The following is a 240000-nucleotide window of genomic DNA, read 5'->3' as shown; positions in this document are numbered from 1 at the left end:
CTTAGTGATTTTTTTCGGATTTAACTTTCGTTTCGGTAGTGACCAACTTTCGTTTCGGTAGTGACCAACTTTCGTTTCGGTAGTGACCCAATGGTGAAAAAATAAATTTACTAAGTCCAGAGCTCGATGAATGTTAGGGACCAAAAAAAGTCACTACAAATGGTACTACCAATCAACTCTAAATTGCCTGAAACGTACTCCTAACAGGTTTTTAGGGGGACGATTTTGGCCTCCACACTTGGTGATTTTTTCGGATTTAACTTTCGTTTCGGTAGTGACCAACTTTCGTTTCGGTAGTGACCCAATGGTGAAAAAATAGATTTACTAAGTCCAGAGCTCGATGAATGTTAGGGACCAAAAAAAGTCACTACAAATGGTACTACCAATCAACTCTAAATTGCCTGAAACGTACTCCTAACAGGTTTTTGGGGGGACGATTTTGGCCTCCACACTTAGTGATTTTTTCGGATTTAACTTTCGTTTCGGTAGTGACCAACTTTCGTTTCGGTAGTGACCCAATGGTGAAAAAATAAATTTACTAAGTCCAGAGCTCGATGAATGTTAGGGACCAAAAAAAGTCACTACAAATGGTACTACCAATCAACTCTAAATTGCCTGAAACGTACTCCTAACAGGTTTTTAGGGGGACGATTTTGGCCTCCACACTTAGTGATTTTTTCGGATTTAACTTTCGTTTCGGTAGTGACCAACTTTCGTTTCGGTAGTGACCCAATGGTGAAAAAATAAATTTACTAAGTCCAGAGCTCGATGAATGTTAGGGACCAAAAAAAGTCACTACAAATGGTACTACCAATCAACTCTAAATTGCCTGAAACGTACTCCTAACAGGTTTTTAGGGGGACGATTTTGGCCTCCACACTGGGTGATTTTTTTGGATTTAACTTCCGTTTCGGTAGTGACCAACTTTCGTTTCGGTAGTGACCCAATGGTGAAAAAATAGATTTACTAAGTCCAGAGCTCGATGAATGTTAGGGACCAAAAAAAGTCGCTACAAATGGTACTACCAATCAACTCTAAATTGCCTGAAACGTACTCCTAACAGGTTTTTGGGGGGACGATTTTGGCCTCCACACTTAGTGATTTTTTCGGATTTAACTTTCGTTTCGGTAGTGACCAACTTTCGTTTCGGTAGTGACCCAATGGTGAAAAAATAAATTTACCAAGTCCAGAGCTCGATGAATGTTAGGGACCAAAAAAAGTCACTACAAATGGTACTACCAATCAACTCTAAATTGCCTGAAACGTACTCCTAACAGGTTTTTGGGCGGACGATTTTGGCCTCCACACTTAGTGATTTTTTTCGGATTTAACTTTCGTTTCGGTAGTGACCAACTTTCGTTTCGGTAGTGACCAACTTTCGTTTCGGTAGTGACCCAATGGTGAAAAAATAAATTTACCAAGTCCAGAGCTCGATGAATGTTAGGGACCAAAAAAAGTCACACAAATGGTACTACCAATCAACTCTAAATTGCCTGAAACGTACTCCTAACAGGTTTTTAGGGGGACGATTTTGGCCTCCACACTTGGTGATTTTTTCGGATTTAACTTTCGTTTCGGTAGTGACCAACTTTCGTTTCGGTAGTGACCCAATGGTGAAAAAATAGATTTACTAAGTCCAGAGCTCGATGAATGTTAGGGACCAAAAAAAGTCACTACAAATGGTACTACCAATCAACTCTAAATTGCCTGAAACGTACTCCTAACAGGTTTTTGGGGGGACGATTTTGGCCTCCACACTTAGTGATTTTTTTCGGATTTAACTTCCGTTTCGGTAGTGACCAACTTTCGTTTCGGTAGTGACCCAATGGTGAAAAAATAGATTTACTAAGTCCAGAGCTCGATGAATGTTAGGGACCAAAAAAAGTCACTACAAATGGTACTACCAATCAACTCTAAATTGCCTGAAACGTACTCCTAACAGGTTTTTGGGGGGACGATTTTGGCCTCCACACTTAGTGATTTTTTCGGATTTAACTTTCGTTTCGGTAGTGACCAACTTTCGTTTCGGTAGTGACCCAATGGTGAAAAAATAAATTTACTAATTCCAGAGCTCGATGAATGTTAGGGACCAAAAAAAGTCGCTACAAATGGTACTACCAATCAACTCTAAATTGCCTGAAACGTACTCCTAACAGGTTTTTGGGGGGACGATTTTGGCCTCCACACTTAGTGATTTTTTCGGATTTAACTTTCGTTTCGGTAGTGACCAACTTTCGTTTCGGTAGTGACCCAATGGTGAAAAAATAAATTTACCAAGTCCAGAGCTCGATGAATGTTAGGGACCAAAAAAAGTCACTACAAATGGTACTACCAATCAACTCTAAATTGCCTGAAACGTACTCCTAACAGGTTTTTGGGGGGACGATTTTGGCCTCCACACTTAGTGATTTTTTTCGGATTTAACTTTCGTTTCGGTAGTGACCAACTTTCGTTTCGGTAGTGACCAACTTTCGTTTCGGTAGTGACCCAATGGTGAAAAAATAAATTTACCAAGTCCAGAGCTCGATGAATGTTAGGGACCAAAAAAAGTCACTACAAATGGTACTACCAATCAACTCTAAATTGCCTGAAACGTACTCCTAACAGGTTTTTAGGGGGACGATTTTGGCCTCCACACTTGGTGATTTTTTCGGATTTAACTTTCGTTTCGGTAGTGACCAACTTTCGTTTCGGTAGTGACCCAATGGTGAAAAAATAGATTTACTAAGTCCAGAGCTCGATGAATGTTAGGGACCAAAAAAAGTCACTACAAATGGTACTACCAATCAACTCTAAATTGCCTGAAACGTACTCCTAACAGGTTTTTGGGGGGACGATTTTGGCCTCCACACTTCGTGATTTTTTCGGATTTAACTTTCGTTTCGGTAGTGACCAACTTTCGTTTCGGTAGTGACCCAATGGTGAAAAAATAAATTTACTAAGTCCAGAGCTCGATGAATGTTAGGGACCAAAAAAAGTCGCTACAAATGGTACTACCAATCAACTCTAAATTGCCTGAAACGTACTCCTAACAGGTTTTTGGGGGGACGATTTTGGCCTCCACACTTAGTGATTTTTTCGGATTTAACTTTCGTTTCGGTAGTGACCAACTTTCGTTTCGGTAGTGACCCAATGGTGAAAAAATAAATTTACCAAGTCCAGAGCTCGATGAATGTTAGGGACCAAAAAAAGTCACTACAAATGGTACTACCAATCAACTCTAAATTGCCTGAAACGTACTCCTAACAGGTTTTTGGGGGGACGATTTTGGCCTCCACACTTTTTTTTTCGGATTTAACTTTCGTTTCGGTAGTGACCAACTTTAATTTCGGTAGTGACCCAATGTTGAAAAAAAAAATGTACTAAGTCCAGAGCTCGATGAATGTTAGGGACCAAAAAAAGTCACTAGTTCACTAGTGAAAAAATCATCTTTAGAGAATCTCGTTTATTAAAACAACCACAGGCTACACAGTGAACACACAATAAATAAATAAATAAACACCTGGAAAGCTTGCGCTGTTAGTGGAAATAATTAAAAAATAGTATAAACTAGAGGGACATGGCAGAGTGTGTTCTGCTGCTGCTGCGCTGTCAACCACGAGATGATGATGAATATGGGTATAATAAAATTATTTCATTGCATTTTAGTGACTTGGTCTTGGACTCGAGTGGACTCGGTGGGGGCAGAGTCCCGAGTCCCTTAGTCCGAGTCCGAGTCAAGACCGAGTGAAATGATGGGCGAGACCGAGACAAGACCGAGTCAAATTATGGGCGAGACCGAGACAAGACCGAGTAAATCAAAAAACGGCCTAATGTTCATCCTAAATGGACACGTTTGCCTGAAAAGGGATCTTTGAAATGTTTCATTGTTTTAGAATAGTACTCCTTTAAAAGTTCAGAGATTTATAATGGAGGTCGATGGAAGATTTTGGGACCTCAATAACTACTTTCACCTAGAAACTCCATTCACAGTTCAAAAAATCCACCTTACTGTGGGCATGCATCCTTGAGATGTTTTACTTTGAAATGATTTGTAGTTTTTTGAAATATTTAACTTTAAGCGCCCAATGCATTGTCAATGGCAATGACATTTAAAGGGGGAAAAGTACAAACTTTGGCTTTTACCTTTATCTAATCTTTCATTGAAGACCACGCAAGTGAACAGATTGAGTAAGAACCACTGTGGTGCAGTGGTTTAGATACAGGGCTTGTAACCAGAAGGTTCACAGTTCAAAACCAACTGGGACATTTTTCCAACTTTTACCTGACTCTTGCACCTTTATCTAATCTTTCAGTGAAGAATGTGCAAGAGACCTAAAAAAGTATTAACCATGGTGGAGCAGTGGTTAAGATACAGGCCCTGCACACAGATGGTCCTGAGTTCAAAACCAGCAAGGACATCTTTCCAACTTTTACCTGGGGCTTTTACCTTTATCTAATCTTTTAGTGAATACCACGCAAGTTAACAGAATAATAAGAACCTCTGTGGTGCAGTGGTTTAGATACAGGGCTTGCAACCAGAAGGTTCCCGGTTCAAATTCCACCAGGACATTTTCCCGACTTTTATCTGACTCTTGTGGTCTGTATCTAATCTTTCAGTGAACAGCCTGCAAGAGACCAGAGAAACTATGAACCATGGTGGAGCAGTGGATAGGATACAGGCCTTGCACACAGAAGGTTCTGAGTTCAAAACCAACAAGGAATATTTTCCAACTTTTACGTGGCTGTTTCACCTTTATCTAACCTTTCAATGAAGAACATGCAAGTGAACAGAATTAGGATGAATTACAGTGGTGCAGTGATTGAGATACAGGGCTTATAACCAGGAGGTTGCTGGTTCAAATCCAACACGGACATTTTTTGAACTTTTACCTGACTCCTGCACCTTTATCTAATCTTTTAGTGAACAACACGCGAGTGAACAAAGTCAGTAAGAAACACTGTGGTGCAGTGGTTAAGATACAGGGCTTACAACCGGAAGGTTCCCAGTTCAAATCCAATTTGGACATTTTTCCAACTTTTACCTGACTCTTGCACCTTCAAATCCCACACATGCTGATTTGCCATTTCCAGGATTTGATTTCCAGGATTTGAGTCTTGAGTCCCAAGACTCAAGACCCAAAAGAGTCTTGAGTCAAACCAAATACTCCCGCGGAGACATCAAATTTCTCTTTTGGGCCTTGAGTCCCAAGACTCAAGGCCCAAAAGAGAAATTTGATGTCTCTGCGGGAGTAATTTGTTCGACTCAAGACCCAAAAGAAGGTGAACTGACTGTAATGATTCAAAATGTCATATATAGAATAGAAACCCCATTCAAACTTTAAAATGTTCATCCTAATATGGACATGTTTGCCTGAAAAGGGATCTTTGAAATGTTTCATTGTTTTAGAGTAGTACTCCTTTAAAAGTTCAGAGATTTATAATGGAGGTCGATGGAAGATTTTGGGACCTCAAAAAAATACTTTCACCTAGAAACTCCATTCACAGTTAAAAAATTCCACCTTACTGTGGGCATGCATCATTGAGATGTTTTACTTTGAAATGATTTGTAGTTTTTCAAATATTTAACTTTAAGCGCCCAATGCATTGTCAATGGCAATGACATTTAAAGGGGGAAAAGTACAAACTTTGGCTTTTACCTTTATCTAATCTTTCATTGAAGACCACGCAAGTGAACAGATTGAGTAAGAACCACTGTGGTGCAGTGGTTTAGATACAGGGCTTGTAACCAGAAGGTTCACAGTTCAAAACCAACTAGGACATTAATTGGTAGCACTTTACAATAATGACCTGTTATAAAGCATTTATAAACGTTTATAAGTAGTTTGTAGACTATTAACAAATCTTTAACCTCTCCGCTTGTTTCTTTTGCAAAATCTGGCAACACACTGATTACCTGCATTACACCTGCAGTAGCCTACTAGGGAGGAAGTGAACAGTGATGCAGTTGCAGACTGGACAGAAATATGTCTAATTCATGTTTTATGTGTTTTAACTGTCTTGTTGCAGGTGATCGAGGTAACATAAAATGGCTAATCTTACACACATGAAGTAGCATTATGACTAGGGGGTATTTTGATGGTGGCTGTTTGTATCCACAATGTTTGTTTTGATGTGTAGGCTAGTAATGTCCTCCATGCTTAGCAGTTTAGCTTAGCAGCTAAAGCTAACTTGCACTGGGAGGTGGTGACTGCAGAGGCTCCAAGCTGCTACTCTGTGATCTGTTGTGATTAATTTCTTTGTTTAAATGTCAGTGTGTGTGCTGTGGCCAAGAGTTGCTACATTTTATATCTTAATAAATTGTTGTATACTTGTATACTATATAACGTTACTTTTGCCACTTTTTGATGTCACATGTTTTACTAATCACTGTTAAACATGAAATAATAATGCATAGTCTTCACTTTACAACAAGGCCCATGATAACGTTAGCAAATGGTCAACACACTCTTTACGAATGTCTTACGAATCATATATTAAACATGAAAGATAATTCTAGTAATTGTTTGGCATCTGCATTCATGAAAGCCAGGTAGTTTGCAACAGGTAAGGAGAAAGTCACATTAACAGACAGTTGTAAATGATGAACTGTCTTCACTTTACTATAGGGCACATAATAACATGTACTAAGGATTTATAGATATTTTACTCTACTCAGAGTCATAAGTTTACAAAATGTACTAAAGTACAGTGAACGTCTGTGCGGTTTGTCTTCATCACTGAAAATAACGTACATGTAAACTGATATAAAACTGCTGTCATGTGCAGTTGGGGTGAAGAAACACAACCATTTCACTCCTAATAATACCTATTTGATTTGACATCCTGACTTGCTGCTGTAGCTGAGGCTTGAACCTGTTACCTGCAGCTCACTAGTCAGTGACTCTATCCATTCACCTACAGCTGTTTCCTTGGAATCTGTGGTTCTGAAACGTTTTGTTGTCAACCCCCCAAATTGACATGTATTTGGGCAGTGGACCCCAATGTGAAAAGATGTAGTGTCAGGGCCCCCCATGAAAAAGATTTATATTTATGCTGTAACACATTTTTTTTAAGTTATTTGTCTTGTTTGTTGTTCAAGTCAAAGCACCAGGAAGGCTGTGCTTGTCAGCCATCTGTTAGCTCAATGGGTTGAGAAGCAGTATTCATGATCCAGAGGCCATGAGTTCAAATCCCATTGATGTCTTTCCTATGATTCTTTCCTTTGCAGACTGGCTTCCAGAAGATCAACTGAAAACTACCAGGAAGGCTGTACTTGTCAGCCATCTGTTAGCTCAATGGGTTGAGATGCAGTATTCATGATCCAGAGGCCATGAGTTCAAATCCCATTGATGTCTTTCCTATGATTCTTTCCTTGAGTGGGTTCGATTCCCACTCCGAGTCATGTGTCCCCGGTAACTTGGGGCAACGGATAAATTGACTGATATCCTTCGTGATGCTTCCCTTTGCAGAATAACTTCTAGAAAAACAAGTTAAAACCACCAGGAAACCTGTAACTCTCAGCCAACAGCATAGCTCAACTGGTAGAGCGTCTGTCCAATAACATGACTTGCCTTGACTTGAGTGGGTTCGATTCCCACTGGAGTCAAGTGTCCCCGGTAACTTGGGGCAACGGATAAATTGACTGATATCCTTAGTGATGCTTCCCTTTGCAGACTAACTTCTAGAAAAACAAGTTAAAACCACCAGGAAACCTGTAACTCTCAGCCTACAGCATAGCTCAACTGGTAGAGCGTCTGTCCAATAACATGACTTGACTTGAGTGGGTTCGATTCCCACTCGAGTCAAGTGTCCCCGGTAACTTGGGGCAACGGATAAATTGACTGATATCCATAGAATAACTTGTAGGAGTGTGCTGGTTCAAATCCAGTTCAACCCAGGTCCTGGGTTCGATTCCCACTAACGTCAAGTCCCCGGTAAATCGAACCCACTCAAGTCAAGTCATGTTATTGGACAGACGCTCTACCAGTCGAGCTATGCTGTTGGCTGAGAGTTACAGGTTTCCTGGTGGTTTTAACTTGTTTTCTAGAAGTTATTCTGCAAAGGGAAGCTTCACTAAGGATATCAGTCAATTTATCCGTTGCCCCAAGATACCGGGGACACTTGACTCGAGTGGGAATCTAACCCACTCAAGTCAAGTCAAGTCATGTAATTGGAGAGACGCTCTACCAGTTGAGCTATGCTGTAGGCTGAGAGTTACAGGTTTCCTGGTGGTTTTAACTTGTTTTTCTAGAAGTTAGTCTGCAAAGGGAAGCATCACTAAGGATATCAGTCAATTTATCCGTTGCCCCAAGTTACCGGGGACACTTGACTCGAGTGGGAATCGAACCCACTCAAGTCAAGGCAAGTCATGTTATTGGACAGACGCTCTACCAGTTGAGCTATGCTGTTGGCTGAGAGTTACAGGTTTCCTGGTGGTTTTAACTTGTTTTTCTAGAAGTTAGTCTGCAAAGGGAAGCATATCAGTCAATTTATCCGTTGCCCCAAGTTACCGGGAACACATGACTCGGAGTGGGAATCGAACCCACTCAAGGAAAGAATCATAGGAAAGACATCAATGGGATTTGAACTCATGGCCTCTGGATCATGAATACTGCGTCTCAACCCATTGAGCTAACAGATGGCTGACAAGTACAGCCTTCCTGGTAGTTTTCAGTTGATCTTATGGAAGCCAGTCTGCAAAGGAAAGAATCATAGGAAAGACATCAATGGGATTTGAACTCATGGCCTCTGGATCATGTATACTGCGTATCAACCCATTGAGCTAACAGTTGGATGACAAATATAGCCTTCCTGTTAGTTTTCAGTTGATTTTCTGGAAGCCAGTCTGCAAAGGAAAGAATCATAGGAAAGACATCAATGGGATTTGAACTCATGGCCTCTGGATCATGAATACTGCGTCTCAACCCATTGAGCTAACAGATGGCTGACAAGCACAGCCTTCCTGGTGCTTTGACTTGAACAACAAACAAGACAAATAACTTAAAAAAAATGTGTTACAGCATAAATATAAATCTTTTTCATGGGGGGCCCTGACACTACATCTTTTCACATTGGGGTCCACTGCCCAAATACATGTCTATTTGGGGGGTTGACAACAAAACGTTTCAGAACCACAGATTCCAAGGAAACAGCTGTAGGTGAATGGATAGAGTCACTGACTAGTGAGCCGCAGGTAACAGGTTCAAGCCTCAGCTACAGCAGCAAGTCAGGATGTCAAATCAAATAGGTATTATTAGGAGTGAAATGGTTGTGTTTCTTCACCCCAACTGCACATGACAGCAGTTTTATATCAGTTTACATGTACGTTATTTTCAGTGATGAAGACAAACCGCACAGACGTTCACTGTACTTTAGTACATTTTGTAAACTTATGACTCTGAGTAGAGTAAAATATCTATAAATCCTTAGTACATGTTATTATGTGCCCTATAGTAAAGTGAAGACAGTTCATCATTTACAACTGTCTGTTAATGTGACTTTCTCCTTACCTGTTGCAAACTACCTGGCTTTCATGAATGCAGATGCCAAACAATTACTAGAATTATCTTTAATGTTTAATATATGATTCGTAAGACATTCGTAAAGAGTGTGTTGACCATTTGCTAACGTTATCATGGGCCTTGTTGTAAAGTGAAGACTATGCATTATTATTTCATGTTTAACAGTGATTAGTAAAACATGTGACATCAAAAAGTGGCAAAAGTAACGTTATATAGTATACAAGTATACAACAATTTATTAAGATATAAAATGTAGCAACTCTTGGCCACAGCACACACACTGACATTTAAACAAAGAAATTAATCACAACAGAATCACAGAGTAGCAGCTTGGAGCCTCTGCAGTCACCACCTCCCAGTGCAAGTTAGCTTTAGCTGCTAAGCTAAACTGCTAAGCATGGAGGACATTACTAGCCTACACATCAAAACAAACATTGTGGATACAAACAGCCACCATCAAAATACCCCCTAGTCATAATGCTACTTCATGTGTGTAAGATTAGCCATTTTATGTTACCTCGATCACCTGCAACAAGACAGTTAAAACACATAAAACATGAATTAGACATATTTCTGTCCAGTCTGCAACTGCATCACTGTTCACTTCCTCCCCAGTAGGCTACTGCAGGTGTAATGCAGGTAATCAGTGTGTTGCCAGATTTTGCAAAAGAAACAAGCGGACAGGTCTATGAAAACAAGCCCAAAAGAAGCAACTAGGCTCAGGCTCATGATAACGTCTGCAAATGGTTTACATACTCTTAACGAATGTCTTACGCATCATTTGCTTAACATGAATGATAATTCTAGTAATTGTTTGGTGTCTGCATTCATGAAAGCCAGGTAGTTTGCAACAGGTAAGGAGAAAGTCCACATTAACAGACAGTCATAAATGATGAACTGTCTTCACTTTACTGTAGGGCACATAATAACATGTACAAAGGATTTATAGATATTTTAGGAATGTTTTACAAAGCATGTTAAACATGAACAAACACATTAACAGACAGTTGTAAATGATGAACTGTCTTCACTTTACTATAGGGCACATAATAACATGTACTAAGGATTTATAGATACTTTAGGAATGTTTAACAAAGCATATGTTAAACATGAACAAGCTACCAATAGCTTGTATATATTATGTAACATCAGTTACAAATGATTTAATAATCATTTACAGATGTATTATACATGGCTTATTCATGAATAGTTACTAATACCTTTATAGATGATTTGTAACCGTAGTTATAAAGGTTTTAGTTATCATTTACAAATGTCAATAAACAGGTTGTTAATGATTTGTTAATAGTCTACAAACTGCTTATAAACGTTTATAAATGCTTTAGAATGGGTCGTTACAAATGATTTAATAATCTTTTACAGATGTATATAAATGGCTTATTCATGAATAGTTCACTACTTACTAATACTTGTACAAATGATTTGTAACTGTAGTTATAAAGGTTTTAGTAATCATTTACGAATGTCAACAAACAGGTTGTTAATGATTTGTTAATAGTCTACAAACTACTTATAAACGTTTATAAATGCTTTATAACGGGTCATTATTGTAAAGTGCTACCCATTAATTTTGTCCAACTTTTACCTGACTCTTGCACCTTTATCTAATCTTTCACTGAAGAATGTGCAAGAGACCTAAAAAAAAGTATTAACCATGGTGGAGCAGTGGTTAAGATACAGGCCTTGCTCACAGATGGTCCTGAGTTCAAAACCAGCAAGGACATCTTTCCAACTTTTACCTGGGGCTTTTACCTTTATCTAATCTTTTAGTGAATACCACGCAAGTTAACCGAATAATAAGAACCTCTGTGGTGCAGTGGTTTAGATACAGGGCTTGCAACCAGAAGGTTCCCGGTTCAAATTACACCAGGACATTTTCCCAACTTTTATCTGACTCTTGTGGTCTATATCTTCCTTGTATGATTTCATGAGCTGCTGCAGTGCTGCTGTTCAGCCACGGAGAAGAACGCTGCTCTGGTTTTAGGCTCCATGATTGGTCAAGTTCAAGGATTCTGCTATCGACTTTCATGGTCTTTTACAGAAATACGTGAAGCCTGGCTTCATTATCCTGGCTCGACACAGCCTGGCTTGACAAGGCCTAGCTCGACAAAGTCGCTCCTTTTCAGCCTGGCTTGGCGTTCGTGGAACGGAATAAACCAGGCTATACGGACCAGACTTTGTCAAGCCTGGATTTGACTGAAGGCCAGGTTTATTTAATTCACCTTTCGTGGAACAGGGCCCAGGTAGTGATGAGGACATGTCGATTATTCTCCCTTTAACCACTAAATCCCTATTTCAAAAATAGTGAAAATAGCAGGTCTACAATCCGACAGATTAAAAATAAATACATTTGCTTGTAAAAAATAAGGATGCAGGTTGAAAGTGTTTAAAGTCAGACCACTATTCTCACCGGGTTCTTTGGATAGTGATGGATGGATCAAAATGCGGGTGGAACCTGCTGGGCAGATGGATAGAGGGCAATGAGCAAAGCTATCATCATCCTTTAATTAATCCCCAGATGGGCACAGAGGAGAAGAGGGTGTGGCTATTCACTGAATTTTATTAGAACTGGCTAATGTGCTCATTATCCCTGTCAGGTGTAGCTTGAGGCACCTGTTGAATTCAATGACATGGACACTGCACTGCTCATTGCCTGGGTCTTTAGCTAAGAATTCACATTCCTTCCAGAACCCTTTGACACTTTTTTTTTTTTACAGCAGTGCCGTAGGCCAAACCACCTAGAACAGGGTTTGTATGTATGTCTTTCCCCTCAAACGTAGACCAATGCGCCAATCTGCTATGTGCATGGCATCACTAAACAGAACCACCTTTAGCCATGAAAGCCTGAATGCAGTGGCGCGGGAAGGGGGGGGGCTATGGGGGCTGCAGCCCCCCTTGCTGTTTTTTTTTAAAAATACATATCAAATTTAAAGTCTATACACACACATATATATTAATTTAAAACAATGGTGTATTTAACTTTGGGGAATAAAATATTTGCTGAAAAAGGTGAAAAAAAAGGTGAAAAATGTGGGGGGAAAAACATGAAAAAAACGTGAAAAAAAAGTCCAGCCCCCCTTGGAATAACTGACTTCCAGCGCCCTTGCGGTGAAGTAAAGGAAAAGTGAAACTCGAAGATTGTGAAAGTTGGGGTGTAGTTGAAAATCTATGCATTTTTCTTTCAGTTACACCAACATTGTTCTTGTGAAGCACTTTTGTTCAACTTCACAGTAGTTGTGCATTTATAAAGATTGCTGATCGCTATTTCCATTTGGCCAACTGAGACATAGACCTTCACCACACTAGGACATGCACACAAGCAGCCATCCTCTAGTGCAGCTTCGCTTCTGAACACTGCATTGCGATGTGTGTGGGTTCACACACATAGTACTGTAACTTAGATCAATAGCTAAAGGTTGGACAGGAAGGCCACGCCTTTGTTAGACTATATGTCTTGTTTTTCTTTGCACAGCTTTTTATTATTTAAAATTTCTCCCCAATTGAATGGTTCTGTCAATTCCCCTCATGTGTACTGTGGTCGCTGCCACTGCCAACCCTAACTGTTCGTCTCAGGAGGGTGTAGACAACCACATAACTCCTTCAATAGACATTGAAGGAATCATCAGCTGCTGCTTTTGACATGACAGCGAGGAGTTTCTTGCTGGAGCGTAACGTGTGCGGAAGTTCGGACTGTCTCAGGGTACCCCTAGTTCCAACCAGTGGGAGTCGCTAGTGCAGTGACAAGGACACAATCCCATGTGACCTTTTGTTAATTGGAGCACCTTGCCAAGCCAGAGGCACAGGTACAGGAATCGAACCTGGGCCTCTGTGGTGGAGGCCGACTATGTCACCCTGATACCCCAGCCCTCTGACCTTTATGACAATAATACACTTATCCAATATGTAGATGTTTATGACTGTGTGTGTGTGTGTGTGTGTGTGTGTGTGTGTGTGTGTGTGTGTGTGTGTGTGTGTGTGTGTGTGTGTGTGTGTGTGTGTGTGTGTGTGTGTGTGTGTGTGTGTGTGTGTGTGTGTGTGTGTGTGTGTTGCACTCTTTAGCTGGGAGGAACACAACAAATGAGGAGCTGGAGAGTATGTTGGAGAGTGACAACCCAGCTATCTTCACATCAGGGGTGAGTAATAAACAGTAATAAACACATTCACAGAGATTCACACATGCACATGGTACTTACACTCTCTTATCTCTTTCATCTTCTCTCCCCCACCCATTTCTTTGTCCTTCTCAACCTTCTCAGATCGTCATGGACAACATCACCCAACAAGCAATGAATGAGATAGAGACACGGCACAATGAGATCATCAAACTGGAGAACAGCATCAGAGAACTGCATGACATGTTCGTGGACATGGCCATGCTAGTGGAAAGCCAGGTGAGACCCAAGAGGTGGTAGGGCCTTGACGTAGTGAGGCCAACCAGTGGCCATGTAGATTTGCACATACCTCTGCATTGAATCCATCCTATTAGGAGCAGTGGGAAAGTATTGAACAGTGCCCATGTAGTAGTTGGGGTTCAGTGTCTCTTGCCCAAGGACAGGTTACAGCCAGGAGGAGCCCGGGATCAAACCAGGAACCTTAAACCTTACAACCAGGAACTTAAACGTCCAGTCTACCTCCTGAACCATTGGTTCCGAGGCGTTATACAGTATAGGCCTAGCAAAAGTCAGTGCCAACAATGCCAGTGTAGTAATCAAAACAGCAATGTCCACACTTTCAAACTCATTCACAAAATTCATTTAAAAGTGTAGATTACTTCAGAACTATGTAGGCTAGTTAAGAAAGAAGACAATTTTGTGCCAAATGTATGCAAATTACCTCATTTAAATACTTGCAAATAGCACCAGAGCACCAAATTAACTTTGCAGCACAGTGCATTTCTCTCTTTGCATGTGCCTTGAGAATTACACATTTTCTTTTTGACTTGTGCAGATTTTACTGTGGTACTGGCACTACATTTACGATTGAGTCCAAATAGATGAAACACACACCTGTAGTGATGGGATTCCAGCCAACTGAACTCCAAAAATGCTCCAGGGGCGCTGTGCTGTGACTTAATTAAAGTGGGCAGCTACACATTTCTACCATTAGGTCTGCACTGGTCTATTTGTGTTGCTGCATGACTGTGTGGGAAAAATCCCTGGAGAGAGTATAGACCAATTGTTTTTCTTGTCAGTAATACTGGGTCTGAAATGAATCATGCAAAGGATACTGAAATAGAAGAATTTATGTGAGAGAATAAATGAATGAGAATGAGCAATGAGGATGAATATGAATCACACATATGAAGGACATACCCTATGTATTGTAATGACTATGCACCAGTGGATTTCCCTTCATAATTATAGTGTGGGAGTTGTAATTGTATAATGTCTACTGCAGTGTTTTTTGGGGTGTTTATGGGGGTATACAGTATGGGGGTGCATATGTATCCATGTTATGCCTATGTGAGAACCTATAACCATAAAGAATGTATGTAATTTAATTATTGATCAAACTAAAACACTTCCATGACTAACGTTGAGTATTACATCAGCTTGGACTTTGCCTTTATATACTATTTTTGTCTTCCTTAGCTGTGATCTTTGTCGTCCCACGTGCATATCGTCCAAACCCATTTCTTTCCCTTGTCATCTTCCTCTGTGGTCATTTTCTTCCTTTTTTCTCTCCCATTTACCTACTGAATCTAAGTTGCGGCCTCCTGCTACTGTGGCAAGGTAATTTCAGTGTGATTTTCTTTTTCTTTTTTTTTAATTATCTACATTAATAATATTGTGGCATGTATAGTGTTCCTTTTTAATTTAATACTCATTCACTGAAATGATGATAAGACAACAGCCAGTGATACGTTTGATCAGCTTTACTGCAAGCTTACAAGGGGTAGCATTAAAAACTAGAGTGCTCCGGTCTCTGCTGGTTTAGGTAGGTTATTGTAGGCCAGCAATGTTCGGAATACAGTCATTATTGAGGTGAGTGGAATCTGTAGACGTTGATGAAGTTTTCACATGACTATAGACATAAACACATAATGTCTATCGATTTGCGTGATGTTTGAACACAATGTGTAGGAGTAAAAATCGTTGCTGGTGGCGCTATAATAGGGCAATGTAAAAAGGGTGCCATTTCTTCCACGGCCTTTCACTGCAATTGGACGCTGCGTTCATGATTTGAGGCATTTTGTTCAAAGCGAACTACTCCTGCAAATTTTTGCTGCCAATGTCAGCCAATCAAGATGGAATATGAAAAATTGGACAGATCCATCTTCATTACATGACTATAGAGATAATGTGTACCAATTCCCGTGATGTTTGGACAAAATCTGTAGGAGTAATATAAAAAAAAATTGTGGCGCTATAATAGGCCAATGTGAAAAGGGCGGCATGTCTTCCTTTGCCTAGTGGGAATGTGCGTGCAAAGTTTCACGGTAATTGCACGCTGCGTTCATGATTTGAGGCATTTTGTTAAAAACGAGCCACCCTGCAAACTTTTGATTCCAATCTTAGCCAATCAGGATGGAATGTGAAAAATCGGACAGATCCATCTTCAGATCCATCTTCAGGCCGATGTGAAAAATGTGGGCAACTGGTTCTGCTCTGGCCTCCAGGGAGTGTGCGTGCAGTTTCACGCGGATCGGTCCAACTGTGCCGGAGATTAGCTGTTAACAGACGGACGGACGGACGAACACACACACACACACAACCATAGGGGGCGCCACAAATGCACAAAACGTAACCGTTTGATGCAAAAACATGATTTTTGAGGGGAACAATCCTCTCAAAATGTAATAAAAGCGATATCAGGAGTGACGTGACAATATGATTGGCCCGTTACATTTTTGGGAGGGGCCTATTTATTTAGTGGGAGGGGCCTATTTCCTAAAATCAAAACGGCACGTATCACGAAGGCAGGATCCGATCGGCACCCGATTCGAATGGCACGTCGCGCGGCCTCCGACTGTATTCCTCCCAGCGTATCCCTCGAGTCCCGGCGGCCGAGACCGGCGTCGGCGCAACCACACTTTGCAATTTCCCAGAATTGCGACACGTCTAGTTGTGATTGTTTGTGAGTGATGAATGCTGGTTGAGAGAGTACTGCAATAGTTTGAGTACAATTATACAGCACCGTCAAAGGAAGTGCTATACAAATGTAGAAAGGACAGAAAAGCAATAGGGGGAAATGGAAGCCTTAAAAAATGCATAATTTTTTTCACTTGAGAAACAGAATCACCTTTTTTGTCACATCACAGGTTTACCGGTGTAAAGAAGCGGGTGATTTTCTTTCTTTTTTTGTGCGCACTCCATTTTTATTTTGTTCATGAGAAGGGAAGAGAATAGAGGAAGAGCAAGAGAAAAGCACCGGATAGAAACAGGTCAAATAATCAAAGATACACATACTGTTATGACATACATTTGTCACAGTTACATGTACTGTTATGTACATGAGGTTAGAAAAGAAAGCATCATATGCAGGCAATTGGTTATAAGTAAAGGGTGCAGTAGCCTACATAAGGTGCCGTTCCTTAGAACAGTAACAGGTATGCGACATAGGTTTTTGTACAACAAGGTAAATCCACATATGTAAATCCACATGAGATAAATCCATCAAGGTAAATCTACATAAAGGAACGTAATCTACATGTAATCTACTTTTCACTGTCTGTTCTTTTGAATTACTAGTTACTCCGGCTTTAACTCTGGCTTACTTGCACATACTGTAGACTACTAGGATGTACTGATGAGAGACTTATAAAAAATATGTCTTATCTTATCTTATCTTATCTTATCTTATACTCTCTTCCTGCAGGGGGAGCTAGTGAACAATATTGAGCACAGTGTTCTGCAGGCCCAGGAGTATGTGGAGCAGGCCAAGGAGAGCTTTGCTAAGTGCAAAAAGACCAGGAAGTTCAGCAAACGGGTGAGACACAAGATGCACACAGTCTACGACTTAACTCTCACCACGTTTTTTTCTCTGCTCCTTCTCCCCTTCTTGCTATCGCTTCTCTTCTCTTTTCTTCTCTTTCCCTGTATGCCCATTTCCCCCCCATTGCTATCCCTGCTACCTCCTACCCCCCATCACATGCTGCCACATCCTCTCTAACCAAACGCTTCTAGGGGGAGATGATAGACCGTATAGAGTACAATGTGGAACATTCTGTAGACTATGTGGAGAGGGCGGTGTCTGACACTAAGAAGGCTGTTAAATACCAGAGTAAAGCACGGAGGGTGAGTCTTATCAAGCATGGCATTTGTACCACAGAAAATGAGTGTCATTGCGATGTCTGCATGATCAGTAAGCGCTTATATGTAGCATGCGTGTTGTGGTCTAATTTTGCATAATATATACACCAACAGCATTATCCAAAAACACAGTTATCAACTGGATCATTACCCTCATCATTTAGCAACCTGTTGCCACAAATAGTCAAGAGATACAGTATAATTGGAGGGGCAACTCTGCCACCTTCTGGTTCATATCTGTATTGTCGCTCATGTATCTCGTAATCCAAATTGAGTGAGATTGATTGAATATAATGTTCATGATTATCTCCCCCATAACCTGAACCAAATTCAATCTTATGATTATAGTGTGTAATGACATTGTTTGTTTCATCGCTTGTAACATTCTTTGCTTGTTTCTTTTTTCTTTTCTTTACACTCACTTGGTCTGTCCTTCGACCATTTATCATCTACTTAACTCATCCCTCTCTCTCTCTCTCCCCCTGCCCCCTATACAGAAGATGATCCTGATAGGAATTTGTATTGCAGTCTGTGTGATCATCTTCACCATTGCCCTAGCAGCTGGACTCAGTTAGATCCCTCAGAAATCAACAGATCTTTTAGTTTAGATTGTGAGACAGGGTTTAGAGACCCTGTGCCTTTTGTGGTACAAAGGCCCAAGACCTTCTGTCCATCATGGGTCTGTCCCAGTCTACCTCACAGGAAACGCATTACGCACTCCCATAATCTTATTTATTCAGTCATTTGGGTGTATAGTTTCCATAATATGGACAGTAGTCAGTACCTACAGTACTGATAAACAGCATGGAGGTCTCCCCTCTCCATGAGCTGAGAAGTGGACTGAAGTGACTAGTCAGAATGTAATGCCTGATTTACAGTATACTTGATTGCGCACTGGTATTGCGTACTGAAAACAGCAGATCTACAAGCTCACAATGCATCCTGCTGCAACTCATTGTGAGCTTGTTCCCCGGTGCGCAACGAAGTATAACGTGGCTTAACCTGTGACAATTTCCAAGCGGGAGCCCCATAGTACTATTACAGGAACTCTCTGCACTGCTTGTCATTCATTAATCAATTGTATATTCATTTTCTAAGATGTCAGCATGAAAGAGTTGTTCACTATGAGGAACTCCTCTGCTGTTTTTGGTGCCTGTGCTTGTGGTGGTTGTCATGATTTATACATTTGTTTGATTTGTTATGATGCATGTTCTACATAGCTTATTTCTACAAAGCCATAGAGATATCCAGCGATATCCAGATTAGGCAAAAAATGTACGATAACTTTGTAAGATAAGATAAAGCAATATTTACAAAATGCAGGTACGGTATGTCACTTACAGTACTTGGTTTTATTTGAGAAAACCAAACCAACACATTTTTCTTCCAGTATTATACAGACTATGCTGATGAGAAACCTGATAATATTATTGTCTCTGTGAACACAGTTTTCACAAAAGTAAAAGTTAGTTTGTAATTAGCAATAGCAAGACCAGTGACAAAGACCAGCAATAGAGGTTTACCGTTACTGTCTAAGAAGTATAGATGCTAAAATATAGAAAATGTCCAAAGTGAAGTTTACTCTAAATGCAAACATCACTGTCACTCCTCCATAATAATCATTGGCACAAATGGTCTTCCTACATTTGATTCAAGTTGTACAATATTGATATACAGCAAAATCTGCAGTGTTCATTTAACTCGTGTGAAAATTGACCTGGCCCATTTGTACACTCCCAGAGTAAGATTTTACTGTGTAAGACATAATTTAGTTGGATCATTCTAATACGTTTTTTTCTACTCCCCATTTGCTGCCGTGGATTAATTGTTTCTCTTCTTGACATGCAATGCAGAAGAAAATAATGATCATTATATGCTGTGTGGTGCTAGGAATTGTTATTGCCTCTGTTATTGCAGGGACAGTGGTCTAACACCCTCCCTCCCACACACACACACACACACACACACACACACACACACACACACACACACACACACACACACACACACACACACACACACACACACACACACACACACACACACATCTCTATACGTAAAGAAAGAGTATAAGCTGAAGGCATACCCAACACGGAATTCCTGTTGTCAAGAAAGCAATCTACAGTACAGTATAGACCTAGATATACACTCTACACACAGTGTGTACAGGGCAGGTGTTTTTCGCATGAGTTCCTTGTAAATCTGTGGTGCTGCAAAAATGTTTATCTGATTGTTGAGTGTTGTTAAAGGTAGGATGTTTATAAAAGTTTAATAATTGAAGGAAACTGGAAAAGAAAATGTTAAGTAGCAAAATAGTATCACATTCCAACTTATACATTTATTTGGTTGTAATGTCTATTTTGTATTTCAAAGGCACAGTGACACGTTACCTGCAGTATTTCCAAAGCCACGGTTATACAGTATGTAGGTATACCTTTGCTGAAGCATCCGTTTTGATGTATTATTTATTTTTTTACCCACCCAACCTTACTTTATCTGGTGACCTCTACCTCCCTTCAAAAGCCCTGCATGGTTCAGTTAATGGTAAAGTGCTGTTTTGTGGCAAGTGGAAAAGAGGACAATTATACTGCTGTGGGTTGTACTGTTTTATTGTCTAAATTTGTCACCCAGCCAAACTGTTCCACATAGGTGTTGATTTCATGCCTACTTGGCCCTTGGAAGCAGTATTCCATCTGGCCCCATCACTTGCAGAGTGCATGTGTTGTGCGTGCGTGCGTGTGTGCGTGTGCACTGTGTATGTGTGCACTGTGTATGTACAGTGTGCGTACGTTTGTTTGTAACTGTGTGAGTTATGAAAACGTAAGCAAGTGAGTGCTTGTTACGAACCACATGTGTCTTTGTTCTCTATAAAGTGTACATTCCTTCAAGGATACAAAGCTCTTTAACACTGCCAATATGTTCAAATGACATAAGATATTAAAATGGTTGGTTTGACACAGTAGTTCTGTAATGTATGTGAGAAACTCTTATTTCGATCTTGTTCAACCCTATTGTAAGCTTTCAAACCGACTATATCTTTTTGCTGTACTCCTCTATTCCTTTTTGTTTGTCCGTACATTCAATCAATCGCAAAAACAAGCATGAATTCAAATTTGCCATGTAAAAGTCTTTCATATAAGTTTGCCAAATATGGTGACCAACTACAGCCATGTTGCCTACTCAACTTGTTGCCTTTGTGTTGTGATGACATGGTTTTATTTAGTCTGAATATTTTATTAGTTTTCTCCGAAGTAAAGTTTGTCTTAACATGTATTGTTGGGGGAGAATGTGTTCAAAGTTTCTCGCCGATCGGTCCAGCGGTGCGGGGCATTTCGTGCAAAATGGAATGGGCCCCTCCCTCAAACTTTGAAAGTCAGTCGTAGATACTAAAAATAACATACTGTGTAGTATGTAGTACAGTACATTAGTTTGTGGTTTCGAACCCAACCATTTTAGGCTACAAGATGGCTCCTTGAATAGTGGTTAAACCACCTTGACAATTCAATTAGTTAGTTAAATCAACTTGACTGACATATTACTGATACATGTTTCAAATACTTTAGAATAGTTCTTTTTGAAATTAGGGGTTTGAATGTTGGTTTGGTGGGGCAGTCAGGACAATTAGTGGGGCACAAAATATGGACATGCACAAATTGGTGTTGTTAGCAACGGGTTTTGTTGTGTCTAATGTCACATACCCATAGGGAGAACCCCGGCGTGAGGCAAATTATTTTTATTTGTTTGCTTTTTTGCTTTGTACCCCCCCACCCGCTAATTTAATCATTATGACAATTAATTCCTCCCCACACACATGTATGTGTATTGTGCTGTCTTATCCTATACTGGCTGGCTCACCTGACAATGAGGACCCCCCCGACGGGAGGACAATCAGGACAGAGCCTCCGTCTTACTCCTCCCCAACAACACTCCCCACAGACAGGTGCCGCCCCAGCCCGTAGGAATACGTGCAGTGACAATTATCACCCTCCCCGCCTGGCCATTTTGTGAACGGAATCGATGTCATGTGAGCGTTTGACTTTAATTTAAATGACTATAGTATGAGATTTCGGGCATTTAAGTATAGTATGTAATAGTATTGTATGTTTTTGGCTAAATTGTATACTATTGTGTATTTTGGGTGACATAGAACAATATGTCTTTGGATGACATACTGCACACATTAATATGGTAGTAATATGGTATAGTATGTCAGATTTGGAGTGACATACTGGTACTATAGTATATTCTTATACAATACTGTTTTCTTGTATAGTACTGTATAACTATTTTGGACAAATAATCAAAAACATGAAGATAAATGTCAATTTTAATAATCACATTTTGTGAGTATAGAATTTGAAAGATATTTCAGTTTGATTTAAAATATTTAATATTTTCTTGCACCACCACCCACCTACCGACAGTCATGGTAAATTATATCAATTAATTAAAACTGCTGAGAAATCCATGCCTTTTGAGTTTTTATTTTTGCTATTATTATTCACTAACACAAACCCATGGATGCTAATAAAATAACACGTCCCGAATAAGTTATATTTAAATAAAACATAGCATTGTCTAACTTATTCCTCCATAATACAATAACAAACCTATAAGGTTACAATATTTTTTTTAACTTCAAAAATACCTGATGAATGGTTTCTGCATACAGTGCAATAGTCAGTTATTCAAGCTTAATACATTAACTGAATTAAAAGGAATTTGGCAAACTATACTTTGATTGCACCTGCACACTGACTCCACTGCCATACATAAATTAAAATGTTAAGTCTATTTATCATAAGTACAAAAATAAATAATCAGAAGACGAATGTATCCTTTTCATTTCTTAAAGAAACTCTGGAAATTTCCATTACAGAATCTCAAATACATTCTGTTACTACCAAAGAAACAAACTGCTGGGAAATATCAGTTTACATGTTCTGGCGACATTATGGTTTCATGGTTGTAACTTCCTTCATTAAAACACACTTGTGAGCTAAGATCATAAAGCTTAAGCTAATCCAAGCTTGATAACAGGCTGCTGCTCCTGTCAAGCAATAAGCTATTCAAGAATGAATACATATCTATAGATTAAGACTAGAGGAATATTACCATTTACAATTTAGGCATTTAGCAAACAATCCAATATTTAGAATTAATGTCTGTATATGATGTTCATAAGCATGATTAGTACTGTAAATATTACAGGAATAATGTCTCCTATTGCATCCAGAAGAAATTCATACCCACCACTGTAGCTGTATAGAAAAATAAAATCACTTCTCTAAACCCAGCTTATGACTGGAGTGAGAGGTCTTGTCACAAAACAAAACATTATTTACACACAACTGTGGTAATGAAATGGATAAACATGTCCATGCAAGCAAACCAACATGCACTCGTATTCTCCCCCCTCGCGCACGCGCTCTCTCTCGCACACACATATACATACACACACACACACGTATGCAGAATAACAGAGTATAGTAGATACAATTCACATCAGTAGCATTAGTTAGAAGGGCATTTCTTAAAATGTTCAAGCATTAATACCTCATATCCATTGCCAAATATTGGTTTTACTATGCTGTTTGGAGGAAAATATCTTGCCTGAATAGTTAAAGGGAAATTCGACATTAAAAACATATACGCTGTATAAAAAGAACTGGAGATGTAGAGGAAAATATCCAAATTGTATTTTTGTCTTCTATTTCCACATTTGTGGTGGACAGCTAGCAAAAATGTCTAATGGCGACGTCATCACAGGATATTCCTGTTGTAGTCACGATGGAATATTAACAGTGAGCTTTCATACCAATGCACATCTTTCCGTGAAGGTCTCTTTGAATTGAAGACTAATGGCATGTTCACACAGTGTTTATTTACCAACTGCCACACTGACTTTAACCATAGGGGATAAGGCCGTAATGATGAATGAATAAAATATTACTCTGAGCAATCTGAATGGTAGAGTATGTTAATAAAATACAAATAGCACACCTGCAGTGGTTGAACATCTCTCCACCCACTTCTGGTTGGTCTTCTCTTCTATTGAGAAATTTCAACTCTGGTGTCGACCACAACATCTCATACCTACTGGTTGACAATGGCAATAAAGTTATTTGAAGCAGACGGCCATAGATTTTCAATCTTTTTTTCATGGCAGCACAAAATGCACTCCAGGCGGCGTTTTTAAGAAAGCACATTATGTGAACATGGCCTATAGGTTTCTTTTTAAGAGTCTCCATTTTGCACCTGCACCCAGTGATCAAGGATAAATCTATCATTACGTATCTGATTTTCCAATATCCTCAGACCTGAATAGTCCAGAATCATCACCAAAAGACATGTTATGTGCGGCTGTGATAATAAGCACGTTTTTGGGGGTGGATGACAGAAACATAACTGAATCACATCAACCATTTATATTATCCACATAAATGGGGAAAGAATGACGGACAAATGAATGCTGACAGGTACTGAGGAGCAGAGAGAGGGGTTGGAGTGTAAAGCGTTAGATGGGTTTGCAGCTGTGCTCATGCATCACCCAGCAAACAACTGCGGTGTCAGCGGTGGCGGAAGGAGGTCGCTCTCCACATTATCAGAGTCAATTGCTGATGCTGCTGCTGATGTCTCAGGGTCCGAGGCGGGATTCTGCGTCTCTGATGGAAACCTCTCCAGGAGGTCCTGCACCTTGTGCTCTACTCCATCAGTCCAGTCAATGAGATCGCTCTCGAGCTTGTGAGCCCCCTCCATGACCCGCTCCTGTCGCACCCCCAGCCCCGTCAGCAGGTCTAGTCGCTCATGGACCTGGTTCAGGGCTGTGGTGCTGCTTGAGGGATTGATTGAGGAGGCATCTGAAGGCCCTGGCCGCTGGGGAGATGTCTGGCCAGACATATAGAGCTCAAAATCCTCAGAGCTCAGGTTCAGAGACTGTCCGTCCAGCTTCTCAATGAAGGCCACGGCACAGCACTGGAGGAGGTTGTCGGGTGCAGGGGAGATAAGATATTGTAAGCATCGCTCAAAATGTTCATTTAAAAAAAAAGTATTTGCACACCCAAGGCACACCCATTGACGGGTGCAGGGGAGATATACAGTATAAGATTGTAAACATCAATCAAAATGGTCTTTTTCTTAAAAATGTATTTACACACCAAAAGGTGAGGCCTGTAAGCACTTTGACACATACAGTCTTACCAAGTTAGTGAAGTAGTAACCATCTTCTCCAGTCATGAGCCTGCTGGGGTTGCAGTAGCGGGTGATGTACTGGATGTTGGACTGAAGTCGTGGAGGATTTGCCTTCAGCACGATGTAGATGAGCGTGGGGAGGAAGTCATCTGCAGATGCTGCCTCATTCTTGGTGGCATTGATGGCATTGAATATGTGCTTGCTGCAGCGAGTGATACATGCCAGCTTCTCCTTAGGTACACGCTTTGAGTCCATCTCAATAACATCTAGGGAAAAAAATACTTTTATTCAACGTGTTGCTGCACAAAAAAAGTGTTGTTTAACACTTTTTACAGTTGAAAACATATATTTTATCAATATACAGTGTTGATTGACAAAGTATATAGCTTTAATATACAGGTTTCAGGGGATGAAAAGAAACCTCACCTGTGATGGCTTTAACAACACTATCAGACACCGCTGGAATCTCCTCATCCACAGGAACACACAGCATCTCAATGGTGACCCAGTGCAATGCCCTGTGACATGGCAAAAGTTTGGATTAAAATCGCCCCAACCTATATTTAGTCAACTTGTTTGTAAACATTTTTTCTTGTATTTGGACGAAAGAGTATGTTGACAGCTGATCCACTTAAATAACATAGTTTCCTTTCCCCCTTAATTGTTTTTTAAATTAAAATCGTGGGACACATCGGTAGATGACCAGAAAGTGTGTCGACCACAAACATGCATTTGCAACATCTCGACAACACATCCAAGAGAGATTTAGCCAATCTCAAAATAGAATATCCTTTGAGTATTAAAAAAAAACAGGTTTGTGTAAATACGAGCACATTAATTCCCCATGTCTTTGAAATCATGCGAAAGGCAAAGGTACAACTGGTCTAGGATAAGGGAGTTGATAACACCATGATTATAGTTTCTGTACGGTAAGGCACCTGATTCTCTTCTGAGTGGTCAGGTCCTTCTTCTCATCATCTGTAGTTTCAGGACAGAAGGCTTCCTCATAAAGGCGAGTCATCATATACTTCTCTACTTCATCCATAACACTCTCCACATGATCCGACGAACCTGGGGGCAACACATGTACACACGCACCGTGAAGGACCATTCACTCTTTGCCACTCATGTGTGTCAATAGAATTCAGACTTTCATACACAGGTAGTCATAAGAGGACAGCCGTACCTTTAAATTGGCCCAGCAGGCGTTCTGAGAGGTTCTGGTAAAAGTCCTGGACACATTCTGACAGCTCATCAGCACCCACGTCCTAGAGAAATGAATGGTTCAATAATTAACTCTGATCAGCTATTTGTTACAATCATGGTAATAGTAAACATGGGTAATAATAGGTCATAAATAGTTTTTGCATCATTTTTAAGACTATGTATTGAGGTATTTGTTTCACAGGACAGTGAAGACAGACAAGATGGGCAAAGATTAAGGATTTGCAGTGCAGTGTAGGTCCAGTGTAGGTCCTGTGGATAGTGCATTAACTTGTGGAACCACCAGGTGTCACCCCTGAATTTAGTAGATGACAAATAGCCTGGGATCAATACCGTTTCACCGGCTTTGAATGCTATCAATGCATTGAATGGGAGATTATCACGTTTTATCAGACCATTGAATGGGTGAGTACGTGACGAGTAGGCGATATACCGACCTACCCGCGATTTATCAGACCATTCATTGGGCGTAATCAGGAGCTACTCGGAGGCGGAGCAGTCTCCACAACATGATTTACGATTCTGTGCCTATCGGTACATAACTCCAACGGCGCTGAGTGGGCTCAAGTGAACGTCACAACGTTCGGGACGACAACTCGCTCGCTTTAGCTCGCTCGGTGGTCCCTCACGTGAAAACCAAAACTGAACCTTTTAAGTCATCTCCGTTGGTAGGTCAGTATGTCTTGATAACACCCAATGAATGGTCTGATAAATCGTGATAATCTCCCATTCAATGCATTGATAGCATCCAAATGGGGTGAGCGTTTCGTGTTTCTGATCCGGTCTGGAGCGGAAATAACTTTACGTCATCAGGCTCCCGGAACAAAGGAACAGAACCTCCGGTGCCGTGCACCTCCAAAATTATTCCACTAGTTTAAAATTTCTCGTTTCTTTTGCTATAATAATCGTTTGGTATGTCCATCTTTTATTTTAACTCGTAGCGCGACTAGCGAGACTAAACTAATTGATTTGCATTATGTGGGGAACAAAATCAGAATCAGAATCAATGCGACGCAAACCGGAACACACCATTTTATTTCTAAACCGGATCACACAGCTCAGTTTTAGAATGAATACCAGGCTTTCCTCCGTGGTGGAAAGGATGGTGACGCGAGGGTACATGACAAGACTTTTTCCATGACTTTTGTGAATTCATGACCGAATTCATTCACACCAGGAGCGGCAACTTTTTTTATCACTCCGTTTTATTGCAAAATAACATAAAATGGGCATGTCCGAAGTATGAGTAACAGCCTCATAAATAAAGCGAGTTGTGCTCCAGCAAGAGCTCGTCTCTGACAGCTTGTTTGCAAATTACATACATAAAATACATTTTAGGTAAGAAACAGGCCATGCAGTTGCTCAATCTTAAACTGTTCCGCAAATGGAAACACAATTGGAGTGGTTATTAACCATTCGCAGGACAGTTCTCTGGTGCCATGGAGAATTCCTAAATGTAAAATAAATAATAGTATAATATGATATTATTATTGCATGGGCTCAATGTGATCATTACACCCTTAATTTCTAAATAGTTGATCCTCGCTCCAGGCAAAAAAAAAAAAAAAAATCCATTTAAGAAAACGAATAAATAGTGAAAATAGCACAAGCTCACGATGCCTTGTGAGCTTGTAGATCGGCTATTTTCACTAATAAATACTGCTTAAGTGGTTAAAGGGTAAGACCACTTTGGTAGAGGTTTGGGTTGTGTAGTTACCTTGCCATGATGTAACTCCAAAGGTGGGAAAGAAATAAAAAATAATTGCTCCATTGATTAGAAATTGATAATTCAAAATATGCTCCTCATTGACTTGCATTGTACGGTAAAACAGCTCTCAAAGTCACTCTTTTAGCACATAAATTAACCCAAACATAGCTGATTCAGACAATATAGAGCATCACCAAACCCAGTACTGTTTTTTTTTTAATAAAAATGTGAACTTCCTGTTGATTTTGCTATTTGAAGATCTGGATCCGGATCCGCCGATCCAGTCCGGGTTTTCTACTTATTAAAAAAGGCAAAATCAACAGGAAGTTGACATTTTTATTTTAAAAAAAAACAGTACTGGGTTTGGTGATGTTCTATATTGTCTGAATCAACTTTGTTTGCATTCGTTTTTGTCCTAAAAGAGTGACTTTGAGAGCAGTTTTACCAAACAATGTAAGTCAATGAGGAGCATATTTTGAATTATCAATTTCTAATCAATGGAGCAATTATTTTTTATTTCTTGCCCACCTTTGGAGTTACATCATGGCAAGGTAACTACACAACCCAAACCTCTACCAAAGTGGTCTTGCCCTTTAATTCAGTATAGATTTTAGGGATGAGGTTTGGGGTAGAGGTCTTCGGGTAAAGCATGTAACCCGAAATACCCGGGTTCCAAACCGTTTCAGTTTGTCTCGGGTCTCAGACTGTGAAATGGACGGTTCCACTAATACCCGAGTGGACCCGGCGAGTGGGGGGTCTCGGGGTTGTTTAACATTAGAAATTAACGTGGATTATAGTTGGCAATGAAGAAGGATTACACACATCTAGAACATGGATTCATTTTGTGTTTATAAACTGTCCAATGAGCATTGACTGGGATTATACATCACAACCATGGATGCTACATTTAGGTAAGAACAGGTCTTATTTAACGCTGGACAACTAGTAATGACGTTGGCAAACAATTTTGCGTTCGGCTATTTTGGGGATTTGGGTTATGTACGGGTTTGGTTCTTGTATGTCACGGTTCTATACGGGTCGGGGTCCGACAGCTCTCGGTACTGTTCGGGTCCGGAACTCTTTTCCGTTTGGTCCGTTTTCGCGGGTCCATTCGGGTATCGGTCCTTCATATTGGACTATAGGCCGGGTCCATTCGGTTCCGGGTAATTTTTTCACAGGTCCATTTGGGTACGGGTCTTTATATTTTACCCGTGAAGACCTAGTCTAGTTTGGGGTCCTGGTGAGACACCAAATGTATCTTTTGGGTCTCAGCTGAAAAGGTTTTGGGAACCAACCGTTTAGCTCACCCTTTTGTAGACCATACTCTCAGTGAAGGCCCGGCACTGTTTAAAGATCTCCCTGCCTGGCTTCAGGGGTTTGAGGAAGTCAATGAACTCCCGAGTGGTGCGGTCTGTATCCACTGAGGGTTGTCTGCGCTCAGCAGAACTGGGACAGGACTGAGTCTCCACAGGGACCGGGTCTACATGGAGAGAACTGATGTTAGATTAAAAAGGTAAATACCTGTGTATCTCTCTCTCTCTCTCTCTCTCTCTCTCTCCCTCACCTAACCCCACCTCTGTCAATACCGTTTCTGCTAACCTCTCTAGGGTTAGGGTTAGGGTTAACACACCATCCCCTGAGAAACGGCTCCAAGTGGCTGACAGGCCCAGCTTCATGCACAGGCTTTAGGGGCTGCAGACCGGGGCACCAAGCACTGGAGGGCAAAACAAAAGATCGGACTATTACAGTAAGAGAGGGGGGGAACTAAATCGGTGCTGAAATGCTCACCCCACTAATGAAGCGACTTTTTCTTCAGCAGCAGCCACTTCAATACTCCTCTCCATAATTTTATCAGAAAGAAAATAGATTAAATAATTGTGGTGTGCCTTCCTGTCGCATAATTACTACAAATAAATAAACAACAATATATACCAAAGAAGTTCTATAGGTTGTGAGCTTTTTGGAAGCAAACATCTGCTCTGGTGAATTTTTCTTATGAAATAGCTAAGGTAAATTTATTGTCTCCCATCCCTAATTAAAGTGAGCTATCACAACTTGTTCCACACAAATATATATAGTGGGGAAAGCTTCTACATGTTTAGTAGAAAGTCTACATCAAACCAACATAATGATGATTAAAAAACAGACTGCCAGGGTATAGTGTCTGATTTACAACTTAACAATAGCATAGTTACAAGCCAAAAAAAAGTTTACCCCCTTTTTCTCCACAATGTATTCGTTATGCCTCCCCACACACATTTCTGTGTTGTCACTGATGTTGTATCCTACTGATTCACCTGCCAGGGAGGAGCCCCCACCAGGAGGACGTAGAGCCTTCGTCCCACCCAACACTCCCTGCTGACAGGTGCCACCCCAAGCCCAAAGGAATACATGCAGTGACAATTATCACCCTCCCTGCCCGGCTTCCCTCTCTCGAACATGAGCCAATTGTGTTCGCACAGACGCCCGACAAAGCCGGATGCACCAAGGTGGATTCGAACCCACAACCTCCGTGGTGGTGGGCAGGGGCTTTGCCACTGCGCCAAATGCGTCTCAAATGTCATCTTCCAACACAAGTTCTAAACATCACAGAGAAAATCCTAACTTCTATTTAAGAAACTTCTATTATAAGACACTGACATTTTGAAAATATGCCTGATCAGATAGACCTGGCTCTGTGCAAAGTGTGCATGACTTGTCACATGCCATTATCAATGGTTATCTTCATGTCTCCTACCATGTGACTTCCTCCCAAATAGCACGAGGATCTAAGAGCTGTCTCAAGAGGAGAATAAAGTAACTATTACCAAACAGCATCAACTAAAAACCCAAATTTGACATTTGATAAATATTTGAGGACAAGCAAAGGAAGCAAACGACAATCATGTTAATTATTTGTAATTGGTAATGTAGTAAATGTACAACCTGTTATAGATGAATACAGTAGATCATTTGTGTACCTCTTTTGGGTGGTGTTTTTGAAGATGGTGTGAAAAACTTTGTGACTGTATTAACTTTGCTGGACTTCTCTTTGGTTTTTCTTTCTTCAAACTTGCTGAAGGGGGTAATGGCTGGCTGTGCTCTCTGTTGTCTACTGGCATAGGCCTCTTCCTCTTCCTTCTGCAATCTGACAGAAAAAGATCAAATGGTCAATACATCAGTTTGATGGACAAAGTGTCCAGTCAACAGGTAATCAAGTAAAGAGAGAAAAACATACAATGAAGACCAGATGCTCACAATAGTATATCAACACAAAAACACACCTTTCAGCCAGTGCCATATCTTCTTGAATCTGTTTCTGTCTGTCTCGCTGATTGTCCTCTCGCCAGCACTTTGAGCACAGCCCATGTGCTGTGTTGCCGTAGAAACCGCATCCCTTCTTGCACAATAGTTCTGACTGGTCCAGATGGAAGCCACGGCGTTCTGACAGCTGGCTCATCCTCCCTTTCTCAAATCTAAGAATAATGATGTGAATGTCAGTAGACTGTTTTGAGAAATATTGCGAAGCCACATCATCATAGCAGCCTTCTTGAAAAAAAGCTTGTTGACCAGGGGGTCTTTCTTTGGAGTAAAAATGAGTTAAAGAATTACTCGATACACCAACCCAAGTCTTCTGAAGCCAGTCACACTGTGAGTTGAAAATACCTACTGTATATTTACAACATGATTTATTGCATGCTCTGCCAAATCGTCCCCACTTCCGTGTTTACAACCACAGGGTCTGTATACACTCCTGTGTACACATTTTCAGAAATTTAATAGGAGTCCAAAGAAAAAAATCTTTCTTCTTCTTTTCTAATTTATGTACAGTAGCATAAATTGACCATGAAGTCCAATAAGGCTGCAACAGCTAACCACCTTTCCTGGCATCCCCATCTCAGGCATGTCATAACAGGCAGAAATTTCGTTTTAAAAAAAGTCGATCAACAAGCTTGTAGATGGGCTTTTTGTATATGTATTCATAAGAACACACCACATAATGCACCCTTTAGAATAGATGTCATAATTATATATTTTTTAAAAGAAGAGGAAAAAAGGATGCTAGCAATGTTCATATATCAATGTGTATTTGAATTATATTATATACTATTCAAATAAATATAGGTCTATTAATTCAGGGCAACCATTACATGTTAGCATGTCCACTGCGGTCAATACTTGCAATTATTTAAAACATGATGAACCTGTTTACTAAGTGATAACTATAGCCTTTAACTTATTTAATAACGGGTATATTTAAGCTGCTGTCAAAAGAAATACTTATATCTGGCTTAACGTGAAACGAAGCGAGATTTGTACGGCAGCCACTATCCAGTGGTGGAAGAAGTACTCACATTTTCTACTCGAGTAAAAGTATCAATACAGGCATGGAAATAGTCTGTTATATGTGGAAAATAGTAGATCGTTGTGAGCTTGTAGATCTGCTATTTTCAAATAGCCAAACTAAGATATATAGGGCTGTATGTTTTGTAGCCTAATAATAATCTAAATCTACAAAGTATTTAGTCATTATTCACATTCTCAAATAATTGTAGTGGAGTAAAAGTACAATATTTGCCTCTGAGATGTAGTGGAGTAGAAGTATTGACAATTGGAAATCCTCAAGTTAAGTCAAAATACATCAAAATGGTAAAGTACTTGAGTAAATGTACTTACTTTGCACCACTGCACTTGGCGTTAGCCAAGGTTAGCTATCTGACACAAACTTGACAACAACACCGTATCAAACAAACTCCTCACCTCTTCAGAAGGTGTGTGAAGATGATGTCCTTATGGATAATATTCTATAGATGTATCTAATCACACACACACTGGCCTCTTCTCCACTAAGTATAAGCTACGGCTAATTAGCTTGTTGTGTGTCAGTTAACGTTACTTTAATGCTAACAACACGTAACCAGATGGTATTTTGGGGTTCGTGTTGTCTGCCAATATGTTCCCCATAAAACCATCCGCACTGTCAGTGAGCTGTCAGCTACAACTAGAGCTCTTCTATTCTAAACGGTTTATGTTATTGCTACTGAAGTGGAAGGTTAGCTTCACAGCCATTTTGTGTTCGCCACTGCGCCTGTCTCACTCTCTCTGCTGTTTTCTGCTGGGGGGCGGGGGGGAGGGGGGGGGGTTGCCATATTTTGTGAGAGAAATAAGCAACCCACAAGCCCAAAAGAAGCAATTTAGGGTTTAGGCTATAGCCGTAGAATACGACTCTCGTAGATGTATTTTATGATTCTGACATAGATTGAAAATGTCAGAATTATAAAGTACATTAGCCCTGAAACATGACTGTCATACCGTCATGTGAACCCATGGCTAAAAATAAATCTACGAGAGTCGTATTCTAGGGCTAGATTTAGGCCATAAGCACTTTTGTATGGTTACTTACACACACAAACACACGCACGCACGCACGCACGCACGCACGCACGCACGCACGCACGCACACACACACACACACACACACAGACACACACACACTGTATATATGTTTTTTTCTTTCTTTCTTTCTTTTTTTCATTCAGAGCTTTTTAAGCCTGGCTTTACATTAATTGTTAAAATAACAAGAAATATTACAGGCTACTGTTCACACCAGGTTAATAATACATTTTGCAATATTACCGAGGAATATGAAATCATCAAGGAATTTTATAACAAAAGTAATTATAATAATAAATGAAATTACTGACAAACAAATACTGGACTGTAATTTTTTTAATTTTTTAAAGTCCAGTATTATCTATTCTTATCTTCATGTTGCTGCTTAGCTGTCAGTGATAAATAACCCCCTCTCCATTCACTTGGTTTTTGAAGTAACACTCATTATAAGTGATGTAATTATAATGCCCACCACAAGGGGGTCCTGTGCGCTCATTGTAGCCTACTACACAGGGAAAACATCATTTGGATATGCGGTGCTGTCCATGGTAGCCAGCAGTGGTGGAAAAGTACTCAAAATGTTTACTTAAGTAAAAGTATCAATACTGCAATGTAGAAATACTCTGTTACAAGTAAAAATCCGGAATTCAAAATGTACTTTAAAAGTACAAAAGTTTTGCTATCAAAATGTACTTAAAGTACCAAAAGTAGAAAGTACTCATTATGCAGAATGTCCCATTTCACAAGTTTTCAAATGTATAAAAATCCTTTGAAAATAGCCGATCTACAAGCTCACAATGCACATTGTGAGCTTGTAGATCGGCTATTTTCAAATGGCCAAAATGTATATCTGAAGTGGTTAATTATTTGTAATAATAATCAAAATCTACAAAGTAAAAAGTAACTAAAGTTTTCAAATAATTGTAGTGGAGTAAAAAGTACAATATTTGCCTCTGAGATGTAGTGGGCACTGGGCAGTATATAAACCGTAACAGGATATCCTGTACGTTCACATTTTGCATTCCCTTTTGATTGCTACTGTTATGTTTTGTCAGTAACTAATACTACACTTAAACGTTCACTCCACCTCATCACTTCTTCTTCTGTGCATCATCCTCAGATGTCCAACTCAGTGTCATGCAGCCACGCCCTTGTCTCTTGTCCCACTTGGAAGAGGCTGTAGAGAACGTTGTCTGTACGGGGGACAGGTGGGGATTATGTGGTCGGCAGTCTGCTCAGGCTGAAGCAGTCGACCCAGTGCATAAACGGTTCAGCAGGGTCCATTGCCTGCATGCCACTTTGTGCTATTGAAAAACATGTGTTAAGACCATAGACTGTAAAAAGGTTAAGACTGACTGACTGACTGACTGACTGACTGACTGACTGATAAGTTACAACCTTGGTCATCTGGTAGAATTAGCCAGTCACAGAGCAATCATCCCTCCAGGCAATGGGATGTAGTGAGTGGAGCACTACAGACAACTGCAGATGAACATTCTTGTTGATCAGTCTTGTTTTTTGTAGGATAGGGGCTCCTTAGAAATGTTCTGATAAATTAATTTTCAAATGAAAAGAAGGAAGATGGGATGGTTTGGGATTTTTGCTTGTTCTGCAAAGAATATGAGAACAAATGTATATAGTACATTCACTTCCTCTTTTATGTTGAAATAAAAATTGCTTACTCAACCTTTGACCAACTGAAAACTTAAAAATGAAGTCGCTACTGTGCTTTCTTGATGAATGTTTTATTAGGTAATTCTCACTTTATCAGAAATGTTATGCACCATAATGTATGATACAATATACATCTCACCACTGCACATTACTTGGGTAAGGTCAGTCGTCATACCACCGCCGAGCCAGTGTGCAGATTTGCCTGTTTCCCTAAAAGAGGGCCCACTGTCGTTTTATATTGTTACTGTATATGTCGGTTCATGTCTGGGAAGTCGCCCCTCCCCTAAACAGTGAAAAGAATGTTTTCACTTCCCTTTTATGTTGAAACCAAACCAAAAAGAAATCAAAAGAATACTCACAATCATCAGAAACTGAACACTTGAAATGGAGTCCCTACTGCTCTTTCTTGGTGAGTTTTTCTGAGATCATTCTCACTACATCAGCAAGTAAACATTCAATATGTTTTCATTGAATACAGTAATAATGTTGCACCATATTTTGTATGTTTCAGTGGTTTTAACCCTACCACAGTCCATTGTACCAGAGGGTATGTATTAAATATGAATCAATTCCTATTTGCTGTTGAACATATTATATTTTTTTAGTTTAATGCTTCTGTCTATGTTGTCCTGTGCCACTACTGAACAGATGGTAAACGTGTGTTCTGTAAATTAGGAAATTATCTTCAGTAGTGTCCAACCAGCCAATTCAACTAGTTAAGTAGTCTCTGTATATTTAATGGTTCAGTTATTCTCTATGAACTAAGGTAATCCTCTCTAAATATCCCCCACATCTTTGGTAGTTCTTACTGAGGCCCAATACCAACCTGTGATCACGATGGTGTCAGGGGATTCCAGGATCTTCTCTGGGGAGAGAGTCCGTCTGAACTGTAGCATTCCTGATGAAATGTCCACCTGGAAGCACCTGTGGTTCAGGGGAAAACAGCTACTCCTGGAGTCTGAAGAATTCAGTTTGTGGAACGCAAACCACAGGGAGAGTGGGAAGTACAGCTGTCAGGGGATCAGGGACAGGGCAATAGGAGGACCTGCCCATCACACCACCCATAGCTTGCCTCTGGAGATACACGTGGACAGTAAGCACTTATTTAGAAATATCTGTAATGTATCTGCCGCTAGCAACTAGGTCCAGTATGATGTATTCTGTAACTGATTTATCTGTATGGACATTACAACAGATTACTAGCACATTATCATTGTTCATCAGCATTAGTCAAATAATCTATATCAATACACTAATGACCAATGAATAGTGTTGACCATCTACTCTCTATTCAGGTGGGTGGGCTATCCTCCAGGTCCCGTCTCACCCTATCCTTGCTGGAGACACATTGAAATTAACCTGTCGTGTCCGTCGCAATCCAAAACTTCAGGAGGTGATTTTGTACAGAGATGACATGGAGATAATGAGACAAAGTGGCCCCAACCCCCAACACCTGTTCCTGCCAAACATCACCCTCAATGATCAAGGACTATATTCTTGTAGGGCTACATGGGATGCTACCCAACGCTCCATCTCTGCAATATCAGTGGCCCGTCAAGTGACAGTCTTAGGTACGTATATGAATTTACTGTGTCTAATATGTAGTTGATTTTCTGATTGAATAGTGTGACTGAGTATACTGTAGATCAGATATTCTGTAAAGTAAACTTAATTCTACTGCTAATAACTGTCCGCGAAATAAATTGTCACCAATAAGCCGTGAGATATTATTATGCTAGTATTGTCCTTTACCAACAATTAAGTTAAGTCATACTATTCAAGAATGCTGGCAATGTTTCTGCTTCTACCCTATATCAGAGTTACTGACAGAGCCTGTGTTGGAGGTGATACAGAATGATCCCGTCATTCAACCAAACATGATGAAACTGATCTGCCATGTCCAGTACAATGTCCGTGCTCCTGCTCCTCCTCTACATTTCTACTTCTACAAGGATGACGAGCGGCTCACGATGGCAAGCTCTAATAACATCAAAGTGGTCAAGCTAAGCCCAGGCCAATACAGCTGCAGGGCCAAGGTACCCAAGTTGGACCTGGAGAGATGGAGTGAGACCAAAGTCTTTGGGAAAGTGGCAGGTGATCATTAGCTTATTTTCATCAAACCTTTAAAGTTATCATTATTTGCTGATCTTTATCAAAATATTGGCCTACAGTATCTCTTTGAATCACTTTATTGTTCACCTCTGAACTGTATAGTGATGATGTGAAACAGTAATGAACAGCTATCTAGTTCTTCAGTAGGCCTATGCAGGCAATTAACATGCAAGTTCATTATTTGTCATTTATGGAATTACAGCTGCATGTTGTTCTCACAGCTAAAGGATAAAGTCTTGCTGTGTTGATTGTGGCCTTCAGTCACAGTACAAGTAAAGTCAATTTGTCTCTCAACCAATAGAGACACATTCGAGGGTATCTCTCGTAGGACTTCAGCCAAGAGAAAAGAGACCTATACCACCTCAAACAACAGACCCTGTCCTCATTCTGCACACTCCTGCTCAGCCCACAACGGCCTGGCTCACCCCTGAAGAGCCCACTGCATCTCTAAATTCAGATCCTACACCCAAACCTATGCTCTGTGGGGAGACAACCCAGACCACCAGCCAAGCTGTTCCCACAGACCAGACCACCAGCCAAGTTGTTCCCACCAGCCAGATTGAGCCTGCTGATATGTCTGGAGATTCATCTGATTCAGCAACCCCTTTTAATGTCTTAGAGTGACAAATCACCATTTTTGTATGTGCATTGTATGATTAAAAACAAAGTATTGGTCTATTGAGCATATGATCAAGTATATTACAATTTACAGCTTAGAAATTGTCAGTCTTGCCAGCGATAATTACAGATATATGCAATTTGATTGGTAATATTGTATTTGAGATCATAACTACATTAACTATTAAGTCTGAATGTTTGTATTTTGCTAATACAGTATACTGATTCAAAGCAAATAAAGTGTTTCATTAACTAAACTGATTGATACAGATTGATTTTAATTTAATATACATAGTCTATTAGCAATCCTACAATACAAAACAATACTTTTTACAATTTTAGAATTACTGGTTTTATTTGGGAATCTGAATATCATGCTATTCCACCTCTTTCTGAGCCACTTGATATAGCAAAGCGTTACGGCAATAATATTGATCTTATCACATTTACAGTAAAATAAGGGGAAATAATCATGGAGAGATGATGAGAGATAAAGGAGAACCATAGTGGTATATTTAGCATTTCAAGGGGTTACAAAAGGCACATCTTTAAGGAAGTGTATGGGGTCAAACAAAACAAGTGAAAATTCTGAGTTACAACACAGAGTACAGGGTTAAGAATGGTTGTGGTGTTAAAGTGAGACAGATCACTGAGTTTAGATTGTATCAGTATAAAGGTGATGACTAAAATAGAGGGTTATGAGTTGAATAAACACGGTTCCCTCTGATCCATTCCAGACATACTGTACCCTGCCATGAACACTCAGACTACAGTGACGGGCACAGTGGACAGAAGGAACTGTAAGGGTAGAGTATAATTCTGCTACTCATGTTTTTGACTGTGTCGTGGATGTGGTCATGTTGAACCAGTACAGTGTCCTTGAGTGTCAGGCCTTGTCTGAGTATAGCAGGAAGCCAGTAAATATGCTGTCATCCTCACTGCTGGCATAAGCCCCGTTCCAGTCTCTCAGTGTCTCCAGCCACACCTGGTCGCCCACTGCAAGTCGCAGTACTACAAGAGTTGATGCCTGGTCGATGTCTTGACCATAGAGTGAGTCCCGCGTCCTTACACGCCGTGCCCCATTGACCACGAGGGTGGCACGTAGTGGCCGGTTACGGACAGTAATGTGGAAGGAGAAGACATAGACGCCGTCATAGACACAAGTGAAGCTGTTGGAAGAGCCATTGTAGTGGTTCTCTTCATTGTAAAAGACCTTATCAAAGCGAATAGGGGAGCCAGAGGGAGGGAATGATTTACTTGGAGAGATGCCCACACTGAAGGCTGAGCGTTTTGGTGGGGCCCCATTTCCATTTCCTTTCGCTCCTTTGAACCCTCGAAGGCCACGCTCTCCTCTCATCCCAGGGTGACCTCTGTCCCCTTTTGGGCCAAACACCCCTCTCATTCCAGGTTGTCCCTGTGGCCCCCTTATCCCTGGTTCTCCTGGTGATCCGGGGGGCCCTGGATCTCCCCGGACTCCTGGAGGACCCGCAGGACCATGTTTGCCATTGGTTCCAGGAACACCCATTCCTCCGGGGATACCAGGAGAACCAGGGTCTCCTTGCGCACCATTCTGACCTCTATCTCCAAATGTGCCACACTCTCCTTTATCCCCCTTATCTCCCTTCAGACCTTTCTCTCCAGCCAATCCTGGAGGTCCAGCTGGCCCTTCTTTTCCTGGTTCCCCTATCTGACCGGAAGTCCCATTCTGGCCACGTTCACCCCTCTGCCCGCCATCACCTCTGACACCACGCAATCCAATTTCACCTTTCTCACCTTTGGAGCCAATGTCGCCTGTAGAGCGAGAGACTCTATATGAGGATAATTGAGGTTCAGTAACAGTAAAGAAAACTCACAAATCACCAATACATTTCTGTACCTTTTCCTCCTGGTTTTCCTGGTATTCCTGGTGTCCCAGCCGGCCCAGTAATTCCTGGGTGACCTCGCTCCCCTGATAAAAGATTCATACTGTCGATTGAAACCACAACTGCTAATACTACCACCACCACCACCACCACCACCACCACCACCACCACTACTACTACTACTACTACTACTACTACTACTACTACTACTACTACTGATAATAAAAAGGGTAATAATAATAATAATAATAATAATAATAATAATAATATATGTCATGCTTACATGTCTGTACATAATAAGTTTTATATTAAATAAAATAGAGTTTTAAGAGAGATCCACTATGTCTGAATTATGAATTTTGAAAGCCTATGTAATCATCATGTCATATCATTCTTATTTACCCGTGTCTCCTTTGAACCCCATAGGGCCAATCAGACCCTGTGGTCCTGGTGAACCTCTGGCTCCCGGCTCACCGTTTTCACCAGGTGTACCTGGAAGAGATACAGATACATTTAAAAAAAAACGGAGGAATAGTCTTTTGTCATTAGCAAGTAGTGCCATGCATTCAGAGGAACGCATATATGTACCTGGAAGTCCCCTGTCTCCTGTCGGCCCATGGGGGCCTCTTTCAGGGGGGCAGCACTCACAGAAGTTGAAGTAACACTCATTATAATCCAAGGTGTAATTCTCATGCCCACCCCCTGGGGCCCCCGTGCTCTCAGTGTAGTACTCAGGGAAGACCTCCCCTGGATATGTGGTGCTGTCCGTGGTAGCCAGTGGGTAGGACTCCCCAGGCTTTGTCTTTTCCACACTCTTTACAGTTTTGGGCATGCTGGTGGTGAGAAGGCTGTGCAGGGTGACCTGAGGAACGGGTTTCTTGGTGTACTGGTACTTGGGCTTCGGTGTGGTTTTACCCTCAGAGTAGGGAGCCAGTGTGAGAGCTACCACAAATACAGCCAAAAGGGTCGAGCGATAGGAGACATTCGCCATGGTGGACTGGTATCTGTGAACTGATAAATATGTGTAACTTAAGTTATTCTTTCATATGCATTATTTATCTCCTTGGCGGGTAATGTTTTGCCCCTGTCTGTCTGTCTGTCTGTCTGTCTGTCTGTCTGTCTGTCTGTCTGTCTGCCTGCCTGCCTGCCTGCCTGCCTGCCAGCCTGCCTGCCTGCCTGTCTGTCTGTCTGTCTGTCTGTCTGTCTGTCTGTCTGTCTGTCTGTCTGTCTGTCTGTCTGTCTGTTAGTAGGATAGTTCATATTATTATGAATATATATTTGCACAAAACTTTGAGGAAAGGAAGGTCATGGGCCAATATCACAGCAGCCACTTAGACGATGAAATAGTAGGGTAATCACAGGTGTTACCAATGATACTAATTAAGGTTTTGTTCCATTTCTTGTAGAAGAGCCTTTCCTGAACATGCACACTAGGAACATCCTGACTCTGAATGGAGTAGTGTAACACCTGTGTTTACCCTACTATTTCACATCAACATGGCTGCTGTGCTGTGATTAAGGTCTATGCATTCACATTTTACGGAAATTGGCCAAAAAGGGGTGTGGCAGTGTGTGTGGTCTATCTAAAAAAAAAATCATAACGTAAGAACAGATGCCACAAAACTTTGAGGCAAAGTCTGTCATGGGGCAGCGGAGAATGTATTAGCTGTTCACTCCCCAGGGCCTGTGGGGGTGTCATCGGACTTGACTTGGAGCCTTTGACTCACTGGTCCACTCCAGCTTTTATACTGTCTCTAAAGGGTGACTTGTAGGGTGTGATCGGACTAGGGCCAGAGATGAGGACTTGCCAGTTGAACCTTTGGGCCACTCCCGGTGCCGGTTCATGAAATGATAATTATGCCAGTGTACACTTTTCACCTATAGTGCATTATAAATATAACAACACTCTAATATACAACTCATTTAACCTATTCCCAAAAGGGGATGTGGCAGCGTATAAGGCACTGCAACACTATGCAGAATCTACCCCCTCCTTGTCAGAGGGCTACACTCTGAGGACATGTTGTACATATCATATCATTTTATTATTATCATTTTTTTTTAAATGATATATATAACCACTTTAGACTATTTAAAATATGACAAGTGGTTTAGAGAAACCGTGCGAGCTAATTAATACTTAATGATCAGTTTGAGTTTAAAATATTTAAAGGATGTCTGTTTACATCACTGAACCAAATGATTTGTTCTCATTTGTAGAATATCAAAGGTGAGTTCTGTCTGTCTGTCTGTCTGTCTGTCTGTCTGTCTGTCTGTCTGTCTGTCTGTCTGTCTGTCTGTCTGTCTGTCTGGCTGGCTTTTCCAAACTCACTGTAATTTTCAGTGAATCTTAATTTTTGAATCTTTATATTTCATGAACTAGACATGTTCAAATCAAATATGTAATACTTACACCTAACATTAAAAAAAATCTGAATCCGTTTACATTTTCAAGCAACTTTTTTACCAGTAGGTCAGGATGTCTAAAATGTTAATTCAATGTTTGCACTTACCTTGATGTTCCTGCGTAGTCTAGTCATTTATCTTCCTCTCTAGCTGTTTGGACACAGCAGAAGAGCTCCAGGTCTCTCTGATATCTCTGCCGGTCTTGGGCAAAGGAGCGTCCCCACCAATGAGGGTCTTTGCTGGAAGCTCAGGGGGAGGTCTGAAACCCAAATACATGCTAATCTACAGCAGGCTGGAGCCGACCCAAGCAGAACCACTGTGCTGTGGTCCACTCTCTGTACCCCTGTTGTGTAGAAAGGTGCTTTTGTGACACAGGATACAGCGCCCGCCAGAAGCAGTCCCTCGATGTGGGCTGGGCGAAGACCAAAGGCCATGGGGCAACGGGTCACCCGATATAGGAGGAATTCCTCCAACATCCACCTTGCAATCCTGCCACCCGGCTCTTATGGTGGGACCACAGCCAAGCTAAGAAGGATCTAGAGGAGAGGGCACCACCAGAACCCCTTCTCTCACAGTACTGAACAACACTGTTACTATGTCCAAAGCTGCAAGAAGAGGGGCAACACATTTTTGGAAAAAGTCAGACTATTGTATTTAGGGTCCTCAAAATGTACCTGCTTTCCATATAGGTTTCAGCTTGCATATAAATGGATGTAAACAATAAATGATGTCTATAATATGATCTAATGAAAAGTTGTCTTTTATATATATATATATATATATATATACTGTATGAAAATGTATGTATTCATACATACATACTCTATATACTTGGTGCATGCGTGCGTGCCTGCATGCGTGCCTGCGTGCGTGTGTGTGTGTACTATATATGTTGTATGCTGTATATAATGTTTAGCTGTACTCGAGCGCCGTAAAGGGAATTTGATCATTGCAATGTACCTGGTGAACATCCAGGGGAGAGATTTAGCTTTAAGAACACTGAAAATCTCCTCAGGCAACAATTTCTAAACCTGAGCTGTTGTCAAAGGAAACAGATTATCTCTCTCATCTTTAGTGCTGCCTGCCTGATCACTGTGACTTACTTTCTACACATCAGCACAACATTACATAATTACGACCAAAGAACCTTACTATATTCGATTCATGGCATACCAAGAAGACAACTTACAAGACACCTACAATTGTTTAATAAAAAAAGCAATGTAATGTTGCTGGCGAGTCAAAATAGCAACTGGCTGCTGACAAAGTTTGAGCACAGTTGCACCAGTGGACATGCTTGGGCTGTCATAGACCTCAAGCCCTCAGAGGGATCTATGACCAGCTATGAATGAGCAGGAAGAAGGGAAATGAAAGAGGGAAACAGAGTGGAGAAGTGAAAGTGGGATGGAAGGGGGTGGAGAGTCATGGGGTAATAGTAGCCTACAGGATGGTGCAGCAATGTGTTAAAGATGAAATGTCCTAATCTTGCATCGTGTCAACAACATGAAAGTTATCATGCACACCAATGTCCCCTAATTTCAATTACAACTACTGGATTGTCTTACTTCTTATCACTATTCCCACATCTTCCCTTTCCTTTCAACTCCCTTTTTTGATACCTCCGTTCACAGAACATGTCCACCATATCTCCAGTCGCTCCTTTATTCTCTCTCACACACTCCTTCCCAGCAGCTCAAGTGAAGTGTCCCCAACTTGCCCTTAGACAGCTTCCATAAAGGACAAACAGAGATGGAGAGTGGGATATGCATCTGAGAGACCGGGGTTCCTCTGGGGTTCTTCCTGTCTGACCTCAACCTCAGCCCCTATTCAGACCACACACAACAGCAGCGGTCAGCTTACAGTGCCAGCCTGGCCACGGTGGACCCAGGCGCCGCTCAGCTGTCCATTCATTTAACAGTGGCACCAGCCGCCCCACCCCTACCGGCCTCTGCCTCCGCTTCCCGACCAACACCGTACACTGCAGCAGGGTAAGTCGTGGGGAGAACAGAACACACAGTGAAGAGTTAACTTGCTCACCAGGTGCAGCAGAGCAAAGAGAGGACCAAAGATGACTTGGATGGAGGAAGGTGTATTCCCTTACATTAACCCCACTCATGTGAAGCAGATCTCCAAGTGAATGAATGTGATATTGAGAAAGTGAGAGAGAGAGTAAGAGAGACTTTTCCTTTACTTAGTGATCATAGTAACCAACCCTTTCTCTGTATATTGTGTGATTATTCCCCTGCTTCACTAACCGTTAACAAGGCTATAAGCCTTGTTCTTGCAAGATCTTATCAAATAAAATCTAGAAAACTCTGAATTAGCAGCTAATGACTTTGGAAAGAGATTGTGGCAGTGAATCCACAACTTATGTAGTGGGACAGAACACTTTCAGTGAAGAGTTGTTCTTATGTTCGATTCTAATGTCAGGACACAAAGGTGCACAATATGTACCCATGTCCATCAACGGTAATATAATTGTATTTCGCAGGGGAGCAAAGAAGGGAGGTTTAGGTTGGTAATTGGAATAGTATAGAGTGAGGAGGACTGCACCTGAGTCCTTTCGAATAGGATGTGGTTGCTGGAGCTCAGAAATGAAGACTGAGAGCTGGGTGGGGGTGGTGTTCTCTGAAGTATGGGTTTGAAAGCCCAGAGAGAGGATTATAATAGATGTGGTTCATGGTTGGATGGATTACCTAAACGCTTTCATCTGGGGTTCCACCTGTTCATTCTGTCGTCCTCTCTCGACCCCGCCCGCATCTTCTTCCAGCTTCCATGAAACCTGTCTTTTCTATTACCTATTAGTCTCTCTTGAGTGGCTCTAACCACATCTCCCAAAGGGATTTGGGACGTTTAGGTGCCCTACTTACACCCTCCTACCTCAAACTACTACAAAGACATATTGGATGCAGTCTCCCTACAGTATGCACTCTCGCTGTGTAGTCGTTAATTTAATCTGGTATCATTTCACAACCTGTAATGTGATCCAGGAAATGTGTGACTGCATTTGGTTAGGATGTGGGGGAATTTTCACAAATTGGATGACTCCATGCAAGAATACATTTTCCTTCTTCCCCATCTCAGATCAAAAACATGACACTGTTCCTCACCCAAACCAGACCTCTTCCGTGAGTGCTGGCATTCTTCTGCTTTCATTGAGCCGTGCATCTGGTAATTAGATTATTATTACTTGTGACTGACTGAGTTGTGCTCGCATTCTAGCTTCTGTAGCTTTTATCAAAATCTCTCTCTACTGCCTTGATCCTATGATGTTCTCAATCAGAAGCCAGAATATTATTTAAATTATTTATCATGAAACGTTTATTGCACTGCAACAATCTTAGCTTTAATAGCAATAATTCCTCTCAATGGCCACTTGGTGGCAAACTTTTGTTTAGAAACAAATCCACTGGACTCCAGTTCACAGTCAACTGACATCACAGTCTGGGGCTAAAATATTTAGTCCCAGTGTCATTTCAGATACCACCAATATAACGCTATTGATAAATAAAACTAGACAATTTATACCCCACAGCAAAATTCTCAGTGTCACTTTAACTCTGAGAGCTTTACAAAACACATTTAAAAATGTTAGGGTAAAAAGGTAGGGTAAGTGATTTGCTTTGGTTAAAATAAGTGTTAAATAGCTCTATATTCTGATAGTACTCATTGCTATAGAGTGTTTGTTCAGTAAAAGGAGTCTCCTTGTCTCTCCAGCTCTTTATAAAACAGAAAATGCATTTTCGTTTCAGTTTCAGTTTAATTTCCAATGTTATCCAATCAGGATAAAGAACTCAATCAGGATATAGATTAAACAATTGAAAAGTGATGACACTAAGAAATGAGCAGGCAAAATTGGAACTGGAACACTATAAAAATGAAGCTTAAAAATGGGTACTTTCTCCTGATTGGCTGAGATTTTGACACCTACCGAAAAATGTATTTTCTGTATATCAAAGAGCTGGAGAGATGGGGAGACTCTTGTTACTGAACAAACACTCTATAGTCTATAGCAATGATTACTATCAGAATATAGTGCTTTAACCTTTTAACAAAATACTTTTTGTTTTAACCAAAAACTATTTAAATGAATATAGTCAAACTAGAAGAAATACTGTTCCTGAAGAAACAGTGTGGGCTCGCTATGTTGGTAGCCAGTATGTAGTAGTTAAGAAGAATATAGGAAGTGTTAAGAGTGGTGACAGTGTTAAGTATTAGTAGTGTTAAGAGTGTTTATAGTGTTAAGTATTTTACGGGGTACTGCAAGTACAGGGCAGTCATTTCATGGAGGCCATGAAGGCCATGGTTGCCGTGGCGATTGTACCATTTCTGTCTCTGCCTCTTTCCTCACAGTATGGTTTTTAAACACCAGTGTTTTTTGTTTGATGATTCTAAATGCTTGACTCCCCCCTCTATATCCCTATCAATTAACGCTGTGACTCTGATTAGTCCAGTGCTGAGCATATATGAACTTTTGACTCAAGAGTTTCTACAAATATTGATGATTTGTAAATACAACTACATTATTTTGTGGAACAAATATATTTTGTATTTATTTCACTGATAGTTATAATAATTTAGTATGTATTACAAAAATGAATACATTAAATTGTAATTTAATTTATTCTTATCAGCAACTTAAAATTATTGTTTTATTTGATGGCCTTCCTTCCCTGGCATTTGGCTTTTGTGAACTAAAAAACATCACCAAAGGCCAAGTGGCCTTGCCCCTATAAATTCCAGGCCACTATTGATAGTTTTAGGTATTTAAAGGAGTAGTTCACCCCCAAAAAAATAATTTTGTATCAATTACGCACATCATGAAGCCTTGAATTCATGGAGATTTTTTAGTTTTTGTTGCATTCCTAAGCCAATAATTTGTCTATCCAGTAGGAGACTCTTTGGAGGGGGGGGGGGGGGGGGGGGGGGTGGGAACAGTGGTTGCTTGGGGAAAACAGTGGTTGTTAGGGTCTAATAGGCTGTTGCTAGGGCCTATTAAGCCGTTGTTAAAACTGGTCCTGGAGGTTAACATTGGTGATTGCTAAGGTAAACAACCAGCTCAGTGGCCTTGTGGTTAGAGTGTTCACCCTGAGATTGGGAGGTTGGGAGGTTTGCTAATGAGCTTCGGGCAGTAGTGTCCTACCCAACACTGAGGTCTAACATTCTCAAAGCAACAGTTGGGAGACCACCTCCAACCACAGCAGAGGTGTAAAATAATGTCTTATTCACTTAAAGTGCTGAACTGTAGCTTGAGGATTTCATTCTAGTAAACTTGCATCTTCCTCTGTTTCTTTGTTTAACCACAGTAGTAGACTAATAATTTCCTAGGCGTCTGCTGTAGAAATAAGCATGTTAGGTGGGAAGCCACTTATAACAGTAGTCTGTTTAATTTAGCTCTGCTCACAATAGCACATCTTGCTACCTAATTGAAGCCCGGTCCGGCCAGCCTGTATTTCTGCGGACTACTAAGCACAACTCTGAGCTTCTTCATAACCTGGGAGACTTCATTAACAGATCAGGGATGTTTGTTTCAAATATTTTTATTGTGAAGCACAGGTTATAGATGTACATTTAGCTTACTTTTTTTTTTTTTTAAACAAAAACAAACAGACATAAACACAAAACAGACAGGTAACATGAAAAAAAAAAAAAAAAAAAAAAAAAAAAAAAAAAAAAAACTTAAGCAAAAACCAAAGGGACCCTCCCGCCTCCCCTCCCCCTCCCCAGAAGTGCTGCCCCAGATTACGTGCGACACGGGTCATCCACAAGGATTAGCCTTTCAACCTTTAAGAAAGGAGACTAAAGGCTTCCAAATCTTTTCAAAATCTTTCAGTTTATTTTTGAGTATATATCTGATTCTTTCTAAATGTAAGGACTCTGTCATCTCGTTGAGCCAGAGTTTGATTGTGGGGGTCTCTTTCTTCTTCCAAAATAAAAGTATCAATTTTTTTGCAGCAATAAGGCCATATGAAAGAAGGCGTTGTTGAGGTAGTTGTAGTTTCTTCATCCCTTCTGATACCCCCAGGATGACTAACACTGGGTCTGGATCTATCTCTACCTCTAGTATATTGGAAAATAGTCTGAATATCTCTATCCAGAAATTCTGTAGGTTGGGACACAGGGCATAACTGTGCAGTAGCGTTGCATCTGCTGATTTGCACTTATCACATTGGGGGGAGGTGTCTGGGAATATTTTGTGTAATTTTACTTTTGAGTAGTGTAACCTATGTAATATTTTGAATTGTATTAAACAATGGCGTGCATTAATCGAACAAGTATGTATGTATTCCATACTGCTATCCCAGATGTCTTCAGTCAGTTGTACGCCCAGTTCCGCCTCCCAGTTGGCTTTAATAGAGTCAGTCGAGACCGGAGTCATGTTATGTAAGGTGTCATACAAAAAAGAAACGATGCGTCTAGTCTCAGCTGCATGACTTAAACACCCATCCAATTTGTCTGGCCTTGCTAATTCAAAACCAGGGATATATTTTCTCACATAACTCCTAATCTGTAGGTATCTAAAGAAATCTCGCTGCGGGAGGCCGTACTTCTCTTTTAACTGTATAAAGGAAGCAAATACCCCGTCCACATATAGATTTTTAATGCAAATTATTCCTTTCTCCTTCCAGTCAAGGAAAGCACCATCTAGCTTAGAAGGGGCGAACGAGGGATTTGCTGCAATGGGTAGCAAAAACGACATTGCCCTAAGCTTGAAGTGATTTGTGACTTGTCTCCAAATACGTATAGTGTTATAAATGATCGGATTATAATTGTATATCTTTTTGTGTAGTAATACCGGCGATAAAATGACTGCCCCTATGGTAAACGGTAGACAATCCTCTCGCTCCATTTCCAATCCATCGGGCAGCAATGCTGTATCATCCAACCAATAGGAGAGGGATCGAATACCAGTGGACCAGTAATAGTGGCAAAAATTTGGAAGAGACAACCCCCCATTAATTTTGGACTTGCAAAGATGAGCCTTCCCTATTCTATGTGTTTTGTAATCCCAAACAAAATCAAGAATAATGGAATCCAATCGTTTGAAGAATGCTTTAGTAATGAATACAGGGATGTTCTGGAGTATATATAGCAGCTGTGGAAGAAATACCATCTTGACAGCATTTACTCTCCCCACCATAGAGAGAGGAAGTGTTCTCCAAAACTGGATGTTATTCTTAAGTTTGTCTATCAAGGGGTCCAAATTAGCTTTAGATAGTGAGTTATAATCTTTAGTGATGATTATTCCAAGGTATTTAAACCTTTCCTTTGCCACTTTAAAAGGAAGTTGTTGTATCCATTCCTTATCTATACTATGGATTGGCATAAGTTCGCTCTTCCCCCAGTTGACTCTATATCCTGCGAATGTTCCAAATTGATTGATCAAAGCCAAAACTGCTGCCATTGATGTCTGTGGTTGCGTTATAAAGAGGATAATATCATCTGCATAAAGTGAAATCTTATTAACAGTGTAATTTGTGTTATAACCATGAATGTCTGGGTGCGTTCGGACCCTTTCAGCAAGCGGTTCGATTGCTAGCGCGAAGAGCAGCGGGCTCAAAACGCAACCCTGTTTTGTCCCACGCTTTAGTCTGAAAGTAGTGGAAAGAGTCTGATTGGTCAGTATTTTGGCACTGGGGTTGTTATATAATACTTTTATCCAAGAAATAAAACTATCTCCCATTCCAAATTTTTCAAGGACTGCGAATAAGTAGGCAAATTCCACTTGATCAAACGCTTTTTCCGCATCTAATGACAGTATCGTGAGCTCTTCATCGGGATGACGTGAGGTGTGCATGATGTTAAATAGTCGCCGCAAATTAAAAAAAGAATTTCTCTGGGGGATAAATCCGGTCTGATCCGGGTGTACCAGTTTACCTATCAAAAGACTAAGTCTTTGAGCTAACGTTTTTGCAAGTATTTTTTGGTCTGAATTTAACAGGGAGATCGGTCTATAAGAACCCACCTCCTCCAAGTCCTTCCCTTGCTTAGGAATCAAAGTAATAATGGCCTCGTTAAGTGTTTGAGGGAGCTCTCCATCCGAAAACGCTTGAACATACATTCTATTCAAATAAGGAACCAGTAAGTGACTGAATTTCTTATAAAATTCGTTGCTAAAGCCATCTGGTCCTGGAGTTTTACAATTTTTCAACACTTTGATTGTTTCTGTGATTTCACTATTTGTAATCTCAGCTCCCAAAAAGTCACGGTCCGATTGAGTCAGAGTCGGGAGGTTACATTCATCTAGAAACGTCTGCATGACCTCAGGAGTTGCTGTCATCTGAGATGAATATAATGTTTCGTAAAATTGCTGGAATCTTTTATTTATGTCTACATGGGAGGTTAAGAGATCCCCAGATTCTGATTTAATTCTGTGAATTGTGCGTTCACTTTCCATTTTGCGTAGTTGTCTTGCAAGCAGTTTATGGGGTTTATCACCAAATTCAAAATATTTTTGCTTTGTAAACATAAAGGCTGTGCTGATCCTCGCCGACAGTATTTTATTGAGCTTGTATTTCAGAGCTAAGATCTGATTGTATTTTTCCTTAGAAGGGCTTTGTGCATTTTCTGCATCAAGCTTATGTATCTGATCCTCTAGTTTGGACTGTTCCAGTTTATTACGTTTCCTCTTGGCCGACTGAAAAGAAATAATACAGCCCCGCAAATAGCATTTAAAACTTTCCCACAATAAAGTGGGTGAAGTTTCAGGAGTTGCATTTATCTCAAAGAATGTGGCTATGTGTGTTTCAATGTATTCGCAGAATGTAGAGTCAGAAAGTAACTGTGGGTTGAACCTCCAAGCTCCCTGACGTCCAGGAGTGTCGGGGAGTCTCAGAGAGAAAGTAACTGGGCCATGGTCAGAAATAATAATATTATGGTATTTAGCATTATAAGAATATGGCAATAATTTCCCATCTACTAAGAAATAGTCTAATCTTGTGTACACATTATGAACAGGTGAGTGGAAGCTATATTCTCTGCCCACCGGATTGGAGGCCCGCCACAAATCACACAAGTTCATGTTTTCTATGTATGTCTTGAGGAGCTTACTGGTGTTGGATTGAGGCTTAATTTGCGCTGACGATTTATCAAGATATTGATCCAAAATTGCGTTAAAGTCTCCTCCGATAATTAAATTAGTAGTGGAAATATCAGGTATTAGCCCCAGTACCTTCCTGAAAAATCTGGGATCATCTTGGTTAGGTCCATAAATATTCAGTAACGTAACTGGCTTAGATTGTAGTTCACCTACCACTAAAACATATCTTCCCTCCCTGTCAGCAATAGTAGATTGATGTTTAAACGGAATTCCTTTGCGTATCATAATGGCTGCTCCTCTGGCCTTGCTAGGAAAGGTTGAGTGGTAAACCTGACCAATCCACCTACATCTGAGTTTGAGATGCGAATCCTTCTTTAAGTGCGTTTCCTGTAAGAACACAATTCCTGATCCGAAAGATTTTAAATGTGCAAGTACCTTGCCCCTTTTAACTGGATTATTAATCCCTTTGACATTCCATGTAGTGAAAATTATTTCACCCATTTTCTCCTTTGCATGACTTAATTTATCCTGTGTCATATTCCCACATCACACTATAACCAAGGCAGCACTTCTCCCACCCGTCCCGAATCCTTCCAGAAAAAAAAGAAAACCCATTAAACCACCACATCAACTTGCTGATGCTCCTAGAGCACAGCGCGAAGCTACTACAGGAAGAATCTTTTGAAAAAACACGAATAGAAAAGTGGCAAAAACAAACACATAACATACACAAAGTATCGCAAAAGATCCTCCTCATCTATTCTAAGACTACGTGTCAAAAGCTGCAAAAACCTGCAAAACAGCAGCTCTGCAATAACCAATAGATTTATCAACAATACAGAACCAATTAAGTCTGGGTGCAATTTGTGCAAACTATTTATAGGGCAAGGAAGAAAAGAAAAAATAATAATATATATATATATATATACATATATACACATACATATATATACCCATACATATCAAAATACTACCAAAATACTACTAGGTGTCATCCTTGCCCTAGATATCTTGCAAAAGTGAAAAAACAATTAAATTAAAATTATTCCCTTATATATTCCTTTTTTTTTTAACCACTAGGTGTCGCCATTGCCTCATCAATATACATCACATAGGGACTGAGTGACCTCTTGTTGTTCCAGTAATGTTTGTGACTCACAGCAGTGCCCCCTCTAGGTAGGGAGTTCACAGTACTCATTGAAAAAAATAAAATAAAAACATTACAATAATGTCCATGAGTCACAACATTGCCCCCTCTAGGTTGGGAGCACACAATACCCATTGAAAAAAATTAAAATAAAAGCAGAGGCAACAGTAGTAAGATTGTCAATGATAAAGGTCTAAAAATAAAAATAAAAATAAAAGAGAGAATTAAGTCTGTTAGATCGGTGGCCATATGTACAGACATGTTCAGCTCCAGCACACTTAACATGAAACACAAATGATTGATTGGCTATGTTCGTATAGTTACATGAAATAAACAATAATGAGTGGATGTTGTACATTGCTAAACACACACCAAAGCGAGGACATCCCCACACATACACACACACACACACACACACACACACACACACACACACACACACACACACACACACACACACACACACACACACACACACACGCTCTCAGCAGCACTCGACAGACAGGCAACGAACGGCTTTCGTTCACGTGATTACACTTTCTTTATACTGTCTAATAGCAATCCATGCGTCCGCGCGCACGCGAGAGCTTAGCCTGCGCGCGCGCGCGCTCACACACACAAATCGAGGAGTGAGAGGGCTAGAACGACAAAAACACACAGAGGGAGAGAGAGAGGGAGAGAAAGGGGAATGTATTCACACACACACACACACACACACACACACACACACACACACACACACACACACACACACACACACACCACAAAGACGGACATTACACACACGCACGCTCTCAGCATCACTCACGGACATAAACCAAGTTTGTCACACGCGCACAAAGGCGCGCTCATCTCTACTACACATCAGACAGGCAACAAATGGCTTTCGTTCACGCGATTACACATTCTTTATATTGTCTAATAACAATCCATACGTCCGCGCGAGCGCACGCACGCACGCACGCACACACACACACACACACACACACACACACACACACACACACACACACACACACACACACACACACACACACACACACACACACGACCACAACAACAGAGAGTATTATTTTTTTAGGTTACATTAGACCAATTCTCAATCTTAAATGTCTGGCTCCATTAAACCTCAAGCCAAAAGTGGAATATAATTACATTACCCCTCTCCGTCTCCAAAGTGACGCTCTGCATAAGCAATGGCTTCCTTCGGGTCAGTAAACACATGTTCTATTCCACCATGCGTTACTCTTAACTTTGCGGGGAAAATGATTCCATATTTAACGTCAGGTTTGTCCTTCATCAATCTTCGGGCCGGGGTGAAGGCTCCTCTGGCTTTGGCAATCTCGTGGGGAAAGTCTCTGAAGATGTCAATTTTCTGTCCCTGGAAGGAGAGGTTTTTCTTGGTGATTATCTTTTGGTAGATGTCATCAAAGACGCGTCCATTGTGTATCTTTAAGATCAGATGGCGAGGGGGTGCGTCATCGTCTCCCCGTTTCCTCAGAGCCCTGTGACAACGGTCCAAGATCGGGGGTTCCGACAGTTCCAACACCTCCTCCAATAAGCCCGCGGCGAACTCCCTGGTTGTTTTTCCATTTTCTGTCCCTTCTTTAAGACCTGATATCCTCAAATTCTGGCGCATTGAGCGCCCCTGTAAATCCAGGCATTTTGAATTCAATTTATCAACTTGCCCAGAAAGACTTTCCACCTGTGCCTCCAGTTTCGCTACAGCGTCTGACATCTGAGATGCTGATTGCTCTAAATCAGTTAATGTTGCGCCCTGCGAGTCTGTTTGTACTTTTAGTGTGGAAATGCTCGTCTCCATTTCAGTTTTCAGAGAACCGATTTCGGCTCTCAGCGCTGTAGTAACGTCAGCAATCCTTTCATCTATTTTAGCACAGATATCTGCTTTAACTGAGTGTAACTCGGAGCGTAGAGCTTTCAGAGCGTCCAGCACCGCGTTTGTAGACGGGTCAGTGGAGCCCGTGTCCCCGGTCCCTTTCCCTGGCGAGGGCGAGGGCCCGCTCAGGCCTTCCTCATCAGCACCGGCTTGTGCGTTGCGTTCTTTTTGTTTGTTCTTTCGTGCCGCCGCCATCTCACTTTTTTGAGATACTGGGCTTTTATGTAACACCAGACGTTAAACTTGTTGTAAAAACTAAAATAAAAATGTCCTTGTATTGTTGATCATGAAATTTATATATAATTTTGCGAGAGCTGCCGTGAGACACGTCCTACTCACTCATGACCCCGGAAGCAGTCCAGATCAGGGATGTTTGTCAGTAAATTCTTTGAGGGCTGTGTACCTGTGATGGACCTGCAGCAGGAGGACAGGAAGCTCCTGGCCCAGGTGGGTCGGGAGCTGCACCAGTACATCAAGCTCATGGACAAAGTCAAACTTTGTGATGCTTTGAAAAACATCCTTAACATCTCTCGCCTTGGCAACCAGTACATCCAGGTCAACCAGCCCTGGAAGAAGATCAAAGGAGCAGATACAGATAGGAAACGTGCAGGCACAGTGACGGGTGTGTCTGCGAATGTTGCATGCTTGCTGTCCGTGATGCTGTTACCATACATGCCAACAGTCAGCCAAAAAATTAGAGACCAGTTTAATGTCCCTCAGTCTTGCATCACCACCATCATGCAAGGTACAGGCAACTTTGTATGTACCCTGGCGGGCGGCTAACCACCGCATTGGCACTGTCAGTCCTTTGTTCCAGAAACTAGAGGCAGACTAGATTGAGGCTTTGAAGGAGAGATTTGGTGGACAGCAATAACACATGGATGCAATGCATTGTGAGCTTGTAGATCAACAATTTTATTTTGCATGACACCGTTGTACGAAAATATAGTATAAATCAGGCTTAACGCTTTGGTGAGTCTTGAAATCAACTCCAGCTTCAAGTTCAAGGTCATTGTCACATCACAAGTTTACAGGTATAAGAGAGGGTGACATAATTTCCCTACAATCTCCCACAAATTTCAGTTAAAAATAAATGATCATAAGAGTAGAGGGGGAAAATGTAATTATTATGGTTTACTCAATAAATAAACAAACAAACAAAGGTAGAGTACCCTACCTAATGAGCAAGTAGCAGCAGATATGAAATATGCATGAAGTGCCTGGTCCTAAGTTCCCAATCTGGTACTGTTGGGCATGTCCACAGAAAGACAGCATTTAACACTTTCCCCCATATCCTATATCAGAATTGGCTAATGGGAGGGCCGTCGGGTGGGCCTGCGGACCTATGTCTCAGACTTAACCATATTTGGAGGTTGGCCGGCGGCCCGTCACTATACTCAGACATAACCTAACTCTATGGACATAACCCATCACATGCCCGTATATGAGCATATACTGATAACATCAGGGATCTCCATATATGGGCATTAAAGGGACAAGGAATGACACATACAAAGAAGATCTCCATACAGTATATATATCTGTAGGCATATCAGTGAAGGCCACGTAGCTGCCCAAACCTCTAGCAGATAGAATGCATAAAGGGCATGGAACCAAAATATAGGCTTAAAGTTAAAATATATCCTCCATTGCACAAAATAAAAGATTTTTAAGCATGTGTTTTGTTGTTAGCTTGAACATCAATTGTTTTCAATCAGTGGCACCATTGTGCAACAGAGTATAGGGTTTGGCACCAGATGTACTTTCATGCCTGCTTGGGTGCAGGTTTTATCTGACTAGCCACTCCTGTGATTATATTGACTGATGTACTGTATAACAAAGACACAGAACTGGGAGCTATTTCCCTGAGGTGTGAGCACAATGGTAATGATTAATTCCTCCTCTGTCTTTGATCAACAAATAATTAATACGCAATCATTCCACACAGACTGGAGTCATGACCAGTTTGAAAAAGATTTGAAAAAAGATTCATCCAAATAGAGAAACCAGGTACAGTTGCACACTCCCTAAGCATTTTCTAAAGCTCTGAAGTCATTAAAACCCGGAATGTGTTCCAGGAAATCTAACTGTATTTATTCAGGATGGGGGAATTTTTCATCAATTGGATTACTTAATCTTCCTTCTTCCTCAGTGTGACTTTACACAGACAGAAAAAACTATTACTAACAGGCAGAGAGAAAACACACACACACGCACACACAGCCACACACACAGAGACCATATTGGGGTGCGTATGTGTGATTATCTAATGATCTAATCCAGCATGGAAAACAAACCACCCTCAAAAGAAACTTGTTACAGTAAATAAAATCTTAATAGCTGGGTTGGCTTCTATCCTGTACTGTCTGTGTTCGTGTCTAAAGAAGATCAAATCTCTTTTAGAAAATGGCCTCATAACCCACTAATCCTTTTACACTGTACAAATGGAAACCGCAAAGGAGAGATGGTGTGCATCTGATCTGAATAGAACATATAATTGTCATACACATGCAAGGATAATTATACAAAATATTATTTTAATAAATCATTTTATGGTTAAAGCTTCCCTGTCAGACAGAATCTTTCATTCCAACCATAATATGTTTGCACTGTAGGAGTTAACATGGAATCGCTCCAGATACTGATTTGATAAAGCTAGTTGACCATGATTTGCATTTAACATGTGGATGTCTGAGTGTGTGCATTTGGATCTGTGTTCTGTTATTACGTACGTACGTGCGTGCGTGCGTGCGTGCGTGAGTGCGTGCGTGCGTGCGTGTCCACTGTTGACTGTGTCCATCACAGCACTGTACATTGTTGAACAATATCATTAACTTATAACCATAGAGACAATGTTTGTAATACCACACACCTGTTCACTGGGGTTGAACAATGCAGTATTTAACCTTAGATTATTGGTCAAATGAACCCTAGTGGTGGTGGTAGTGTGTGTGTGTGTGTGTGTGTGTGTGTGTGTGTGTGTGTGTGTGTGTGTGTGTGTGTGTGTGTGTGTGTGTGTGTGTGTGTGTGTGTGTGTGTGTGTCATGTGCCTATCACGTGCCTGACAGTTGCTAGGAGTTCTCAAGGTTTCTAGTGGTAAACAATAGCGGAGTAGCATCTAAAAGCAACACAAACAATAACCCTCAGTGTGTAGTCCTGTTGAGAGCATTTTTACAGAGTCAGTAGACAGCTTTGTTTGTTTACACCTACTCATTAGATAGATAAACTCTGCCCTCTGCCCTGGGCAATTTGAATGGGATTCAAATTAACACATGAACTGCAAACAAATGACAGTGCTTCAAAGACCCTAAGGCTTAGCCCTCCCGAACTCCACTAGCATTGCATATAATGGTAGCTTTTACCTAAATTTAGTGCATGTATTGTTATTGTCATTATATTTTATAATATAATATTCGTATTATCTAACAACTACTACTAAAACCTCTTATACAGGCTGAGGACACAACAGAACCAAATAGGATGAAACAAAATGCAACAGGACCAAGAGAGGACTTCAGTTGTGTATTTGTCAGAACCTCAGCTTCTGTATGTAGGTTGAGAATTGGGAGTATTGTGGGTATTGTGTTCCAACAACATCCTGAAAAACAAATTAGATGGTGGTGTCTAGTTACAAATCCTAAAGTTAGTAACCCACGTGATAACCAGACAATTGTTGTTATTCCCTCTCTTGTTTTCTTTGTGAATGAGAGATCGTATTAACATACAAAAACACTAGCCACTGTTTCATCACTTTGACCCTGTAATAGAAAGTATTTGTTTTCATAGCCTCTACATGAGTTCAAATTTGTGACTGCTCCAGCAAAACTTAAAGCTTCCACATAAAAGATCCTCCTGCCGGCATGTGTGGACAATACAGTAGATTATTGGGGTGGAGGAAACAAGACCTCTCGGGATTCATTCTTACGCTGTATGAAAAGGGGGAACCGGTCGGATGGTTTTGCCTCTTATTGTGTCCCTCGTGCGTTAGATGTGGCACATGCCCTTGTGTTAGGAATGTGTGTTTTGTCCCTTCTACCAAGTCATGTTACTTATATACTTATACCCCCACAGCAAAATCCTGAGCGTTAATTTAACTAAGAGTGTAAAAAAGAATGGCTGCTGTATGTGTGGTGTACCTGAATTGATATGCAACTGGACAGGGAGGACTGTATGAGTTTGCATGATATTTCTAATCGTCAGTGTGCACATTCCAGGCATGCACGTGACATCAAGCAGGGGACAAATCTATATGAGAACAAGCAGCCAACCCTTCGGATATAAAAAAAAACTTTACTTTTGTAATTTTGGAAAGCCATCCTACTGTAGGTACGGGTGATAAAGGAAAGATACTGTGATTGATATATCGGTAGTCTTAAACTATCTCAAAGACATTTGAAATTCAGGAAATGTCTCTGACTCCTTCATGAAGCAAAATTGAAATGAAATGACAAACTGAAATTATATAAACACACCATTTGAATTGAACAAAAAAGGGAAAATTCTGCTTATACATACATTGTATATATCCACAAGAGAACATTGATATAAATACAAAACATTGGTAATTGACATTGTAACCAGCCAAGCTTTACCAGTATATTAAAATATATTTAGATATAAATAGTAAATTTATAGATCTACATTGTGTAGTCAGGAAGGCCGTAACCCAAATAGATAAGGACATGCTCTCCATCAGATTCACTATATTTTACTTTTTCCAGTTTGTTATCTACAGTTCAACTCTAGATAAGGAAGAGAGTGTACAAATTGGCCAGTCAAAGACTTTGCTTTTCATGCAGGCCAATTGAACTATATAGTGATTCAATGGTTTCACGTGACCATGCAAACAGTACCACTCAAGCTTTCTAAACTCAGTCCTGCTTACAGAGGCTGTTGATCAAGCAAAGCTATGTCATTAACAAAAGCCGAGCCTCAAATACAAAGCTGTCTTGTTTCAATATTTGCTGATCACAGAGCACACCTACCTGACATACCAACAGTTAAATCACTGGAGATAGGGAGAGGGCTGAGCGTATTCAGATACAATTGTTAAATTCATTATTACATACATTGACCAACAATTTGCTAACAGGTAGGGATGGGACAGACTTTTCACAACTGCGCAAAAGTTTCCTGATTGTCACACTCTTGAATATTTTTTAACACGGGTCCTCTCACTCACTAGGAAAATATAGTGTGTAACTGAGCCACCATGCAACCTGTGCTCTTGAATTCTTTTCATGGCTATGGCTTTGACTTTACCCTCTCTCTTTCATAGTCACATCAAATCGTATAAAGTGATCAAAGTGTCTAATGGCAATTGGTCTTACTTTAATCCATGATTATTTGTCTCTGGCTTTGTCTTGACTTTGAGCTGGTTCATGATTCAATACAAAGACGTTAAGTGCATCATAGTTTTTGGAACTAGTATTGTCTCATTCGTTGTCAACAACCAGTGATAAAGTACTACTGGCAGGCAGGCAGGTAGGCAGACAGACAGACAGACAGACAGATGCATGCATGAGCACACACATACACACAATGAAATGCACAGCATCAATCAATCAATCAATCAATCTCCAGGATTGGGCAAAATTAATGGAAGGACTTGTTCTTGTATATTGGGAATTAAGCACCTATAGTTGGACAAGCATGCAAATCTATTACCCTCGTTGGGTGAGGTTTTATCATGCAAAACTGATAGAGGTGGTATGCACTCATATGGATCCCACAGCAAATATATGAGGAATAACCGAAATACAGGAGAAGGACAGACAACATTTCACAACAAGGTTGTGGAAGTAACGTACAGTGACATCTGTAATACCATGGGGTAATGGCCAGGGATTGTTGGGGTAAAGGAAAAAGTAAAGCCAAATGTATACTTGTAGCTAGCTGTAACTGACACAATCATGTGACAAAGTATAAATTTGTATTAAGGCTCTGATTTACCGAATAATCCACATGAACCTCCTTTCTTCAGCCTCCTTTGGCTGAGCCAAATAGCAGTTTGCACCCAGTTTCTTCCTCTCATCCATACTCTTTGTTTTAGTTCATGAGTGCCACAGTGCTTTCAGGCTGACCGCCGAGGATCCCGGAGAAGAATTTTAGCGCCAGTCGTACGTGGATGGGCACGAAAACATAGGAGGTGTAGATCACCATGGCGATGGCAGAAAATAGGATGGAGTTGAAGATGGACTTTTCCCAAGGTTCCAGGACGTAGATGCCAGTGATGAGCAGATACTGGTAGTACAACCAGCCTAGGTACTCCCACATGTTCTTAAAGCTCATCCTGTATGGATGGAGATAGGGAGAGGGGGTGGAGGTTTGGGTCATCATGAGGGCCAGCCTATAGGGAGAAAGAGGGTGAGAAATAAAGCAAGAGAGAGCAGAGAATAGAGAAATGGTGGAGACTGTTAAGTAAGGCATGAAGAGAACAAATATGAAAGTGTGCAGTGTGAAATTGGACAAAAACACAATGTCAAAATATGGGAAGCGGCATGTTGCGCATGGATGAGGGTGGATATGTCACAGTCACATGATGGGACAATAGCCACTGACTTGTCGGAGGACATGACATCCAATCTGGTTATGCTGTGAGGAGCGGTATAGGACTCAGTTAAAGGTCAGCATTCAACCTATGTTCAATGTCATTATGATTTGTTTTACCAGAATATTTCTGTAATAATGAATCACTGTAATAATGAATTGTTTTCAAATATACCATATGCCAATGGTGACACAATGGCACGCACATGTTCATTTTTTAAAGCTATTATATGAAAAAATTGTCATAAAAAGTCAATGTAATTTAAGAAAACGTTGGAATGGAAAATAATCCTTATTCTGTGTCTGTGTTTATTACTGACGAAGACTGAGGAATTAAGAGTGTAACGTTTCGACCTTCTAGGTCTTCATCAGGCAAATATTTGCCTGATGAAGACCTAGAAGGTCGAAACGTTGCAAAAATAAAAAGTGAGTTTCTTGGAGCTTGAGAACAGTGTGCGGACTTCCTTCTTCTTTTCCTTAACTCTACTCTCCTAACACTGCTGATTCACCCTGCCTTATTGCCTATGTCCTCAGCCTATCAGAATGCTTATACATGTCTTCCTACATCAAAAAGGTGACAAAAAGTTCATTGGCAGAAAGTGATTTTGGAATGTAACAAGCATTCTGATACTTTGATACTGTGTGCAGTATCTGTAGGAATACTGTAAAAACAATTGATAGGTCTAAACCATTGATTCTAACAGTGGGGTCCGGGTACCCCCAGGGGTACTTGGGGAGGTTCCAGGGGGTCCCCAGCAAAATGTGATAACATAGCATCATAATGATTTTAACCACTTTAACCTTTTATACTTTGGCTATTCAAAAATAGCAGATATACAAGCTATAGCGTGGCACCGAGTGCCGCGCTATGAGCTTTTATATCTGCTATATATTTTTTAAACATGAACATTTGTGCAAACCTTTGAATATATTTTTTTTAAGCGAACATTTGTGTTCTCAAATCTTTGCTACTAGGGGTCCCTGGAACAACATATTTTGAGATGGGGGTCTGCCACCAAATACATATCATTTTGGGGGTCCTTGACATGAAAAAGTTTGAGAACCACTGGTCTAAACAACTATCTATATTTTATGAATGATCTTGGTATCTGACATCATATCATATTGTAACGTGCCATCTTGGCATAACTCAAGTTTTCCTACCAATCCTATGATTTTATTAAGTTCAAGGTTGTACGGAACTAATCCTAGTATTAGTTCTCCCCTTTCCTCTAGAGACTGCATGTGTTTTGAGCTGTACAGAGCGCAGTCCCTCTGAGGTCACTGATTATCTCTGGAGGAATACAATAACAGCTCATTGGATTTAACTCGACCATCTATGACAAAGCAACAACACCTCCAGCGACGCCCGGTCAGAGCCGAGGTCAAAGTGTTGTTCGAGACATTTGGACGCTGTTTGTCCAAGATAAAGTGTCACATCATCACCATGCCATCTTCTGTCTTAACCTATGAGCTGGCTCCACCTGGCCAGCTGTCATCGTCAGAGCTGATAACAACTTCCTTTGTGTATAATTATTGTGATCATTGACTGTTTAGTGAGAGAGAGATTTTTCTGTATGGTGCCTCGTGTATTGATTCTCCCTCTTAATACAATGTCAACTTTTTAACTTGAGAACCAGCCTGTGTCTGTTTGATTCCGTCTCATCTTTTTTACTCTGGGTTTTCAGCTGTTTAACTAGAAAAAGTTTTTATCAACACAGAGCAGGTTTTTCATTCCCTTATCAGCTCTATCAAATGTGTTTTGCAAAAATCGGCCTCCTGGTGGCGCTATAACAGGCCCATCTGAAAAATGTAGGGCAGAGGTTCTGCTCTGGCAACCAGGGAGTGTGTGTGCACAGTTTCGCTGCCATCATGCCAATGAGATTAGCTGTTCACAGACGGACAGACACACACGGACAGACACACACGGACAGACACACACGGACAGACAGACGGACGGACAGGGTGCAAAACATAGTCTTTTTTTATTACTTCCACGTTTTTTATACATTTGAAAACTTGTGAAACGGGACATTCTGCATAATGAGTACTTTCTACTTTAAGTACATTTTGATACCAATATTTTTGTAGGCCTACTTTTTCTCAAGTAGGATACATTTTGAATTCCAGACTTTTACTTGTAACAGAGTATTACTACATTGCAGATACTTTTACTTTAAAAAATGTGAATACGATTGAGCCATTACATCCAGCATCATCATAACACACTTACTCAGGGCAGGGGGCGGGGCGGAACCAATAGGTGAGCTTCAGCTTCAGGTGTGTTGGTAAACTGGACGAACATTTCTAGAACACAGAACTTTGGGCAGAAGAACGGGGATGAGCTTGATAAACCAATGGTTAAGATATGTGGGGGAAATGAATTCAAATTAGGATAATAACTCTGGACAGTTCAAATCATAATGTTGTGAACATGCACCTAATTGCACTTTATTTCATGCACCTGAGCATACTTTGACAACATATTCGGTGCCGCAATATGATCCATTATAATTAAACCCAACACATAATTAATACCTATAAGCTTGGTCCTAATTGTGTTCATTGTAGACCGCAATAGGCTATTCATAGCCCTAAATATGACTAATGAAACATGTCAGAAAACATTGTTTTGTGTTTAATGAATATGCTATAGCCCAGTGGTTCTCAACCTTTTCAGGCCATGACCCCACAAAATAATCATATTTGAACTGGGGACCCCCCACCGTGATAAGCACTTGGAATTGTAGGAGTTGAGGCATTACATTTAGTTTGACTCTGTTCCACAGATATATATAAAATATCAGATCTAAAAGCTCCCAACGCCTGGCGGTGTTATGAGCTTGTAGATCGTCTATTTTCAAATTTTTTGCCTCTTTCTTATATCATTTGACAATTTGGCTAATATTTATAGTATAGTTTGTTGATTACTTTTGATGCAGTAATGGTATTTTTTTTTATTCCTTTAAAAAAAATCATTGTTACTTCACTGTCATCTGGGGACCCCCCCCCAAAAAAAAATCATGTGGGGACCCCACTGGGGGTCCCGACCCACAGGTTGACAAGCAACGAGTCAATTACACTGATTGAAAATCAAGTCTATATTTCTGTAAACACTCTAACTTAACATTGTGCAGTGATTAGTTAACACCTAATTAATGCCTAACTGTAAGCTTGGTGTTCATTCTATATTCATATTCATAGTGGAATAAATTAAATTAGGCTACTCACTTCAGCTGACTTGAGATCCCCTGATGGTGAAGTTTATAGCGGGATGCTCTACAGACGATGGCATCCCACTGCTTCGCCGTTGCTTTGTGTAAACGAAAAGCTGCCTTACCAGTTCCCTAATGGCCTATATAGTAGACCTAGACCATACAGTAGAACGAGGATGACACCACACCCACTTGCACTACTCTTGTGTTTACACTCACCTGGTTCACTGAACCAGGTGAGTGGTCATGGCATGGGTTAATAGCTACAACACTAGGCAGGTTACCTGGTGCACCCGGCATGGAGCGGGTGACATTACATTAAGACATTATAATGCTATAATTGTATTTGTTGTTGTTAATAATTGTAGCCTTTTTCAAAGCACTTTCACTGTGTTGTTCATTGTATAGCTGAGCAGTTGCTTGCTATATATAGGGGTGTTGAAAAATAAAGTGCCCCCTTCGGAAAAATGAATGCCCACCCTGATTATAGCCTGTAGCCGGATTTTTTGGGGGGGCAAACTACTCCTTTAAGTACAGTACTCAAGTGTACTTACTGTGACTGTCCACCACTACATTTAAAAAGAAATGTGACCAGGCTGATAATTATCACCTGTCAGTCTTTTGAATCACAGTCTGTCACAGTCACAGTAAGGGTTCAGACTAATTGAGCATCTTGTGAACATTCAGGTAGAACATAGGATCACACTTTTTGATTGCCTGCCAGTTTGGCCTTTCTTCCTGCTCCTGCAGAAACCATAGAAGAGTACATCAGATGAAACATGGCTACTCCTCATCTTGACCACATCATCAGAGTGAGATGCCCAATTTACTTCCCTAAGAGTCATCTCCTCAACCCTGCTTCTGCTTTGTATTGCTGCACAGCATATCCTGGCAGTATGCTATGCGAGTTGTATTGCAACATATCCTCACACTGACTGGCTGCACTCCGGCCAGCATATTCCTGGAGCAGAATGATCCGTAATCTATGGAGTGTAGCCTACTTTAATATCGCATTAACAGTGGTTTAAAGAAGTAACTAAACATTTACTCAAGTACTGTACTTAAGTACAATTTTGAGGTATTTTTTTACTTTACTAGAGTATTTCCAATAGCCCTACTTTTACTTCAACTCCACTGCATAATATAGCCTACATATTTTACTGCGACTTACACATTAACATTAAGTCGCTATATTTAACTAAAAGTGCAAGCTGGTGAAAATCTCTCCATCCCTGCATGGGGGGGGGGGGTCTCTGCAGGGAACGTGCTGAATTCTTACCTGACTGGACAATACCGTGCATTATTAATAGGTAGGTAAACCAGTGTAGTGCCTCTATTTGCACTATTTAGGGATGAGCGGGCACGTGTCAGCTTGATAACATTCCAGACACCCTGCCTACATGCCAGGACAGGGTGCACTACCAGTGTTGCCATGTCCGCTTATTATAAGCGACTTTGGGCTTCCTTTTCTGTAAAGTTGCTTGTAAATATTGGTAGTTGTGGGTTGCGTTTTTTTGTGCTGGTTTCTAAAGTGTAGAACTTTACTTATTTGGGCTTACTTCCTAATGTTGTTTAAACCAGTGGTTCTTAAAAGGATTTCTCTCACTAACACTGTGCACTACCAGGATATATCGTCTACTCTAGCCTGCAAAAAGACCACCAGAGCAGCGCACCACTGCTTGATTTATCTTCTGACATGAATGCTGTTATTATAATAAGCCTATACACAATCAGGGGTTTCCAAACTCTTCCATTTCATGTACGAAATGCATGAATTTATTTTAATTTGGTCATAAAGCCAAATTTCACACACAATATTAATACCCCCCCCCCCCTACCCATGGCACCTGGGGGTTGGCCTACATGGGGGTCTCTGGGTCTCCCTATAGGATCCAACTAGAGTGGGATCCTATGGAGACACAGAGCCCAGGAGGTCCTAGGCTGTCCTCTTCTCCCAATTTCTGAGGAAATCCTCCATAAAAACAGAGGAACTATCAGGCCAACAGGTCAAACATTTCCATCATACAGTTTATGCAAAGGAAGTGGGAGTAAAGCGGATGTATTTTAAAATACATTTTCGTGAACGGAAATGATGGAACAGACGACAGCTTCTGTTCTCGGCTTTGCAGGGGACTGACTAATAGTTATTCCTATTTCACCAACACATTTTCACACTTCTCAAGGGCTCCTGGGGGTCCCACCTGTTTGATCCAGAATTAGAACCCCTTAACCCCAAATAGACCAGATTTTACATTGACAGTGAATGTAGTATGCAAGCCCACACTTGCACGTGAATCTGCAATACAGGAATGCAATTAGTAGCCTATAACCAGCGGCAAGGTGACAACTGGGTTGCAAGCCAAGGAACTAAGGGGGTCAAAGGAGATCAGAAACACGACAGAGAAACCGCGCTCCTTGTCGTTGTCTCCAAACCCAGAGGAATTCACTCCATTCACTTTCCCAAGTGGATCTGATTACTGCTAACAATCAGCTCAAGTTTGCGAAACACATGATCCAGCCTCCCCCTCCTTCCCTTAAGATCAAATCTGAGACTTGTCAAATAGGACTTCCTTCCCCTTCCCCCAACAGATATGTCCTCAATCACGTCTAGCTTCATACCAGTAGTTCTGCCCACCATCTGGGGAAAGCTAGTTTTCATAATTTCAAAGTCATATTTAAAATCAAATGGATTAATTAATTAAGCTTATTTTTCACAACTAACCCTTACATGAGGGCTGGTGATAATTCACTGTTTTACTTGTTATTCAGAGTAGGGCATTGTCTGAAATTGTTAATATTCAATGTCCCCATATTGGCCAATTGAGCCTGGAGAGGGAATGTTTGTAATAACAGCCAAGTGGTATTGAGCAGTCTAGGGCAGACCATACTTTGCTGCATGGCGTAAAAAAAAATGACTGTCTGTTGTAATTCTTGCATCATTACGACATCACAACGCGTCGTATAAGCCTATGGGCTCAAAAGGGCAATACAGTAAAACAAATGTGTATTCATTTGGACTGACTGCACCTCATCAGACACTTAACAGCATTGTTTAGACTTACACTGTGGCTTTATATTTTACCATGTGGGGAATGTTGTGGTCATAATTATGGTTTTAAACTCTTGCGGGAAGTCACATTTCCCTTGACGGACTTGAGCAATGAACCTTAATTTCTATAAACTTCCTATTCGTATAACTTGAAACTGAACTCTACCTCGTTTCTGTAAGACCACATCAGCAACACGTGTTATAAGCTCTCATGCATTATCCTCTGGGTTTCTTGTACTATTACATTCTACTTTTCGTTTGACGTAAAAATAAATCCTTTCACTGAAAACCTTTCCAGAAAAAAAATAACTAAAGTTATCACAAAAGTCAACCAAAGAACAATATTTTTGTACAGGTTCTCCTCTCTGGTCAGTAGGAACACACTGAGGACTCTAGCTGGACCACTCATCCGATGTCACCATGGCTATGCATGCATCTCATGGTACCATAGCACCACAAAGGCCTTAAAAACAAGGCTTCAGACATCCCAAAACAAACTGGTAAGGCTACTGCTTGGCCTTGCAATTCATTTAACCACTGCTCATTATGCTAGGCTGGATGGCTCAGGGTAGAGGGCGGAGTACAGCAACTTGCAATGGGCCTGGTCTACAAGATACACTAAACGACCCCATGTACCTGTCAAACTACTTCAAGACGTTCACAAGCACAACACCAGAGGGAGCTCCACAAGTCACGTTCAACCCAAATTCGGCTCTAACAAGGGGTAAAACTTGTTCTACTGCTATGCCACCAAAGCGTGGAATGCCCTACCAACAGTCATAAAAAAAAGTGTGACTCCTTACTCTCCTTCAAAACCGCTCTAAGAGCACTTACAGGTGGCTGAAATTCGTAACTGGCCCCTGTAAAAATACCAAGTTTATCACGAGAAATACCCCCCCCCCCCCGGAACTGTTTACAGTGCATATTTCTTTTTGATTACTCGTTTGTTTTTGCATATTCTGTATATTATTGTCTCCGCCAGGCCGAAAGGCATGGCGAGAGAGTATGTTTTACCCCCTGTCCGTCCGTCCGTCCGTCCGTGTCCGTGTGTCATTCTGTCTGTGTACAGCTAATCTCAGGCACCGTTGGCTTGCTCGCAGTGAAAATGTGCACACACACTCCCTGGATGCCACAGAAGAACCTCTGCCCAAATTTTTTCACATGGGTCTTTTATAGCGCCACCAGGAGGCCGATTTGTGCAAAACATATTTTTTGACAGTACTCCTACAGATTTTGTCAAAAAAAACCACAAATCGGTACACAGTATCTCTATAGTCATTAAACGAAACGGGTCTTTCAGATTTTTCATATTCCATCCCGATTGACTAAAAATGACTTCCAAAGTTTGTAGGAGTGCTCCGTTTTGAACAAAATGCCTCAAATCATGAACACAGCATGCGATTACCTTGACATTTTGCACGTACATTTCCACTATGCCGAGGAAGAAATGCCAATTGAAATTTTTCAAATCAGCCTCATGGTGGCGCTATAACAGGCCGATTTGTGTTTTTACCTATAACTGCACCGATCTGTGTAAAACTTTGTAAGCGCACTCCCTAGAGGTCAAGGAAAACCCATTGCCCTGTATTTTTCACATCTGCCTTTTATAGCGCCACCAGGAGGCCGACTTATGTAAAAAAATATATATATTACTCCTTCCGATTTTATCCACATTTCACGCAAATCGGTACACATGATCTCTATAGTCATGTGATCAAGACGGTTGTGTTTGATTTTTCATATTCCATCCTGATTGGCTAAGATTTACATCTAAAGTTTGCAGTAGTGGCTTGTTTTGAACAAAATGCTGCAAATCATGAACGCAGCATCCGATTGTGGTCAAACTTTGCACGCACATTCACACTATGTTGAGGAGCAAATGCCACCCTTTTAACATTGGCCTGTTATAGCTCCACCAGCAGGTCTAATTTAGCAAAACAATTGTTTTGAACAAAAAGCCTCAAATCATGAATGCAGTGTCCGATTGCCGTGCAAGGCCTAAGAAGAAATGGCACCCTTTTCACATTGGCCTATTATAGCGCCACCAGGAGGCCACAATAACCTACCTGACCTGGTGGAGACCTGTGCTCCGAGGAGCACTTTTTCTAGTTGTTTGTCTTTTTATTAGTTTTGATGAATTGAATACACAGGACCAATGGAAACAAGCCATAGTGCTTTCTTGGGTTTATCCTTTTTGAATGGAACTGTACCTCCGTGCCTTTTTTTGCAAACTCTAAGTATTCAATTAATCAATGTGAGTAGCAATCACAGGAAAAAACATTAACAAAAAGGATGCAGATTTTTGCCTCCCTCTAGTGGATCCATTAAACAGCACAAGACAGCATCTCCTCTTTCCATGTAATTCCAAACAATATATTATTTTCTTTATGTAACATACTATAATAAACTGAACACAAGCGGTGTCTCTACTTTCAAAACGTATTTTGTTTTAAGGCACTCTCATAGCTGGATGGTTAAGGCATCAACTATTTATCATCCCTGATTCCATTCCAGCTTGGAAATGTGAATTACATGTCTTCCCCTGCCCTCTGCCCTGACTTTCCTGTCCATCTCATCTACCCTGTCCTGCGAATAAAGTAGAATTGCCTATTTTTAAATCATAAAAACCATCTCAGATAGGCAGCACAGGACCTGTGAAATTTGGGTAAATATTTCTTTAATAATGTACTTGTATAGCACTCCATTCATATATCACTTCAAACCATGTACTGTATCAATACAAAGATGGTATAGATAATTGCATCTGGAGCACTTCCGCAAGCACAAGATAAATGCCAATGGGTGGCATGGCTAAAACCCAGAAACCCGGATTTTGACTGGAAATGATCTAAAGATCACAGTTTAGAGGGACTGCTATTCGTGCAATACATTAGCTTCTAAATATGAGCTCATCTGTTGAGTTGATGCATCAGTGCTCACACTCTGTCACCCCACAGATGTAGGACTCAACTGACTGGATTGATCAGTCATTTGTTAACAATGATGTCTGTAGGGCTCTCATTTCACTGATCAGACCGTGAATGTGATCTACGCTTCCGCCTGATTGGTTATTCCGTCATCATGTCAGCGCCCTCTTCTCCGGTGGCGTCTGTCAGGGTGAGGTCTTCCAGCATCTCCATTAGGGATATACGTGGCGCACCCTCATCGTCAGTGTCACTCTCCACTGCAATCTTAGATGCGTCTGAAAATAAAGATGCTAAAATTAACATCGCGTGAATTGCCAACATAATGACTTAAGACGAATAGATGTGGGGCCAGAAATATAGCGGCACTTTCCTATAAGCCAAATTGAGCCTGCTCTCCTGTGCATCCCCTCTGTTTTCCAGCTCTCTACTTTACCACTGATCTGTCTTAATAAAGGAGATATTTATTGGAGAGTCAATCTCCCACTCTCTCTATAACAGAAGTTAGCAGAGGCTTGTGAGAGAGACACGTGTTACTGAAAATGTAATGTTTATTATGAGGAGAAAATTCTTAGTTTTTTAACCATGCAATATTATTTTTGTACCTCAAATATTCTGAGAGATGGGTCGGATTATAGACTGGCTGTCACTTGTTTGTTTAAGAGACAAAACTGTGTAAAATAATGTGTGTATGAGCTGGACCATTTGCTTAAAAAAAAAAAAAAAAAAGGTCAAGTTCGACATACTTTGTTTTCTCAATAGAGGAATGTATATATTAAATGTTTTGCCACAAAGTTACGAATTTGCAAAGATTTTTTAAAGGGGGGGGGGGGGCACCCCAAACAGGGATGAAAGCTATTGACAGCTTCTCTGGATTAGACAATAGCAGCAACTAAACAAAAACCAGGGCATTGTTTTAATATAATCAAACTCCAACCAGACAAAAATCAAGGAAGTTTTTACTCAAAGGTTTCAGAGAGGGGGGATTGAGAGAATGAAAACAAAAAGGCTAAGAACACGTAACCTGAGGGGCTGCGAACTCTCCCAAAGAATCAGCCAGACTCACCTCTGAAGATGTTGACGTTTTTCCTGATCGTCTCATCCTCCTCCAGGTCCTCTAGGAAGTCCTGATATTGTCTGAAGAACACAGAATACCAACCTTTAAACAAGACTGAAGTAGAAGGTAACAAGGCAATTCAAAGTGTTTGGAATAAAGTTACAGTGCACATGACATTATATATTCAAAAATATATTTTAGTATAGTATTTTACCCCATTTCCAGGGGTATAGCAATCATACAGTGTCAATTAGCAATCATACAGCACTATAATGAGAATTCTATTCCATATTCTGTGCCACATTTATGCTAAATGACCTATCCTAGGGCATAGCGCACTGGAGTACAAGGCTCATTAACTGCTTGCACTCCTTATACTAGATCTAGGGCTTTACGTGATAAAAAGCACCAAGCAAACAAAGTATCACAGTGCGACACATTGTTAGATCTATTTTTGTCACATGTCCTGTATACATTAGGCCACACTCCCACAGCTCCATGCAGAGCAGCACCACATTTTATTATGTTACATATTTTGCATAATGATAGAACTGTTTTGGAATATGCAACAGCCAAAAACAATGCATAGCCAAACATTTTTCAAAATATTTGATTAATTTCTACACCTTTCCAGGACTGGAAAACAGTTGACCTAATTTCAAAACATTTCCAGGAATTTCATGGCTGTGAGAACCCTTTATGATGTCACCTCAATGAAAGTTAACTAAATCAATAATGTGCTAGTTAGTTAGGTTGTACTCATTTTGCTGCAGGCTACACACATGATGAAACTATGTGAAATGATCCAACAGTGTTCCAGACTAACTCTTTTCACCCCCGTCCCAGAACTGTCCCAAAATACAAATTTAGCTGTGTTTCCTTTTGCTGTTGTTTTTCAATCTTCAAATCCTACAATCTCTTAAAAACAGCGTGAGATTCCTTTTTGTTATTAGCGCGGTAGTTCCTGGCCAAACAGGAAACCGGTGCGATAGTTCCTGGTCAAACAGGAAACCGGTGCTGTAGTTCCTGGCCAAACAGGTAACCGGTGCATTTCCGTTTCCGTATTCCGGCCGGATGACGTCATTTTCGCGGGAATGACTACCCTCGCCACCGTTTCAATAGAAAATAGTTTATAAAAGGCTTTCGGGGGTGAAATTCATGGAGTGGGTGTTGTGAAACATTTGCCACTCACAAAAGATATACAATTTAACTTTAGTTTTGTTGAAAAAGTTACCTAGTATTACTTTAAACAAACTATCTATGTGATGACATCGCGTTCCGTTTAACATTTTATTTTTAATATCGCAATCCAAATCATATCCATAACGTTTTATGTAGCAAGGCAATATTTTCCATGGAAAGGAGACTGGGACAGTAAGATTTATCACTCCTTTCGACTAGTTGTTGGATATATTTCCTACTTCCCAGATTGACAGTGTCTGTTCTCCATCTCTTTCTGCTGTGAATGTTAACCTCTTCACATGCATGTTTACAACTTCTACCTGAAAAGGATGTTCAGCACTGCCTGCTGTAACTTTTAAGCATTCTATAAACATCCTTATTTTCTGTGTGTCTGCTGCTCAGCTCCTGCTGCGAGTTTGCGCACCGGCATTTTTAGCGCAGTGACATTGCTATGCGCAGTTGGCTCAAAAAATCCTCTGCATCCCAGGAGAAATTAATTTGCGTCCCAAATACACATTTTTATGTCCCCAGGACTTCGGGATTCCCTTAGTCTCGAGCCCTGTGATCCAGTGTTATGCAAACTAGTTGGACTGAAAACGAGATATTGTCACCTTACATGTAATAGCTCCAGCCCAGTGGCCTTGTGGTTAGATTGAGACCTGAGTTGGGTGGTCAGCGTTTGATTCCCTGGCCGGGTCATAGTACCAAAGACTATGGGACCCAAATCACCCAATGCTTCCCAAGTTGGTCAATAATCCACCCTTTTGAAAATCACTATGATGTTTATCCGGTATTCAAATTGGCTTAAAGGAGGACCGGCCGACCACTGCTACTGTACGTCACTCTGACATCTAACCATAAACAAACCCGATACGACCATATATACAGTAGGCAAAGTCACTATGACTCAGACATAACCAGACAGACAAACCCGATATGACTTTTAGCTTGGGGAGGGCTTTTAATAATCTGAGTGATCTTGATAAAGATTTTCAGGTACATTCTTTTAACATTTATTGAATATGGACAAAAAATGAAGTCCTCAGCATTACCCATCCTATAGCTACTAGGAGCAGTAGTGGTGGTATGATCCTTCACATTTCAATTGTCTATTTGGAACCATGACAATGGAATAATTATCTAAAGTTTAAATAATTATTGCCATTATCAATTAAATTAAAATACTTTCGAGCACTCTTTTCCAGTTCTACTTTGCTAGGTATACAGTAGTATACAGTAGTTGTGCAGCTAAGCATTTGTAACACCATAACAGTGTTAATAGTATATAAACAACTTGGTGGACATCAATATTATGGCAGAGATCCATACAGACTCATCTGCTTTGCCCTAAAGCCTATCCCACAGAGCAGCACACACACACCGTGGGAACTAATGGTAATATTAGCCAACTTTAATGTTGTGTACAATACCTACATCTGGTTATGCTCAGTTTTGGTACCAACAATCGTAGCCTTCAACAATACAGTCACTTCTTTAATTCAAAAACGGTCAGCTGTTAGGGCTGGTGTGCACCCAATGTAGCCCATGCATCTGTGTTTCAGACAACAGTATAGGCACCACCACTCTTTAGAATGGTCAAGAGCTGATAATGAAGAAGAGCACACTGCTCTTTGAGGTCTGGGGCGTTCAGTTCAAACTAGACAACATAAAATCGTCTCTACCATTTAGTACATGCTTCTCCGGATTGAATGGGTTAAGCACGTCATCAATGAAATGTAGATGGGTTGTTTTTCCAGTCCTAAATTTAGGAAACTTCCAAGGACTTGGCATGAATCCTGCATAATCTTCCTACCTCTCATCTTCTGGGGCCAGGCCCTCCCGGTCTTTGGTCATTTCCTTCAGTTTCCAGTTCCTACGCTTCACCCTCTTGTTGCGGTCGTAGCTCTTCTTAATCAGCACCTGTTTGGTTTGAAAATTGTTCAATCAATAAAAGCACGTCTGCAGTAAATACAGATGTTGCATATTTGAAAGGACTGATGTGTGCATTTGTACACGGTATGGTAAATTACCACCAGGGGTCAGTATCGACAATTCTATGGTTTTGGGGGAGCTGTGAGAAAGTCATTTATTCGCTGTGGATGATCAGTAATGAGGTCTCTTACCACATCAGGGACATGGTGAGGGTTCATTTTATTCAGGTGCTCATCATTTATGTTGGAATTGGCAAAGTCAAAGCTGTAACATAAGACAAAGTTGCAAAATAAGCAGACATCATGGGATACATTTGGCCTTTATTTTGGTGCCGCATTTGACCTCTCAGCATCGATCAACGCCTCCCAAACCTACCCCATCACCAGGTCTCCTATGTTGAGCAGGTGACCCAGGAAGGTACGGCAGTGGTACTGCTGACTGGTATTCATCTCTGATGTCTTCTGAACCCACACCTCAGCCAGGGTGTGCTTTAACACACACACACGACAATTAGCATCATCCTACCATATGTAGCAGAAACATTGTTGTCCTAACACTCTGGAACAGTGGTTCTCAACCTGTGGGCAGTGGGCCGTGGGGATATTGTAAGATATAATATATATTTGTGAGAAATGTAATTAGTTATTTAAAACGTTGCAAAAAGTTTTCATTGTGATACAGATGTATAGAAACTTTACTACGTTAGTCCCATTGGTCCAAGGCGGAAACCCGATTGATTGATGATTAAAATCAAAATGCACACGGCCCAAACCATCTGGCCACTAACAACAGCAGCCGATTGGCCAGATGGGTGTTGATATGCAAGCTCATTGCGCAGCACCGCTTTGGTTTTAAAAAAAATGTATTGCAGATCTACAAGCTTGTACTGCGGCACTTGGTGCCGCACTATGAGCTTGTATATCTGCTATTTTTGAATAGCCCAAAGTGCAATATAGTGGTTAAAGCTAAAAAACCTAAAATGACACAGTATACGTTCCCGAATTGAATGGGTTTAACAAAACACTAGCCAGGCTCAGCGATAATGTAATGGTCTGCCATAGATTTACACTATAAATCAATCCATTCTACTGCACCGCTGCCACTACCTCACCCTTCACGACACTCACCTTATTGGACCTCAGGCCTGCTCCAGCCCCCAGTTTCTGGTCTCTAATGATCTCCGTATCCATGACGATGAACTCCTGTAGCTGCCGTGGGCTACAGAGACTATTGAAGGGGTAGCGCCAGTATGTGCCCCCGTCCACCTCAGCAACTAGTGGGTTAGATATGGTGAGATAGACTTTAGATTTTGACAGACTGGTGCGCGTAAAGAGTATGGTGGAGGCAGGCAGCTAAGAAACCTGAACAAATATGTATTGTATAGTGTATTGTGGTTTTTCGGTGAAACACTAAACTTTCTTGACAAAGAACATATCTTAGTGCTTATGGTGGAATTAAAAGCCAAATTCAAAACTGGAGATTTGTGCCACTGTATGACATATTTTAAACAATTTAAAAACAAATGTTTGTTTAGCGTTTGTTTTGCTGTATCTTTGATATCAGTTTGTAGAGTAACGCAGCCCTCTAGCGGTGCATGTCATCATATTATTGGTTGAAATTGGTCCGGACCTGTTGATGTAACATAGTTTTCATTTCAGCTGGTCTTTATGCATGTATACCAAGAGTTATGATATAAGTTGGTTCAAAGTTCAAGCTTATTCTAAATTGTTAGATCTTGTGCACGGGTACATCAGAGTTAAACCTTTTCGTTCGGCTTCCTTCAGACAATGTAGCAACATAGGCAATAATAGTAAAGAAAAAGAGAAAAAAAAAAAAGTATAAGTAGTTTTATACTAATAGGATAATAAAAATAGATCAGCATATGTATTTGCACTATATTGTACATATCAGTAGCTGCCACAGTACCTTATACACAACACCACAGTACCTTCCATTGTATACTGGCCACTTACTGTATCTGCAAATAAACCTAACACTTACTCAAAGGAAGCTAAACTATATTGCATAGTTGTGTTCTGAGGCTTTCTTTGGGGAAATAGCCTGACCGTATGTGAATATGTTTCTTGTTAAAAATGCAAATAAAAACAGTTCAAATATAAAAATAGCCTGGCCTAAGGCCTTTGAACACTAATTGAAAACACGTGAACTGCCTTTCAAGATGTCACAAAACTGCAACGGAGAACCTCTCAATCCGTTTCATGATCAATAATTACACCAAGACTGCCACTTCCTCTTATTGATTACACATCTTTGTAAATCCACATGTTATGTGCTCATTTGGCTGTACAGGCCAAGTCAATTGAAAATAGGTTTTGCGTGCGCCTGTGTCTTATGTGGTACGGTTTGATTAGGAGCAGACGAAAGCTGTTGAGTTAGTGGGCTGTGATGAACATGTGGCAAGCAGACTGGGGTCAGTTTAGTACAGCAAAGGAGAGACAGACCCGAGGCACATTCCACTCCTCTCAGTTTAACTGACACATGAAATATGAAGTTTTTTTTATGGTGTTGTTTTATTGTAATCCAACACTCAGACTAAAATGCACACACGCTCAAATTTGGAATTGGCTAGTCCGCACTCTCGCATCGCATCGTTTAATTTTATATTTACCCTGATTGGAAGCCCATTTCTCTCACTAAATAAAAAATCTTAATATTGTCCTAGCAATTCCGATCTTAGTGTTTTTTCTTTAAAATGTGGGATAGGCAATTGCCGACAGCGTGTCAACAGCCGCAAAGCGACAGGGCCAGACAGCATCCCAGGACAGGTGATCAGAGCGTATGCGGCGCAGCTAGCTGGTGTGTTTACAGACATATTCAAACTCTCCCTTTCCCTGTGTGTAGTCCCCTCCTGCTTAAAGTCATCCACCGTTGTTGCAGTGCTGAATAAAAACAAAGGCAACATGCTTAAATCATTGGTGTCCTGCTACCCTCAATCCCATAGTGAGCAAATGTCTTGAGAAGTATGTTAAGGACCTACTCTGTCGTACGTTACCACCCACACCAATCTACTTAAAAAACAGATCCACAGATGATGACATGGCTACAACACTCCACACTGTTCTCACCCACCGCTGTGTACAGTGTTGCGCATGTGTAGGCATACATCGGTTACGTAACATGACCACTGAAAACATTATTCATGTTTTTTATAAATAAAAAACATTTAAGTAATTTTCATGTGGCACCCACTTTCTTGTAACATACTAAGTAAAGTGTCTTACCAATACTTGTCAATAGCTGGATGATGGATAGTACAATGGTTAAGTGAATGTGACCGTCCGCCTCCGATCAAGCCTACGTTTGCACCTACAGTGGGCTGCGCACAGTGGCAGTCACAGTGCAGCAGAGCGGAGTAATTCCCTTACTACTATACGAGAGTAGGGGAGAAAGAAGTCTCAGGCTCTAAAATGTACTTGACAACAGCTCATTTTAACTCAGTACGTGCTTATACGTCTAGTACACGACTGCTTTATTAACTTCTGTAGACAATGTGCCCTCAACCAATCTGGCTGCATATTTCTTGTTTGTGTCTGGCTGTATATCCTTACACACTCTGATTGGATATACTGTTCATCTGTTTACTAGTATAACGCAATTCCAGGCGTGACAAGGAGGACACCTACTGGTTGACACTGGGGAAATAATAGTTATTTCAAGTGCACACAAAGTAAGGTAGGCTATGCGCATGTGCATCCATCGTTACCAGTATACTTCCGAGTATGAGTTTATTGGTTGTCGGCATTATACCAATGATTTCATAATAAAGACTCTTGAATCTTCTTGTTTTTAAATCAGTAGTACAATTTCACTTTCTCTACCCCTTTTTTCTGCCACCAGGCAACCCTTTAGGTGGGAATCCTGGTATGAGAGAAGTTTACAACCTGCCTATACATGCAGATTATGCACCAAATACTGTACATAGAGTTGAAAGACTAAGGAAATGAAATATGTTGAGTTTTAGTCACAGGGTTCCCACACATTTTTTACCAATGAATGTTCTTTGTCACGTTCTTTTTGTCCCGTATACATAAGGCTGCAATCTCGCAGCCCGTTCGGCGAAAAACTACATATCTCTGCTGTCCAGCCAGAAACTGCTAACTCCAAAACGCTCATTGTTCAGGAAACGCAAAAACAAAATATACGTTTTTCAGGAAATGAAGAAAACCTTATATTTTTAAAACAAAGCAATACTACCTCATCAAAGTTGGTATAGTGACTTTATATATTGTCAGATACTTGCATGTGTCATTATATTATCAACACTTTAACCAAATCGCGGGTAAATCAACACTTTACCCAGCGCAAGTGGAGTTAGCAGTTTCAGACGAGCAGAAATCAAGCTGAAGTGGAGTTAGGTGTCCAAACAACAATAGCTCCACTCGCAGCTGAGGGAGAGGTTTCTGAAGGGTACAAATTCTCAAAAGCTAACAATGGTTCTCCAAGCTCACAATGCATCACAACAACGTGTGAATTAATGCCCTGATGCTTCATGCCACTTATTATATAGGCCTACAATAATAAACAGGACTTTAAATATTACAATAACTTCTGCAAAGAGGTAGTAGAATAGCGCGACAGAAATGCTATGAACGCCTTTCTTCTTGTCACATTGCTCTCCTCATTAAACACTTAATAGATTTTAGAAATATAATTACTTGTTTTCATAACATTAGCGTCAGTGCTAAGTTTGATAAACAGGTACACTGCATAGTTTTAACAGACTACGGGGAGCTTGTTTACGTGGTCCTCCTCCTCGTTCACTGCGCAACGCGCTCTACTCATGCTGTTGAAAAGCAGCGCTGTAGAGGAGAGGGGGGAGTTGTTTGTTTTTGACGGACAGTTTGAGGATCCAATGGAGTTGGGCGTTTTCGTCAGAGGCGCTTTTTAATACTTTTCATTGGTTCAAATGTTTTGATATTTTACACAGACCTAAAGGGTGTTCAATAGCCTTGATTTATGAAAAAAAAAAAAAAACTGAAAATGGAGTTATCTGGTCCTGGCTGGACACCGACGATATGTTACATATTTTGTGTAATGTTATAAATGTTTTGGAAAATCTTTAATATGAACTAAATTAACTCATTCACTGCCTAGAACGACTAAAACGACTTTTGTCCCATAAGCCATGCCTGCCTAGAACGACTAAAACAACTTTTGTCCCATAAGCCATGCCTGCCTAGAACGACTAAAACGACTTAAAAAAAAAACCAAGGAGATATGATTTTTCGAAGATCTAGACTCCCATCCACTTCCTTGTTAACTTAAAACTTAAAAATTCTGTATCTCGGCTCCTGAGTACTTTTTTTTTTTCAATGAAAAATCTTGGCAGTGGGCAAACGCGGCCAGAAATAATTCAGGCAGTGAATGAGTTAATAGCCAAAAACAATGCATAGCCAAATATTTTTCTAGGACCCTTGATAAATTCCAAACCTCTTCCAGGACTGGAAAAAGTCTTTTCTAAATCTCAAAATATTTCCAGGAATTTCATGACCGTGAGGACCCTGTAGTCAATCCAACCAAGTCAAACAGTGGCGGCTGGCTTCAAACGGCCACAGCAGGATGAAGATGAAGTTGTGGAGAGCACAGAAGTAGCAGTAAGTCAGTGTACTCACTCTGCAGTGTACGGGGGTCAATGAGGTGAATGGTGCTGGTGACTCGAACACACACACACACCTGACCCATGTTCCCCAGGCTCTGGGCCATCCGAGGTGAAAGGCACACCACGTTGTCCTAGCAACCAAAAATAACAATACATGCAGAGAGTCAAAGTAAGGTCAGAGTGAAAACAACTTTGGAGTCACAATGGCAGCTCACTTGGCTTACCACCACCCTTGTCCTTTTCTCTCAGTGGAAACCCCAGAGATTGCATAGTAACTGAGATTAGGAGTTGAGCTCTGGGATTACACCTTTGTACTTGAAACTTGTAGAAAAGTCAAAAGTCAAAGCCAAGTTCTGGTATGTGGTCTCTCTCAACAGCATATTTATTATTCCTTTGATTTTAAGATTTTACAGATGACATTTAAAGCCTTACAAGGCACAGGCTCCACATTTTAGATATTGTCGCTGTCAGGTAGAACCGTTGGATCTCCTTATTACAACTTTTAATGATTTTGTTTGTAAATGAATGCCCTACTTCATCATACAAGAGTGTCACACAAACTTACATTTCTTTTGTCTGAACACAGTGCATATAGACTGTGTGTGATACTGTCCTCATTTCAAATATAAATTCATGTCTAGGTAGCAATTTAACATTCTTGTTTTGATGCAATCACACGAATGCTAATTATGGTTCGAAGAGCACATCCTGTACTCAATACTCAATATGAGAAACATTCTTCATCTACCCCCTGCCATTTCAAATGCCATCATTTTGGTCGCATGGTTTTAATCATGTTCATATCCAGCTTTCCGGCAAGTTATCTGCTGCTGAGATCTGTGCAACGTAAGAGGTGGAACGTGGAAGTAATTACAGTATATGAAAAAAAAAACGTTTGCAAACTTTGATCAAGATAGGCGGAATGTAAATGAAAATATATATATATTTTTGTAAGCTTGCAAGATATATACAACATGTTAATAATTAACAGTGATAATATGACCAAAGCTTGGATCTACAGTATTATAATTTAAAATAACTTGAATCATATCTCTCAGATTGACTTATCAATCCTTTGAGAACTGACTTAAGCTTTCATGGAAGAGCATAATGCATTTTACTCAATAGGTCTAGGCCAGGGAATCAGCTTTGAGCTCTTTCATCTTACATTGGCTGTGTAGACAATATAAGATGAAAGATTCTTGGCTAGGCAGTGTCTTGAATCTACATGTTGGTAGAACTAAAGTATCTTTTTGGATAGGCAGTGTTTTGAATCTACATGTTGGTAGAACTAAAGTATCTTCTAAGACCACAAAACACACAAGAGAAGCGTTGATGAAGCTGGGATTTGGGTTGCAACAAGACACTGCCCTGGCTTGTCAAAAACCAAACAATACGAACATGTGACATGTCTGCATGTCTCAGATATAGAGGTCCAACAAAAACTGACAAACATGCTATATACCTTGCAGACGGGTACAATTTCCATAGAGTAGGTGCTCTTATAGTTGTACGTGTTTGAGTGGATGTCATGGGAGATGAGGCGCTGGGATGTCTTTGACCTTTAAAAATGAAAGAGTATTAAGTGTCAGAGATTGCATTGAGTTACAAAGGGAACGTATCACGTATAAAATGTCCCATATAATACATACACACAGTATCACAGGTGAATTACATAATCACAATCACAGCCAAACACTGCTGTGTGTGTTAAGAATTCACTGCTTTGTGTGGTCAAAGGGTGTGTTCACAGTGTGTGTTCACTTTTTCGGCTGAAAATGAAAACGGAAAGGGGAGGGGGTCGCACAACGCGCATTTTGTTTCCTTATCATTGCTTAAAGAGAGACCGTCAGCTTGGACCAACGGCTCTGCATTAGTCTGTATTTTAGCCTTCTATTATGCTTAATACATTTGCCTGTCTCCACGGCGACATAGGCAGAAATAAATGTGCATTACAAAAGTTTACATTGGTTGTTGTAGTGTGGGTCTTTCAGGGTAAAGTCTACTAAAAAAGTATTTGAAAAGGAAAACATATGTACAGTAAATAAAATTTGATCCTGATACAGTGTATTTAGTACTTCTCACCTGCAAGGTACAGTACATTGTAGAAAGTCTACCATCTTCTGAGCGTGCTGTTTAGTGCCGTAGTAGAAATCAATCCCCTCTAAGAGAGAAGCGGAATTAAAATACTGTACACAAATAAATGACCGATATGATTCACTGGTCAACATCATTCCAGAAAAACTTAAGACACAAACAGGGAAAATCAAAAACACATACACAAATATTAGGTGCAGCTTGAAAATTGTAAAGAAATAAAAAAAAAGAAAAATATGGCAGCCACATGTTGGAAACCTTCACAAAGCTTTTAAGTTTTGCGGAGATATGGAGATAATTTAGATGAAACTGGCTCAAACTCCACTTTACTACCCTGTCCAAGAATAAAGGCTTCCGAGCAGCTGAGCCATCACTAAATGCACACAGCATGCGTGTCTGAGGATGTGGATTACCAGGTGCGTGTGTTCCTGACATAGGCCACATATGGCGACAAACGTTGGACATCAAACTAGATGATTGGGGCTGGCATGTCAAATTGGGTATTGTCCGCCAAGTACGTACGTGCGTGTGTGTTGTAGAAATCAGAGTCCGCAAATAGGTTATAAGATACACTGCATGACTAGCATTGCTATATGGAATGCTTGGTCTGATCCCAGTATGCCAATTAGACACATCACATGACCTTCTGAAGCCCACACAAGGGCAGCTGTACAGGGAACTGATTGGTGCCAGTGATATGCACACATATCTGTTACTGGAAGAGGTAATAAGCGCTCCACCGATCATTATGTTCTTTTTAAAGGGACAGTTCCAGTTTTTATATTGGGGTTCGATATCACAAATCCCAAGGTCCCTATTTTTTATTTCTATTTTTATGTATTTTGAGCTTTTCTCCCCAATTTGACAATTCTCCCCCATGTGTATAGTCCTGCCACTGCCAAACGCTACTGTTTGGTGAGAGGGTATTAGAGACAACCAAATCTCTTCTGATACACCATTCAGTTTATTCGAGAACATATGGCATGCAGATGAACTATCCCTCCCACTTCTGCTCCCTGCTGAACTGACACACCCCTATCAACTTGTAGGAGTCGCTAGTGCAGCAACAGAGAACACCCTCCCCACCCAGTTACCAATGCGCGAACAAGGCCAATTGTGTTCGTGGGAGCACCAGGCCAACCCGGAGGCACCCGGGAGGAAACAAATCTCAGTCTCCACAGTGGTGGTCCGGGACTTTATCACTGCACTAACTGGATGCCACGTGACATCCCACGGTTCTTGTCAAAATGTTTTAAAACCAGCACAACGGTTACCGACTAATGTCCACTGGAAGCTTTAACAACAACCACCTTGGGATGTGCAATATCAAACCCAAATATAAAATTCTGAACTATCCTTTTAATTGTACATTAGTTGCATATGACAGGTTCTCATTTTGTTACATATAAAATCATACATACCATGGATTTCTTTGATGTTGAGGGAATTCTGGTGGAGCTTGTGTTTGAGGATGAGCTGTTCTAGATAGTAGAACGTCTTTTTGTGAGTAGTCTATGAGTGGAAGAAAAGTATCACAGTCAGTGAGACACACTGATTATATATTCAGGTACCCAACTAACCACATAACTGTAGTGGGTTTCAAAAATATTGGTTTGAAAGTTGATTAGTCACTTGCTTACTGTATAATCACTGTATAATCTATTCCTGTTAAATGTTTTACAGGATACATTTAGTACCCGCTTCAGCAGATCACACCCAACAGGGGAGGGTTATATTACCATACCTCCCACAGGATCAGTGGGAGTCATTTAACTGAATATTAAATAGAATAGGGAGGTTTTGAAGAGGATTTTTGATCTGAGAAATTAACATGACCTGACTTCTCTTGACCTGGGAGCAGGGATTTTTACTGTGATCTTGTGTAGTTTTGAGTCATAGACCACTGTTTCCCCCGTTTCAAGTCCATCAAATTCAAAAGAATAAAAATAAATAACGCGATGCGTTATGAGCGTTATGAGAACCACACAGATCATCATTCATTACAGCTACAGCGGCCACGAAATGAAAATCATCGATAACTGAGGTTCAGAAGGTCCTGAAAAAATATTTGAAATGGTTTCTGGTGTCAGCGAGGGGGGTGTTTAAGGACCGTCATTGACCAATATACACCTACCTTTTGCCTAACTTGCACTACCGAGTTCCAGAAGTCCTTCGCTTCCACACGGTGGCAGTCGTCACACATCTGGTGCTGGATGACAAACTCCACCACAAACACCTGCTGCAGGATGGCTCCATTCATCACCTAGTGGGAGAGCCACACACACAAGCAACATTCAACACTAGCAATGGAACCCATAGAATAAAGGCACACTATCAGGACTTTCAACATTATATCGGCATTATATAACATAACAGTCAAAACACTGAGCAGTTTTCTAGTGATATCACTGGGGTACAATCTATGAATCTATGTAAACTACAAGCCTTTACAGTGGCTGTGACCTTGTTTACGACAAGATATCAAACTTGACATCTGTAAATATGAATCAGGTTTATATAATGACAGCCATAGCACACATGGGCGCTGCTGCTTGCCCACAAAATTCATCATGGGAATTGTAGGAACAGAGAAAGACAGAATTTGTTTACATGAAATCCATCAAAAATGAACTGAGATGCACATCAAGAACAATACATGCTCCTTCCAACATCCAAACTTTTTTCGGAAAGCGAGGTGAGATAACAGATACATTTTGACATTTTGAGATACATTCACTTTGTTCTGACGCTCCTGCACCCCCAGATGTCTGACTGTCTTAACAAGTTCGGAAAGCCTGTCCGAAACTGATATTTGCTGACATCGGAAGGAACATGTATTGACCTTAAGTGTCCCTTTCAAATGGTTACCTAGACAGAACAGCCTCTTCGAAAGAGACAAAAAACATTGCATGTTCTGAAGTCACCGTTTCTGTGCTTTTTAGAGTGTATCTGAACATTGGGGGAGAGTGTCACTATTACACAGACCCCGTTATGGCACAAACAATAGACCTGGCCCTGAGAAGCACAGGGCTCGGGTTCTCATTAAAAAGGTCAAGGAGCTGAGATGCCAGCCACTGGCAACAGTCAAATAAAGCACTCAGACAGCCAAGCCTCGAACATTTAACTCCAATCTTCTTTCCAAATTATTATTATTATTATAATAAGTCCTTTGTGTAAATTGTCATCTTCGTTGCAAGTACAACACTGTATCATCTATGCTTCAAAGGTGGATTTCTAAACCTCAACGTGGGCACTTGTATCATCTATGCTTCAACGGTGTGTTCCTAAATGTCAACATTGGCACTTTCAACTCTGACATTATCTTGTATTGTGAATTAATTATAGGTGGTCATCCATTCACTGCCACTGACAAAGTGACAAACTACAAACCCGACTAACTTGGATAGGTTCCTAATCCGTTTTAATCTGATAGATTAAATGTCACTCTCTCATGACTATCAGGTCTCCTCTGTGTACTCACCTCTTTCTGTACGGTCAGTTTTATCTTGATCCTTTTGGAGTGTGGTTCCGTCCACAAGAAGCCAGCATCAATTAGTCGCACCTGGGTGGAGAGCGTTCTAGTTTAGAGCATGTAGTGGCAAACAAATTCTTCGCACTTTTACACACAGTAAATCTCACATGATTGAAACTACCAGCAATATGACATGAATTGGACCTGTCAAAAGCAATACATATTTGGTGGGAGTAAAACGTTATTCGAGTAGTAATACAAAGGGGCCGTAATGCCACTGTGATTGGGGGATTGTGTATATACTAAAAACTTTATATTTTGTATCAATTTCATTCACTGCTGATATATTAACCAGTTGAACCCTAACATTAGGCCCGTTTAAACATTTCAAAACCCATTTGATATTCGGGGTCAGACTGGACTTGTAATACCGACTCTGACCACTTGCAGTCGTACATTTCTTTTAAGAAAAGAAATCAAACTTATTTCATCTACCATTGCTCGTTTGTTTTTTTCTCATTATTCAGTGTTAATATGGTTTTAGCTCACCTCTTTTGCGGTTTTCAAATCCAGATTGTTACCATAGTGGCACAGTTTAAATTAAACTAATCAACACTGTGTTGCGTTTTTCTCTAAGTCACCAGTTACTACTTTTGGTGTAACACTAGTGGCTACTGTTAGCAGTCTGTGTTGTTCTCTTTGTTGACAGAGACAAGCCTGTTCATTTATCATTTCATGTACGTAGATGAACAGGCCACGGACACCGGATCAGATAAGCCTTCAGGATTAAAACAGCAGCCACTGTGGTCAGCAGCCGCGTGGTCAAGTGTTTAGATGTCACAAATTCTTAACACGTTGTGTTAGTCAGTGTCACTGAAATCTGATCTCCTTACCAGATCAGCTCTGCCTCAGATTAATTCCCTTCTCTGATCTTTCTGTTTACATAGTTTTCAGAGTTTATTTTGTACTTGATCTGTACAACTATACCAGCCACAAGCTGGTGTTCTAGATTGGTTATAACTAAGATAACCGCTAATAATTTTACTTTCTCATGGACTTATTTAGCTGCCAACTCTGCAAACTTAAACATGCTAAACTGCTAGTATTATCCAACAACAGTCTTTTTTTCCCAACCAGTTGGAAAAGAACAGATATATAAGCAGCATTGGGATACCAATTTTATCAAAAGAGATCTCAATACACTGGAAATCCCCTCAGAAATCAAATCCCCATGCTTATGCTCCTTGTTAAATGCAAATGACTTATCAGTCAGGGTACAGGCCCAGGTTAGGATAAGCAGTGGTTCACAAACAGTGGGTCAGGAACGATTTTTATGGGTCACGAGTGAACATTTATTTTCTTTAGTTTGATTATCATTTCAAAAGATTTTCGAAAATGTCCAAAAGGGGGGGAAAAATCATCTGAATTCAAAACAAATTCAAATTTCATGAATAAAAAAAAAATTACATAAGGAAAACTAAGAAGTAGTGAAAATAGATCTACAAGCTCACAGCGTGTCACGATGCAACGCCTTGTGAGCTTTTAGATCTCCTATTTTCACTAGCTTGAGTCCCGGGGAGACATCAAATTTCTCCTTTGGCTCTCGAGCTAAAAGGTTTGGGAACCACTGGGATACAGGGTAGCATATAAAAAAACCTGAATATTAGTATAATATTTTGAAGACTATATTACTTCTTTATTTGTGCATTGCTGAATATTCCTGAACATACTGGGAGTCAGGCACGCATCAGGAAGGAAGTCAAATGCGCATTCATTCCGTTTTTGTCTCTTCCACTAAATTTCCATGCAGTAATAAAACAAATCATTATGGGGATAAATTATAGATAAATATCACGTAAGATCATGCAAGTTCAAAAAACTTGAGAGGGTCTCAACTGGGAGGGAAGAGTAAATTATAGAGTTGGAAAGTGTGATGTAATTTTTTTACCTCTCTTGTACTATTCTTGCCTGAAGGATCTCCACATATAAAAAGAAACGACACAAAAAACGTGACTCCCAAACACGGGGTAAGGACCGCCGTGACCCTTAAACCCTCCTAACAGGGTAAAGGGGTAATCCCCATCTTGAATGGGGGCCCCACCCTAGGCAACTAGGTCTAATCCCATCCCTGGGCTTCCCCAGCGCCTAGCCAACTATCCATTGGTACATTTCCCCCCAAAATGGAAAGAAAAAAAAACTCAAACATTTCGTTTGTACACACATCCCTCCGTATTCTCCACATTGAGTTGGTGGTGTTCCCAAAATATGACTGTTGAATCACAACGATAGGAAGGTTCTTTTTTTAAACATATCTATTATCATGACATCAGTGTCTTCTCCTTTTCTCTATAAATTGTCCATCCCTTGTCATTTCCCCTTTCCCCCCTCCACCTCCCATCTTCATACCAACTCAATGTTACCTCTTATCTCTTAGCATATTGTATTCAGTTATTTTTTAAGCACACTCTCAACTTTTCTTTGGCTCTCGTCATCGCTCCTCTTTCCCCCTCCGTTCGTCTTCACTCCGCGACTCCATGGTTCGTTCCCGTGTGCCCATCCTCCTCCGCCGTTGGGTCCACAGTCGACACGATGTAGCTCCCGTCCTCCCTCGGCGAGTCAGCGTCTCTCTCCCCGCTTGGTTGTCCCTCCATGTAGCCTCTCTCTCTCATGGCTTGGGTGACCTCTGTCGCATTTCTGTAGATCCTCACTCCGTCAAGCCAATGGATCCTCATCTTCGTGAAGGGGGTCTGGAAACGTATTCCTTTTTCTTTTAAGAGTTTTTTCGCAGGGAGATATTCTTTCCGTATACGGACAACTTCGTGTGGGTAGTCGTGATCGAAGCCCAGTTGCTTGTTGCCAACTTGTATCTTTTTTTCCCAGGCTTTTTTAAGCACCATCTCTTTCGTCTCAAATCGAAGAAAGTTAATCACAATGGATCGGGGGTTGGTCGATGGGTTGTTGATTTTCTGAGTGCGAGCGCGGTATCCGCTCTGTATGTGGATTTGGGTCCCTTTAGGTAGAACAAGCTCCGTTTGAAACAATTGTTCCATATATTTTTCTACTGACGCACCCTCAGCCCCTTCAATGAGACCGAAGACCCGCATGCTGCACCGCTTTGCCTGCGACCACATGTCCAGTAGATCCGCTTGTAATTGTTCCACACGGTCACCTGCCCCCGTTTTCCACTCTTCCATTTCTGATATGTGCATTTGCGCCTCGTGTGCACCAGCCATCAACGATGTCATCTCTTCATCGTGTCGTTGAATCTGCTGATCTATCTCCCTGCGAAAACGTATGATTTCCTCCTTCATTTCCCTTTTCATTTCTTCTTTAAACGACGAGAGCTCCTGTTGTCTTTCCTGCTTGTCAGATTTTAGCTCTTTAGCGATATTATCGAATCCCGTTCGCAGTATTTGCGTGAGTTTATCGTCCATTATTTTACCCGATAATTCTTTCCTTATATTGGCGATTCCCTCACGCATTACCTCGGCCAGGCCCCCGTCCATTTTCCCATTCGAGTCTTCTCCTCCGTCCGTCGTCGTCGTTGATTTTGTTACTTTATTTTTCTGCTGTGTGTCTTCGAGTGTTTCTACGGCTTCATCTGTGTCTCCTATACATTACTTTTCATTCCTTTTCCACTTTGTTTCTGTTTTTGTCGAGTTATTGTCGAGTTATTTATGTCCAACTGTAGAGAGCTAACTACTTAAGCTGCACCTCTCTCCGCCATCTTACCGGAAGTCCTAAACAACTAAATTCTATCCGGAAAAAAAAACAGCGGACAGAAAAAAATGGCTGCCGTTCCATTTTGGTCGGCTGCACTCACACTCAATGAGCGAGGACGCTGATAGGAGAGTTCATGTTATGAACTCCGGAGAAACGCCCAGACAGGCCTGTAGGCCAGACTCACTACTGAAATCAAATGCAAATGAGTTTTCCGGAGGGGGGGGGGGGGGTTTACGAGGCTAGCCTCGGGTGCCTGGACCGCCACGCCGCGGCACAGGCCGACAAGACTATCTTTATAAATACTTCACCCTATGAACAAAACAAAACTGCTTCACAAAGACAATGTTGGTGTAACTAAGAGATTGACTTGTTTGTTTTTAAGGGTTGCACGATTAATCGGTCTTCATATCGGTATTGGCAATATCGGCCTTAAAAATACAATATTGGTATCGAACAGATATAAAAAATTTAAAAAAAACAGTTTTAGCCGATATTTTATATTTATGTTTGAATGTGAAGGTGAAAAAGACTTTTGCGATAATGAGGGCTGCAGATTCAATCAAAAGGGCCAACAAGTTGGAAAAATGTTAGGCAAAAATACTACATTGAAGTTGTTTGAACTAATATGTGCATCAGGGGGCCTAGGTGTAACATAAACCCAACTGTAAACTTGACTTTTTTACATGCATAGTCCAACTACATCAATAACACACTTTGCGCTCTCACGCTCTTATATGCAGCGCATAGTTAAATGGATATTTCACTTTCAAAACAATTTTTGGTAATTTTATCGTCTGTTCACAAACTGTACAAACCCATTGTAACTTCAAACTCCATTTTAACCATGTTAGATTCATCAAAAACACCCGTCCTTGGTTCTGGTGACTCATACTGCCCTCTTAATACGTGGGGGAGACGTTTTTTTCAATTACTTTTTTCATTTATTTTTAATATTCTTTTTGGAAAATGAAAAAAAAATACAATAAAAAAATAAAATGCAATATATTTAAAAAGTAATTGAAAAAACATGGCCACCTCGCGTATTAGGAGGGCAGGGTGAGTCACCAGAACCAAGGACGGGTGTTTTCGATGAATCCATCAAGGTTAGAAGTTACAATGGGTTTGTATAGGAAGGGGGTGTGTCTGGTAAAATGAATATCAAAATACTGAATCAAGCAACTTAAACTGTCTGGGGTGCTCACAAAAGCCTGAGTAGACAATGAAATGACCAAAAGTTTTTCTGAAAGTGAAATATCCCTTTAACTTAATCTTTGTGTGTTAATATTAATTTCCAGCTGCAAACCTCTTACACTACATGGCTCTTATCAAGAAGTTTATAGCTTATAAATTCATGTTATTTTCATTGGCCGGAGAGGCTACACAAGACAGTGGTTTACAGTACAATTGTCTCTAAATGGATACAGCTGTCTTTAATACTTAAAAGGGGAATTTTGGACTAAGGTTTTCTTACCTTTTCTATGATGTTATGATATCTTAGGATGAATGGTACAGTCTAGCGAGACTTCCTTTTTTTTATTTTTTTTCCTAGTGTTCTGTCACTATGAACGTCAGATCTCACCAAAAAACAACCCAAAAAAGCTATTAAAATACGCGATCTAACGCAAGGCCTATCCGCGCACGTTTTAAGCTGTGGCGGACCCGGGATGGAGTTATGACATTTTTCTACTGTACCATTCATCCTAAGATATCATAACATGATAGAAAAGGTAAGAAACCCTTAGTCCAGAATTCTCCTTTAACCCGACATGCAAAACAACTTTTGCCATGCATACTTTATAAAAACCTTTAACAAGTTGGCATTTTCTGGTTTTACACAGACAGGTTTACAGGTTTGCAGAGCAGCATCATCTGGCCAAAGTGACCAGCATATACAAGTTACAATTTTACATTACATTTTGTGACACTTGTCACAAAATGTAAGAACTCCTGTGTCCACCGTAAATCTTTATTTGGCCATATTTGAAAAATCCCATAGGAACTTTGAACAACACACCAAATGGTAGAGATGCTAACCATCGACAAACAAATGTACACAAAAGTATGACTTCCGCTAACCAACTCTATTGATAATCGACAGAATTCTGCAGCATTTTATCCAGATTACATTACCAGTAAAAGACACATTCTTTATGAAGAATGATGTCTTTTTACTGGTTATGTTTGTCAATGCATACATTTATATGAAAGCATTAATAGCATGTAGCAAGGAGATGGACAGCTTACTTTGGTCATGGAGCTCTTAAGTTTTTTCAGGCAAAGGGTCAGCAGTTCCCTGGACTCCAGAGCACATGATATCCAGGCGCCTGGAGGCTGCAAATACCTGTGCATGGAACACACTCTCTTAATCTCAACCAATAACACCTACTATGGTCACATAATAAATGTTAAACTAATTGACATTCACAAGGCATCAAAAACACATTTTCTAAAACTGGTGTGTGTATGTAATAAATATGAATAAAAATAAATTAAAAGATATATATATATATCAATAGAACTCTGGAATGCTCTGCCCAAAAACATCTTGTTCAATGTACAATCCATAACAAAATTACTTTCAAAAAACGAATCAAGAGATACCTTGCAAGTAACTTGTCAAGTATGTAACTGTTATTTGTTTAATTTGACTGGATTGTTGGATTTCATTTTAAAATGTTAATTTGTCTTTTTGTATTCATTTTTATTGTTTATTTTACTATTTGTATTTTTAGTCGTACATTTGTATAGTATTTGCTTTGTTCAGGACCCCAGGAAGACTAGAGACTAATTTATGTGACTCTAATGGGGATCCTTTAATAAACATAAACACTTGGGTGCATTAACCCAATAAGACCAGGAAAGCATCTGTGTCAGTCATTGTAACCACTTTAACCATTATTTTAAACTTTGGCTATTCAAAAAAAGCAGATATACAAGCTCATAACGCGTGTCCCTTCGTGCTATGAACTTGTAGATCTGCTATTTTTGAAAAGCCGTGAACATTTGTGCAAGTCTTTTAATATATATATGCTTTTTTTTAACTCAAATCTTTGCTTCTGGGGGTCCCTGGAACAAACTTTTGAGATGGGGGTCCACGGCCAAATACATAATGATGGGGGGTCATTGACATGAAAAGGTTTGAGCACCACTCATATAGCAACATACGCTTTGTTCCAGAAAACTGTTAGGATTTAGAAGGTATTTGTAGAATCATGCCTCAGGTCTTAATGCTTAAATAAATTAAGATTTGTTTTGGATATCTCATGTGAAGATTACCAGAGATTACCAGCGTCCTTTAGTAAATAATAGACTGTAACTTAGTGCTACAAACAGCTTTAGAACACCCATGCAGATCCATATCCATACCTTTCGCATTGCTTGCAGAAGTTCACTGTAACTTGTTTGGGAATGCCATCTGAGATGTCCACCGAAGTGCGTAGGCAGGACACACACATGTTGGCTGGGTTGGGTGGGATGGGGATGCCACAGGTACAGCACAGGCTGAGGGGCGCAAGGACACACATTTAAAAATATATATTCATAAATATATTATATATTAATAAACAAATTATTTACTTACATTGGTTACATCTGATTCAACTCAGCATTCAAGGTTAATTATCCAGTGGTGTAAAGTAACCAAGCACTGTACTTAAGTACACTTTTAAGTTATTTTTACTTTACTGGTGTATTTCCAAATGTCAGTACTTTTACTCCACTATAATTATTTGAGAGCATTAGATACTTTGTAGATTTTGATTATTATTACAAAACATACATTAACAACTTCAGCCCAATATATATTTAGGCCATTTGAAAATAGCAGATCTACAAGCTCACATACATTTGAAAACTTGTGAAATGGGATATTCTGCATATTGAGAAATGTCTACTTTTGGTACATTTTGATACCGATACATTTGTACTTTTACTCAAGTATTTTTTTCATTCCTATCTTTTACTTGTAACAGACTACTTCTACATGGCAGTATTGATACTTTTACTTAAGTAAAAACACTTTTTCCACCACTGTAATTATCTGGGCACACACATCAAGTCAAGTTTTAATTACTTACATATTCCCCTGGCTACTGGTGGCAGGAGCTTGAATATACTCCATTCTGGACAGCCAGTCAGATCTACGGGGGGGAATCAAACCAAATCAGCTATTAGCATACAATAGTACAGCTCTAAAGAAGAATAGAATAGCTATAATACCAATACAAAATTCAAAGTTGATTACACAGTCAAACAGCCTGTTCCAAACAACATTTAGCATAGCAACGCTAGCGGACAGCATAGCCACTGTAGCTCACAACAGTTAAGATCAGGACATTGGTGGTTTAATAAGCAATGACATCTGTGTCAATGTCATACAAAGCGATTCAATCATTTCCTATCGAACGACATATACAATAAGCAGTAAGTACAACATAGACATACCAACGTTTATAGAGTATAGTTCCACAGCACGTTGAGAGCATCAGGAAGGCATCCACGTTTCTAGCAGACTGGGAACCGGATGATGATGTCATCATTGCTGCGACAAGGACCGTGGGGCTGTCTCATGGGCTGTCTTTCCTTGCCTGGATTAGAAGAAACCAAACCATGCAGCAGCAGTACCAGCAGTACCATAGCAGATCTACAAGCTCAGTTGTGAGCTTGTACATCGGCTACTTTCAAGTAGCCAAAGTATATTATAGGTCTTAATGTATGTTTACTTAGTAACTTAGTGGAGTAAAAAGTACAATATATGTGTGTCTGAGATGTATGGAGAAGAAACAAAAGTACTGAAAATTGGAAATACAAATACTCCAGTAAAGTAAATATACCTCAAAATTGTACTTATAAGTACAGTACATGGGTAAATGTACTTAGTTACTTTACACCACTGATAATGGTACATTGAGCCATTAAGCTATAAGAATGGTCAATAGTTTACACAGCACAATGTTAAAAATAACATATTATTTTGTCGCGTTATAACGTTAGCGTTCCCATTGTACTTGGCTACATTACACACATAAATATATTCATAGCCAAAAATCAAACCATGAGAAAATATACAAGATTTTCAATTGTCCAGCAGGACCAAGCTGGTCTGTCTACTAGGCCAGCTGTCACCTGGCAGCCTCACCATAGACCAGCTGAACCAGCTGGCTCACAACCTGAACCTGAACCAGCAGTTCAGAAACCAAGCTGGTCTAAACTGGTGTTTTCAGCAGGGCTTTAGGAATACCACAGTTACATACATTGGCCATGGGAGATATTAGGCTTTTGGTCTGAGCTACTGCTACACTCACCCCCCTTTTGAGCTGCCCACCCGGTGGCACCAGCGTAACCTAATGCCTGGGATTCGAACCCCGGTCCCCTGCGTGGAAAGCCACCATTTTACCACTAGCTTTTGGTCATCAGGCAGAGGCTCTGAGCCCCTACTGTTACACATACATACATTTATACTTACAGGCCTACAAACACACACACACACACGCACGCACGCACGCACACACACACACACACACGCACGCACGCACGCACGCACGCACGCACACACACACACACACACACACACACACACACACACACACACACACACACACACACACATTACCATTTATTTATGTCCACATAAAGGAGAATACATACAGGGACATATTATAGGTGCAGTAGAGTTACATTCACAAAATCATAGCATAATGTTTTCATGATACAATAGGCATGCCACTCAGTACTCAATGGGTATAAGTAACAGTGTCTCTGCCATACATGGCGGCTGCCAATTATAGCAGAGATAGCACAATACTTTGCCAGCCTTTTTGCCTCCTTTTTGGGCATCCTAAGTTGTGGAAGCCCTCTAACAGCTAATCTGTGGGTATGTCAGGCTGCCAAATATAAAAACAAATAGTCTGCACCTATAACCCAGCTCTGAGATGGTATGTAGGAGTGGTTGGTATTTAATGACCTCTAATACAGACACTTCCCAGGACTCTTCATCAAGCACAACAACATCTGGTGTATTAGCTGTCAAATATGTAAATATGTCTGGGTTATCACAGAGATGGAACATGGATGAAATAACACAGGAATGTTTGTACATTCTCACTGTAATAGATGCATGATATTTTGATATGTCCTTTGCTATGAGTTCCACTATTCTATCATGACGTGCTATGTAGGCATCCCTTTGTATGCATAACAGCCATTCAAGATGTGCAACAGTGTTTCAGTGACCTGTTCTGTGTTGTGGTGCAAGCAATGAGGAACCTGAGTGCTGGGGAACCAGATGAAAAGACACACACACAACACACACACACACACACACACACACACACACACACACACACACACACACACACACACACACACACACACACACACACACACACACACACACACACACACACACACACACACACACACACACACACACACACACACACACACACTCTATTAGATGTTGGGTTGATGCATCCTCTTTATAACATGGAAAATAATCTATTACGAGAGATCTCTTATGAGTAAATAATACCAATGCCATTGCCATGCATGTCATAATCAATACATTCTGCATTTAAAATATTCTGTTAATTTGATTTATTCTTTATTATTTTATATAATCTATGATAGGTCTCATGAAACTATAGGATTAGATATGGCTATATATAGTTTTTTTGTCAGAAAAATCAGACCTCTTTGTTATTACTGCGTGATACCTTTTTATTGTCTGAAAAATAATGATAAAGAGATTTGTAAAAAAAAAAAAAAAAAGATATGGCTATATGCGTGATTCAGTATTAATTAGATTGAGATGTAGCCTATAGTTAACCTGACAGTAGGCCTACTTTATGAGCATGATAGCCTATATAGGCCTATAATCCCCCCCCCCCCCCCCCCCACAAAGAAAAATAATGAAAAAATGCTTCCATTCAGACAAAAGCCTCAATAGTATTTTTATAGAGGGCGCCACACTACTTACTAGATATTAAGAAGCAGCAAACGTCAAAAGTTGACTCACATGTTGGAGACAGATTTGACATAGTCGGTGACCGAAAAACACGTGACAGCCAGTTTGTACATTAACGGTTAATTGTCAAGTTAATTACCATTCTTCGAGAATGATTGTATGGGATAGTTAGTTAGTGTGACTGTATGTGTTCATACTGTTCACTGTGTGTGGTGTAAAGTAAATTTACTCAAGTAGCCTACCGTAGCCTACTTTAGGTACAATATGAGGTATTTTTACTTTACTGGAGTATTTCCAATTTTCAGTACTTTTACGTCTACTCCACTACGTAGGCCTACATCTCAGAGGCAAATATTGTACTTTTAACTCCACTACAATTATTTGAAAACTCTAGTTACTTTGAAGATTTTTTATTATTATCACAAAACATAGTTAGCCACTTCAGCCCTACACATTTTTGGCTATTTGAAAGAAGTGTCGATGCTGTTGCATCGCCAGGCATTGTGAGCTTGTAGATCTGCAATTTTCAAAAGATTTTTATACATTTGAAAATACATTTTTGATACCAATACTTTTGTACTTACACTCAAGTACATTTTGAATTCCGTACATTTGACTTCTAACAGAGTATTTCTACATTGCAGTATTGATACTTTTACTTAAGCAATAAAATGTGAGTACTTTTCCGACCACTGCACCTCACGTGGTCAAAGTGGTGCGGTCCTCTGCTCTGAGCAGAGAGAGCGACTTCTCAACAAGCAGCATAGTAGCAGATCAGCAGCAGCTGAGAATGTGAGCACCGGTTCATATGTGGATTGTGGTCCGTCCGCTATTTTCTAGAACAGTTCGTCAGACGCAGGAACAGGACATAGCCTACGCAACGGGCGATTGCGGTCAGCATACTGGCTTATTTATAAGTAAGTCCTGAGCGGCAGCCAGCCCACACTGACTGAGCCCAGCAGAGCTCTCTCTCCCCCTGCCTCTCTCTCTCTCTCTCTCCGCATCAGATCAGATGGACCAGGGACCACCGCTGGTCCACTGCGGGGCTTCATGCTAGAGTGAACCGGCCACGGCAGTGTCTCTCAGCCCCGGATTCCTCCAGCTCACTGGCCGTTATGCCTGCATGGGGGTTATTATATTACTCCGGGCTGAGGATGCAGTGGATCTGAAGTCACAATAGACTGTGTGTTGTGGAGACGCGGGGTTATTCGGTGGGGTAAGGTTTATTCTGCTTTCCGTTCTACTACTGCCGCTGGACCCACTCACTCACGCACCGACAATGGACTGAGATCCGCGGGTGACCGTGAACCAACCTGCCGTGATTTCTCGCCAGTACATAAATGATAGAGGATACCATGACACTGCTGTCTCTCTTGGGTCGGATCATGCGTTATTTTCTGCTCAGACCGGAGACCCTGTTCTTGCTGTGCATCAGCCTGGCTCTGTGGAGCTACTTCTTCCACACGGACGAGGTGAAGACCATCGTCAAGTCCAGCCGAGATGCGGTCAAGATGGTCAAGGGGAAAGTGGCGGAGATCATGCAGAACGACAAGTTTGGCGGTCTGGACGTCCTGGACGCGGAGTTCTCCAAGACCTGGGAGTTGAAGAGCAACAATGTAGCGGTCTACTCCATCCAAGGGCGACGGGACCACATGGAGGACCGCTTCGAGGTCCTCACTGACCTGGTCAACAAGAGTCACCCGTCTATTTTTGGGATTTTCGATGGCCACGGGGGCGAGGTAAGTTGTGGAAAAGTGAAGTGAGGCAAGCTTGTATATAAACTGAATGTATATCTTTTAAATATACATGTATAACTGCCATAGGCCAGGGGTTCCCAAACCTTTTAGCTGGAGACCCAAAAGAGAAATGTGGTGTTTCCCCCCAGGCCAGGACTCAAACTTACAAAAATACATTATGAATTAATCACTTCAGTTCAGTGCTAATTTTTTTTAAATAGTGAAAATAGCCGATCTACAAGCTACAAGAGGTTGTAGATCTGCGATTTTCACTATTTATTGAAGGCATTTTAAATGAAAAAATCAGATTTCCTTCATTTATTATGTAATTTTTTAAAATCCTTTGAAATGATAATCATAAAAAAAATATCGTAGAAAATACAAAAAAGGGGGGACATTTACTCTCATGACCCTTAAAAATGTATCCTTACCCACTGTTTGGGAAACACTGCCATAGGCCCTATGCTATGGTGTATATACTGCACAGTCAAATCATCAGTGTTAATTTGAAAGGTCTATTTGGGTGCATGCACACTCTGAGTTAAATTAACACTAAATTAGTACTGTATATAGGTATAGGATAGGGCCTATGGCCTAATCAATGCAAGCAGAGCATAGACTTGATGCAAAGAGGCTGTTTGAAGTGGGTCATTCATCACTGATTTGCCATAATGTCTCACTCCTCCGCAGTTGCTTCAGTTGTCACAACAGTTACATTTCCATGGAGTGGTGGTCACTCACTCTGCACTCGCCACTTAGTGTCAGTAGAGAGGTCTCCTATCTCTCCAAGTTCATGGTGCTAACAGATGTTGCCATTCCACTCAGTGGCACCAAGGGAACAGCCTGCCATAGAAATCTATGTCATGACACCAAACAGATGTCACTTGAGGGGACAGAACAAGTCAGTGTGGGGGTCTTTTGTCAGTAAAAGAGAGTGTGCAGTGATACATTTTGATGATGACATTTGTAAACAGTGAACACATTTTAATACCATGACTCTTATTAATTTATATTTATATATTGTTCATTGTTTATTTGATTCTACACATTACTTCTACTAATGGTTCATACACTATGCAAACCCAGCCAGTCCAAGTGCGTATGGCCACGCCAGACCTTCTGTAATATATATATATATATAGTTATCTTTCTACTCTCTACTTGTAGGCTATCTGGGTTTCATGTCCAACTGACACCGGAGTTTCTCTCTGGATCAATAATTGTCTGTCTGTCTGTCTGTCTACATCGATAATAACATTAAATGATACATATGATACAGTAAATACACTTTCAATATAATTCACACAAACACACAAAAGGGCTTATTATTGTCTCCACCAGGCCGAAGGTATGCACCCTGTGTGTGTGTGTGTGTGTGTGTGTGTGTGTGTGTGTGTGTGTGTGTGTGTGTGTGTGTGTGTGTGTGTGTGTGTGTGTGTGTGTGTGTGTGTGTGTGTGTGCTGTGTGTGTATGTCCGTCCAGCTAATCTCCGGCCCAATCGCAGTGAAACTGTGCTCACACACTGCCTGGATGCCTGTTATAGCACCATCAGGACGCCGATTACTCCTACAAATTTGGCCCAAACATTACGCATATCATTCCACAGTATCTCTATAGTCACTAAACCAAACAGACCTGTCGGACTGTTTTGAACAAAATGCCTCAAATCATGAACACAGCATGCGATTGCCGTGAAACTTTGCACACACATTGCCTCTAGGCCCAGGAAGAAATGCCACCCAACATTTTTCAAATTGGCCTTATAGTGGCTCTATAACAGGCCAATTCGCATTTTTACCTACAATATAACTGGACCGATAGCCGTGAAACTTTGCATGCACACTATAGAGGCCATCAGCTTTTTATAGCGCAATTGTTTTGATATTACTCATACAGATTTTGTCCAAACATCACGCAAATCGGTATCATTATCTCTACAGTCATGTGATCAAGGCGGATCTGTCCGATTTTTCATATTCCATCCTGATTGGCGAATTTCGAACATCGCTGGCCCACAATAACCTACCTGACCTGGTGGAGACCTTTGCTCCGAGGAGCACTTTTACTAGTTTTTATTGTGTTCTACTATTTTCTTTTTTCCCCTTCTCAATTAATTTGTATTATTTTTCTCATTGATTTGGCAATCTGTCTGTCTGTCTGTCTGGTGTGCGTGCGCTGTTCTTATGACACAGGACCACCGTATGAGTGAGGACAGGATATCAGATTTGATTGCAAAGCCCTGGCATGCCCAGACACTGATGTTGATTCTGGTTACAGCTGTGGCTGAAACTGAGCTACATGCAAAAAAGAAACAGCCTCCCTGCACCTTTCCTCCCCTCATGACCCCGGCAAAGGCCAGGGCTCCTCATGACCTGATGAAGGCCATGGGCTGAACACGTCGGTTTCTAAGTAGAGTTGCTTTTCTACAGTCTTGCTGTCATGTTCTACAGACTTGCTGTCATTATTATCCTCAGTACCTCACACAGTAAAATACCCAGTGTATAACTTACTCTAAGAACTCTCAGAATTAAATGAACACTTAGGATTTTACTGTCCTGTCTCTGTATTTCTATCTCCTTATTATTCTCTCTCCTCTCCTTTGGGGGGGGGGGGGGGTTCTGATTTGATGGCATCCCCTTTCGTCCGGGTTTGACTTCTGTGGTATGATAGCATTCTAAAAATAGTCGAGATGGAAGTCAAGATAGCTGTTCTTTAGGGGAAATAACATTTTGGGCTGCGGCGCTGAGCACTGCTGCTTTTGACCAAACGTGGTCATTGGCTTGTTTTTCCCCAGGGCCTGTGTGTAATCCGTTCCTCCATGAAGGATATATGGGGGTCCTCCCTGCAGCTATTACACATGCGGTTGAGAAAGGGAGAGGGAGAATACTGTAATATATGGTGAAGCACTGAAGAGCATATGAAATGAGATGAAATGAAGAAGAAAGAGAGAGATTTGGAGATAATGAAAATTAACGAAGATTATATATATATATATATATATATATATATAGAGAGAGAGAGAGAGAGAGAGAGAGAGAGAGAGAGAGAATTAAAACAGAGAGAGAGAGAATGACAATAGCAAGAGAGTGAGTCAGTGAGAATGAAGAGCAAAGAGAAGAGAGAAGAGAGCAGTATGAGAATGTGGGTGTTCAGTTCACATTTGCCCATGTAGGCGAGAGTTATATTTCTGTATTCTTCTTTATTTCATATCATGTCCACAGGCAACAATTTGGTCTGTTTTCATTCCCACACCCTCTTTTGAAGTGTGTGCCAGGCAGCAGCTTTTGGAACACTTCCTCTGCGTAGAGAATTTAGATTTGTTTTTAAGCCTGAGGGCAGCAAATAAGGCCGAGATGCTTGGTGGCCCAGGGCAGCAGCAAGGGGGACTTGCTGCCTCCACTGGCAGAAGGAGGGTGAGATGTCACTCCTCTTTTCTGCATGCTCTCAGACAGCTCCACCAGACGACAGGTTAAAAACAGACTGTAGAGCAGTTACAGTAATTCACCACAACGCTACAGTTGCTAGATGGTGTTCGGGTGAGTAAGCACTAATTTATACTTGGTGGTGTACGGCCGTTCTGCTCAGTGAAAATCAGGTGTATGGTTGTAATTAGCATTTACTAAGTAAGTTACAGAGGAAGTCTGTTCTTGTTCCCACATGTCACTGGCGGAACAGATGAAATGGCTGTCAGGGGGGACATCATGACATCTGGAAAACTATCTCTTCACTTCTCTTGTGTTAATTTCTTCCTGTCCTACAGTCTCGCACAACATTTTCAAAATCCAGATATATTATAATATTCAGTGGATTTACTCATGCATGTGCCTGTTATCTGTTCAGTGCAGCTCATTTCTTTTAGCTGTCATACAACACTAATGTGCATGATGTATTGTAAGTGATAACCCTGGGCTGTTTCCCCATCCATATAATGGTAACATGAGCCATTTGTTCCTTATTGGTATTCACCATAGAGAGCCATTGATGTTCTCTTCACCATGACTCACTGGCAGGCTTTGGTTTCAGGCACTGCACTATTAAGGAAGAATACAGAAGATATTTACTACCTGCCTCTTTAACATTGGTATTCCATGGATGAAAGCAGTATTGGTGATTATTCTTTTTTCTTTTGCCATCCTTGTACCCTTTGTGTTGCCGTTTTTCCTTTTTTTTATGCCTGCTCAGTCTATCGTATAGAATGGCCTTTGTGTTTGAAGGAGATAAGAGCATGCTCAGAAAACAAGTAAAATCACAGGAAAGATGACTTTTTTGCAAGCGAATCTGTCTTGCTCTGGCTCTCTTTCTCTGTCTTTATCCATCTTGGCTCATCTTTACTTTACCGTGCAGTTTCACAATAAAGGGCTTTTGTCAGTGAAAAGGCCAGTGTTTGCATTTTAGACGTGTGTGTGTGTGTGTGTGTGTGTGTGTGTGTGTGTGTGTGTGTGTGTGTGTGTCTGTGTGCATGCGAATCATACTCCAGATGCGTAGGATACAGTTGTGTGTGTGCGTGTGCGTGCAGCCTTTGTGTGGGTTAGATAACAGGGACTTGAATGCCTCCTGAACCCACTCACACCACAGAGATGGAATAAAAGAACCAGTATCTGTCTAATTGCAATGTTGGCATTAGAGGATTCAAGAGACAGAGAGGAATTGGAGAAGAGTTTGAGAGAGAGAAAAAGTGGAGAGGTCTTAATCAATGCATTTTTGTTGCTGGTTTGGGAGTGAACGTGCATTCATGCATGTGCATGTGCATGCGTGCGTGTGTGTGTGTGCATCGTACACTACCCCAGACCTGGCAGATTTACTTGGGGAAATTGATGATTAGTGAGAGAGGAGCACACAGGCTGGGTATTTATTATCTTGTCTTCCTGAGAAAAGCAACACTACACTGCGACTGTGAAATGCCATGTTCCTATCAGAACCAGACACCTGCTTGCTTCACCAGACCTTACCTCATCCTGTCTTTGACCCCACTCAGAGGCCTTAATTGTCCACTGGACGGACAAACCCACTGATTTCAGAAGATCAAACCACAGAGAGGCCAGTATTCATCCACTTCAACCCTACTAAGTTGGCCGTACCAAGGGCTGAAATACTTGACCCCCTCCTGTTTTCACTCTGCATTAAATATCTCTGCATCCGTTTCTGTCCCTACGTCCTCCTTGGACCTACTTCTATTAACTAAGCGCAAGAGCTGCTGCTTAAAATTTCAGCCTGTTGTCCTTGATGTCAAATGTTTGTGCAGAGAGTGGAGCACGGAGGTGACGTTCTCCTGGAAAAAGAACGTCACTACCGCAAAGAGTCCAAGAGAGCTGGAGGCTCATCTGAGAAGTCTTCTGACCTTTTTGGTAAATCATCCCTGGTGGTAGTGGTGTTTGTTTTCCTGTAGCTAGAGAACTGTCGGGGAACGTCTGAGGAGAGAAGCCCCATGCACGCCGGCCCTGCTCAATGTGTCGGATAATGGCTGCTGTTGTCTGCCAGGAGAGAAGACCTAAATGTTTTGTCCTTTAGTAAACATCCGTGGTCTCTTTCCTCCACCACATACTTGCTACTCAAAATAATTGCCAGTTATTCCGAAATCCACTATTTTTTTAAAGGATATTTTTACGCTGTCCGCAGCAATGCATGACAGGGTATTGTAATAACTTATCTGTGTGTGTGTGTGTGTGTGTGTGTGTGTGTGTGTGTGTGTGTGTGTGTGTGTGTGTGTGTGTGTGTGTGTGTGTGTGTGTGTGTGTGTGTGTGCGCGTGCGCGCGCGCGCGTGCGTGTAGTTGGAGGGCGGATGGACAGATCTCCAGAATACTTGGTGAGAATGATCAGTAGTTTGCCCCCCGAAGAGATGATTAACGTTTAGGTTGAAAAGGTCAAAGATTGAGGTCACAATGAAGGTTAAGGTTAAAATTCAGAATGCATGGGCAGATTTTCATGGAACTTGGTGGGAATGACTAGATTGTCCCAAAGTTAACTTTTGGGTCAAAAAGGTCAATGTCATAATCTAGGTAATGGTAGAAATTATATAATTGACCATATCTCAGGAACAGAGAGACATAGAACAAACACACATTTATATGTATGATATAATTTAATTAGATTTAATTAGAACAAGAGATTATGGTATGGATGGGGATTACACCCCTATGTGTTTTTTTATGTGTTTTTTTGGGGGGGTATATTGGATGATCTGGGTGGTCACTTTGAATGGGCTGGTAGGACAATGCACCTCCATATGTGTGTGTTTTTGAATAGCATTCTGCAACAGTGGAAATGTGCATTGCATACATGATTAGTGGGGAAAGGGAAACTTTGGCCATTTTCAAACTGAATCCTTCTTCTGTGATTTTCTCCGCAAAATGGTGATCAATCTAAACAATGACTTGAAACGTACGCCCTATTACGCTCACATAAGCTGACTTTTTTTCCCTCTCACATCAGAACAATGGGATTTAGGTTGAACATCTGTGAAGTGATCCTTTAAATAAAGTGCTCTGAAGGCTCAGTCTGCTGTTCTGTCTGACTGACTGTTCAATAATTCAACACCTCTTCTGTCAAACACTATACTGCTTAACCCCCTGACTAAACATTCACCCAACCACCTCCATGCCATTCCAACACACGCACACGCACGCGTACACGTACACGCACGCGCACGCACGCACACACACACACACACACACACACACACACACACACACACACACACACACACACACACACACACACACACACACACACACACACACACACACACACACACACACACACACACACACACACCTGTTACACTGAGTTAACGATGAGTTCAAAGGTTTGTAGGTTTGAAATAAGGTTGGAACTTGGAAGTTGTTTGTGAAATTCAAACTTCATGGTTGTTGGCCTCTCTTCTTTCATTCTCTCCTGGCTTTCTGCAGGGCTCTCTCTCTCTCTCTCTCTCTCTCTCCCTGAATTGGGTTGGCAGTGAATGAATGGGGCTCAATGACTCTGTCTCCAAGGCCATGTCTCCGTAGTGATTCCTGGTGCCCCCTGGTCTAGGCCCCCCACTGTGTGCACACTGGACCTCTCAGCTGCATGCCTGCTCACACTCAATGCGGCATGTGTGCACTAATGTAACTCATGTGATGTTGTTGTCCCTGTTTTGTATGCTGGGCATGCCGACTGTGTGGGAAGTCCAGGATTTAAGATTAGATTGTAGACCTCGTAGAGCAGATAGAGTCTGTCCCCAGCTGCCAATTACTACTCCACGTCACAGTAATGTTAGGCTGTCACTCTTTATGGCCTCAAGTCTGTGTTTGTTCCGCAGCCAATTAACAAGCTCTAAATCAAATCACATGACCGGACTGGTGTGGACTGTTTGCGGTTTGGAATAAGGACATTCTTTGTATCGTACGCAGTAAAATCCTCAGTGTTAATTTATCCATTTTTATCTCAGAGTGTATACAAATTTAACTAGATGAACCTCATGGGCCTATCTATATATACAATTTGAATCCTGCGCCATGTCGGTTGTCTGTAACGTTGTATGTAGCCAGTGTGACGTAATCTGACATCACGCCAGTGTGACGTAATCTGACATCACGATGAGACGGTCGTCCCGAATATGGACACAACGCCAGTGTGACGTAATCTCACGACAGCATGACATCACATCCTACCTATAAATATGACATCACATCCTACCTATAAATTCTAGGATGCCGTCAGATCGCACCAGTTCGACGGCTTCCATAGTGATAAATAGTAATAATCTATACAAGGAACTCTCTCCACCACAATAACTCTCTCCACTCTTATACACCTTTTACACCAATAAACTGCTCACTTCATCTCCTGCCATTTGGTCTCTCTTTTAACATTGTACACCACTGCACACTGCTCACAGGTCTGCCATGCCAGGTGTGAGTAATCACAAAGTGGGTTTGGGTCCTTGCAGAGGTGATGCACGTCACCTCTTTAGGTGCCTGTAAGGTGGCACTGCAATGGCCCGAACTTCTAGTATGGTTACATTTGTACACTCTCTGAGTTAAATTAGCACTGAGGATTTTACAGAGTGTTCTGTACATAGTGTGTACGGTGTACATATGAGTGTAGGTGTATGTGTGTGTGTGTGTGTGTGTGTGTGTGTGTGTGTGTGTGTGTGTGTGTGTGTGTGTGTGTGTGTGTGTGTGTGTGTGTGTGTGTGTGTGTGTGTGTGTGTGTCTGCGTGCAGTGCCTGAGCAAAAAGGGATGTCACAGTTGCAGCCCGTCTGCCTGCTGTCTTGGCAGTGGGGCAGGTTGGAGAAGAATGTTGGCTCAGGGAGGGTTGTCACGTCGCAGCTGCTAAAGTGACATTGGTGAGTGTGTGGAAGTTGTCAGTGATTTGGTCGCTCTCAGCCGCTGTGATGCCTCTCTTTGGCCAGCTGGGCCTTTGGGCAGGGCAGGTGCATTCTGAAAAGCAGGCTTTGTGGTTATATTTGCACAAACACGTGTGAATCTGTTGCATTGTGTGCCTTTATCAGCTTATCAGCATCATAGTGCTCACATCGTTTTGTGTGTATGTGACGTGTATAATGTTGGCTTTTTATTGTGTGTGCGTGCGTGCGTGCGTGCGTGCGTTTGTGTGCGTGCGCGCGCGCGTATGTGTGTGTGTGTGTGTGTGTGTGTGTTTGTGCGTGCGTGCGTACGTGCGTGCGTGTGTGTGTGTGTGTAGTGGTGTGGCTCTGAAGCCCGTCTGCTAGGCACATGTGTTCTACAGTCTGCCGAACATCAAACTGCACAGACAGGAGGAATGCAGCTGATATGAGTGTCTGATGCTACCAGATGGTTTCTATCTGTTGCAGAAGCAATAAGCTATGAACCGCTGTGAACCAATCCACTGCCAGTTTGCCTGTAATTTCCCCCCAATAATGAAGACTCACTGGATCAGGAGAGACGATCGCACTCTTACTATGTCATTAATCTGTACTTGTAAGTTACATTGAGAGGAAGAGTGGGGTTTACTTTACTGTGTGTGTGTGTGTGTGTGTGTGTGTGTGTGTGTGTGTGTGTGTGTGTGTGTGTGTGTGTGTGTGTGTGTGTGTGTGTGTGTGTGTGTGTGTGTGTGTGTGTGTGTGCGCTTTGGTGCATGTGGGTATATTTGTATGTGTGCCAGGCACTTGCAATCCTGCTGAATCTTGGCTGTGTGTACTTGTCATTATGGCCCTGAGAGGATGTTTTATGTGTTTCCTCCTCATTCTGCTGGGGCAGCTGGTGAGACGGATGAGGCAGGGGGCAGCTAATGACTGTGGTGAGTGGTCCACTGGGAATGACACCCAGTGGTGGACAGTAACAAAGTACATGTACTTGAATGTTGTACTTTAAGTACATTTTTGGAGTATTTGTTTTTTTTGGGTGGGGGGGGGGGTTTGCAAGCTGATGACTTTCACATTTCAAATAGCAATATTGAACTTTTGACTCCATTCTAGGAAGGGACTCTTGGGACCGTAACTTACAAAAATATATTATGAATGAACCACTTAAGCTCTATTTCAAATATAGTGAAAATAGACGGTTTACAAGTTCAAAACGCTTCGCGTTGTGAGCTTGTAGATCTGCTATTTTCACTACCGGTATTTTTGAAAATGTAACCTCCCACTCTACCGGATGGACTGGGAGGGAGTGAGGACTAAAGGGATGAGTTGCAGGAGGACGAGAGGATTGGTGGGGAGTAGGGAGGATAAGAAAACAAGACAGGGTCTAATATTTGCGTGGCTCCCATGTGTGGATCTCAGACTTAATGTGGCCAGTCTATGAGGTCAGTCATCTGTATTGTATCTGTGACGTTTGGCTCTATTCTATATTTGGGCAAGGTTTCAGCCGGATTTGACCCTGTTTCACTTCCATTGTCAAATGAACCACTTAACCCATTAAGACCTGAGGCTGATTCTACAAAATGTCTTCTAAATGTCTTTCACTATGAGCTTGTAGATCTGCTATTTTTGAAAAACCATGAAAATGTGTGCAAATCTTTGAATATATATATATTTTTAAGAGAACATTTGTAACTCAAATCTCTGCTTCTGGGGGGTCCTTGGAATAAATATTTTGAGATTGGGTCCACGGCCAAATACATATAATTTTGGGGGTCCTTGACATGAAAAAGTTAAGTGTTTCTGAAAACAGATTGGATGTAGAAGACATTTGTGGTATCGGCCTCAGGCCTTAATGGGTTAACTATACAGTATATGATTTGTGATTGATGCTTCACTATCTTGGTGAATAGGTTATAGAGTGTGATGGGGCATTCTGGGTCACAGGTTGGTGTCACATACAGGTGGGTGGTAAATTCACTTGCGGATACGAAGGTTGGAAATGTATTAGCATACTGTAGAGGAAGCTTATGGTGATGTGAGCTAACGCTAACAGCTCAAGCCTCTTCATGAGATTGTCTTTAGGCTGAGAGGAGCAGAGAAGCCCGCAGGGCAGATTAGATTCACAATAATCCCACACGATTGTAAATATATATCCAGATCCCATATTGTTCCGCTGGGTATTCAGCTATCTTCTTTTTTCCCTCTGGCTTTCATATATTTTCTCTCTGTTTTGCTGTTTTTTCCCCCTTTTTCTTTTGGCATTCATCTTTCCGTCAGCGTCTCACATGTTTACGTTTGTGTTTGTTTACACATCCAGTCCATGTCCGTGGAGGTAGTTGTTTATTGCTGTCTGTAGATTTTGCCCTCTGGCTGAGTTGCTTATTGAGTTCATCCAGGGGCAGAGCTCAAACACACTGGATGAGGACATGGACGATGGATGGATGGTGGAGCTAAAGAAAGATGCTTCATCAGAGGATGAGAGGAGAGATGAATGTTGGCGTGTGCCTGACACAGTTGTTCTGGATGAGAGAGAGAGAGAGAGAGAGAGAGAGAAGGAACAAAGGAGTGGGGAAGATGTTATACAGTTGAACTTGAGAAGAGCGGTGTGGCCAGAGGGGTTGAAGGAGCGGTAGAGAACAGAGGCAGACACCCTACTGAGATAAAGGGGGAAGGCAGAAAACTTAACGAAGCTTAGAACCGTTTGCTGTTTGGACTGGAGCATGAGAAAGGGAGGTGAAGGAGTTGTTGTTGTTACTGTACTTTCTGAGGAGGTTGGGGGATATGAAACAGGCCTTGCCTATTAGCGTAAAGTTCTTGTATATCAGGCTTGCAGTACAGAAGAAAAAAAAAAGGATAATAGTCAGGATAATAATTCATCCTATCAGGTGAAAGAACTAATACAGCATTCAGGATAAACAAGTGAAATTGGAAGTGATGAAACAAAAACATTGAATTGGAACACTGATTAATGGGTTCTCTACCTGAAACTGTATTTTGTGTTACTAAAGAGCTGGGGAGACGGAGAGACCCCTGTTACTGAACAGTCTATTATCAATGATTACTCTATTAATATAGAGCTTTAACTTTTTAACAAACAAAAAAAACCTACCTTATATAGCCTATGTATATGTAGCCTATGTATTATATAGGGCTGTCAAAATATTGTTTAGATCAGATTAATCACAGGGTAGTTTCATCAATCATGATTAATCACCATTCGTAAATATGCCTGAAAACTGCTTCTTTAAAAAAATATAACAACGTGCATGCAGGGTTCAAAGCAAGCTGAGATCACACACACCTGCATGACACTGTTTATGCCCGCAGTGTTTTAATTAGTTAAGTTTGAAGTGAAAATGCGGTGTTGGATTATACTGTCAGAGCTGCTTTGTGTAAACAGACACTGGAATGGAATGGCTGCCATACATGTAGAGATGCAGATTTAAGTAAAGTGGAGTGGTCTCTTCCCAGAGCTGTATACATATATAAAGATATACAGTACATATATAAAGAGTGAGTATCTGTGGGTGTGGAATGGGAAAGTTGACAGGTACAGGCCCCACACTGCTGTACAACAAGCTGTGAGTCAGACGCTCTATGAAGTGTCAGTGGAGTTTTTTTCTGCTTTGATCACAAATCCTATCAGACCCAAGGCAAGAAGAATGTGGGGGGGCAGTACTCTGCCCAGAAAACACAACACAACTTTTCCAACTCTTCTCTCTGTCTCCCTCTCCCTCTCCTTCATATTTTTGTTCTTTCATTGTTTCTCTCTGCTCTCTTTGTCCTCCTGTCTGTGTTGACCTTTTCGCAAAAGTCTGTCTCTGGTCTCCTTTTTGTCTCTCCCTCCTCTCAGTTTCATAACCCCTTGTAGCCTCACCTCTGTCCTTCTCGCTCTCCCTTTCTCTGCCTCTCATTGCAGATCCCTCAACTGAAAATCAAAATCTGTCATTCACCTTGAAGGTCTCCAAGATGCTATTGCCAGGGGAGTGCAATCATAGATTCTCTGTCTCTCTCTCTCTCTCTCTGTCTCTCTCTCTCTCTCTCTCTCTCTCTCTCTCTCTCTCTCTCTCTCTATAAATATATATATATATGTGTGTGTGTCTTGCTGTGTACTTTTACTATGGAGGTAATCGGGCACATTAGGCAGATCACAGACCTTCAGATCCTACCACATGTTGGTCCACAGCGACAGATGTTGAGGAGGAGGGAGCGTGTTCTTGTAGAATAGCGTTCGTCGGAATGTATGTCTGCCCCCTCAAAATTAGACCAATCACAGCTCATGCCCCGTACAGTATGTGCATGACATCATAAAACCAGAACCACTTCCAGCTATGGCTATGTGACGGTATGGACCTTTTATTACTGCGGTGAAAAAGCAACGTATACTGGGGGTTCAGCGGTTAACCGCCTTTTCAGAACAGTGCTGCTGTGCTGGATAGACCACAGGAATAACTAGAAAATGTGCTCCTCGGAGCACAGGACTCCGCCAGTACTGTTCCTGATTAATCCTGACTTAAGTGTTACTTGATTAATCCTGTCTTAAGTGTTACTTCGCCATTTCTCAGCCATTTCGTGATTACTCCTGTCTTACCTCACTTTGAAAGAGGCCAAGACTCTTTCAAAGTGACACATCTATTTATAGGCCGCTATACGTCATGCGTCTCACTAGCCAATCAGAGCACACTCTTTCAACGTATTGTCACGTGTCACGTGAGGCTTGACCAATGTTAGCTTGGCCGAGGGGGGGGGGGGGGGGGGACGGAAAGTGAAAACATACACAACAATGAATTATCATATCAATGCTGCATTTCAATTCAAATCCCACTAATGTCAAGGGGTCATCAACATGTCCTTACATGGACAAACATGTCTGTGGCAAGACTTGTCTATGTCCATGGCACCCTTTTTTTTCCTTTTTCTTTTTAAAGAAAAATATCGCCTATACTTTTTCATTGTAATGTAAAATCTAAACACATAAACATATTCTAAAATACACAATTGAATCTTAAAAAATGTCAATTTAGTGACTCATAAAGTGTTGGGATGACATGCTCATTAATATGTTGCTGGAGATTTGTGGTATTGTATGTTGTGATGCAATCGTACGGGACATGATTGCATCATGTGAGGACAACAAGACAACAAGATTCCCTGAAAATGTCATAACATCCGTTCAATCCTTTGTGGGATTCTAGTATCTTTGTCTTTTTTAAGACAATGGATTAATGGAGTGTATGAGGTGTGTCAGACAATGAAACAATTAAAGTCAACACGCTGTGATGTGTTGGGAGCTTGTAGATCGGCTTTCCCCAAGATAATTTAGATTTTATAATTTTTATTTATTTATTTGATAAGTGGCTCGTTTTAAAATGTGTAGCACAATGGAATAGAGTAGACACTAGTATGGCACATCAGCAATCCATTAGTATACATTTATGGCTAGGCCTATGTGATTCTGGTAATATTACTGATGACCTGTTTTGTATATGTCCGTGGCAAAAATAGGATATTGATAGAAATGTCCTTCACAAGCTTGCATGGTGATGACCCTAATGTCTGTAACCAAGTTGTTTACCTTCTACGCTGTTGTCATCTTGACCTTACCAGCTGTGAATTCATTCAACATTGTAGTTATTTACAATACAGCATTTCAACACAAATCCATGATGGCAGAGAGGGTCGCTGCTTGTAAATCCTTTAAAGCGGGATGTTGCCTCCTGTAGTTCCAAACATTGGAACGTCCTCATTGAGACTTCCGCATTCCATTCTGTCATGAACTGACTCAAATCATGACAAATCAAATCTTACAATGGGAGGCAACGCTTGTGTCGTCACTCTCATAGTTATATCACTCTGGTATCAACCTGGTCTCAACTAATCAGAAGGGCCCGGACAGTTGGCGTAACCGTCTGGGCACCTAGGCTGGTAATCCTTGGCATAAAAGCCAAATAAATACATAAATACATTTTTAAAAAATCAATCAGAAGGTCTCATCCCTTCAGGCTATGGGACGCTTGAATCTCAATCACTGCAGCCCTGTGCAGCAGAGTTAGTTTATTGTATATTGAATGGATCATTAGCTGACCCTGGGTCAGATGCATACAAATATAAAAACATGAAAAATACATAAAAATACATTATACAAAAATTAAATACAACATAAGATTAAGATTCCGTTCATGTGGTCTGCTGCAACAAGTGTGTCTTTAAAGCTATCTTGAATGATTATTTATTTTGTGTGAGATGAATGTGATATGGTGTCAAGTTCCAGAATGATATGGATCTATAAATAACTGTGTGTTTGAGGAGATTAGTTCTTGTTTTTTATTTAAAATAATGTTTCTGAAGAACATAAGGCATCTGTTTTAACATAACAAAGTAACTTACAATTGATAGCTAAAGATTGTTCATGAATGCTGTTATTAGACTCCATTACTCTCTCTCTCTCTCTCTCTCTCTCTCTCTCTCTCTCCCTCCACTCCACTGCACGTCTTACTTCTTCTCGTCTTCCTTGACCTTTATGCTCTGTTTCTATCTCCCTCCACCTTTCACTTCCTGCTACTCCACTTCAACACCCCCCACCACCTCCCCCATCCCTTCCCCTCCCCTCCCCTCCCCTCCCTGCAGAGTCACCTTATCTCTCTGCAGTCTGTCTGATTTATTTATCACTGCTCTGAAATATTAAAGAGTCTGCAGCCTCCAGTCCTGGGGGGGAGTCCATGTATTTTCCTTATCACGCACGCATGCGTGCACACACATACACACACACACACACACACACACACGTACACACACTGTGCCACCGTGTCTTTCAAGCAGAGCACACAATCTGAACTCTGTGCTCCACCATATACAAGTTACTTGCTGTATTCTTTTTTTTTAGGAAGAGCCTCCTCCTGGCTGTTATAAACTGACACAGACTGCACACAGCCTTTTTAAAGGCCTATACAATAGATGCATGCATACTGTCTGTAGTACTGTTAGTGTTTGCCCAGTCAGCATGCTGATGGTGGCTCTCTGTAGCAGGGCTCTGGAAGAACCATGGAATCCTGACTCATTTGAGATCACACATAACGCAAGGGCAGTCCAATTTGTTCGCACGCTCGCTCGCTCGCTCGCGCACACACACACACACATACACACACCCCCACACACAGGACGCGTGCTACTATTCTTTGAAGGCATTCCCCTAGGGGTAGGTGGTTGAAGCTAAAAATAATGAGCAGGCCAAAGTGGCAGTGGGCCTGATCCATGGTTCTCCCACACCTGCTGTGGAAACTGGGCTGCCTGCTGCCTCTGATAATTCACTGACGGTCCTCCCTCACGAGGCACATGTACACTTTAGTAAACCAATGTCCAAGGTGATTGGTGCTTGAGAATGTTTTCAAAGATTGTTTTACTGTATACAGTCGGCTTCTCTTAGTTAAACATGTGAGCAGTCTAAATGCTGCATTCACATGGATTCGTTGTGTTGCTAAGGTACTTCCAAAACCTCAAAGTAATTTCAAAGCCCCCTTCCCCAAAACCTACAAAATGTATCAGAAAAATAAATGAATACTGTAAAGTGTGTAAGTGTACTTGACAATGGAAAAAGTTATCTTATATAAAGATACAATTATAACTACATTATAACTACTGTATCTTATTAAAGCATTAGTACTGTGGGGGGCACGGTGGCGCAGTCGGTAGCGCTGTCGCCTCACGGGTTTGATTCCCGCAGGGGACGCTGTGGGCGTCTGGGGGCGTGTTCTCTCCTCCGCGTCATCAGTGCCCTTACCCTAGGTAGGGTTGGCGAAAGGGCCTCTGTGTGGAGTTTGCATGTTCTCCCCGATATGACTCGATATGACTGACACTGTATAGCCTACTGGACATTACTGCCAACCATTTTCCAAAGCGTACTGTGTTTTATTTTATTTATTTGTTTTATTTATTATGTTTTTATTTTCAATTCATTGAATTCCATGATAATCCATGTTTGTGTTCAATATTATGGCCAAAACTGTGAATACTAGACAAGTATATGTATTGATGCCGGTATAGGCCTTTAACTCAGTACAGTATAGTGTTGAGCTGTATGCTTCACTTGTGAAAGCACCTGATTTGGAAACTGTGTGGCCGAGTTGTTTTTTGGCTACACATCCTGTCCTCGTTAAGTAGTATGGAAATGTGGCAGTAGATTCCAATTAGAGCCGTCAACGAGGAGAGGGGTGCGTGTCACCGTCCCTTCATAACATGCCATTTTCCGTGTTACCCAGTCAAATCAACTTGACTAGAGGAAACCAACCTCAGGGCGAGGACAGAAATGACCTCCAGTGGGCTCACTGGCTCACTGTGTAGTTCAATGTAATGGTTTGTCACCTAATAAAGACAGTCTTGTGTGGGACGATAGGGCAGTGAACCTGAAATGGATCCTTGCCTTCACGCTTTGTGTTCAGTCTTCATTCAGTGTGTGTGTGTGGGATGGCTCAGCCTCCTACACGGCAGTTAGCTTAGACCTGCCAGGCAGACTGATGCTGTGCAGGCTTCTGCCTCCGTCTCTGTCCATGTCCCTGGCATTAGTCACGCACACACGCACACACACACACACACACACACACACACACACACACACACACACACACACACACACACACACACACACACACACACACACACACACACACACACACACACACACACACACACACACACACTACTTCTATGTGGATTACTCCTTCTCACTGAAAACACTGCTGCACTGTTGGTTGTTTGTTAGCTAGCCTATCACGCAATATTCCATGTTGTCACTATGCACACTTAACATTCCTCCACACATCCAAAGTCCAATAAAACCAATCAATGCTCTGATTTAGGGAGCTCTACACTGCTCACTAAGTCCTCTCTTGCTGACACACACGCATGCGCACTCACACTCACGCACACACATTCATTTTCAAGTTGCCCCATAAGGGCAGCAGTGGATGGAGTCTTGCAGATGAATATTGATTTTCATGAACGTCTGAATGTTTATCAACTAGTGCCTTACACTAACACACACACGCGCGCACACACACACACACACACACACACACACACACACACACACACACACACACACACACACACACACACACACACACACACACACACACACACACACACACACACACACACACACACACACACACACACACGCACACAACAGGCATTGCATTGATTGTGTTTTTTCCTGCTCATTGATGAATGGGAATGCAGAGTTGGGTGAATGCCAGGAGGCCAGTGTTGAAATAGGGCCATATTAGGAAGTTTCAGCCGTAGTCTCACAAACCCACTGATGTGTGTGTGTGTGTGTGTGTGTGTGTGTGTGTGTGTGTGTGTGTGTGTGTGTGTGTGTGTGTGTGTGTGTGTGTGTGTGTGTGTGTGTGTGTGTGTGTGTGTGTGTGTGTGCGTGCGTGCGTGCGCTCGTGTGTGTATGCTAGCTTTGTACAGTATGACACATCTGCATGCACACATCTAATACATGCCTTGATCGAGCACTTGTTGTCTTTGTGCGCATATTCATCGGTTGCTGTTGCTGTTGCTGTTGCTGAGAGAGATGTTAAGGTAAAAAAAATTGACGAAGTGAAGTGAAAGGCAGTGACGTTGCTTGAGTTGTGAGTGTGAGTGCATGAGGGAGGTGGTAATATAGATGACACCAGCTCAATACTCCATTATAAAAATGAAAAGCCATCAATTTCTTCACACATATACATCTCCAGAAAAAAAAAAAAACGAAATCAGCAGAAAGCCACGCTTCCTGCCTGCCTTTATTTATGGCTGCCCTAATTATATGGCTGCTGGTTCCTGTTCAACATGCTTCAAGTGTATGGAAAGTAGCTGTGTGTTGTTCTTTTTTTCATGTGTTCAGTAAATTATTTGTTTAGTTACACAAAATATAGCTAATGGTGTGGGTTAATATTTGTGTGGATATCGGTGGTTAATGGTAAGAGTGCAACATTTATTGACATTTTTATTGACAAAAATGCATACATGAACATATTTGTGCATATCTGTCAAAAGGATAAAACACAAAAAAAGATAGCTTGGTCATTGGTGGGGCGGGGGGGGGGGCAGAGACATACAGACAAAATTCAACAATAATCAATACATTCATACAATTTCCACCATACTAAACAACTAAAATGGCAAAACAACACCACCACCATGGGATACTGTACATAGAACCTGCCAAAACTCAACTAATTTATGTTAATTATATTATTATAAATGCCATGTCTCAATGTATTCTCACAGATATGTTTGTAAATGTACTGTAACGGTCTCTATGTTTATGCATAATCAGTCCAGTTGTTCTTACACATAATTGTAATGTGTAGCATGACTTTATTCACTTCTTTTTTCTTTTTTATCTTAAAATGGTAAACGGTGCATTTATATATCGATTTTATCCAGTGCTTTACATAGATTGTGCAGATTCACCCATTCACACACACATTCATACACCGATGGTAGAGGAAACCATGCAAGGCACCAACCTGCTCATCGGGAGCAATTAGGGGTTCAGCGTCTTGCTCAAGGACACTTCGACACTACTTTAAATGTTTTATTAATTTTATACTTTAATGTGTCTTGTACTACCTGGCATATATGATATTGTATTTACTATCTTAAAGTAATACTAGGTAACGTTTTCAGTAAAACTAAAGTTAAAATGTATATCTTTTGTGAGTGGCAAATGTTTCACAACACCCACTCCATGAATTTCACCCCCGAAAGCCTTTTATTTATATATTTTCTATTGAACGCTGTCTAGCTTGACTTTCCCTCGAAAATGACGTCATCTGGCCGGAAAATGGAAGCGGAAATGCACCGGGTTCCTGTTTGGCCAGGAACTACCGCGCCGGTTTCCTGTTTGGCCAGGAACTACCGCGCTAATAACAAAAGGAAACTCACGCTGATTTTAAGAGATTGTATGATTTGAAGAACGAAAAAAATCGGAAAAAGAAAACACAGCTCACGGTAACTAAAGCTCCACTGGCTAAGAGAAACGATCCACAGATCGTATAAAACAATTAAAAGAACGCTTTTTGAAACACTTCCGTCTTCCGGTGAAAACAAATGGAATTCTGGGTAACGCAGTAATAAACAAACGTCCTGCAGTGACGGTAATGACCAGCAGAGGCTGCTAAAAGTCGTTTTTTGGAAATTTGCACAGAACAACTTTAAGGACCACAGGTAGAGCCACATGTTTCTAATGGGATTCTATTGCCCATATTTGGTCTATCCCTATATTCATTTGCGAGAGCAATGCAAGTAGGGCAAGTTGAATTCCTTGTATATGAATATACTTGGCCAATCAGAACCTGGTTCTGATTCTTAGCTGTGTTTAATCAGTGAGCGGCCCAGCTGTATGGAGATTAGAGACACCATGAATGGATAGACAGACAGACAGAGTGAAGGATGAATGGGAATCCAGGAAGGAGAGAGGTTGATTAAGGAGGGTGGAGATGGCACCTGTGCTGCAATATGCCCTGCAGTGGCAAGAGGCCTCCAGAATGATAACTACTCTAAGGACTCAAGCTACATTTGAATGTGTTTTTTTGTCTTTCTTTTTTGTAGCAAATCTATTAATGCAGACAGAACCAACAACAACATAGCAATAGATAGAACCTTTTCGGCCACAAAAGCATTGTCAATGTCCGACTTTGGAAGCCACTCTATTGTTGAGATCGATGTACAGTACATTACCCTTTCAGATGTAGGCGTTTAAGAACAAATATAATATAATGTAATATAGTATGGTGCCATGAATTGTTACATGCAAAACATACGTTGTTATTGGAAATCTTCCACTTCTGACAGAATGAAGTCAAAAGAGAGAGGAAAGAGAGGAGTTAAACACTGAGGCAGTGTGTACTTTCTTCAATATTTCAACAACTCCATCCTTCCTTCCTTCCCTCCTTCTCCCATCTGGCTCAGTGTGAAGGGATCACTGTCTGATAAAACACAAAAAACAAACATTCACACACACACGCACGCACACACGCACGCACGCACGCACAGCCGCACACAGCCGCGCACAGCCGCACAGGTGGTAGTCCGTAAACATAAACCTACTTTTGCTTTCTTCTCACACCGCTGCTCTGGTACTAACAAAGGCATTCTTTTAATCTGTCATTCACTCCTTTCATCTTTCGAAATCTTATTTTTTCAGACATTCTCTGCAGATCTAACCGCGCCAACCACCACCAAGGCTCTGAGCAGTCTGAGTGAATACTAGAATCCTGCATGCCTGTATTTTCCCTCTTTTAATTCTATTGCCATGATTTCCCTTCTTTGATAAGGATCCGCCTGAGGAGAGATAAAGAGGGAGGAGACATTGAGCAAAAAGAAATGTAGAATTGACGTTGCATGCACTCCAACAAACACAATTGGCTGTGTTCATGGGTGGGAGGCAGGGTGGGGATGGTGATCTGATGGTGGTGATGGTGTCTCTGCACTAGCAGCTCCTACAGGTTTATTAGAGCGCCTGTTCAGTGAGGTGTGGAACCAGGCTAGGCTTTCTCTGTAAGACTCCTCACCTTTAGATGAATAGAAGCAGCTGGCGACTTCATGTGTATCAGAGAACACACATGCTTGTCTACACCCTCCCACATGACCAACTGCTTTTAGCAGTGACATGGGATCGCACATGAATAAAAAAAACGACTGGAATTAGGGGGAAATGGGAAAAAAGCGTATCAAATATTTGACTGTTGCGATGCCATATTATCAACAGCTCACACATTATCCCACCCAGCCTTAATCAGAACTGGAAAGAGCAACACTGAGGTTAAAAAAAAGAGACAGGTACTGTAGGCAGCATTCAGAGAGCGTGGGTGGTGGAGATGATGTATGATCTGTGTGAACATGGCATTGTACCCGCGGTGAAGTGAAGTGAAGAGAGAAGTGCAAATTGATATTTCACACGAGAGTGCATGAGAAAGAGAGACAGCTGCATGTGATTGAAAGAGCGCCATGAGCCGTTTACTGCACAATGAGGCAGGAGGATGGAACCTCCATGAGGAGAAGGTAAGCCTGATCTATACTTCGTTGCAAGCCGGCGGCGTGCACCGAAAATAGCTGATTGCCGCCATGTGAGCTTGTAGATCAGCTATTTTCATTGCGCGACCAGCATGCAACTAAGTATAACTCAGGCTAAGGTGAGGTTAATCTGTCATTCACTCCTTATATCTTTTTAAATTTGAAGTTGCAGGCACTCCAACAAACATAGGTGGCCTCACCCATTACTTATTTTCGTGGAGTGCCGCTGTTGTATATACCAAGCATAAATTAGGCATTAGCTTGTGTAGAACCCAGAGGAGATGACATTTAGCCTAATAGAAAACGTTATTATGTTATTATGTGTGTGTTTGTGTGTTGTATTTATTGTTGTCTTGTCTTATCTTGTCTCGTTGTTTTGTTTTGTTTTGTTTTGTTTTGTTTTGTTTTGTTTTGTTTTGTTTTGTTATATGAAAACTCTAGAATGGAACAGTGCTGGCTGAATAACGATCTATGAAGACTGATTATGTGTGTGTGCGCGCGAGCGCGTGTGTGCATGCGGCAGTGCACGTGTATGTGCATGTGCTTGCGTTTCGTTTTGGACCTGCTCCTCAGACTCGCGTCTGTCTGTCTGTCTACTCAGGCATAAAGAGGCTTTCTGTCAGACATGATTAATCAAACAACAGATCCAGCAGACCAATTAATCAACTTGGAAATGATTGATAAGGACCTTAAATCATAGCAGTTGAAGCCAGGACATGGTTCACATGCTTCAATGAATTCATTGTGCGTACGGGTGTGTGTGTGTGTGTGTGTGTGTGTGTGTGTGTGTGTGTGTGTGTGTGTGTGTGTGTGTGTGTGTGTGCGTATGTGAGAATGGGTGCTGTTCAGTGAGAGACAATGACAGTGACATAGAATGGATGCTGTTCAGGGAGAGACAATGACATAGTTCATTATATTGTTATCCTGAGGAATCTGCTGTGACGTCTAGAGCCCGATGCCAGGTTAACCCATTAAGACCTGAGGCCGATTCTACAAAACATTTTTGAAAAATCTTGAAAGTACTGATTTAGAAGGCATTAAATGCCTTCTAAATCAGTAGTTCTCACACTTTCAAGATTTTTCAAAAATGTTCAAAAATAGCAGATATACAAGCTCTCAGCGCGGCACGAAGTGACCCGCTGTGAGTTTGTATATTTGCAATTTTTTAATAGCCAACGCAAAAATCCATTTAAACCACTTTAAACCCCTATTCAAAATTGCTAAAAACTCCGGACACATCAGCTGCATAATTGCAGATACAGATGTCAGAAAGTCAAATAATAGCCAATATATCGTCCAGGCCCATATATCGGCGTGACATCTCTCTCTTGGAGGTTGTGCTCGCTTCTTTAGTTTACAGTGTGTGTGTGTGTGTGTGTGTGTGACAGATCAGCGCTTTATCTATGTTTTTTGGACAAGGGCTGCATGGCTCATGTGCATTGTGTGAGCATGTGCATTGTGTGTAATTGAACATAAATCGCTAGTGGTGACATGTGCATACGGCATGTAGCCCTGACTAGAACATGAATATTCATGGAGCAGATGCATCAGAGTGCAGGCTGCAGATGTCAAGAATATAAATAGGGGCCAAACATGTCTACTTGCCAGGTTTGTTTGTGTGTGTGTGTGTGTGTGTGTGTGTGTGTGTGTGTGTGTGTGTGTGTGTGTGTGTGTGTGTGTGTGTGTGTGTGTGTGTGTGTGTGTGTGTGTGTGTGTGTGGGCACAGAGGGAGATTATAGGTTCGGGAATATATGAGCAACTGCGGGTGTGTAACATTGAGATCCTGTGTGTCTCTGTGTGTGTGTATGTGTGTTGGAGAGGCGTAGCTGACATTTACTTAGTTCTTCTCCTCAAGGCTTTTTGTGCCCCACATTTAAATGAGGAAACAAACTCACTCGTGGTTTTGAATATTTCTGCTGCCTATTTCACAGCCTCCTTCACCAGGCTGCATCATCATTCTGTGTAAACGTAGCACTTTATATAGAGAATGTTGTATTATCACAGCATACCTCATCCTAGTATTCTAGTCATTCAGTCATATCGTGAAGGCAAATGTCAAATCTTGAAATGTGTTTTTTTTATAAATGCATTCACATGCTTTTGTAAAGCACATGTGTGCTTATCTTTCATTTATTATAAGAGTATTATTATTAATAATAATGCTAATAAGTATTAGTATTATTAGTGTTAATACTACTACTACTACTAATAATAATAATTATTATTATTAATAATAATTGCATAATTGTAAAAGTATCTTCAGTTTATTTGGATGACTAGCTGAATACTGTACATATCCCCAGATAAGAGTTGGCACAGCACAGAATGGAATGACATGAAACAGAAAGGCTGGATGGTGTTCTCAATGCATTTGGACCGACAGTTCAAGGACACGTTCAAATGTGGAGGCAACAGGGATCCATATTACGTAATAGTAATGGGAAAATATATATTTGCAGGGAACTGAGGGAGATTCAAAGGTTCATGGTGTGTTATAGTCAAATGAAATAGTAGGGGAAGCAGAAATAGACAAAGAAAATCAATTTTAGAAACGGAATGATCCAGACACCATAACGGTGCATTCACAAAGAGACCGCTTTTTCTTCTTCTTTCCTTGAAGACAAGTAAGCATCCGCATGTTATCCTTCTTACACACACACACACACACACACACACACGCACGCACGTGCACACACACACACACACACACACACACACGCACGCACGTGCACACACACACACACACACACACACACACACACACACACACACACACACACACACACACACACACACACACACACACACACACACACACACACACACACAGACCTTGCACAGACGTGTGTACAGTATATAAATAGCTTCGAGATAGGTGTTGGGGTCTGAAGGACGGGAATTCTGAATAGAGGGTAAAGGACAAGCCAGCTGAGACTTTGCATCTATATTTAATGCCTCACTCCTCTAACTTTTCCTCACCATTCTCTCTGTCAATCTCTTTGTCATTCTCTCTCTATCTTTCTCCTTTGGGCTAGTTTGTCAGTGTCTTGCTCAGTGTTATGTACACGCTCAGCCCTGATGTGTATACATTATATTAAATGTCTGCTGGGTTGTGTAAGTGCATTTCACCAGCATTTAATAGTGCTGCTTTGTGTTATCAGAATGTGTGCCGATAGAGATCTGAGAAACACTTATGCAAACCCTCTAGGCTGTAAAAAAAAAACGCCATCACGCTATTCTTACAACTGTTCACATTGAAATTTGTGCAATAATGAGTTTCCTTCCTGCCGTAGTTATGCAAGCTAAGTTTCAAAACACGGCTCTATGTGTAAATGTTTGATCAGTGAGTTCTGATTGATTTAATTTTTCATCAATTCTGAGTCTGTCTGTCCGTCCCTCCGTCCGTCCATGATTCTGTCTGTGAACAGCTAATCTCGGGCACCGCTGGACTGATCGGCATGAAACTTTGCATGCACACTCCCAGTCCTAGTAGGCCAAGGAAGAACCTCTGCCCACCAGGACGATTCACATTTTGGCCAATAACTCTTGAACCGTAGGTCGTACAGAAAAAAATAGCCCCTAAAAATCCCTGGATTCCTTGGATTATGACCCCCCCATATAGGCTACACCCATTTCCATCTGACAAGATTTTCAGTCATATTGTGTTTTCTTCAAAACACACTTTTTGCTACTATTCCTACAGATCTGTAGTCATGTGATCAAGATGTATCTGTCAGATTTTTCAAATTCCATTCTGTTTGCAAATGATTGCCTTTCAAGGTTTGCGAGAGGGGCCCGTTTTGCACAAAATGACACAAATCATGACCGCAACATCGGATTGTCGTGAAACATTGGCCACACCAAATTTGTCAAATCGGAGCTCATGGTGGTACTATGACAGGTCACTTCATGTTTTGGCCTATATCATTTGAACCGTAAGGTTATACAATCTTACATTCTACAAGGATGCAAATTGTTGTGTTTCTGAGGAATGACGTTTGTCTGCTTAACCCAGAAGTGACTCGCCCTCAGCTGTGTAAGCATACTGATATACTTGACCACAAGCTTTAATCGGGACACTGACATTTATGATACAAGATATCTGCTGCTTGCGTCCTAAACTCACAACAACACAATCTAACTCCCAAGAATGCAAATAGAATATCCAACAGACCTGCATTTTTTGCCAACCAGTTCTCTCTTTCCTACATAATATGCAGGTGGCCTCCAGCAGCACTTGTTTATTTGCTCTGCTAGGACACTCCATTCAGACATAATCATAACAACGTGTAGCGACTCAGAGCAGAACACAGTCATAAGAATAGAGCTGCAATAAGATGAGCGCTAAATCAATAACAAATCAATAATGAAGCAGGAATATGTATCGTAGTTCCATAACATGGAACGCTCCAGAGAACTGTTCATGCTAACTAGTTAGCAACAGAGCTGGCTCTGGTTGGTACTATTGTAGCTACAGCAGGTAGCTTCCTCCTGTGATTCATGTGAATCTCATTTGCATAATTCTCTGAAGATGGCTGCCCTGGGTGATTTGAGTTTATAAACTTCAAATGTGCCTATGTCTTTTCAAATAATACACATGTAGTTTGATAGATTTGGTGGCTGTTTGATACATGTGTCACTTTGGTAAATTTGCTGGTGCTCTGACTTAACAGCCTCAGAATGATATCATCATCATATCAATTTTATTAATTACTAGACCATACCCGGTGAAGGGCGCAGGCGAAAGTAGTTGCAAAGTTGGGGTTAATGCACGTCCTGTCGCGGTTTCTCCCCCGCGCGCGCCCCGTCGTGGCGCCCCCCTATTTTTAAGTATTTTTACGTTTTTTCTCAACTTTTAGGTATTTTTAGTGTTTTTATCAATTTTTAAGTATTTGTACTTTGTTTTTCAACTTTGAAGTATTTTTACTCATTTTCAGTACTTTTAAGTATTTTTACTCATTTTGAGTACTCTGAATTATGTTTACTCAAGGTATTTGAGTATTCTCTCCGTCCCTCTCTCTCTCTCTCTCCATCTCCCTATTTTCACAACGCATTGCGAGGCATTGTGAGCTTGTAGATCTGCTATTTTCACAACGCATGGCGACGCGTTGTGAGCCTGATGATGAGGTATTTTCAAACATTTTAGTACTTGTACTTTTGGAACTTTTGTATATTTTGATGGCAATGCTTTTGTACTTTAGGCCTTTTACTTGTGTCAGAGTACTTATACATTGCAGTATTGATACTTTTACTTAAGTTGAAAATGTGAGGACTTTGTCCACCACTGGGCGTTTTTTTAATGTTATAGGGGGGTGTTGTGATTTATTTCATATAAATGTAATTGCAGGAGTAGTTAAAACAGTTAATAAAGGAATGTATCAATTTAGAGTTTAAGAAACGCATATGATTATTTCATTGCATGGTGTGTGTATTTGTTTCAACCTTTATTGTGAAGGAACCACCGGAAGTGCTAAGCTATTCATTCCGTGTTTACATAACACTCTTGAGATGGTACATCCGGTAGATGTGTTGTTGTCGTGCGTGCTGAAAGCACGTTGATTGGGGGACAGGGCCACTACCATGATCCGAGGCTTCTGGTGGCGCAGTAGGCCGCGATTCCCGCGAGCTGCGTCCGCGACATCGTGACATTGTGTCACAGTCAGAAACCCCCAGAAGTCACCAAATGAACACTGTTCAACGGGCTAATTAGTTAGCATTGATGACATTGACCATACTGACGTTCATACAGGTTGTTGATAAGATGTTTAACGTAGCCGTTTGAGTGACGACAGCAGCGTTGGTTAACATTAGCGTTAGCCGCATGCTAGCGCCAAACGTCCGTTAGCTTAGCATCACGCTAACGGCTCATATTAACTTGGTTTGGCTAATAAACATTAATCCCAACTAACGCCAACACAGTAATGGATGTAAACATACACAGACATGCTTTGGACATTATTATCAGGTTGCATGTTGGTGGTATGGGGTCCGTTTGGTTTGGCCTCGTTTTCATAGACCTCGTTGCTTGTTTCTCTCGCGAAACCTGTGGCCATGTTTCCCATTCAACCCGGAAAAAAACCCTACGTCCGCTGCCACTACTGCTGCCGGTTTGGCTACAATGGGAAACATGGCCACAGGCTGACTAAATAAGCGATTTAAATCTACCATTAGTTTTGGGATACGATGTATACAAAAGGGTAAACAGCGGAGCCTTGGCGGACGTTCGCCCGATCCTGGAAGAGAACGACATAGAACCGTTCTTTATGGAGCTAATGTGCATCGTGTCGTGTGTGGGGAAACAAATCTGGAGTGTTTACTTTCCACAGCAGAGAGTGGGCGGGGTCTATGGTGTAGGGTCGGCGTCGGTGTTGCCATGTCCGCCGATTGTAAGCGCTTTAGGGCCAATGTTGGTGTTATAGGGTTCGTTTGGTTTGGCCTCGTTTTCATAGACCTCGCTGCTTGTTTCTCTCGCGAAACCTGGCACACAACGACGCATGCGCAGTTTGATCAAGAGACCACTCTACCACCAACCACCACCACCGTGAGCTTACTAGAATTATAATAGGATATCAATTATATCTATGTATTGATCAGTGATCACAAGAGTCAACTATTCTCAAAATATTATTTTGTTTGTGCAGTGATCACAACATTAGGCCTTTATAAATACTTAAATAAGACAACGAATGGTGTCTGCCCTGTGAATTGTATAAAAACCACATAGAGCCTAAACAGCCAGTGGAACAACTCAGCAGCACAGAAATAATCAATAACTTGCCTTCACTGAGTCTAGTGTGATTTTTCTGGCTTTCCTGGCGGCAAAATCAGCAATTAAATCCATAGGCCTAATAGTCTAGTGCTGAACATACCGGTACTGTAAATAGATAGATAGATACCTCCATTGATCCCGCAGAGGACTTTCAGTCGCCCAGAGGCAGCACAGCAGTTAGAGTTAAGAAGTTGCAGATACAGAGTAAGGTAAGTACTGTCGGATACAGCAATGCAAACATCGTTCTTGACTTCTATAGAAAACATTATTGAGTCCACATAACCTTTGAGGCTGGCATTTCTGTCTTCCTTTCTACTTTTCTTATTTTTTTCCCCTGCTCCTGACTCATACTTTCTAAATTTGTCTCGATCTCTGTTGTTGCTTGCCATTTACAGCAGTGGTTCTCAACCTTTTAAGGCCGCGACCCCCCCAAAATGATCATATTTGAGCACACTGACAAGCACTTGGAATTGTTGGAGTTGAGGCATTACATTTAGTTTGACTTCTAGTTTGTTTTTTTGTTCCACAGATAAATATTGTGAAAATAGCAGATCTACATGCTCACATTGTGAGCTTGTAGATCGGCTATTTTCATAACGTTTGCCTCTTTCTTATATTATTTGACAATTTGGCCAATGTTAGTTTGTTGATTACTTATGATGCAGTAATGGTCTTTTTTTTTAAGTATTAAAAAGGTCTGAAAAGTCCTTAAATTGTCACTTTACTGTCACCTGGGAACCCCCTGGGGGTCCCAACCCACAGGTTGAGAACCACTGTTTTACAGTACCATGCAGTCAGTCTTTGACACGAGTTGCACCATGCAGTCCTGTCTGCACGTGAGCAGCACAGGGATCACTATTTCCTACTTCCTATAACATCAACTTTCAAAAAGGCTATTTAACAGCTAGACAATAGCTTTTTCACAGCTAGAAGGTCCTGGGTTCGATTCCCGCCAGGGATGCTGTGGGCACTGGGGGCGTGTCTTCTCCTCCGCGTCATCAGCGCCCATACCCAGGGTGGGGTTGGCGAAAGGGCCTACTCTGTGTGGAGTTTGCATGTTCTCCCCGTGTCTCCAAACATGTAGTAATCCTGGTCACTATACCGCCTCCCCCATGACAGCCGGGGCGCCTGATGGAGGGGAAGGGAACTGGTTGGAATAACGTGTTCCTTCCACGCGCTACGTCCAACCAGGGAAACTCCCCCCTGTCAGGTGACAAGAAGGTCAGTTGGCTCTCATGCACTGAAGGAAGCATGAGCTCGGCCCTGGCCTCCCAGGCTGTGGGGGACTGGTGTAGCGCTGGTGTAGGGCTGGTGTAGCGCCCAGGATCACTTAGGAAATTGGCACCGGGTGAAAAAAATGGGTTACAAAAATCGCGGGATAAAAATTATTGATAAAAAAAAAAAAAGGCTATTTAAGCCGTTTCACATACAATTAATCAATTATAATAAATTGATTAATTAATTTCCCCTCTCACTGTGAAGGGCAGGGCCGGTTCTCTCCTTACAATAGTTTCATGCTTGGCAAGTCTCAACTAATTACAGAAAGCCATTTCTGATAATATGAAAGCTATTAATATACTTTAAAGGCTAATAGAATTCATGTATTCAAATATATCAATAGAAGGGCTATTCATATAATTTAAACACAGATAACATCAGTAACAATTTCCAGTGTGTAATTTCCCTAACTAAAAAATGACAGTTCAGCTCTGCATAAGGGATGTAGCTCGGGATGCGATGCATAGTGAGCTTGTAGAGCTATTTTAAAAAGATTTTTATACGTTTTGAACTTGTGAAATGGGACATTCTGCATCATTTGCATACTTCTGCATACTTTTACTTTTGGTACTTTAAGTATATTTTGATACCAATAATTTTGTACTTTTACTCAAGTAAATGTTTTAATCCGGAATTTCACTTGTAACAGAATTTCTACATTGCAGTATTGATACTTTTACTTAATTAAGAAATGTGAGTGCTTTTTCCACCACTGTTTATTTCACAACTGTCATTCTTTTGACTTGCAAACTATAGTAAACCCATGGGACCTTTCCATGGGTATGTGCTATGTGGTGAGGTTGTGGGGAATAATGGGTTTTGGAAGGAGAGCTGGAGGATGAGTGGAATATCTGGGGCTTTGTTAGGAGTCTGGCCACACACCTCCTCTTTTAGATAAGCAGTGTGCTGAAGCAATTCTGCATGTTTGAGGTGTTGCCGCCGTTGTGGAAAATATGTTTACGGATTTTTGTATTTGTGAAATGTTTACCATCCTCACTGGTGATACTAAACTGTAGCGATTGCTATGTTCAGTTGTGGCTACATGTGGTTCTATTCTTGCGAAAAGAAAAAAAAATGTCTTAACTTTGTACACCAGCCCTCTGATTTTTGGTTCACAGAAACTGCAGGTGGTTCTTATTTCCTGACCCTACCTCTCCCTCTCTCCCTCATCTCGTTTCAATCATTTTCTTCACTTGACTGCACGTCTAAAATGCTTTTTATCACCTCTCTCTCCTTTTTTCGTCTCCACTTTTTTCTTTCCGCCATCATCACTCTCTTCCACACTTCCAGTGTTTATGGCCCGTGCTGATTTATGTCAAGTAGAGTTATTCTAATTACCACCTCTCTGCTCTCTGAGCTTTAAAAGCCATCGCAAGAGACTTGGGGAGTACCTAGACTCCTATATAATAACTGTTTTTGCCTATCGAACACTCAATGCGTGCAACCAAAGCCACATACAGTACGTGGACGTGTATGTACGCATGAATGCAGACATATGCCATACATACCTCTAAGCTTTGTCTCTGCAATAGCACCACTCAGCACTCAGACCCATGTAGATCATTCACCGAGAAATTACAGGCCTGTAGTATTTAACGACTGACTGGCATTACATTTCACGGGTGCCACAAACACACACACACACACACACACGTGTGTGTGTGTGTGTGTGTGTGTGTGTGTGTGTGTGTGCGTGCATGCGAGCATGCGTGCGTGCGTGCATCAAAGAGATGTTTTGAGATGGGTCCATAAATCTTATTTACCTCTGTGTTGTGGATAGGTCTATATTAGCAGTTCTGCACCTTTCCACTGCACATTTGCCATGTGCACCCTGCCACCGCTTGCATACATGCGCATGCACACTACACACATACAGTATCATTGTCTTTTTTTTATTTTTTAATCCCACGATTTTGTAACCCATTTTTTCACCCAGTGCCAATGTCTATGTAATCCTGGGCGCTACACTCCCTCTGCCAGCCTAGGGAGAGCCTAGAGCCGAGCTCATGCCTCCTTCAATGCATGAGAGCTAGCAAGCCGCTTCTTATCACCTGACAGGGGGGAGGTTCCCTGGTTAGACTTAGCGCGTGGAAGGAACACGTTATTCCAACCAGTTCCTTTCCCCTCCATCAGGCGCCCCGGCTGACCAGGGGGAGGCAGTATAGAGACCAGGATTACTGCATGTTTTTGTGAGGGTACCTACCTTAGGGAACACGGGGAGAACATGCAACACAGAAAGGCCTTTTCGCCAACCCCACCTAGTGTATGGGCACTGATGACGCGGAGGAGAGAACACGCCCCCCAGTGCCCACAGCGTCCCCGGCGGGAATCGAACCTAGGACCTTCTAGCTGTGAGGCGACAGTGCCACCGTGCCCCCCATTATAGTCTTTTTGGTAGCACTGGTCGTGGTCGTAGGCTAGAGGCTAGTTAAAATGTGTTTGTTTGTTTGTTTATTTATTTGTTTATTTATTTATCTATCTATCCTTCCACAGTCATCCCTGTTTTGGTTCTAGTGCAGGTTTCAGCGATTAATTATTAATTTCGCTTGACAGTCTTCTTCCTCTTTTTTGTATAATGCTGTCAGTTTTCTTGCAGCTGTGGACCATCAAGGCAAGTCAAGTTTATTTGCATAGGACATTTCATACACAAATTTGTTTCAATGTGTTTTACATAAGGCATAACAAGGCCTATTCTATACTTAAAATTGGCAAGTTTGTAGATCTCCTATTTTTTCTGTTTTTGAAATGTTCTTTGAAAGATTCCTCCTATAATTACAAGCCCAAGTCCATTCATACCTACAAGCATAAGTAGGTATGAATACAGGGGGAAAGTGTTGCAGCAGTGTGATGTGGCCTTGGCATAGTGGGGCCTTAAATGATACTGAGCTTCCTTTCTTTAAACTAAATGGCACCCTATGATGGACTCAGTGTCCAAGCCACAGACACTGAGAGGGTTATATCACTAGGACATTAGGCTCTAGTAAGCTGTGGATCCACCAGCGTTCTCCTAAATGGGCTGTTTAGGTTTAATATGAGTCCTCACCTCCTCTAATGGACCCCGCTGTCCCAGCAAGGACACACGGTACAATCAGTCACAGTGTGTGTGTGTGTGTGTGTGTGTGTGTGTGTGTGTGTGTGTGTGTGTGTGTGTGTGCGTGCGTGCGTGCGTGCGTGCGTGCGTGCGTGCGTGCGTGCGTGCGTGCGTGCGTGCGTGCGTGCGTGCGTGCGTGCGTGCGTGCGTGCGTGCGTGCGTGCGTGCGTGCGTGCGTGCGTGTGCGTGTGCTCAGGCGGCCATACAATGCATGTGTGCCTTTGTGTGGGAGAGGGTGAAGGCACTCATTACTGACTGATGACTTCGAGCCGCTGTCTGAATGTGAATCACCCTAGTGGTAATAGTTACCTTCACTTTGTGGATAAGGAGGTGCATGGCAGTTCTTCCAATGTGTGAATATGAACCTTTGAATGCTGTTATTACTGTATTAGATTCATACGGTCACCTTAACTGTAAAGGCAGCTTTGTTGGCATTTGAATGAGCCAACTACCTGCAGGCCTGTGGTACACACAGGTGGGTCTTTGTGTTGTAGCAAAAGGTTGAGGGGACTTTGAATGAAGTCATCTGAGGATGAAATGATATTATGTTATTATGATTGGCTATATGTAACCTTGTTTCCAGTACATTATGTTGTTCATCTTATGTTATTCATCCTTGTGCCCTATGATACATTATATTTGACATGACGTAAGAGCCAAGATGGCTCTCTTAGGCCTGATAGCTATTGTTTATGGTACAGCTTGTCCTTGTAACATGTACATGATACAGTATAACTATGGTCTGACTCCTTGTGCTCGGCCTGTGTGTACACCTCCCTTGTCCATTCATGTATTAAAGCACCAACACCACCACTTTTTAAGTAGGGCCTCTGACCCGGTTATTTCCTATTACTGATTGACCGTGAATGGCGTCACGAACAACATCTGTGGAGGGGGTACAGATGTGCAGCCAGCCATGGCATAGTTATATTCATATACACAGCGGTTTTGCATATCTAATGCCACACATTCACACAAATGAGAGACAGAAAGTGAAACAGAGAGACACACACACACACACACACACACACACACACACACACACACACACACACACACACACACACACACACACACACAGAGGAGAGGAGCCTAAAGTTGGGCTACTTTTGAAGGCTGCTGCATTGAGGCAGAATTTCATGTCTGGTCTTCCCTCAGTATGTGCTGAAGCATTGCTGTCCACTTTTAATGAGTTTTGTGCCACAGTCCTGCATCCAGTCCTGAACCACTTTCACAGCACTGGCTTTTGCATCTCAAACTTTCTTTCACTTTGAAATATATGTATCCCTTTTCCTTTCTCATCTCATTTTCTCACCTTTCTTTTCTATCTGTCTGTCTGTCTGTCTTTAATCATGTTCCTACCATCTGAGGGACTTTTTTGCATTTTAATGTGTGTACAAAATTCCCTATATATTACATTTATTGTCTTAATTAATTTAGTGCAGGAGTGCTTCAGGCACCCTGTCGTTATTCTGAGGACCCAATTTGCACTTTAGTTGAGGCTCCTGTTTGGGCACTCCCAGTAAAAGAGGACCCCAGTTGTTGTTTACAGTTGTGCTTCCCAAGTTTTAGTTCCCATATGCAGCTACACACAAACATATGCACTTAAGAATGCGTTCTTGACGAAATATCATTCATCACAGTGTATCATCTTTGAATGCATGCTCTCTGACCGGAGCCCTGTGGTGGGCATAGCTTCAACCCCTCTGAACATACAGTCCTCTTTTAAAAGCTACAATTTATTACAATGTGTGTGTATTTTTATTTTATTCTATTTAATTATTTCATTTTGTGCAACAAAGTGAAATCTCATGACATCTTTAGGAGATATCTCTCTCTCTCACACACACACACACACACACACACACACACACACACACACACACACACACACACACACACACACACACACACACACACACACACACACACACACACACACACACACACACACACACACACAAAAACCCTCTGTGTTTTGACTTAGTTGTGGTATTGGGTGTGATTTAATGGTCAGGAATCTGAAATAGTTTTGGGATGCCTGCAGGATGAAGGCTGCCAGTCGAGGTGAAATAGTGTTGTTTTCAGGGCTACAAAAACAGTTTCCCAACAGCATATTGCAATGTGTTTACTGTTTTTATATAGCACAAAACGTAAACAACCCAACAGAAAAGGTATGGAGTAAACAAATTATGTTTTTGTCAATGGGATGGATTGCAGTCCCATTAGTAAATGGGTCTGCATCGTTGCAGCTAATATGATGACAGCCCTTTTCCATCCCCCCACAACACACACACACACACACACACACACTCTCACTTGGCACAGCCTTTAACACATAGCTCAGCTGTGAGATAATAACATTAGGGCTCCCTGCTAGTGCTCCCTACAGCCCTGGATTGATAGAGCACTGTCATATGCTACAGGTCTGTGCTGGACCAAGAACCCACATGTTTCCTGGACTGGAGCCTATGGTTGACTCAAAGAGCTAAACTACAGTGCATTACGCTTTTTAGCGGCGCTAGCCGCTCTATACCTTTAGGTTCTGATTGGTCAGGTCCGTCAACGTTCTGATTGGTCAGGCTCGCCAACGTTCTGATTGGTCAGGTCCGTCAACGTTCTGATTGGTCAGGCTCGCCAACGTTCTGATTGGTCAGGTCCGTCAACGTTCTGATTGGTCAGGCCCGTCAAGGTTCTGATTTGTCAGGCAAGGGGACTATTCATGACATCACTATGATGTCAAGGTTTATTTTTTATTTCCTCATGTTTTTTTTTGTATATATTTTTATTTTCTCATGCTTTTCCCCCTTCTTTTTTTGTATGTATTTTTAACGGCGATGGTCCTGCTCTATACCTGGCTTTTCCGTCAACGTTCTGATTGGTCAGGCCCGTCAAGGTTCTGATTGGTCAGGCCCGTCAAGGTTCTGATTGGTCAGGCCCGTCAAGGTTCTGATTGGTCAGGCCTGTCAAGGTTTTGATTTGTCAGGCAAGGGGACTATTCATGACATCACTATGATGTCAAGGTTTATTTTTTATTTCCTCATGTTTTTTTTTGTATATATTTTTATTTTCTCATGCTTTTCCCCCTTCTTTTTTTGTATGTAATTTTAACGGCGATGGTCCTGCTCTATACCTGGCTTTTCCGTCAACGTTCTGATTGGTCAGGCCCGTCAACGTTCTGATTGGTCAGGCAAGGGAACTATTCATGACATCAATATTATATCATGAATACAAAATTAGATGGTTTATATAAACTGTAAAAGTCCGGAACATAAACACTCTGGGTACAGCTTATAAATTGTATAGATTATTTCATAACACATACATATCTTTCTGGTACCACATTTATACACACGCAAAGTTTATTTTTTAGGTACCCACTCTATCAGCTATGACAGATCAGTTTTTGCCACTTACCTTGGAATGCATTTGGTGATTCGCTTCCAATGGCACTATTTAGTGCCACTGGAAGCCTTGAAATAAATTTACAGAGATTTAATATTGTTTCTCTAGTAGAAACACATATCTATGACAAAATATATCAAAGGCGCCGCTACCTTCACACAGGTGTGATTTTTAACATACTTTATTGTAATTATACAGGTTCACAAAGTATGCATGGTTACATAATATGGTAATACACATTTCAATACATGGTAATATACATTAATAAATATTTCAATACAAAAATATAGTGTTTTTTTTTTTCTTCTCTCCCCTCTTTTTTTTCCTCAATGTCAATAAGTGCCATGGCTTCAGTTTTTTTTCTCTGGAGTCAATTGTTCTTTGTCTTTTTAGTTTGATCTGTTTCAAGACCACATCTCCAGAGATGGACTCCTGGTGTAGCACCATGGCACATCGCGTTTTCCATAGCTGGTTGACTACAGTGCACACCACATTCCAATGGAAATCTTGGTCCATGGCCGACATTCTTTCATCAAATACTCCATACATAACAGCATTATAAGTGACATTTACATTAAAACCAATTTGTGCCATTTTCCCCCAAACATATTGTGACCTCTGACAATCTAAAAGCAGGTGTTCAACAGATTCATCATCATTACAATTTCCAATAGGGCATTTAACAGTTTTTACAAAATTTGACTACTGCTCTTACTGCCAGTCTCCTCACTGAGATCAGCCACATGACATCCCTCTATGGTGGAAAATGCCACCATAGAGGTCATCACTTAGTTTAACATAAATATGCTTGCTGGCCATTTCAGGCCAGTCAATATTTAAATGTACAACTTTGTTGATTAAATCTCCGTACATAATTTTAAAGTAAGGCACAGAGCTCCTTGCGTAACCTCCCTGGTAGTTCCCCATATAAAATGAACTAACATTTTATTGTTTTTTTTCAGTGTCTGGTCCTTAGGCGGAAACATTGTTGCCAAAAATAAAAGCTTTGCCACTATACATGTTTTTATGATTAAAATCTTTGTTCGATAGCTACATTTTTTGTAGGCCAAGCTTGCCTCCTCCCGAACCAGACACCTTCTGTTTTGTCATGGTTCAGTTTTGACCCTGAAACCTAAAGTGACAGGTGCTCATTAACAATTACAATATCTAATTCTTTCTGTTTTTTTATTATGATGGTGATGTCATCGGCATAAGCCAGGACGACCACCCGCTCACCACCACTAGTTTGTGTTCCTGTTAGTCTTTTGTCGTCTTTAATTCTCCTTAATAATGGGTTAATTGCTAAAATATATAGGGCTACAGTGCATTACCAGGTCCCACCATAAGGCCTGTGGCAATTAATGTACAGTAATACTGTGCTTTGCCTTTTGCATTCTCCGATTTTTACGGATGCAGCATCGAGAGTTAAGTGACAACCTCCTCTAAACATAGAATCGTAAAGGCTTAATTAAACACCAGTTGAGAATGGTTTCTTGCACAAATTGGGAAACAGAACAACAAGCGCAAATATTTTGAAATGTAGCCCTCTCCACCCCCGGACTCTCTCTCTCTCTCTCTCTCTCTCTCCCCGTCAATTCCCACATTTCCTGGTGTCTTTGATGCCTCCATTGGCTCTGTGTCGCTTTGTTTCAACCTCCGCCTATAAAATAGACTCTGTCCTTCTCTTTTTAATGATGCACTTGAGTGATGGTAATGAGCTTTTCTTAACTCTCTTCATTTGCCCTCCCTCTCTCCTGCTTCCTCCCTGTTTGCCAGCTTGATCTCTGTCAGAGAGATGGCAGAAGGAGATCTTTCTACCTCAATTATGCCCCCCCCCCCCCCCCCCACAGGGTGATTCTAAAAGAAACTTGGAGGAGTTCCCCCCTTCTCACAGCCTGCTGGTGTGAGTGATGATGGATGGAGCTGGTTGAAATCCGGCAGCTCCTTCTGTTGGACTATATCTGTCTGATCGGATCAGTGTTAAGAGTTACAAACACAGAGTGGATCAGGGAAGAGGGCCGAGGATGGCAAAGGGCGGAATGTTGTGGACGGTTTAGATGAAATTGTGAAAGTGCATGCGTGCGTGCGTGCGTGCGTGCGTACGTGCGTGCATGCCGTACATGGATTTACGTTTGTCCGCAAAAGTGCTTGTTTCTGTGCAGAACCATGTGTTGTGCATGTGACTCTGCAGCATCACACAACTGCAACATTCCTCTTCTACACCCTTGACCGAGGACACACCATCGCGTTACTGGGAATATACAGCGTGCAGTAAGCCTTCACGTGCCACCACAGTCATGTGGATGTGCTCTGCGGTAGGTGGAGTTGGAGCGGAGGGGGGCCCAGTGCACCTCCTCCTCTCTGTACGTTGTAAACGTAGACGTTTTTGCGAGTGGAAGCACACCGCGTTATCTCTGTGAGTTGCCGCCTTGACAAGCATTACTTCAAGGCCAATAACACTGCCGATGTTTATGGACCACAGGGTCTGCAGAACAGAGATTGTCCGTTATGGGTCTACTGTGACATCATATATTATTTGTCTTCCCCTCTCTCTCTCTCTGTCAAACGATCAATTTCTGTTTGTCTTCTTCGCTCTTCATTTGTCTTTCTGTTTTTTTTCTTCTCTCTATCGCTCTCTCTGATATACTGCATGTCTCTCTTATCTTTCTCACTCTTCTACCTTTTCAGTTCCTCCCATGAGCATAAAGTGCTTTATCAGCTCTCAATCTCTCTTTCATTTTCCCACTCATTTCTGTCCATACATTGCTTCAGCAGTAAAGCACACTACTACTACATATACACTAGAGATGCGCGGATTGCGGTTTTAGCTGTGGTTGCCGCAGTTAACCGCAGTTTGGGCAGATTTGGATCAATCAAATATAATTATGAATTAATATTGGATAAACCGTGGTTGAAATAATGTGGGAATTAAATTAATGATATCTATCTATAGTAGGCCTGACCTCGATTATTCTAATAATCGACTAATCAGTCGAGGGGGTGTCTGAGTCGACTGCCAATCTCTTAGTCGAATTATGAAAAAAAAGTTTTTCTTTTAGGTAGGTTAAGACTTTGACAGGGGCCAGTTTGGAATTGCAGCCTCCTGAAGGTGATTCTTTACGGCAGTTTTGAAAGTGAGTAGGGTTTTACACTCCATTACTCCTTTGGGTAGGGCATTCCACATTTTTATTTTATAGCATAAGCAGCCAGGTTTATAAAAATAACTTATAATAAGCAGACATGGCAACGCTGACTGCAGCTAGAGCGAGCGAGATTTTAAAACAAAATAAACTAGAAAATGTGCTCCTCGGAGCACAAGTCTCCGCCAGCAGAACCGTGCTATCAACTGTCATCAACTGTGATATCAGTTTGTACTGGAATGTACTGTTCTTGATTAATCCTGTCTAAGCTATTTATATTACGTATTGTGATGACACCAGTGTGTCTACATAATGTATTTCTCCACCATTTCTCAGCCATTTCGTGATTATTCCTGTCTTACCTCACTTTGAAAGAGACTAAGACTCTTTCAAAGTGACACATCTATTTAAAGGCCGCTATACGTCATGCGTCTCACTAGCTAATCCGAGCACACTCTTTCAACGTATTGTCACGTGTCACGTGAGGCTTGCTTGACCAATGTTAGCTTGGCCGAGGGGGGGGGGACGGAAAGTGAAAACATAGTCTCCTGGCGGAGACAAAAAAGACGGGAGGAATAAACGTTTGGCATGGGAGTTATTTAGTGAAGTTCTTAACCCTGTCGACGACTGGATATGAAAAGTTGCGATGTGAGAAAGTGAACGAAGATGGTATTCGCAACAGTGGTGAGTAACATTCTTTATAAGAAAACTAACGTAAAGGAAAATAATCATTATTTGACATGCGGTCGGTGCGGATCTATAAATAGGATGATATAATTAATGCGGTTGGATGGCGTGTGGATAATGAATGTGTCACCTATATGTGGATTTGGATGACGAAAAAGCCCACCCGCACATCTCTAATATACACCGTATATTACTTACTGCATACTGCATACACGCACACACGCACGCACGCACGCACGCACACACACACACACACACACACACACACACACAAAACCATACAAAACCCATTGCACTTTTCATGGCATCTCAACTTGGTTTAAGACCCATGGATGCTGCACAGTAACCACAGGGAAAAGGAAAGCCAGGGATGATGTTAGACATGTCTTCATGTCTCCTCAAGTCAGAGAAAATGCAAACGGAGACAGACAGAGAGAGTGTCATGTGAGAAATTGACGTGTGAAAGTACGCTATGGGGGGGGGGGCAGAGATCCTATACTCCTTTAGCCCTAGGGCCTAGCCATCAACAACGGCGGCGGAAGGGAAGAGAGGAGGGATTGTCTGGGATTTGAAACTTGAGAGATACATAATAGGCACATATAGATGTGCATGGAAGCAAAACCATGGAAATGTATGGAGGTTAGGAGGTTAAGTTACAGGTGAAAGGTGTTACAATGCTAATAAGTCACATTTGCAATTTTATGCATTTATTGTGGTTAAAAAAATAAAGAAAAGAATTGGAGAGAGTGAAGAGAAAGGGTCATTGAACTCCTGTGCAGGCAGGGTGGGTGAGATATAGATAGAGGTGGAGATGGGAGGAGGGAGCTTCTGGAAGAGAGCCAAATGAGGACTGGATATTATGAGAGCACTTTCACTGTACGGTTCACTGGGGTCTCTGTCCTATCACCTCATCATTACAGTGCCAAGAAATTAGATTCTGTTCTGCTGTCTCTATTGGCCTCATTCTATATTCTCACTCCACTGCCTTTGGAGCACCATGGTTTCTAGACACAAATGTGTATTTAAACAAATGTAAAACATATGAGGAAGCAGTATACTGTAGATTAACACTGTCAGCAAAATGTCACTTGACAACGCGTCTGCTTGGACCTCGATGACCTTGGACAGACTGAGGTTTCTCCTCGTCTGGCCCTGAATCTGGGGGAAGAGATTCAGGACAGTCTTTTCAACTGTGTGAACGTGTGAAAAGGGGTTTTGTGGAGCGCTGTTCTCCCCGTGGTCAAATGGATAGCAGAGACGATAGAGTTTCTCCTGCTCAGCTCTATCCCACAGTGGGGAGTGTGCGCGCGTGCGAGTGTGCGTGCGTGCGTGCGTGCGTGCGTGCGTGCGTGCGTGCATGTGTGTGTGTGTGTGACTGTGCGCGTGACTGTGCGCTTGTGTGCGTTTGGCTGGCAGTGCACTTTTCCTCTCCTTATCTGTGTCTATTTATCTGTGTTAGAGTTTCAGCAAAACACAAAGGACAAGCAGGTCACTGCCACTGCAGCCCACTGTCCCTTCTGCAAAAGTGTGCGTGCGTGCGTGCGTGAGAGAGAGAGAGAGAGAGAGAGAGAGAGAGAGAGAGAGAGAGAGAGAGAGAGAGAGAGAGAGAGAGAGAGAGAGAGAGAGACACAGAGAGACAGAGAGACAGAGTGAGACAGAGAGAAAGGGGGGGGCAGTGGAACGGGAGGGGGCGATAGAAGTTGATTATACAAAAATAAACGAAATGTTTTGATTATGCTATTTTATGTCCCTACTTTTATGAAGCATTTCACTGTTTGTTTTGTTTATGTTTTTTTTCAAGGGTAAAGGTCAAATAAGTTTTCCCACGGTTCTAAACATTTAGAGGACAACCCCCCTTCCACTTAGCTGTTGTTTATCAGTTTATCAGTGTATCCCACAGTCAAAACAGTCACGCTCCACAGACCTGCCTGGGCATCAGCATCACATGAACAATGCCAATGCTTAACCACTTTCAACTTTGCATCCCTATTTTTTACATGTCACTATACGTAGAAATTGTCAGGATTGTCAAAGATGGAATAATAGTCGACCTACAGATCAGCTATTTTTGCTAGATAGAGGGTTAAACGTATACTGTGTATATTTTAAAGCACATATTTTGCAGTTCTGTTTAACATGTAGCATTATAGTATGTAGATGTGCGATATCTATTGGCATCCTTTTACAGCTTATGGCTAGATCTGAACATCTGTAATTGGTCAAAGGAATCCTTGTAACATTTAATAGAACATTGAACATTGAATGCCCTTCATATGCAGCTTGCAAATGTAAGTTGAGACGAAATATGGTACTAAAATTGAGAAAACTGTTGGTGGCAATATGTTTAGTAGCAGTCATCATTGCCAGAGAGGCATGTGCTAGTGTGCCAATGATGCTATTTTGTCTGTTCCTTCAGTGAAAAACCCATGAGGCCTGTTTTGTACTTGCGTGTCACGCAAAAACAGCAGCTTGTAGATCATACATGGGCAACTGGCGGCCCGGGGGCCACATGCGCCCCCCACCTTCACTTAAAGGTAGGGTAAGTGATTTACTTAGGTTAAAATAAGTGTTAAATAGCTCTATATTCTGATAGTACTCATTGCTATAGAGTGTTTGTTCAGTAAAACGAGTCTCTCATGTCTCTCCAGCTCTTTATTAAACTGAAAATACATTTTCAGTGCTCTCTCCTGATTGGCTTAAAATGTGTCACCTACCTGAAAATGTACTATATTATGTTTACTAAAGAGCTGGAGAGACCCCTGTGACCAAACAAACACTCTGTAACAATGATTACTATCAGAATATAGTACTTTTTAACAAAAAATATATATATACCAAAAAATATCACTATACCCTACCTTTAACGGCCTGCAGGTTAATATCGGAATACTGATATATCATTGACTTTAGTTGTTACAATTGCAAACATGCAAACATGACCCGCTTTAATTACGTCCAATGTATTTGTATTTAAGTTCATAAAGCTGATGAAATACCTGACGAAGACCCGAAGGGGTCGAAACGTTGTAACGCTGTGAGCCTAAATAAAACTAGTCGCTGGAGCTTCAAAAAGTGTGCGGACTTCTTCTTCTGTTTAAAGTTCATAAAGCTAACATAAGTATAACTAAATGCATTTGAAATTACATAAAAATGTTACTTTTCAGGATTCCAATTCAAAAATAGCAAAAAACAAATCAGGATTCCAATTCAAAAACAGCAAAAATAGCAGATCTACAAGCTCAGAACGCGTCGCACTGCGACGCGTTTTGAGCTTGTAGATCTGCTATTTTTGCTACTTTTGTGTGACAGAATGGCCCGACAGTATATGCAATGTGGCCCTCTGGAGTGAGTGTGGAAATATAGTGGCCCTCTCCATCATCAAAGTTGCCCACCCCTGTTGTAGATCCTATTATGACTAGGTGGGCTAGGGTTCAAGTGGTTAAGTGCTCCAATCAATTATTTGTGTCCCTCTCTTCTCCATGACCAGGCAGCTGCTGAGTTTGCTAAGGTCCACCTTCCTGATGCCCTCCGCCAGCAGCTCCTGACCTATGAACGACAGAAAGAGAGCGAAAAGGAAAAGGACAAAGAGAAGGATGACAAGAAGGAGACTGTTGGCCTGTCCTATCCCTCTATCCTGGAGAAGCAGATCCTAGCTTTGGACAGAGAAATGCTGCACAAGCTCTCTGCCTCTTACAATGAAGCAGGTGTAGTATATACTGTATACAATATACGTGTGTGTGTGTGTGTGTGTGTGTGTGTGTGTGTGTGTGTGTGTGTGTGTGTGTGTGTGTGTGTGTGTGTGTGTGTGTGTGTGTGTGTGTGTGTGTGTGTGTGTGTGTGTGTGTGTGTGTGTGACGCATTTTTGAATAGCCAAAGACATCTAAAAATGACACAGATTCTTTCCCTGTCTAAATGGGTTAAGTGAACACTGAGGACATTACTGTACAGGTTCAGTTCCTCTCTGCACCTCTGTGAGGTACATCACTGATGCATTCTGCCAAATAGTGTTGATCATTACTGAAAGCGTCATAAAGCAGCGGGCCATTACCAGACCTCTGGCGTACTATTTGTCCACTCTCTGGTGCATGCTTTCGCTCTCTCTCTCTCTCTCTCTCTCTCTCTCTCTCTCTCTCTCTCTCTCTCTCTCTCTCTCTCTCTTTTCAAGGTGCCTTATAATGCTGCCAGCAAAGTATTATTTTCTGCTGTACTGTTTCACTTGACTGTTGGTGAATAGTGGCTGCCAGCAGCCTCAGGCCATGCTTATTCAGCTGTTTAAATACAGCCTGATCTTCATGAAGCTTGTAGTAATTATCTCTGAAAGGAAGGAGGGAGGGTGGGAAGAGAGAGTGATGGATAGGAACAGGATGGAGGGGTGCCGGAGGGGAAGGAGGACGCATGTATAGGAGATTTAGTCACATGATAAAAACGATAGAAAAAGACAGGCATATGAAACGGCAGAGATTAGAGAGAGCACAATAAAATAAATTGGTTGACCTCAGAGGGTGAGGAGGGACAGACAGACAGAGCAGAGAATGGGGAGAGACGGGGACAACAAGGGGACAACAAGGGGTGACGAGAAAATATCAAGACGAGAGAGGTGTGTGCTCTTCACTGACCTCATGATTCGATTAGGATTCACCTGTTAACGATTCAATTTGATTCTACGATGCATCTCGATGCATCTACATTTTCTATATTACTTAATTTGATGTGTGTATAATCACTCTCCTTAAAACATAAATGTCTAAACATTACATTATATTGTAAACCAAACTAAAACGGCATAAATGGTATAGCCCTAGCTTACCTATTGTGAAAATGTCTAATGTCTTCAAAAACAAAACATAAATCCTTATGCAGTAGATTACAACTTTAGTTGTGCTGCCTGTAATATACAAAAATAAGGCAGGGGACTTCACAAACTCTATGTCTGCACAGTAAAAACCTCAGTGTGAATCTAATATCAGTCTGGGGGCCTTCATGGCAAAGGCCTGATCTCACCAAAATAGCCTTAATCTCCAGTAGACACCGACCAGATGATCTAAGGGTACGCACTGGCACATAGGGTTCTACCATATCACATAAATTGCTAGGAGCTAGACCATTAAGAGCTTTAAAAGTTAGCCGTAACATTTTAAAATCAATCCTGAAGGAGACTGGCAGCCAGGGAAGTGCAGCTAAAACTGTTGAGTTATGTGATCTGCATTGTACATCGTCGTTAAATTAACAGAGGCCTAGCAGCCTTTGCACATGTCAATAGAACACTGTTCCGTGACGTAATTGTAACTTCACAACTTAATTGTCCAACTGAAGCTGGAAAATCAACAATAAACGTTAATAGGCTATAATCAATTATGTCACATTACTGTATCGATGCAGAATCGTCAACATGCGCATTGCAATGCATCTTAGAATTGATTATTTTCCACACCTCTACAGATTTGTCTGTGTGTGTGTGTGTGTGTGTGTGTGTGTGTGTGTGTGTGTGTGTGTGTGTGTGTGTGTGTGTGTGTGTGTGTGTGTGTGCGCAGCCACAGCCACAAGGTTCAACTATGCACATCTCTAGGCTGACTTGTTTAGGAAGTGAAAAGAGGGAGAACAAAACAGAGACTGAGAGCTTTATAAGGTCTATATGCTTACAATGCAATCTATGCAGGGCAGACAGAGAGAGTCAGATAACACTATTATTCAGCATATAAAGGGGAAAAACAGGTATTGATTGCTATCTCATTATAAAGAGTGCCGTCATCACATACACTGCATTCTCAGGAATGGAACATCACTGTAACAATATGCTCCTCTCTAACACACTTTGACTAGCTCCACACTGATTGGCTCAGCCATTATGAGTTCAGTGGGATGGAGAGAGAGAGACAGGGACCACAAAAGTGATGTAGGTGTAGGGTCATCTCACAATTGAGGTACTGTACAGTCATTCACTCCAAAGACAGAAAGAGAGAGAGAGGGGAAGTTATTATAGTGTTGGGGGTTGGCAGGTCATCCTGAATGACAAAGCACAGTACACACAGGCACGTTAGTTTGCTCACGTGTCGACAAGGGAGCCCACTGAAAGAACCGTCGAGAGCGTCTGTTCCAGCTGAGCAATTAGTTTTCTGTCGAGGGTCTTACTGATTATTAGAGGACAATCGACTGCACCTGAAGCACAAGAAGCAGCATTGTCCTCTATTACGTTCAGACCTCGACATTCCCATCTTTTCTGATCTCCTCAAGCACCCCTCCCCTTTCCTTTTCTACATGACTTGTTGCGCCTCAGATGTCATAATATTCCTACCAATTCTCGTCCGCATCTATTCATTACCCCTCCACGTTTCTCTCATCCTGTGTTTGGGCTGTACACTTAGATGGGCTGACGCTTAGCCGACAAGTAATCTCACTGTCAAGCTACATTCTGTGTGGAAAAAAAGCTCTGCTGTTGTGCAGTTGTAGGTTTGGACAGCTAGGAGTGACTTTAGAGACTTCTTTCTTAACTGCCATGAGTCTCAGGGGGATCAGGTGACCAGGTAATTGTTTTAAATTGTTGCCCCTTTGTATCTGATTCAACAATTGAACTATTCAGGACGGCCCCTCGCTTGTGTTATAATCGGGCCAGGATTATGCTTGGAGAGAAGGGGTTGTGAGGGAAGGAGGGTGGGTGACAGAGATACCATCTCAATTTTGCTCATCTCCACCAGAACAAGTGCACATCAGATTTATCCCTAGCTTCGCGTGGCCAGACAATATCACTGCGTTGTTGTTCATCCTTTCATTGTTTATCGAGGAACAGTAGCGCTCAAAAGAGAGATAAGGGAGATGGGGCCTCGATGGAATGCCCAGGAGCAGAAAGTCTATTATGGAAACAGTCCTCTTAAAGCTGTGTGGTGTTCACTTAACCCTGTATGTTGATGTGACATGTCTTTAGGGCACAAATAAAAATGCTTATAGTACAGATAGACCAGGGGTATGCAACCTTTAAAGTCAAAAGAGCCATTTTGGACTAAAAAATAAATACACAATATGTCTGGAGCCGCAAAACCTATTTTAACCCACTAATGCTGGTGCCGTGCCAATAAATGTGTTGCAGGCTTTGACGCATATTTGACAGAAATGTTGAAAGTTGAAACGTATTATTTATTGTACACATCTTTACAGTATTGGAGCATGTTCTTACATGCTCCAATACTGTAAAGATGTGTCTCATATAACAACAATGATAAATACAATGTGACAAAAAAGAAAAAACATTGTTAATTTCCATAATGTTTTCTGTAGCTACAGGGAGCCACAAGGGAAGGGCTAAAGAGCCACATGTGGCTCCAGAGCCGCAGGTTGCAGACCCCTGAGATAGACAGACAAACAAACATACATACAGTACATGCATAAACACACATTAATTATTAAATCCAGCCAGGTGTAACAAGTGAGCAGTAGAATATTTTTTTTGATTTCAAGCGGGGTTTAGGCTTTGAATCAATTTATTCAACAAGTAGGATATATAATATCTTATATTGCACATATTGAGAACCGCCCGACGATCGGCTTCAAACCTGGCGCGTGGGACAAGGCATACCCAAGGGGTTGCCTTGTAAGTGTGAAGTTGGTCGGATCAGTGGATCTCCAGAGATATCTATAAAAATCTATCGCTCTGTGTGTCTACCTGTCTGTGTGTCTACCTGTCTATGATAATGGTTACTTCATTAAGTACTCTGAACGCTTACAAGGGGTACCGTACAACGAGCATCGTTCCCAACAAGCATCATCGTCATCATTGTAAAGCCACAGAATGCAGACAGATGCAGTGTATAGGACTATAGGTTATGACAATTGGAATAAACCAACCAGTGCTATTTGGACTAACTGAACTAACTGGGTCTTAGATGTTAGCCTAATTGTCAAGTCGCATGAGCCATCCTGAGTGTTAATTTAAATCAAAGAGTGAAATTAACACTCAGGATTTCACAATGTATGCTAGCATACCGTGTAATGGAGAACGGGGAATGGCTGGCCTCGGATAATTGGAAAATAGTGTGCTAGGAAGTCACCTCTGTCCATTATCGTTATCTCCATAGGAACCAGATAAGGATAATTAGCCAGACAGCGTCACACAGAGATGCAGAGTGGCGGCTGTGAGCCCCAGTTACAGGATTAGCTACAAACGTGTTATGTGATGACATAAAAGACATGATGTAATGAACAGAAATTATATTTAAGACTGCATTATATCAATAAGAAAATGAGTCTTCCTGGTATCCATCCCTACTGGTACCATTTCTTTGTGTTTTTCCATTTTTTTCTTCCCATTCTCTGTAAGTATCACCAAGTTATAAATCGTAATATAAAATCACCCTCTTTCTCTCTCTTTCCTCATCTCTGTCCCATTTTCTTTCTTTTTTTTGGTACTCTATCCGCTCCAGGCATCTCTGTATGTTTGGTCTCTGAATGGTTGAAATGATTGGGGGAATTATTCACCAGGGAATTGAACTAGTTTAATTTCATTGAAGGTTTCTGAAAAGGCCCATTATTAAGCTCTTCCTGCAGTGGCTGTTAGGCGGCCGTGCAAACATGACACCAAGGTGTCTGTGGAACGTACCGTACTTTAGGGATGTTTCAAAAAGTTCATAGGTAGTTCAAATTCACACTAGGACATTGATGCCAGCAGCCTTTGTTCGCTTACAAACACAGAGTGACCCCAGGAGGACACAAGCAAATCACCAAAGAGAGAATGCAGTCATTGTACGTTTTTGCCCTGTTTGCTGTAGTCCATTGAGCATAACTATACTGGTTGTCCTCTCTCTCTCTCTCTCTCTCTCTCTCTCTCTCTCTCTCTCTCTCTCTCCCTCTCTCTCTCTATTTTCCCTCCTCAGGGTGCCCCCCCCCCACACACACACACACACACACACACACACACACACACACACACACACACACACACACACACACACACACACACACACACACACACACACACACACACACACACACACACACACACACACACACACACACACACACACACACACACACACATACACACTTTCTTGTTGTCTTTTCTTTCTCCTCTCTTGCCGTCTCTCTGGTCTTGTCTCAGTTTTATGTGAGCAGATGGCCAAACAGGCAGATCTGTCTTCTCTCTACAGGGCCTTGGATCTCACACAATAGGCCTCAGAGTCTCAGCCCAGACTCTGCTCTGCCTGGCTGAGAAACTAAACAAAGACAGGAACACAACGGAAGAAAGAACAGCATCCCAAAGAGGAGGAGAATGTTTTTGAAGTGCCTTCTTCAAGGCATTGTTTGCAGCCACAGATGTTTAGATAGGCATTGGATATGTTTTTGTGCATTAAAGGATGTTTCTTTGTGCATTAAAGGATGTTTCTCCTGCTGTTTCTGACTTGATTGAGGTCATTCTCAACATAAGTCCTGTCTCACCCCCCTCCCCCTTCTCTCCTGCAGGTACAACATGTTTGGTGGCTCTGCTGTCCGACAAAGAGTTGATAGTGGCCAATGTTGGAGACTCACGTGGAGTTCTGTGTGATAAAGATGGAAATGCTGTTCCTCTGTCGCATGACCACAAGCCTTACCAGCTCAAAGAACGCAAGAGGATAAAGAAGGCTGGTGAGCATGCATTTTTGTGTGTCAGTAGGTATTTTCACATCTGATTCAGTGCAGATGGACTTGGCTTTAGTTGAAGGATAAAAGAAAACACCTGAGGGAACATCAAAGCAACTTCCAAAGTCATATTTTTATAAAGTGAACATTTGACACTGTCATGAACTGGCTCACATCATGACAGAAAGGGAGACGACACACAGGATTAAACTTAACGTTATTTTGTTTATAACTAAAAAATACATAAACTGTGCATAAAATATGAGATGTGAATAGTCAGTGATATCAGTAGTGTAAAGTGTGTATGGATGTGTGACCATGTATTGTATGTGCGAGTGCAAAAGCCTCGGTATTGGCCTCATATTCATTTCTAAAATCTAGATCTATACAGGTTAGATTAATATCATAGACCAGTAACTAATAACTCCAAGTTTAGTGGCACATTAAATGATCATCTGTACTCAGACTTAGGGCTGCACAATTAATTGAAAATAAACCAAAAAATAGATTTTATGATTCACAACTATGTAATCATGACACTTGGCAATTCAAACGCCTTATTTTGTAGGCTGTTGCACGTTGCCCTCCTCATCTGAGCATTACACAAAAGGTTAATAACCAGAACATTCTACAACCCATATACAATCACATAAGCCATTACAGACCACTTGACCAAAGCTATGAACAGGGCATTAAGAAAAGTTTAAAAAACAAACATTGTTTTACCCCCCAAATCATCATTACCAATAATCATGGTTAATAATTGTAATTAGAATATTAAGCAAAACATAATCAGGAATATAATTTTTGCCAAAATGGTAAAGCCCTATTCAGACTATACATTTCTTTGAACAATTTATCTCCCATCCTATATGTGTTTTTTGTGAAAAGGAATTTTGATGTAATGGCAGCTTGCCAGATTTGGTTTTTATTCAATTGGGCATTGAAATGGCTATCTGTCGCCATCCAATGGTCACTTTGGGTATTGAACATTTTCCAATGGTGGAGACAACCACTCTTGTTTGGAGCAGATAGAGGTGGCACTTTGACACTGAACTAAACATGGTAGCCTACAACCAAACACAATCAAGGAAGTTATACAAATATTACACAAAGAATATCATGTTATTTAATAATGATTTTGGAGTAACACTGTTGACATGCAATAAGTCCACTCTTCTGATTCAGACACTAGTAAGAAAAAAGTGAAAGAACATAACTTGTCTTCACAGTGTTTTCTTCAAGAGGAAATTAATGCACAACAGTTTTGTTTATTGCAAGCCTTTTGCCACATGTGGGTTAAAATGCATAAACCAAATGCTATTTTTTTTTTTACCAACTTGAGGAATTCATAGCATTCATTTCCTCTTGACGAAAACACTGTAATGACTGTAGGTTCTGTTTTTTTAATAATATTTGTTCTTAAGATTTACAGCTGGCTGAAGTATGCTGTAGTCTTTTAATTGTTAACGGATTATTTGTATTACTGGTGGCGAGACAAATGCCATGTGGTGATTAGTTATAGGCCAGCATGTTTAGTTCAGTGTCAAAGTGTCAAAGACACTGAACCCCTAACTGCTCACAATGAGAGCGGGACCTTGCATGGTTGCCTTGACCATGGTGTGTATATGTGCGTGTGTTTCTGTGTGTCTGTGGATGGGTAAACGTAATGTACATTATAAAGTGCATTGGATAAAGGCGCTATAGAATTGCAGACTATTTACATAATGTCAACTATGATACCCTCTTGGTAACTTAGTGGACTGTTATGCCCAATTTATGCTGTCATACGATGGTGTCCCACATCGAATCAAATGTTACCAAAAAAAAGCCTTTGAAACTTAATTCCTCCCAAGAGCAAACTGGTGTCCTTGTGCAGGAGGTGCAGAGTCGTCAAACCACAAATCTCAAACAGACCACCAAGAGCAGATTATGTTATTGGATTTCTGATGAAAAGCGTTTCTCAGGGTACGAAATGGTTCAGTGATGTCTGGTGACGAGCAGAACAGAACCTGGCAGGATGCGTAATCTATCTAATGAATAAGAAGGAGAAACCTATATGGATATATATATGCCTTCAATATTCTCCATGCGTCATGATCATAGACTGTAAAAATGAAAGGACAAAGTGACGCAATTGGTTTCTACATACCGTAAATGAAGCCGATTTTCCAGCTATTTGAAATCCGCCATTTTTAATATATCCAAAAAAGCAACCGGCAATAGGAACTGGAAATCAATCCCTAAATGAGTCATGACTCATGATGCACAAGAGTTTTGTTGGATGCAAACATTTAACCATTGCCTCATTTGGGTTAGAAGAATGCATAAAAAATCCTCTGAAATATATTTTACCAGCTTGAAGTATAACATACCGTACATAAATTGGCTTTTGATTTTGGAGACGACTATCTGGGTGCGCCTCTGCCCATTGATGACAAATAGCTCAATAGATGAGTATGCGCCTCGCTATTTGTAGTCTTGCGTTGCGAGGCAATCAGAGATCGCTTACTGATATGTCTAGTGATATCGAAATTCAAGGTAGTTGCTAGAATAGCGGTGAGAACGGCCTACTCTAACTATTCTGCCAGGAGCAATGTATCCAAAGTTTTAAAATTAGCTAGGCAGTGTCCTGCAATTATATATGTTAATCGCTCTAATATGATACATGTAACATTATTGTGACTAACAACAAGCATAATACAGCACCCAACTTCCACAGGATAACTGATTTTGTAATCTTAGAATATTCTTCCAGCTTAATAAATCCAATTCTTAGGAAGGCATTTAATTGTTACCAAATATGGGAGTCTGAAGCCTCTGAACACTTCCAGTGAAATTCCACAGTTGTGACTCTGCTACATACCGGATGTGAAAATAATTGAACCGTATCCAATAAAAACAATTTAATTCCCTAAACTAAATGGTTATTGAACAAATGGAAACACATTGGTGGCATTGATTCATACACTTTTATTTTACACTTTAATAAAGATTAATGAAAGTGCTGCTAGTAGAGGACCAAAAATGTATTTCAACTCTGCTCTAGGTGGTAGTGACCTAATATAATAAAGGTTATAAAACACTAGGTAATTTAAAAAACAGTTAGAATACAATATGGTACTACTTGTATTAATAGGTAATACAGTAAGTAATATATTATAGGTTTAGGGTTAGTTACAATAGAAAAGGATATAATATATACAGTTTATTTATTTATTCTTGGTCTCTGTATTGGCCTTGTGCACTGTCCATCAGACACACTTTCCTCTCTTATTCTCATTTTGTTCTCTTCTCATACTCTTGTACATCACTGTTCTATTACCTACAGTATATCTCCTTTCTCACTCCCCCACTTTTTTTCTTCCTCTGTTTCCAGGTGGCTTCATCAGTTTCAATGGCTCCTGGCGAGTGCAGGGCATTCTGGCCATGTCTCGCTCTCTGGGTGATTATCCGCTGAAGAACCTAAATGTGGTCATCCCCGATCCTGACATCATGTCCTTTGACCTGGACAAACTTCGGCCGGAATTCATGATCCTTGCGTCGGATGGCCTGTGGGATGCCTTCAGTAACGAAGAGGCGGTCCGCTTCATCAAAGAACGCCTGGACGAGCCCCATTTCGGTGCCAAGAGCCTTGTCCTCCAGTCCTTCTACCGTGGTTGCCCTGACAACATCACTGTTATGGTGGTCAAGTTTAAAGGAGCAGCAGGGGGTGGTAAGGCCGGTGGGCAGTAAGTCACTAGTCACAACCCACCTCTGTACATGTATGTACTATGTTTGGATTTATGTATTTATAAGATGGGCAGGCTTATGATGAAACATTTAAAACAAGACTGCAACTTATGGGGCACGAAATGTAAATGGGAGCTAGCCATTCAATACATCTCTTTCTCTATCTCTCTCTCTCCCTCTCTCTCTCTCTCTCTCTCTCTCTCTCTCTCTCTCTCTCTCTCTCTCTCTCTCTCTCTCTCTCTCTCTCTCTCTCTCTCTCTCTCTCTCTCTCTCTCTCTTCTTAATTTTACTGTTAAAAGTGGATGTTCTCTTCATTTGGTCTTGGCTGTATCTTACAGTTACTACAGCATGAGCTAGGTCACTTGTGTGCAAAAATAAAAGGTTTGACATTGTGAGTGTGTGTGCAGACATTTGAGGGAGTGAACGAAAGATAAATGTGTTGTTGTCAGAGTGTTGATATTGCACACACATTTTAAATTCAAACATAGTAATTTGCCAGACGATAACAAAAGAATAAACACCACTCAGTATGGTGTTTCGCTACTCTTATCATCATTTTAAAAGTTATAGTCTTTAACTAAAATATGTGTGTCCACTAACATTAGTTTATTTTTTAGAATATGCTAACTTAGATTTGCATACTGTCTATTACATTCACTGATGTTTCCTAAACGACTGCACTGAAATACTACAACTGGGACGTTCGGTGTGTTTTCTTTAATCAAATACATTTCAAAGGCGCAAATCGTTATTGTGAATGAATTCCCTTCATACATTAACAATGCAAAATATATTCTCCCCCACGTGTACCCAGACCACCATTCTAGTTGTAGAAGCAAATTACATTTTCCTGTCACAGATCCCTGACCCAGGGCCAGGTTGATTTTAGAGTGATGAGAATATTTTTGGCATCAGCTCAGCTGCACCATTCCATCTCTTTCATTTGTGTCCAATCCAAATATGCTTCTTTCCTTTGAAGAGGTGCTTGATGTTTTAGATCATCATCTCTATTTTGATTGTTGATTAACTATTGTAAATACTCTACTCCAGGGGTCTTCAACAGGGGGTCCGGGACCCCTAGGGGGTACTCAGAGTTACTACAGGGGGGCCTCCAAATGTTTGTGTGATAGGAACTTTTTTTTTTACATTAACCACTTGAATCCTGAGGGGAACAATTGCCAAAAATAGCTGATCTACAAGCTCACAACACCTCATGCTACGAGGCGTTGTGAGCTTGTAGATTGGCTATTTTCGGCAAAGAGGTTTGGTGTAGGGGAAAAAGAGCAGATCAAGTACAAGTATTCTAAGTATTGAGGGTTTAAGTGGTTAACTGTCTGAAAATACACATTAACACACTGATGACAGTGCTGTCAAACAAGTCTATGAAGCTATCTATGAAATATATGTATTGTATATTATACAATATGTAGTGGGACCCCTGCTTCATCTCTCTAAGGGGTCCTTGGCCTGAAAGACATTGAAGACCCCTGCTCTACTCTGTAACTCTGTTCAACCCATCATCAGAGCCCACTCGAATTATATAAAACTGTAACACGTTATCACAAATTAATTTATCAAGATTGTGTCAACTTACATGATATCAACAACTGTGTAGTCCAACAGCCTACTCTATACACATTGCATAATGTACAGTTTAATTTCTATTTCCCTGAACTGTCACCTGAATATGTATTAAGAAGCCTTTGAATGAAATATGTACAGTACTTGTTGCCTTATTTTTGTAAAACTGTTCATTTCCTGTTATGAAGTCTGCTGCCAAAACTAACTTCTTGTTTGTTAATATAATGCAGTTGAACATGCCATGCACATAGCACGACATAGACATCATACAGGTATCATACATGTAGAATTGCATCTTTAAATGGATGTCTCCAAGAGATGAGAAATTGTAACATGAATGTACATATCGCTGTTAGTATCACCTTGTCCCTGTCTAGCAATGAATAAAGCAATGCACCCGGCCCTGGATTGTTTAACATGAGAGGTATTTACTAGACAAAAAAACTGTTTGTATGTGCTTTTTCAGTTGTACATTCTTCTTCCTGAATAATGTATGTTACCGAATGTTTATGTGCCGTTTGTACTTGTTTTGTTGACTTTAATAAATTGTAAAAATGAAGAAAAAAAGAATAAATCTGTGAATTTTAAAATGTAAATCAAAAAGACGAATAAAATATAAATGAACATGCTATTTTCTCTGAGCTATGTTTTTTTTTTGTAATTAAAGTATTTATTCTTTTTTAAACATGACAAAACATAACAGACAAAACCAACAACACAACAGTACAGACAATACAAATAATACAAAAAATAAAAATACAAAAAATAAATAAACATAAAAACAAACAACATAAATTAAATACACCTAACACAGGCAGTCATAACACAACTAGGCTAAGCGGACAACACCCCCTACCTCCCCTTTGTGATTTTTGATTACACATCAATTGCGATCTGTTTCAACATATGATCAATGCAGCAAACCTTTTATGTACAAAAAGAAGTAGTCCCACACTAGATGAAACTTCCCTTTAACATTATTTTTTCTGGCAATCAAGTATTCATAAGAAGCGGTCTCAGTCATAAGTTGGGTCCACTCTGCCAGTTCTCTGAGCTATGTTAATTTTTTCAATTATCTAATTATAGTCAAAAGGTATTGTCAGTACTCACGGAAATGTCTTTCAGGTCATTCTATTTAATAGACACAGGCAGAAACCAATCAACATGCACATTTTAGCACAAGTGTTCAGTGTACAAAAAAAGTGCCTCTTACGTAGTACGTATATATAAAGGCCATAGGTGAAACACGGTCCATAGAGTTACATTGTAAAAAAGAAATGGCCTGAAGCTATCAATAGTTTTCAAAAATATAATATCAAGTATGCTTGCATACCAATATGGACATACTACAGTATGCATACATATACCCATATACACACAAGATACACAATGCTACATAAGGGTTATGAAATAGAACCATGCACTTAGATTGGCATTCATAGAAAACACACCAACATTAAATGTTACTTTAACCTTTTAGAGTATTTAGTTTATGAGATACAGTATAATAAGAAATGTATCCCTATAGATGTGCTCTATCTCTGTCATCACCTCTTGGCTGTACAGTTTCTACACTCTGAGACCCCAAGGAAGACACATCATGACCTACTGAGTAGAAGTGACACATTTTCTTGACTGTATGTGCATATAAACAGAAGTGGAAAAAGTACTCAAATGTTTTACTTAAGTAAAAGTCTCAATACTGCATTGTAGAAATCCCAAGTAATTACAAGTAAAAGTCCGGAATTAAAAATGTACTTAAAGTACCAAAAGTAGAAAGTACTCATTATGCAGAATGTGTGTATTTTCAAATGTATGAAATGTATAGAAATGTTGTATAAAAAAGATAAATTAAAAAAAGCTACAAGGAGGGTGTCTATTTCCTTTTCCATATGCTAGACCCCTGGACCCCTGAACACCTGCCATCACCTGCCATCACCTCCCAGTACGCACATTAGTTACCCTAACCCAAGCCGTGCTACTATACGCTGAGCTACCCTTACACTGTAATAATAATAACAATACTAATAACAATGATAATAACAATAATAACAATAATAATACAATTTTAATTATTACACTTTAATAATAACAATTATTAATATTATCATTACTATTATATCATTAATTAATTAATTTATAATAATTCATAATAATTATTATAAAATCTGTTTTTCTGTATATATTTTGCTACTTGTAAATGTATTTTTAAAATGTATTTATCTACAGATACAAATAAGAACACTTCTAATGTGATTTGGGTATTACTACTACATTTATCTTAAACTGGTGTATATATTTATTAATTGAATTAAGGGTCAGACGTGAAACATCTATTTTATTTTATTATTTATATATATATATTTAAGTTGTGTGGTGTGCCCATACGGACTGTTTAAGGTCTTATGGTCTCTATAAGACTAAAGAAGGCTTTGTGCTGAAACACTTTTTAGTGCCTGTCAGTGTAAGTCAAAGTAGGAAAGACACTTTCAAGAGAGCTGGCAATTCCTCTGACTGTTAAAGAACCTTTCCAGTTATGAACTACTAGAATAACTTTGTACTATTTCTTATCTTGTTGAATTTACAATTGATCTCAATTGTAAATTATAATCATCCTTATAAGCTACGGCTTCAGCCTACACCTTTTCTGTACAAGTACTGTTTTATTTTTTAATAAAATAAAAACATTCATTCATTCAATTGTCTTTAATGTACCATGTTTGTATATGCTGGAGTTAGTAAATGTTAGTAAATTACTGTATGGTGTAGTTAATACACCCAATTCCATAGTATTGTTTGTTGTGTTTGTAAGCTCTCATGTCTCATTAATCTATAAACTGATGTCACCCGTGTGGGAAAGTGGACCATGAACTAAAACTGCCCTGTGTGTGACGTCAATGCTTGAAGACAACAAGTATCCGGGATGAAACAAAATCTGCCCCCCACCAAACACAGGCTTCATGGTGTGTGTGATGGTCGAGGGCAGGTGTGATTCAACTCCATTGACAGAACTGTAACCAGAGAACTCTGTGCTCCTCTGACATGCACAGTCACCCAGCAGATATAAAAAGCTTTACTGAAAGCTACGCAATGACTGGAGGAATCACAACAACTGAGGGGAGGGGTCTGTCTGACTCATGTGTACATAAGGCATTCCGTTTAGCATCCAGTCTTTATAAGAGACCATACACAGAGCACAAACGCACAGACCTCTCCAAGCCAACAGATTATACAGCCATAACCACTGGACGCACTTACGCAGTTAAGCGTAAAGAAGAGACCAGCTGCATTTCTTCAGACAACGGGATCAGTGTTTTCAGACATGGGCATTCATGGCTCCAAGCCCCAACAGCAAGCACAGGTTCTTATGCTTGGCCTGGACGGAGCAGGGAAAACCACCCTGCTATACAAGCTGAAGTACAATGAGAGTGTGATTACGGTGCCAACTGTAGGATTCAACGTTGAGATGCTTATGACTGAAGAAAAAGGCCGGGAGTTGACAGTTTGGGATGTGGGTGGACAGAGAAGGATGAGGCCTCACTGGAGACACCACTATGCTGATACAGCTGGCCTGGTATTTGTGGTGGATAGTTGTGACCTGAGGCGGCTAGAAGAAGCTCGTAAGGAGCTTGATCAGGTAAATATTTGTTATTATCTTTTTGTGAAAGAATCATGTTTATAGTTCTATTTTAAACAGAAATTAACAAGGCATACCCTGATTTGCTCCTGAGAACAATCTGCTGTTGTTATGCTTTACTCAGTCCTAAATTCTTCTTTTCTCCTCAGGTTCTGAGATCCTATAGTCTCAAGAAGGCCCCTCTGGTGGTTCTGGCCAACAAGCAGGATGTCCCTGGTGCTTTAAGCCCTGAAGAGCTCAGCCTAAAACTGGACTTGAAGAGGGTTTGTGGGGGCAGGGCCTGGTTTGTCCAGCCCTGTTCAGCGAGAACTGGCATGGGACTGGAGGAGGGTTTCAGAAGGGTTGTTTATCTGTTAAAGACATCACTGAAAAAGACTCAAAAGGACATCAAGGATTCAGTCAACAAACTGAAGCCCAAGGGTTTTACTATTATGAAATCAGGGCTGCACTGTGGTTAAGATGAGTTGATTCAAATGTAATGGCTGAGAATCTCTTTCTCAGGCTGATTCCCAGTTTATGTGGGGTCTCTTTAGCCTCCTTGTGTGACTCATCAACAAGTGACCTCGTGGTCTAGAGATGAGATAGGGCAGCTGAATGAGAGATGGCCACTGTTGATCTCCATGGTGAAAGGAAGCCTTACTTTGCGTGGTCAAAAATTAGGTGTGTTTCTCCCATGGTTATAACTGAAGGTGGTGTGTGGGCCTTATAATCCTGGATTATCCGGATTGGGGAATTAAAGAAATGGCAGGTGCTTCATGAGCTGTTAGGAAGAAAAACTGTCCAAGTTGGATTGTTTAGTCTAAAACATAATGGGAAGAATCTAAGAAAGAAAAGTATTTTATCGTTGATTTATTTGTTTTCTTTCATTGATGTTACCTGGTTTAATGTAAATGTACTAGTCTGTCTCTAACTTGTAACTGCATTGTGCAGTTTTGTTAAAACAGCAAATAAAATTTTAAGACTAAATGTTGGATGTTCATCCTTTTTCTTCTTTATTTGTTTTTTCCAATTATTTTTTTACCCCTTTTCTCCCCAATTTAGTCATTATGCCAATTGATTCCTCCCCATACACATTTCTGTGTTGTCACTGCTGTCGTATCCTACTGACTCACCTGCCAGTGTGGAGCCCCCACCGGGAGGATGTAGGGCTTTCGTCCTACTCCTCCCGCCCAAAACTCCCCGCTGACAGGTGCCGCCCCAGCCCGTAGGCGTACGTGCAATGACCAACATCACCCTCCCCATCCGGCTTCCCTATCAATCGGCCAATCGTTTTAAAAAAAATATATATATACATGAATTATTTATACAATGTTTTGGTCTGGTTTCCTTTCTTTTTTTTTTTACATCTAAACTTGCACTCTGCCAGAAAACACCCATGTCTAAGACAAATTCACAACTTAATTTTTTATTAAAAAGCATAACAAAAAACTAACCATGTGTATTGATAACAGGTGAAAGAATGTACTATTAATATCAACTTTTTATTTATTTAAGTTTTTGGCCTTTAAAGTTGTGTCCAAGATGATTGTCAACTCCGTCAGATTCCTACAAAAACATAAATTAATCAGGCATAAACAGGTTTTAGCTATATTCTAAGGTCCCCCGTCTCACTTCCCGGTTTAAAAGAAGGCTGGAAAGCTGTGTGTGTGTGTGTGTGTGTGTGTGTGTGTGTGTGTGTGTGTGTGTGTGTGTGTGTGTGTGTGTGTGTGTGTGTGTGTGTGTGTATATATAACACACACACACACACACACACACACACACACACACACACACACACACACACACACACACACACACACACACACACACACACACACACACACACACACACACACACACACACACACACACACACACACACACACTCAAGGCTAGGGCAAGTGCTACGGCCTGAGGTGGAGTTTGAAGAGGTGAGTCTTCAGATTACGGCAGAAGATTTGGGAGTGAGTCGGCAGTTCTAATTGCAATGGGGAGTTCATTCCATAGTTTGGGAGCCAGAAGGGGGAAGAGTTTTGGCTCGTTGAAGACCAAGCGTGCTGCTCCATTCTGGATAATTTGGAGAGGCTTAAGTGCACATGCCGGGAGGCCGGTAAGGAGAGAGTTACAGTTGTCAAGTTTTGATATGACTGATGCCTAGATAAGGAGCTGGGCTGACTCCTGGGTGAGGAAGGGTCTAACCTTCGAATGTTATAGAGTGTGAACCTACGAGATCGAGTGAACACTGTGATGTGGCTCTTGAATGAGAGCTGACTGTCCAGGACAACACCAAGGTTCTTGGCTGTTGGAACCAAAGTCACCAGGGCGCTGTCTATGGAAATAGTTAGATCCTGCGTGGGGCAGAATTTAGCTGGGAAGAAGAGAAGCTCAGTCTTGTCTGGGTTCAGCTTGAGGTGGTGAGAAGACATCCACTGTGAGATGTCAGCCAGACATGCAGTGATGCGCTCTTCCACCTGGGTGGCAGAGGGGGGGAAGAATAGAAACAGTTGAGTGTCATCTGCGTAGCAGTGATAAGCTAGATTGTGAGCAGAGATGGCAGCAGCACCAAGAGATTTGGTGTACAGGGAGAAACGGAGGGGGCCAAGTACAGATCCCTGGGGAACCCCGGCCGGTTCGGAGGGTGGAGGGGAAACCTTTCCAAGAAAACTGGTAGGTCCGGTCGCGCACACACACACACACACACACACACACACACACACACACACACACACACACACACACACACACACACACACACACACACACACACACATATATATATATATATATATATATACATATGCATATTCAGTGTGTGTGTACTGTATGTACACTGTAGGCCTATATACACACGTATAGGCCTACATATGTACATATGTACACACACGCACGCACGCACGCACGCACGCACACACACATAATGTATATATATATACACACACACACACACACACACACACACACACACACACACACACACACACACACACACACACACACACATACATATACATATACATATACATATATATTATATATATATATATGTATATATATATATATATATATATGTATATATATATATATATATATATATATATATATATATATATATATATATATATATATATATATATATATATACATACACACATATACACACACACACACACACACACACACACACACACACACACACACACACACACACACATATATATATATATATATATATATATATATATATATATATATATATATATATATATATATATATAGGGGTGTGTAGCGCGCCCTGGTGCTTGTTAGTAATAATGTATCAATGTCATGACCAGCAGACAGACAGACCAATGAGAGAAAAGGGGGAATTCCCCACCCATCTACGCCACAGTGAACGTACCGCCGGCATTCCTTCCCAGTATGCACCGCGGACACAGCAGCATAAAGTAGTCCGGGGAACCAAGAACAGGGAACCGGATCAGGGGAAGCTCGGCTCACTACGAGGCTAAAACACAATTACGTGAAGTTAAATAAGGGATATTGATTTGAACACAACAAACAACATCGCAGACATGGCCGACAACGAGAAACTGGACAATCAGCGGCTGAAGAATTTCAAGAACAAGGGTCGTGATTTAGAGGTAAAGTATCGGGCGGATCTTTAGCGCTATTTTGCTTTATTAGCTCCGGGGGGCTTCATTTATCATACTTCAACCGGGCGAGCCTTTAGTTTCGTTGAGTCCCTCGGACTGACAAAACAAAAACAAATATATGACGCATTTGGAACTTTTGCTATTAACGTATTTATTTTGTCGAACCAAAAGGCTCGAACGACGAAGTGTATTATAAATGAGCCCGGGCCGGGTTTCTCTCTCTGTGACGTCGTTTCTAATTTCTACCCGATATGAAAGTTGTCTGGTCTGCAGCTGAGCCCGGGTCGAGGCCCTGCCTCAACCCATCCTGAGACGACGTGAGATTCGGGTGTTATTCGATCGCCAGGGTCCTGGCGATCGAATAACACCCGAATCTCACGTCGTGTTTTTAAACAACGCAACGGGAACGAACGGGCCCCAAAGGCCTCAAACTAAAACGGACGTTGGATCAGCCCTGGTAGCTTTAGCGGTGCTATTACGTCAGGCCCACAGGGAGGGAGGACCGTGCTAACGCTGCTAACGGTAACTCAAGCATGTCATTCACGGGATCCTCCTCGGCCTTCTCTAGCCCCCCTCCCGCTGTAACTTATGATCATGTTGGAATGATGTGCTGGATGCACGTGTACTTGACTTTCTTCTTGAGATGTTGTTTAACTTGAGATGGATTTGATGCGTTATCATTATGTAGCTACGTTGGATGCTAACGTTAGCTACTAAGCTCGCTGCTTTAGGGCTTGGTTGGTTGGTGATGGTGCTGCTGGTTGCAGTTCCACCCATCCCCCGTCTTTCACACCAAAAACAATGGCGGAATCCAGCTAGCTAGCCTGTTAGCTACACACTGCTACCTGGATTTTTTTTTAAAAAATAGTCTCTTTACTGCACCGTTGTTAATACATTCCTGGATAGTTTTATTGCTAACGTTTTACAGTGAACATGGTTTATGGTCACGGTAACCTTAGCTAACATTAGATCTATAGGTTACACCATGATCTTAGTTAATTACGCACGTATTTGCTTCACTAGTTGATCACTTGGTTCTCTAGTGAGGTACACGCCTAGGAAAACCCATGAACACGATCAAGACGAGGAGTGTTATCTTGTTCTAAGGCCAGACATAATATACGGTTAGCAAAAAAATAAAGGCATACCGGTATGTCTAAACGGATGAATACGTATTAATCACAAACCATTATTTTCCTGTGCTTAAACTTATGAGCTGTCACTCAGGAATTTGAAACGCGGATGGTATAGATTTGTATGTTTTCTGCACAATCACATTAGGCCATTTCTAATTTGTAGATTTGCATGATGAGATATTCATATCAGAAACGGGGAGGTTGTCGTTGTAAGCCAGTCACAGTAACCCAAGCTGAGGCATGTTGGAAGTTTGTTTAGTGCTGTCATAGGCTGTATGTGGGCTTGCTGATTTCAAATCCTAGGTACCAGCCGGAGGTGAATGGGAACCCCATGACCTCTTACTGGTCCCCATATCAATGTCATTTAGTCTGGACATGTTTGCTTTCAGTGTCCAGTTGCTTGAATCTAACGTAATTTATCTCCAACAGACTATGAGAAGACAGAGGACTGAGGTGGTTGTGGAACTCCGCAAGGTAATTTGAAGTTCACTTGATATTGTGCTATCAACTGAAATAAATGGTAGTCATAAATGTAATGTTTGATCTTTTGTTTTGATTACATATGCAGTAAGTAACCACTGGCTAATACGGTTGCAAGATCTTGACAGGAAAAAGGCACGTGTATAAAATGGACTCTTGCTTGCTCCTCTCTTCACAGAACAAAAGAGATGAACACCTTCTCAAGAGGAGGAATGTGCCCCATGAGGACATATGTGACGACTCTGATGCTGATGGAGATTTCAGATCGGTATGTTTTCTTTGTGCCTAACTGCCTATGTTCCTGTTTCAGGTTTACAGAAATGATTTCACCTTTGGACTATGGTACTGGTGAAGCAGATAAGAACTTTTGATTGTCAGAGATACTGTCGCTGTGATGTCTCCACAACTGACTTCACAATTCGTAGATTGTGGAAGCAGTGTAAACAGTCAGCATCGTTTTGAGCATTTTTCTTAAAAAAAATAATAATAATGGAATTATGTATCTGACAGTTCAGAATAAAATGTATTGTCACATAACGGGTTTACAGGTCTAAAGAAGTGATTGAAATTAGTATTATATACGGGCAAAAAGTAGCACTCCATCGGTAGGTCCACATAAGGTAAAATCGTGCGTGTAACAAATCCACGCAAAGTTACTGAGGTAATCCAACAGAAGGGAAAAAAACGAAACAAAAAAACAGTCAAAGGAAAGTGTTGAGTGCTCAGGACCCCCTGGGTGGCTCTGAACCGTTTTCTTCCCTTTTTAGAGTCTGCAGTGAAACCATAGAGAACATGAGATTTTTAGAGCGGTTTAAGTGAACGTGTTTGTTGTAGTTTTGGTGGGTGCTTTCATAATTTCATAATGACTGAGTAAAAGAAACAATGTTAATTCTCTTTTCAGATATTATATACGCCTGAGTGGTGGGGGGATGATAAGGCGGGTGTTGGTGGGGGCATGACAAGGGATCCCCCTAGATGACTTAACCAACTTAACCAAAATGTCATGGTGGCCATGGTTGCTGCTACATTAAGAGTTCTTCCTACATAACTAGAAAACTCAAATTTCAACCCAAACCTATATCCATAGATCTACGTTTGTCTACTTTCACCACTCTAGTAAATCTCCTACATCTACATCTCCTATACACAAATCCACAGACGCGCTGCCTGTAGGCAGCCATAGCTGCGGTGTCAACACTGCGACACCGCAGCTATGGCTGCCTACAGGCAGTGCGTCGGTGGATTTGTCTATACATAAGTACAGTTTTAGACTTCATTACATGAATGATATATGATAGAGTACTTTATTAACAATACTGGTAGTACAGTCAAAGGTTATGCTAAAAGGATAAATCAAAAAACCCCAGGGGCGTGTTTCCATTGTGGTCCATGAGAACTTCAAGATTTTAACTCTGCTTTTAACACATTGTTGATCATAATCAGACCAGGTGTAGTTCTTGAGCTTATTGATTGATTCAATACTTATCTAAAAGTACAGAGGTACAGTTATACAATCATGCTAAAAGGATAACACAAAGCCCTGAGGGCTTGTTTCCTGTGTATTCAATTCATCAATACATATAAAGACATAGTATACAAGAGATCATCAATACTAGGCGCATTAAAAGTATACTTAAGAAAAACAGTGGGGGGGTCATTTCTTTTGGCAAGATAGAAGACTTGTCTAGGCCCAGTTGCAAATTGCAGACGGGTGCATCTGTAAAGTGCCAGCAAGGGAGATCAATCTGTCTGGTTCCGTAACAGGTTGCCAGGTCTCAGGCCTGTCATAATTATTACATAATTGCCGAATTGCAACTTTTTGAGCCAATTGAAATTATTTTGCATAACCATTATTTCCACTTTGTCCTGCTCTTTTAATAAAATCACCTTGTTGCCAGATTGATGTGGCCAGATAAGGTCATGTTTTTTCCCTGCTTGGAAATAATCTACCCAAGGCCAGCCAGCCAGGAACATGATTGGTGTGGTGTGGATGACAAGGATATGGCCTGTTGACCATAGTGCATTGTCATATAGATTATTGGAACCTGTCATTGTCAGTAATGTCTTTGTATATTTCAGCAGGCTTTGTGTACTAAGTTATTTGTCATATTTTCCCTGTTCCTAAAAGGCAAAGAGATTTTTTTTAATGCCCCCATGTTCATTGAGAAAGACTATTTGATCATTAGTCACACTTATTTGTATGACAATCATCAACTAAAATGTCATGATCATGACACTTGTATAGATTGGTTGGGGCACGTGTTCAAAAAGGAAATAACTAGGAAGAGTAGCTTGTTCCTCTGCATGCCAGTGAAACTCCTCACTGTCAGGTGAAAATAAGCAGCTGGCGATGTCATCAGTATTGGGACGAGACACATAGTTGTCTTCACCCTCCCACATGACCAACCAGTATGGGTTAACAGTGACAGGGGGGAATTGGCGTAATGATTAATTTGGGAGAAAAAAAAGAATGTAAAAGTGATCGAGAGTACCAGCACAAGAGGTGCTGGTGGCACCGTGCATGGTTTGTCTGTCAGCCCTATTGACTTGTGTGTATGTATAATGATGTCCGACTGAAGCTATGAGTTTCAGTGAAGTTTGACACGACAAAAGTCTGACAAAATATGCAGAGCCTGATTACTGATCAAATCTGACCAAATCTTTTTTCCAGCAAAATACTTCTCTTGAAGCAATAGTACAAGTAAGTTGGATATTTATGATTCAGTTTTTACATCATTCTCTGTGCAGTGCTTACATTTAGAGAAGATAAACACTGCAAACATAGTAATGGCATCCTCAATGCGTCACATTGTAATGACAGTGTTACTATACAAGTTATAGAGCTAGAGTTGAGCTTAAGCTTCAGAATCAAATTCTTTGTAGAGGTTTATGCATGCATGAGAGGACAGATTTGTGATGGTTAGCAATGCGCTGTTGTGTTAATGGTGGTGTTTACTTTCAGAACGCCACCAGTGACAACCAGGGGGTGCAACTGAGTGCTGTTCAAGCTGCCAGGTAGGAACTCCCTCCCAAATGGACCCATACCACGTCACATCTTGTATAGAGCTGTCTTATGGAACTTCATATCACAATTTGTGCCCGCTTGCAATTTTCAGTAGTCGGTGGAATTCAAAAGTTTTTCCTGTTCTGCTGAACAGAACTATAATGTTGTCAGTTGGACATTGGGGCCTCCCTAGTCTGTAGCGGCGTGCCATTACATTGTAGCTGGTGTTGTGTAACAAAGGGATTGTGTCCTCCATACAGTCTCTCAAATGATTGCAAACCGCAGCATACACGCTTCAGACACCTCACATATTCCTGTTTGCTCTTGGTCCTCTTGTGTTTATACTGTGTGTGTCAAAAGTATTATGAATTACAGTCTTACATTTGATTTTGTTTCCTTTTTTTGTAGGAAGTTGTTATCTAGTGATCGTAACCCTCCTATAGATGACCTGATCAAATCTGGGATCCTTCCCATTCTGGTGCACTGCCTTGACAGAGATGACAAGTAAGTTTGTATACCCGAGCATGTAGGGCTGGGCAATAGATCATTGCTCTCTGGCAGAAATGTTGCATCTTCATATTTCATCTTTTTACGTTTTGTAAATGAATGCCCTACTTTGTCATACAAGAGTGTCGCACAAAAGTAACAAAAATAGACAATATACATGCCCATGGTGAGTTTGTAGATGGGCTATTTTTGCAATAGGAAAAAAAGGAAAGTGGTTTAAGCCTGCCTGTGGGGTTTTTATAAATATTTAACCATATAAAGTATTAACGAGCTTGTGACTAAATAATAACTACATTAGATCCATTGATTTGTTTCCCTTCATTTTTTTTCAAAAGTAACAGTTTTAGACATAGAAGGTTTCCACCAAACAGCGACTATATAGATATAGTCTGGATATCTTCTAGGATTTGAGATATTGTAATATCTAAGTGTTGTCGTTTCCTGGTCTTAAAGACTGCATTACAGTAAAGTGATGTCATTTTCTCAACTTGCCTGACTTTTTTGCCTTTACCCACTCACAGTAGTTATTATATAGGCAGCTTCATCAAAAATCAAATTTTAAAAATATTTACTGAATGCACTAATGGTCTTCCCCACAATATTGTCACAATAATTTGCGATATACGTGTATACATTTTCTCTTATGAAGTGTAGCAGAACTGGAGGTATCGAATTCTTTACCAGTCTTGTGACGTCGACTTAGTCTGTGCTTCAAAGTAATGTAGATGTGCTAGTGGGGCTTAGCTTGGCCTACATTGTAAAGTATGTTGCACAGTTATGCAAATGAGCTCCAATTTTCACCTTGCATGGGGTGACGGAACATAAATGACTCATCAGCAGCCTGTTTTTCTGCTGTACTTCCCCAATCTAACTATCGTGTCTTTCTGTTGTCCTCTGCAGCCCCTCTCTACAGTTTGAGGCAGCCTGGGCTTTGACCAATATAGCGTCAGGTACCTCCGAGCAGACCCAAGCTGTTGTTCAGTCCAGTAAGTACCACCTAACAGTACCAGTTTGTTGTCAAAGTATAACGATAATAATAAGCTTAAATTATACTGTACAAATGAACTAGAGTTACAAATGGCGTATAGAGTGCCAATTTCTTGTCAAAGTAATAATTAACTTAAATTTACACTCAGGATTTTAAACTGTACAAATTAACTAGAGTTATAAATGGCGTAAAGATTATTTTGCTGGATAGCGTTGTTTTGATAACTTGTGGCAGTGAATCTGGCCGCTTCTGTGACTCATTGTAAGAAAAGCTCATTCGGATATTGAGGTAGTAATCTAAATGATGTGATCTCCTCATCTTTTCCTGTAGATGCTGTGCCTCTGTTCCTGAGGCTGCTTCACTCTCCTCACCAGAATGTTTGTGAGCAGGCTGTCTGGGCCCTGGGCAACATCATAGGTCAGTGGTTATTTCTGTATGTCCTGTTAAAATTAGTTGATAAATAGAATTTTCTCTTTATTGAAGTCACATCTCCCTTGTGTGTGTGTATCTTGTATAACACGTTTTCACGCTTCTAGGCGATGGCCCCCAGTGCCGAGACTATGTGATCAGTTTGGGTGTTGTCAAGCCCCTGCTGTCATTCATTAGTCCATCCATTCCCATCACCTTCCTTCGCAATGTCACCTGGGTTATGGTCAACCTTTGCCGCCACAAGGACCCCCCGCCGCCCATGGAGACTATTCAGGAGGTAGGAAACGGAGAGGCCAATGCTTTTATTTTCGCTCCTTTCGCTTTTATGTTGTTTTTTATCTGTGTGTGATGTGCTGTTACCATTGCTTGTTTCTGGCTTTGTTTTGAAAGGTGCTCTATAAATAAAGGTTACTATTAATATTAAGAACTAGTAGTATTAAGATGAGAGGGTGGCTGGCCTGTGAGATAAATGCAGGGAATAATGTTTTGCCAGTTCTCTGGAAGAATTTTCACTCTGCAGCATACACTTGGCATGACTGGGAGCAGTGGCCAGGATTTGTATGCACTCTACTAGGAACCCTAGACCATAGACAATAATGTATAGAAATGGTCTCATATTGGTCATGCAGCTTGGATATGTGTTTTGTAGTGGGATTTTAGGACCATATTGACGATGTCACATATCGATGCCAATCAGAAAGCAGCTTTTATTCGTATTTCAAGTGGAAAATGAGGCTTGAGCTTGCCTGGCAATTTGTATTGCGACGTGAACATGTGACCTAAATGGATATAGTGGAGCTTTTGTTGAGTGATCGATATTGATCCATTTACCACACTACATATACCGTTGTACACATTACATCCACTTTTGGCGCATTCTAAACGGTGCGGATATCATCACTTTTCTTTAGTAAAAGATTTTTATCCAGCACCTATTGGAATTTTATTTGGATGTGTGCATTTCTTAGACTGCATATCAAATAGGCTCTCTCACACACACTTTATAGAATAAATATTTATATAAAATGTCACTCAACAATAGTGAGGTGTTTGTTACACTACACTGTGCTGGACTGCATCAGTGTGTAAAAGGTGAATAGGTTCCGCACAGCCATTCTGTAGTGTGAAAGGTAATCTCTCAAGAACAGATTCTGCTCTGCGTTGGAATCTGTCGGTAGCCGTGTTGACAACCCGTGCGCATTGGTTTCAAGTGGGTGTGCCTTCAGATCAGGAAGCAGGCCGCGCTTTACCCAATCAAATGTAGTGGGCGGGATTCACGTGTCCGTCCACCCTTCCCCCCTCGAAACTAGCCGAAACTAATTTAACAATAGCGTCCTCGGAGCAGACAAAACCACGGAAAGATATTCACATTTTAACTTACTCTTTCATCATAGAAACAAGTGGGCTTATAACCAAAACCATCCATGTTCTCTGGGAGAAGTGGTGTTAGTGTTCCGTGTATAAATATTGTTAGTGGGAATGAAAACATAGTCGCACCAACCGGAAGTGATGCGCTGAAGGCAGACACAAACCCCGGTTTCCTTGCGCACTGGTGTTACGTTTGCTTCCTGCCAGACCCAACAGACATATAACAAACAGCAGAGGTCGCTGTTTTTCATTTTCAGTTGGGTCTGGCTACGCGAGACTATGTGAAAGGTGAATACATTGCCTCAGAACCACCCAACATGTTAAAGCCGGCATTCTAGGCAGTAGTTTGGCTAGTGTGATTGGTCAGAAGTTCACAGGTTGGGTGTGATATGTTTAATTTAGTCCTTGTCCTATTAAGCTTGGGAAATTTATGGCAGATTTGTGGCGCTTTACTACTGCATGGTACCAGCTCAAATTGACAACTCTCTTTTGGTACTTTCTTTTCCACTGCAGATGGTAACCCTTCAGTGTAGCTAGTTGTCATAGCGACGTCCAGCCGTCTGCATAGCAGACTGCTTAAGAACAATTTGGTGACTTGTCCGGAAACAATCCATTTCACCTATACAGTCCAACAAAAGCAGTTTCTGATAACATTTTAGGCAAGAAATGGGCAATGTAGATGGTCTGTATTGTTTTCATTGCAAATGTAACGTTTGTTAACTGTATTCGGAAGCTCCATGCAGTGTAGGGGAGTCCGTTGTGACACAGGGACACACCAGTAACTATTTTCTCTGACCAGTTGGTAGTCTGCAGTGTTATCAGGTCACCTTTTGTTTTGGTATCGCCTCAGGTGGCTTGGAACCTCGACAGAGGTGATGCCAAAAAAGTATACCAGGCAGTTACTATCCACACATTCTTGCTGATGGAAACCCAAAAGAGTTGAGCCGATACTTTGCAGTGGAAAATCGCCAATAGTGGGCTTTGCATTGGGGCTGCTGAAGGGGTATACATGGTGGTGTTCCGTCTTCATCCAGCTGTCTTAAGCTATGATTAAGACTCCATTACAGCTGCTGAAATCCCATCAGTCTTTTAATTAAGATTTACATCCACTTGGTGACTGATCATCTTTCTCTCCCTCGTTCCTTTCAGATCCTGCCAGCTCTCTGTGTGCTGATCCATCACACCGATGTCAGTGTGAGTACACTGTCTGCATAAAATGCACATCTGTTATTAATCATCTAGTGATGCCTCACTGGTAGAAATCACTTGAGTGAGCATGAGCTGATTTAACAAAGTGTCACAGAATACAGTTTGGGAGTAGTGTTTGTTATAGGTTTTTCCATAGTCACGATATTTCAGTTAGAAAATATAGAGTTTGACAATATTATCCAAAAGGTAAATGCAAAAATGTATGGATTCTGTAGAAATAGGTCCACATATGGTGAATTATGTTGATGTTCAGCAAAAATTGCAGATGTACAAGCTCACAAGATGGATTCATCGATTCGCAACAATCAGGAAATAGGCTACTGTACGTTTACACGGATAATATTTCAGTAATCCATTTTATGCCGGTGTCGCTCACCGAAAAATGGTGCATGACATTGATGCTGGATATTTTTTCAAGCTTGTGTTGGAATTCAGCAGTCAGACACTGGCATGGGATGGCTTCAATACATTTAGAGCTGCTTCATTTTTTCCAGAGGTATAGGAATAATTAGGAGTAGTCTCTTCATCTTTTCAAAAGGTATAGGAATATTTTGGAGTAGTCTTAAAAACGTTATGCAGAGGTATAGGATCATTTTGGAGTAGGCTCTTAATTTTTCCTGAGCTGTAGATCAGATCTTTTGTGACTCATGTTTGCTTCTTCCAGATCCTGGTGGACACCGTGTGGGCTCTGTCTTACCTGACAGATGCTGGAAATGAACAGATCCAGATGGTCATTGACTCTGGCATCGTTCCTCACCTGGTACCCCTGCTGAGCCACCAGGAGGTCAAAGTCCAGGTATGGAAGGACTTAATCATAATGAATTGCATGCTTGACTTCCTACAGGTGCCAAACAGAAAAGAGATGTGTTGTTGAAGATGAGCCATTAGATTAGGCAAGGATGGTAATGTGATAAAATGTCAGTAAAGCAATACATTTACCCACAACATTATTGTCATACAGGTTAAAAAAACACTCAAACCCTGTATGTACTTAGTCGAATAGGGTCCCCCATGGGTCTACTATACTTGATCCTCTCCTTTTTCTCACTACACCAAATCTCTTTGCCATAAATAGCCGATCTACGAACGCACTGTAAGCTTGAAGATCTGCTATTTTCACGGATGTTATTCGGACTCTTATTATGACATACCCAGTTTAGGAACACCAGGGTTCACGATGTTAAAAGGCAGAGGTAGTGTCACTACAAGACAAGTGAAAAAGATGGGTTACACAGACGAGCATGGCAACACTGAAAGAATACCTGTTTGTATGCATTTTGTGTATTATACTAATAGTACTTTCTTTCGCTTCCTCCAGACTGCTGCACTGAGGGCAGTAGGGAACATAGTGACTGGCACAGATGAACAGACTCAGGTTGTGCTCAACTGCGATGCACTCAGCCACTTCCCCTCTCTCCTCACACACCCCAAGGAGAAAATCAACAAGGTAAAGGTGCCCTCGTCTTTTTCCTCCCTCCAACGCATACACAACCTGTTCTTTGAAGAGCAGGAAGACTGAGCTATTTGGAAGTGATGAAACCAGAGACTGGGTACTGGTCTGAATGTTGTGCGAATGGTTTTAGTTGGGGCAGACAGCTAATGTTAGGTACTTCACACATCGAGGAACCAGACAGAGAAGAAGAAAAGAAGAAATCCTGCATCTTCCGTTAATTGTAGTCAGTGAGATGGTGGGTGGTGGGTGGGGTAGTCTGTATGAGTGTCTGAATGTGTGATACCACTGGGTGGTGGCCAGAGGGCGCTGAAGACCCATGGGTCTCTGCTGACATCGGAGTGCATCTGAGGCCTGTCACTGAAAAAGCCAGAGGCTCCTATGCTCAGGTGACCTGGCCAATGATTAGAGCCTCAAGATTGCCCTCACCCCACCCACAGTCCCTTCTCTAAGGGGTCCAGACCCTCGGGGACGGACCCCTAGAATCTGATCCAGCTCAGGCACTTAAACATACCAGGAAAACCTGTTTCAGTCATACACTGAATGCAGTACAAGTGATTTGTGTATCTGTATTCTCTTCCTCCTATCCTGTAGGAGGCAGTGTGGTTCCTCTCCAACATCACAGCAGGCAACCAGCAGCAGGTGCAGGCGGTCATTGATGCCAAGCTTGTGCCCATGATCATCCACCTGCTTGACAAGGTGTGTGTCTGTCTTATCTTTACTTTTCTCACAAAAGAGCAATAAAATCCTGTTTATTTCAGCATACATACAGGCATGTACACTGAAACATGATACATTGCTTTAAGATCTATATTGCAGACTTTATTTTTTCGGATTATTTTATTTTATCCTGTACCTGCTCTACGTCTATGCAATGACAATTTACTTCTATCTACATTTTCGATGTGCGTTCTATTGATTTCGACAATGCATGTAATTTGTCTATTAACTCTTCGCCTGCCAGGAATAAAACATAGTTCTCGCCATTGGCAGTCTGCACCTTAGCAAAATATGACGATTGGCAGTCAAAGAGTTAATAGCTTCAGTCATATATCGCACATGAATATATTTTTTTCATTAAAGGCTTTATTTTGTTTCTCAGTCATTAAACTTTCCTGCGTTGAAATGTTAAATGCCTTAAAGTTCAATGTTGGACTAGATTTTCATGCCACAATGAAATGAATGAAATCTAATGGCTTCGTTGAAAACCAAACCACCAGTTTTTGACAGAAATGTGAATAGCTAATTTTGAATGAATCTATTCCCAGGGAGACTTTGGTACTCAGAAGGAAGCAGCCTGGGCTATCAGCAACCTGACAATAAGCGGGAGAAAAGACCAGGTATGACTGTGCCTCCCATCCATCCCTGTCCTGGACACTTATTCTCATTTCTTTGTAACCTAGTACTCCATCCATCTCCATGCTTTTACTGTAACCTTTCTGCTCCATTCTCATCTGGCCTTTTCTCTTACCTCACACCATGACCATCTGTATTTATGTTATGCAACAAATTTGAAACAAATGTGTAGATGCCTATTTATTTAACCACCTAAACCCTATATACGTCGTCAACAATAGCAAATCTACAAGCTCACAGTGCATCGTGAGCAGATAGTCATTATAGGTGAAAATGCTTAAAATCTTTCAAAAGTAGTCATGCTCAAAATATGGACACCACCACGCCAGGTTAAAAGTCGCTACTTGCATGGCAAATGACTGATCTCTGCATGTGTACTCCTCACTTGCAATAGGTGGCGCACCTGATTGAGAAGAAGGTAATCCCTCCATTCTGCAACCTGCTGACGGTGAAGGATGCCCAGGTGGTGCAGGTGGTCTTGGACGGCCTCAGCAACATCCTCAAGATGGCTGACGATGAGGCGGAAACCATTGCAAACCTGATTGAGGAGTGTGGCGGTGAGTTGGACCATCTGGTTCCCTCTTAGGATTTAGCTGTGTGCGTGTTATGGCATTTCATCTCTTCTTTCTGAAGAACTGAAAAGCATGTGCAGTATATGTTAAATGTATTTTCTTTTTCTCAGGTTTGGAGAAGGTGGAACAGCTGCAGAATCATGAAAATGAGGACATCTATAAATTGGCCTATGAAATTATTGATCAGTTCTTCTCATCTGATGATGTAAGTTAGAGTTCGACAATAAGATATATTGGAAAAACACCCGACACCTATTTGAGATGAAGTCCTTTATACTCAATATCGGGTTTTAATAACTATAGTATAATAATGCATTATAATGTCTTATTCAGATTGATGAAGACACCAGCCTGGTTCCAGAGGCCATCCAGGGTGGGACTTATGGCTTTAACTCCTCCACCAACGTGCCAGCTGAGGGATTCCAGTTCTAGAAGGCATCTGGGGGTATTCTGGAGTTTTGTTCGTGATGCAGCACTCTGTTCAACATAAAAAATTAGGAGAGAAAGAGAGAGAGAAAGAGAGTGTGAGAGAAATTAGATCCATTGTGCTTGGCTCGTGGGATCCATGGCTGCATCTTATCTGAAAGAAAAATGTGTGGATTTCATTTGGAATTCCGGGGGAACCAGCCCAAATGAAGTTTGAGATGGCGAGTGGGTGCGAGTGAGAATGAGTGGCTACATGTTGCAAAAAAGCAAAACATCTACATCGAATGCGTTGAGACATGCCGACATAACTTCTGCGTTATTGGAGCTGTCTACTAAAAACTGAAAACTATTTCAAATGACAACAAAATAGTCGATGTCTGCCCGGGGAGAACCAAGGACATCCAAAAAGTCAAGAAACCTCGAAGTGTCATGATATGACGAACACAACAGAAAACAACGAAAACCGTAATTGCGAACTAAGCCGAACCACATCACAATTTCCACGGTCCTCCGACCAGAGAGGGCGCCACCCTCAATGTGCCCCTCCCCCAATCGGCCACGCTATCAGACATGTGTGTGAATGGACCCATTGTGTATGAATGTCTGGACTCAGTGCTGAGGAGCCAGGTTCATCTCCTCCAACCAGAGGCCCCGACGGGGCATCTCCCTCGCCCCCCCCTCCCCCTCCGATGGACGGGGCCAGGAGTCCAGCTGCGCGTGTCGCATGTGCGAGAGAATGGACGGATGAGTGCTGTGTGCTTGTCTGCGTGCGTGACTGGGAAGTGTGCAAGACTGGATGAGAACGCATGCAGAGGGGGAAAAAAAAAAATACAACGGAAGAGAAACAAAATCAAGAAACGCAGAGAGAGCCTCTGCCTTGAAAGCGGAGCAGCTCTACAAATCCCTGAAAGGAAGAACTTTGGATATGACAAAATCGATGTCATTGTCATCACAAGGATTTTTTTTATTTTATTAAGTTAGTATTAATTGACACTGGACAATGCTATTGGCAGGCATGGAGCAGCGGTGAATTGTATTAAGATGCATTTGGTGGCTTTTGGGCTTTCTTTTTGCCTCCAGTGTGTTCCTTTTTATTTTTTTTTATTTTCAGCTTTTAGTTTCATTGCTTGTGTAAAGGTGATTGACATGGATCATATTCCCACCCTCGCTCCAGAACCCTAACCTACAAACCAGACATGGGCCCGACGCTGTGAAATTGACATCATCACTATTATCAACCAAATGTCTCGAGTATTCCCCTTGAAGGATTTCATGTTATTGAATTTTACTTCAATTACAGCAAAATCACTGCTTTGCGATATTTGTTGCCATAGCTTTGACTTATCACATGGGGAAATGAGAACGGCCATTTTACGTAGGTTTGTGATTCCTAACCTTTGCATGTAATAAACTATAGCACAGTTCATTTTTAGGATATTTTAGTTTCAGTAGACTGTGTACACAGTGTATAATTTTCATTTTTAAGTAAAACTGTGCTGTTTAAATGTTACATGTCTCCTGTTCCCTTCCCCTTTACTAGTTTCCTATCTGAACAGTTTTGCACATGTACTGCAAAGTGAGGCCTGAAGCCTTTCTGGAAGTGTTGGCTGGTTTCATAGGCCTGCCAGCAAACTCTACAATATGCATCAATCAGCCACAATCTTTGTTTATCTAGAGTAATTCATTGATGCTTTCTAGGTATACTTCAGAAAAATTAAAAGTTATGGAAGATTTTTTTTTCTTCCTAGGAGCAGAAAGAGTATCTGCTTCTTTAATCTATGCTAGGCTAAAGGGGAAATTTGACCCGCTCCAGGTTAATGTGAAGGAGTTCCCATCATACTGACCTAGAGTTACCCTTCCTGTTTGCTCCTTTTTAAAAACAACTTTGAACAAGTTTGCTGTACCTTGCAAGTCCTTTGTCCCACACTCCCTGCCCTCTTATACCACTTAGGTGTCCAACCTTACCTTCTCCCATCTTATTTGTGTTAACTTCAAAACACTGTAGTAATGGATTACACTTGTGGTCATAACCTTCTGTTGAACATAGGGTATTTTTTTTTTTTTGCAGCATTCCTTGTTAGCAAAGAGGTTTCAAAACTAAAATTATGAATCTGAAGAAAAGGAGGTTTGCTAAACCTGTTGGAGATAGACTACAGGACAGGTTGTCTTTGAAAATAAATAGTGAAACCCAAATCGAGAGGACTGTGTATGCGTATTTTGTTCTACAGATTATTCTATATCCTAAACATTTGGCAGTGTCCTACAAATGTAAACCACATTTTTGCTGGCAGCTAACAAACTCCGGCTTCGGACGCTGTCAATGCACTGAATGGGAGATAATCACGTTTAATCAGTATTGATTGGTCTAAGTAGGTGAGATACTGACCTACCGACGGGGCTCAGTAGGTGTTTTGTCATTATTCTGTGGGTTGATGAAAGTTCAGGCAAACGCTCACCCCAAAAATGTATTATTCTGTGCCTTTCGGTACGTAACTCGGCTCAAGCGAACTTTGCAACGTTCAGTATGGCAACTCGCTCGACTTTAGCTCACTCTGTGGTGCCTCGTTCGCTTGAGAAGGCGCGCCTTTGCCGCGGTCCAAAACTATACTTAATACAAAACAGCCCTGCCGGTAGGTCAGTGTCTCACCTACTTAGACCAATCAATAGGTTGATTAATCGTGGGTAGGTCAGTATCTCATTTTATAATTTGGCAATTCAAAAATGGCAGATATACAAGCGCATAGCGTGCCGCATTATGAACTTGTAGATCTGCAAAATTTTTTAAATCATACATTTGTGCAAATCTTTGAATATGCATCTTTTAAAGCGAACATTTTTAACAAATCTTTGCTTGTGGGGATCCCTGGAACAAAACGTTTGAGATGGGGTATCTGCAGCCAAATATAGTTTTGGGGGTCCTTGACATGAAAAAGTTTGAGAACCACCGACATGGAAAACATGGGATTTAGAAGACATTTGTACATTGGAATCAGCCTCAGGTTTTAATGGGTTATTGCCACTGGTCCTGTACAAATAAGAGGAGGGAGGGAGCATAGAGTTATGGATGGAGGAACATTTTGTCGTTGCCTCGAGCTGGACTTGTATTCAAATTCACCTTGGCATATGATTGGTCGAACATATTTGCTTATACGCATGCGCAGAGGCACAAAAGCGGTTTAGAGCAGCTCCAGTGTTGCCATGTCCGCTTATTATAAGCGACCTTGGGCTTGTTTTTCTGTGAAGTTGCTTGTAAATATTAGAGGTTGCGTTTTTTGGGGCTTGTTTCTAATGTGTAGTTGCTTATTTTGGGCTTGCTGTGTAATGTTGTTTAAACTAGTGGTTCTTAAACGGTTTCATGTCAATTAATATGGATTTGTCCGCAGACCCCCATCTGAAAATATTTTGTGCCAGGGACCCCCGTACAAGATTTGTGGTGTTAAAATGTTTCGATATTATGTTTCGATATAATATTCCACATTTTTCACATCTTAAAGATGTTTTTGAAAATAGATCTACAAGTGTTGTGGGCTTGTAGATCTGCTATTTTCAAAGGACTCATTTAGCCTGGTCGCATATTTTGGGCTCGTTTTCATAGACCTGGTTGCTTGTTTCTCTCGCAAAACCTGCCGACGCTGCTTATAGTTTGGAAGGAGGAATGTTTGTCTGGAATGAAATAGAGAAGCGAGAAGAAGAGCTCCTCCGGCCAGACGGTGAGTTCTGTTAATAAATAAATGGTATTTGTATTTGGTATTGTTGGAACAGTTTTTAGATACAATAAGATAGTCAAATATTACAGCACCACTGTGGTGGTTTAAAACAATATGTATATATTTACAGCTAGTTAGACTTCAAAGAGCAGCCACATGTTATTGCTTATTGTTGCCGTATAATTCTGGTAGATGATCAATAACTGTGTGTGTGTGTGTAAGGATAGGATTGATCTGTTTACTGAAGACAAAAGGAAGACGTTATACCATTTAGCTTAACATTGAAACGTGAGATTTATTGTCCTTGTGGGTTTTTATACAGAAATTGACCACGTATGTTTGTGTCGTTCTTCTGTGAAATGTAATGGGGTTATGCTGATTCTGAAGCATCATCCTTCAGTGTTTACGTCTTTTATGGTTGTCTCTACACCAAATCTACAAGCTCACAACGTACAGTAGATTTCCTTTTAGCTAATGTTCACCCCTAGAATATGGATGCTGGGTGTTCAGGTGGTTAAACCAACCAATCCTCTCTCGTTTCACCTGAGCGTTTGCTCACGTTCAGTTTGCGTTATACGTGTTTGTCACCTGCTTGAATCTGGGCGCCAAAGAGATACCAGTTTAAAGCTAGATCAGGTTCTGGGGCAGTTGAATGGCCTGTCCTATCAACACAAGTGTTATGTGTGAGCCTGGCATGAGGCCTGCCATTGTCACTGTGGAGCAGCCTGTAACTGGAGGAGAGGACTCATAACACTGAGGACAACGGTATAAGCCGTGGTCCTGTAACTGGAGCTTGCTTGTTTTGGTCAGTTCCCTTATTTTCTGTACACACACATCTGCTTCTCTTAACACATGCAACTAGATTGGAGGATTCACTGTGACATCGGTGTCTAATTCAAGTATAACTGAGAAATGACACTGCAATGACTGCAAAGCAGAAGGCCCTCAACACTACAGGTTTAATAAAAGGTCTTAAGGCGCACGGCTCAACAATGTCATAAAAGTAAGGAAATAGCCATCACACAAAAAATGTCCTTTTCACATAGTCTTTTTATTTACCTCTCACGAACTGTCCGTGAGAGGTAAATAAAAGACCATGTGAAAAGCTGTTCGTGAGAGGTAAATAAAAGACCATGTGAAAAGCTATCCATACTTTTGTCTGTTTCAAGTATCCAACCAGCAAAAGGCACCTGCACATCAGTTGTGTACTAACTGATGAATATAGATTGGGAAAGCAGCCAGTCTGCTGTGATGTAGGTAAAGACAGGGTGATAATTGTTTTGCCCTGCTTTCAGCCTGTAGGATATAGATAGAGGGATAGAAAACTGCTTGTCACGTTGCACAGACTGAAATACCTTGTAGTACTGACATGGGTAGCATAATTTTATGCAACAAAAGAACAACCCGCTTCTCTTCTAAAAATAGATAATGGAGTGGCATGTTGGTGTGATGGTACTGTATGCAGCTGAGTGAATCATTTAAATTAAAGTTACACAATTTTGTATTCAGTTTGTGTCTGAATGTTGTGTGCTTGATCATTTGATTTGGCTTTATGTATGCCAGTTTTTCACTCATCAGATGAATGTGTTAAGTCATATAATTAATAATGTAATTCCTTTACAGGTAGAGCAGGATAAGGAATGTGTTGAACCGTTTTCTTGCTTGGTTTTCAGTTTCCCCACCATGGATACCTTGGAGGAAGACCTGACATGCTCGGTATGCTACTCCTTGTTCTCTGACCCACGTGTCCTGCCCTGCTCGCACACTTTCTGCAAGACGTGCCTGGACAGTGTGCTTCAGGTCTCTACCAACTTCTGGCGTCCACTCAGACTCCCGCTGAAATGCCCCAACTGTCGCAATGTGGTCGAGCTGCCCCCAATGGGCGTAGACGCTCTGCCCATTAATGTATCTCTTCGTGCCATCATCGAAAAAGTAGGATATATATGGACTGTTATCACTTCGTTCTGCCAATTAAAGTGTCGCAAGTACCTCAGGCACATGTGTTTGGTCTTAATGTCTACTCATTTGTCTGCTCATCTGTCTCAGTACCAAAAGGACTACCAGCCGCAGCCCCCATCTTGTCCAGACCACCCCAGGCAGCCCCTTAATGTGTACTGTGTCCAGGACCGCCAGCTGATCTGTGGGCTTTGTCTGACCATAGGGCAGCATCATGGACACCCCATAGATGACCTGCAGGCTGCTTTCATCAGAGAAAAAGAGACCCCTGCATGTCTGCTGGCTAGACTGTCAGACCAGCGATGGACTCATGTGAGGCAACCTCTCAATGTGCACGATTTGAATCTGGGAAAGTCGGCTTGAAACATGGCCTTTACTTAGTTCTGTCTGTCAAAATGTTACTTATGAAAAGGAAAAGTTGAAACATATTTGTGCTGCATCTTCAGTCAGCTTTTCTGTCTTCTGTGTCTAGGTATGTGAGCTGGGAGAGCAGCTGGAGCAGGAGAAGGCTCGTTGTGAAGGCTTGGTGAGGAAGGACCGGCTGGCCGTGGATCAGTTCTTTCATAGGCTAGAAGTGGCATTGGCCAAGAAGAGAGATGCCTACTTGGGGGTCCTGGATGATGCCAGTACAGAGGTCTCCCAGGTTTACAATCCTCTCATCAATAGGATAAAGGAGATACAGGTGTGTGTGACAAGCTGTGACTCATGACTGTGTACATTTTAAAGTGGGATTGATTGAGGAGTTTTGTCTGTGCTTGACATACATTGTGACATGGCCTGTACTGGTGAACAAATTATGTTTCTTTATCCTGTAAAAATACACATTGCTAAATTAATATAAAAAGAATCAAGCCATCCAGGGCCCTGGTGAATCATGACCATAAAACATTTGTTAATGTGATTTTTAAATTTATATTTAATTATATGATATACCGGTACTATATTTAATAAATACCCTTTGTTTTGCCGTTTTCAAAAGTTTTCACAGAATCAAACGTTTTATAGTCATGATTCACCAGGACCCTGGATGGCTTGATTCTAGGCTTAAAATAATTGATATAAATATTCTTGGAAATGTCAATGGGAAAAATGCATTGACTGTTTTGAAGTGGAACCATAAAATGGCTGCCACTGCTATGCCATATGTGTCTTTGAAATTATTATTTTCAGGCCTTGTGACAATCAAAAATATCATTTTAAGATTTTGGATTTATATCCCACCTTCAATGTTCGATTATCCTATTTCAGTAGCTAAACTTAAGTAAATCTGATTCCGTGCCATCAGGAGGAACAATTGGAGCTGGTAACCTTTGGCTCATCTGTGGAGGAGGAGGACTCTCCCCTGGTCTTTTTGGAGAAAGTACATCTGTTAAGAGAGAGGGTGGAGGCAATCGTCAAAGCGCCTCTGCCCTCTGTCATATCCCTATCTATCACACCCCGTGCAGCAGAGTATCTTCAACAGCAGTGGCCTGCCGTGACCATAGGCGGGCTGGAGGAGGGTCCCATCCCAAGGGTGTGCTGCTGTGCTAAACCAAGTCCTTGGAAGGCTATTCAAGAAGCTGAGGCCAGAGAGGGCCTGCCTGAGACCTGCTCCCAGGATCTGTGGATTCAGTTACAGCCTACACCTGCCTTGGTTCTCCTGGGGCTTTTGCTGCTCATGGTGGCTCTGTGGGTCAACCCTATAGGGGGAGCATCCCTGGCATTCTCTTTGCTCTCGCAGTTCGGACAGTTGGTTCATGGCCTGAGTACAGACCTGACCACTACCATTTGGGAGATGGCAGGGTTACTTTACACAGAGATGGGTGACGCAGTAAAGCGATGGAGCTCAATCTTCTTCACACTGGGATGTAATGCCTACCAGCAGTTGACTCTCCTCTATAACAACCTAAGCTTAACTTAACAGAGACCCAAGCTGGCTCCGAGACCATCAGCCTGTAATTTACACTGAGAAAGCTTCACTTCACCATTTAATTGAGGACGAACCCGCCATGCCTTGGAATACAGGCTAACATCAGCAATGTGTATAGGAATAAGCTTTTTGTGCATTATCAAATGAAAAGTTAAGAATTCATACAAAGACATTTTTATTTAAAAAAAAAGGTAGAAAAAGCTGTCAAAACCGTTATTTGAAAATCTCACTTATGTTGAGCCTTCAACCATTATGGAGCCATGAGCCATGAGGTAAGCCAAGTCTTACCTCATGGCTACTTATTGGTTTCATTGCAGGTGACTTATACTAACTTGCCCTATGCCTTAACGGTTTTATCTGTGCAACACACTACGTTTACACTAACTGCAGAACATTTTATAAGCTGGTGCTGCAGGCAACATAAATTGATACTAACACCATTGTAGCTGTTCCAAATATTTTCTACACTTTAACTTTTCAATGTTTGTATAAAAGGTTATTTACAATAAATGTTCCAATAGGTATATTTTGTAGCACTTGTTTTGGGGGCAAGGTACACAAGCCACAATTTGGGTTCTGAGGCAGCTCATGTTAGCCAGTAATTAGCTATGAGAAGGTAACGTAAGCTCACTGTGTGGCATTTACTAGAGCTTGCTAAATATTTCTTGGCAGTGTGAAACTGAGCTAGAAGTCCACCTCAGCATTGAGCAGATTGACACCAGCATCAACGAGTGCAACAACAAGATTAAACACAGGCAAAAAAGAGGTGGCAAATATTTCTTGGCAGTGTGAAACTCTGAGCTATCTTGCTGAGGCCTCACAGATGTGCTACTAATTTAGACAGGAGCCATATTAAATCTTAGTAAAAATAGCACTTTATTTGAAATAGAGGTACAACAAAACAGGTCCTATAAGTAATTGTTTCATTTAAATAGCCATGGATGGCCCACCAGGCTAGCTTATTTAAATAACAGACGTAGCTTGATTAAAACATAAAAAGAAAGAATAGCAGCTTTACGGTATATGGACAACATTTAAAAGACAAGTATTTACATGGCATGTTCTAGCAAATGTAATCTAAGCAGTCACAGCATCGCGCTCTTTGAAGACAATGGTCTTGGGGTTGATGCCCACGCTCTTAGTGGTGTTGTGGGTTTTGTAGATGCCCAAGAGACGATCGGCAATCTCAAACATGTTGTTCCTCAGAGAGATGATAATGAACTGGGCATTCTTGGTTTGTTCCTGGACAGAATCAATGGGAGAAATATATCATTCGAGGAAAGCGTTCTGCGATCCGCAGTGCTAAAGTACCTGCCCACCACTGCAGAGTTTAGGGGTTTGAATCCACCGCAGTGAATGTAGCTTTGTCAAGCATCTATATACGTATAGAGGGAAACCAGGCAGGGAGGGTGATATCTGATATTTGTCAGTAGGGAGTGTTGGGTGGGTGGTACTGGGAGGCTCTACGTCCTCCCAGTGATGGCTCACAACAGCAGTGACAAAAACACACAAATGTGTGTGGGGAGGATTTAATTGGCATAACTAAATTAGGGAGAAGAAAAAGGAATATCATTGAACATGATGCTGCTGGGAAGATACAAGTGAGCCTTCCACAGAGTACAACTAAAATAGTTAAATATAATGGTGAACAATATAGTTATCGTTATAGTGCTCCGCGTGAAAGGCCCTTTAAGCAGAGAGCCAAGCTCCAACGATCGATCCCTATGTATTGCAAAACACGAGCATCCAATCAAACAAGGCATGGAATGGGGTTGGATTTAGCAAGCTTGATAAGTATGCAGATACTGCAGCATGAATGAGCAGAAAAGGCCAAACTGAATGTCAACTGACAGAGGCACACTTAGCATTAGTTATGGCCGGTCATGATGGTCAAGCCAGCTGTACAGCTGACAACTGTTATGTTTTCAGACAGTATGTTTCTGTAGGCTGGATCAAGTTTATTTTAATACTTACATAAATGTAAGAGGCTACGATGGAGACATTCTTGAAATCCAGAGCAGCGTCTATCTCATCCATGAAGTAGAGTGGTGTTGGTTTGAAGTGATGCAGTGCAAACACCAGTGCCAAGGAGCTGAGGGTCTTCTCTCCTCCGGACAGATTAAATATCTTCTTCCAGCTCTTCTTGGGAGGCCGCACACTGGACAATAAGGAGTAAAAAACAAACTTGATTATACTAGCCCAAATTCAGTGTTCCAACTGACTAACCCATGAGAGAAAGTGCAGAAAAAGCATTTTGCTTTTATTTGAAAAACATTACATTTTTAACTAAACCACACCTACTCCCCTATTAGTTAACAATGAAAACAATCTGAGCTGATATAATAATGGATTATTCTTCCTCTAACCTGAACATGATGCCTTCAGAGAAGGGGTCCAGGCTATCCACTAGCTCTAGCTCAGCATCGCCCCCAAGTGTCAACATCTGGTAGTTTTCCTTCAGCTTGTTGGTGATGATGTTGAATCCGTTCATAAACTCATCGAGGCGCTGCTTGCGCAAATCCTCGAAGCTTTGCTTGAAGTTGTCCCTCTCTGTGGTGATTTCATCCAGTTGGGCCACACGCTGCAGGTACAGCTCCTCCTGAGAACACGACAGAGAGATGTGCTTAGCTAGATCACTTAAACCCAAGCAATTAATGATAAACAATAAATGGGTAACTCTTACCACAATAGCACACACACACACACACACGTGTGTATATTATATATGAGATTCATCTTGCATTTTATACTACACTAACCAACTGCCCTCTGGAGAAATTAAGTTTAACTTGATGTGAATATAACCTAGATTTATACATTAAGAAACAACCCTGGAAAGAGCCTTTAAGCATTTTCTATTTTACATCTGTCAACACTGAATGTTAATACTGGTTAAAGAATCCATCATTCAGATTACACGGTTGTCAAACCCATCCCCCTGCAACAAAAAAAGAATTACATTATAACCATGTTAAGATGATGGAAGGAATGGTGTCTCCCAAGCAAGGAAATACAATCTTATAAGATTCTTATGGAACAGCATTTGGGAACCCCTTCTACAGGCAGGATTAGGAAAGCTGGCACTACTTGTGCGTACCTTTTTCTTGTACTCAGCAATGGCCCCCAGGTTAGGCTTCATTTGGGTACACTGCGTCTCTATTAAGGAGATCTTATTGGTAATGGCATTAGGATCTTTGATAACTCCCAGGTCAGCAGGGGTGAGCACTGGAAGCGTCTCAGCTGGCTGGCCATCTATGGCATGGAGGGACAGTTTGGAGGCCTGAAAACACAGGAGAAGAGGGCATTTAGTTGTGGTTAGGGAAATTGAGTTTAGGGTCCACCGAACTCATCACAGTTCAGTGTTACACCACTCTGTGTTTAAATGTTACACAACACTGTCTTGGAACAGAAAATAAGCCTGTCTGCCATGTCCGTAAAGACAACACCCTTTCGGTGTCAACTCAAGAATATATTGTGTTATTAATTATACACTTTATATACATAGATGCAATGCAAGGTATTTTGCTTACTTGCAGCCCCAGTTACTGTGAAGTAGTACTTTGTTTGACCACTTAACCAAACTTCTTTGACAAAAGTTTGTCACTTACTCCGCTCTGGATAAGAGTGTCTGCTAGATGCCTGCTTGTATATGCCTGAATTGTAGATTGTGTTCCAGAAGAGGTTTTCTTGGCTTAAAACAGTACCGTATTTTCCGCACTATAAGGCGCATCTGAGTATAAGGCGCACCTTCAATAAATGTATTAAGGCGCATCCACACTATAAGACGCACTGACGGTGCGCCCTATAGTGCGGAAACCAAGGGAACCAATATTGATACATATATAAGGCGCATCGGATTATAAGGCGCATCCGCACTATAAGGCGCACTGGCGGTGCGCCTTATAGTGATTCACAAGCTGAAAGAGACAAAAAAAACACCTCTTTTTGCCAGTGTTTAATCTTGTTGTTGCACTCGTTGATGCTGGTGTCAATCTGCTCAATGCTGAGGCGGACGTTGATGGACTCTTCCTTCAGCGTGTGCTCCTGCTGCTGCAGGGCCTTGATCTCCTTCATCACGCCCTGGACTTCCTTGTGCACGTCGGGCAGCTCTGCCTAGATGACAACAAAACATTATACAACAGGTTCCTCCCGACGAAGCAATGTGATTGGCCAACTAGATTTAGTCATCCCTATAAATATTACTCTGCCATGCTAACATGCTAATGCATGTGAAGTTCGGACATAGTAGCTAAAATCTGCCCATGGAAAAAGGCTTTCCTTCAGCAGATAGTTACAACAAGAGCTAGAAAGGCAGTTTGTGTTCATGTGTGGGATTTATTCTGTTTTTTATCCAAGTTGGTTTGGTTGGCCTACTTGCTTGAATAGTAAACATTTCATTACAGAGACTGATTGTTTTCCAGGTATTGGTCAAACAATCCTCGCATGAATAAATGGGCAGTGTTATCTGTAATAAATAAGGGTTAAACAGGGCACCGTACTGACCTCCGCCTCCTGGTATGACTTTATGATTTCTCCCGCCTCCTCCTCCAGTTTGCTAAGCTGGTCAGTCAGCTCAGATAATAATTTCTCATTCTCCTCCAGCTCCCCTTGCACACGACTCAGTCCCTCCTCACACTTTTTCAGGTTGCTGAAGGAACAGCGAAAAGCAGACATTAGAGATGTGGTTGCCAAACACTTTAGCTTTTTATTTATTTGTGACCCATTGTTTGGGAAACACTGCATTAGAAGATACAGCCAAGTTGCCAGCTGTTATGTGAAGTGATAGCAATGATACTGTCCTACTTGGCTAAATTAAAAAGAAACCACCTCAGTTAGCAGTGAAGGGGAGACATTACTTTCCAGGTGTCATTTGGGATCTTGTGAATGAATGTGAACAGGTGGGAGTTTAAAAGCTACGAGTGTCTTATCTCCTCACCGTCCTGCAGTCTTTATGGCCACCTGGGCCTTGGTGATGGCGGAGGAACAATCATCCAGCTCCTTGTTGACCTTGTCCAGCTTGTCCTGCTGTGCCTTCAGCTTGTGACTGTTGATCTCCACAATCAGGTTGTGGAGTCGTTTCACCTCGGCTTCCACCTTCCCAGCCTTGCTAGAAGCCGCTTCATAGTCTGGGAGAGCGAGGTGCAATACAAATAAATGGTTAGTGATAAAGCAGGAGATGAAGGAACAGAGGCAGGTATAGTTAAACAAGCAAAGCATTATTTTAACTAATTGGTGGATGTTCATTGTCTTAAGTCTAAAAAGGCAGGCACCAAACACCTCAGAGAAATACTACAAAATATGTCCAGCTCAGCCAACTATCCTATATCTCAAGCCATTTAACTTCTCTGCATTACATTTAGTTTGGCATTTCAAGGCTCAACTATGCACACCCGTTTGGTTTCTCGTATTTTACCTGGCATATATAAAATATCTAGCAGTAAATATACAGTGTGTATATCAACATTCCAATTGACTATTCTATGGCGTTACAGGTGTTTCAGCGTGATGGAGTTACACTGTGTGTTCAGCGGTCCCTACCCTTTTTAAAAGCCTCCAGGCTCTTCTCCATCTGTTTCTGCTTGGCCTTGTCCGGGGCAGCAGCCAGCACATTGGCCTCTAGCTCCTTGATTTGAGGCCTTAACTGGGCTTCCTGCTCAGCCAGACTCTGTAGGTAAGATGGGTCGGAGAGGATGGCAAACACACACACAAAATATTACAGGTTACTTGCAGGTTATGATTTGCTGTCATACTCCAGGAATGTTAAGTGGTTAAATAGTACACAGTTTCATCTGAATGCTCGTGTTACTAGGAGACAGGCCAAAACCTTTGTACAAATCTGTTCGGCTGCTTAGTTATGTGTTATTCTGTAGTTAGTACAGATAAGTATATTTGCCATGACCAACCTGTTTAACATAAAGTTTGCCAATGATGTTAGGAGTCAGGGACAGAGAACCCAAAAGATAATTTCTCCCAGTATTGTTTCTCTCTCACTATAGTTAACTCATCCACTGCCTCTGACGTAAAAAACGTAATTTTTTCCAATTACCAAATCTGCCACTGACGTAAAAAACGTAATTTTGATTAATCATTTTTTAAAACAAGATCTCACCGTCCTTCATCTCTCGAAGGGAAGCATTTCATTGTAGCACACCCGGATACGGAAATACGTCATATCAAAGATTTTCGCTCCCGCCCACTTCCTGTTTATGTTCCGCTTTCAAACGCCATTATCTCGGCTTTGCATTTCTCCGTCGAGTAACACTGTTTCGCGTCGCTGTTTTGAAACTGCTACTGCTGCAAAATGGAATGTCGCCGATTGAAAATTTCTTCTCTGGGCCACTCACACAACTACCCTGTGTGTCTACAAACAGTTGAACACGCGATCATAAGGGATTTAGCGAGGTCTGTGGCGAGGTGGAAAAAGAAAGTGAGTTTTCCGTTCTGATGGCCATGCATGCTGTTTAACGCTGGGCTGGAGGAGAAGGGCTCCGCCTCGACCGTAATGTTTGTTGTCTGAGCGACGTGCACGACTTGCCTGTGTGTTTAGAAACGACTGGACTTGCGATCATAATGAAAAAAAAAATTTGTGAATTTTTAAACAATTTTATAAAAAAACACTAAATCGCTGGCAGTGGGCAAACACAGCCAGAAATAAGTCTGGCAGGGAATGAGTTAACTACTGGACATTATAACTAGCTAGCCAAACTAACAACTGCTCCAGGGCAGGCTGATTTTTATTTTATTGGTATCCATGAAACTGAACATAAGTTAATGTTGGATATCTTCAGAAAAAAATAGAGGGTCACGGTGCAGGGAAGTAAAAAGTGTAGCGAAGGTGCCCTTTGGTGGGGGACTGAAAACTGTTTCTTTTTCACTTTGTTATAAGTTAATGTGGATTGGAACATTAACTGCTGTCAGTTGGAAACAATCTTTAAGTGCAAATTTCATACAGTCATGCTGTTGGTGTATTTCTCCAGGGTGTTCTTCATCTCTCTGAGCTGTGGACGCAAGCGCTGGACGCCCTCTTCCAGCTGCAGCTTCTTCTCCTGGCAGCCCTGTAGCTGTGTCAGCTTCTCGTTCAGCTTGCTCTCCATGCGGTCAAGCTACCAGAAAACACACACACACAAAGTTATGCATCTTTTAAATGCTTAGCTCCCAGAGGCAATTATCACATACAAGAGACATGGGTGTTTGTATAGGCATTCTGTATGTGTTTATTGGCTCACCTCCCCCTGGGAGACCTCAGTATTGATGGAGGAGCCCATCCTCCCTTTCCTGGCTCGTCCTCCTCCAGTCATGGTACCTGAGAGACGAAATCAGAAGAGGGATCAAATGCAGGGATTAAAGCCAAAGTAAATCTCACACCTGAAAATCTGTTAGTCCGTCCTAATCTGTGATTTGTGGAACAGTGTTAAAGGAGGCCCCAACACTGGCGCTGTTCCTTAAACAGTTGGCACAATATGTATAGTTATATTTAGGTATTCTATAGGGGCGGAAATTAGTAGGTACCTGACGATTCAATTGCGATTATCGATTAATTTACTTCCATTATCTTTTATTGATAATAAAAACTAATGGAAGAGATGTGTCAGTCAGCTGGAAGGTTATATTTGCCAACATCAACAAATGCAGAAAACCAACAAGTCCTTTTTTGTAAAATAATACTGACTGTCTTCTCAAAATTCTGATAACCAACCAAAATATGGCTGCTGCTCTGTGCAATTAGCGATATGATGAAAAACTTTTTTTTTTTAATTGTTTTTTTTATTTTTATAATCGATTCATAATCGTCCATATCCGAATCGTGATTAATTGATGAATCGATTATATTTTCCACCCCTAGTATTCTACACCTATGGATATTCTACACCTTGCAGCTATGTTCTTGCTGCTCTACATACAGCCAACCAGTTGAAGAAATTGCAGATTGATGCTTAAGGGTAAACTTGTTTTTGTTGTTGTTAAAATAAGTATTAAATAGCTCCATTTCTGATAGTAATCGTTGCAATAGAGTGGTTGTTCAGTAACAGTCTCCCAGTCCGGTTATTTAGTAAACTGAAAATGCATTTTCAGGTCAGGATACCAACTCAGAGAAGTGGTTCCCAAACGCATTAGCTTTTTATTTATTTGCAACCCATAAAAATGGGTCCTCCTGACCCATTGTTTGGGAAAAATGCATTAGAAGATAAAGCCAAGTTGCTAGCTGGGTACAGGATATTGAAATTGGAAGTGATGACACGAAGATGATGAAGACGTACCCACCTGAATATGTATTTCCAATTTATTATAGAGGTAATGAGACAGGGAGACCCTTGTAACTTAAACACTCTATAGCAATGATTTCTATCAGAATATGGAGATGTAACCTTTTAACAAAAAGTTGTTTTAACCATAAAATATCACTTACTTTGCTTTTATGAAATATCCGAGACGATTAGTGTTTTATGGAAGATGCTCCTGTATGCTATTGCTAGTTTGACCCATTCTAATACTCTTTAATCTTATCAGATTTACTGAAATGGAAGGAAAAACCATTAAACCAACAAACAAAAGTAAGTTACATATACTTTTGTTCTGTCCACCCACCTGCCATCTCGATGATCTGTCCCTGCAGGGTGACCACCCTCCAGCGCCTGTCCCTCTGGAAGGCCAGCCGCGTAGCCTGGTCCATGTCCGTGGCCACCAGTGTGTCTTTCAGGGCAAAGTAGAAGGCCGGGCGCATGCTCTCTTCCTTGACCCGCACCATGTCAAAGAGGCGGGGGCTGTTATCTGGTGTGGAAATGGGAGCCATGTTTCTCTCCCACACCTTCATCTGGATGGGAAAGGGGAAGAATGTCTTTAGATGAAATGTCAAAAAGCAGGTGTTCTAGAACAGTGGTTCTCAAACTTTTTCATGTCAAAGACCCCCAAATTGACACTTATTCGCCCGCGGACCCCCATTTGAAAAGATAGGCCAGGGACCCCCATAATAAGAGATGATTTTTATGGCTCTAGCAGTGATTCTCAACCATTTTAATTTCAAGGACCCCCAGTTTGACATGCATTAGGGCTACGGACCCCCATTTAATGGCATTTCTATCTCTGGGACCCCAATTTATATTGTAAAATCAATGTTAATCTAACTCTGAGAGTGTACAAATGGAACCAAATGGACCCGTTAGGGTCCATTTGGTTCCATTTGTACACTCTCAGAGTTAAAGACCCATAAGGGTCCATTTAGTTCCTATCCATCATTTAGCTGGGGACCCCCTGGAACCCCCTCAAGTACCCCTGGGGGTCCCCGGACCCCACTTTGAGAACCAATGTTCTAGAAACAAGACAGGGTCTAATGATGGCGTGGCTCTTATGTGGACCTCGGACACATGACTCCAAAATTGGATTTAGACCAATTCGATCCCCATTGACTTCCATAATAAAATGAAAGTTAAATATATGAAATCACTCATCTTTGGCCTACTGGCAGTGTGCACTAGTAATTTGGTGATCGGTCCAGTGGTTTGCGAGCTCCAGACAAAACACACAAACAGACCCTCTTATAGACATTACAATGTTCTATCTCCAGAAAAGTCCAAGTGATCTTACCTTGTCAAGGCCGATGAAGGTGGCAACGCCAACGTTCTGTGCTTTGAGGAAGTTGACACATTTCTGAGCAGTGTCGATGGTGTCCACTAGAATGTGGTCTAGAGATGCACAGCAGGATGATATGGCTACGTCATACTTTTCATCTATAGCACCCAAGTCGCCCTGTAACCAAGTTAGAGAAAGAAAGACGACAAAAGAATAAAGAAGCCACTAAGTATTTCACTACCTTAAGTTAAAATGCTGATCTGTAAATTCAGTGTGCTAAAGTGATATAACAGATTAGGCAGACAGCAACTTAAGTGGACTGCAAGAGGATTCTCACCAGTCTTCCAAGGATGCCAGGGATGTTGCCGCTCCGTTTCTGATGCATGAGGGCATCCAGGACCTTGCCCCGGCTGCGGTTGAAAGACAGGGAACTCTTGGCTTCCTCCACTTTCTGCCTCATATCCCTCACAATCTCGCTGGTCTTGCTGTCTACCTGAGACAGCTGCGACAGTTCTCCCTCATCCTAGATAGAGGAATATGAGGGAGGGGATTGTTAAATGAAAGCATTGCATCATCAGAATCACCTTTATTCACCAAATTCTCCGCAATGTACAAATCATTTGACACAGTGACATGATGCAAAGACATAAACACATCCAGGACTAACAGACTAGACTACCGTAATAGTGCAAAAAGGTCTATTGATGAATGCAGACCCAAACATGAACACCAGTCACTTTACCCTCTTGAGCTCTTCTTCGCACTGTGGTATCTTGACTTGCAGGTCTTTGATGGCAGCACGGCGCTCCCTCAGCGTGTCCGAGGTATTCTGCAGTGTCTGCTTGGCCCCGTTGAGCTGCGTCACGGCGATGTTGTGGCGGCTCAAATAGATGTCAAGCTCCGACTGAGCCAGATCCACATGTGAACGGGTCTCATTGACCGCCTTGCTCAGCTCTAGCAGTTCCTTCTCCTTGGTCTGGGAGAAGGACATGACAGGGGTGGGGCGAATAATTGAAAGGGTTAGTGGCATTAAGTGCTCACCACACGGCGTTTGACAATGTGCAGGATGCAGACACACGCATACCTCTTTGTCCTGTTGCAGCCCGCTGGTCTCTTTTTTCAGGCTTTCCATCACCTCCTTCAGTTTCTCTTCCTCCTTAACCTTCTTTGTCTCCAGCTCCTCCGTGCGAGCTGTTGCCTCAGAGATGGTCTTTTCACTGGTTGCTGGCACATTGCGCACCTCCTCTAACTGGGGGGAAAGGGGGGGTTGGGTGCAGGAGGGAGACAGGAAGAGGTGAAGAGAAAAAAAAGAGTTCAAATTGTTTCCTAGTCTGGATCTGAGCAGCAACCACAACACCTGCTTTGGTTCGAGTCGAGGACGTAGCTCTCATATGTAAATCACAACATCATAATTATTCCTCTGCACCCTAATCACAGCACGATAAGATGAAGACATAAGGGAGACAAGAGAGGGAATGTAAATGAATCAAGCACGTTTGGTGTCAGTTACAGTCAAATGTTGCTAGACTTAAAAAACAGGCCAAAGCACACAACTGTAATCAACTATAAACACACAGTCAGGACTGAGCGAGTCCTGGTTAAGACTGGCATACAGTCTGCAGCTTGGCAAGGCAGAGATGAGAAGGAGTGGTGTGTATGTAGCCCATGTTTCGCAGGGTTAACTGCGGGTGAAAAGTGAATATGGCTGCTGGGAGCGTTACACAAGCCAGGCCATAGTTGACTACCACACAGCAGAACACTGCTCCCCAGAGGTCTGCACTGCTTTTGCCCAGCTCCCCCCACTAACCAACGTACTGCCAAAGCACAACCACTAGGGCCGCAGCAGCTAGGGTTTAGAGCAGGGGAAGAGGGAGACTCTTAACTGTAGGTATGTGTGTGGGTGTGAGGCATGTAAGTGAGGCAGAGAAGAGAACCTTAGACCAGGACAGAGAGAGCTGGTGAAACAGAGAGAGTGCCACAAAGGTGGGGAAGCAAGTCAAGCAGACAGGGCTAAGTTTTTGCTACAACTTGGCTTGCCAGTAGCTTCACAGCCCCCTAGTGGCCAGTCAGAGGACAGACAGTCTGGCTATGAGCTTCGTTTTAAGCTTTCACTAATTACTCTGTGATTAACCTAAATGTATTTACAAAGGCCCTGACATGCATCAGACCATAGACAATGGACATCAATACCCATTTGATAACATTTCCATCTCTGGGACTCCAAACTAAGAACAAACATAAAAAATTTGGTCCAGAATTCCTTTACAGTCCATGTAGTGTAGGTATAGAGATAACAGGTGAATGACGCTGATGAAAATAGCCACTCTTGCCATTTACTTTCAATAATGGTGAAGATTAACCCACCTAAAGACCATTGGGGTCCCCAGACTGGACTCCACGTCAAGAACAACTGCAATAATCTGTATAGTAAAACGTTGTGTCTTTCATTGGCTTACAAATGACACAGCAAGCCTCTGTAAAGTGATACACACCCCAGCAGCAATCAAACCAAACAACCAAGGAAAGAGCGGATGTCAAAACTGTTGACTGTACAGGCGAGTCCAATCACAGGGTAGGTTTACTTAAGGTACTGATGGGAATCAATAATTTGTTATTATACAACAAATGAATAAGTGGTATAGGGGGCTCTGTAAACCTTCAAGTCAGAACAACTAATCTTGTTTTTCCACAAAGAGGTAAAATTGTATTTATTCTGCCCATATTTCATTTTTGGCCAAGTGACAAAGTAAACTAAAAATTTTAAAAGAATAAAACTAAAATGACAAGAGCAGTGGTGCTTGTCTTGAGTACACTGCAACAGTGTTTGTTTATAAGTATGTTCTGTATTTACACCCCCAAAACTGCCACAATTAACCTCTCTCTCTGAACAGATTAGGGGGCACCTTTTCATGATCTATGCTTCAAATCGGGAGAATGCGAGGAGTAGGGAGTATGATATATATTACAAGTGAGCGGGACGATCATAGCTACTGCAGAGAACAGGAAAACACATACTAGGCCAGATTAAAATTACTGAACCGTGTGTAATTGTGGCACACACCACTTCTAACAGCTAATAACAACACACCTTCTCTGTATCCTTTTCCAGCTGCTTCTGCAGTTTCTTGGTCTTGCTCTTGGTGTGTTTAAGCTTCTCGCGAACTTCCACATCCTGCAGGTCCAGCTGCGTGAACTTCTCCTTTTGGGCCTCGATGTACTTGTTCAGCTTGTTCTGCTTACTGGCAGAATAACATCACAAACATGGGTCCCAAGCAGCTCAAACCCAGTACACTCAGATATCAGATAGCAAACCACATGAATAGGACAAAGTAGGGCTGGACGATATGACTTCAAATCATTATCAAGATTTACATTTTTTGCCTTGGTTACGATTAATGAACGAAAAGAAAAAGAAAAAAAAAGACCCCAAAATAAAAGGAAAATGGCAGATCAGCTATTTAGCCATTTTTGTACACCACCATTGTACAACAACGTATAATACAGGGTTAAGAAGTTAATCAGACTAATCGATTTAGTCAATTATAAATAAATCTATTGGAATTGTTGTCAATTTGCTGATCTATACGGAAAAAGATTACGGCTTTTCGGTTATCTGATTAATCTATATTGAGTCTAAATTTCTAAATATCAGTTCTGATACATTTTCGGTTACTTGCCCAGCCCTAAGACAAAGTACCTTCAAACGTACTCTTCTATGGTGCGTTTAGCTACGAGGGAGTGTGCTCCTTTAGATAAATGCACCTAACAAATGACTTGAAATGGCAAAAAAAGTAGTTAGCCCAGGCCTCAAAGAAATGCGGAGGTCCATAAAATTGCCACATAATGCATAGAAAAAAGGGGGGGGACAATTATAACCCCCAGATTCAATAGTTTGGGGAAAAATATGAACAACATACTTCTCCACATTTTTTAGCTCTTTGTTCTTTTGTTCCATCTCCGCAGCCATCTTTTCCGTTTTCTCAGTGAGTTCTTTAGTGTCCTCTAAGATCCTCTGCTTCTCCTCATCTTTGCTGACCACACGCTTCTGCAGGTCATGACTAATGAGAGCGACACAGAAGATAAACAAGGTTTATAGATTAAACAAACAAACGACCCCGTCAAGATAACCGATGATAATGTCAGACTAGTTATGACAAATGTGCCAACTCTGAATGTGGTTAAGAGTGTTATTAGTCAGTTGGTTGGCTGCAGCAACCAGATGAGTGTGGCGTTGTACGCACATGTAGTACTGACACAGCTGGCTCTTCTGTTTGAAGATGTCATTCTCCAGGGTGAGGAACTCTACCGCGTTGTTCTTTTCCCCTTCCAAAGCATTCTTCTCTTTCTCCACCAGTTTCACTCTGTTCAGCTGGAACAAAGCATACAGTAAAAATAATCTAACTGTAAAACAAGCTCAGGCAAAGGCAAGAAAATGTGTAATAACTGGTGAAGAACAGAGATATGCCCTAAAGTTATACTGTGTCATCTACAAGAGCATGTTGATGGATTAGCATACCAAACCAACATCAGTTATTGCAGATGCAGCACCAGATTATCACGCTGACCCTCAACAACTTCTACACATGACTTACACAAACACTCATTTAAACAAAAGCTTAAGACACTGAAGCTGCAGTGCACACACAAACCAAACCAGGCTATCTTGGTGAAGTAATATGGTGGCATCTCTATAAGAACATACCGGTAAATGTGGTTCTAGCTAAAATGACAGATAATAATGTAGATGCTAAGCATGTTACCCATTACAAGTCAAACTGGTGTTTCTGTCTCACTGACAAACACTTACAAAACAGCAAATAAAAGCAGTTCATCAGCTTGACCTCCCCATCGTGCTTACGCCACTCTTTAAACATTTGTTATAAAAACCAATAATCACACGCCATTGGTTCTAAAAATATCTCAACATCCTGTTACAATTTGTCTCAAATTGCTGACTACGGTGCAGTTGTTTAAAGAATTGTAAAAGTAACGGATGAACATTAATTTCCCTCCACAACCAAATGTGCAGGATCAAATGATTCACTGGCTTGCATAGAGGAGCAGGTGTCAGACCAGGAGCCGTCAGTCTGGGCAAGGCACAACTTACTCTGCAGATTTCACACAAACTAGCCATATACATCACAACTACAAGAAGAGTTCCCCCCCTCCCCACACAAGGAATTTACGCAGTCTTCTAAAAATAAATGCACACACAATATAAATCACACTGTAAATAAAAAATAATAATAATCAATACAAATTGTGAAAAATAAATAATCAATAGGTTCAGAACATGGGAAGGACAATTATGTGGCCAATTCAACACAATATCAGAGTATTTTTCACCTTCTCTCCCCTCTGCTCATTGAGCAGTTCAACTCGGCGACTCAAGATTCGGAGGGGCTCCTTCAGACGGCAGGATCCAATGATGTCTTCCATGTACTCCAGCATACCTTCATCATGTTCCGTCTGACCCTTAGGCTTCATCATGGCTATCTGCTCCACCTCACCCTGATGACAGACCACACACACACACACACACACACACACACACACACACACACACACAGTGTAATACAGATGTTTGACAAATCACTGGTTCACTACAACTAATCAAAATTAAATACCAATTAAATTCTTAAAGTGTAATAAATAAATAAATCTTAAACACTTTTGAGACATGGACAATTTAGCTCAGTTCCTTAAATGCTCTCATAGTAATGCTATATGTTTTAGGAGCACATGGAGTAATGATAATAAAACCAAAAGGACAAGGTCATACCAAAACCTAATTTAAGATTTTTCTATATAAAGAAATAAGTGTATCACTCTTAAATAATCCTTAAAGAAAAAAACGATTTTATAATAAACACATCATCTAAATCTAAATTAATCACATCTGTTAAAAACAACTTGGCCCTGTACAAAGCCTTTCTTAACAACCCTCCACCCATACAACACTTTCCAAAGTGAGTCAGTTACACTACCCATAACTGAAACCACAATCAGATAACTTTGTATATGGAACATGTGAGGGGGAAAAAAAGAAGCTTTGAATAAAAAGCTGAAAACAAAAAATAAAAACAACCAACTACCCAGTTACAATTTAGGTTCTGTAGATTGTAGATTTTGTACACTTACATATCTGCCCCGAAAATCTATTATTTAGTTCAATAGAACTGGTATTGTACGGTTTATATTTAAAAAAATATATACAGGTATGAATGGAATGAAAAATAAAAAATAATCAAACAATAATAAAAATAATCTATATATGTATGCAAAAAAAAACTTCACATTTGATCTGTTCAGAAATAGATAACACTAAAATAGTAAATAATAATGCATTATAATAATAATAAATATTTGAAAAAGAAAGGGGGGGGGGGGGATCAGCAAAGGAGTGTGTGTGTCTGTCATCCTGTGCTCTGACAATGCACAAATTTTCCCTTAGCCAGAGGCCTGTAAAAGTGACCTTGGAGAACAAGCTATAGCCTCCTGCCTCAGTCATTGCTGCCATGTCATAGACAGAGGGCTCAAAATCTTCTCACACCCAAGGACACGCAGTGAGAATGGACAAACACACACAAAAACAAAACGGTCTTGAAGGACACGTGTAATCAACAAACCAACCACAAATCCACAGAGTAGGACAAAGGCTAACTTTTCACCCAACACCCACAATAGACTATAAAAAAATAATTTTGGGACACTGGTAATACACACTATAATCACTGTCATTTGATTCTATTTCAACTCATTCAAAAATCTCTAAAAAACTCAACTTATCAGTAAAATGGCAGTTCATACAAATTATCCAATCAAATATAGGAACCAGGCAGACGGTTAAAGAGTACAGATAACTTAAACGGAATTCTAAATTAGGAACATAAAAATGTAATACAAGATACAGTACACTAAGCCACAGTTTTATACTCAGAGGGGTAAGAGAAAGAGGGGGGGGTAAAAAGTAAACCAAAACTGAAGCCATGATAATGGAGTGTCTTATCCGGCCACACTGAAGCAGCACTGCCAATATTGGGGTTGGGGTCGATTGTCACACGCCAATATTTACGTGCTGCTAAAGCGTGGCAGGTACATGGGAGAGGGAGGGGGAGGAGTGAGGTCCAACCTGTCCCCACTGGTGGCTCAATCCTGCCACCAAGCAACATCACAGTCAATTCTAGGTTAGCTGTTGAACCACAGCCTGCCAGGTCCTTTTTGTTGGAAAAAAACGCAACATTTTCCTTAAAATTCTAAAGCAGCAAATAATGGTTCGCACCTTTTCCACATTGTTTCAAACCATGATGCGCTGCTATAGCAGTCTAAGGGGCTGGCAGAGAGAGTATATCCATCCAGTCCAGTGCAACAGGTTATTCCCAGAGACAGGCAATGGCTTTGGGGAAATAGCTTTCAAACTTGGGATAGGAGCAGGATTGGGACATGGGCTGAGAGTGCTGAGCAGCAGCAAAGCTTTGACAGAATGGGATGGTCACAAGAGGGATTGAAAAATAAAATGAAATAATAATTCAAAAGCAAAGTGAACAGGTGAGTAGGGGAAGAAGTAACAATATGGAAATACAGCAGTTACCTGTAAGATCAGGAATCTGTTGTGGTCTAGGTCAATACCATGACTCCGCAGCAGGACCCCCACATCTTTGAAAGTGGCCTTCTTGCCATTGATATGGTAGGCAGAGGAATTGTCTTTGTTGGCAGTTCTAGAAACATAGAACTTGCTGTTGGGGATGACTTCGTAGTCATCTCCTTCCTGGGGGGGGGGGGGGGGGGGGGGTCATAATGCAGCTTATGTCATGACAGTCCGGGGTTCAAATGATGCAAGGAAAAAATATCAATATTGCCATTATTGGATAACCAACTAAAATAAATAGAGTAGAAACTCACTGATGGATATATATATATATATATAGATACCACATCAATAAGTATATTTGGTTACATTTATGAAATACAAAATGGAAACAAAGCTTAAATGACAAAACATAATATATACATTACATGCTTATTCCACTGTCTGTATTTCAAGCACAGGTCTAAGAATGTACATGTAAACTGTAGACAAATTCTCCAAAACATTCCATTAAGTGAAAAAAAACACGATCATATTCTAACATAAGGGTCCACACAACTAATGCCTTATGTTGGCAACTTGCTTTAAATAGTTTGAATTTATCTGAAATAATTACTTAAATACCATGACGATCCAGAAAAATCACTTCACTCACACCTGTGTGGCATATCAAGTATAAAATCGTTTTTTTTTGGATCTGTAAGGGTTTTAGACTTGTCAGTTTACACCATTTTTTAGGTTTTAATGAAAAAAGTGCCATTTTAACCTCTTAATACAAATCCCAGCTCACAATGTAAAATAAGTACGCCATAATGAATCGCGAGCAGATACAAAAACACACAAAATTACAGTATAAATTATAATAACCTTATGAGTCGACAATTATTATGTGTGGGTGTTAGTTTTGACTTTCACGCCTGTATTGAGTCTCTGTTTCACTCAGAGAGTGATAATATCAAGACAAGCGCATCTACATTAAGTTATGGGTATAGAAGAAACAAATATATTTAAATATATATATTTAGGAAAATGGAAATATTTCAAATAAATTATTTCAATTGTGAATGTATATTTACTTTGTGTGAAGCAGAGCGTGTGTGTGTGTGTGTGTGTGTGTGTGTGTGTGTGTGTGTGTGTGTGTGTGTGTGTGAGATATACCTTGTCAATAATCTTTTGAAAATGCACCTCCACAGTGCAGCTTTGCACATCTTTGTGTTCATCAGAGCTGTGAATCAGCACAGAGAGCTTTTTGGATCTAATCTTTTGAGCTCTGTATCCAAACACAAAGAGCATTGAATCTATCACATTGGACTTCCCACTGCCGTTTGGACCAATGATGCAGGAAAATCGCTGGAGGGGTGGGGAGGTAAAAATAAAAAAATTTATAGAAGATAAAAAATATTTACGATATACGTACAAATTACTCTTATTTTTCCCAAAATTCTAAAAACAATTCTAGTGCTTTAAGAGGGGTGTATGTCTACAGAGTGAACGGGTGTATTTAAGGAAATGATTTTCATGCACATGTACAGTAAGGAGGAAAACCAACAAAAAATAGGAAGGGGAAGTTCAGTTAATGTCAGACTTAAGAAAAGACAAAAGTACATGCCTAGGCCACCACTGGTTGAAAGCATACACATATTAAATCAAAATGGAGGAGTGTGACATCTTGATTCAGGAAAAAAATAAAATCATCCGAGTTAAATAAAAAGCAGCATAACATCACACATTTTAAATATACATGTCTAAATAGTTACCCTATAACTATAGTATATATGCAATATATTTGCACTAAAATATAAAAAACCTAACAACAAAGGCATTGGCAATGCCTGAAAATAAGGGTCAACAACTGATAGCAACAAAGCAACATAACATACATCACACATTTTAAATATACATGTCTTAGAGTTACCCTACAAGTATAGTATATATGAAATATAATTGCACTAAAATGATATAATAACATTCCCAACAAAGACATTGGCAATGCCTGCAAATAAGGGTTAATAACAACTGATATAGGAACAAAGCATTATCAAAATATCTCAATTGAATGGTGTTTATTTTAAGTTACCTTGTGGAAAGGCCCCAGGGTCTTTTCGCCAGCATAGGATTTAAAGTTGCGATTAACTAAGTGTGTTATCATCAGGCGAGGAGCACCCGGTTCATTGGTCATTGCTGGGGGCGGGGGTGGGGGGATGCTACCGAGAAGCTCCTCCAAACTGCGACTATCAACCGCCTCGGCTCCCTCCCCGGGAGGCGCATCTGTGACACAAAGAAGTAGAACTTTTATTTCCTCTGTGCCATTGGTTCTCAAAGTGGGGTCCGGGGACCCCCAGGGGTCTTTGAGGGGGGGGGGGGGGGGTTCTTCTCAGCCAAATTAATAGTTAGGAACCAAATAGACCCTTATGTGTCTGTAACTCTGAGTGTACAAATGGGAATGTTAATTTAACTCGGTGTACAAATGTTAATTTAACTAACGGGTCCCACTTGGTTCCATTTGTACACTCTCAGAGTTAAATTAACACTGGTGATGATGATACTGCAGTGTAGATTGGGACCCCAAAGAAATTAAAATGGTCGAATCCCTGGCATATCTTATCAAATGGGGGGTCCGTGGGCTAATGTGTGTCAATTTGGGGGTCCTTGACGCGAAAAAAGTTTGAGAACCACTGCTCTGTGCGATTCATTTCAGGTGGGGACAGTGGAGTGATGGGGGAGGGGTGGAGGAGCAAAACAAACAAACAAAACATAAGCTGTACGCTGATCAGTCAGTGGGGGAACAACGACTGCCGAGAAAGTTGATTTACACCATGTCTTTGTTCATAAAATAAAAGCCACCCTAAAACACAACAAAAAAACACATTGACTGGTTTACAATCGAGCACAAATCGATGACAAACGCTCCCCAACCAAGAACGCTGATACATACTGTAGATGCGCTACACTCATTTTCGTCGATGATAAATAACCACAGGGCAAATTTCGATAATCTTTCAACATGTCAGCAATGTCCAAAATCATAACTGCTCCAAAGATTGCAATGCGACATTAAAAGGATCACCTATGAGCGATTGTCCTCGAATCACACCGAGACAAAACGACACAAGTCTCACATCTATTGTACTCAACACAGGAATAAACAAGCTATACGGTCGATGTTTGTAAATAATATTATTTCAACGAAACGCGCACTAAAACATGTATACACATTTCAAAGTGGACAACAAATGCCTTTGCACATCTTGAGTTAAGTTGGTAAAAATAAAATAAAAAAACGATTTCGTTCCAAGTTAGCAAAAAAGATCAAACATCTTTTGAACCCAGTATACAACAAAACCCCACTTCATCATTACCCAAAGAAATTACCTTGTTCGTTGAAAGGGATCGGGACACAAGCATACTCGACGCCATCATCATAATCATCTCAGAAATTATAAGAGACATTTATTGATGACTTGCACTCGGGAAAAAAAACAAGCAATCAAGCTACGTGTTGTGAATTAAGAAGAAGAGGAAAAAAAAACTATCCAACTGTGCCAATTGGCCCCGACCAAGTGCAGCCTTTCAATCAACGCCACGCAGCGCCATTGAAGAACAACACAACTTATTTAGATTCACTACTAGTCTTTTGTTACTTGCCAGTTGTTGTCGGCGATTCGTCCCCCTGTCCATTGGACTTGGTCTTTTTAGGGGGCACAGGCACATGACCATCCAGCTCGTCTTCAGAGTCATCCCGGGGCTGCGACCCCTTCCCTCTGTGCTTGTTGGAGGCGGTGGAGCTCTTTGCCGTCTTAGATGGCATGATTTGAACGTCTGAAGACATCATTGGTGAAGGAAAAAAAAAAAAAAGAGGCATATCCATGAGTGGGTTTTTGCGCCTGTCAATCTTACAACCCCACTTTTTGAAGGTCACACAAAGTAGCCACCCCATTCATTATGCAGAATGTTCCATTTCACAAGTTTTCAAATGAATACAATACATATTTTAAAAAAAAATCTTCTGAAAATAGCCTATCTACAAGCTCACAATGCATCTTCAATGCATTGTGAGCTTGTAGATGTGTAATAGGAAAATGTGTAATAGGGCTGGACTGGGTAATGCATGTTTTGTAATAATCAAAATCTACAATGTAACTAGCAACTAAAGTTTTCATATAGTGGAGTAAAAGTATAATATTTGCCTCTGAGATGTAATGGAGTAATGGGTTAAGCATTTTCAAATGGACAAAATGTATATAGGGCTGAAGGGGTTAATGTATGTTTTGTAATAATATCCCGGCTTTAATCACCACCATTAGTTAAGATATGCTCATCTGTGGAAAAACACGTCCATTCTAACAATAAAACCTACTAATCAAAATAACGGGGAAGGTCCCCAGCTTCCCTGGAAGTTCACGACCTGACTTAAGTGAATGATTAAATAATATAAAGATGGCATAGCAATGGGTCAAATAAACCACGTGATCATTACTGTGAAATATATGATTTGATTTCATACACATAACAGTAAAAAAACGAATAGGCCAGTCTGTGACTTGTGGATATTTTAGGACGTAACATTTAGTTGCCACTCACCACAAAGTTAAGTCTGGGCAAATGTGATTTAAATAACGTTGGGGGGCAAATTAAAATGTCATTTCCGTGGGTCTTATAAAAGTATTAACCGTGCTTAGACGGTCGGTTTGAGTAAGTACGAGGTCCTATGCGTAATATTAGACTGGCCTAAACGTACCAGTGTGTGTGTGTGTGTGTGTGTGTTTGTTGGGGGGGGGGGGGGGAGTAACTAAGTATATTTACTCAAGTACAGTACTTATGTACAATTGTTTTTACTACTAAGTACAATTTTTACTTTACTGGAGTATCTCCAATTTTCTGTACTTTTACCACTAAATCTCAGAGGCAAATATTATACTTTTGACTCCACTACAATTATTTGAAAACTTTAGTAAGCAACTTACTTTGCAGATATAAATCATTATATTATAAAACATACATTAACCACTTTAGCCCTATTCTATACATAGGCCATTTGAAAATAGCCGATACATGCTCACAACAAAACCATTTAGTACTTTTACTCTTGGTACTTAAGGTATATTTTGATGCCAATACTTTTGTACTTTTACTCAAGTGATATTCTGAACACAGGCCTTTTACTTGTAACAGAGTATTTCTACACTGTGGTATTGCTACTTTTACTTAAGTAAAACATCCGAGTACTTCTTCCACCACTGGTGTGGAGGAGGAGGAGGAGGACGAGGGGTAACGTCAGACTGGGGCTAGGCTAGCTGAGAAGCTAGCTTACATAACTAGGACATCAGATTACTAGCCAACGTGCAATAACACAGCCAACTGTAACTGTGTGCGGTGATAGATCAGTCTCTATCGTTTAGATCTGCATTAAACCGGTTCCATCTGTAACTCACACACCGTGCTAGCTCTAGCACTGATAACTACGCACGGTAACAGAGCCATAAAGCTAATAAAAAAAAGGCTACGCATTGACTACATAAAGTCGTCCGATCAAACACTGAACATTCTCTGCTTACGTTTCCCCCGCTCCGAAAAGACAGCAAACTAATTGGACGCCAGCATGACAAGTGTCAAATTTTTTTTTTAATCAAACTAATCACCGTGACTGAAAGTTTTTAGAGACCATCCATTATGTTACGATAAAAACAAAACACATAATTGAGTGCTGTTGCTTTCGATCGTCTAAAATTAGAATCCACCGTTAAGAAAATATCGATCGGTCTCAGGATGAGAACAGTTCCATTATTGTTAGAAACCGGTTGAGTCAGAACGATAAGCAAAAAGATAAAGAGCTACGTCAATGCAAAGCATACGAAGCCCGCTGTCTTCTTGCATCCGTTAAAAAAATACATTTACCCGTTTCTTTCGTAATTTGGCGTTACGCGCAGCCTGCGATAAGTATCATTTCTCACCTATATCGTGTTAAAAAAAACAAACGAAGTCGTCGTAATCCAAATGTCGTTTAAAGAAGCAAATCCACAAACTTCACTTCAGTCCACAGTCATTTCAAACTCCTCTCGACTTGAAAAATCCTCGACTTGTAAATGGCGCCTAAAATCGTGCTTGTCGTCCAGCCCACATCTCGCGTGGCCAGACCTCCGTCTCTTCGGGTTCCTATAGGCGGAGGAGCGCTGGCTCACGCGAGAGTTTGGTCAAAGCAAATCGGTTATAAACTGACGCAAGGCACCATGGATGGAACGTTCAAAGGGCAGGAAAAAAACATGAAATTCAAAAAGGGGGGCGGGGCGGTGATGCCTGCGCTGATCCACTTCTCTTCAACACATACTATTGGTCAGTGGTGTAAAGTACATTTACTCAAGTACTGTACTTGAGTACAATTTTGAGGTATTTTTTTTACTTTATTGGAGTATCTCCAATTTTCAGTAGCCTACTTTTGCTTCTACTCCACTACTCTCAGAGACAAATATTATACTTTTACTCCACTGCAATTATCTTAAAACTTTAGTTATTAGTTACTTTGTAGATTTTGATTACTGTTACAAAACATACATTATCCAATTCTGCCATTTGAAAATAGCCGATCTACAAGCTCACAATGTGAGCTCATTGTGAAATCTGCTATTTTCAAAATATTTGTATACAGTTTATACATTTGAAAACTGAAATGGGACATTTTGCATGAGTACTTTACTTGATACCAATACTTGTGTATTTTTACTCAAGTACGTTTTTAATTCCCGACTTTACTTGTAAGAGTATTTCTACATTGCAGTATTGATACTTTTACTTAAGTAAAAAATTAGAGTTTTTTTTCCACCACTGACAATAATGTGTACTGAATCCTCCCTCTGATGTTCAAAATAACGTTCCTATTCCGTTTTATTTGACCTTTTTTGTGTGTTTTATTATTATGTGCCTATTTTAATTTAGCTGTTATTTGATTTATATTTTGTATGAACTGTGCTTTATGAATGAATAATACAATATTATTATCATTATTATAGTTATTATTACTACTACTATCGAGCTTGCACATTATCATGACATTTTTCAAAATGGAAAGCAAAGCGGTGTCTACGTGTTCATTCAAATGGTTGCCATAGGAACCAAAGGTCCGCCCAGACTCAGACTCAGAGATCTGTTGTTTACAAAGAACAACTGTTACACCAGCAATAACGATTCTTACTCGTTTACTTTAAAGGGCTTTGTTAATACACACACATTATAGCATTGTTGTTCGTGCAGTGGCTAATCATTTTAAAAATATCTACTTGAAGTTGGAACAACAACAACTCTCGCGACACTTCGGGTAGGATTAACTGACTAGCTGGTTAGCTAGATAGGTATAGCTAATGCTATAGACGTAATGCTAGAAATAAATGGCTAAATGACAGGTTTGCTCTTTGCCTTAGCCCATACGCATTGCTGTATTCTGCGTTATTATTATCAGCCGATGGGGCGAAGAGCATTCGTGCACGGCTTTTCTCAGGCTCAGCGATATAGCAAGTTAGCTATAACAGCTTCCTGAGGACCCAGCGGCAACCGGAAAACTCGCCCCAAAACACGCTCACCCCCATTTTCGTCGCGGACCAGCGGTTCTTGTATTCTGTTTTCGTGTGTTTGACTGAGGAGGAGGATCAGGTCTTATTTTTATTTTTTTAGTTAATTAGGCTTAGTTTTACTGAGGTTAAGTTCAGGAACAAGGTTAGGTTTTGGCACCGTTTTACTGAAGTTACGTTTAGGAATAAGGTTAGGTTTAGGCATAGTTTACTGAGGTTACGTTTGGGAATACCAGGTGAATACCGTCGTGTTTGCCCCGGGGCGACTGTGTTTTGGGGCGAGTGTTTTGGTATTCCTTCCTGAGGACCCACGCAGCACGTTAGCAGTCCAGTGGTGACAGTTGACAGACCGCTGCCGTGGCAACCATAGACGCTTTGCTTCACTGCAACCTGATGATTACTTTTACACAGTATGGACGGTTCACGTGTGTCTAATTAAGTGATATTACAGCGCGTTTAGCGACAGGGTGCGTGATTCCTCAGCGTCTTGGTGTACTTTAAGTGGTCGTCAACATCCAGTTACAGAGGACACCTCTGTCACACAACCAGCCAGCATGAGATTGAAAACATCACTGCTGAAGGAGCCTAAACATATCCTTTTGATGCTTTCTTGTTGCTGACTTTGTACTGCTTTTTTGTTATTGGTATGGTTACTTACACACACACACACACACACACACACACACACACACACACACACACACACACACACACACACACACACACACACACACACACACACACACACCAGTGGTGGAAAAAGTACTCACATTTTCAATATTAAAAGTATCAAGACTGCAATGTAGAAATAGTGTGTTACAAGTAAAAGTCCGGAATTCTAAATTTACTAAAAAGTAAAGTACAAAAGTATTGATAAAAGTACCAAAAGTAGAAAGTACCCATTATGCAGAATGTCCCATTTCACAATGCAAGGCATTGTGAGCTTGTAGATCGGCTATTTTCAAATGGCTGAAATATAGTGTGCTGAAGTGGTTAACGTATGTTTTGTAATGATAATCAAAATCTACAAAGTAACTAGTAACTAAAGTTTTCAAGTAATTGTAGTGGAGTAAAAAGTACAATATTTGTCTCTGAGATGTAGAGTAGAAGTAAAAGTACTGAAAATTGGAAATACTCCAGTAAGGTAAAAAATGCCTCAAAATTGCGCACACGCACGCGCGCATGGATGCACAAAACAAAACAGTGCGACAATACTGTATCTACTTTTATGTTCTTAACACTGGAGCACATAAGGAACTGGTGAGTTGTGTTGGCTGGACGACAGCAGATGAGGTGTACTCGTGCAGTGAGGACCATCACATCCTGAAGTGGAACCTGTTGACCAGTGAGACCAGTGTGGTGGTGAAGCTACAAGAGGACATCTACCCCATCGACCTGCATTGGTTCCCCAAGACTGTGGCTGGAAAGAAGCAGCAGGCCCAGGCTGAGGTCTTTGTCCTCACCAGCACCGATGGCAAGTCTTTAAGATAGGTCATTCATAGTTTAGTAATTCATTATTTAGCTATAGTCCACAAAGCAATCAGACACATGAGTAAATCAAATTCAAATGACCACATAAAAAGGAGGAACACAAATTCTAAGCCCCTTTTGGTACCCTGCTGAAGACGATGCTGTTAAATCGTTTGTTTTAATACATTTATATTTTGCATTGGAGCCACGAGTGTTTGGCTGCTCTTTCACTCACCTTAGTACATTTTGGTGTACCTAACACATAATTGTGATACCGTGGTTTGAGTCCAGGCTGTCCAGCTCGGGATTTGTGTTGCATGCCATTTCCTCTTTGCTCACTTCTCTTTATACTGTGCTGTCTAATGCAGCAGCAATGCTTTAAAATAACAATGTAAAGTTACAAGGTACATGAACCCTAGCTTCCCTATACTTCCCTAGACTAGGGGGAAAAAGAAGCAGTCTAGTAGAGCCCTGGGACACTCTGGTCAACTTAGTATACAGGTTTAATGCCTTGAAAGTTCAAGAAACCTCAGTATGGAATTGAAAAGCTTTTTATTTGATCTTACAGAATGAGAGAACAACTCCGTATTTTTTGTAAGATAACGGAAATCAGCATTTCATCATCGGATCAAAGAACACTTACGCCGAAGTGAAAATACTTACTTGTGATAAATAATTGAACTTTTCATGATATCCAAAAGTGATAGAAACTTTTTACATGAATTCATTACACTGATAAGACACTTAGCAACAACGTCTGTGTTAAATGTGTTTGTACGACCTGTTGTGGCTCCTGGGCCTATATCAGATATAAACACACTGAGTGTGTATGTACCATGATGGCAGGGGACGTGTGGTCACAATGCTAATGGCAGTGTAGGGTTGCATAAACACACCCACAAACTGAAGCAGCAATTTTCCCTGGCAGACCAGTGAGCAGTGAAACCTCTGTTACCATTTACTTTTGCAACTTTGTACTGCTTCGTAGTTACACAATGGTAATATTACCAGTTTGCCATGGTCACAACGTAAGTTATTGATTTTGTTGTTGGACCTGCTGAGTGAGTTGCAACTTTACTTGGTCTGCTCTTGTTTCCTTCTAACCAAATCACCTTGCCAGAAATAGCAGATCTACCAGCTCAGAACGTGTCGCGCTGTGAGCTTGTAGATCTGCTATTTCTGGCAAATCTCCCCCCAGAAAAGTGGGTATTAGGGTTCAAGTGCAAAGCCGTAGCACTCACACAGAAGTACTTTATATTCAAATGAAATATCATGTTTTTTTCCTCACATTGTATCTTGAAATGACATTTTGTCATTTCTCAAATGACAAAATGCTTTTGTCATTTAGCATCTTCAGAAGGGTATGAATGAAACGACAAAAAGATTGCAGGCAACCACTGTAGATTTAACAGGTGAGGGAAATCTCTTAACATTGTGGTTTCCCATAACCTCATTTGATCAGAGAGCTACCCTTGACTGACCCAGAAAATGTATTTTTAAGAGTTGGTGAAGTGCATAATATAGCAGTCCTATTTTCTATTTCTTCTACTAGAATAGGCTATTTAAAAAACTGTATGCATACTATGCAATATAATTCCCCAAAATATCCCAAATAAGCAGGTCTACTTTGTTAACTTAGTGTATTTTCTTATTTCCCTCCATAGCTGCTTTTGATGTGTAAATTGCTAGTCAGCTTAAAGGGATTTTGAGAGGAATGAAGCAAGTGAACTACCAAATGGGACCAAATGAAAATATTAAGTAGAAGGATATCATAGGTGCAACTATTTGTCAGCTTATCTCTTGCTCTCTCCGTCTCTCTCTTTGTTTTATTTTGCCATGAGAATGTGTCATTGTGGCTTATGTACAACAATAAATCAAAGAGAAAATAATGCCCATGCACTGTTAATAGAAGTATAATGCATTAATATATTGATAAACACACATAATTGCTGTCAGGTAGAAACCTTGTATCTCCATATTTCAACTTTTTATGATTTTTCATAAATTATTGCCCTACTTCATCATACAAGTCAAGAGTGACACACAAAAGTAGTGAAAATAGCAGATATACAAGTTCACAACGTTTCCCACTGCAACGCTTTGTGAGCTTGTAGATCAGCTATTTTCACTGTATAAAAATGTTTTAAAATGTTCTAATAAAAAAGCAACGGCTTTGGACATACATGGTTTCCACCCAACAGCAATGACATGTCAAATGATAAGCATACTGACATCTTCAAAACTGCATAGTGTGACGGTTTTGATAGTCACAAGGTGTGAAAACAGAAAAAGCGCCACCAGTGTTTCACACATGCACAAATTCCAATAGAGTACAGAAGTCCTGACGTCACTCGTTCATCCCCTGGTTCGTAAAGTAATTTCTCTATGGAGAATAACATTGGGTCATCTTAGAATCGTCTCATATAAGAATTGTGGTCCAAAAATAAACAAACTGTGTCGGCGATATTGACAGGGAGGTGGCTCTGTATCGTTTATGATAGTCAGTCACTTATATTTGATACAGTCTGTTTCTGGCGAAAATTTAACTAATTTGGTGGAAGTAACATTATCGTTTTCTCACCGTCAGTTGATGCTTCATATCCATAAGAGTAAAACAATCATTTGTTTATTTTTGGAACACAGTTCTTATATGACGCGATATTAAAGACGGAATTCAGAATGGGGTGGAAAACCAGGTAGGATGTGTAAATTACGTCAGACTTCGGTGCTCTATATGCAATTTAATAGTCACTTCTTGGGTATATCATTTTATTTTTGTTTATAATATTTAATCACAATTACTGTCTTTTGTGTATCAGAAGGGAGTAGGGACTGCATATTACAACATGTAGTTTTATACAGTACATTCTTTTCATTCAGCCAGCTATATAGCTTTTATGTTGTCAGTATCGTGAAGAAAACTCGTATCTCCATATTTCATCTGGCTTCATTTGTTTAATTCAGAAATGAATGCCCTATTTTATACTTAATAATATGACAGTGTCGCACAAAATTAGCAGATGTACAAGATCGCAATGCGATGCATTGCTATTTTTTAAAGGTTTTGAAGATTTTCACCTATAATTACACGCCCAAAATAGGGTTGCCAGGGTGAAAGTGTTTAAGTCTGTCTTTGGGTTTTACAAATATTTATACAAATGAAAAGTATTAAAGAGAGAATTTGACTAATGATTACATTGGAACACAGGCTCTATTTGCCATTTCCTGAAAATATTTTTTTGGACATCCAAGGTTTCTGCCCGACAGCGACAATATTCACTACCTGCTTTTCTGGGTTGATGACATTCACTTTTGTTGAGGTGTCCACATTTAGAAATGGGAGAGAGCAGCAACATGATGATTTGCAGTTTTAGGCAGCCATAAATTATATAGAACATTCAGATTTCTTTTAATATGCACTGCCACAAAGTATATGGTTGGCTAGTGTTTTTGATAACTGTCTCCATGCCTGATGGCGGTTCGTCTTTCGCAGATATGAAATTGCAGTCATTGAAGCAGCAGAAGGCCATTGCTTTCACTCTTGCACTTTGTGTTTGAAATGATGTACAGCAGAGTACATGCCTGTGTAGCAACTACTTGTTTCTACTTGAGCTTGCCCAGCATCCCCAACTAGTGTATTGGATTTCATTCTATAATATCTCAATTTTGTCATGTAATTATTCATGAAAAGTTGTAAAGATGTTGATTAAAAAAAATGAAAATAGTGAAAATAGCTGATCTACAAGCTCACAAAGCATAAAACAAAGTTTAAAATAACACACGGTTAATCGATTCGCTGATATATATATTCTTTTTAAAACAAACGAAAAGTGTGCTCTTCGTAGCACAGGTCTCCGCCAGGCTGGGTTGCCGCTTACCCAGGGCCTGCAAACTTTGGAAGACAGTGATCATAGCCAATCGGAATGGTTGTGGACAAAATCTGTTGGAGTAGAAGCAAAAAGTGTGGTTTTGAAAAAAAATCCAAATGGCGGTCTGGTGGAGACAAAAATGTGATTCTCGATGAATTGAAAATCTTATCGATAGAATAATTGCTGAGAAAATAATCGATTGTTGCATCCCTAATTTTTCATATCTGTTCAGTGTGGCTTCATATATTCATTAGCACCATCACAGTGTCAGGAGGTCCTGTACTTAGTTTATGTATTATACTGTACATGTTCACTCCCAACCCAGGCTTTGTCCATGGATTTGTCTTTTAGTTGTGACTTGTCCCCGCAGGGAAGTTCCACCTGGCCTCCAAGACCGGGCGCATTGAGAAGAGTGTGGAGGCACACAAAGGAGCTGTTCTGGCTGGGAGATGGAACCATGATGGAACTGCTCTGATCACAGGTTATGACCACACACGCACGCACGCACACGCACAAGCACGGTGCACAGACATACTAAGCTGATGGTCTCAGCATCTCTTCATCTGTATCTATATAATAATCCCCTATGTGCATGTTTGACTTTAAACTTTAAATGGGGTATTTATATAATGTACTTATATTGAATGTGTTAAAATTGTTTCTTCTGTTTCACTACATGTACAGCTGGAGAGGATGGACAGATCAAGATCTGGTCTAAAAGTGGCATGTTGCGCTCAACACTTGCCCAGCAAGGTAAGACCGAACACGTTAAGAACCAAGAACAAGATTTAATTAGATGCATTACAATGCATTTTTATTTTCAAAAGCTCTAAGGTTTTTATTTTTTTTGCATAGGTATTTGTATTTCCTATGTCAAATGCTTATTGACAAAATTGAGATTTAGAGAGATGAGATCATTCATTCATCTCTCTCAACCACTGCCCTCTAGTGTGATTTACACAATAATGGTGCTGGTGTTCGAGGGCAGACTGGAAACAAAAATCTGCCTGGACATTTGAATTACAGTGGCCCTCTTATTTGTGATTCTTCTTTTATATATACAAATAATAAAGTAGTGAATACATTCAGCCATATGATCAGTTAGCTGTCAATTTAATCAGCAACTTCATGTTGGAATTCGTTAAGAAGATCATATAACATGTGGCAAAGTTATTACCTAAAGTAATAATGCAAAGTAATAGATGTACTTAAATGTAACTAAAGTACTACTACTACTACTGTACTGTACTACTACTGCAACTTAAGCCTAAAGTTGTGCAGTAATTCTTAAAGTGCTGCTTGTCAAAATGACTGGATACCTTAAAACGTGGATTAGATTTAATAGGACAAACTGCAAAAAAGAAAATAATTCCCCAAAAAATCAAAAGTGAAAAAATCAATAATTTCCATATATATAATTATTTTGGGTGAAAATAGCAGGTCCCTAGCTCGCAACGTGGCGCAAAGCTAAACTAATGCACAAGTTAGATGTCTCTAAAAAAAAACACTAAAGTGAGTTCTCATGAGCTTTTATTTTATTCCCATGAGAGCCACATTTGGATTATCAAAATCTGTGATTGTGACCCCAGTGGTTGCTTGAGTCAGTTAATCAGATTCAGAGCCTGTAAAATGAAAACCAACCTGATTTCCTGATGAAACATCTCGATTGAATTTCTACTCCTGATGCATGCTGAAATTGCGTAACAGTGACCACTGGAGACGTAGTCTTCAGTAGGTCACCAATTTCTGTGTAACTGCTAACCAATACAACACTGGAAACATTTTGATCACATACCTCATGCATCGTGATTGTGCTAGGCAAGTTCAATTAGGAAGGGGGTCCCACCTCCCTAATCTGTCTGTTAGCAAGATAGATGCACCATATACATGTATGTACAGTATATTTACTTTAATGTTGTCTGCCGAAGAACAAACAAACAAAAGCAAAAACAATAAGACGAGGCTGGTCCACAGATTCACTGGCCCACTGGTAATATTCCCCAACTTCCTGATGGCCAGTTCACACAGTTCCACACAGTTGATTAGCAGTTGTTGTGCTAGGTAATAGTTATAGATATGTTTGCATTAACTTGTACTGATGTTACGCTCAAGGGTCATTATTCTGTTATCAGTAGTATCATGTTAAGTGTGGATGTACGCGCACACACACACACACACACACACACACACACACACACACACACACACACACACACACACACACACACACACACACACACTGTTACTGGATGGCAGCAGACTTAAGGTCATTACACACCGGCGATTGTGCGAATATACGCAAAATTCGGACTCGGTCCAAATAAATAAAATACGCTTTTTCGCTCCGCAAAACTGATGTGGAAGCTTGCACAAGGTTTTTTTTTTAAACGTATTATTCGCATGAAAAAATCGCCCCCGGTGTGTAAGTACCTTTATAAGGCAATTTCTTAAAGGGCAAGACCACTTTGGTAGAGGTTTGGGTTTTGTAGTTACCTTGCCATGATGTAACTCCAAAGGAGGGCAAGAAATAAAAAATAATTGCTCCATTGATTAGAAATTGATAATTCAAAATATGCTCCTCATTGACTTACATTGTACGGTAAAACAGCTCTCAAAGTCACTCTTTTAGCACAGAAACGAACGCAAACAAAGTTGATTCAGACAATATAGAACATCACCAAACCCAGTACTGTTTTTTTTTAAATAAAAATGTCAACTTCCTGTTGATTTTGCCATTTTTAAAGGGTCTACACCATGAATTTAAAAAATAATAATAATATTTAATATCATATTGTTTATGTCCCTCAAACGTTTTTCAAAAGGTTTGAGCCTAAATCAAGCCTCAGATATACTCATTCCAACTAACTTCTCTCTGGCTTATAAAGCACTTTCACCTACAATACCACATTGTCCTGTTTGGCACGGGCGCTATTGAGCTTTTTGATGTTTTGGTTGGAACTGAAAAACGGGAGGAATTGTTCCCTGACGTGACGTAGGCAGGGGGAACAAATCTGACGGACTGTTTTCAGACCAATTTACATAAAAACCACAGATAGCCTATGAAAGCCTGCATGCTCGAAGTCGGGTATTTTTTGGAACAGAAGAGGGGTGGGGGAGACCAAAAACACACAAAAATGAAGAAAAAGTTAAAATTCATGGTGTAGACCCTTTAATAAGTAGAAAACCCGGACTGGATCGGCGGATCCGGATCCAGATCTTCAAATAGTAAAATCAACAGGAAGTTGACATTTTTATTTAAAAAAAAACAGTACTGGGTTTGGTGATGCTCTATATTGTCTGAATCAGCTATGTTTGGGTTCATTTCTGTGCTAAAAGAGTGACTTTTAGAGCTGTTTTACCGTGCAATGTAAGTCAATGAGGAGCATATTTTGAATTATCAATTTCTAATCAATGGAGCAATTATTTTTGATTTCTTGCCCTCCTTTGGAGTTACATCATGGCAAGGTAACTACACAACCCAAACCTCTACCAAAGTGGTCTTACCCTTTAAGGAGACCTATGCAGCCACCAAGTGACCAATCGGCTGGCAGCCATTTAGTAAGCCAACCCCCAATTACAGCCTCTCACACAGCACTGTTCATTAAGGCCCTTAAAAAAGAGCACTTTGCTGGATGAAAGGGACAGAATGAGACTGTGACAGGGGGAGAGAGAGAGAGAGAGAGAGAAATGTAGTGCGAGAGGTAGAGACCTGATGAGAGGGAAGAGGACTTGGCGTGTAGGACTACAATCTTGTTCATGTGTATTCAGTGAGCCCTGCTCCTGGTGCCATGACACAGAAGTTTCCCTGCTTACTCGGCTCCTGGTTGACGCCAAGTGGCGCCAAGCTCAGAATAATGGCCCTAGAGACTAGCCATGTTAACTCCATCGTCAGACTACTTTTGGCCCCAGATGGCAGAGAACCTGAGACATGTCAATTGACCTCTTTCAGCTTTTGTAATAATGTTATGTTTTTATAAGTGCACAAGTCACTGTATCTGTACGTGTAAATGGGTTTAGCATTTGTGTATGCCGTGCATGAATGTGTCTTATGATAGCACACTGGCCCAAAGATCTGAAAGATTTGCCTTTGTATTGAGGCTGATATTTTAGCTAAGCCAGATAATTTAAAATGACAAGAGGGAGAAACTGTATTCTCTCCAGCTTGGCAGTGCGTATGTGCTGGACCTATTAAGAAGTAATGCTGCTGTATACAACCAAAAGTGGAGTCACTGCTGCAATTCCATTTTTATTAAAAGCGCCATACAGTTTCAAAGGTTTATTGGAGTAGAGTTTTATTAACGGCTATAAAAAAAAGACTCCTAATGATACATTTCTCTGTCCAGTACTTGCATTGCAGATGGCTTACATATTATTGACTGATTCATCATGCTGGTTGAGTTGCTAAATGTCTCTTTTCAGTTGTGGGACAGAAAAAAAGAGAGGAGGGTGAAAGTGGGTGAAATGGATGGCACACTCCTGCTGAATGACTGGTGCCTTTGGCGCTGTGCAAAACCTGGCACGGGATAGAGCAGTTCACTCGCAATATGCAGGAAGTTTCTTTTTTCCTTTTTCTCAGCCGGCTATTTACAGAGCTGCTGAGTGGCTGCTGAACAGACCCACAGATTTGTGAAACACCTGGAAACTCTACTGGTGCCACTGAGCAGCTGTGGACACATCATCTCCATGGGAGACAAATCAGTGCAGGTGCTGCTTATTTTCAGGACCCATGGCTAACATTCGAACGCACACACATAACAAACACACACATATATGCGTGTACATACACACAACAGGAGGAGCCACCGGTACGGCTGGGACCATTGTTGTGTTCTTCAATATGATGATGTAACCCTGACCCATCTGTAAAAAGAGAGGTGGAAATAAAGAAGAGGGGAGAGAACACAGAGTAAAGGGGAGCTTGTCTCAACCCTCATTGCTTTTGTCAGCTTTGGATCATGTGACCTCTTGGCAATTGTGACAAACCACATGCACCTGGAGTGGGGTTAAATGTCAGCCGCCACCCCCACCCCCTCCATGAATGCATGCACACGTGTACACACACACACGCACACACACACACACACACACACACACACACACACACGCACATCACACAGTCGGTGTACACCACTTTTTCGTTTTGCTCAGCTGTCTTGGTATGTTGTTGGTATCTGGTAGTTTGCAGGATCGCTGCACGCACTGTAAGCAAAGTGCCTTTCCTGCAAGTTGAACGGGTTTGAGTTTTCTGAGGAAACAATGGCGTGGAGATGAGAGAGGAACGTAGCAGTGGCAAACACTCAAGGTTCCGTTCACATTCTATGCACCTATACATGGCTGGGGAAAGAAAGGGAACACAATTTAATCCTTCTGATTAAAGGCGTCTCAAGGCTGTGTCAAACGTATTATAGTAATTGAATTAAATTGTATAATAAAAGCCTACTGGTTGATCTCAAGTTGAGAATAATATACGTTTGGCTTTATGTGTGTGTGTTTCAGGTTCCCCTGTGTATTCTGTTGCCTGGGGTCCAGACTCAGACAGAATCCTCTACACATCAGGCAGGCAGCTGGTCATCAAGCCCCTGCAGCCCAGTGCTAAAGTCATACAGGTACACTCGTTTGTGTGTGCATGTGGGCCTGTGTTTGGCTTGTCCATTAAACAAAACTTTTAACAAAAATGTGTGACATACAGTACACACTGTCAGTGTTTGTCATAAATACAATATTGGATATTATTGTCTCCGCCAGGCCGAAGACTTGTTTTCGCCGTTGTGCGTCTGTCCGTCCATCCATCCGTCCGTCCTTGTGTGTGTGTGTGTGTGTGTGTCCGTCTGTGAACATCTAATCTCCGGCACCGTTGGATCGATGTGTGAAACTGTGCACGCCCACTTCCTGGAGGCCAGAGCAGAACCTCTGCCCCAATTTCACATCAGCCTGTTAATGCGCCGCCAGGAGGCAGATTGTTGCAAACATTTTTTTTTGTATTACTCCTACATATTTTATCCAAACATCACGCAAATCGCTACTCATTTTCCAATCGGCCTCATGGTAGTGCTAAACAGGCCGATTAACACTTTGCCTTGGACCGATCGGTGTGCACGCACACTCCCTAAAAGCCAAGGAAAAATGTCTGCCCCAAATCTTTCACATCGGCCTGTTATAGTGCCACCAGGAGGCCGATTTTTGCTAAACACATTTTTTGCGTTTTCTTTGCAAAACACAGTTTTTGCACCTGATTCGGATGCTATCAATGCATAGAATGGGAGATTATCACGTTCTATCAGACCATTGAATGGGCGAAGTAGGCGACCTACCGGCTACCCCGCGATTTATCAGACCATTCATTGGGCGTAATCAGGAGCTACTGACCTACCGACGGAGATGACTTAAATAGTTTACTTTCGGTTTTGGTTTTGTTTGTTTCGGTTTCGGACCATGACGGAGGCGCGCAGTCTCAGGCGAGGTGGAGCCCCGCGACGGGCCACCGAAGGAGCTAAGGCGACTGAGTTGCCGCCCGGAGCGGTGCGACCCTCGCCTGTGCCTACTCAGCGCCGTTCGAGTTATGTACCGATACGCACAGAATCGTAAATATTGTTGTGGGGACTGCTCCGCCTCCGTCGGTAGGTCAGTAGCTCCTGATTACGCCCAATGAATGGTCTGACAAATCGCGGGGTAGACGGTAGCTCGCCTACTTCGCCCATTCAATGGTCTGATAAAACGTGATAATCTCCCATTCAATGCATTGATAGCATTCGAAGCCGGTGGTTTTTGCTACTTCTCTTACCGATTTTATCCAAACCTCACCCAAATTGGTACACATTATCTCTGTAGTCTTGTGATCAAGATGTATCTGTCTGATTTCTTGTATTATTTTCTGATTGACTACGATTGGCTTTCAAAGTTTGCTGGAGGGGACCGTTTTGTACAACATGCTGCAAGCACCGCTGGACCGATCAGCGGGAAACTTTGCATGCACACTCCCAGTAGACCAAGAATCTCCACCCATTTGTTTTTTTCAAATCGGCCAGTTATAGACAGACTTTGCGCGCGCGCACACACACACACACACCCGCGAACAGCCTTATTCCATGCAGTTGAAGCACAAGGGGGCGAGCCTGAGGGGGCGGGGCTGGCGGGCTATGTTAGTGCTGTGAGTGGCAGTTGGGGCAAACCATAGAGGGGCAAACGCAGTCCCCACAACATCATTTACGATTCTGTGCCTATCGGTACATAACTCGGACGGCGCTTAGTCGACTAGCAGACCATCGGCCGGTCGGCGCGGGCACTCCCGCCTGGAGGCACTCGGGCGCGCCTTCCTGGCCTCAAGGTCTGCTGAGTCGGCGCGCCTCCGTCATGGTCCAAAACTATACTTTATCGGCGAAAAAAAGTAGCCCGCGATTGTTTGAAAAAGTAATGTCCCAAGTGGGAGTCAAACCCAGACTCCCAGTGGTAGTGGATGGGGAGTCCAATGATTATCGAAGTGCGCCATTGAGGCCGGTATGTAAGTATATCCATGTTGTCGTCGTCGTCCTCGCATCAAAGCCCCGCCTCGCAGCCCCGCCCCACGCCTAAAAACAAGCGCTCCCCTTCCAATTTCCCTGGAATGCCAATTTACCTGTGACATATACACTAAATAAGACTCGTGCACATCTCTAAAAATTACACCTACAAAGGTTACACAGAAACCCTTCAGTAAACTAATGCACCTCGAATTGAAGGCGCAATAAAGCCCATATCGGGCATGTTAATCGTTTTGCTATATTATACTGTGTAGAAACTTTGAATGAAATCTACTAAACAAACCAAAAGGAGAGCCTCTATCCTATTGGAGAGGTCAATCCTAGTGGAAAAAGTAAACAGGAATTCCTGGCCGTATCGGCCTGTTCCGACCCACTTTCACCCCTGAGTAAAGGTGATGGTCCCATGAAGACAAAGCCACACATTTGCATTTATATGTGTGAGGGTCGATTCACTGGATGTGTGTCCGCGACGGACGATGAGCCAATGGCTCAAGGCAGCCGCAGCCCACGACGCATCTATTGTTCTGGGGGAGGGGGTTGATTTCTTTCTTTTTCATTTGAAATTTTACACGGAACACCTAGCATTCCTTCGCGGCCCAAAAAAGGTCAGCCTGCCGCGGTTGGGAAACGCTGCTTTAAGCCAATGGGGAGCCACTAGCAGTGTTGCCAGATTTTGCGAGAGAAATAAGGAACCAGGTTTGAGCCAATGGAGAGCCACTAGCAGTGTTGCCAGATTCTGCGAGAGAAATAAGGAACCAGGTCTATGAAAACAAGCCACGCATACACGACACACATTCCCACCAAGCCAAGGAAGAACCTCCATCCCAAATTTTTCAAATCTCCTCATGGTGACGCTGCAACAGCCCACCTCATGTTTTGGCTTACAACTCTTGAACCGTAGGTCGTACAATCAATATCTTTTTCCCCCTGGATTCCTTGAATCATGACGCAATGTATATACCCCGTTTGTGCCAGATTACTTTTTCTGCCAAACACACTTTTTGCTACTACTCCTGCAGCTTTTGTCCAAAACTCACACAAATCGATACACATTATCTCTGGGGTCATGTGATCAAGATGTATGAGTTAGATTTTTCAGATCCCATTCCACGTGGCTATGACCAAAGTTTACAGGCCCTGGGTAGGCAACCCGGCCTGGCGGAGACCTGTGCTCGAGGAGCACACTTTTCTAGTCTCTTAGTGCTTTCATTAGCAGTTTCTGCATGGTGTTTCACCATGTGCCTTGCTTATGTCTGTTCTGCCAATCAAATGAAGCTATTTGAAACTGACCCGGAACAGGAAACAGCTATGCCACCTTCTGGAAAAGAGTACTACAGTCATGCTCAGAGCCTATTGTAATTTTTCTAATTTGTTCCTTCAGTAGTCTATTTTGTTGTCCTCTTTCTGTCTTGTGTGATCTCTTAGCTTGTTAGTCAATTTATCCTACACAGTACACACACTCCTCATGCCTCACACTTTTACTGACTGTTTAGGCCTTTGTAAGTGAGAATTAGTTCTTGTTTGATCTGACTGGCCAGATAAATGTAACTGTTTTGGATTAAAATATCTGTCTGTGTGTGCAAAAACACGAGTGCTTATGTGTTCAGAAAGGCTTCAACTTGGATTGAAGACCTTGCACACCGTTGAGTATTTTTCTTGTTCTTGTATACAGGTGAATTGTGCGGGTTTAATGTGTACCACACACTCACACTCACACTCTCTCTGAAACTCCATTAGTCTCTCTGAGAAACAGCTGGTATAAGGAGGAACCCCCACTACACCCCTGTGACCTCTGTTACCCCCCCCCCCCCACACACACACACACACACACATTCACTCTCACATATACAAATGTTTGTGCACACACACGCTGAAAAAGGAGTGTAAGAATATAGAGAGTGGAGCATAAGCAGACGGGAGAACGGAGCCCAATGGCAGCTGATCAGGTCTAAGGTTGGCGACAGGCCCTCTGCTCTGTGTTAGTGTTGTACTGGTCTAATAGCTGGGACTAATTAGAACCAGCAACCATGGCGCGCCCTCACAGGTCACCGCGGGGACACGACCATGATACACCTTTTATACCACCTCCCGTGACCTGAAAAACGACTCCCATTTAAGCATACCATCCCCACCCTGAGCCCCCCACACACTTTGTCTCATACACCCGCACAAGGAAAAAGAACATATACAATACACAGTTGCTTTCAGGACAATGAAAGAATGGATGAGCTTGCCACCGTGTTTCATTACTAGAGACGTCCTTGACTGAAATTAAACATTTTCAACCTGGCATCCTTTATTTTGGACATGTTGTTATAGGCACACATTATCATAATAAGAAGCGAAAATAGCAGATCTACAAGCTCACAGTGTGTCGCAATGTGCCGTTTTGTGAGCTTGTAGATAGAGAGTAGAAGTATGTAGAGAGAAGTGAATAAAACTCTTCAGTTGTCTTTTGTATTTACTTTAATATGTGGTTCGTGTTCTTGCAAAAAGTACAGAAGCTTTTTGCATCAGCTTTCAATCCAGCAGGTGGGATACTGTGACAGTACAGCGGGTGTCCTCTCTGTCTGTGACGTGATTTCTCCTCCTCTCACCCTGTCACTCACACGTCAACTCTTTATCTGCGTTGCTACCACATTCTCTCTTCCTCTCTTTGTTTATTGGTGCTGGAGTAGCGAAGCCAAAAGAGAAAAGTAATGTCTGTTCTATTATCTTTGCTGCCCTGGCATTTCATCTGCTCGATCTCTCACTCATCTATCTGTTTTTCTCTCACTCTCTTACTCTCTTACTCTCGCTCTTTATCCAGTGGAAGTCTCATGATGGAGTCATTTTGAAAGTGGATTGGAACTCTGTTAATGATCTCATACTGTCTGGTGGAGAAGACTGCAAATACAAGGTAAGCACTATTTCTAAGGCCACCCTAGGGGTGGAATGATTAATCAATTAACAGAAAAATCATCAAATTGGGCAACTTCACTTCAAAATGTGTGAATGATTGTCTTCATGCCACATTGTAGGGTTAGGATTAATTAGGGTTATTTATGGTTATAATAACGGTATAATTCTGACTTCTGGGTATTATGTAGCAACATTTATCAGGTAACTTGTGATGGTGTCATGGATGGTTTTATGGTCTAATCTTAAAGCATACAGTATATTAACCTCATGAACCCTAGCGTCCCTATTCCGGACATGTTGTAATAGATGAACATTCTGAAGATGTAGCCAATTTACTGTCAAGCTCACAACGTGTCGCATTGCAAGCTTGTAGATCGGCTATATTTGGCGAAGACATTTGTTATAGAGGGGAAAAAAGGAGTGGGCAAAGTATAGACCCCTGGGGACCCCAGGCAAACGAAGTATAGGGTTTTAAGTGGTTAATCGAATAATTGGAAAATGAATCGGCAGATAATAATTTTATTACAAATATAATGATTTCGTTACAGCCCATGTCTACTCTCACTGTTGGACACAAATGAGGTGTTAAACTCTGTATCGGTGCCTTTGTGTCCTGGCTCAGGTGTGGGACAGTTATGGCCGTCTGCTGTACTCCTCGTCGCCTCACGACTATCCAGTCACCTCTCTGTCTTGGGCTCCAGATGGCGAGGTTTTTGCAGTTGGTTCCTTTAACACCTTGCGGCTCTGTGACAAGACTGGGGTAAGGACTGGGTTGTGCACATTATGTTCCTGTTTATTAATTTCTTTCTGTGAGCTTTTGCTGAAAGTGTTGCTCAGCATGCTGAAAACACGGCGATCCCACGGTGGAAAACAGAAGGGCTGCTTATTCCTGTGTAATGGAATATCACCAGTGTGCCAAAGAGTTTTGCTCAGTGGCTAGTGTGCTCTTTGTACATAACTGCGCTCTTGGAGTTAAATTTACCACATAATCCCTATTTTATCATTTCAAAACAAACAAACAAATAGCGAAAATAGCCAATCTACACTGTCACAATGTGTCGCATCATGTTGTGAGCTTGTAGATTGGCTATTTTTTTGTATTTCTTTTAACATTTTTGACTATTATACTATCCTCAAAATAGGGACACTCTCAGTTAAATTATTTTACTGTGTACCAAGAAAGCTTGCAGCCCCAATATAAACCCACCTGATGGCCCATGCTGACCAATTAACATGAATGGGCTTGGGATGGAAGCAACCATCTAAAAGAATACTCTAACTATTTCTTTGAATTACTGCAAAAAACATTGGGGAAGTAGCCTGATTTCTATTTTAATCTACAGCAGAGAGAAAGCTCCACAGAGGCAAGGTAAGAATGAAGGTCGGAGACACAACAGAAATAACCTTCAAAGAAAATGTCTGTTCCCTACATAGGATTATTCCCTATTTTTTATTTTGTAATCAGCTAATCTCTCATCACAGACAACCGAGTGGATTCCCAGATTGGTCATCACTCATCAGCTATCTGTTGTATATCCTTGTACTGTGTTGCTGGCAAAGGCAATTCACCACGATGAAATACTATATATGATACACTATTAAGTCTTGTTCAGTATAGATATGCATGGGTCTCTGTAAACCGCATTAGTCCAAAGGCCACATGTTAGCGTTACCTGTCGGCTTATGGTAACTGCACTTGTAATGAGAGGGGGAAACGAGAGAATAATGGATGGTAATTGTTGTTTTATTATTGCTGAACGTTTGGCCAGAAACAATATGGCTGGGTCTCCACTCTGCCCTAATGGGGCATTAAGGGCCCTTGTTGAGTTTACATGGAGATGTCAGTGTATTGTTGTATCAAACCTGTTGTAATGAAAACAAACAGCCAGGGTTGGGCTCCTCTGCACTGATCACCAGGCATTTCATGCTCCATTTTGATCTAATTAGGATCAAATGGCGTTTTTCTGGTGCACTAAAACAAATGGGCTGGCGAGAGCCCTGAGCCAACACAGATGTCTACTGAAGGGTAAGAAGCTGTGTGTGTGTGCGTCCATGTGCGTGTGTGCGCCCGCTCGTGCGTGTTTGCACACTACTTGATGTTTTATTAATATATATACAGTAGGTACCGGAATAGCTACATGTATTGATTTTCACAAACACTCATGACTTTACTTTAAGAGCAAAGCAGACAGAGAGGACTTGGCTTTGCCTTTTCTTATCGACATTGACCATTAGGTTTTTAATCAGAAATTCCACACTTGGATCTAAAAGCACTTTACTTGTAGAGAGCAATTTCATTCAAATCAAGCCAACGTGTACCCATTTCTTTCTCAGTGTATGCACAAACAAAACAAAAATTTGACTGCCTTTCAACCTCCCGCGGACGTGATTGAGTACGACTCTTGTTTTATTTTTTATAATGAACTGAATCACCTTCGCCCCCCCTCTTATGGGTTTGTTTACGCTGTTGGTTTGTTCCATTGTTATGTCATTGCGCCACAGTCGGAGTCAATCCTTTGCTGTGGCCTGGTGAGGTCAAGGCAGTGTGATGCTGCTGCTGATGCCTAGCTGCAAATGTGTGTGTGTGTGTGTGCGTGTCGGGGGTGGGGAGCCTATGTTTGCCTTCCCCTCCCTAAGCCCTCAGGGACAGTGTATACTGTCGTGTGGCGTGGGAGGCTTGCTCAAGAAGAGGAGGGAAAGAAAAAAAGAAAAAGCACAGGGAAAGAAACCCCCCCATAGGTCACTGTGTGTGTGTGTGTGTGTGTGTGCGTGTGCGTGTATTCTAGCAATGGCTTGCTCTCTCCTCTCACATACACACGATATTGCAGATTGTACAAACCATTTGCACACATCTACAGGCTCACGCACTCTCTGTATTGTAATTGCGGGTAATCTTGTGGCGCGTTCGTGTTCACACAACACACGCACACACACACACACACACACACACACACACACACACACACACACACACACACACACACACACACACACACACACACACACACACACACACACACACACACACACACACACACACACGCACACACACAGTGACAACAGTCTCTCTGCCTGTTGTTTTTGCAGCAAAGTAAGGGTTAAGCGAGGCGAAGAGTCTTTGCAGTTACTAGCGTGACTAATGGGCAGGAGTCTCATTCTACTATGTGCTACAATGAAACCTTGCACTCTAACGTACTGCTGCTGGCTCAGCAGGATCAGCCCAATGCATTTAACCCCTTCACCCACCGTCCAGCCACATCCCCCCCTTCTCCCCCCCAAAATCTCCCCCCTTCTTCTCCTCTTCCTCTCCTCCTCCTTTATCCCCCCCCCCCCCCCCCCCGACCCTCTACAGGGCAGATGTACTGTGTTACCCCTCTCATTATCACAGTGGAGGGGGCGGGGGGCTGCCATGCGCACATACACATGTAGAGTTTAGATAACGTTAGAGGGGGAACGTTTATAAGCAAGTACAAGAAATGCTGGGGGAGGACAGGCCAGCACATTCATCGGCGGACCCAACTCCATATGTGTGCTCAGCTTTTCTTTTCTTTTTTTTTACCCCTATATTTGATGGGGAAAGAGATTTATTTATCTATCTATCTATCTATCTATCTATCTATCTATCTATCTATCTATCTATCTATCTATCTATCTATCTATCTATCTATCTATCTATCTATCTATCTATCTATCTATCTATCTATCTATCTATCTATCTATCAGAGACAGGCTAGTTAGTGTGGGGTTGTCGGTGCAGTTTTCTGCCAATACAGGAGCCATAGTAGTACACAAGACACAAAGACACTCTGTCCCTTTTACAAGATTTGGGAGACACAATAAGTCAGTGTCTGTATCGCTGCCTGCCTTAGTGTATGCATGTGCCCACATGCCTGTGTGTGTGTGTGTGTGTGTGTGTGTGTGTGTGTGTGTGTGTGTGTGTGTGTGTGTGCGCAAATGTGCCTGTGAGACAGCAGTCTATTTACGAGGCGCTGCAGCTGGTGTCTAGCGTCTGGACCCTGTCACGATCTCTGACACAGTGTCACTGGCTAACAAGTGGGACTCATTGTGCCAGGCTTGTGTACCCCGCCAACCCTTGCCATGCACTTGCTTTTGCTCTCCCTAAGCAGTGTAACCCTCAGTGTTAATTTAACTCTGGGAGTGTACAGATGGATAAATTAACACAAAGGATTTTACTGTGTCCCATAGTTCACCACTAGTAAAGTCCATTACGTTTAAATAATTTGAAAGATTATCTTAGCTTGAGAATGATGTCATGATGGTGGGATTTCACTTCCATGCAGCATTATTATGCTCTTGTTGAGGACTTACAACAAAACTAATCTGTTTCTCAAACCACGCTATGGCGCTATGGCTATTTTTTCAGCCGTGAGAACTAGCCCAGCTGCAAAGTTCGGAACGTCTGAAGCTGGTTACTGTTGTCTGACGAAATTAACTTATGTCACATCCCATACCTATTTAAAGGTCAACTCAAACAGTAATTGAAGTGTGTCATTGTTATGAAAAGGTTTATCTTGTTTGAGTACTTTTTGTCTTTGCCAGGCCGAAAGGCAGAGACTATGTTTTGCACCCCGTCCGTCCGCAGTCCATGTGTCCCTCCGTCATTCTGTCTGTGGACAGCTAATCTCCGGCACCGTTGGCTTGATGGCAGCAAAACTGTGCACACACACTCCCTGGATGCCAGAGCAGAACCTCTGCCCCACAGGCCTGCTGTTATAGCGCCACCAGGAGGCCGATTTTTGCAAAACAATCTTTTTGACAGTACTCATATAGATTTTGTCCAAACATCAAGCAAATCATTACACGTTATCTCTATAGTCATTAAACGAAACTGGTCTTTCAGATTGTTCATATTCCATCCTGATTGGCTAAGATTGGCTTCCAAAGTTTGCAGAAGTGCTTCGTTTTAAACAAAAGAAAGAAATGCATTTTTTTTTAATCAGCCTCATGGTGGCGCTATAATAGGCCGATTCGTGTTTTTAACTGTAACTGCACCGATCTGTGTAAAACTCCCTAGAGGCCAAGGAAAAAACCTGCATTTTTCACATCTGGCTTTTATTAGCCTGGGACCAGACGAATCTGCGAGTGCAAAAAAAAATTGCACTCTGCGATTTGGGTCTGGCACCGCTCCATAGAGAATCCACTTCCTCTCCCAGAAGACGTGGGGCACCAATCAGGGCCCAGTATTCGAATATGGGCGACTGTAATTGGTAGTTGGTTGTAGGTCTAACCAATTGCTTCGAGGGACATTGTTTTGATCCCGCCCCTTGGGAAACAAAACGTCCTCATGGAAGCACCAGACTCATATCCACGCAGTGATATAGTCTAGCTACGCCAGGCTAGGCTTTTATAGCGCTACCAGGATGTAAAACATTACTTCAGATTTTACACACATGATCTCTATGTTCATGTAATCAAGACGGATCTGTTTGATTTTTCAATTTTCATATTCCATCCTGATTGGCTAAGATTGCCTCTAGATCTAAAGTTTGCAGAAGTGGCCCGTTTTGAACAAAATGCTGCAAATCATGAACGCAACGTCCGATTGCGGTGAAACTTCGCACGCAAATTAAACGGTAAGATCGGTGGCACTGGATGTACCCTGTTTTAAAAAAAACTCTGGCACTTGATATGTTAACATTGCCCTATTATAGCGCCACCTGGAGGCCAATTTCTGCAACAAATCTTTTTTATACTACTCCCACAAATTTTGTCCAAACATCACGCAATTCGGTACACATTATCTCTATAGTCAAGTGATCAAGACGGAACCCGTCCGATTTTTGAGTGGTGCTAGCCACTCCAAGGACTGACTTTGTCCGTGTGTCTGTCCGTATGAGCACGGCCTCTCTGTCCGTATGTTATGTCCGTCCGTATGAGCACGGCCTCTCTGTTCATATTCCATCCTGATTGGCGAATTCCGAACATTGCTGGCCCACAATAACCTACCTGACCTGGTGGAGACCTGTGCTCCGAAGAACATTTTTTCTAGTTTTTAGCGGCTCTAGCCGCTCTATACCTTTAGGTATAGAGGGTATAGAGGGTCCTGCTCTATACCTGACTTTGTCCGTGTTCACCGTCAACGCTCTGATTGGTCAGACCCGTCAACGCTCTGATTGGTCAGACCCGTCAACGCTCTGATTGGTCAGACCCGTCAACGCTCTGATTGGTCAGACCCGTCAACGCTCTGATTGGTCAGACCCGTCAACAAAGTGATTGGTCAAGCTTCACGTGACACATGGCTATAAACACATTATAAACACATATCGATGACAAAATGTACCTTCACACAGGGTGTGATTTTTGTATAATACTTTCCCTGTTTTTTTTCCTTATCATGCCAATTCTTGGTGAGGGTGTAGAGTTTCACCAGGAGGGTATAGCACATGCAGTGGAACACGCTATCCTTCTCAGTTCCGCTCCCTGCTGATCAGGTTCCCACTCGTGATCATGGCCAGTGTTGTTTGTCGGAACGTCCGGCCAAGCCGGGTGCACCGCGGACGATTCAAACCCCAGTCCATGGTGGTTCACAGGAACCTTGGCCCTCCACCTCTCCTCTGCCACCATTTTGCGGCTGAAAACATTGGCTTGCATAGCCCTTTCCCAATTAAGGGTTCTCTTCAGGCTATAAAACAATATAAACCCCTCTCCTATCCTCTCCTCAACCGGACAGCTATACTTGTCCACAGTCTTGTCTAGCATAGTCTGATGTTTGCCCATTTGCCTCAGTCTGTTATTTAGCCATTTACTTTTCTTCCTGCTGAAATGGCCCTGGCACACAACATGAAGACAAGGATGTGTCCCTGTTAAGTGTGTCACACACGTGCGTGTCTATTTATTCCCCCCACGATGGAACTGGAAAGTCTGACTCTCCTCCCGTCTGCTAACTGCATTACAACGTTCAGTGCAACACATTGTCTCTCTCCAAAGTAGCGGGCGATAAGTTATGGTGAAATGTTCTTCAGATTTATTGTCAGTGATGGCAGCGCTGCTGTTCTGAAGCACGGGCCATGTGATTGGGAGTGTAAAACCACCGGTATCTTCTGGTGGAATCTGCCAGTTACTTCACACACGACATGCGAAAACGGCCCCCGATCCATTGCAATCAATGATTTCATCTGTGGCTGTTCCCTGCTGTTTCAGAGAGTTCAATATTTCTATAATGTGAGCGTAGCATATAAACAAGCTGTCACCAGCATGTTCCCCTACCCTCTTTATCTTTCCAATACTGCCAAACTGAATACATTTGAGCATGAGACTTGAACTCTGTCACTTCCTTTCTAATTGTTTCTCTGAGTGACACACACTCCTGCAGCCTTTCTGCTTTGAGTGATTAAACTTGTGTCGCTCTACCTCCTCTCTCTTTCTGGGTTGCGTGTGTCTCCTTCCTCCTCCTGCCTCCTCCCTCCCTTGATCAGGGTGAGGTTGGATTTCTTTCTCCCTCTGAGTTTGTCCTCCTTCTACCTCCTTTTTTCTGGGGGGGGGGGGGGGGGCGGGTGTCCTCTCCTCCAGGGTCTTTGTGAGTCTCGCTAGGATCAGCCCTCTGGGAATGGGATCATGTCCAGCTGGAATCACCATCTCTTTCTGTCTCTGTCTCTCTTTCGCTGTCTGTCTGTCTGTCTGTCTGTCTGTCTCTATCTTTCTCGCACAGCCTCCAACTCTATAGGATCTTTGTCTGCCATTGTAGCTGCCAGCCAGCATTAAGTCTTCGAGCATGGCTGTCTCTCTCTGCTCCTCCTCCTAAATATTGCGTGCCAGTCACCTTTCTAGCGGTTGGTCATCTCTGGTCCTCCTGTTCCGTCAACAAGTCCAGGCACTCTTTAATTGTCTTTAACCAATGAGTCCCCCCCCCCCCCCCCAGTCCCAGTTCCATGGCTGCCCAGTCTGCTGCCAACCTCTGGCCAGCATCTGAAACTACCGCTGCTGTTGCTTGGAAGGGCATAAAACGGCTGAGAGTTCTGGTCTTGATCCTGGATCGCCGTTAGTGGAGCGTGAAAGGGCCAAGAGGAACCATTGTAGATTTATTAGTGGGGGGGGGCTTTATCTGTTTTCATCACACAAGGAAAAGGGGGCGACGGTTAGCAGCACGATGCATGGATGGAGGATGGAAGAAAAAGTGTCACTGGAAAAGGAGAGAGAGAGAGAGAGAGAGAGAGAGAGAGAGAGAGAGAGAGAGAGAGAGAGAGAGAGAGAGAGAGAGAGAGAGAGAGAGAGAGAGAGAGAGAGAGAGAGAGAGAGAGAGAGAGAGAGAGAGAGAGAGAGAGAGAGAGAGAGAGAGAGAGAGAGAGAGAGAGAGAGAGAGAGAGAGAGAGAGAAAAACAGCAGATGTGGAGGAGGGTTTGTGTGTGTGTGCGTGGGGGGGGGGGTTAAAACATGAGAAGGGGAGAGAGAGAGACCCAAGAGTGAGTCGGAGAGTGAAAGAAACGGCAGAAGTTTGAAAAGGAGGGGAGAGCAAGAGAGTGAGAGAAAGATATTGACTGAGTGACTGAAAAGAGAGAGCAAGTGTGTGTGTGTGTGTGTGTGTGTGTGTGTGTGAGTGTGTGTGTGTGTGTGTGTGTGTGTGTGTGTGTGTGTGTGTGTGTGTGTGTGTGTGTGTGTGTGTGTGTGTGTGTGTGTGTGTGTGTGTGTGTGTGTGTGTGTGTGTGTGTGTGTGTGGTGTGTGTGTGTGTGTGTGTGTGTGTGAAAAGGGAGAGCATTGTCAAACAAAGAGAGTCCTGAGTCAGCAGCAGAGCAGTTTTTCTCCCCAGGCAACTGGGCAGGGCTATCCCACTCGCTTTTTCTCTCCCTCCTCCTTCTTCTGCACCCTCCCTCCCACCCTTTCGAGATCATTACTCACTATTTCTTGCTCCGCGCTCTCATTTTTAAGCCTAATTTATACTTTGTTGCACAGCGGTGTTGCTCGCCGAAAATAACTTATTTTCAAGCTAACAATGCGTCATGCCGTGTTATTTTCGGTGAGCGACACCGCTGTGCGACCAAGTTTGAATTAGGCTTCACCCTCGCTGTTGTTAACTTACTGCATATTAGTTCTTGCTAAATAGTAAATGCTGCTCTCCCTCTCCACACTCATTAAAGCTTCTCTGCCTCCCTATTTTCTCTTGTTTTCATTTGAATCTTTTTTTTCAACTCTTTTTTTTACACATCTGGGTGAGTGTTTCTGAACAAGCGGGCACATTCTGCTTTTTAATGGCCTCCACCCCACAGCCAGTGAAAACAGCCATCAAATGTGTGCCCCCTCTCTATAGTACAAATATTAACAACATAGCCTGACAGGCAGGTACGTTGAGGCCAAGCCCAGTGTCTGTCAGTGAGACTGTGTGGGATGATGTACAGTACGTGTGTGCATGAGCTCACACACACACACACACACACACACACACACACACACACACACACACACACACACACACACACACACACACACACACACATACTGCATAACAAAGTTACTCTACTGCGTCTATCTACACACTTGCAGTCTTTGCTCATATACACTCTTTGTACGCCACAGTCCTTCTTCCACATCATTGACCCCACTTTTGTAGCACTTGTGTATGCATGTGTACACTGTGTGTGTGTGTGTGCATGTATGTGTGTTCCCGTGGACGTGAAGCGGGTTAGAATAAGAGGCACTTGTTGACACAATATGACTTTTACATCTCTCCAGAGTTTGCCTTAAGGCTTGCCATGTTGGAAATGGAGGGGAGAAGGAAAAAGAGCTGAGAGAAGAGAAGGGGAGAGGTGGGGGTGGAGAAGCGTAGCATGGAACTGTCCAATAGATCCTGTAAAGTTGGCCCGTGGAGTGAGGCTGGGAGGATTGGTCTGTCCATAAAAGACAGCGGTTTCTCATTCCCTCAAGTCTCTTTCTCCCTCTCCCTTCTCGACTCATTCCCTCTACCTCATTTCTTTACGCACACACACACACACACCCCATACCCCTCCCCCCTCATGTCTCCCTCTCCCCAGCTGGAGCGAGTGTATGACAGTGAGACGGTGCCCTGACAGCCCCTCTGGCAGAGTCGTCACTCCCCGCAGCACTAAATCACTACCTCCACTCACTAGACAAACATGTCACACTCAACGAGGGAAGATGGAGGTGGGAGGAGATGCCGTAAGGAGCGAGGGTGATATGGGGCGAAGAGAGGTAGGGGGGGGAGAGAAAGGATTTCAGCAGCCTGGAGGAGGCCAAACAGCGTGGAACTTTTGCTCAACCTGTTGTGTGACCCAGGGTTCATGAGACTTTAACTGGGTACTCTTACTGGCTACCAGGGCACAGGGCTGGAGGCTGTGGAAGGGAGGTCCAGTACCATGATGGCATGAGAGGGTTAATGTTTGGCTGCCTCCCCACTGGGTGCCTCCCCCTCCCTCTAGATTCCATGTGGACCAGAGTACTACGACTTGACAGTGAATCATTTATTGACTAGTTCCCCCAAATGGCATAATTTGCCGGATTTGTTTGCCTTCACCGTAAATTAAGGGGCTTGTTATCACATGATGTGTGTGCGTGTGTGCGTGTGCGTGTGTGTGCGTGTGTGCGCGTGCGGGGGGGGGGGGGGTATATTTAGACAGGCATACTGTATATAGACAGCTGTTATCAGTTCAGTGGCTATTACACAAGTCATTAGAGAGCAGTTTATTTAGATGCTCAGTATTTTGACTTGAGTCGTTTATTTTCTTAAATAAACTGTCTCTCTCTTGAGAGAGACAGAATTTTCTGAGTGTTTTACTGACACAATTTTCCAGCTTCTCCAATCTGTGTGCAGGTTGGCATTAATCCATGATCAAGTGGTCTGTTGTAGACATACAACAAGTAAGACGCGCGAACGTGGGAAGCGAACGCAGCTTGAAAATAACAATAAGAAGAATAGAAAGGATGTATTTGACTGTATCTGGCTCTGTTTTTCTTAAAAGTGCAAATTAGTCATTTGGAATCCCATGTTACAGCATAGCTAGCTAGCAAGAAGAAATCTCAAACTGTCCTCAAACTAAGGCGTTTTCAACTTGCCATCCGGCCTGAAATATGCACAAATGACATGGAATTCTTAGATATCCCAATAGATGAACTTGTGCAGATGCTTTTAGATGTGTTATGTTTGACTGTAGCTGCTATATTTCTCTCAGAGGAGTGTAATTAGTCACCCAGGGGCAGGCGGATTTCAGCCACACTGTAGTGCACTCTGAGATCTGTCAGCAGCCAATGAGAGCGTGAGTCACATGGGGGCGCGGCTGCACACAGGCAGTGCACACAGACACACACACAACCCGAGCACGGTTTCATAGTAAGCTCCACTTGCGTGGAGGCGCGCCTCCTTCCGCTGCGTTCGCAATAAGAGTTATTGTAGTTCTATACTGTAGTGTAGGCTAACCTGGAAGTTGCTTCTGCTAAGGGTTGCTATGGTGGATGTCGAAAATTAAGAAAATATGCTTTGTAACCAACAATGGCATATACTAATCACGTTTTGTTCAACAAGGTGATGCCCACAAACCAGCTCATATTTTACAATTTAGCAATATTAAATACATAAAAGCCCCTTGCACACAGTCAGATAAAAATGTAAAACAAACTCAAGCTTCTCTATGACCTCTTGCATACCCACTCTGAAATTGCTGTCCAACAAGTGGCTGAGAATTGGTCATTTAAAAAATGTAACCCAGTTAGATTCCTGTGTTTTCCCCCCTGGATGTGTTAAAAAAATTTTTTACCAATTTAAAAATCGCATGGGACTCTGTGTGCAAGGACCTTAAAGGAGTAGTTTACCAAAAAAAAAGACTTATTTTCAATCAATTACACCCCCCATGAAGCCTTGAATTCGTGGAGATTTTTTTTTGTCACATTCCTAAGCCAATAATTTGATTCGATGGAGACTCTGTCGGTCATCAGATTATCGGCTTAGGAATGCGACAAAAACAAAAAAATATCAATGAATTCAAGGCTCCATGGGGTGAGTAATTGATATAAAAAAAAGGCATTTTGGGGGTGAAGTATCCCTTTTAAAGGGATATTTCACTTTCAAACATGTTTAGGTTCATTTTAACGTCTACTCAGGCTTTTGTGAGCACCCCAGACAGTTTTTAAGTTACTTGATTCAGTATTTAGATATCTGATATTCATTTTATCAAACATGCCCCCTTCCTATACAAACCCATTGTAAAATCAAGCTCTATTTCTAACCATGTTATATTCAATTAAAACACACGTCCTTGGTTCTGGTGACTGATTTTGGCCTTCTAATGCGTGAATGTGCCATGTTTTTTCAATTACTTTTTCATTTATTTTTTTTAATATATTTTTTGGAAAATAATAAAATAAAATAAATGAAAAGAGTCATTGAAAAACCATGGCCCCCTCGCGTATTAGAAGGACGATATCAGTCACCAGAACCAAGGACGGGTGTTTTTGATGAATGAATCATGGTTAAAATGGAGTTTGAAGTTACAATGGGTTTCTATAGGAAGAGGGCGTGTCTGATAAAAATTTATATCAAATATCTAAATACTGAATCAAGCCATATTCGGTCTGGGGTGTTCACAAAAGCCTGGGTAGACGTTAAAATGACCTCAAACATGTTTGAAAGTGAAATATCCCTTAACAACTTAAACATTTGGTTAATAACGGGTGTATTTTATGTCATAGAACGAAAACTCTTAGGCTTATCTTAACCACATACCTTATTTTCTGCATAAATTGAAAACCCTATCAGGGCCCCCCCTGATAGGGTTTTCAATTTATCTGGCATTCGAAATCTGGCAACTGACTTCCGGGATTTAGAACTACAAACTCTAACACTATAAGTGTAATATTATATATTATGTCCACGTCCAAACATAAATCCTCAGTGTTAGGTACATTTTTACACTCACAGAGTTAAATTAACACTGAGGATTTTACTGTGTGGCGCGCCACCACACAGGCCTAGCCAAATAACCAAACTGTTTGTGTCTGTGTGCGAGAGCATGTGTGTCTGTGTGTGAGAGCATGTGTGTGCGTGTGTGCGTGTGTGTGCATGGTTGGTGCTAATAGAATTCTGCTGGCCAGCTCACAGCTGTGTCCTGCTGATGAGTCCCAGGAGGCCCCAGCATGTGTCTATGGTTACTGTGTTGAGGCTCCAGCATGAAACCATGTGTAGATCATTACTCTCGACTCTCTCTCTCTCTCTCTCTCTCTCTCTCTCTCTCTCTCTCTCTCTCGCACTGTCTGTCCCTCTCTTGTCTCATTTTCTCTATTTTCCCTCTCCATGCCAAAGCGCTAACTTGTGCCACTCCACACACGCCCCAGGCTCAAGCTCTGTATCTATCTAAACCAGCCAAGTGGGTATTACAGTGCAGAGATTTGCAGCGCTCCTTTCCCCCGGCTCCCATGTTGTTCAACCGACATTTAACGTAAGATGTTGTGTGATATTGCAGAGGTAAGGAGAAAAAGTGCTTTATTGCAGACAGAAGATAGTCAAGATATATACGTTGTGATGCAATTTGAGCTGAAAGGGTGTAGTTCTATTAGGCGGTAAGTTTTCACCCCAGGCTATTGTGTGCTATAATATAAGCCATACTCCTTGGTTTATCTGGGTGCGTGCACATGCACTCCTTTTCTAACCTCAGAACAAAGTCAAAACAAGGAGAAAATGGAGCATGGTGTAAGGGAGCACTTGTGGTGATGGGTAACTATGGTTGACTCTAGTTTATTTTCCACATATTTTCTTCTCTATCAACTTACCCGATACGTTGTAGGTTCAAGGTTAGAGGTGGAGTTTGCAGGATACAACTCGGATGACGGCCTGGATTTCCTGGATTACAGTTACTTTTGGACTGGAACCTTGAGTCTGTCTAATCAACATCTCCCAGCTGGTGGTGCAGGTGGGAGGGGGTGGGGTGGGGTGGGGGGCTGTAAGGTGAGTGTGCGTGACATGTGTACATGCATGGATGCCTGTACTATGCTTCTCTAACGTACTGACTCAGGCAGATGGAGAATGTGTTGTGTGTATGCGTGTGGATCTCCGTGTGATTAAGGAAGCTCAGACTATGCGGTGCCAGGGGACGTTTCAAAGCAGCTCTTTTATGGTCCTGAGTCCTCCTTCTGTTTGATAGCGTGTAATTTAATGCAGTGGGTTAGGCTATATTATAAAGAGCAGCACATTAGCTGCACATCAGTTTGCTCCCAAACTGCGCCTTGACATTTTACCTCTACTCTCCCCCTGAAAAAAAACTATTTCTCTTCCGATATTGTTTTTGGACTTGTTTTTGTGTGCAAGTGCACGTGTGTGCACACGCTCCAGCACACACACCAGCTCACTCAGAGAGACATATCATAGAACAAATGTAGGTACTGTATGGGCACACAGAATTGGCTCTTATTGCTCACAAGTTAGTAATCGTTATGATTTAGCCCTAAGAACTTGTACACGTACACATATACAAATAATATAATTTGTTCCCCATAATAACAGCGTGTATGTGTGTAGAGCACATAACCCTCCCGCCTCCCCATTATTGTCCACTGTTGATTTCACCCAACATATTTGAAGTAGTACATAGGATTATGCAGTCCGAACAGTCACACTATAAGGGAATATGATATTAGCCTGGTTCCAGACGAATCTGCCATTGAAAATTGCCCTCGGCAGCTTAGGTCTGGCCCCTCTCAGTTGAGATTTGATTTCTCTCCCTCTGAAGTTGTGAGGGACCAATCAGGGCCCAGTATGCAAATATGGGTTGGGTTTATCACCAGAGGCATTTTTTTTGTCCGCCCCTTAGAAATGCACGTTCCATACAGAGATTCCAGACTAATATCTACGCAGTGATATTAGTCTGGCCATGCCAGGCTAATATGATACGGCACTATATTCCTGCAAGCAACAACAGTAAATCAATGCAAACATGTCAGCAATCACTTCAAGGTAAGTGGGCCTTGTCATTATAAAGCTCAAGGGAAATTGTCTATCCCACGGAAAACTGAATTCATACAGCAGTTTACATTATATTTAAAAAAAAACATTGTTGGCACTCCATGAATTGGAAAGCAGAGAACTGCCACTGTATGGTGCCATCATGTGACCCATTCTGGAGTTACTCCATTGACCCTGAATTGGATGCCATCTTGGTGTACCATTTTATTGTATTCATATTTTTTACATTAAGCACTCTCCAAAAATGTATAAAGGCACTAACTGACAATCTGTATCTTTGTGTGTCTTGCTTGTTTTGATTTCTAAACAGCTGACATCTTAACGTCTGAGCTCATTATTGCCTCAGTGTTAGTATCATATTCCTCACCTGGGAGTTCACTGATTGCTGCAGTCATTTCAGCAGCCCTGAAAAGACCTGCAATCTTTAGGCATTCTGCATCTCCTTCTTCAAGAGCCTTTCATCTTTTCTTCTTCCCCATAATTTTGATGGGTGTTGAAAATTACAGCCATAATACATTTACAGGAGTTCGTCTTACTGGCATTGGTGCTAAGACATTCTGTATACTAGACAGTAGACAGTCAGTACAAAGAATTGCAGATAGTGCAAAGAAACACATGGAGGTAGAGGTGCAGTCTTTTGATTTGAAGCTCTTCCCAGGTCAAGGCAGTTTGCCGCCTGAGTTGTAGTGGACCCTGGCCTGGACCCAGTCCCTATTCAAGCCCCAGGCTCCACCTGGCCCAGCCTCAGCCCTAGCAGACTGTGACCCACAGAGGGTTCACCACAGGCTGACATTTGCAAGGCCTCTTAATTTGTAGAGAGATGAATGAGCCCCAAACAATGCATGTGCGTGCACACACACACACACACACACACACCATAGACAAAAAAAATCACACACGCACGCACGCACACAGCAACAAATGGGGTTGTTTTGAAGCCTCCATCAGCAGGGGTCGGCCACCTTTTTGACATGAAGTGCCATGTTTTTATTTTCTTGATAGTCATGTGTGCCATATCAACATTACATTTAATTATGACGCCACATCAAAATAAAATGTTTCCAACAGATTTTGATTTCCCATTACATAACAACCTTATTGCCTTTCTTCTTCTCCCTTTTAAATATTTTCTTTCACATCAGGACAATAACCCACCTAAGTATCTCCCAGACTCCCTCCCCGGTCAGAGTTAAGAGTTTGAATGAATGTAGAATTATGTGCAGGATGTCATTTGCGTACAGATGTGAGGGGACGTAATTGAATTGACTATGTTTATTTTTTTTCATATATTTTATTTTAAAAGAAAACTCCTCTTTCTTAAACTTATGCCAGTGATCACCCTCTCCTGTGCCACTGTTGGCACCCGTGCCTACCTAAGGTTGCCTACGCCTGAGCTAGACCGTGTCCTCATACAGGCTTGGTATACAGTAAATCTCTTTTTTATCTTGATGCTTGCACATTTATGCCTAGTATACATTACACTGCAGTATGTGTCTTCACTTCAGTACGTGAAGGGATTTACACCCTGTACCTGCTCTGCCAGGTCCTTGCCCTACACAGGACATGCATGCTAACTGAAGCCAGCTGGCTTAGCAGAAAGCATGTCAGCTAGCCGCTCAGATTTATGTTAGCCCAGGGCTAGGTCCTAATGTTAGCACAGTGCTAAGCCAACAGAGAACGTGACCCTTCTTTAAATATGATGCAAAGCTTGCAAAATACTTCTGGCCTCAGGCATAAGTTGATCCAGTGGTCTTGTGTGGACCGACCGATATGGTTTCAATTTTCTGGAATATAAATCATGATTTATGTATTTATTTAATAAGCAGATTGTTTTATATTGTATTATATTATTGTAAGCTGTGTTTGGGATTTTTTTTCCCCACAAGCTTTTCTTCTCAAGCGTAACCTTAAGCTCCTTCGCCACACTAGCAGTGTTTAGTAACTTAGTTATACAAAGTTTGACCACTGTGCGCTTTTCAAAGCACTTTCCTGACAAACACATCTTCATACAGTTAATTGTTGCATAGATAGACAATTGTTTGTCTATCTATAGTGCGCTCATTTACTGCTGTACATGTCCTTCATTTGGAGGCAGTAAGTATCACCTACAGACAGAGATTTGGGTGTACAGAAAGAGGGCTGAAGAGGGTGAGGCGGGTACGATGTGGAACGGTCTGGAAGTCCTAGAAGTCATGCCACCCTGCTGATTAGCATGTCGTTGAGTTGCATCTGGGCTGGAGGGAGCGGAGCGTGGTAAGGGCAGACATATTTAATGCCTGTGAAGTAATGGGGCTGAATCAGCAGATAGCTCCACTGGGAGCCATTAGCTCTAACATGTGTCATTAACCCTTTCCTTGGCCCAAGGCCCCTCGAGCCTGGGCCCCCGCAGAAAACCCAAGCCCTGCCTCAGGTGGGGAGTATACAGAGATGGGGGAAGGGGGGCAGGGAGACCAATCTATTATTTACAGATACTGGCACAGACATACTCCTTTCTTTTCTCAGTTTCTCCTCGCTCTCTTTCTAACATTTTTCCTGCTAGCTTCTTGCTCTACCCGTGTCTCCACCCCTTTTTTCCCCCTATAGCTCTTTGTGTCCCTGGCAACTCTCTCTCTCTCTCTCTCTCTCTCTCTCTCTCTCTCTCTCTCTCTCTCAATAGTGTTGATGTTGTTTCAATCAGTGTTTCATATGCCAAGGCAACTCTTTGCGTGTAACTTTTTACTACACGGAACGCTGAGTTAAAACGAGGGTGTTTGATGGTGGCCGTTAACTGTGGGCTGTGGAGGAGATATTTCAAACACAAAATAGGTTAAGTCTACACAGAGGAGCAGGTACAGCTGAAGAGAGTTGTGCTAGTAGAGTAACAAGTTTGGGTGGAGAATTTTGTTCTTTCTTTTTTTTTTGAGAGGAAGGAGGAGGAAGGGGGGTGGTTTAGCGCTTCCTTGGCTTTGAGCTAACTTTTAGCAGGCCTTTCTGCGCTGGCTGGCTGCTGCAGGGCAACAATAGGGAGAAGCGGCAGGCCCACAACACCTGCCAGTCCTAATGGTAAACATGTGTCCAGAAATACAGAGCGAGAGAGGAAGAAGGAGGGAGGGAGGGAAAGGGCAAGTACATTCCCTTAAGAGGCTCTAGTTAGTAGATTTCACTGGCTACAGTGCATGTGTGTGTGTGTGTGTGTGTGTGTGTGTGTGTGTGTGTGTGTGTGTGTGTGTGTGTGTGTGTGTGTGTGTGTGTGTGTGTGTGTGTGTGTGTGTGTGTGTGTGTGTGTGTGTGTGTGTGTGTGTGTGTGTGTGTGTGTGTGTGTGTGGTGCAACACAGTCAGTGCTCCTGTATGTGCCTGTCGCCAGTTGCGTGCTTCCAGCGAGGATCTGCGGAACATCGCATGCATTGGAGTGACTATCACAAATGGTTAGCCTCCAAATGTCAGTTCACTGCCACGTCCTCGACACACCTTTGTTTGTGTGTGTGTGTGTGTGTGTGTGTGTGTGTGTGTGTGTGTGTGTGTGTGTGTGTGTGTGTGTGTGTGTGTGTGTGTGTGTGTGTGTGTGTGTGTGTGTGTGTGTGTATATGCAAGCACATACATAGGGACATAATGTACATAAATGTGTGTAAGATTCTATTTGGGCCGTTCCTGGGTTTTTGGGTGCGTTGCCCAGGCCCATGCATGCGTGCTGTGCTGTGTATGAGCTCATTGTGAGTTTGAGGGGTCTCCCCGCTCTCCCCTGTGCAGAGGTCAGCTGAGAGCTGCACGTCATGTCTGTCACCTTCCCTCTGGCCACAAAGCTGCCCATTATGGACAGACAGGGTTCAGTGACCAGAGAGAGTGTGGGCTCCAGACAGACGAAGGGCCCAGACCCCCTTTCTCCTCCTCCTCCTCCTCCTCCTCCTCCTCCTCAGGGCTCTCTTGCCTCTGCCCATGGCTTCTGACCCTCATGTCTTTCACTATCATTCTGTACATGAGTGGTTTTCGAACATTTTGTTGGTCAAAGCACACCAAAGGGCAAGTGAAAATATCACCTGTATATTCATCTCTGTGCAGAATAGCCTATATATTCATAACATCAACACTCTGTAAATAAAAAGCTTAACCACTGAAGCCCTAATTTTATACACATTTTCAGTTCACAACGCGTCGCGTTTAGTGAGCTTGTTGATTTTTTTCTATTTTTGTAAGTTTATATTATAATTTTCTTCACCTACTGTATAATGACATGCCCAAAATTGAGACACAAGAAAATTGTTAAAATATTTTTGGGGGTATAGAACTGTTAAAGTAAAAAAAAAACTAGAAAAAGTGCTCCTTGGAGCACCGGTGTCCGGTAGGTTATTGTGAGGCAGCAATGTTCGGAATTCAGTCATTATAGAGGTGTGGAATTGGTAGAAGTTGAGGGATTAATGTTGATGAAGATATTGCACAGGCAAAAATCGGCCTTCTGGTGGCGCTACAATAGGCCAATGTGAAAAGGGTAGCATTTCTTCCTTGGCCTTTGGCAATCGGACGCAAAATGCACCACTCCTGCGAGCTTTGGAAGGCAATCTTAGCCAATCAAGATGAAATATAAAAAATCGCGATGTTTGGACAAACTCTGTAGGAGTAATATAAAAGAAATGTGTGCAAAAATCGGCCTACTGG

At 41.5% G+C, this 240000-nt stretch overlaps 12 protein-coding genes across 13 annotated transcripts in view; 7 read left to right on the top strand and 5 right to left on the bottom strand.

Moving 5' to 3' along the window:
• Window positions 1–17636, top strand: part of stx1a (syntaxin 1A (brain)) — a gene marked incomplete at its 3' end in the record, with an annotated part of 58963 nt that extends 41327 nt beyond the window's left edge. Inside the window, exons 6-8 of the mRNA XM_084064671.1 lie at window positions 13584–13657; window positions 13781–13915; window positions 17343–17636. Of these exons, the coding sequence (XP_083920797.1) occupies window positions 13584–13657; window positions 13781–13915; window positions 17343–17636 (503 nt within the window). The remainder of the gene's footprint in view (window positions 1–13583; window positions 13658–13780; window positions 13916–17342) is intronic.
• A 4608-nt stretch (window positions 17637–22244) lies between these two features.
• On the bottom strand, window positions 22245–32968 carry rabgef1l (RAB guanine nucleotide exchange factor (GEF) 1, like). The gene is made up of 9 exons (XM_084065469.1): window positions 32640–32968; window positions 31163–31354; window positions 30860–31026; window positions 29207–29379; window positions 26154–26235; window positions 25906–26038; window positions 25394–25485; window positions 24977–25233; window positions 22245–24751 (listed from the first exon to the last, which is right to left on the bottom strand). The coding sequence occupies exons 2-9, from the start codon at window positions 31336–31338 to the stop codon at window positions 24323–24325; spliced, it is 1509 nt and encodes a 502-aa protein (XP_083921595.1). The 5' UTR covers window positions 31339–31354; window positions 32640–32968; the 3' UTR covers window positions 22245–24322.
• Window positions 32969–35300: 2332 nt separating this feature from the next.
• On the top strand, window positions 35301–37933 carry LOC311050459 (Fc receptor-like protein 4). 2 transcript variants are annotated; one of them, XM_084064544.1, is made up of 6 exons: window positions 35301–35355; window positions 35458–35493; window positions 35749–36039; window positions 36242–36517; window positions 36765–37040; window positions 37402–37933. In XM_084064544.1, the coding sequence occupies exons 1-6, from the start codon at window positions 35331–35333 to the stop codon at window positions 37680–37682; spliced, it is 1185 nt and encodes a 394-aa protein (XP_083920670.1). In that variant the 5' UTR covers window positions 35301–35330; the 3' UTR covers window positions 37683–37933. The 2 variants fall into 2 exon arrangements, with proteins under 2 accessions (XP_083920670.1, XP_083920669.1); XM_084064543.1 differs by having other exon boundaries at window positions 37360–37933.
• A 629-nt stretch (window positions 37934–38562) lies between these two features.
• On the bottom strand, window positions 38563–40529 carry otol1b (otolin 1b; the record flags this gene model as incomplete). Its single annotated transcript, XM_084064670.1, has 4 exons — window positions 38563–39467; window positions 39553–39624; window positions 39941–40030; window positions 40127–40529. The coding sequence occupies 4 exons, from the start codon at window positions 40527–40529 to the stop codon at window positions 38563–38565; spliced, it is 1470 nt and encodes a 489-aa protein (XP_083920796.1).
• Window positions 40530–58429: 17900 nt separating this feature from the next.
• sptssb (serine palmitoyltransferase, small subunit B) lies at window positions 58430–63894 on the bottom strand. The gene is made up of 3 exons (XM_084064762.1): window positions 63809–63894; window positions 62811–62897; window positions 58430–60377 (listed from the first exon to the last, which is right to left on the bottom strand). Exon 3 carries the CDS (start codon window positions 60365–60367, stop codon window positions 60077–60079), a length of 291 nt encoding a protein of 96 aa, XP_083920888.1. The 5' UTR covers window positions 60368–60377; window positions 62811–62897; window positions 63809–63894; the 3' UTR covers window positions 58430–60076.
• A 5944-nt stretch (window positions 63895–69838) lies between these two features.
• Window positions 69839–93377, bottom strand: nmd3 (NMD3 ribosome export adaptor). The gene is made up of 16 exons (XM_084064994.1): window positions 93292–93377; window positions 92925–92987; window positions 92215–92349; window positions 91093–91189; window positions 85135–85215; window positions 83788–83916; window positions 83075–83165; window positions 81642–81720; window positions 81022–81118; window positions 79570–79687; window positions 75064–75209; window positions 74312–74424; window positions 74128–74200; window positions 73818–73924; window positions 70832–70902; window positions 69839–70043 (listed from the first exon to the last, which is right to left on the bottom strand). Exons 2-16 carry the CDS (start codon window positions 92966–92968, stop codon window positions 69910–69912), a joined length of 1515 nt encoding a protein of 504 aa, XP_083921120.1. The 5' UTR covers window positions 92969–92987; window positions 93292–93377; the 3' UTR covers window positions 69839–69909.
• A 3227-nt stretch (window positions 93378–96604) lies between these two features.
• On the top strand, window positions 96605–152847 carry ppm1lb (protein phosphatase, Mg2+/Mn2+ dependent, 1Lb). The gene is made up of 4 exons (XM_084065435.1): window positions 96605–97551; window positions 140790–141006; window positions 146750–146911; window positions 150285–152847. The coding sequence occupies exons 1-4, from the start codon at window positions 97153–97155 to the stop codon at window positions 150638–150640; spliced, it is 1134 nt and encodes a 377-aa protein (XP_083921561.1). The 5' UTR covers window positions 96605–97152; the 3' UTR covers window positions 150641–152847.
• Window positions 152848–155438: 2591 nt separating this feature from the next.
• LOC311050184 (ADP-ribosylation factor-like protein 14) lies at window positions 155439–156655 on the top strand. Its single transcript, XM_084064166.1, has 2 exons — window positions 155439–155855; window positions 156005–156655. The coding sequence occupies exons 1-2, from the start codon at window positions 155541–155543 to the stop codon at window positions 156311–156313; spliced, it is 624 nt and encodes a 207-aa protein (XP_083920292.1). The 5' UTR covers window positions 155439–155540; the 3' UTR covers window positions 156314–156655.
• Window positions 156656–159255: 2600 nt separating this feature from the next.
• kpna4 (karyopherin alpha 4 (importin alpha 3)) lies at window positions 159256–174606 on the top strand. Its single transcript, XM_084063722.1, has 17 exons — window positions 159256–159472; window positions 161050–161094; window positions 161279–161368; window positions 163772–163801; window positions 164063–164115; window positions 164513–164608; window positions 165512–165597; window positions 165930–166016; window positions 166136–166305; window positions 168546–168590; window positions 169270–169401; window positions 169924–170052; window positions 170650–170754; window positions 171324–171395; window positions 171806–171968; window positions 172094–172188; window positions 172317–174606. The coding sequence occupies exons 1-17, from the start codon at window positions 159404–159406 to the stop codon at window positions 172413–172415; spliced, it is 1566 nt and encodes a 521-aa protein (XP_083919848.1). The 5' UTR covers window positions 159256–159403; the 3' UTR covers window positions 172416–174606.
• A 1455-nt stretch (window positions 174607–176061) lies between these two features.
• trim59 (tripartite motif containing 59) lies at window positions 176062–180721 on the top strand. The gene is made up of 5 exons (XM_084065244.1): window positions 176062–176119; window positions 177790–178048; window positions 178163–178384; window positions 178545–178754; window positions 179358–180721. Exons 2-5 carry the CDS (start codon window positions 177800–177802, stop codon window positions 179970–179972), a joined length of 1296 nt encoding a protein of 431 aa, XP_083921370.1. The 5' UTR covers window positions 176062–176119; window positions 177790–177799; the 3' UTR covers window positions 179973–180721.
• A 112-nt stretch (window positions 180722–180833) lies between these two features.
• Window positions 180834–203226, bottom strand: smc4 (structural maintenance of chromosomes 4). Its single transcript, XM_084065243.1, has 24 exons — window positions 203088–203226; window positions 200782–200955; window positions 199214–199404; window positions 198295–198486; window positions 197140–197316; window positions 194895–195059; window positions 193790–193917; window positions 193466–193606; window positions 192637–192787; window positions 190633–190797; window positions 190291–190524; window positions 189886–190071; window positions 189564–189725; window positions 188568–188793; window positions 187208–187284; window positions 186932–187084; window positions 185520–185646; window positions 184918–185107; window positions 184485–184629; window positions 183921–184094; window positions 183079–183261; window positions 182348–182580; window positions 181956–182139; window positions 180834–181223 (listed from the first exon to the last, which is right to left on the bottom strand). Exons 2-24 carry the CDS (start codon window positions 200942–200944, stop codon window positions 181059–181061), a joined length of 3912 nt encoding a protein of 1303 aa, XP_083921369.1. The 5' UTR covers window positions 200945–200955; window positions 203088–203226; the 3' UTR covers window positions 180834–181058.
• Window positions 203227–205948: 2722 nt separating this feature from the next.
• The window catches only part of ift80 (intraflagellar transport 80 homolog (Chlamydomonas)), a 58730-nt gene continuing 24678 nt past the window's right edge, over window positions 205949–240000 (top strand). The window contains exons 1-6 of the mRNA XM_084064916.1: window positions 205949–206169; window positions 210405–210515; window positions 210719–210787; window positions 215531–215640; window positions 220361–220450; window positions 221075–221212. Coding sequence (XP_083921042.1) covers window positions 210760–210787; window positions 215531–215640; window positions 220361–220450; window positions 221075–221212 — 366 coding nt within the window. The 5' untranslated portion in view covers window positions 205949–206169; window positions 210405–210515; window positions 210719–210759. The remainder of the gene's footprint in view (window positions 206170–210404; window positions 210516–210718; window positions 210788–215530; window positions 215641–220360; window positions 220451–221074; window positions 221213–240000) is intronic.

This window comes from Gymnoscopelus microlampas (genome assembly GCF_963454915.1).
Source record: "Gymnoscopelus microlampas genome assembly, chromosome: 8".
Lineage (NCBI taxonomy): Eukaryota > Metazoa > Chordata > Actinopteri > Myctophiformes > Myctophidae > Gymnoscopelus > Gymnoscopelus microlampas.
The sequence above is the reverse complement of the archived record's forward strand: the minus strand, read 5'-3'. Positions and strand labels throughout refer to the sequence as shown.

What these genes read in the sequence shown, in the direction of transcription:
- rabgef1l (XM_084065469.1), bottom strand. Translation starts at nt 31,338, where the DNA reads ATGAGCCAGCTGTCAGAACGCCGTGGCTTCCATCTGGACCAGTCAGAA. An exon ending in AGAGTATGGTCTACAAAAGG is followed by an intron (nt 26,236 to 29,206) that starts GTGAGCTAAACG and finishes TCATTTCTCTAG; the next exon opens with GACGTGGGTGCTGATGAGCT. An exon ending in GTTACTACTTCACTAACTTG is followed by an intron (nt 24,752 to 24,976) that starts GTAAGACTGTAT and finishes AACCTCCTCCAG; the next exon opens with TGCTGTGCCGTGGCCTTCAT.
- LOC311050459 (XM_084064543.1), top strand. Translation starts at nt 35,331, where the DNA reads ATGGAGTCCCTACTGCTCTTTCTTG. An exon ending in ACAGTCCATTGTACCAGAGG is followed by an intron (nt 35,494 to 35,748) that starts GTATGTATTAAA and finishes CATCTTTGGTAG; the next exon opens with TTCTTACTGAGGCCCAATAC. An exon ending in AGTCTTTGGGAAAGTGGCAG is followed by an intron (nt 37,041 to 37,359) that starts GTGATCATTAGC and finishes CTCAACCAATAG; the next exon opens with AGACACATTCGAGGGTATCT.
- sptssb (XM_084064762.1), bottom strand. Translation starts at nt 60,367, where the DNA reads ATGATGACCCAAACCTCCACCCCCTCTCCCTATCTCCATCCATACAGG.
- nmd3 (XM_084064994.1), bottom strand. Translation starts at nt 92,968, where the DNA reads ATGGAGTATATTCAAGCTCCTGCCACCAGTAGCCAGGGGAATAT. An exon ending in ACCAGTAGCCAGGGGAATAT is followed by an intron (nt 92,350 to 92,924) that starts GTAAGTAATTAA and finishes TGCGCCCCTCAG; the next exon opens with CCTGTGCTGTACCTGTGGCA. An exon ending in AACTGACCGTACAGAAAGAG is followed by an intron (nt 83,917 to 85,134) that starts GTGAGTACACAG and finishes CTCTCCCACTAG; the next exon opens with GTGATGAATGGAGCCATCCT.
- ppm1lb (XM_084065435.1), top strand. Translation starts at nt 97,153, where the DNA reads ATGATAGAGGATACCATGACACTGCTGTCTCTCTTGGGTCGGATCATG. An exon ending in TGCCTCTTACAATGAAGCAG is followed by an intron (nt 141,007 to 146,749) that starts GTGTAGTATATA and finishes TCTCTCCTGCAG; the next exon opens with GTACAACATGTTTGGTGGCT. An exon ending in CAAGAGGATAAAGAAGGCTG is followed by an intron (nt 146,912 to 150,284) that starts GTGAGCATGCAT and finishes CTCTGTTTCCAG; the next exon opens with GTGGCTTCATCAGTTTCAAT.
- LOC311050184 (XM_084064166.1), top strand. Translation starts at nt 155,541, where the DNA reads ATGGGCATTCATGGCTCCAAGCCCCAACAGCAAGCACAGGTTCTTATG. An exon ending in CTCGTAAGGAGCTTGATCAG is followed by an intron (nt 155,856 to 156,004) that starts GTAAATATTTGT and finishes TTTTCTCCTCAG; the next exon opens with GTTCTGAGATCCTATAGTCT.
- kpna4 (XM_084063722.1), top strand. Translation starts at nt 159,404, where the DNA reads ATGGCCGACAACGAGAAACTGGACAATCAGCGGCTGAAGAATTTCAAG. An exon ending in TGCCTTGACAGAGATGACAA is followed by an intron (nt 164,609 to 165,511) that starts GTAAGTTTGTAT and finishes TGTCCTCTGCAG; the next exon opens with CCCCTCTCTACAGTTTGAGG. An exon ending in CCATGGAGACTATTCAGGAG is followed by an intron (nt 166,306 to 168,545) that starts GTAGGAAACGGA and finishes CGTTCCTTTCAG; the next exon opens with ATCCTGCCAGCTCTCTGTGT.
- trim59 (XM_084065244.1), top strand. Translation starts at nt 177,800, where the DNA reads ATGGATACCTTGGAGGAAGACCTGACATGCTCGGTATGCTACTCCTTG. An exon ending in TTCGTGCCATCATCGAAAAA is followed by an intron (nt 178,049 to 178,162) that starts GTAGGATATATA and finishes CATCTGTCTCAG; the next exon opens with TACCAAAAGGACTACCAGCC. An exon ending in ATAGGATAAAGGAGATACAG is followed by an intron (nt 178,755 to 179,357) that starts GTGTGTGTGACA and finishes CCGTGCCATCAG; the next exon opens with GAGGAACAATTGGAGCTGGT.
- smc4 (XM_084065243.1), bottom strand. Translation starts at nt 200,944, where the DNA reads ATGCCATCTAAGACGGCAAAGAGCTCCACCGCCTCCAACAAGCACAGA. An exon ending in GAGCTAAAAAATGTGGAGAA is followed by an intron (nt 192,788 to 193,465) that starts GTATGTTGTTCA and finishes TTATTCTGCCAG; the next exon opens with TAAGCAGAACAAGCTGAACA. An exon ending in CCTTCATCGGCCTTGACAAG is followed by an intron (nt 188,794 to 189,563) that starts GTAAGATCACTT and finishes TTTCCCATCCAG; the next exon opens with ATGAAGGTGTGGGAGAGAAA.